Source organism: Solea senegalensis, linkage group LG11 (genome assembly GCF_019176455.1).
Source record: "Solea senegalensis isolate Sse05_10M linkage group LG11, IFAPA_SoseM_1, whole genome shotgun sequence".
Lineage (NCBI taxonomy): Eukaryota > Metazoa > Chordata > Actinopteri > Pleuronectiformes > Soleidae > Solea > Solea senegalensis.
The window spans coordinates 20,707,736-20,996,093 of record NC_058031.1 but is presented as its reverse complement, the minus strand read 5'-3'; the positions used below and the strand labels follow the sequence as shown (position 1 = coordinate 20,996,093).

The 288,358-nt window shown below is 40.3% G+C and overlaps 6 protein-coding genes and 3 non-coding genes across 16 annotated transcripts; 3 read left to right on the top strand and 6 right to left on the bottom strand.

Moving 5' to 3' along the window:
• Window positions 1-1,770: 1,770 nt before the first annotated feature.
• LOC122776753 (protein shisa-like-1a) lies at window positions 1,771-22,958 on the bottom strand. Of its 2 annotated transcripts, none has more exons than XM_044037440.1 (4): window positions 22,641-22,958; window positions 6,355-6,559; window positions 4,512-4,725; window positions 1,771-2,071 (listed from the first exon to the last, which is right to left on the bottom strand). In XM_044037440.1, exons 2-4 carry the CDS (start codon window positions 6,419-6,421, stop codon window positions 1,771-1,773), a joined length of 582 nt encoding a protein of 193 aa, XP_043893375.1. In that variant the 5' UTR covers window positions 6,422-6,559; window positions 22,641-22,958. The 2 variants fall into 2 exon arrangements, with proteins under 2 accessions (XP_043893375.1, XP_043893376.1); XM_044037441.1 differs by having other exon boundaries at window positions 22,686-22,958.
• Window positions 22,959-67,709: 44,751 nt separating this feature from the next.
• On the bottom strand, window positions 67,710-67,850 carry LOC122777915. Its single transcript, XR_006361383.1, has one exon. It is a non-coding gene; the product is annotated as a U4 spliceosomal RNA (small nuclear RNA).
• A 1,550-nt stretch (window positions 67,851-69,400) lies between these two features.
• LOC122777914 lies at window positions 69,401-69,541 on the bottom strand. The gene has a single exon (XR_006361382.1). It is a non-coding gene; the product is annotated as a U4 spliceosomal RNA (small nuclear RNA).
• Window positions 69,542-70,415: 874 nt separating this feature from the next.
• LOC122777906 lies at window positions 70,416-70,556 on the bottom strand. Its single transcript, XR_006361374.1, has one exon. It is a non-coding gene; the product is annotated as a U4 spliceosomal RNA (small nuclear RNA).
• Window positions 70,557-122,856: 52,300 nt separating this feature from the next.
• Window positions 122,857-154,837, top strand: hdac7a (histone deacetylase 7a). The gene is made up of 25 exons (XM_044037820.1): window positions 122,857-123,143; window positions 131,718-131,911; window positions 132,030-132,120; window positions 133,249-133,369; window positions 133,522-133,622; window positions 134,579-134,701; window positions 134,846-134,955; window positions 135,561-135,662; window positions 137,826-137,991; window positions 138,391-138,596; window positions 138,926-139,129; window positions 139,542-139,770; window positions 140,808-140,941; window positions 141,079-141,199; window positions 141,297-141,346; window positions 141,916-142,023; window positions 143,758-143,813; window positions 144,338-144,425; window positions 144,544-144,663; window positions 144,752-144,849; window positions 148,974-149,092; window positions 150,145-150,278; window positions 150,942-151,023; window positions 151,161-151,299; window positions 152,001-154,837. The coding sequence occupies exons 2-25, from the start codon at window positions 131,765-131,767 to the stop codon at window positions 152,041-152,043; spliced, it is 2,892 nt and encodes a 963-aa protein (XP_043893755.1). The 5' UTR covers window positions 122,857-123,143; window positions 131,718-131,764; the 3' UTR covers window positions 152,044-154,837.
• A 2,316-nt stretch (window positions 154,838-157,153) lies between these two features.
• Window positions 157,154-161,265, bottom strand: LOC122776972 (twist-related protein 2-like). Of its 4 annotated transcripts, none has more exons than XM_044037816.1 (3): window positions 159,361-161,265; window positions 157,746-159,232; window positions 157,154-157,633 (listed from the first exon to the last, which is right to left on the bottom strand). In XM_044037816.1, the coding sequence occupies exon 1, from the start codon at window positions 160,537-160,539 to the stop codon at window positions 159,892-159,894; it is 648 nt and encodes a 215-aa protein (XP_043893751.1). In that variant the 5' UTR covers window positions 160,540-161,265; the 3' UTR covers window positions 157,154-157,633; window positions 157,746-159,232; window positions 159,361-159,891. The 4 variants fall into 4 exon arrangements, with proteins under 4 accessions (XP_043893751.1, XP_043893753.1, XP_043893750.1 ...); XM_044037818.1 differs by having other exon boundaries at window positions 158,854-159,232; XM_044037815.1 differs by having other exon boundaries at window positions 157,154-159,232.
• A 13,548-nt stretch (window positions 161,266-174,813) lies between these two features.
• On the bottom strand, window positions 174,814-181,605 carry LOC122776771. Of its 3 annotated transcripts, XM_044037470.1 has the most exons (7): window positions 181,544-181,605; window positions 181,069-181,211; window positions 180,061-180,115; window positions 179,449-179,480; window positions 179,016-179,070; window positions 177,857-177,888; window positions 174,814-177,356 (listed from the first exon to the last, which is right to left on the bottom strand). In XM_044037470.1, the coding sequence occupies exons 2-7, from the start codon at window positions 181,085-181,087 to the stop codon at window positions 175,690-175,692; spliced, it is 1,860 nt and encodes a 619-aa protein (XP_043893405.1). In that variant the 5' UTR covers window positions 181,088-181,211; window positions 181,544-181,605; the 3' UTR covers window positions 174,814-175,689. The 3 variants fall into 3 exon arrangements, with proteins under 3 accessions (XP_043893405.1, XP_043893406.1, XP_043893407.1); XM_044037471.1 differs by lacking the exons at window positions 177,857-177,888; window positions 179,016-179,070; XM_044037472.1 differs by lacking the exons at window positions 179,016-179,070; window positions 179,449-179,480.
• Window positions 181,606-183,303: 1,698 nt separating this feature from the next.
• Window positions 183,304-188,558, top strand: LOC122776762 (E3 ubiquitin/ISG15 ligase TRIM25-like). Its single transcript, XM_044037456.1, has 4 exons — window positions 183,304-184,062; window positions 185,022-185,161; window positions 186,319-186,486; window positions 187,080-188,558. Exons 1-4 carry the CDS (start codon window positions 183,433-183,435, stop codon window positions 187,786-187,788), a joined length of 1,647 nt encoding a protein of 548 aa, XP_043893391.1. The 5' UTR covers window positions 183,304-183,432; the 3' UTR covers window positions 187,789-188,558.
• A 1,613-nt stretch (window positions 188,559-190,171) lies between these two features.
• chchd6a (coiled-coil-helix-coiled-coil-helix domain containing 6a) lies at window positions 190,172-249,231 on the top strand. Of its 2 annotated transcripts, XM_044039144.1 has the most exons (9): window positions 190,172-190,377; window positions 193,253-193,346; window positions 193,646-193,751; window positions 194,330-194,474; window positions 208,864-208,887; window positions 211,678-211,761; window positions 218,155-218,225; window positions 232,380-232,515; window positions 248,125-249,231. In XM_044039144.1, the coding sequence occupies exons 1-9, from the start codon at window positions 190,294-190,296 to the stop codon at window positions 248,146-248,148; spliced, it is 768 nt and encodes a 255-aa protein (XP_043895079.1). In that variant the 5' UTR covers window positions 190,172-190,293; the 3' UTR covers window positions 248,149-249,231. The 2 variants fall into 2 exon arrangements, with proteins under 2 accessions (XP_043895079.1, XP_043895080.1); XM_044039145.1 differs by lacking the exon at window positions 208,864-208,887.
• The last annotated feature ends 39,127 nt before the right edge of the window (window positions 249,232-288,358 follow it).

Here is a 288,358-nt window from a genome sequence, read left to right as displayed (position 1 = left end):
TAAAAATGTTGTCCTGTTTCATAAAAGTTACAAGAGATATGATCATTGCACAGCGCCATCCATGCATCCTGTAACAGTTTCCCCTCACCATTATCAGCATGAATTACTCTGGTGTAACATGAAAGCAGTGGCATGATCTCATTTCCTCGGCCCACTTTGTCAATGAACACTATACTGAAGTTTCCCACACCTTTTATGGACATTCTGTGGATAAAGGCTAGGGAGCTGCCAGTTACAGGTCAGTGTTGCCAGTCTAGGATTGATGAGTCCTTTCATACTGTACTGACTTCATGTCTAATGAGGAGGCTCCATGGACATGTCCAGTCTTAATTAACTGCAATTCCAACGGCAGAGTATCCCCAGGTTCCTTCACCCTTGCTTCTATGCCTATGGCTCCCACTGTCCACGCTGCTTGTGCAAGCTATTTGTCAAACCATTGTCCGCATTAAATTATCATGACCTGAGAGAGATGTCTCGCTCCGGCGAGGGACTCTGAGCCCCAGTCAGACAGATATAGGGTGCACAGTGTCTGAGACACAGAGCTGAATGAAAAATTGACTGCACAAAAAAAGTAGGTTTGTTCAGACTGAGCTTTATGATTGTGTGGCCAGATTATGAACGCCTGAACAATGGCGAACAAGAGAGTTCCCTGTGACTGCTGTGTGTTATAGTTCACCCCTGAGGTTGTTAATCACTTTGTACATTTCACAAACAGTCACAGTCGACACCTGTGATTGCTCTCAATGGTAATCAACAGAAGAACCTGAAAGAGCAGCAGATGGTGTTTTTCCACAGAAATTCCATGAACAATTTCTTCTGTGTCTCTCCTGAGTCAAGTCTTTCCAGTTAAATATGGGTTAGGGGCTCCTTTCAGACAGTGATGCTCTCTCATTATTCTGTTCTTTTCTTATCATTAATAATGACAGCGCCCTAATGAGCCAGCCAGACTTAAAATCATGAAAATGTGTCCTGATACAAGATTGCATTAGTAGATTATCAAGTTGATATTGAGGTGGTGCTGCTATTTCAAGTTGAAAGACAAAATTGAATCAGAGGCTTCTCAGAAAATTATCTTTTGTGGGTGGAAGGGTTCTTAAAACACACTTTTTTGTGTCTTGTGTGTGCTTATGTGCATATATTAAGATTCAATCAAGAACTGGAGTGAATGAGGAGTCTGGTGTCTGATGTCTGGGCTTTCCTCACTGTTGGTTTTGGGAAATATATGCAACAAATGCCCTAAATTATTATTTTAGACAAACGGGTATCCTGCCACGCAGCTCTCCGTGTAACAACTCACAAAGACAATAGGGCAGCAAGAAAATGAGACACAAAAAGAAACAATGTGAAGCATTAAGAATTGAGTAAAATAACAAGTTTTTCGTTCACTAAAAATTTTTTTTTTAGTGTAACACTTCCCTGCTGGTTTGTCTTAACATGTCAGCATTTTAATACATGTTCATCATGAATGTTTGAAAGAAATTTGAGACATTTTTGTATGTTTAGTGATTTTAAACTGCCATGAACACTGGGCATTTGATGTGCTTTGAACAATATTGTGAAAAATGAGTACCAGTAACTAAAAATAAATAAACTCATATCTTTATCCTCCACAACATCTTTCATTTATAAAAGATAATAATATAGGACAAATCCTCAAAGACTTCCCTCTGTGATGTAAATCTTTTTTCAGTATTTGCCGTGTCTTGTAGATTTAGAGTTGACACGTGCTACAAACTGCAGGTTGGCAGTCGTCAAACGACAGACAGTGACTCACCATGCGGTGGACGTGTTGTAGGGCAGGAGCGTAGGGCTGTGGCCCTCGTCACGGAGGCTGTGTCGAGGCTGGTAGTGGCTGGAGACCGTGGGTTGGGCTTGGGCTTCACCTTCCTCTGGCATGGACCTATGCCACTGGCTCCGAGCCTTCTTCAGCCAGCGTCCTCCCAATCCCCATTTCTCCAGGTAAACCCGACACAACTCATAGTTTATGGCTGAGTAGTAGAGAAAGTCCAGTGCCAGCAGCACCATGACAAAGAATCCATAGATCCACACACCAACCAGAGCTGTATAATTACTTTAGGAGACAGATAGCGAGTGTTAGCACAGTGAAATCTGGCAAACAGATGATAAACCCAACTCACACACTCTAAGCTGCCATCCAGACACCCTCAAGCTGGGTCTTTAATGCCCAGAAGCCATGATGGAGCTGCCAGGTGTGAATTTTGCGTGTTCATATGACAAGACCAAACATTTACCAAATGCTCCCACAACAAGAACTAAAACCTCCATCTGTCCTTTTTGCTGTTTTCATAAATGATTCATACTGTAGCTGGACAAAGAATTTTGTTTGTGAAGAGACCTTTTAATTATTTTTCTTTCGCTTCTTCACAAAGCCTTTGAAAATTGGTGTGCCTTGTTTTCATTTGTCATATATTTTCTCCATCCATTACATAATCCAGTTTTGATTTATGTAGTGCAAATATTTACTTTTTTACTCAGCCCACCCACATCAATAACACATCAAGGTAAATCAGAGGAAACATGATCAGAAAATAGCTTTGGCTAAAGTAGGCCAACCAAATCATTCTGAATGTGAAGTTTTAGTTAGCAATTTATCACACAAATAGAAAATGAAACTATCATGGGTGATCATTATAATGAAAATATATTGATAGACGGAGATGATACTACTTGGATGTCCATCTTTATGTCAGTAAGTCAAGTGAGTCTGCATCTGTCTGACAATCTGTTCACCACAGCTGCCTCCATCTTGCCCTATCCCTCGTGTCCTCTTCTGTTACACCGACTGTCAAGTTCTCCTTCACAACATCCATGATCCTTTCCTGTGGCCCTCCTCCTTTCCTCCTGCCCCACAGCTCCATCTTCAACATCCTTTGTCCTGTATAATCAGTATCCCTCCTCTGCACATGGCCAAACCATCTTATCCTTGCCTCTGAAAATCATTCTTGAATTACTTTTGTACTTTTCTCATTTCTGTGAACATTGCACTTCTCTCAAGTTAAGTAAATGCAAGCCATATGTTGTGTGCAGTGTGCACAATCCTTGGAGGGATCGATCATAAACACACAGCAAAAATTAACATTAGCTTTCTCAGAGCAAAGCAATTGATTTGCTGCCAAAATTGTGTGGCTTTTCTTGCTTTTTTCAAAAAAGAAAAATGTCTCAGAGGGATTTCTTTACTCTGAATCCATCCTGATTCTGCAACATTTAGCTTCTCTGTAACTAAATGGCAATGTATTATAATCCATTGACCTGTGAAACCCACACAGGCCAATTGCATTTGGTCTAACTCCTCACTGCTGTAAATTTCAAACTCTAATACTATTTTCACTATGAACTGTGAGTAAGGAGCAGAATAATGGCTGGTTTAACTCCCTTGGCCAGTGTTAAATATCAAAACTGCATTCCATCTTCCCTTCAGCTACAATCAAATAGTGGTTCAACAGGGCCATCTGACACTAAAATGAAATGTCATGTCCGGCTGCAGGGCAGTGTGTAAACCACCTCAGACAGAGGCATGCTGGGAGGGTGTTAGTACAAACAGCTGTGGTTTTGTCATCCGAACCTCCTACTGTTAGCTCCGACTGACAGAGATTAATTTTTCTGTTCACTCAGCTTATACCTGATCATCTTTCAATGACTATGTCTATATATTTATTGCCATTTTTTATTAGAATGTAGGATGTATTGAGTCTCCATGACACAGCCATGGTTATACTTGACAGTGTAGAATATCCACCGCTTAACACCTGCCTCAGTGCGCTATCACGCGGACACATCTAACTCACAAAACTGAATTGAGCCTCTGCTCCTCTCTGTGGTGGGTTTTCACGCTTTTGAAGGTGTAGATCAATGTCAATGAAATGCTCTGATGTGGATGATGGCAATAGATGTCAGGAAAGTGAACCATATGCGAGTCTGCAGACTTCATCTGATCCGAGGAAAAAAAATCACCTCTCTAAAACTGCTTGTTACAGCACATGCTTTCTTTTCCTTAGTTACGTCACAAAGGTTATTTTTTTTGGCCCATTAATCTTTTATCATAATTTGGTAGAAAACATGCATTATCTATGCCACGGCTTAGCCACTTTTTGTGTCTCTTTATTTCCCTTTTTTATTTTTTATATTGTTTCATGGAACATTATGCCATTTTAAGACTGTGAATACTGAACGCAAATATGGGAAGAGAGAACAGGGGAATGGCATGCACCAAACTGTCAAGCTGGCTGAGAGGCTCTGTGGGAACTTGCTGTTCAGGGAATTTGTGCCCATATGGTATTAGTCCTAAACAATAAGCTATCTGTACACTGTTTTAAAATACATTTGTTTTTTTTCCACATTTCAAGTTTCATGATATATTATTCCCAGTTTATATATTAGTTCTTTTTTGTTGTTTCTTTTCCTTATATTCCCCCCAAACAGACTAACAAGTACAGGACTGAGTCTAAATAGGAGCAGACAAAGTGTAAAAATGGGTTTAAAATACTGCTCACTTGTGTGCATATCCATCTGAGGTGGTGGTGAGGTTGATCTGCATGACCATCTGGAACTCAGTCTCGTTGCAGCAGTACTTGAAGGCAGTGTTGTTGTGGTGACAGCAGAACATGTACGTCTTGATGTCAGAGAGGCGCGGGCAATGAAATCCAAAGTGGTAACGCCCCTTATGGTCAGAATACGGTTCACACACTCGGTAATGAGCTGAGAGAGCTGCAGTTTGGGGACAAAGACTACAATGTAAAATCCATTCAGAAATGATCAGGTAGAAGATGTTTCTGAGTGTGATACACTGTGTGGTGATAAACATCTTTTCATTCATCCCAAACAATCTGTAATCAGCTTATATACACTAGATGCCATAAATCCACATACTTATGAATGTTCAGCAGTGAACTGGCAATAAGGAAGTCGAGGCCTTTTAATGTCAAAAGTGGATCATCAAATCCTCTGCACAACTTAATGGGCCCTATTTAACATGTGGTTGTAATCACATAATCAGGGTAGTATAGTGCACGACATAAAACTGTATCCTCTGCAGAGAAATGCTCTCTCTTACTACCTGGAGAATCTGCCCCTATAAAAGCATTCTGGAGGTACAGCTCACTTTTAAAGAGAATGAGAGATGACACATTTGATTGCTTTATTGCCTAGTTACACCTAAAACACATCCACAATTTAAGAGACTAAGTAAAACCCCATATGTGCACAATCTTATTCCTAAATGCATTGTGCGTTAACCCAAGGTTTTTTTTTTTTTATAAAGGGTTATGGGGAACTCTGTGGAATCCCAAATCAGCAACAGCTGGTTCTGGAAACAAAATCGCTATAAACACACCCACCTGCTTAATTTAATTAACACCTCCTGACTTTAGGACACAGTTAACAGCTTGGATCTTGTGCCACAGTTTGTTTACAACCTGCCGTTTCAAAGAGCAGCCAACAACAAGCAACATGTGGACATTGGTCAATGCTCACACTTGATATTATACTTATTCAGTTGGATATTTGGCGACTTTTTAAATTAATTTGTATAATACATGCGTAAAGGTTGAATGGGACAGTTTAAGTACTAAATCCCATCAACTAAAGATGAAAACAGTCAATCATTTATCATTCTCTAATTGTAGCATCACAAATGTTGCTGTTTTTCATTTTTTTTTTATATATATCATTTTAAATGTAATATATACAAAACAAACAATTTGAGGCTGTCAGTTTGAGCAGAATATACCACATGTCAATGACTCAGTATACATTTACCACAATAAAAGCATCTGAAAGTGACAGTTTGTAACAAAGCTTCCCTCCATCCCCAAAGTACATGTCCTTCTATCTACTTTATTGTATAATAATTGTATTATAATAATAATTTTTTTTCCTCTAGTTATTATGGGATAATCATTCAATCTTCTACGTGCTGCAGCAGCTGTGTTTCCCCCGCCAACACTCAATGCTCCTCTTCAACTTCAACCTTATGTTGCATGGCTGGGGTTTTCTGAAAATGCCTTTCAGTGTGTGGTGTGTTCTTCATTCTCCGCTTCAGAGCTATTCCAGCCAATTGCACTTTTTTGTTTGTTGTTAAATGTTTCTTAGTCCCTTGATGTAAAGTGTCTCTGACTTAACTTTTGGTCATCAGATGTAATTTTTCACTTGTATTCACTTCATTTTTGTTCACTAGTCTCAGTAAAAGACAGAGCCACACATTATTCTGAGGCAGACTGTGTAAAAACTGGTCGCCGCATGTCTAAGACAGACACACCCTGAGACTGTCATGAGCTTCTACCTCCTGCAGTGGAAATATTATGTGACAGGTAGATTTACTGACAAGAAACCACACACCTGCAGTGGACAGCAGGAGGAAAATGACCGTCAGGACATTGAAGGGCTGCCGGCTGGTGATAGTCATCTTCTTGTCCTCATGTAAGAAGAAGGAGGGAGGGAGGGAGGGAGGAAAGGGGAGATGCTTGGATTTAGCTGGATGTGGGCATCCTCTTCTTACTGGCAGCTCCTCTCACATGGCTGCTGTTTCTGGGATTCCGGACTCCTGATGGGAATATGACAACCAGGGAAAGAAAAGATTAAATTAGTAATTCTAGACGTTTCACAGCATGGCTTCTGAAATCTGTCCTTTTGGTTTACACTGTGGGATGGACTGAAACTGGCACTGGCACTTCATCAACACCAAATCCCTATTGTGAAAATTACTGCAGTGAATACTGTGTTGATGACCAAAAAGAAAGCAACTCTTTGAAAACCAGTTTTTCAACCAAATATAGATAACCTGGTTCCATTTAGTCAAATCCCTAAGAAACCAAGAGGCTCTTGAAAACCAAGCTCTTCCAAGAGCATCTTCTGTCCTAGCACTTACCTTACCCCCCTCTCCTGCCCTATGTCCTTCTGCACTTGGATCCACATCGGCACTCTCACCCTCTATCAGTCTACTGTTCCTATCTAGTGGAGTTCTTTCCAAGACTACTTCTATGTAGCTTTTTGCTCTTCTGTAAGTCGCTTTGGATGAAAGCGTCTGCTAAATGCTTAAATGTTAAATGTCATATATTAAAATATACTCATTTTCTGACTTTTATAAAATTAACAAATGTATAAATACAATAACACTACAATAATAATAAATAGATTTTATTTAACTATATGTTTAATGTATGGTGTTAGTTGAATAAGTGTTGTCCAAGGTTGCACAGTGTAGAATTGTTTTTTAGTGCACATAATAGTGAGGAGATATTTGCTGGTAAATGTATAACAAATTCCTGTTCCACCTGAGAAACACTGTGCATTTACGATTTCACCTCTGTTAAAGTCATCCGTCCACTAATGCTAATGGAGATTAATGGGGTGGCGACACGTTTTGCTTAGCCATGCTTGTTTCTGTTGTTCAGCAGATTTGTTCATTAAGCTGTGTAGCGTTAAGAGACTACAGGACACATAATGCAATATAGGGGTTGCCACGGTAACTCAGCATCCTCTTGTTCATGCAACTCCTTGGCATCCTCGCTCCTTAATAATACAAAAAGAACCCGAGAAAATTATATTATGGGCGAATAGGTCCTCTTGTAATTGTATGAAGAACTCAGTCAATAAAACATTTTAAACTGAAAGGTATTTGAAGCTCGAATCATTGGACAAAGCCAATGATGGAAAGTGTGTTTACGTTTAAGGAGCGGTGAAAAACAGCTGCCTTACTGTCAAATATTTTGTATCAAGGATTCACTCCTCAAAACCATTAAATCTGCATTTCTCAATTTAAAAACATGAGTCAATCTCAGCTGTAGCATCAAGATGTGCCTTTGAAAATGACCCTAAAGCCATCAAGGGCTTTAGAGGTCTGTATGTGCACAGAAAGGTAAATGTCGTCTCTGTGGAAGGAGCATGGAAACTATTACAAAACTTAAGTCCTGAATTATTGAGGAGTTTGACAGCAAAGTAGAAACCATAAATAAAAAGCATCAACAAGGTATGCCAAAAGCCTGTGGTCTGCTTCACCAGGGACGGTTGACATCAAGATGAATGTTGCATTCACCCTCTGCTGACTGTCCTATTTATTTATTTATTTATTTGAAAACTGTTTTGATGAATCCTGCAAGGCAGATTGGAGATAAATGGTTAAGTTATGTGTGGCGCAGCACTGTGACCTGCATGTGTAATCAGAATGGATTGAAAACCAAAGTAAGGAAAAGAAATGCTCATTATCGCTAAAAACCTACTTTCTCAAAAAACAATTCATATTCCACCAGGTCAGAAATGCGATGTCCATATACAGCATTAATTTATGAATTTAGAGTAGATGGTGATATCAGCAATGAGTGACATGAAAACAAGACAAGCTCAAATCTTGTTAGTCCTTTTTGTGTATGTTTATACCAGCTGTGAGGAGATTTGCTAAGAATTCTCGCAGACTGATATCCAGAACCTGCTCCAGATTGTGGTTGTTCTTATATCTTTAAAATACCAAAGGATAAAACAACTGTTTTGATCAGTTCACAATAAAGAGTAACATATTCAACGCAGCACTGGTGTTAAAGAAGGAATTACGCCAACATGAATAACCCACGAGGATGTTAAAGGTTTACACCTTTACATAAAGCACATCTTCTCATGTTGTTCTTAGTTTTTCTCAGTCTGACTGTCAGTTTTCTCCACAGCTAACTCATATTCTTACATTACATTGGCGGCAGGGTGGCACAGTGGTTAGTAGTGGTTAGCACTGTTGCCTCACAGCAAGAAGGTGCTGGATTTGATTGGGTTTCCTCCGGGCTCTCCACTTTCCTCCCACCTTCACATGTTAGAATGTTAGACAGGTTTCTTTTCCTTTGAAACCCCCCAATGTCCACAACTGTGATCAGACCTGAGACTTAAAAGAGTAATGAGATTCTTCCTGAGTCAACAGACTGACACTTACTTGGACCTATGATCCAAAGAGAATATATATTAATTGTGTGCATTATTTCAGATGCAGCTTCTACTTGGTTATGAATATGGTACGCACTCATGTGAGGCCAGGTTTTATTTTGTACACTTATGGGGATAAACAGTATTAGAGTATTGGAAGAAAACTGAAATGGCAAACACGTTGGAGAATCCCATTTAGTTCAGTTGCTATGTTTGTCACTGTTGTTGTACCTGTTCCAGTTCCTGCTCGTTGCCATGTTTTTTTATGTAACAGCACAGACTGATGGGTTCACACGATCAGACCACTACACTAAACGTTACCATGGATCACATGGACATAATATATATGTGGCGCACAGCAGGCTGTTTCTCCTGGAGTCTTTAAAGCATTTTAGATCAGAAAAGCTGTTCCCGCTTCAGAAATTCAGGCAGCCGAGTTCCCAGGAGACTTGTTAGAGTGGCATTTTATGTATTTTTTTTCCACTCTTTTTACTTCTGGTGAGAGCTTCAGTGTACCGTCAGATGACAACATGTGCAGTGCGGTGAGGGATTCCCATCCTCTAAAATCCAAACACAAGATGACTGCTCTTCTTTTCTACAGCTGTAGTCTCTTACTCGGGACATTATTTCGTCCTCTCACATTACCACATGAAGGAAAATCATCGTCATATTACTCCCTGTGCTACAAAGGCCATAAAGGGCCAAAGTTCACTCTATCACAGCATTGGAGTTGTTTGCAAAGAGGAAGTCAGTGTGAAGGTTTTGTGCAATGAGCCTGGCGGCAATGAATCAGAACATGTACTGTAAATATACAGACGTGCACACACACAGTGCTTTGCTCCCTGAGACTGAAAATAGAACACACTTCCTGGCTGCATGCATGTTAACACAGATGGAGAGTTTAGTTATGTGCCGTTTATGACTGAGATCACAATAAAATATACATTAAGACTATGTCAGCTCAGTGCTAGCACTCTAAGAATATCTCAAAAAAAAAAAAAGAAGACACTCCCTCGGGTTACTAAAAGAACACACAGCTTGTTTATTTGCCTACATGTTCCTCACTGTTGTTGCCCATGAGTGGAGAAAAATACTTAGTGACCAATTACTGCAGCAACCACTATGAATCCAACAGCACACTTTCTACCACAGCTCAGCAGGAGACCCAAATCTGTCACAGCTTTGATGAAGGAAAGTGTAGTGGGAGATTTTTTGGGTTTATGCACAGTGATAGGCTGGGACAGTCTCATGAACATTCTGGACCAAGTCCCCCTTTTTTTGTTCAGGCTTTCATTTCAGAGACTATGGCTTGTTTTTATGCTTTTTAAAAAAAAAAAATAATCATAATTTATGTATTTTTGGGCTGCTATGTCTTTTTAATCGTGGAGGCTTTTAGGCCAGGAAAGACATTCTCTATGTGCAGCTGAACTTCGTTTTCAGAAGAGTCACAAAACCTTTCATTACCCCTGTCATTGATAATTCACTCTTGTCACCTCACAGGCCATTTGTGATTGGTGTAGATGCAATTAGTTTTTGACAAGTTGAAGTGGACAAGAGTCTTGGATTCTGTGCGTGACGTTGACATGTGAGAATTGAAGACTGCGGAGCACTGTATCTGATACAATTGGTTTTCTTTTTCCTGTCTATATTATAGTAATCTCTTCTAGTGGTGTGAAAACTGGAACTGGCTCACATCAATGTTGCAAATGTTAATTAGCCTGATATAGATTAGTTGTTTTGAGTTAGTGCACGCTACAACCTAGGGCTGCCAATAATTCCTTTTTTCTATTGATTAATCCATAGAACATTTTATTATTTGTATTTATTTTATGGATTTATTATTTTAAGCCACTGATTTTCCTTTGCACTGCACTGGCACTGTGTGCCATGAGGTTTTTTTTTATTCCATCTGAAGATTCACAATGTACAAAACACATTTTTCTTTTGTTCTTGGGCTCTCATACTTTTCAGGGTTTGAGGAAATGTTACCGTGAATCAATCAGTCTGACCACACATCACAATTTTGTCATTTCCATTTTTTAGAGTCTAATGTGTGCTAATGTTATAACTACAAGAGTAACATTCAACTCAATTCAGTTTTATTTGTATAACGCCAAATCATAACGTCAATTAGAGAAAAAATGCATCACCTCCTCCTTTATGACATCAATCATCCCCTATTAGTTCCATTTCCTTTCTGCACCCAGACTCATGTTGGTGATACACATCTTCCTGTATGTCAATGCTCCTTCTTTGCCTTATTATTACGTTTTTGGCTTTAAACAAATACACAAATACATTCCTTGTTGCTTCACTCACACATTCTTAATCCATGTTAATGTGTATTATCCATCCCATTGGTCCACGAGCATCCAAAATTGGTACAGTTTAGAGATGAGATTCCCACTTCGTACAAGGGATGAGTGCACACTAACTAATGACTGCATCTCATATCTGGTCTGCTCCAAACACTGATGAGTGTTCTGCTGAAATGAGCCCTGTGCCTAACTGACACTTATTTTGACTGTCATCATAATAAATTGGGTCTCATTAACTTTTGATGACATTACAGTTTCACTCAAAAAAACCTACTGTGTTCCATTAGGATATGAGCCCGTGTTGGGAGAGTCAGAGTCGTTCAGGCAACTGAAGACATGAGGCAATAGGAAGTGGCTAATGGTTGGTCATGTCACAATATCACAACACTAAAAACTGAAACCTGAAACTGAATCAACCATGGTGTTAGAGGTCAAGTTAATTTCATGTCATGTCATTTGTTCAATGTTTTCTACTAACACTTAGGAGTATCAGCTTTTACAAATCACAGTGATCAGTGATAATTCAGAATGCCACCAGTTCCACATTATTTTCAATCTGCTGTTATACTAAGTTGTCAAGTTCAGTCTGAAATTAACTGATGAAATCACAAAAATATAAGGTTAATAGCTCAGCAGCTGAAAATTACGCCCTCAATCAAAAGTGAGTGAGTGCTTTGATTTCATTATGAGTGGTAGTTTCTGGTTTGATGTCCAAGTAAGTATCATATCATATTTGCTTAAATCAGTAACCACAGTCTTTCTATACACTTAACCCAGCCATGCATCACAGGAGCCCCAGACTAAGAACAACAACAATCAGGGTTCTTCATATCTGGCACACATGACTACACACATTGTCCTGCAAATGAGCTTGTTGAATGAGCCACCAAACAAACAAAGACACAAATGTTCTCTCCTGATACAACTGCTAAACATAAGAAAAAAAACATAAACTCCCTAAACTCTCTTTGGCATTAGATTTATCTCTTTTGGCTTCACCAAAAACATCCATCATGGACCTTCAGTGCCAGATATAACCCCAGACTCCCGCTTCAAAGGCTGCGACATGCAATGCAATGTAATGGTTTGAATTGTTGTATTGAGTATTGAAGGGGGAAAAGTCCAACAGACATTACATGGAAATGTATTGACCTGAAAGCTTTTAGAAAGAACATTTTTACAATAACACAGGACCTGCTGTGTCAAGACAAAGTTAAGTAGCTCCATATTGAAGGTTATTCAAATATATCTTAAATTTAAATGTTAGAAGGTCAATTATCCTCATAGTCAGTAAATGCAGGTCACCACTATTAAAAACTGCTATTAAATTTGTATTTGTATCACTGAAAGCAGCAGAGCTTAACATAAATCTGACTGATGAATAGAGCATCTGCCTTCATGCATATGATCAGTCACCTGAATAAATTTTCCTGATCCAATATTCTAAATAAAGCGCAGACGCAGTAGCGATAGCAGCAGGCTTTGCTCTCGTGGCTTGATATTGCCTGGGATGTTTACCTCAACCAAAATAGAGGGAAGATTGTAACATCCAAAAATTAGCACACACAATATGGTGAATGCAGTGAGTACTCGACCTAAAAAAAAAAGAACAAGAAGCCTGCACATGAATAGTACTGCACGGTTGCCATAGAGCTTGTTGTGGAGCGTTTGGCCAACATGGCAGCAGAACAGGCTGCGCTGTTGTGCAGTGCAGACACCTACAGTAGCTGAATGGGTGGTCTGTTTCTACTGTTGGCTTCATAGTGGTTTGTTAGCTTAATATAAGCAGGAGATGTGAGCGGCGCTGTAATCAAAGTTGATCTGCTGCAGGCTTGCTGTGTTTGTACCTGCTGAGAGCTGTCATTTTGATGGAAATCGCTGTCTCCTCCTTCAATTTGTCTCACACCCTTAATTTATCACCAAATTGGATCCCAAATGCTGAAGGAAACAAAACAAAAGTACCCTCGCCAGGTTTTCTGCAGGGTTTGCTAAAGTTAAAGCTAACACATTTTAATATCACTATAATTGTGTATAGCTGAGGCTTAGTCATCATGCTTTATAATTATTTATTGATATCATTACTAAATTGCTAAATCTACACTGTACTGATCAATACTGATTTTAAAAATCACAAGAAAAGAAGAATATTCATATACCCTGATCAAATTTTTCAAAAGAAAACATTTAGTTGATAGCAGAAGGCTGAAAATCCATCTGGATATAAATCTCATCACAACACTGGTTCTGGTTCCTAACAGATCTCAGTAATGCTTATTTCACTTAACAACACAGCTCAAGCCTCAATGTTGAATAATCATCTAATATCAAAACTGCAGAAAAAAAAAGATCTGATTTCTTTTTAAAGACCAGAGATATTTGTATCCTATAGTCGCTTGGTAGAATGCAAGTATATTCATGAGCAGATGAATACATAATAGTGCACATTCTTCAGTGAGGGAGAGGCGGCTAATAATGCAGCTACTGGAGACTGATATGTTGATTTTGTTACATAATCAAGCTCTCAAAGTCAGCTGGGAGTCCCATCTAATAAAATGCAAATCTACAGAACAAGAGCTGGTTTAAATATACTGCAGTATAATATTTTTATTAACTTTTTTTTTTTTAACTTTTATTCTTGAGCTTGGAAACAACACTTTGACAAAATGTCACTGTTAAATTACATTAGACTGCTGCTCAGACAGACGATATCACACTAGGCTTTGAGAAATTCTGATGGACTTTTCACAATTTTGTCTTAAACCTTCCAGGAATTCTATGGAGGCTTTGTGAGTCAACACACCTGCACTTTGGCACCTAAATTTAGTTTTCTTTAGTGTGGCCGTGAAGGATGAAGGAAACATGAATCGTTTTGAAGGGGGGGGGGTTTGGAAGACGTATACAGCAGACTGTTTTGTCTGTGATGCAGACAGATATGACAGTGTATCCTTAACAAAAGCAAGCAGTGTTTGTTATGATTTGCTTTAACACTCCTCTCTTTGGCTTCAATGGTTTCTCTTGGACAAGTTCCCTGTCATCATCTGCTTGACCCTGAATTTAAAATAGCTCCTACTCTCAGACAAATAGCCCAGTGGGAAGATAGAAAAATGAAGAAATATTAAATCACAACACTGGACAGTGGTTTATGAACAAAAGCTGCAAATCATGTCCCAGTAGATTTTTAATCGTTGTTGTTTTCTCCATGACCTGTGTTAATATACTGCAGTCACACAGATCACAGAAACAGCAGGTAATACTGCACTAGAAGTATAAAAATGGGTAAAGTGGCTACTTTATTATGGTTGGACCCCATTTTCCCCTCATGGCATAGATTCATCGATGTGTGATTTGTTTGACCATGTTCCATAGGTGCTCCTTTGGCTTGAGACTGTGGAGGCCATTTGAGTTCAGTGAACTCATTGTCATGTTCAAGAAACCAGTGTGAGATGATCTGAGCTTTGTGACACGACATCCTGCTGGAAGTAGCCATCAGAATAAGGTTATTCTGTGGTTATAAAGGAATGGACATGGTCTGCGACAGTACTCATGTTGGCTGTGGTGTTTATACGATGCTCATTTGGTACTAAAAGACCCAAAGTGTGCCAAGAAAATATCCCCCACACCATTGAACCACCACCGCCAGCCTGAACCACTGATACAAGGCTTGCTTTAATCTTGTTTATGCCAATTCTGATTTGGCAGAAGTATGAGTGGAACTTTAGAAATAAAAAAGAATTTCTGTTGCATTCAAACCATTATCAAATGAATTCACACTATACTGATTAAGCCTATCAGCTTCACATGCCTCTATCTGTATAATGCACAAGCACTGACTGATGTTTTCTCAAGGTTGCAAATAGGTTGCTGGAGTATGACTGAAAACACAAAGAAGCATTTAGGAAAGGTTTTAGAAATCAACTATTCACACAAACACTCCATTACTCAGGTCTGACAGTACTACTTTACAGTTTCCATCCAACTGTCAAGGGAAACTTAGTTTTCACATCATACAAACTTTGGTAAATTAATTTCTGTTCATGAAGACAAAACCGAGGCAGAAACAACAAAAATCAGCAACAAAAATTACCAAAAGTTTCACTCTGCAGTTCCAACAATCAGTTGAATGGGTGCAACTAATTAAGTTCAGTAATATTCAACAATTATCTTGTGATTTACCTCATTGCGTTCAGAATCTTACTAAATGACTGTCTCTGAATTAAATAAAGCGTTGCTCATGTCGAACCACACTGTCTGAAAACATCAGTAGTTACGCCTTTTAATCCACTTTTACAATTATGTCTAATCCAAAAGTAGCTCAGTGAAAGTAGAGAGACGTGTGAGCTCACCCTAAGATAACCCACCCTGAATAAATCTGTCTTAAGAGATTTAACGCAACAAACCGCCGTGCAACTTAGCCCTGAAATAGCCATAACAGATACACTATGGAGACCTGGAAGGCACTCATACACCTTAAGGTCAAAGAAGTCACAGAGGGCATTAGTCAGAGACAGTCTCCCCATGAACTGCCAACAAACAAATGATGGCAGATAATACTCCAAACTGCTTCACATAGATAATGGTGTTTATATGGTCTATTAGAAAAACCTTAAAATGCAAGGAAGCATTTGTGATCTGGTCCATTTGTTGTTAGTGCTGTAGAAATGATGGTTGACTGGCTGTTATCATGGGATTGCACCTCATTAATGAGGTTGTCCTGCTTTTCACCCACAGAGAGGGGGAACTCACATTAGTTAGCAAGTTTGGCACATATTGTAGATGAATAATAACTTCCTCAAATGTCCTCAAATGCTCGCCGAATGCAAGTGACTTCAACTCTAAGCTCTAATGTTATAACTTTGGTGCTAAACGCTCTGAAGTTTCTCCTGAAAAGGTTTTGCTGAGCCGATTTCTGTGACTGGGGGATGTATGTTTTTATTAAAATTGTGGAGTTACCTGCTGTTATTCACTGATAATAAATGGGCCCGACTATTGTGTATATTTAAATGATTACTTATTATGAGAATTATGAGAGGGATTATAGTAAGCTATTACATTATATGGTGAATAAAAATAAATGCATAGTCATTTCACCCCTTAATGACTGAGGATTTATTATCTCTGTCAGCACAGTGAGAACATACAGTACATACACATATTTTTCAGTTCACACACATACATGTATACAGCTATACAGCAGTTGACTTACCCTGTAATATGCATTATTGAGTTTGAGTCATTTCACTGTGGAATGCCACTGGCTCAGTGGAAGCTGGCTTAAGAGACAAGAGCTCAATCTCCCAAAGATGCATTGCATTCATCCACATTCATGCTTCTCCTGTCTTATACCAATAGCAGCATCACTGTGTATTATGTTTTATTAATAAAGTCAGCACTATTGAAAAGATAAAACAGAATGAATGTTTTGTTTTTGTTTGCAGGAGGATGACAAACGTCAGAGATTTGCCCTGAGATAAGGCCCATGTGTGAATTTGTATTTAAGATAAAATCTGAACATTATGGCTGCAATATTCGTGATTGATTTTGTCTAATTGGTTCTGTTTTGTTTTTGTTTTTTTTAAATAACCCATTTGTTAGTGTCTGTCAAATGTTTCTTCATATTATTTATCATATCATTTATTTCACTCTCATACAAGCCTGCGATGTCAATTACGTTACATTTCAGAGCCCGAGAGCACTGATTTTTATGTATTTTGTCATAATTATTAAAGTAGCTGCCAATTATTTTCTGTTTAACGATTTGAATAACCTTTGCAGATGTAGTGATTAAACCGTGAATGATCTAAAATTAGCTAAAATCAATGAGACAAAAAGAAATGAGAGATTTTATATTTCTTTCAGAATAATTTAATGATCGTTAACTGTAAAACACAAAATAGATAAGATAATCCTTTATTAGTCCCACATTGTCGCAGCTGCAAAGACAGTAACGGTAATAAATAATAAATCTGCATTTCCACATCTATGAATGATACATGTAACCTGTGGTCTACTGAGAGCAGTGCTTGTTGTACAGTCTAACAGCAGCGATACCACTCCTTCTGACATTTAGGACGTTAAGTTTGTCACTGACGGAGCTGCCCAGTGCTGTGATGGTGTCCTGCAGGGGGGATGGGTGAGGTTGTCCATCATAGATAATAGTTGGCTATCAGGGCTATCATCCTCCTCTCTCGCACCACCTCCATTGGGTCAAGAGGGCATCTCAGGACTGAGATGGCTTTTTTTTCTTTCTTTTTTTTTAAATCAGTCTGTTCAGCCTCCTCTTGTCTGCTGTTCAGATGCCCCAGCAGAACACTCCAAAAAAAGATGGCTGATGTCACTACACAGTCATAATGACTCATAGTGAGTCCACAGTCCTGCATCTGTTCTCTGTACCCCTTGTTGTCATCATCTGTGATGAGGCTGACTGTTGCAGAGTCATCAGATAAATTCAACAGGTGTCAGGAGGAGGAGGAGCGGAATGAGAAATCCACAGTGTTCACACAATCCCGGGTCCTCACATACCGGGGGACGATTGGTCAACTAAGCCACAACCCAGGATGTGAGGTGGACATGCTCTCCAGCTTTCTTCAGTTTGTCCTTCAGAAGTGCTGGCTGTATGGGGTTGAAAGGACTGGAAAGTCATAAAAACATGATCCCCACAGTGCTTCTCCAGATCAGAAAGATCTCTGTCCTATATTCAAAAATAAGTTCAGGTCATTAGCCCACCTCTGATCTCATATAGCCTGGGAATCTAACTCTTTTGGCGCTTTTTCCATTACACACTTCCAGCACTACTCCGCCTCTACTCAACTTTACTTAGCTTGGCATCAGGCAGGTTGTTTTTCCAGATACCAGGTACTAACAAGCACCAGGTACCAGGGACTATCCCTAATGGAAAATCATGGAAGGAGTCTGGAGATTTAGGCATCTACAGACTCCGGACTACTATTCTACTGCAGCTGATCATCTTTCTCCTCTAGCTGTCCTTCCCCTCCCTGATCTTTCATATCAGCTCAATCCTTGTTTCCTGACATAAACACTCTTAAGGAGTCCAGGGTTTGTTGTTAGAGAAACACTGTACTGTCCTGGTGGGTGCAATGTTCTCTACTCAAAGGCTAGCATTTCTGAAAGAAATGTGGCTGAAAACGTGTGTAAAAGAAACCTTTGGTTGTAAAAATAATAGTACTTCTATGCTCAAAAAAACTGACAAAATGCTCATCTTCAGAGAGAAAAGACTTTCTGTGCCACCTAAAAGATTGTATGACTAAAGTGAGCATCCTGAAACTCTCATCCAGAGGTTGCACGCCCACATGTTCTTTCAGTCCTTTCACTTGCCACTCCTTGTTGACACTGTAGATGCATTTAAGCTTTTACCTCGACATGCTCCTCAAGTCTGGTGATAAAAGCCTTTCTTGTATATTGCAAGGCCAAGTCAAAGTGACAGAGGCTCCACTGCACCTCAGGCTCTGTGATCAACAGCCAGTGTCAGACATCAGAATTTGACCCTTCGTCCACTCCCACTGCATTTCAGCTGTCGCTCACATCTGCTCTCCTCTTCAGTAAGGGAGGTCAGTCAATTATATGTGGAAAAAGCTGCTAATAACTGCAAATTTCAGTTTCAAGTATTTTCTCCCTTTGTATCTTTATTTTATCTGAATCCCATTTTGCTTTTTACTCTGAAATACATTTAAATGAGTTCTTACGTCTTTGTCAGTGGAGCTCTGTGCAGTACTCACTGTACCGTGTGGGCTTTTTGCTTGTCTGTCGAAACACGAGGAATAAAACCTGGTGCCTCCAAAGAGCAGGATTTTCTTATTGTTGCTTGTCAGATTATCATAGACAGAATCAAAAGCTGTGTCTCTGCAGGCAAAGTGGCTAATTTGTGACAATATAACTTGCATAAGTTGTTTTGATCTCTGTGGCTTGTTGGAAAAAACAAATCTCTGCCCATGTGCATCTCTCTTTCTACTGCAAGACAAATCAGTTTAACAGTCTGTTGCTGTGACCGAAAATGAGTTTTTATCTGATGGCACACGTTGGGCCTATAAGGCGCACACATCTCTACAATACTAAAAAAAATGCCTCAAAGAAGAATGAATCAATGTAATTTGTCTTCCCTTTTTTGTTGACCAGAGATTCACATATACTGAGCAAACAACACATTAATATTCAAAACAGCTACTGGCTGAACCTGTGTCTGAATGTTAAGCGCTTGTTACTCTCGTTTCAGTTGCTTCACACAAGGAGGCAATGTGTTTCCTGAAGACACTGAAAACACCTTACAAAGACACAGCTCAAAGCAATGGAAGTACACATGTTTGAGGAGGAGGGTGAACATAAACGCACCAAGACTTAGTGACATTTAGACACAATGAAAACATCAAATGGCTTTAAGTGAGCAAAGATTAGAAAGTGCAGCCGTGTTTTTTTATTTTTTTATGTCTCTTCTGGCTTTTGCCGTCAGAATTGCTACAGTTATGCCCAGTGGGGTCGGGATGCATGAAGTTACCAGGAGTGAGCCACTGTTATTAGCGCTGACAGTATAATGGGCCAAAGTGCAGGATTTCTGCCTCTGGCATCTGATGTTTACAAAACTGAGGTACTAATGAGGCAGCATGAATGGAGAACAGAGGTTGTGACTGATGAGGGATCAGTCTGCTTAGAAGGTAAAATAACATTCTTTGTTATGTTCAGATGTGCAGGCGATAGTACGCCATGGTACACTTAGGGCTTTTTGGTGGATGTTTGAATTGCAATTGATCCCTGTTTTCAAATACTGCTGAAGAAATATAATCCAAAGAGCATGCAGTGCTATAATTAGGACCTTTCATACTGTTTATTCTGTATCCTGGAGATTAGGTCATATGAGGATTTTGCTCAATGAATTATTTTCTGAATTCTGGCCAAAGTAGTTCACCTGTGGCTGTCTGGGGTAACTGTGAGATGAGAGGCAGCATCCATGGTGGAGAGGTCACAGACCAACATACAGATACAAACAACTGTACATGCACGCATTTACAACTATGGTCAATATAACATTAATGAACCGAACCACAGTCTGCAGTACCTCCAGAAAACCCGCAACATTGAGTTGAGTTTAAATTAATAGCAGATATTGGTAAAACCATTGTGGGGCTGTGTTATAACAAAGCAAATGTTATTCAGTAGAATGGTATCTATTTAGTATTCTGTTTAGCGTAGTTCACAGTTTACTGTATTATTTAAAGCAAATGTACATGGATATACTGTATATGGCAACCAAAAGGTTACACTTTGAGTCAAATGTGTCTTGTGTTCCTGTGTGATAAATTGGGGACACACTTCAGTCTCACCATGGCCAAAGATAGACTCTGAAAACACAGTTTTTGTTTGTTCCCACTCATAAATATAGCTTACTAGTCTGCACTCTAATTCGTGAAGACATATGGCTGGATTCGTGATGGTAGTTAAACAGAAAATGCTGTGCGGTTTCATTCAGACTGTGATGCGTCCACGAGACGACGAACAGACAACGTTGTATTATTTTCAGCTATGTTCCTTTGACTTTAATGTTCAAGATTCAGGCACCTACACACTTTCCCTGCCAAAGGACTGTCCACATCTGCTGCCGCCAGCGACTCCGCAGTTTCAACACCAGTTTGATCATCTGCTCTGAATTGAAAGGCTCCTCATTCAAAAAGTTTCACCTTGAGGGTCTGTGCCAAGCCACTGGTCACGATGCCTCTCCCTGCTCCTCCTCTCCTGGTATGAGTGTGTGTGTGTGTGTGTGTGATGGGCTCGCTATATGTGCATGCATGTGTGCACCTGGAGGGAATGTGACAGTGCATGCTGTCTGCACCCATTAATGAGGGCACCTAGCAAACGTTAACTCCCTCTCAATGTCAACGATTCCTCTTAGTCAGGAAAAGTCGGTGAGCCACCGATGGACTGTCCATAACTGTCCCTGCGAGGCACTGCTGTCTCTGTGTGTGCATGTCTCAGACAAGGTGACACAGGAAACAGCCCTCTGCTGATGACTGATGGTTCCTGACCTCACTTATATTCATCCGCTCAAGTAGAGGTGCTTGTCACGCCATGACAAAAAACACGTAAAAGTCCAGACTAAACACAAGGTGAGGATGCACACTGCACTATGTTTCTGAAAGATTCTTTTTTTTTTTGTAAATGTTCACTTAAGCAGTTCTTGTGTAAACACATCCTGCTGCACAGAAATCAAAACATCATTGTCACTGAAATAAATGAACAGTGAGGCTGAGGCTCATGACAGCTCTCGTCTTTTTGTGTCATAACACACACAGTCCAGAATAATAACCCTTCTATGCCTCCACCTGTGTTTACACTCCAAACAGAGGCCACTGTTGCCAGGAGCTAGAGGCCAACCTCAGCGTCTCCAGGCACACGTATCTTATCCATGTTAAAAATGAGTACAAAATGTCTTTGTGACAAATTGAGAGAAGAATTGATTGGTTTCAAGGGGAACTGCGGTCACATGCAACAATTAAATACAGCCTGAACAAAGGCACAGTCCTTAAGGTGCTTGGGGGTAGTTCAATATTATATTTCAATATTACATTGTTTCAATATTTTTCTTGTTTTTCCCCTTTTGTGGCTGGATTCAAGTGTGAATAAGTTACTGTACTCAAATGATTAAAGGACGGTGCTCCTCTAAGAGTATAACAACCTCCAGTTCACATAAGAGAGACTGGATGCACTCACCATGGCAAAGAAAAAAGACTTTCTGTGCACACACATTTACACATGCACATTTGAGAAATGGTCACTGCCGTTCAATAGCAAAAAAAAACATCACAGCTGCTGCCCTTGGGCAAGTTTTCACAGGCACACAGGTGAGAAGAGAGGTTTTCACACAGGAGCAGGCTTTTGTGTGAATAAACAAAGGGAATCTCCTTTCTCTACTGCTCCTCTCTCCCCTGAATACCATCATGTGTCACCATACGTCTCCCACATGCCTGTTTCCAAGTTACCAGCAGTGCCGGCTGCCAATCTTGCTTAATTGCCTCCTGTGTAAAGTGACGGCTGCGGAGCGGCGAGGAGAGCGAGCTGTCCTCGCCTTTTTCTGGAGCTCACTTGCTGCTGCCTTGCCAAAAGAGAGACTCCACCTGGGTATCATACAGTTTTATTACAAAGTATATTAACCCACAGTAAAACTGACCAAACCAGCAGCCTGGAGACCGACTATTATATGAATGAAACATATATGAAATAAAACTGAGATAGTTTAATTTTGGGAGAGAAAAGCAGTGTACCACTGTAAGAAAATTGGTCTGTGAAGACATTTAATTCCAGTCCTCACAAGGACTGAATAGGAAATGAATTGTCAGAGATGACAAAGTAAAGAACAGCAGGTCAAACAATAACATTTGTTTTGGCCATTTCCTCACTAACCTTTTTACTTGAGCCCGAAGAAAAAGAAAAGATCTTCTCACTCACTCCTTCGCGGAGAATTCACCACCCTGTTGCTCCTTGTTCTCTCTTCCTTTGTTTTGTCTTCCTCACCAATAGATCCTCCTCATCCTCAGGACCAGGGATGGAATTAACAGCTCGTGAGGGAAGCCAGGCGGAAGAGAAAGAAAAGACACAGGAGAAGAAAAGAAACACAGTCTCCTTGCCCCTAAGTCCTCTTTGGCAGTGTATCCCCATCTGTCTAAGCACAGCAACTGAGAGTGAGTGAGACAGAGAGAGAGAAAGAGAGAGAGAGATGAAACGACACAGAGTAAGAGGGCGAGTGAGAGAGAGAGGGAGGGGGAGAGAGTGTGTGTGTATGTGTGTGAGGGTGATCCTCTATACTGTATGAGTTCCTGTTTATCTCTCTGTCTGTCTCCTCTGCATGCATTCCTTCCCGACAGAAGCCACGAGGTCAGCTGTTTTTCACAGTAACAACATTTGGTTCAAGAGACTTCCTTTTAGTTTGCCACTCAACTGCCCTCATGAGTGAAACCACACAGGCTTTTATGCCTTTATGTATTTTTTATTTTAATTTATTGAATCCTCCCTGTCTCTCTCTCTCTCTCTCTCTCTCTCTCTCTCTCTCTCACCCAGTATCGCTCTCCACACATTTAATTTTAGATGTGCACTGTACAGCTATATGAACAAACCAAAGTGATGTCATCCCCATATTGTGAATACCAATGCAGATTCCATGCATTAAGAGAAGGAAGGAAATAAATGCAACATTAACTGATTAGCTTGATGGAAATTAATTATTTACTCATTAAAACAATCATTTGTGCAGCATGCCATGCATGTGCAAGCATGTTTTTGCTCTCTGATCTGCAACAGTGCATTAGCCAAGACATTACCAGACACATACATTATACATTATAAAATAGTATTTGGAAGTAGATGCTTTATGTTTTTATGATGCAACATGTTACTTGCCAGTTGCCTTTTTTTGCAGTTCTAGTTATTTAAACATTATAAAAATAAATATTAAAATAGTTCTTGCAGGTATGCACTCAAATCTCAAATGTTTCATTAGCAATTCATAGATGAAATAGTTAATAATCTTATAATTTAACAAAATAGATTAACTGATCATGAACTGAAAATGATCATGACATGACTTGGTCGATGATATTTTGTTTTGACTGTGTTGTACAGGACAAGTAGTGCATGAATATTGGTTTGCTAAAGGGCACTACAGGAACGACAGACTCTACAGAAACTGCAGGTACTGTGTGACCTCATGTCTGGTAGTGAATATGAAGTGATTATGTATCACAATTAAATTAAATTAAAAGAAACAAAATCTTTTCAGTTGTAAAAAAATACTGATGAAAAATGTTTGGAAATGTGGCTTCACTTCAAGCAAATACATCTCCAATTTTGGAACAAGTGCAAAATTCTAACAGGTGACTTTGTCTTGAAAGCTTCAGCGCAGCCTGTGTGTACAGAACAAGATGAAACTGTGACACTCTGCCTTTCCTCTCCGCTCTGTTGATTCCTGATGTGCCATGGAAGCCAGAGAGCCTCAGTGTCCCCTGAGTGCGGTGCATACGTGGGTCAATATGCACAAGGGGCAGTAGATCAATCAGGTTGCACACATCAGTGAGAAGTGCTGTAAAGGCCAAACTGACAGCTTTCTCAATTATGCTGATAAACTGTCAAATGTCCTGAGTCTTTCTCTCGCACACACACACACACACACACACACACAGCAGGAAATGTGACAGAATGTCACACCACTTGCAAAGTGATGATATGGACGTATGGTCACGTCATCTTGATAATGAAAGTTTGCCCGCTTCCTGGGTGAATGCAGGGGGTTTTCTGCTGTCTTGGTTGCTACAGGACACATGGTCACATGCAGTAGGAGGAAGAAGCACTGATGAGGGCTGTTTTCTGTCAGGCTGACAGGGAGGCCATGTCACCGATGTATTATAACAACCGGATTGAGCACATCCCATTCGGCGCCATTCATTATGATGTTTATCTGACGTCATCAAACTTATAGGTAATAAGAGTTTCATTGTCCACAAACTTTGCTGACACAGAACTCAGGGATTTTATACATCATTGTCCATGAAAATAATAGCAAAAAAAATTTTGTGATCATTTAAAAAAACAAAAAAAGATTAAAAATTTAGAATACAAAGATCTATAGATGCCTGTGTCTCAACGTGTGCTGTGTGTGCAGTTTTACAGGCGTCTCTTTGACTAAAATTGATTTTTGGACCACAATAGTCATTTTTTGTTGCAGTACCACGAGTGGCCACTGAAAAAGGTTTGCTGCAAACCAAAGGAGTAGGTGCTCAATCCATTTATTATAATACATCCATGGGCCTTGGCCCGGGTTGAGTGAAAACTGTGGATTGTATAATGTTCAGCCAGGAGGAATATAATGCATCAATCAAGTGGGTGCTTCTGTATGTGGAGAGTGTTGGAGGAAATTACTGTTTGGAAATGCCCAGGTTTTTCTATGGGCTGTTCTCACTTTTTGACCAATGTAATATAAAAACAAACACCTACTGATAGAGATACCACATCTAAATCGCTTTATTTACACCTCCATTTGTTCCTCATGTGAGCCAAAACCCATTAATGTGAATATAAACATACAACTATCCCAGCACCATAAAAGATCATTTTATCTGTCACAGAAAAGATGAAATTGTGTTGAAATTCATGCAGGTATTGCTGTTTTTAGATGGAGTGCTCATCCACAGTGTCAGTTTTTTTTTTACACATTTCCCTAACAACTCATGAAATATTGCACAGCTTGAAATGTACTCAGGAAAATAAGGTCATGGGAAATGAATGCATAGCGTTGACACTGTGTCTTATTTACGATAGTGAGTGTATATCAGACAGCAGGTAGACAGATGTGTTTTCCAACTGTTTGTTTAATTTGTAGTGGCTGGACAAATGTGGGAGTTTCACCTCCAGATGTGACCCCCCTCACCACGCCCCTTGTACAGACGAAAGAATTTGTTAATGACTATTGCTTAGGTACAGTGATGAATTCATGACGGCCTCCTGGTCTTACACACAGCTGGGCTCATTGGCCCTCATTTATCAAGTGTGCGTACACCAAAAAAAAAAAGGGGGTGTATGTTAATTTCCCAGCAACAATTGTCATTTATCAATATGGACGTTGGTGTAGCGTAAATTAAATCACCTCTCTGACCTGGTGTACACAAGTTTGAAGTGGACTCACAGTGTAGTGTGGATAACTGTTATTTGTCATCATACTAATGCAATGCCCAGTGGTTCCCAGACTTGGATCTTCTATTACAGTAATACTACAACATCTAAAACCACATATTCAGCACTTAAAAATATGTATTTTAAGCTGTAGGATTAATTTCTCTTTTATTTCTAGACCACCATATACTACAATTAGGTGAGTTTGTCAGAGGCGACTCCTTTCGCTAGAAATGGCTGGAGCTTCTAAGCTTACCTTGAGAAATGTCTGACTTGGTACACACAACCAAGTCCTGGACAAATTCTCAACTTGAATCTGCCAATTTGCTATTGTGAAGCACTTGAAGAGGTTTTGAAATTAATTTAGGTCTGTATGCAAGATATGGCTCAGCTATGAATTAGTATCTTGCAGCTGATGCTGTGTGGTCCCATGGCGACAAAGTGAGTGAATGTTGTTGCCAAGCTTTTCTCCGGGGGCCCTGCTTATGCTCACTGGATAGAGGTCAGAGGAGGCATGGGGAAGTGTGCAAATCCCTGCAAGTTACTGCATGTCCTCTGGTCTTTGGACGGATGCTGTTAAAGGATACATGCAGCCAGCTCATTTCTAATGCCACTTGTAGACATTTACATGCAGGTTTGCTTTAGTTTTGGGTTAAATTTATAGAGTAAAATATGGGTGTAAATGAATGCAGAATGAAATGTCTGGCTCTGTTTTGATCACATTAGGCTGCTGCCTACAATCTTCATGAAACACACCATCAGCTCTCTGTTAGCTAATCCCCTGATGACTGGCTGTCAGTGAACCTTTTGTCCTTCAGGGAAGTGAATCCCCCTAATTACCTTGAAGGTGTTGCTTGGTGAAAAGCTGTAAAACCAGTGGTGTAGTGTGGTCTACTGGAGTGAGTGTACTGTCAAGTATGCACAGTATGCGAACCAAATGGTGACAGTGCTTCACTGGTTAGATAATGACACAAGAGGGAGAACATTTTAATACTGTGCCATGTCTGGGTTTACCAATAGAGAAGGTACGCTGATATTAGGAAAAATACCACAAACTTCGTAAATACTATGTTCATTCACAGACATTTAGTACAGCATCCCTTTATGTGGATATATCCAGTACAGTAATATATATGCTGACCTTTTTCTGTGGACACATTGTCCTCTAAACTCGCTGTAGATTGTGGACCAGGCTGTTGAATACACTTTCTTCCACTTCATTCCACCCTGGTTCTGTGATAGAGCAAGCTATGCTTAAGCATTTTGAGTTCCGCCCATTCTAACCCATCACAACAAAGTTACACATACTCAAAGCAGCATGGGTTGCCAGACCCCCAGTGCAATTGCCTACAAAAACACATGATGAATTTTATTGAATGTAACTCTCTATACACATACAAATATACAGGGTATACCTCCATATACCTGTGTATCACGTAGACTACACCCTTGTGTAAAACCCATCTTGAATGCAATAAGATATCCGTTAATATAAGTAATTACAGGCTTGAATCATAAATGGCTCAGCCATCTGAAAATTATTAGGATAATTATTTTTTTCCCCCCTTCTCTGAAAACAAACACTGGTTTTTATGGCTCTCACTCGTTTTGAGTGGAGCAGCAGCATTTCTCACAAAATACGTCTGGAGGGAATTACAAAGTCCGATTTCATGCATATTTACACATAGTCAAATTAGTTTTCATTGTCGTGGAATATACATTTAAATTGCGTTTCTTAAACACATTTTTGTTCAGTGGGTAGATTTTATGAGATTCTGTTGGAGAAAGGACTAAAACCTCAAAGTCAGCTTCTCCTGCTTTGAGTTTTTCGGCTGCAGAAGTACTGATAAAGTCTTAATGACAGGTTTTGAGTTGTACCTCTGCCTTATTTTCTTTTCTGTGAATCAGGTGTATGTCTGTCTAATCAGTCAGGAGACAAATAGGTTCTGGCATCAGACTGAAATACCCTCGCTCCCCCAGAATCACTCTTCCCAAACTTTGAACTTTTGCAGCTGTCTCCACGTTGCCAAGACTCAGGTCAGCAATGGCGTTACTTTTTATATTCCACCGCCATCATTTAATTACTAACATGTGTGCTGTCAGAACACAAAACAACACAGCACACTGCTGTTCTCCTTTTATCTGAACTCTGTGCCCATTTTTATCCCAATTAGAGTGCCATTTCAGGAGAAAACTATACTTTGTTTGGGACTGACAACAATTATATTAACCACACAAAAGGACAAAAAACCCACAAATCTGCAAAAAATGTTAATAAAAGAATTATTTCAGTCAACTATGGAAAAATGACATATGTGCTCTGGCACCCACTTAAATTTGCTGTATTTTATTACTGCAAATTTGATCTCATCTGATTTGAAACTTTTGGTTGGGTTAAACAAGCACCTCAAACATGTGGGAAAATTTAATGTTTTCTGCAGCCACAAGTTGTAATAATGAATGTATACTTTTATGATGAAAATAAGTATTACTTGCAAGCATATTACAAATTTTTTTTTTGAAAATATTTTTGGATTACAGCATAATCAAAATATTATTCAAATACCAATTTATTTTGTCTTTACTGATGTACAACAAGACTGCAAGTAGCAATTAGTCAGTTAGCAATAGTTGAGTTTTAGTAATTTATATTATGTGTACATATATATATTATTATATTATCACCAGTTTCCAGCTTCCTCATTTATGGATGCCGATTCACTGATAGCTTGGTCATTAACTTTAATTTGCTCAAGATGGAACAAGAATGTGGGATCCACTTGTTGTCTTTATTTTCTATACTACACTTGGTATCTTATCTTATCTTATCTTATGTTATCTTGGGTAAACGATTATATATTATATTATATATTATATATATTGATTATATTGTTTGGGAAAAAAATGCAACAGACATTGAGTTTTGGCGATAAATGAAAACTTATTACAGTAGGTAACCTAAACGGAGAGCTCCTATTTTGACCATGATTCCTGACAGCTGTTATTGTAATTAGAGGGACTACTTACTTTAAAGGGTTGATAAATTATTTGGTCTGACATTATTGTTTGTTAAACATATTCTAAAGATGAAACTGGTGAGAAAACTGTCAGAAGACAGGACAGTAACATAAAATATTCACCAGCTCTCAACAGTATATCTGCTCTTTTCATCCGTGCCTGTGTGTAAACAACAAAGCCTCAGAGCGCCGTCACTGATCATGATACTTCACTCTGAAGCCTCAGTGGGGAGAGTGACTGCCAGTCACACTGATGGAGACTGATGAAACTGGAGGACCACATAAATTTTGAATGAGTGATGAGGGAGGGAGCTTTCAAAAGTAATTTATATGAGTATTTGCTGTACTCTTATTTTGAAAAGCCATTGTATTTTGTTGCTAAAATAAATCTTGTCATAGTCCTGTGAATGTCACCGCAGTTAGGCATAAATATTGCTCCCATAAAGCAAAGGTGTCTCTGTGTTTGTGAATAAAGATAATACATAGTTTGTGCATCTTCCCAGTAACGAGGTTATTGTTTTTTGTGCAGAGATTTCCTTTTAGAGTGACCAACAGCCTACAATCTTGGTTTGGTCGATGATAATTACTGAAAAAACAAGCAGTAATTAGATCAAGGAAGTTACATTTTTGCTCACATTTTTCAGTCAGTTTGTGAACAACATACCTCAAGAAAGTGAAAGTACATAACAAAAGAAATGTATTTTATTAAGACATAAAATGACCATTATACCATCAGAGATTAAGGATTAAGGATCAGTGGAGCCAGTGTATCCTCATTTTAAGTTTTCAATTGTGGCCTGAAAACTGTTTATGTTTTAGTTTGATGTTGAGGCCTATTGCTTTACTCACCACCACCAACCCAATAACACAGCTCTTTGCAGTTCAACACCCGAGTTGCCAAAACACAGCAAGCTGCAAATGCCTGACATTACCAAATCTGAAAGATCTCACTACCCTTTCAAAAAACATTCCCATAAAAGGAGAAGAAAACGAGAGTCTGCATTAGAGATGCATAAAATACAGCAGAAAGATAAGAATTTAAAGAGGCAGTAGACCGGAAACTCCAATTAACATTGCTCCTTGTGGGTGTGTATCTGTGTCATTTCCTTGGGTTTTTATTGTTTTCCTGAGCTCTCCAAAGCGGATCTCAAAAGTGCCTGCTAGTTACAGCAGAATGACAGCAGAGGTTTTCAGGCTTGTTTGCAGGAACTATGAGGGTTTTATAGATAATATTTGCAAGTAGACCTCCAAATCTCACATTTTAAATGAGATAGGACCATTCTACTGGACCTTTAAAGACAGATGGTGGTGTGATTAATTTTCTCCTGGACCGGTATACAGCTGAGCCTGGTGGATATTGAACATATATAACGTTAATGAATGTTTTTACAGTGTATCATTGTTGCCTTGTCATCGCCACCTGTTGCTGACTCGAGTCTGTGTTTCTTTCTTTTCTTTTCTCTTTCTGTTTTCAATAGGTTCATCGAGGGTGTGCTGGCTGGTGGGCAGCCATACCAAGAACAATAATAAGACAACACATCGTGCTAATGCTACACACAGAGGCACCAGGGCAGTAGAAGTTTTTTATGTAACGTTACACTTCTTTGAAACTCTTCCTGCAGGGCTAAATATGACTGCCTAACACAGACATCACAGTGAAGTTACAACAACACTCCTGTGTTTTTTTCCTTTTTTTTTTTTATCAAAATGCTTCATCGGTTGCGCTAATCAAAGACTGAGACAAGTCTGGGTTGTCAACCAATCAACCAAAGAATGACAACCATCATCTTTGCAGCAATCATCTTATAATTTAAAGTAAGTGAAAATAATTATGATGCTCTTGTAATCACTGTGTTAAATTTTTATATCTTAATGTAGTGCTGTGTAATTGTTTTATGTTACCTGCCTTAGGACCACTGCTGTTTGGCAGTTGTGCTAAATCTAGGATATGTGCATTGTTACTTTCTGCTGATTTGTTGATTAATGTGTGGTGTCCAAATTCAATAAACATAATATGTATATACTGTATATAAATGTATATATGTATATATATATATATATATATGTATATATATATGTATGTATATATATACATATACATACATATGTGTATATATTTTTAGCAACGTTAACCTTTTCTTGTTGTCAATACGTCATAAAAATTCTGTAGTTTACTTAAAGGTGCCAAACCTCATGACTCATTGTCCCCAGAATGGGTTTCCTCCGTCTTGTCACACCAAGAAAAGGAAAAGAAAGAAAGTCATGTGAGCAGCACACAAGAAGGAGAGTGGAGGAGAAAAGTAAACGTGTTGCAGTGGATGTCCTGGAGGTGTAGTCAGAGCCTTTGCCACCTGACAAGAATGTGACAAGAAACCAGACTAAGAAAATATTATAATATTAAAGAGGGAACTTAATGTACTCAGTGATGAAAACCAGACCTTTGAAAACAATGTTGAAAGAAATTAAGACAATGAATGGTATCCCCATATATTCCAAATCGCACACATTTAATAATATGTGACATGATTTCTAGAATGGTACAAGCCTTTCTTCTTTTCTAGCAACTATCTCCATGTCTTCAGGTGGAAGTAGCAGGTCATGTTTTATTATGAGTGAGGGAACTGTTATACTGAATTATCACTTTGGAATAGCTCATTTTTAATTGCCTTGTCTTTTATGTATATGAAGGAAACTTTCAATAAATAAACCATGAACAAAAAAAAGATACATGTAGACATCACAAGTCGAGCTGAGGCAGACACTTAGTTGTTTTCATTGCTTGAAATACTACCAGGAAATACTCCTTCCTTCCTTCATTTTTTCCATTTCAGTTTGTCAGTAAAAAGCAGGCCGTTGAGTTGTAGAGACTGCAGAATGACTTATGAGCAGTGAAAAAGTAAATGGGCATCATTCAATGATCCCATGGCAGGTTTTAACGTCCCTGACATTCATGCAATAAGAAAGAATGAAAGCCTAAAATCAAAACAAGGAGCGGAGAGATAAATGGAAAGAATGAAACATACAGTAAAATGTAGAGTTCAAGCTCAGAGACTTTATTATTAACTGACGGTATCTCATGCTGACCTCACCTTCTCAAAAGAAGAAAATAAATCCTTTAGAACGAATATGATTTGTGGCTCATAAAAGCCATTCCTTTGCTGCTTTCAGAGAAGTTCGATTTTTTTTATTTTAGTCTTTTTTTTTTCCTTTTTTTCCTTTTGTGAAGTCCAAGAAGGGAAATAATCAGAACTTATTCAGGTGCAATCTGTTACACGAAGCAGTACTTCAAGAACTTTCCACTTCTCTAATAAGATCTTTATAGTTAATCCTTCTGTACCCTGCCAACCCCACTGATAGTTTCAGCAAATTAAAACCAGAAAGTGAAGCGAAAGAGAGAACGTCCAGGACAATAATATGAAATACAATTCATTCTGCCACTACCAAAAAATGTTTAATAGCAACATTAAGCTGCAAATCTCTGTGGCAAAAGGCTTTTTTTTATTCAGCATCAATCAAATTTAATGCACTTGGACGTCTGGCTGCTTGTGTCTCAGACAGTGATTCACAGCTCTCTGACTTGTCAAGCCAGGTGTTCTCTAGGAGGAAAGATAGAGTTGACATTTGATGAAATGACCTCTATCATCTGGTTTTGACCACAGAGAGGCACCTGAAGCCAATACAGTCTCTGAACATCCAAATTTAACTGTGGCAGCATGTACATAGGCTCTATTTGTTTATTTACAGTCAAGTGACTGTTATGATGCTGATAATATAAAATGAAAAGTGTTTTGTTTTAGAAATGAATGTAGTCTTCCAGTTGCAAAACAAACGCCCATTGTAAAGTTATAAGATGTCCAATTTGACTGGCGCCATGTCAGTTTTTGGGTCCAGAAGTTTTAAATCTTCGCCTGCCACCAGGCGCCTTTGGACAGTACTAGCTGCATCACACTGTGTCCACTCATATGTCCTATTATGCATGTTCTACTGAAGTAAACCTGAAACGAGCAATTGAGACATTAACTTCTTGGGAAATGTTCACTGACATAACAAATTAAAATTGAGTCAAGGATCACAACTGCTACGTCCATCCCATTTCCTAAATTTAACTTTTCAAAGTAGAATCCCACATCCTTTTCTAAACAAAGGGATTAATCCTCTGGGATTAAGTCTACCAATGGTTGTTAGGGTGTTTCAAACAGAATAAATATAAGGACCGATCCATATTGCTATTCTGTTAACAGTCAAAACTGCATATAAGCTGGTGAATTATTTAAATAACTAATTGGAAAAAACTATGAAAACCTCTGGCCAGACACTAGTGAATTGTGGCCAACACCATCATCTGCACGTTGTTTTCTGTAAAAACCCCATTTCAATTCTCCATTTCCTCCGTCTGAAATAGAGAAGAGCAGTGGAGATGTTACTGTAAGATGATATTCAGTTTTCTGGCACAAACATTTACGTCCACTGAGGCTTTACAGGATGTCCTCCACAAGGCTTTCTACAAGACGGGCACATAATATCTGTCAGCACTGCAGAAGACAATTTATATTGTGTTTACATTTGAGGCTTTTAGACACGTTCCTACACAGAGGGATTTAAAACGAGTCAGTGTGTAACAGCTCAGGGACACAGCCACACATTGCTCAGTTGCTGTAGGGACCGAAGCTCTTAAAGTTCCTCTGTAACAACAAAACCGCTACACGACCGTTCTTGGACAGATTTATAGATAACTTGTAACACAACACTTTTAACAACCCACTTCTGCTGCAAAGCCTGTGCCTCATCGTGAAAAAGCACAACCTCCTTATATTACAAAGGTAAGGGGGTTCTTTTTAGCTAAATATAGTACATGTTTAATGGATTATGTAAAAAAAAAAAATCCATTTTGTATTAAAATGTATTTTTAAGCTGGTAATACCATTATTCTCTCCTGTGAAAGTCTGCTCTCCACTAACTAAAATGTGTATTGAACTGTGTTCCCCACTCTCCCTTGCTCCACTCTCAGCCCACTACTTGGCATTTTTTTCAAAAATGAGCATCACGGGGTGGGGTTTAGTTACCCTTTACAATATAGTTATCAGCGGTTCATGTGATTGCACAATGTCGTTAGACACCTATTCAGAAACAGAGTTCTCTTGTGTGTGTGTCATTCGTGTGTGGCATGAAATCAGGTGACCTGAGGATGTGGGGGAAGCTTTTGAGAGCATGTTCCTCATGACTGATGAACTCACTCCTGACCTCAGCTTGTGTGACAGCACTGCAAGATCATCTTGCCTTTACTGTCAACCCTATATCATGTTCCCAGGCACCACTCAGATATGTTGTAGAACGTTTTACAGCGTTCTGTTCTATTTTTGAAAAGTAAACTGTGGATAGTATTTGCATGTTGATGAGTTGGTTTCTGAGCAGATGATTCTTGCTTTGCTTGAATCATCAGGTCGTCAGTCCATCACAGGACTGCATAGAGACAAACTATCATCCACCTTCACACTCACGGTCAATTTAGAGAGTTTAAATTAAAAATATATCATGAGGCAGCTTTGATGGCAGCTTTTAAAACACTGCAGATCTAATGTCAGAGACTGTGCCAGTGATGCTGTTGCGAAAACATAATTCAATGAAAGAAAGTCACACTTACAGACTAGATGCAAATCATGTGACACTATAATTTCATAATCATTCAGGAGTCATGATTCATTACACCTTTGTTTATATTGACACCATTGATAAATTCAAGGTGTTATAAGCTCACCTTTCACCTGTGCATAGTAAACATCTGTCTTGTGTTATCAGAGCATGATTGTGCTCACATTTGCTGGTGTGTGTGTGTGAGCAGATGTGATTTGTACAGATGAGTTGCTGTCAATTTGATTTGAGTTACATTATATACCATTTACTAAAACTGACAAGGCCCTGGATAAATCACCAGTAACAGGTCCTTGTGCAGTTGATCACCAGGTAGAAAAGACAAAGAAAAGACTAGAAGGAATTTTTAAGCCTTTAATATTTTTAAGCACAAACCTATATTATTATCCAATTAGTTGTAAAGTAAAAGTACACATTAGACAGAGCAGCCCTTATAATACTTTTCTTTATACAGTATGATTGGATTATAATCACAGATGATAATTGTGGAGCTCATGAAGAGCTTACTTACTACTTACTATTATTAATAGTATTCATTTGCGATCATTCACAGTATGTGGGTGTTATCACAGATGTGGACAGTCCCCGTGGGCATGTGAGTGAGACGTACGTGGAGTACCCTGGTGGTCAGAATGACCATCAATTCATTGGTAATGAAATGAAAATAACATGATGTAATGATAACCGTTGAGAATAGCTCGTTAAATCTACCTTTTGCTTGCTTTCCTCTTCTTCCTACGTCAAACCTTGTGAAGCCAACAGTCTAATATTAACAGCTCCCAGAGAGGAACAAGGAACACAGAGTACAGAAGAGAGGCAAATACGCCCAGCTGAAATGGCACGATGCTGATTCTGCTGATCAAAAGGGAATTATTGGAATTAATGCAAAACCTAGTTGTGCAAGAAACAAAAAGAATATGACATTAACCTTTAGAGGCTCTTGGAAAGATTATCCTTTCACTCATTTGGGTAAATAAATCTCATGATGAACAAACAGATGAAAAGCAAACAAATGTTGTCAGCATTCAGAATGAATTTCACTTAGGATGCTATATTAAAATGTAGTTGTATTTACTGTTCTTTTGCAGTCTACATAACATCAGAGGTGCATTTTAAACTTCATTTAAAACGAACATTTTTACATCAATTTGATTTTCTTTTACTGATGTTCAAGCCATTACTTCACTTTGAATAGAGAAGCACTATAAAGTCAACACGCACCATTAAGTCGCTATTACTGCATTGATGGTTTCCAAGTACATGTGTTTCTAAAGCCTTATTTCCACTCGAATGGAATGGTTCATTTTGGAACAGTGCGGTACATGTTTTTTTTTTACATACATTAAAGAGCATTTTTGCATCATTCATGGTTGGATGGCCAAAACCACTCAGACGACAGATGAAGAACGGTGAACTACAAGCAGCTCACGAGAAACACTTTCTAGTTAGTGCAGATTCAGATTCAGATATGTTTGTTGACATAATCAAAGAACTGCCATCTTGTTGTAGAGGTTCAAAGCCTGCAGTGAAATAACAGATAATGATCTGTATGGTCAGTACCTCTTGCATGTTAGTCACTTGTTCCCAATCTCAGTTTCCCTCCCTTGTTGTGTTGCTTTTCAGGGAATCGCCCTAGATCAAGGTGTTGAACTAGTATTTATGACAGGTGGTCGATTTATTTGCAGTACAGTTTAATAATATTCCCCCCAGAAGAATCAAAATGATATAAGTCTCATGTAAAGTCTCTGCAAATATCAATCATCTTTTTCCTCCCTCTTGTGCCGTGACAATATTATATACAATAAATGTAGAGAGGATTCCACCACTGTGACAAAATTCAGTACAATATGCGGTATAGATAAAGATGTTTGACTGACTTTCATGTGCTCACCTCACACTTTGGAAAAAAAACAACGATTGATTTGTCACAAAGAGCCAAATCAGTCCTGTTTGAAATATTTCCCCTCTCCATTTTAGATTGACAGTGTTGTGCGTTGTGATTCATTTTCCCCGGGCTCTGAACGAACACAGCAGTTCTAATCATAGCAAACCTTTGCTGAGTACATAGTGACACACTGTGTTTTTGGAAACACTCGGAGGAAAATCAAGATTAACTTTGATCATACAAACACACACACACAAATATATGTTGTGCTTGTCTTTCATCTGTTCTCTCTGTTCAATTCCATCTGTCCATTCGCATATTAATGCCCCTCATGGTCTCTGCTTTGTCTTTCTGTGTGATTGTGTCCCTGAGACTGGTGAGAGGGAAATAAGGGAGAGCTCTCTTGCCCTCTTGGAAGAAGTAGACCAGGTGATTGCACTTTGAGTTGTAATGAATCACAAAACATTCAATCACAACACGACACAAGACAGACAATACACAGTGACCTGACTCAGCACTGTATGCAGAGCTGTTTTAGCCAATTTTACCAAACTGTAAATTCACGTTTAAAAGCCAAGTGTTGAATTAATGGCCAATAGCCAGGGACACCACATGATGTGTAGTATTACAACAGCTCACACAGTACATTTTCTAAATTGTACATTCATAATGTTAAGTTGTTGTTGAATATACACTGATATTAGGTTTCAGTCAATACAATTAAATAATTCCCATATATAAGGCTCTTGTTACTTAATGAAATGTGCTGCACCAGATGTGTTATTCTAATAACTGACATATTATTGTGTATTGTATTTTCCTTGTCAGTATTTGTCAGTCAGAGTCAAACCAATAAGCATTCAGACTTTTTTAGGAAGAATTATTCAGCTCCAGTTACGTAATGTTTTGTAGGTTAACGCAAAAACGCATGAACGCACCAGAGTGGTGAAAGAAGAGAGACTGAAAGTATAGAAAGTGGAGTTTTCGTGCGCTCACTGAAGTGCGCGATGATAGATGATTGTTGACAGCATACAGGTAAAGACAGACTGCTGCCTTCAGCTTCGCAGACCACAAGCAGATGTGGAAAATGCAAATAGATGTAAGACATTCAGTTTCAAAGCTGTGTCTTGTCCTGAGAAAGAAGTCCTCCTTTGTTGCAGTAAATACTTCAGTCTGAAGCGATGTTTTAAGTTGTGTGGCACTATGTGATGCCATATGGTGCATCATGTGCCTGAGGTAGTGTCATTTTCTGCCTCGTTGTGAATAAATGAATGAACAGATGAAGTCATGAGTGGTTGATAAATGGATAAATTGCATCTTACAATTATCACGTGTGTAATCACAAGGAATGTGATTTAAAAAAGCAATTATGTATAAGAAATTTCACTATTGTGGTGAGACTATGATTTGGTGTGAAGCTTCTTCATCTGGTTTCACAAATTTCAAATGTATGAAAGAAAGCAAAACTTTTTAAGGCTCATGTTTTGTTTTTATTGGACATTGTTTCAAAACCATGTTACTAATTGAGTAAAGTGTATTTTCTACTCTGAGCTCAGGACCATAAGGAAGCAATTTAACTTTTGGAATCAGGAAATGTATCACGACATCTGAATGTCTCTGTGGCAATCCAGATTTCATTATTGGGATCAGTAGCTACTCGTTATGCGTCCCATGTCAAATTATAAAGGCAAGAAGCCAGATGAAAAATATTCAAATCCTCTAATGAAGCGGACAAAAGAGGACAAAGCCTGAGGGAGGTGGTCAGACTTGGACCAGTGCTGCTTGGCTTGGGCTGTTTGGTCTTTGTAAAAGCTGTTTAACCAGTAATGGGAGGGATGTTGATGAGCCAGAGAGTTTGTGGGAGGTTGAGCAGAGTCAGAAATATGAGCTTAGCTCTGTGCTGAGTGCTGGCTCTGCTACCAGACTCCACAGCTGCATGGTTCTGAACTCTCCATCCATGTTGAAATGTGAAAAGGTCAGCTGTGGGACATTTTACAGTCACTGGCTGTGAGTCCCATTCTGTGAAGAGAAAAGAGTACAAGTTACCTTTAATGCATATTTCATAGCTGACAGTTGCATGTATTGCTGTCTCCCCCCCACCCCCACAAATCCACTTAAATATTTTACCTAATATCATTAACTTTTTTTACTTCTTTACTTTTTTCATGAAATTCATCTTTTCATCACTTGCACATACAGAACAATGAACATTTGTGTTCCTAGTGTTCCTGAAACAGTGTGTGCTAGTAGTTTGGCATTTCATCTCAACCTCTTACTGAGCATCTGCATATTTAATGTAAAAGGATAAAAAAAGTTACTGTTCTTCTCTCTTTATAATTATAGCTACCAAAAAGGGTTATAACAAAAAAGCCATAATGAGTGAGAAATTAGGAAATAAAGTCACAAAGACGCAAACAATAGCACATTTTGAATGGGAAACATTTTGGGGCCATATCCACAAATCCAATTTCTGTGTTAACAGAAACTACAGCGATATGAAATGATTTGAACAGAGAGATCAGGACCTGCTCACAGATCCCAGGAGTGGGACAGTGGTTAAAGGGAATAATACATCAGTTTCATTTAATGCAGCTTAATTAAACAGAGATGAACAGATGGGATTCGTTAGGTTTCATGTTTTAAAATCAGGGCCAAGTGCATTCTTAACAGCACAAAAATCCATTGTATCGTTCCTTTACGTTTCACAGTCCGTCCCACTAGTCTAATGAAGCATCAATAAAATATTTCACCTTGAACCAAATTCAGATATACTATTTTTTTAATAATGTCTCTCATCATTAAGTCAATTAAAAACATCGTGTTTGACTAGGTCTGCTCTGTCACCACAATAGTCTCCTTTAATACCAAATTTGCCAACCCTCATCTGTGGTATTTGACAAGTGGTTTGTGAAGAACTGTGCACATGTGGAACAGAGACGGAGGAACAGATACAACCTCTTCAGTGTCAGTCTCTGCGGTCCCCAGTGTATGCATGTTTACTTCTTCCGTCTGCATGTTAGGATGCCTGATTATATGTTACACACCGCAAACAGAGTTCAATTAGCAGAACTGGTGTGGACAGCGTTTTCTTTGATGCTAATCAAAAGAAATGTTTCAAGAAGAAGGGGAAATGCTCGCCAGCAGAGCCTGGTTGCCATGGCAGGGCTGACGCACAAACATCCTCACTTCCTCCACACACACACACACACACACACACACACTAAGAGATGTTTCTATTTAAAGCTCACCGGGACTAATCTGAGTGCTCATTTTGACCATTGTAACTCAGGGTGCAGATGGGGAAAAAAGCGAGAGGGATCAAAGGCTGACGGGTGGAGGTTGATGATGAGATGAGAGATTGGCAGGTGAGTGTATTATGAGAACATTGCCTGAAGTACCAGCAGGCAGGGTCAGGGGAGCCCCTTGTTACCAGCTCACCTTTGCCCCTCCAACACTCCTTCACCTGCTTTCACAGAGAAAAGCCATCATAAAGTCAGACATGCACTTGGATTGTTGGTCAAATCTCTAAAAAAAACCTACATTTTCACAACATGAGGGAAAGTTTTGTCTCAGGTGTGTTTCTAAAAGAAAAAACTTTAAGGTCCAGTGCGTAGGAAGGTTCATTGTCCGAAAATGTTATATATGTATGTTTGTTGTTATGTGTATAAATGCTGACATTAGGTTTTCTTGTATTTTAGACAAAGGCTCTTGCTTTACCGAGTCTGACATCATGCGTTATCAATTTTCACAAGCCCAAACAGACAAAGCAGCCAGATTGTGTGAACAAAAAGAACAAAATCCTTTCTGGTATGTGAATGCCACTGGAGTTCCCGGAGGGAGGGGGGTGAGCAGAGCAGTTTCTCTTTTACAATCTGCAGTCTTACCATTAGATGTCACTAATTCTTATCCTCTGGAACCTTTATGTTGTTATGCCTCCAACCACAGATCCTCAACAACTGCACAAAATTGTTCACAACCTGTGTTGGCATTTTCATGTTGCTGAGCACTCTGAGAGACCTCGTGTCTGTGCGTGACACAAATACACAGACACTTTGATGACCCGTGCACGTACACTGCACGGTTTTACATGGTGCCCATACTGATGGGAGAGCAGAGGAACTGGACAAATGCCACTTTGGATTTCTTGTGAGATGAGTGGGTGGAAGTCAGATCTATTCTCGGAACTGGATAGGTTTGCTTTTCAGACTTCAATTAGTGTGGAAATAGCAGCAAGTGACAGAGATTATTACCAGGATGAATCACACAGGAGAGAGACACCTGCGCTATGCCATCTATAATGGAACATCTATCTCAGGCAGCTGTCATACACATCTGGGTAAAGTCACAGACACTTACATGTAATCTGATTTGAAAGGATGTGTCATACTCGGTTATACATGGCAGTTATAATAATAATACTTAGTGGTAGTAGTAGTAGTAGTAGTAGAAGTCCTGAAGTTAACAATAATAATATTATTTGAATTATAGCAAAAAAGTATACAAAGTGCTTTGACAGACGAAGCAAATGCAGCATATTCAAGGACATAAACAAGAGAAACACAAAGTCGAAGCCACAAAATTTAGAATATCTAAAGTCAATGTGAAAAAAAAAGCAAATGGGAAAAGATAACTTGAAGGCATCACAGTAAGCTAAGTCTGTTAAATGATTGTTTCAGTGAGCCCGAGGGACCCTGATGATAAAAGCAGTCTCCTTGAGATTTAAGTCTCCACTTTGGGACAGGAAAACAAAGCTCCTCCGGAGGATATAAGGCAGTGAACTGGTTCATATGGGCCATGTAGTAAAGGGCCAGACTCATACAAGTTTTAAAAATGATCATTTAAATCAGTTCTATAGAATGAATATAGATAATATTGTAGTGTTCCAGATGTGGATCCTGGTCTTACTGTGAAAGTAGTAGTTCTACAATATTAGTAGTATTCTACAAAATACTGAAATTCTAGTTAAACAAACATATTAGCAAAATACACAGTATAAACTAAGATGTAAAAGTACTAGTAGTATTATAAGAGGAGAAGTAGAGAACAACACCAACTGCTGTATAGCACAGAGAACAAACACTTCAGGTATTGTGTTTCCAGAAAGGGATGTTACAACCTCTGAGATAGCAGGTTACAAACTCTCTCCCTGTCATGTTTGGTTCTACTCGAGGAGAGCTGAGCCGCTAATCAACAAATTACAGTCGACTGTGGCTCAGGTTTCAACGTCAGTAGCAACAGTTTCTCATTTGGTGTGGACATACTCCTCTTAGCTCCATTTAGCATCATAATCCCAATGCTACCAGGCACAAAAGACATCAGATCCTGTTCTGCTGGCGGGCTCAGGTTACATGTAATGTCTTACACTAAATACACTGGATACAAATATGAATGGTAATCTGTTTACTGCTGATTTCAAGTAGGAATTTGATCAGTTCTCCAGCCGCTGCCAAAGGTCAGATTGTGGAGGTTTGGTGCATGTGTTCCTGATAAAGAAAATATCATTGCTGCTATTTAGGTTTGATTAAATGACACTATAACAGTGTGACAGTAGGATGTCCTCCTTATATTAATGTCACCACAGCTGCTTGCAGTTCCTCAGAGTTACCATTAAATCAGGAATGAGAAAGTGAGAGATAAAATTCTGGAAATGGGAAGGCTGTGTTAGGTCAACACAGGATAGACTTATTGATGAACTGTGATCAGTTCCATTGAAATATGTTTTACAAAACAAGCATTAAAGTGTGGCAATGGCAGTTTTACCCAGTCAATGGATCAAACTACAAATCAATGTTTGTCATTAAAAAAAGAGAAAAATGGCAGTAGAGAGGGAAAAAAGAAAGGAAAGGTTTAGTTGGAGTTCAAAGCAACAGGATATTTGAACCATCTGTGCAAGCCTTTACTTCTTCGTTGTTAAAAAAACATTTTTTTGTGTATTTTTATTCCTAATAACCAGGCAATGTGCCTTGGGCTGTTTTCAAGCATAAACATCAGAGTCAAAAAGTATAACAATTAGCCGATGGTATGACACGCAACTGAGAACAGTTGCACAGCTCTCAAATGAGTGTGTTTCACCAGGGTTACCCGTGGTTTACCGTTGCTAGACATTCCTGGCAGTAAAAACCTGCCTGTGGTGTCTTCAAACACGAGCAGCAGTTGTTAGTGGGAGGAAAAGCTGCCCTTCACACAAGTATAGCAGAGACTCTCTCCATTGTTTCCCTCACGTCTCTAAGAATCCTTGTGATACAAACCGCGTCTTATTTCTCTCTGGCAGACATCGAGCGTGTTTCCATGACAACCACGTTGCTGTTATAGCCAGCTGTCCAAAAAATGAGAGACAAACGTAGGAGACAGACTTAAGAGAACGGGGGACGTCCTCAGATTCTCATTGTGATTCCATGGAAATCTACTATGTCAGTGCCGGTGGAGGTGTAGTATGTGTGTTTACCATGTGTCACGTCACCTGATTCAAAACAACCAGCCATGCTATGCTGCTGATTTTTACAACCTTCAACTCCATTTATAAAAACCAGAAACATTTACTTTACATTGCAGATTGTTTTGTCTATCTCTCAGTCCAAACCCAAAGACATTTTTAGAATAAATAACTACAATTTTCCTTCAATTGAATGATTGATTAACTGTGAACTAAAATAAAATAATAATAATAATTACTAAATAATTGTTTCACCCTCTTAATCCACCAAAATGTGTTATCCAGCAACTGGACTGTGATCTACTGCTGGGAGGCATTAAAATCTAGAACAGTAAATAATATGTCGTGCATGTTGTCCCTGCCGGCTTGCCATCATACTACCTTAAAGTTGTTTAACAGTGAACACAGCAAAAACCCTGTAAATGATTCTATATTGTTAGTGTGGTATTATCTGTGGGGTCTTCACACGCTTTGTAAACATTGATAAGAAGTGATTCATATTCTACACACTCTCAGCACAGATCACTGATAATGTGTGACTGTGCAAAATTCACATTAAATATACATGCAGACAGTTCAAAATGACAAATACACCATAAAATTGTGCAAAATGATATCCCACCCCACACACATACACACACTCTCGCTCTCTCTAAACATCCTAGTGTCTAATAAGTTACCATGACAACCAGAGAGCAAAGAGGAATATCCTTGTTGAGCTTTTGCTCTTTCCCGGTTTCTCCTGTCGTCAGCCATAATCACCTCATGATACATAATCTTTATGTTTAGTTACACGTGTACACTGACCCGAAAAGATGAGGAAAAAAAAAAGAAAAAAATCATTCAGACTGATTCAGTATTCCATCCTGCATTTAAAAAGCACACATTGAATGCAGACATGTGATGAAGCAACACATGTCATGGTCACAGCAGTGAAGAAACACTCATTGCAGCCCCTGTAATCAACACTTCTGCACCTGAAGAGGATTAGCATTTGGGCCCACTTTCACATCTCTAATTCCCCTTTAATATGCACTTCATGTAATAATGAGCTGCTCGACTTCTTTGATATCCCCGCTTGAATCTGATTCAAAGACACTGCGTGGCTTGTGGAGCTCCATCTCTGCCTTAGCAACTAAACTTTGTTCTACTCTTTTGTACATAACCTCATCACCACCAACCCTCCTCCACACATCTCATGCAGCAAATCAGCGACGCGTCTTTTGGCGCTCTGATCTGAGTACAGGCTCAGACGAGTGATGAGTGAGGGGGCACAGATATGCTGCTCGACAGGAAAAGACAACATTAAATGGGCCACAGTGTTGCACAACTGCACAAAAATTTACAGGGTTATCTGGGGTTTTTGTTAATCCCAGAGAAGCAATAGTTTAGCATATCATAACGTCCAAATGTCAATAAATGTCTGCTACAGTTAAACCTCTGTCAAATCAGTTCACACAATGCTGGTTAAGCATATCAAATCCCCATGACTCACTGTGTTTATAGTCGAGTATTGTTTTTGGCAAAAACACAACAGGGACAGTATGTAACAACTAAGACAGGCTGAAAGAAGTTCACATGAGTTAAAAAGCCAAAATGATATTAATCAAGATCTCTATTTTGACTTTGCGATGGCTCAATTTTGAAAATGCATCCTCTGCCAACAAAACAATGCATATAAAGCTCTCTCTCTCTGTATGTGTGAGAGTGAGGAGGGGCAGGGGGAGGGAGAGGTAGAGCAGTGTTTTACATTTGCATTGAATTAATATCCTACTGTTTGTATGTTGTGTTGATTGTATCTGGAATGACTGATCAACACTCATAGTTGCATGGTTTTACTGCAGATTGCCTTCCAAAACCACTGGCTCAATAAATTGTCAATAAATGAAAACATTTTTCTTCCCCTGTAGTTTTCATGCAGCCTACAAGGGGGAAAATACATCCAGTTAAGTTTTGATATTAGTTGCCTAGTTCTTTTTTCTTTTTTTCTTAAACTCTGATGGTAAAAATAAAAAAGGAGGGGGAAAGAGTAATACACATATGACATAGTGGACCTGTGCACTTTGAAATTTATGTATAAAACAAAAACTGATCTCCTGCCGAATATAATACAGAATCTTCTCAGAGGAAACAAATTTTCCAAGAGAAAATGCATATCAGTTAAGGGTGTGGAACAGCTGCACAGAGCAATTCAAATTATGTAAATTACTCTTTGAACTCAGGAAAACATTAAAAACTCTATTGACTTTTAATACATTGATAAATGCATTTTCTTGGGCTACATTCGTACCAAAATATCTTTCAGCATCAATCTGCACCTTGTTGTCTGTTTCTTTGTGCAGAATGCTGCTATTTATAAGAATGTTTATAAAAATTTATAAAATTTTTTTTTTGCATTTCTGTACTCCATTATTCCAATGTTGTAAGGTAATTCTGCAGTATAAATGTATCTCATATGCCATACCAGAATCAAAGGGAACTACATGACAAGCCAACATCTGGTTGTGAACAATTTAGGCAAATTTACATATGCTGATGCACTGTGCAGCGACTGTTTCACAAACTGTAACCACGACACGTCAAAGCAATGTACTTGCCACTTCCACAGCAATTCTTTATTTTCTCTCTCTTTCTCGGGAGAAACCAGAAACCACCTCATTTACCTCTGTAAGAGTATTCTTTGTTTAATTATGAACCGCTAATTAAAATTCTACCAGCCTGCAAGCAAAAAAAAAAAATATACAGACACACACACACACACACACACGGATGGAGAATGCAGGAGCTGACATTTCAATATTGATTCACACTTTAAAAAAAAAATGCGATGAAGGGGCCGTGGACAGAGGAGAGCAGGGAAATTCATCATGGACAGTCTGTGATAAATGAGAGTGACAAATACTGTGACATAAATGTTACAGGTCACGTGAGAGCCTGGGCACACAGTACATACACACTGCTCCAACAAGGAGAGTGAGCCATGTTATTATCTCCTCTCCCAGCTCAAAGGAGGGACCAGCCGGGCAACGGCCAGCTAAATGTCACATCTGCGCTGCCAACGCGTGCCTGCGCAGCATGCTGACAGCCTAGTGATGCCACAGGCTTCCACTATCCACCAATCCTTTATCAGGACTGACACACAATAGCTACCGTCTTATTGTCACCTTAGTGCCTCGTGTGCGGGAGACAATGGGCTCGTCAGTGTTGCTTATAGGTGGGAACATGTTTGCCAGTGTGTTTGGAACGATAACAGTGTTGCACGGGCATTTTCTCATCAAACTAAGAGCCTAATTCACTTCACTCACTGCTGAACTTTTCTCCTTTTTTGTTCACGGTCAGATGAGTGGACACATTTCTTTGACTTTGTCATTTCATGAACAGCACAGTGAGCACTACTGTAAAATAGCATGGGAGGCTGAAAGTCATCCAAGCTGCTGTTTAGAGATGGAAATTGCAAATACACCTTTGTACAGCTTGTTAAAACACTTCAGTCACTTCATTCACAATGTGGCAATTTAATGGGATGCAATTTCTACTGTGATAAATGTGTTTTTCCAAACACATCAGAATCTATTTTTTTCTGAATTACAGGGAGACTTGAAACCCTTTGAGGGTAAAGGACACACACCCAGAAAAAAAAAGTGTCAGTTATTAAGGATTATGCGTCATCATTGACATTTGCTGAACATTTTTATCGAGCTGAATTCATTATCTGGTAAATTACTCCCTTTTTTAGCACCTAATCAGCCTGCCACAGATTAGCCACAGCTCCTGTAAAATGTATTTCATGCTTCAGCTTCTAAAGAAAGCAGGGCGTGAAAAAGCACTCAGGCCAGGGAATGTCACACACACGTAAATAAATGACACATGGTAGGAGGTAGTCTAAATAAGAATACGTACCAATAATTTTAGACATTTTATAGCAAATTATGCCAGTTCAGAAAGTTCCTTTGGCACACTACGGCAAATGCAGCAGTAAAAATCATTTCACAGGAAGTCGAAGCACTGCAATCCTTTAGTCTGTTTGGTATTCTGTCTGTTTCATGTTATCCAGACAAGTTGCTCTGTGGCTGACCTTTAACTGGTGAGAGAATTAAGCTATCCATCAGGTCTATTTATATGGAGAACAACCTATTATTAATATGATAATACCTGCCAATGGTTCCATTAAGAAAGGAATACCTTGACCTTTGGCGGTAACTGCCATGCAAAGCCAATCTGGCCTAAATTAAGAAAGTTGTTTAATGTCAATTGACCTGAGCTACAGGTTAGCACAAATACAACAGGGCACTATACTGGTGTGTAAACCTGATCTGATATAACTGAAATGTAATAACAAGCTGAAAATCTGATGAACAAATCCAGATGCATTGTCCAAAAGTACTGACATTTGTGATTCTAGTTGGTCATGTTATTCTACTTTGTGTGAAAAGGTAGACAAAAATACAGTAGGCCCAATGGATGAATTGATTAATATCTGAATCTAGCTAACTTTGCATTCAACTCCCTCACCGTGAACCTAACCCCACAGGCAAACTAAAGTACAGGGACAAAGTGTGAATGAATTATCACATGAAAATTATTACATTTTGAATGTTAGATCTGGGAATTCATCTTATAAAAGTCACTTACTTCACCATGTGTCAACCTCAGTACATTACCCTAGTTGTTAAGTTCAGTGCGCCTGATAAATAATTCACATGTATCATAATAGACTATCAATAACAGTCAAGTGTGGGGTATCACATTGTCAGAGACGTCAACATCCGATACTAATCTGATGCTGTTCTTTTACCACTGAGCAGCTAGTATGTAGCACATGTTTATGGATGCCTTGTTAGAATTAACCAGCCGACACATCACAATGAACTGTGAAACAAGAAAGAAACACAACACACAAGATAACTCGGCTCTGCTTTCTTTTAATTCAACTCAGATAAAAAGACATTTAACAGCATTTTTTGAAGAAATATACAAAAACAACTTTGTGCAAATGTTTGGAATTACAAAGAAATTAAATACTGGATGTATTTCACCTCTAAATATAGCCAATACCTTATTGACAAAATTATTTACATTATACATTTAGCGACCACTTAATTAGGTACATCTGTGCAATCCAATATAGTAAATCTGTAGCATATTTATTCTCAAGATTGTCAGACAGATGTTAATTCTTTTAAACTGGAAAGCAATTTATTGAGGGTTGTTGGCGTAAGAATATTACAAACAACTCTGAAGATATATGAGTCCATCGAGTCCAAATTAGCCCTATAGACAAATTAAATTACCTTGTGCGTTTTTGTGAATCTTAGTTAATCCCACTCTGGTTGTTGTTGTACAGAATTAATACATATTTTCAAGCACATCAATTTCCAAATCAAACAACAAGATATGTCGATTTCTATGAGTCACCATCACATGTCCATTTTCACTTGATGTCGCTATGAATCTGCATCTGGAACTGAGTTTGTTACATGATTGAGGCATGACTATGAAAAATGCGACTTAACACACAAAGTATGAAAGTTTTGGGTGAAATACTCTGAGGTTCCCAAAAAATGGGCTCCCATTTTATGTTGGAAGGTTATGGGGATGTGCATAAAATTAATTCAGGGCCACAACAACCCTTATTGTGCTATTGAAAGCTTACCAGAATTCTGCTCAGGGCTTCACCCTCTGACTGACCCAAGTCTCTAAGTTTAAGCATTGTGATTTTGACACTCGTCTTCCTGCAAAGGTAATGTCTGTAAAAGATTTTTTGACGACTCAAAGGTCAACGTCCACAAGGGGGTGAGGAAAATTTCACTGAACATTACAGTCAGCTGAAATAGGCTGAGCAGTGTGTGTGAACCAGAAGCTTTTTAATGATCCCATATCTTTATTTTACTGAAACTCCTCCAGTAAAATAAGCTATGAAGGAGCAAATCCTTATCATACTGTAGTTAGGGCTGGGCAATAATTCATTAACTATATATATATATATATGTATATATATATATAGAGAGAGAGAGAGTTAATGAATATGTAAATGCATGTTACAAACACTCTATGAGGTATGACTTTAAACCACAGGTGTGTGATTCATTTTTGTGTGTTGTGTGTTTATTGTTTTCTGTCCATAGAAAGTTTAAAACCTCAATATACAGATTTTGTCAAATTCACTCAAGAGCAAAATCTCTCTTTAATCATCTGACATTTATCATGATGATTATCTATATTGACTGGTTTGAAAATGTAATCACAATAAACTTTTCTGGCCAATACAACCCAGCCCTAACTGTCGTCCCATCTGTTCGAATAGGAAATTAACGCTGGAACACATTAAACACGAGTGCAGTGTCTGCATTATCATGGACTCGGATGCCTCTCACACCAGCCATGGCACGATAAGAATGATAGTTCAGGCCACTGAGCGATCTCTGTCCGTGTCAACAAACAAAGCCACTGACATTTTTGTTTGAATGGACCAATATCCAGAAAAAAAAGACCACTATGCCTCTCATTTTTAATGATCTCCCATGTGAGCTCTGGAAGAATTTGAGTTTAAACACTGTTGCAGGGACTGAGGCAATCTCATTAATCCATATTGTTTAATGTGCACACTGTTGTTAAACTATACCCAGGGGTGAAATGAGTTTGCAGATATTTTAATTAAGTATACTTTGACCTGGAGGAGCATTACATAATAAACATCCTTCGTTGGCATCTACCGGGAATTACTTGGACCTGCACCAATATCATCAGAACCTATTTCCTCCCAATAGTTACAGTGAAGGTAGTATATGATTAACATAAAAGTTAATCACTATACAGAGACATGTAAGACTTCAGACAGATGTTTTTATAAATAACACATACATATTTGAATAGATCGTTTCTATTTTGCAGTGTTTTTGCCTATAAGATGTACTAAAATCAGAATCAGTACTGGTTTGCTGGTTCTGATGTTATCATTCAGGCTCCTGCTTTTTGTCAGGATTTCAAATTAGCTGTAGTGGAATCCCACTTTAACTGCATTGCAAAAAGCTCAGCAGGAATATTTCTGCTTTGCTGGGATTCCTGGCTAACAAAACAATTAGTGCAGCTGTGCCGCAGAGATATACAAAATTGCTGCTGCCAGATGTGCACTGACATGACACGGGGAGCATGGACGATACACTGCCATTTCATGGGTTTAGTTTTCCATTCACACACCAGCTCCATGAACTAGGCCAAGTGCTTTTTTCACAGAAAAGCAGACACCAACAGGGTCTTCATCCTTTTTCTCAACACATGATATAAAAATTATATAAATTTGCCTGAAGCAAAACAAAATCCAAACACCTTCACTTACAAATTCAGACAATGATGCAGGATAATCAACATGTTCAATGATCAGCTAATGAAACCTTTCAGAACTGGCCAAGAACATTCACAGATTAAATACAGGTTTGTTAGAGACCTGATGTGGCTGGAAAAACACATAATGCTAATTAGTTCTGTTTGAAGAGTTGAAGTCAGGATGTTCTCAGAAAACACCGGCTCTTCTGTTAATTTCCCAAATGGCATTAACAGAAGACATGAAGCAAACTCCCTTAGGACATAAGCTGTCATTCTAAATATTATTTGTTATCCTCACCAAGACATATTTAAGTTGTCAGCTCAAAGGTCTCTGTTGAAATCACCACGAAGGAACGAGATAAAGAGAGACAGAGACCAAAGGAGTGCAAAAGAGCTTCAGAATCAAAATGGCTATTATAGGCTACTGTGTTAAAGTCTCTTTATGTCCAAGATACTAGACTACATGCTACATTTTTGTTTTTTTGTAAATTGCCATGAACCTAATGAAGCACTAAAAACATTTTGCTCATGTATCACCCCAAATATTACTTAATAATATTAATTAATAATATTAAAAAGCATAGAAATTTGCAACGAGAAATAAGATAAGATACGAGAAGTGATGTGTAACATTGTTGTGTTGTTTAAAATCTTTGTGTCTGCTGCAGCCAGTCGGAAGGGATTAGTAAGTCCATCAAAGTCATCCGACACTCCACTTTCACGCTGCTAATGGTGAGCTACAAGGACAATGACAAAGGCAGTGTGAAAGCAATCAGCTCTCCATCATATGCTGTCACAGATAACTTACACTTACACAAGGCGATGGCACTGAATCACTGCACTGTTGATTTTTAGTTGTAAATACTGACCTTGGCATTTTCAGGCTCTGGCTGACATTTAGGTCTGAAAACAACTCAGGAAAAGTAATTTAGGACAAGACACAGACTTAAGAATAAAACTTCCAGCTCTTATACTCTTGTTGGAATGGACACCATTATGCTCAATATTTAACTGTTAAACAACTATACAAAACTATCTGCCTTTACCCTTGGCTTAAATGTGAGAAATATGACCTTGAAATATTAATCCAATGAAAGACCTTCCCTGTTAAGTTGCTTTGTAAGGTTTTATAGAATAAAATATACACATTGATCATCTCAGATTGCAGCGATAGGTTTTAAGTTGTGGGAATGTTGGAAAAGGGTCCGAGGGAAATTTAAAACCGTTGAGAATACGGACCTTATCTAAGGCTTGTAATGGAATTAGAATACACCTCAAAGAGTCACAGTGTCTGCAAATTCGGAATTAATCAACATTATTTGTTGCAGCAAAACAGATTTAGCACAATGGACAGAAACATTTGCTGCTCTAGCTCTAGTATATGCAGTTGTACACTGACCACAAGCCTGCATTTGTAGGAAAATCCCTTTATATCCAAGTGAGGAAATTTTTCAGTCATGAAAATCCATCAGACGTGTTTGAAGTACTGTCGCCTCTGTCTCACTGTGGTTCCACACCTGCTCAGACAAATACAGACAACAAAAAGCCACCTTTGACCTATCGTAGGAAGTTTTTCAGAGATGGGGAGATTTCCTTGGACCATAAATTCACCTGGGTGATATCACATATGAAGTGAGATCATCTGTCTGTGTTTATCTAGTGGTAGAGGCTCAAAACACTGGTATTTATTGACATAGAAGTCAAATACGTTTGCAGTAACGGTACCATTGCTAAACCCGGTCATATTTTTTCTTAAATGTTTTGCAGATAAAGCCTTATGTTAAGCATGTTCACCATGTCAGCCTACCCTTAATAAACTAAATACATCTTGGTAACTTAACCCATCAGATTCAGCAGACTCTGTATTTCATTTTTAATAATATCTATTTTTCTAGCAGCACTGTTCACAAAAATCCCTTTGTGTTATTCTACAGACAAGAGAAAGCTTGCAAAATCAGTATATATGGGCTATATACAGTGAATTGTTTCATGTTTTTATTTGTTTATATCATCACCTAATGAAAAAGAGATTTGCGTAGGCCGTCAGAATAAATAATGGCACATAATCTAATTTTGAAATCAATCACCAAGTAGGGAAAATGCGGTAAATCCAATTTCCCTCGCTTAGACTGGCCCAAGGTCCTTGGCAGATTTAGGAAATGGTGAGTAGAAATAAAAAGATTGGCAGCAGTGGAGAGGGGCCAGTAGGCAAAGCATATACTGTCACATCAGTGAACAGAGCTGGAGCCTATAAATCGTGTCCTCTGTGACAGAGACAAGTGTGATCGCAGGTGTGGTGTTGCACTGGAGCTGTGCCAATGGCTGTGTTTTGGTACGAGTTAAAACAACTACAGAACACATGCTTCTGTGTGCATTTTTAAACCATCTCTTTCAAATGTTGTAATGTAATATCTAATACAGTATCTCCTACATTTTCCTCATCCTCCTAGCAGGTTAGAGGCGGAGCCTATAAATTGTGTCCTCTGCAGATTTCTTTATTTCCAGAACGCCCACATATGGGTTGTTGATTGTGTGAAAAAAGAAGGAAGCTGTGAATATTAAAAATAGTTTACAGTAGTTCATGGACATCAACATTCACTTGAGTTCCTAGAAAGACAAACAAAGGGTTCTTAATTCTTCCACCAAATACCTGTAACTGTATTTGAGTCTGGGCAAATGTTTTCAAAGTCACTTGAACTACAAATGAACTTATGTGCAGCATAAATATCAAGAGATTTATTACTCATGTGTTACTCTATGTTGGCAATCACTGTTTTTGGGGGAGTTTTCGTTGTCATGGTTTTGGAGAACTTTGAAGAAAGCATGAAGCGACCTCCAATTCTGAGGATCAGTCCTCAAGGTAACAAAAATAATGATCTGTCTATCCATTCATCCATTCATTCTTTATCCTCTACATGAAGGCGGTGGGTCACTGGAATTTCGCTCACAACTGTAACCATTTCCGCTATATATTATATATATTACTCCCACATATATAAAATATGTGTCTATATAATATTTAAATACTACCTATAGGTTCAGGAAAAGCTCCAAACCCCTAAAAATAAAGCATTACAGATTTATTTATGATTAAAAAGTGAATTAGAGGATTTGTTGTCACCTGAACTGCAAGATGGCCAGTTAGTTGGATGCATAACACCAAGCTGGGCTTAAGGGCACTAGACTGAGACATTAAAATGCTGCACACATTAGCAAAGATAAATAATTCATATACTGTAGTTCTTGCACTGATATTTGAGAGTGTGCACTGTAGTCAGATAAAGCAGCCTGATATTCATATCTGTCTTAAATGAAAACAAATGTGCCAGCAAACGTATGGATAGAGACTATAGATAACTTAACTTTTTATTGCTTTTCGCTGATCTATTAATATGTCTGCTTTAACCTGCTTGAGGTCCCTTTTCCTTTTATCCTCATCTCCCTGTGCATTATGTACAATATGTCTGTACTGAAACTGGCCACATGTTTGCTGACAAGAAAATGGAAATATTGCACAAGCTGATTTAGTGTATTAGTGTAGTATCAATTAAAATGTGTCTAATAGGTCTTTAAAGGCTGTGACATTTTTCAATTAGCTTTTTAGTGTGAGTTGTTTGGAGACAGTTGTGCTCCAGTATAAATTTACACTGTTATCCACAGTGTAAATTTAAGGTTCCAGTATCTCAATTTAATTATTCACCATTTAACAAGATGCTTTTTGACAGCTTTAGGCCCCTGTTTCCTTAGCTGATGTTGTATATTTGTGGTGCATGCCATCAAACAAATTGACAATCAAACAGAGAGTAATCAGCACACAGTGAACATGGGGCTTTCTGTGGCCCTGGAGTTTTAATTTGGTTCTTTGCCTGACTGGTAATTTATGCTTGATTGGCAACTGATGAGCAAAAGCACCACATGAATGAGTTGCAGACAACAGAGATAAATCTGTCAAGACATTTTACAGGTTCTAGGTTAGTTGACTGCTTTTTGTTTGAGTATACATGTATGGGGTTAGATTTGTCTGTGAATTCACAAACAACTGAATTTATTCAATTTATTCTGAATAAATGTGTGTACTGCTTTCAGTAAAATGGACACTGTTCATTTCTCACTTTTGGCAAGTTGTGACATGCTTTCATATTCATTGCGACTCAAAGCCGTTACAATGTCTGCTGCACTTCTCACTGAATACTGATGTACACAAATGAGAATTCCTTCAGCCAATATCAAAATAACACTTATTTATTTCACATGTGAAGGCATGTTTTTTGTTGTTGTCATAAAACCATGTCAGAGGTCTCCCTCATCCCTGTGTTTAGTTTGGTAGGGACATGTATGGTTGATGCAGCATTGCAGGCCATGACTCTCCATCACATGTTGGATAAAGAATTCACATGTGATCACATTCCAGTAGTGTAATTATTACTGTCCGACATCAACACCTCAGCAGTTTCTTAGCAACTGCTATCCACACATTTTACGCTTCCACAACAGCAGCAATATTTTCTGTCTCTATGAAACCAGACCCATTGCTTGTGGAATTAAATATAATATAGCCACAGGGATTGTCCAAATATAAATGGACACACTGTATCTTGCAATCAAAGCCCTTTTACCATTTTATTAGTCACTCTTGAGCTTATGTCATAACAAATAATTCTGCTCTGTGTCTGTGTGTGTGTGTGTGTGTGTGCGTGTTGAAATAAAATGAGCATATCCTGGCTCTTGATATGGGAGTTACAGCCAAAAAAAAAGCAAGAGACAGCGGCTCTATGAACACTGGTTGAGGAGATAAAAAAACCTCTGGACACCATTCGTCCATTATTCATCCACTCTTTAGTGCTGGCCTGAGCAGTGCATGTCAGCCTGATGGCAGAGAACCAGGCAACAGGCTGAGGGAGTCAGACTTGTTCTTAGTCAGTGAGCTAGTGGCTCAGTTGACTGGGTGGAGAGCAGCCAAAACAAGCAGGAGGGAGCTTCAGAGAAAAAAGAAAGAAAGAAGGGAACATGTTTTAGTTGAGATGGTTTCAGATCAGTGAATTGCTACTTGGAGAAATTTGCTTAAGTGCCTTTTCATCCAGTTAGTCCCAGTTATTATACTCAAGACTGAGGGGAACTGGACTCGTGCATCATCACAACACAAGTTAAGAGTTGGTCATTTAGTTTACACTGTTTATAGATTAAATGACTTTGTTTGTAGTTTAGTTAGAGATTAAATTGTGATATTGATTTTAAGGTGGGAATATGTGCAAAGGTGATAGGTAATTATAATACCAGAAAAGTAAGTCATTTATTAAACTGCTGCGAAAAACTGATTGACATTTTCAGATGCAGTGTTTTAAACCTGGCAAAATAGTTCAGTTTACTATGACATAAAATAGATACCAGTCAGCGATGTACAGCTCTGTGCCATTTTCCACACTGATAGTCCCTGGAAACTTTATGTCTGCAAAACGCTGCTCACAAACCAAAAAGACTCTGTGGTCTAAAGCGAGGTGCAACAAGATTAGTGTCCTCGAAAAGTTTCAGTTCAAAACTTCTCCCTAGGTTCTTGGGGAATTAAGGTAGGCTAACCTAAAAATGACAACAGACTTGGGTAATCATTTTGGCTGTCCTGTGCAGTGCATGGGCACTCAATTTAACAGTTGGCGATCTGTCTCCAGAGAGGGCCATTTATTCCACCCAGTGGCTTTAGCACGGATGTCGCAGCCCAGAACCTTGTTTCAGGTTGTGTGGAAGGAACTTTATCTCTTCACAGTCTATGTTTGGAGGAAGCACTAAATTTGGAGCTGACAACTCAACGGCCAAACAGGCATTCCCTCCTGGTTCTGCTTATGCTGACACATTGAATATTGTAGCTAAAGCTGCTCATTTCTCTGTTTTCTTATCAGTACACCATGTGTATGTTTCTCTGTGCTTTCGCTTAGACTGACGTTTTAACACCCTCTCAGATATGCATAAGGGTAATATCAAACGATTCTTTCCTTTATGGTTAAATTGCTTTTTACAATTTAAAGTTGTTTGGGATCCTGAATGATTTTCAGCTCTCTGCTGCCAGTTGTGTTTACACAGTGTGTATTGGGCTGGCTGTTACACTGATAAAGAAAAAAAATGCACCATCAATTGCGTTCCAGGATTAATTTATCAAGAAATAATTAGGAGGAACTAACTACGTGTGAAAGCAGCTGCTTAGAACTCAACAACTCTGTGTCAGCTCCAAACGAATTGACGCTTTGTCAAAAAAAGAATGTGTGGCTGCATTTTGGAAAACCTTCAGTTGTTTCAAGAGTAATCCAGTCACCAAAACTGGACTTTTGAATAATGTAAACGTGGAGGCTCGTCAGGTGTATCTTATTTTCTGCTTTGGTAATTTAACGTGGACATGGCTTTGCTTGTGTCAACAGTCCAGACTGATGGTGCTGCGCTGATGTGACGTGTGGAAGGAATGTTTTATGAGCTCCTTCACATCAATCAATCCTGTCTACTGGTGAGTATTACAGCTTGCCATTTACTAATGTTACTCCGAGCATAACAAGCCCTGTCAGGAGGTAAAATTAACTCATGAACATGACACTTTACTCACCACATTTGAATCCAGTCAAATACCATTCAGATGTGCAATCAAGTCAACATGAAGTCGAATCTGGGCTGTCTTTAAACATCTTGTGTAATCCATACCACATCTGATTTGAAAATAAACTGGAAGCTGTAGAGAGGATTTGACTACATTTTTACTTTCCACACCTGGGATTGCTGTAGTGCAGACGCAGACACGTCCAGTCTATTATGCTTCAAGGGCATGTTGATATTACTGGCAGAGTCCAAAGTTGTAAACTAACGCAAACAATTAATACTCTCTCTAAATCCCTTATAATTGTGCCCCACTTGGAAATGCCCTAAAGGCTTTTCCACACTCCACTTAGCACTTTGCAGTAACCTGAGGCTTGGGGAGCTGTTAGTTGTCAGCAGTAAAGAAAACTTTGCCATTGGCACAATGCTGGCACGTTCCAATTTGAGTTAACCCCGAGTTTAGCCTAGGGCTCGATGGCTCTGCTCCCCTGAAGTTCAACTACAGAGACATTTATTCCACTTCAAGTTAAAATGCAGAGGAAATCGTATAGTGCTGGGTTTGGGTTAATCCTGAGTTCACAATTTCTGATTTGTATGTGTGTGAGAGTGCAAAGTTATCTGAGTTCTAGTCTTAGATAGAGCTGATCTAATAACATGCAGTGCGAATCTTTGCCTCTAATTAACTGCCAGCTAATGAAACTACAAGGAGGTTTCTGGAGAAGTAATTGGAAAAGATGGGTGAATTCTTTTGAAGAACTCAACAATATATGCACTTCACAAAAATGTGTATTAAATTATTCATACTAGCACATACTAATAGGCCCTAAAGGAAAACGGTATGACTTCAGGACACACAAGCAGTAGATAGGTTAAGAAAGTGGAATACTCAGTCAATATATCAACAAATCTTAGAATAAAAACCTTATCACAAACTCTGCTACCACACTCGCCGAACTGCTCAGCGCGCTTGTGTATGAAAAGAGCACTTACATAACCAGAATGCTATTCATCTCTGTGTTTAAAGAGGGAACAAGGTGTACAATTACAAAATGTGAACTGATTTCATCTCTTGGCACCTTTTTGTCCGTTTAATGTGTTGACTCAAAAGTATGAGATGCTCATTTAGACTTGATGTAGATGATTTAGCACAACTAGGGCAGTCTCTCTTTCTAAATAAGAGTCTGTCTAATTACTTTTCAAACTCGAAAACGGAGCTACGTTGATGAACTGAACAAATCTGGACCACATTGTTGAGCAGTTTTTCTCATTATTCCATAATCAAAAAATAAACAATACAAACCGAAATACAGCCAGATGGTGTTGTCGCTTCACATTTTGCATTCCCCGTGTTTGGGTTACTTTCTGGTGTACTAAATATTAAATTAAACAAATAAATAACTAAATTTCTGCAAATCAATAACTGTCAAGAAAACCATGTCTGTCTGGCTTGCTTTGGTGTTTGAACATGTGCATTGTAATGGAAAAGGTTAAGGATTTGGATGCCGACAATGCACTGACGCTTCATCACATCCGGGTCTGTCTGACCAGATCAGCCTGCTCTTTGGTTATCGACAGGAACACTAAGAGGAGCAAGATTAAGATCAGAAATTGAGGCATAGTTAAGTCCTTCTTCCTGCATGTTGTATTCAGCATTGATGTTCCTTAAATGTCACTGGATCCACTTTCTGACAGAGCTAGATTTGACACAGAGGAACACTGACCAACAAATGTCAAACTCGTGTGGTTTCATTGACTGGTCTACGACTCCCACAGTTCAAGTTAAAACCACCAACAATGATTCTTCCTTTACAGAGAAGCTCATGACATGCTGAGTCAGTCAGCAGAGTTAAATGGCAAATCTGTTGGAGACTTTAGAGCTTGTGTAAAGAGCTATTTTCAGATAATTCTATGTAAGTAAGAGTGAGCTCCCATTCACAGACACAACTGCTTCTTGACATGTTCACAATGACTTCAAGTCAATTGTCTCTTCTCCCAAACTTGATAATAGGGCTGCAGTGCAGTTTTTTTCTTTATCGATGGATCTGTCAGAAAAATAACTGAAGATAATACATTTACTAAAGCCTATTGTTCTGTCATCCAACAGCATTTTGTTCCACCAACTGACCTAAATGTTCTGATTCACTTTCTCACATAAAGTAAAGAGCTCAAAAAAGAAACATTTATTCACATCAATGAAATTACTAATGGTTTCAGCCAGACAGATATTTGCTGCAGGTATGTAAACATTGCTATGGTGTCAATTAGAAGATTATAGAGTCAAAAAAAACGTGCCATGTCACGGCCAGAAGACATAACACCCCCCCACACACGAGCCAATCACAGTTTGCTGTGTTTTATGATGTGCATGAGTTCACCCGAAAGGAAGCACTTACAGCTGACTTCCAGGAACAAGAATATAAAAACAAAATCTTGGCCTCCAAAGCATGTGTGTGATACTGTTACCCTCTTCTCAAAACAACCTAAAAACCTTTTTACTTTGTTTCACAGATCTACCTTGCAAAATCAGCGACATTATTCCTTTTTTGCTTTGCCAAATCTACATTTGCACATGGTTTCATCTTCTTCCAGAAGAGCACTATAATCTGTGCTCCTATTAGTCAATGCATGAAAGAAGGATAATCACATATTGACATGGGGATATTATTGGACGTCATAGTTTATAACACACTTTATGACATACAAAGATGCTCGACGTCAATTGAGCATTTCCGAACTTGCCCAAATCACTACTTCTTCTGGCTGAAGCTATAAACAAGCTGATATTCAACATGAAACACATGATGAGATGAGAAAAATGATATGTGACAAGGCTTTGCAAGACTCTTCCAACATAAAGCACCACCTCAAAATGTTGACAATTAAAATCTATCAAGATGAAAAAGAGCTGTTTCTCCCTTTTATAGGCCCAGTTTAATCGCGCTAAGGCCGTAGTCCGACTAAAACAGGCAACTGGACATCTTGCAGTCCGAGTCAGTGGCGGCCCGTCAACAGAGGCCACTCCACCTGTCTCACATGAACATGTATCTTGTGGTTGCTGCGTTGGCCAAAGAAAGATGACGCCGCCGCCACCGTCTGTACATTGTCTCTTACTTCCGGGTCAAAGCCCGGGGAGGAAATTTTGGTGCGTGGGCAGATCAGGAGTCCAACTCAGTCCGACTAAAGCAGGAGTAATCGGACTATGAATTGAATTATGTTTGTCCGACGAAGACTAACCCGCTTTTGCATGTAAGCACACTGAACGTGATCTCTGCTCAAATACTACAGCAGTGCTGAAACCTGCTGGACCCCGAGGAGACCCATTTAGCTGCTAATAAAGGAGCATATACGATTATGTCCTCTAAATTTGATTTGCGCGGAAGGAGAGATGAATTGCACTTCTAATGGCTCTAATTATGTTTCATGGTAAAATCACCACAGCATCACAGGGGATATGTATTTACCTTGCTATATTAGCATTCTGCTTCAACGTGAATTATGCATACTATATAAATAATAAAGTGGATTAAGTGCCAAGATGAACACAAATTGAATTAAAGAAAATGCTGTGTATAGTAGAACAGTAGTCATGCTAATCTCTGACTTAAAAAGACAACTGAACACCATCTGAATGACAACTTAGTGTTGGATTGTGTTTGTTGAGCCTACTGCTAAATATCCTTCTCTACTGACATTGCAGAGTACACCACATGCCTTTAAACCACATCATTAAAATCAAAGCTTTCTATACCCATCTAATGTACATTTTGGGGGGGTTTTAGTTTTAATGTTGAATAATTTGCAACTGTCATTTACCTCGTATTTAACAAGTCACGTAGGTAATAAATGGGCAATAGTATTATTTATAGTATTATTACAATATTTCTACAATTCAGATAAAAGTATTGCATTTGAGTATCATAGTTAGAGCATCTATGCCATTGCTTTTTGTGACAGAATACAAGCACATCCTTCTCAATCACAAACACAGCACCAACAGTTAATTAACCACTTCTTTTTATTGCAAAAAATAAATGAAATATTACAATATAGTCACATATTACAAAAGCCAGAATGGTGTTCTGAGCTATAGTTTGTATTAACAAAGAGTATCTATTAATACTAAAATGACATTTTCTTTTGTACAGCAAAAACTGTTTGAGAGACTCGGGCTCTGATGAGCCAATCAGTCAAATTTGTCTCAACTAAAAAGTTTTCATCCTTCATACTTCTGAAGTTTGGCAGGTCAGGGACCTTAAAATTAAACAGCCCACTGACCCCATGTTCCTACTGGTGTTAGATTACTGCAAGAAACACCACAGTCCATTTTAAGTGTCAAGACGAGAACAGATGAGGCACAGCATGAGAGGCAGTCGAGTTAGACATGGTGCTTTAATAAACTCCCATCTGATGTCCCAGCCTCCAAATCCTGAAACCTCGCTTGTTATACTTTTCCAGCTGAGGCCTGAGAAAAGTTGTCTAGAGCCCCATTTCCACTAAGCAATACAATAAAGTTCAGCTCGCTCGGATTGGTACAGTAAACCCCGAACTGCCTTGCGTTTCCATTGTGAAACGTGTACGGCAGATACACATAATTGTGTTGTTATTTACTTAATATGCATGAGCTATTTAATAAGCGAGACATCATACAGCACATCATAATATGGCTTGCCAATAAGTTCCACAAAGACGAATGCAACACACTAAACAAAGAGCAACAATGGAGGTACATCTAGCATTACGTGTTATTTCTTCTTGGCATGCGGCTGTTTATGACAGCAAGAAGATAAGCTTATTCAAGGTATGGAAAAACACCACCATCTGTTCCTAACATTGCACGGAAAACAGACTGTTTCTCACTCCATCATGTAGGAACCAGGTGGAAGGGTGCACACAATACTGGGACAGCACAGTTATTTTGGTAACCTTTTCAACATTTGACAATTGAAACACAAACACATGCATGCCGTACGAACAGAAGCAAACTGTACCACTTGATGGAAACAGGGCATGGAACTCACTCTGCTATCACTCAGTTATTGCAGAGCCTCTCAGTCGTAACATGACAGGATACATTTAAAAACTGAGCACTTACAAGACACCGTCACTTGATCAACTTTGCTACAGTACATACATTTTACAGCACATTTGTCTTATGGGCCACAATACCACGTTCAAATCGGACCGTTAGATACAGAGCAAGTGTGCACAGACTAATTATCTTGTTGAAGTCTCTTTCTTTCTTTCTTTTTTTTTTACATGAACCAGGAAATGCCATTAATTAAAACAGTGCTAAACAATGAAACATTCAAATTGGCATGATAAGATCTCGTTCTTTGTTTTTATCAATTCATTTGGTCATTGAGACAAAAAATGTTGCTCATTTCCTCTGAGTAATTGCTTTGGCCACACTTGGACCTACAATGCTGTTATAATAGAATTTTAAAACAGCCATTTTAGGGATTAATTGGTTAGTATAACTCATTGTGCTCAGCTTTTCCAGAAGTCAAATTCATTTAAGAAGGTCAGGCTAACTTGGAGGGGTATGGGTCCCTGGGGATGGATGCTTTTATACTATACACATTAGGATTGGAATTCATCTCATTCAGGATTAAGGTGGTTAAACAGAATGGCTGAATAAATCTTCCAAAGCACTAGGTCTTTAATTCATCCAAAGTTGAGGAATGACATGAACACATCCTGCCCCGTCGGACTCTATTCATCTCAAGTCTACCAGGTTTTATAGTGAAACCCTGGCAAAGGGGGGAGAGGGTGACACACATTTTCCAAGTTTACCCATGTTTGAAGTTACTGTATAAACCATATTTTAAGCATAAACATCCAAGTAGTCAGGGCTCAGGGATATCCCAGATATCAGAAACACAAATAAGTTCCCTTTAACCGGAACTAAACCAAACATCATGAGCTCTTTCTTAATCCATGCCCTGTTCCTCAATTACCTAATTTATGTCTATATGCTAGGAAAGCCATATTAGCTTCAAGTCTGATGCGAATATTTTTGACTGTATAGTATGTTCATTTCTCAGCTTGCAATAGTCTCGTCTAAGGTGAAGCCAATAAAATGTAACACAAGTTACCTGAAATCAAAATATATTCAGTATATGTAAGCTGTTAGCTCTTTCATGTGCACTTTAAAGCTCAGCCAGACGAGCCTTTGACTCCCGTTACCAATCAAAAGAAGGGCACAGAAAGAGCAGGAGACCAGTAACCTCTGCCTGAAGGTTTTCCAAGTAATTGAAGCTGAAGTACATTCACGATGCAGCGTGGTGTCAGGGTGTCACACGAGGCAGCTAATTGGGGGCAACCCCATGTACACCATGCAGTGATTTAGAGGGAGATGGCATTAGAGGACTGGAACAGGTTTAATTGAGTGTGTTGAATAATTCCTTAATGTCTGAGGTTTCTGTTCACTCCTGTGATATCTACATTTCTGCTTATCTGAAAAGAATAACAGGTTAATTCTTACGATCAGCTCCGAGGAAAGACTACTCACATACAGGTGATATAACAAGGATGTCCCAACGCTGGCTGCAAATCAAAGTGTCTCTTATGCGCCGCTTTAATAGAATAGCCTGTGATGTGTCACTCTTTGAAGAGAGGCCTGCTTTTTTTCTCTCATTCAGAACATTTGGAGCTGTAACTGGATTTGTGACAGGAGAAAAACAAAAGACCTGCTGCAAAGCAGACTGCAGATGAGCTTGCTGAACAAAAGATCTAAAGATAATGAATAAAACTAGTTTGTGACTGATCTAATCTTGAAAAATGTTTTCATTTGCATGTGATAGATTTTAAGCTAATTATGGTGTTCATGTTTCATATTGTTTCAAGACAATTTAACGACACAGAAAGTGCAAAAACATTTTTGAAGTCATACAGATTAGAAAAGATTTGTGAGCATGTGCAGTTGGTGCATGCATTTATAGACATTTATTTCAGATTTTATTCATGTTTTTTTTCATTTAGGTGCACCAGCACACAAAGTTTTCAATGTACTGCATTCAGAGCCACAATTTTTAGGGGTTGCATTTTTGTCTTTTCCCATGCACATTCACATTTGATGTAAATGAGTGTAAACAATAATAAAAGGTGCTGATTCTGTAACCACACATTGATCAATGTATGATAAACTCTGGTAATGTTAGGTGCACCAATGCAACTATAGAAAAGAAAATGCAATTGCAAATGCTATTGGATTTGTGATATACTGTAATTCAGTATAGTCAAGGTTCAGTTCAATGTTCACCATGTAAAAGATATAAAATGTGATGACACAAGCAAAACAGTTACTTCTGTTACTATTACAATGATTACAACTTAAAGACACAGTTTCCACCATGCATTTTGTTGTGTTCAATTCACACAGAAAATAAACCAATCAAAATTTGAACAATTTAATTCAGAATTTGTTCAGCCCAAGTTCACATATTAACGTTATATGATGTCTGGAAGACAAGCACTGGGGATTCTCCAGACAGTCTTAAGTGAATGTTAAAATGTTTATATATACATATACATACTGTATATGTATATACATGTGTGTATATATATATATATATATATATATATATATATATATATATATATATATATATGTTGTTCACAGCGGTATACTAGTGGTACCGGACTAAATCACTTCTATGGGTAAAACTGAAACCAGTCCTTTTTAACCCTCCGAGTTCTCCAGATACCATGAATAGTAATATTAATCTTTCAGAAAGCTTCGTCAGCTCGACCAGTGACAGTTAATCATGATCCTCACCCATTGTATAGCATTAGGTTTATAAGGTTGCCTGAATTTATTCTTCATCTTGTACCGATGAGAGGGGATTACACTCTATGGCGCCACAGTGGCTTCCTGCACAACTGTCAAACCTAGAGAGTAAAACCAATTCACAGGAAAGTAAATTATTCTCACACATATTAACAGACACCAAGAGAGGATGTGGTGGTTACCATAGCAATTGTTGGCACTGTCACATGGTTACCTAGGAACTAGTCCTGTGATGCTGTGCAATTTTTCTTTTGTATGTTTGGCAGGTACCCAGCTGTCGCTTACAACGAAACAAAGCTGTACTTTGCCCTTTTATCTGTGACAGATACAAGTGTCAGTGAAATTAGAAAGGTCACCGTTTGAGAGATGTGAAGCGTGAAGGACAAAAATCCCCAGCTGCACATTGTTCGTCTGTGAGTACCATTATTACAACATAACCTAAACAAAACTTGGTCATGTGCAGGTCAAGAGGACCACACACAGACAACAGTAGCCATATAGGTCTATTCATGATTCAAGATTCAAGATTTCTTTATTGTCATTCCAACACACATTAGGACATGAGGTGGGAACACAATTGCAGTCTCTCTAGAACCCAGTCAGCCCAAACATTAAGAAAAAGAACAAACAATTTAAACAAAAATGAGGGGTGAGGGCCTCATGGAGCACAATGATCAAATGCAAAACCTGGAGTCATGAAATGATGGAATTCACTAGGTTTCAAGGATTTGAGGAAAATATCCCTATTGCTAGGTTATGTGTTTAAAACATAATAGAGCATCACCATATGAGAAACCATGAAAATATAAACAAGGTGGAAAAATTTAATATATTATGTTGCTTCCGACACATATGCGGTACACTTTTTTGTTGGCAAAGAAAGAACAGATTTTGATTTAAAAAAAATAGCCCTAAAAATCAGTCTTCAAAGAAAAGCAACCAAATGCTCCATTTGCTCTGACACCATGATCATTTTTTATTGAGAAGATTTAATAATATTTTTGAAAAACACCAATGCTCAGAAATATGTCAAAAAAACTTGATTTTTGATTTTTACTGAGAATACAAATGAAGATACGAATATAAACAACTGCAAGCGGCTGTATACGTTCACATACACAGGCCTGTATGCAATGGTTATAATAGTACACATTTACAAAGTAATAATATAACAAGTACTTTCCTAGTTCCCTATTCTACTCTTGTCCTCAAGTCTGGTGTGAACGCCTGACTTTCACATCACTTACAGATCAGTATTCATTACAAGGTTTTTTTCCCTTGTTTTTTAAGGTTTAATACATTTAATTAAAATTTGTTTTAAATACAGAAAGTGTGTATGAGCGATCACAGGATGCCGACAGGCTTTGAGCTCCTCTGCTTTAATGAGAAGACTGACTTGATTAAACCCTCCACCCCTGTGACTCCTTAAACCCAGACTCCATCTAATCAGGGACCATCGTAATCATGTTTCACTGCTGGGGAGTAAAACATGCAAGCGCCAAATGTTACTATGAGTTTATGAAAAGAATCTAACATAGAAAATGATCAAGCACAAATTGTTTTTACAACTCAGATATAATCACTCACTCACTCATTGTTGACTGCGTTATCCTCCATATGAGGATTGTGGGGAAGATATCATGTTCCCCAAAAAAGAAGATAAAAGGCACATGACAATAGTAGATTTACTCAAATATAGCACCTGCACACATTATGAGCTACTTTTACACAGGTGTACCTTGCAATTTTTTGTTTGCTAACATAACTAGATATTTTGCAGGGTTAGTGAATTAATCAACTATAAAGAATAAAATATTCAACATAGAAGTTTTTAATTGATGATTAATTAAGAATAATGAAATGATTGTGTGTTATGGTCACAATTTCCATATCTTCTCTCAGCATGCCCTCTACTGTTCTGGCAAGTACATTACACCATATATAAGGAAGGCACTCCTTCCTGTATTGTTCAAGGCAACAATAAAAACAATCTAGACAGAATTGAATGTGATATTTTCCCAGAATTACCAGTCATAAATAACCTCTGATGTCTATTTAGACATTTTAATTATTGTCTTGGACATTCACAAAATAAATTTAGAATAATTATACAACATTAAGTCACAAGTGCAACCTGGGGCCAAATGCAGACCTATATATGGACCTTGGTATGTTATTAATGCCCTAAATAACTGTTGATTTGAAATCGAATTTCACTTAAAATAAAATTCTAACTCCATTGAAGGTCAATGTGATTGTTTAAAGGTCACATTTGTTCTACCACTGGGGTACTAATACAATTATACGTCTACAATTTTACAAGACATATAGGTTTGAGTTTTATGGTTCAAACTCATCATCAAAATCATTCTTTTAAAAATTTAAAAAATGTTATCTGAAATAGTAACAAGTTTGAAATATGATGAAAGTGAATATTTAAAAACAAGCTAGATTTGGAAGTAATTTAAAGTCAGCCACCACTTTGACAAATAAAAGTAAAAGAACAATACATTGGAAAGTTTGTTTTAATATTTAAATGCGAAAAATCAGTGAGTAAAAAAACTCTAAAACATAAAAAATGAAAAATATCTAAAATCCACAGAACAATATTAAAAGTTTCTTCATATTAATTAGCCATTGTTGAGTGTCAGCCATATGTATGCAAAGTGCGCCCTCTATTGGTGCCTTGGAGATATGACATGACATTACATCAGTATGGACCAAACTCATTGTGGAGTTGAGCTGCAGCTATCAATTATTTAATCTATCGAGTGTTCTACCGATTATTCCATCGATTAATAGTATTAAAAAAATATTTAATTAAAGCACAAAGAACAACCAAACTGGATTATTTTATTGGCATTTCAGAACATATTTTGGCAATGTAAAAAATGTACAATTTACATTTTAACAAATGGAAACACTAACTAAATTTAAGACCAACCCTAAATCAAAATAAATGTAGGTTGTGCATCGTAACTTTCAGAAACACTTCCTCAAGCTTAACATAATCCTTGCTTTAAAACTCAAAGTACCATTATACCCATGTTTGTGACTGAAGTAGTATAACAACTATATCGTAATAGCGCACGGCTGATATAACTTAAAATCTGTTTCGAGATATTTATTTTCACATGAATTTAAGTCTCCTTAGAGACCGTCAAAAATTGCCGTCGCCGACTATATTTCAAGTCGTCTAGGCGGGGTATTGGGTAAAGTTTTCAACTAGCAATAATCGCGCCTCGGATAAACCTCATGGGCTACGATACTGCCACTGCGCAAAGCTAACTTTGAACAGCTGATGAAGCCTATATAGCCTCGCTGCTCCCAGTTCTCAGTCATGGTTATATCGCGGATGCGCTTCGATTGAAACCAACTCGTATTTTTGTGTGAAAATAAAACCAACGTCATTCTCACTCATGAGCCACGGGGACAAGTGACAAGACGAGAGAAAACGAATACACGCACATAAAACATTGAGAAAAGCAAAGTATAAAATAATGAAAGCGGAAGAGAGCTGTCAAAACCGGAAATTACGTTGCATCGTGTCCGTCCTTGAATACGTCTCCCCAGATTCAGGCAGACTAAAAGACAAATACATCGACGTCGATCGTGTTTATTTAAAGTTTAACGAACAAATTGGTACAATGAAGATACAACAGAAAAGTAAAAAAGCTAAACAAAACAAAAGAAAATATATGCATTATTCCGTCATTCATATTTGATGAGACCATGTGATAGAAATTTACAAAAGTGAGGTGAATAACACAATATTGAAAAAGAAATGTATCAACAAAACAAAACATTTTTGTGTAAATGTGGTCTGTGCATTAAACTAAATTATTTGTACATGCACAAAGGAGATAAAGACGTTTTCTGTCAACTTAATAGAAATGGAAGAGACCATCTAAAATTGCCATTGCTGACTGTATTTCGAATTGTCACATTGGGTATTGGATTAAGTTTTCAGTGAGCAAAAATCATGTCATAGCCCATGATATTGTCTCTGCTCTAGAATAACTGGTGTCGTTTGAAATGGGATTAATTCTAAGATCTACACATGTCGGTGTTAGTGGTTTACTGACCATACAAGGACCTGACCTGAGTCACATACTCTGAATTAAATTGTTTAGATTGTAGTGAGGATACATTACTATTAGTGTTTGGTTCAGAAAAAGGCAGTTAAAGTTTACATAGCTGCAGCTAGAACTGCAGTACATTTACTCAAATACTGCACTTATACATGTTTGAGGTGCTTGTACCACAAGTATCGATATTTGTACTGCTTCACTACAGTTGACAGGTGAATTCAGTCTTTATTACATTTATTTAAAAACTTAAATGCTAATTGTTCAAGGTTTAGTTTAATGAAGCAGACTGCAACCAGACTGCAACCAACCAACACTAGACATTGTCACTAGAGCTGTGAGAACCGAGTCACAGTTCTTTTTATACATTTCTGTGGCAGACAGGCAAGGCAACAGTCTCGAGAAAACAAAATGTATCATATGCCACTTTGCTATTGTTAACATTGATTTTTTTAGATCCTTGTACTTTTTTATCTTATTTACAAGTTTTCATAGTAATCTCACTTTTCAAAGCATGCGGAAACACAAGCCAAATGAATATATAATCAGAATAACTTCCACCAATAAAGTACATATTGGTGGAGTGTATAAATGTTTGAATCAATCTGACCCAAATCTTAACTTAAAATTCTAATCACTGATTATTCTCTTGATACTGCCTAGCCATTTCTATCAACCTCTGAGAAGATACTGAAAAAATATTAGTAATTCTAAAATATATACTTGTTAATTTATACATATTGATAAGTCTCCTTAGAGACCGTCAAAAATTGCCGTCGCCGACTATATTTCAAGTCGTCTAGGCGGGGTATTGGGTAAAGTTTTCAACTAGCAATAATCGCGCCTCGGATAAACCTCATAGGCTACGATACTGCCACTGCGCAAAGCTGACTCGTTAACAGTCAATGAAGACGCTATGACTTCACTGCTCACAGCCCTCTGTCATGGTTCGCATAGCGGATGTGTTGTGTGAAACCAACACGTAAAAATAAAATCCAAGTCAACCTTACTCAAGAGCCACGGTGACTTTTTTCTTTATCTTATATATTCTGTATCTCTTATGTAACACGTTAAAAAAAGTATTGTTCATAGACTACAAGTTTAAAGTTTACAAGTTTAGTGTGTGTAAAAACAACTATCGAGAAAAGGACTACACACAAAAACCCGTAACACACGTGAAACAGTGAGCGAATCAAATATTTAACAAAAAAAGCGGGACATTATTTATACTTCTCCCACACACTCAGGTAGATTAAAAATGCAAATAAACAAACATGTCGACCATGTTTATTTTAAGTTTAATAAGGCAGTTTTTTCCAACAAATTATTACAGAAGACACACCAGAAGAGTGGAAAGCTAAATAAAATGTATCAATTATTCTGTCCTTTATATTGATTTACAAAGAAATTGTGATACAAATATACGAAACTTCCATAGGACACAAAGTGAGGCCAGTGGCACAATGCAGACAAATAAACGAATGTATTGACAAATACTTTTTATTGTGATTATGAGCTGTGCTGTTAAACTACAGTTGGGAAATAAATACAACATTTAATAACTACATGTCAGAACTGTTGGTAATAACGTATGATCAAATTAATAATACTAACTGAAATATTATTCACAATAATAACAAACTATTCAAGACTATTTCAGTGTAGGGTTAACTTCACGATACTTCTTTATCATGTGTAAAAGTCAAAACTTAAACAACTAATGATAATGAATAATATTATTTAATATCAAACAAAGTTATCAGTCTCCTTAGAGACCGTCAAAAATTGCCGTCGCCGACTATATTTCAAGTCGTCTAGGCGGGGTATTGGGTAAAGTTTTCAACTAGCAATAATCGCGCCTCGGATAAACCTCATAGGCTACGATACTGCCACTGCGCAAAGCTAACGTTAACATCACATTAGCAAGGGAGTGACTCTCCGACATATAATGTTTAGCCACGGTGCAGTGACGTCACTTCAATATAACTACCTAGGTTTTAAACGCGACAAAAACCTCCTAATACGATTGCAAATTCTTTGATTGTTGCTTGATAAATTTTCTTAATTTTACATTTGTTTTACACGACGACGCAATGCATCACGGGATTGAACCATTCTCCCGGTGTGGCGTCACGCCAAGCCCGGCGAACACTTGTGGTTCATTCAAATGGAGTCTAGCGCTTACCTACCCACAGAGATTACGAAAATTAACCAGTGGTTTACTTTAAATTCACTTTGTCTGTATGAAATATTCGGATAATAATCGTGAATTCTTGTTTGGCGGAGTAAACACACGAATACAGTAGTTAAATAAAGCGTGTTTCGGTGTTATCTACAACACAACATGGCAGTTACTCTTTACAATAAGTAAACATGCCACAATTACAGGCATTTCCATCGAGCAGCAACAAAAAAGTAGCTCTTGGTCGTCATGGCTTCATTGACATTCTTGTGACGCTGAAACGCCACTAGATGGCAGCAATGACGAGGTTAACCCTGCTCCACTTATAAGAGAACACCGCATTAAAAAGTCACCACGACATAATGTAATATTAATTAATTAAACACACTAAATCCCTGTATTATTTGTTTCTAAAGTTACACGTGCTGGCGTCCCAATAGTTTATAGTCTGCGTGATTTTACTAGTTGTGGTAGTTGGCGTTAATTAATACGACGAAACTTGTTTTAAATTCTATCATGTTACTTCACTGTTAACATTGCACTTTACTTTATTGTGTGGAATAACGCAAACAACTGCAACAACAAAAAGTACCCTCCCTACCCCCTCCCGACTTGAAGACGCCTATGAGATTGAACTTTTCTCACCTGCTCCTGAAGGTGACGAAATAAAAAAAAAAAACATTTAAGAAGAACCTTTGTAGGAAGTGTCATGTCCAAGAACTCAGAAAGTAATCCACACAGAGGCTCCACACTGCAAAGAAGCAAACTTTTTGTCGGTTCCTGTCAGAGACACGGTGATGATGACCTGAGAGTATCAAGAGAGAAGATGGCCGGACTGATTGCGTGGGAGTTTTTCGTGGTAAAATCTCGTCTTCAGTGGCGCCCCTCTGCGGTTGGGTTGAGCAAAGGCAGGCGGTGAACCCACTATTGAATAACTCGGGTCCCCAGCAAAAGTCACACAGGTTTTAGGCCCATTAATTGTTTAATTGCATGCCTTTGCAAGAATGAAGTAATCACCAATGTACCAGTAATCCATCTTTTCACATCTGAGTGGTTTCGATCCATTTTTATTGTAGTTTCATTTTTTATTAGTCAGGCATAAAAAAAACTAGGGCGAGATAATGTTTCTTTTCATCTTGAGTCGTGTTGATTGTTTTGTCAATAAAGTGCTGAAACCACTTTAAAATGACCATGAAACATGTATTGCTTATGTTGTCTGACAGTCAAAACCCCAAAAATGACTATATCATATGAAACAGAGAAACTAGCCAATAGTAAAGTAAATGCTAGTGTATCTTTGTTTTGTTTTTTTATTGTATTAGACTTAACAAACTGGTTTGTAGGAGCTAGGAGACATTATTTCCATTTGGCAGAAATGGGAAATAAAATAATTATATTGTTTTTTTGTTTGTTTGTTTTGTTTATTTTTTGCTGAGGTTTTGGGTTTTTTTTTGGCACATAATCATCTAAGTTGATGCATTGTTAGTTTAATTACCACAGAATGATCCATTTATATTTGCACCAGGAGTGGGTCTTATCTACAGAGGCTGCCATGTTTCCCCACTAACGATTTAATGGACAAACGAAACACCTTTTGACGTTAATGACAACTGAATAACGTACGTGTTTGGAAGGAGAGGGTGTGGTATGAGATATTCAGCAATAGATGTTTTTTTTTTGCTTCTGCTTGCACATAGATTTCAAGTAGCAAGCCCAAAATGATTATAGATTGTCAGCTTTGGACACTCATGTCTTTACATAATACATATTAATATTATTTGCAAGGTCAATTCTACCATTAAAAAATTAACATTCACCTGTTAAAATTAAGCACATTTCTAGTTTCAATGGAGGTCCTTCAATCATGGAATGACTTAGTAAAAGGGACGCTACCATGTGATTGTTTTAATAAGCCCGATTTTTTATTTGTGAGGAGACAATGAGAACGCTATAATGTGCACGCTGATCTGGTCATAAGCCCTTGGTAACAATAAATGCTTTGCACACCGTGTTGTGTGATGACACAAATGGTAATTTCTCTCTCTGTGTGTACATTAGAATCCCTTTCCCTTGTTGTGCAGCTTCACTGGGATAATGCAGGTGCTTCTGGGTGCTCAGCAGATAAGCTCCAGCGTTCCAGGTGTTAAGGCTGCCCGGGCTGACACATTAGACAGGGATTTGCTCCTGCCAGAATGTCAAGCCAATGGGGCTCATAAAGGTGGCTTGGATCACTGTCAGGGACAGGTAAGTATGCAGATAAGGGGATTACACCATGTTTGTGCCAAGTAATCTCAAATGAATCCTGCCAGCTTCTGTTTCGTCCTCACCTGAAAAGCCCAACTTTCTCTTTTCTCAACCCAACACATGCAGTACATGGACCGAGTTCAGTTCACAGGATCATCCTTTAACTTGGCTCTTGAGTAGCCTATATATGGTTATGGTCATTTAACAGTTGTGACAGTAATAATGTTTTTCTAATTCTCTGAGGCACCTGATGACTTGTTGTATTTCCCGTTCATCACCAGCTCTGCTGGTCGTGAGTCATGATGTAAATGTAAATCTTTTTGTCGTTCCACGCTGGTGGAATGACCAATCAAGCGCTATCAGAACTGGGGCGTCCCTGTCTATCCTCAAAAAGCTCTTGAAGACGGACCCTCTTCCAAGAGCATCTTCTGTCCCAGCACTTACCTTACCCCCTCCCCTGCACAAGCTCCTTCTGCACTTGGATCCACTTCTGCACTCTCACCCTGTCAGTCCACTGTTCCTATCTAGTGGATTTCTTTCCAAGACTTCTTCTACGTAGCTTATTCCTCTTTTGTAAGTCGCTTTGGATAAAAGTGTCCGCAAAATGCTTACATTTAAATATAAATGAGGTCCAGGTCGGTGATCCAAGGCTTAGTCCTGACCTGTCGAACTGAAACGTTTCCTGTGAGAACTGCTGATGAGGAGCATCAGCAGTTCTCACCCAGTTCTCACAGGGTTGTAGCTCTCCCCACTGGTAGACAGAGGGATGGAATTGAGTGTAACAGATGGCCTAGCTGTTTCTGCCACTCAGCACAGGCTGCTGAACAGCCCACATATTACCACGCTATCCAAAATGGGGCTCAGTGGGCAGCCTGTAGTCTTCAACATGCTGAGCGCTAATTTCCTCCCAAACTATCAATCAAAACGCTCACAAAGGATACAAAAAAAAAGCAAGTTCATTGCAAATGTTAACCATGTGGATCAGCTCCGAGTACTGAGGAGGGTTGGGTCTCTTTCTCCCTACAATCATGCGTTTTCAAACCTTCTCACAGACACAAAACCTTTCTGAGTTACTCATCAGTAAACCAAAGGGGAATGGATATGTTGCACATTTTGTGTAACCATGCAGTGATGTGTGTGTGTGTGTGTGTGTGTGCATGTGTGTGTTTACCCAGCAGGATGTAGGCAGGGCCACCGTGTAATCTGGGCAACATCACATCAGCCTTATTATGTGCATTTATAGAGTATCTGCGCTCAGAGACGGGGCCACCTGGACAATACAGGATGGGCTGGGTGCACTGTGATTAGATTGTGTTATGAGCAGAAAGGGGATAACAATGACATCTTTCTTGGATAAAGTGACAGGTCAACCTGTGTGAGAGGACATCTGATAGCAGAAGATAAATGTCACTCATGGTGCCTTTTCAGTTTTGCTCGGTGAACCTCGTAGTCAAAGACACACTGTCTTCCTTTGTATCTTCAGGCCTCAGTACCACATAGCAACGAAGAATGTTAAATATTTGTGTTTCTGTCTGTTTATTTTGACATTTCTAAAAATCACTTTCACCCCGGAAATTGTGATATTTCTTTATGAACAGAAACTACGAAACGTACCAGTTGCCAAGTCACCTCAAAAAGTACTGGAAATTGTGTCTCCCAATGTTATCAGCAATCCAGGGGTTTGAAACCACGCAGCTTCCTTTGAAGCATGATCATTTGAAGGCTCCAATTTATACTGTGTGCTCTTTTCAGATGCTCTATTAATTTTTGGAGCTGCATTTTATTTCCTTACGGCTCTGTCGCTCAGTGAACACTGACTAGGCAATGCAAAATGAAATACTGTATTTTCTACTTGGCCTTTATTTCATTAAGTTTGGTCTGAGGAGGAAAACATAGCAAATACATATATTATCAAATTGTAATATTCTGAATATCCAGCTCTGTATTTCATTTTTCAAATTCACTTTTTCCCCCTCTGACACACACATGCTTTCAGACTGTTCTCACCAACCCACACACTGCTGCCACTCTGCTATTCCCAGCTTGTGGCTATTCTCAGACTGAGTCAGAATGGCAACATAAGGCTGTCTGTCCGTTTTATACTAAACCCGATGGCTTCTTGTCGCAGACATCTCAGTGGAGAAGCTGAGCTCTGCATGCAGCAGCCACACCTCAGTTATCCACACGTCGCTCCCTCCGCCTGTGATTACTTTTAAGTCACACCGACACATACAAGTGCGAGGAAATCAGCGCCTTATGTTTTTGCTTTACATAATACAACCACCCTGTTGATTCTGTCTTCACACTCCATTCACCACAGTGACTGTCTCACTGTCTGTGAGCTGACTCACGAGACATTTCTGTTTGTTTGGATTTGCTAAAACAAATCTGGACAAATGAACCTGGTCATAGAAGGGGTGAGAAAAAAAAGACTGATAGATAACTGTGAAAATGTTAAACGTTTTTTTTTTTTGCTGAACCTGGGAATAAATACAAAGTGCATTCATCAATGTGGCATTTGCTTTCCCATTCACGGCGGCTGCTCCAAAAAATAATTGCAATGATTGCACAATTTCTTCCTCTCAAGCCAAGATTGACCATCGTTAGTTATTTCAGTGACTTATAAATAAAACAAGTTTATCTGTAAAATGTCTCTTAATGAGGAATTAATGCATATCACCTATATAACCCAGTTGCAGCGAGAAGAAAATATTTGAAATAGACGTACAATTTTTCTTCTATATGATTTATTTATTAATTTTTTTTTTTCAAATATAAAAAGACATAATATATGAACCTTTATATGAATTACTGGGTAAGTGAGTAGAAAAGGACAATGTATAAGGTCATGTAAAATTGTGGGAGAAACCTTTAACTCTTAGACTATGCATGTGTTGTCTTTGCGGTAATATTGTTTTCTTATTATTGCTTTTACTGGACCATAAAATCATAATTAATTCAAAACTGCATCTGTGAAAATGCAGCATCATCAGTACAGGATAATGAAATACTGTGGTACAGTTTTAATATTTCTTTAATATCCCTGAATCAGACTTTATCCTCTTGCCTGTCTTTTGGTTATTACAGTGTTGTTACACACAGTAAATGAAGATGTGAACATGTGTTTGAAGTGGAGGTCAGTGTATAGACAGATTATGACTGCAATAGCAATAAAACACATTTAAGTTTTAGTTATTTGCTAACATGTCTTCATAGCCATATGTTACTACATCATTATGTGTCATAGACTATCAATTATATGTTTATATACTCCATGAAAAAGTAATAGCACTGAGTCGCTTAATGCAATAATAATATAAGCCACCACCTACAGAGGGCAGTGCAACCACATGACATCAGTCTCTGAATTATGAACCTTGAATCTGATAGGACCACTATATCACTATAGACAACTGAAGTGCTGTACCATAAATTAGGCTGTGTTATATGTTGACGGTCAAACATTTTTAAAGCCCGGATCAGCTGATGATAAATTAATGATGAATTGCTCTGTATGACACCAGCACGATAACAGATGATCACTATTCAGGCAACATAAAGATGCACTTTCAGAACAGGTACGGACACATTGATCAAAACGTCATCACGGCGAGGCTATCTAGTAGGACAAAGTGAACTTCTGTTCCGCTTAAATGAATTTAGAGAACTTGGCTAGGCCTGTCGTGGCTACCGGCTTCCCCTGGGCTACCATGTTCCAAGATTCAGCAGCCTCATTACTCTTTAGACAAACAGGTTTGGACATATTGAACTCAAACCCAAAACAACCTGACTCTATCCTGCCACTTTCCACTCCCCCAGCTCTATTTGTGATTGGGGAGTGTCTGTCTCGCTCTATCTCTGGCTGTCCGTTTGCTTGACACTTGTCTGGTTTGGCCCACTTTCTCCTTGATCTCATCAGCCAATGTGAGGACCTGTGAAGGCCATCTCCCCATCTTGCTGTGTGAATCCCTGCCAGCCCTGTGCTTGTGTCAGCAGTTAGGGACTGACTCACACCCACACAGTCTCCAGTCTCCGCTCCAGGGCACACTGGGCAAAGGCAGCACATCTCCCCTAACAGACAGCCTCATTTACATGCCCAAAAAACACCAACAAAACTGACACTCAGCCACACAACAAGACATGGAGTCATAAACTCAAGCTGCCAGATTGCAGTGTTATCTGATACCAGGTTCTCAGAGAAAATGAGCTTTTTCATGTGACCTCTTGGATGGCGATAGAGCCAATTACGCTTGAGTTGTACTCACACGCATATGGTCTTCGTCAGAAACTAAAGAAACTTTTAGGCCCTCTGCATTAATATGTCAAGAGATTCTAAAATACGGCTTTATGGTTGGGAGATGCTTACACGACGGTAATAGATCATTACATTGTTTTACATTTGCAAGATTTAAGACCTGCAAAATTATACCACTTCTGATTAATGGTTCAGCAGCCAAAGCACAGCACACCACTGTTCATAATGACTACTGATAGAGCTCTTGTAACAACAGCGCAACATAAATAATTAACGGTTGATTGATTTTGAAAGTATTTTAAAGTAAGCGGTGTCCCCAAATTCCATTTCTTCACTAATCTGTGTTCATTCACTTGAAATGCCAATGGATTATTCATGTTTTCTTCACTTGTTTTATTGGCAGGTGGAGTGCATTTGCATTCAGCCACTCAAAATATAACAAATGTGACACACGTAGAACTTATAGTGACAGCTCATTTACAGTTAATGTTCCGTAGAGAGCTTTGAAATGAAAAAATAAACTTTCCGTTTCAAAAGTTATAGAAACAAGACCACGTCACTGATACTGTACTGAACGATCACTATGGTACACCATGTGACTGAATGGAAACTTGTTGGTGAAGTCCAAAGGGTCAAAAAGGAAAGACTAGTGACCTTTACTAAATATGTATTTTGACCTTTAGTATACACCATTTCAAAGTCCATCCATCTTCTACTGAGGGGCAATGTCAGCTAACATACACCCTGGACAGACCGCCAGTCCATCGCAGGGCCATATAGAGACAAACAACCATTCACTCTCACACCTATGGTCAATTTAGAGTGTCCAATTTGTCTTTGGACTGTGGGAGTGAACCAGAGAAAACCCACGCACACACAGGAAGAACATGTAGAAAGGCCCTTATTGCGACCTGGTCACAAACCCGGGTCTTCTTGCTGCAACGATTAGAGAGCTAACCACCACACCAACCGTGTGGCCCCATTTCAAAGTCATTATGGTAAAATATGTCCATAGTGATGGCTGTTGACTCAAACATGAGACTGTTTCTGGGTAAAGAACATGCTCTGGATGTTTTCAAATCCTTTTTGTTTTCTGGCACCTGCATCTAAATGGCTGTGGCTGCTTGGAAAGTGATGTCATGTTCAATATATTGTTTATTTGACGGTGTGGCTACAGACCTCAGGAGTAATGTACAGTCTAAAATTACACACATTCATGAGACATGAATAAACATGAGTAAACCTCATCATGGGGGTATATGCATGAGATGTATACTATACATTTAGAGGTTTACGCTACAACCTGCTTTACACTAAAACAAAATTAGATTGTATTGGTAGCTGGTGTGTTGTTGAGAGGGAACACATTTGGATTATTGACCTCAGGAGTTCTGTGGACCTTTTAATTGGAGAACATTTGGACATTTCAAAGATGGCCAAGCACTGGTATGTATTATAAACATTATGATGGCTGGATTCCATTTAGCTTCTACGATTTCTTAGTTCCTATAGTGTGGAGACTAGGATTTTTGAATAGAACATAATGTTTATGTTCAGTTGTTAATGTCAAAATGTCTGTGGTGGAATAAGTCTTATTGGTTTATTTTGGAGGCAAATGTCTCATTTCACCAGCTGCTGTTTGCACATAAAACCCAAATGATCTATGTCATTGCGCCACAGGAGGAGTCACATATTTGACTATACTGTATTCATGTTGCCAAGCTGAATATGAAAATATTTCCATTTCAACAACATGGTTTTAGTGAAAAAACGAAGCATCTTAATGACCCGCTTTAAACATTTTTGCTTCTCCAAACAATAAAAACATTTTCGATCCAAATGAAATGCATCTGCAGTTATTGTAGTAAGTGTTCTAAGGCCCGTATTCAGGTAGAAATGACAAAATAAAAGAATAATTATCCACCTTTATGGTGGCTTCTTGGCCTGTACCAGGAAGATCTAGATTTACTCAATAAGTTTATCCGGTGTGTTCTTCTCATTGTATTTTTGTTCTAAACACAAATGTATAGGTTTGTCAATACTCCTCTTTTTGCCTGGTGCGACCTGGAACCGCCTCCCATTGGACACGGACCACACTTTATGCATCGCGGCTGGCGCACCGCGCCCACACCGCCCGCGGAAACACATTTTGGTGCGTCAACGGAGGGACACAAACACAACTTGCCCCCCTCTTCTACTACTGCTGGCGGCTTGTTGTCTCCACACAGTGGCAGTGAGAGTGGAGTGGAGAGTGGGAGGGGAAACATCCCTCTTCGTACGCGCTCGCCTCGGCTCTCCTTCAGTGCGCGCCGGGCTTCTTCCTCCTCCTCCCGCCCTCTTTCCCTCCCTCCTTCCCTCACTGGAACCTCCTGGTTTTCGTGTATCGTCAAAGCGGACGCCCGATCGGATCCCACAGGTGTGTCCTTGCCCATTGAGAAACACACACACACACACCTGGAGAGGTGACCATGTGACTCGGCACCTGGGCGTGGAGAAGAAAGTCCCTGCTTTTCTAACCGTAGACTCTTTTGTTGAGGAGTTGTGCGCGTCGTGTTTCAGCAGGATTTTGACAACTGAGCCAAGCGCGTCGTTATTTTTCTACGGAATAGTGCCTTCCCGAAAGCATCCACAGGACGTGTCTGCGAGAGTAAAATGTGAACTTACTTTCGGACTTTCCCCTTTTTTTATTGCCGAATAATCTGAACGGGAGCTGGTCTTCAAATCGGGACTGTTCGCGTTTGGGCAACTCTCGTCTCTTCGCTCTATTTCTTCTAAGGTGAGTTTTTTGGAAGCTGCTGCATCCTGATTAAAGCCAGGTTGGGAATGTTTGTACTACAACGTTTAACAACCTCGGTCCATAGTGAAGCATCAAGTTTTAAAACCTGTTAAAACGTAGACTCCAGTGATATATAGCCTGTGGCATGGGAGTGGAAGCCGTGCCCTGGGAAGCCGCTATTCATTCTCCCCTGCTTTAACACCCATCATGCCGTTTATTTCTTGTTTTTAATTTCACTATGAGGGAGCATATTGTAGCTATAACCAGAAAAAAACTGAAAACTAAGATGAGGGAAGTGATTATGGTTAAAAAAACAACAAAAAGGTTATTATAGCTGACAAAGAATAGCTTGATTTACAGTACAGTGGTGTTGTTTTACAGAAATAATGGAGTGCATGGTTGAAACGCTTCGTAGTAGTCGTCCCTGCCTGAGTTGGAACTTGCTCCACTGACAAACTCTATCGCTGCAGACACGCTCCTCCTCAGACCATGCATTTAATCTCGGGAGCATTACAGCCAGGCAATTTCAGTGAGAAATGACCACATGAACTGTGTTCCTCACCTCTGGACAGTAGGCTGTATATCATCAGCTGAGAGGACAGAATTAGTAGTGAGCTTTGCTTCCTGTTTGTCTCCCCCCCCCACACCCCCCTTTTCCCTTTTCTGTCTTGTCTGTCTTGTGGAGAATAAGCAGACAGAAGCACTATTCATGTCCCTGTAGAATCTCCTGTGCACTTCTGTCAGTCTGTATCTCTCCGTCCCTGGTGCAGCCCGCAGCAGACCAGTGTATTGCCTTGTTGTCTCTCTGAATCGTCCTTTTATTTGCAGCCTCTGCCGCCTTTCCGCCCCATGTGCACAGATCTACTGTACTTGGGATTATACTTACTGGATAATATTATATAAACAGTCACAGAGTGGGGATGGATTAGAGAGGGCAGGGGGCAGGGGGCATGTGGCGGCAGGAAAGATGACTGCTGGTGACTGGAAGTGGTGGCAGGAAGGGGTCAGAGCAGGGGGTCCGCTTCAAGTCTCCTCACTGTGCAGGGATGGTTTTCTAGTAGATGCCATCTGCTCACATGGACACGCACATGCAGTTGAGAACCAAGCTGCTTCCCCGTCATCTCCCTCTCCCCACTGCCCGTCTCTCCCTCTCTCTCTTGCTCTCTTTGCCCCACAATGCTTCATTCAGGGTTTATCTCTTCCACTCTGAATAAATAGAGGCACCTTATCTGTGTGCAGGAGAGTGGTGATAAATGTTTTCTCCTGTTCCCCCGCAAGGGTGAAAAAGACAAGCAAGCTACACTTCTTCATAGATGCTCTCTTCAGGGCAAGCAAATAGGAGACATTTCTTTTTCAGGTCACATTGCTTTGGGTGTTGGAAAGTAATGCAAAACAACCCCAGCTAGAAATGCAAGCTCATACTCTGTAACACAAAATAATAACAAAGAAAGTAGGCATTTCCATCATGACCTTCCTTTTCTTGTTTGTAATAGGCTACTGGTCCTGGAAATTGAACTTTTTTTGTGAGACCCATGCTAAGTATTTTTGGAAATAGCATCTGACAAACTGTGGAACGGAGGGAGTGAATTATTGGCCAGTGAGCTCTCCTCTGTCAAGCTCCTACATGTTTTGGTTAAGAGTTCATCCTGTCCTTTTTGGTGTTGCACATTTTTGAGCACTGCAATATTTTTGAGGTCACACAAATTTGAACCTATTTTGTCTCTTCTATTCCCTTTGCATTGGATTACTGACTTCTGTCATTTTCATTTTGAAAATAAAACCATAATCCTCGCAAGCAATCCCATGCCTCATGTCTACAGGCCTACACACAGAAAATGTCTCCAAACATAGTGACGAATAGTCTGAGCTACCAGTTCATTGTAAGTGACTCATTTCATGGAGCAAAAGTGCATTTCTCTATCTTTCAGACCTAGTTTCACTTTGTAAAGCGGACTGTTATCCATCTTTTATTGGTCTTCAGAATGGACTTTGTAAACGCATCGGTCATAAAAAACCGTGTGGGGCACATGAGAAAGACCCATATGCATTACCTCGTACCTCTTGCTTATCTAAAGTACACATGCGCTTCAGGGTAATGTGGACCGATGTGTGAAGGGCGTGTCAGCTTGGCATTAGACAGCAGAAGAATCTAGGGGATAGAGATTTCCTTAAGATTGGCTTGTCTTTTCATGTCTGAGGATTATCCTATGATGAAGGGACATCATGCTGAGGTGGATTTCTGATCTTATCTCCTCTGGGTATTACCACTACCACCTATGACCTTGGCCTTTATGGCCTTGTCCTAAACTATTTCTTCGACACTCCACCTCTCTGCTTCAGTCTGGTGTTATTTTTATTTCACATGCCAAACACGCTCAACACTTTGGCCCCTTTTTCTTTCTGCTTTTGATTAGAGTTAACAAAGCAGCCGTGTATGACAAACCCAAGATGGGGTATAATGCTAATTCTCATGTTTGCTTCCTCAGTAGCATGATGTAAGATGAGCTCTGTGGCAAAAGATAGCAGCTTGGCACTACTTCCCTCCTGCTATCATCCCACCACCTCATGCAGCTTTTATTTCACTACAGTCCAGGATTAAACGAGGTCTGTCTGCAGGCCTCCATACCAAGCACTTCAGCCCAAGACATTATGGTCAAGTTCAGCTCAGCAGGGTGTACTTTTACCTCTTAGACAACCTTGACACTTTCTCATCCCACAATGTATTTCATCCCATGTTCATTGCAGACCACACTGTGTGTTTAGTCCATTGAGGCTTGCTTTATTTTCCATGCTGCCGCTGCCCACAATACCCTCATCTCTACCCTTAACTACTGTTAAAACACTCGCTGTTAAAATGTGAGTCAGAGGAACATGATAAATATTGTAAACATACTCTCTCTCCTGAAAGAGGTAAATGATTCATTTGGCAACAGGGGAGCTGCCTTGATTGCTCGGTTAGGTTATGAGCAAGGCGTCGTGCATGAGAACTGAGACATCCCAGTATTAAGAGATTAGAGAGGGAGGTGATGTGATGCACATTTTAGAAAACGAGGTGGCTGTTTGAAAAATAGTATCCCAGAGGAAAGCATGATCTCTGCTGCTGTTCAAAAGGTATTTTGGAAAACAACAGTAGTGTTAGCTGTCAGCACCCTTGAGGTTGCATAGCTGAGGACTGAACACCAGTGATGGATGCACAATACAGACATCAGCCTCGGTCTCCCTCCCCTCACCTACTTCCCTATGGCAGTTGAACTGACAGGCTGACACAGACACACATCGCTGAGGTTTTTGATTGTACCTGCTCACTGACAACAAGCCCACCTACTCAGACCATTGGCAAAACTTAACCCCCAACCAGGCTTTTTAGCATTTTATTTCCAAATACCATGCAGGTGTCTGGAAGTGTATCAATGAAGCGGATTCTATTTAGGGGTCACCTTGATTCCTACCCTGGGAAATCTAGGTCGGTTGTTTCCTTCTGAAGTCTGTTATTGGCAGGAGAAGAGAGCGGTAGCACATTAATCTTTTGCTTTGGTAACTGGGTCTGGCACACATTCCGATCAAAATATTGTTAATTTAAACACTGAAAAGAGTGTGATGTAACAGACAATGTGAAGCCCTGCTCTCTTCCTTTGTGATGAAAGACGTTTTGCAGATCTCTCAGACATATGATTACTCGATGCTTAATTTCTGTGCAAATTGAATGTGCCTGTGCAGGACTTGCCAGCTTGCTGACATTTCATTGTTGCAGAGATTTGGTCTTGAAATGCACCTGCGCTTGTAGTAGCTGATGAGTAACATGTTTTATTTGAGGTGTTTATATCCTTAGGAAGATATATTTTTGGTTCTAAGCACCAATAGCCCAACTACAGTTAATGGTGTGATGGCACTGTTGCTCAGTAAAAGCATTTGGTAAATGTAAATTGAGATTGTTAATCAGTGCTCAAGTGAGCTAAAAAAGATGGTGTTCTTTGGAGCGAAACATTCTAAACCTGGGCCCTGGCAATGATGTCAACCACAGAAGATTGCACCTGGAGTTCATCTCCAGTGCAGGAGTAGTGGAGCCCACTGCCCCTGCCTCTATCTCCACAGTGGGTAGATCCTGGGCAGACCAAAATATTGCCAATGTGTGTCAAGGCCACTGAATGAATTTGAGACCATTCAGAACATCAGAACATTGTTGATTAGGCAGCTGGAGCAGCAGTAATATGGCAAGTAGAATACCAGGAGAAGTAGAAGCTGCCTTCCTGTTGCCATGCACCATTTCAATGGGATTGATTTGAACTGCAGACAAGAGACAGGCGGCAACATTAAGGTTAGTGCATTAAAGGAACGTCTTCTGGGGGCGGTGTGACTGCTGCATAAAATATGCTTTGACTAAGCAGCAGACACGGCGACAAAGCCACGGAGCAGCTTATCCTGTTTTTGGAGCTCTGACTCCAGGTAGTGTCATTCCTTAACTGTGAATTAACAACTTTGCAGTCCACACAGTGCCATGGTAATAATCGTTTGTCAGTCCTATTGTAACTCATAAAGGACAACGCAATCAAAGTAATCTAAAACTCTGTAGAAAATTAATATTGTTAGAATAATTAAAACAGAAAAGATAATCCTTAATTACCAGGGTATAAGAACTCTCACCCTTTTTTTTAGACAGTTAGTTCTTAGAAATAATAGGAAGAAAGTCAGACATGGTGTTGGGAAATATAAGGTTTATACAGTTTGGTGCACATTTTTAGAAATTATGTTTTCCTCCCATTTTTCTACTAAGTGTGGGATTATTTGTTTTTTGTGAATCTGTTTTAGTTTCATCTGTAATGTACTGTCACTACACTTTTGTTCTTGAGTGAGAGTCGCACTGTGTTGAGTGCCATTTAATCCCAGCCAAGGAGCCAGTGTGCGCAGGGTGCAATTCATTTTTATCCGTGTGAGTTATTTCACAGTTAATCCTCAAGATGACCAATTTACCCCCGCCAAGATCATTTTTAATTATCACCTCTGCTTTACAGTTAATTTGACATCCACTTGGTGTATGTTAATTTGGTAGTTGCCATCGAGCATTGGCCCTTGCTTTTTTGTATTTTTTGCATGGACACTGGGCAATTAATTATGAAGTAGTAAATGTGAGCCTCAGCCAGGACTGGTGGATGGCAGATGCATGAAGGTTCATCGCACTGGCAGCAGCTGGAGATGAAGGTCACACCAACCCGAGAGCGCAAAGGGGAAGATAAAGTTCCAAACCAAGAAGACATAGAATGATGTGTCTGAGTGAGTAACTTTACAGATGAGGTGAATGATCCTCGTTGGTCTGGGAACATCATGAAATAAAAAAAAAATACTTATACATCACTTTGATTCAAAATACTTGTTGGCATGGACATCTAAGAAAAATATAATAATCATCCATGTTTCTAGTGATTCGTATTTATACAGAGAGACTAAATGGCTTATGCTCACATTATGTAAAATTGTAATGGATGCGTTGCATGTGCAACTCCCTTTTTCTTGGTTTTGGAAGATTCATTTTAGATAAGGTTTTCGAAGATATTAATTTAGATATTTTATTTTTTTACTGTGTCTGTACTCGAAAATTATAATCTTCACTTAAATTGGTAGAATAAAATCAGTAGGCAGAATGAGGTCTAAAATAGCAATAGTGATATTAGATCTTGAGGAACCATATGCTGTCCTTATTATTGCTGGCATCTGCTGAATTTTACTGGCAGCTGGAAGTGGACATGGGGGTGGCAGCGCTGCTGGAGGCTGGGTGTCTGTCTCTTGGCTGTCTGTTTCAATCTAGATTTAAAATAAGGCAAGCTCTCATGATGGAATGATGTGCTTGTCAGTAAGTATGCTTACAGGTCTCCTTGAAAATACTTGCTATTGGCCATGATGTGTTTAAAATGAAATTGAATGTTAAGTGAGAACATTGTGTGAATGATTAATGGTGTTGCTAAGTCAAGAGGACACATAGGCAGTGTAACTGTGTGTTTGCTGCTTCCGCAGGGCCTAGTTCAGTGTGTGATAATACAATATATTGGCAAAGTTGTATTCCTGTATTGCAGTCCCCCATGAAATCATATTATGTAAATGAAATGATTTTTGTCAGTATCATATCCTTGTCTTTGTTAAATGAGGTGGATATCGTGACCTTTCAGTGGCCTATGATCCAAGAGGGACCTATTAAAACCTGTTCTTACAGAAATTGTTAAAGTTACTGAGAATCTCGTAAAATGCCACAGACTCTGTTGCTTCTCATCTGTACACTGACTATTTTACAGAGGCAGTATTCTCTGTAGCAGTAATAATACTGCCAAAGATACAGCCTTAACCTTAGAGACTGACATTTTAAATTGACCACCAGTCTCTCAAATTATACCAAGAGGTTAGTATTGAAGACAAGTTAAAGTTTTTTTTTTATTGATACCCATGGGAAAATCAGCCGCTCTGTGTGTCAGCAGGTTAGACTCAGTGGGGGAGAAAAGGATTGAAAGATAGAATAATAGCAATGAAACAAATACAATCTGCAATAAAGACAGCAGCCACAAATATTTAATTTAGACTGGTGTTGAGTATTGTTGTGTGTGTTTTGTTGTTTTTTTTTGGTGGGGGGGAAGCATATACATAAAAGGCTTCACTTTGATGCAGGCCTTTACCTTGGCATTGACCTTATTGTGCGCAGCATTGCAGTGGACTAGAGGCAGACCAAGAGCTCAGTGGCTTTGGGGTGATCTACAGGAATGTTAGCTATGCCCAACCAACCATGACCTTAGTAGTGGAGCAATATGGAAGTACCCACTGCTCTTGTGTTTATATTTTCCTGTTTATGTTATCGCCTCTAAACATTCTTTTTAGTTCCCACTTTCAGCAGAACAGAGTTGGCCTTTATGCATTATTTCATGCTCCATACCTTTTTTCTGTCAAATCTGTTTTTCAGCTCTTTTCTTTGTCTTTGCTTCCTCCGTGTTTCTGTAGTCTACTTGGATAATAATCCTGGTGCTTCAGACCTGCCTGGGGCTCAGAGCTGTCTTCTGAAATGCAGATCTGTGGAGGTGTCATCGTAGCTCTACGTCTTGGGTGCCTGCGCTTGCCCCCCAGTCTCACTCTTCCATTTACACAGCCGTGATGACATGCATTATTCCTCACTGACTCATCTGGGCCTGAAAGCTGCCCAGTTTTTGGTTTCTCCTCTCAACTTTTTTCATGAAAAAGGAAGTTGTTAGATGTTTTTTTGCCAGTGTCTGCAAATCACAGCGACATTACAACTACATTTGTCTACCCTGTCCCCTTTTCTTCCCTAATCTGTGTACAGCTGGTCAGGCATGTGATGGTCATGCAGATAATGTGCATTTGTTGCACAATTTATTTCTGTCTTGTGACACTCGGCTTCCCAGTTTTCTATTTTTCACAGATGTGTTTGCAGTTGATCTGCACAGGGTTTCTAGCCTCTAACTAAACTAATGATATGTCTAGAAGGAATGACATCACAGCCACATGCCCCTATAAGAATGCCGAAATATTTTCAAGCCCTCATAACCCATGCTAGCCTCCCATTGTGGTGGTAAGTTTTGAAACACAGCCCTCTGCTTGCTTCCTTCTGCTGGAGCTACGTCTATTCTACGTCTGAGTTGATGACATGTCATTGATCTCCCTGTGAAACGGGACTCTTTAATTAGAGTCATTAAGTGGGGTAGATCAGCTGCTGGGGTTAAAGAACCTTATTACCAAGTCCTTGTCTCTTCTTCCCTATCCACATAGTGAACTGCTTGCTTGTGCATTTTCAGAAAACAAGCTGCAGTTACACAGTGTACAACACACTGCCAAATTGGATACCCAAATCACATAAGCCTCACCAGGAGACTTTCACCCCCTCTACTTGCATCCTATTTCAGTTGGACATGTAGGAGTGTGCAGCATTCCAATAACAGATTGAAGGAAAGCAGGGTGTAAGAGGACATGTCAGTGTGGTATCAGTCATTTCCTGGCGGACTGGTGCTGACTGTCAGCATGACCAGGCCACAGTAGCCAACTATCCACCTCTCCAGAACTCCATCAAGATCTATCTATAACCTTCCCTGTTGAGAGCTACAATACACTTCTACTGACACATCTCTCCTATACTACTATCCCCTTGTTCATGCTCATGTCTTTATTTTTAACCAGGTTCTGTTCTGTTTCACTTCTAGTCCCTGTTTTTGTCTGCTGTCAGAATCACACATTCCTCTGTGGCTGTTTAATTAATCACATGGAGCTGGTCTCCTAACTGGGTAATGGAAAAAAAGAGCACACGTCTTGGGTCCTGCTGGGTTCTTAAGTGTCTCTACACCTTCCATCTTGAAAACAAATCATTATCCCTCTTGAACAGCATGCTAAAACAACCCATCTGTTCAGCACATAAGATCAACAAAACATCTAAGCACCAAAAACAACACAATTATTAAATATGGTGTAATGCCAAGTGGTAGTGTGTTGAATTATTCAGTGTGTGAAATATAATAAGTGATTTGGTGTTTTATCTTCAATGGCAGAGCGGTGGGCCACTGGATCTTAGTTTGGCCTTACCACACAGTTAAGTTCTGGCCATTGTGTCCATGAAATAACAGTATTTTGTTGTGGCTCCACAGACTGTGACCATGAAGCTGTGACTGATGTTCCCGTTTTTATCTAACTGTGAAAAAACTCGGGCACAGAGCAGCATGACCTGGCTTTAGACTTCAGTTTTGTGAGGAACCAAACGCCTCGAAAAAATAGAAATGACAGCATACTGTCACACCATCCATTTCTCTGAGGAACTGTTGAAACTTTTCTGCATGAAAATGAGCTGTATGGTGCCACAGCCTAATGACAGAGAACAGTCATACCTTTCTCTAATGGCATGTACCTCATGTTGGCTGGTATTATGTCAGTAACAGAACCCAAGCTAAGCTAGGCATTGTATTTCAGTGCATTATTAGCAGTAGCAGACCACCCGTGGAGCTCAGACAAATAAAAATCCCATTTCCTCTCTTTCCGCTGGTGGTATTAAGAGCTGGGGATTGTGCTGTAGCCTGAGTGCCAATGAAAAAGCCACTCAGTGTGTGAGCAGTTAAAGTCCTCTCAGTGCAGCGAGGGTGAGGCCTTCCTTCTGTATGCATTACCCCAGCAAGCTTGATCGATTCACTGTTTGCTCTGTCTTGTTGTCTAAGTGCGAGCCCACACTGCCCACTTCTCCCACCAAGATAATTTGGACTTTGGACCATGGCTGCCTGCTTCGTCTCAGCTACACAAAATGTATCCATATACAGTACAGACACACTTATGTGCTGTGAGTCCACACGCTGTCTGTCTTTCCCCTTGAAGCAGGTGGGACAGCCCAGGCATGGATCCATGAATTCCTCATAACACAATCTGTTGCCTGATCAATAATTCAATTCTATCTGTGAGCAAGCATGTCCAGATCCAATCTCACCTGCAACTTCCTCTGCCTTCTCCTAACAAGGTGGATGTTCTTGAGCTGAGCTGAGCTTATATCTGTGTGTTTGTGCTGATGAGCTGGTTTTAGTTGGTTGTCAAGCAGTAGCTGGTCTAGTTCAGTGTTGTGTATGCACACGAGAGGCTTTTGGCCATCGCAGATTATAGTGTTCATTTCTTTCAGCCAAGTACATCCCTTGTGCCTTAGTGTCCACAACAGTGAATGGATGTGAATGTGTGTAAAAGTGTGTGTGTGTGTGTGAGAGAGAGTGAATGAGAGAGTGAGCTTATGCATGATCTGTTTCTCCCTTCCAGGCAGGCAGATGAATCAAAGGCATGGATCTCATTAAAAGGTATTGGGCCTGTGGAGAGGTCAGTGGCTAAGTTCTCTGATTAGTGAGCTCCTGTGGGCTGCCTGGGTGCTGTGTTTGGTGGTGGTGGGGAGGTGTGTGTGTGTGTGTGTGTGCTGGGGGGGGGTGCCTCATCGAAATGCCTCTCATTCCTCTCCAGCCCACACCTGGAGGGTGCCAAGACTCTCTCACTGCAAGCCCCAGTCCCATCTGACGGGGCCAAGGACAACATGAGTGGGGCACAGACTTAACCCCAGTGATCCTCATCTGGCGCATTCTATCTCCCCAACTTCGTTTCTAGGCCTAATGTGCTGCTTACCTCCGATTCTTATCAAAGGCCACATTCAGTTTCCATCCCGGTGACAGCTCCTTTTGGCGGAAATCAAGCTGCACCAATAGCCCGGCAAGCAGCTTTCTGGGTCGTTAGTAACTTGTTCCAGGGCTTGGACTCCAATCAAAGCCAGCGAACATGAACCTGGGCTGACTTTCAGCCAAGGGCAAAATGTGTGTATGTGTGACTGTGAGTAAGGGAGACGGGACACCTCTGACGGTCCCCTTTTGTGCAGTGTCCCAATGTCCAGTCTTTCTGATCCACAAACCTTTAATTCTGCGAATATATTGTAGTAGTTCGATTGTGTTTTTTTTTTTGAGTGTGAGGATTTGGATCATTTTTAAGGCACATTTTTCTTGCTTTGAGTTGCGGATATGGTCATTCCCCACGTACTATATGTTCATTAATGCTGTCTTTTTACGTTTATGTAAAATTCAGCATTATTCGCTATAATGTTGAATATACATAGGATGTAAATTTCATGTTCGAATTGTCATTACCTGCTCACAATGCAGGTGCTGCCAACTCATGAGGGCCTATTTTGGTAGATTCCAGCACAGTGGTTTTCCACTGTATCGTATAACAGTGTCAGCCCGAGCAGCCACCGAATCTTAGAGATGTAAGCCTACATGTGGGAGTCTCTCTCCACTCAGATTGAAACCCCCTGCTTTGTTGGAGAGACATGGGCTCCACAAAGTATCCACAACTCTCTGTAGGCTGGCTCATAAACATTGGTGTGTGCCAGGGACATCTGAGCACTCGTTCTCATCTGTGGGTAATAGTGTAAATAAAAAGAGAGCAACACTCAATCCCAATCCGGTTGATAGACTTGTTTTTCTGGCAAGAAATTATGTTGGACTATTTGCCATGATGATCTTCCATCCATCCATCTTCTACGGCTTTATCCTACACATGATTGTCATGGGGGGGCGTTGGTGCCTATCTTATATAACTAATAATTATATTTTAGCTGTTGGTGATTTTCCATTCAGGGAGTGTTTATTCCATCCTACTCTATTGAGTGTTATGAATACTCTAACACTAGCAGCACTAGTAATAAATTAGGAAGTATTAAAATTGTTAATAAAGTTATGAAAACTGTGATGTTTGTGGTGTATTAAGGTAGTGGCAATGGCAGTGCAAGAGCGGTGTTTGAATTTATTTGAACAAATTACAGGTCATTCTAAATGTGTTCAAACTTGATTTTTGGAAAAGGTGGTATCAGTGCAAACGCAGTTTCGGACTGGACAAACTTATAAGTAAGAAAGTATAATTTCTGCTATGTTTATAGTACGTTTCTACTGGAGATAATAGTGTATGTTTTGTATCAGAAGGTTGAGTACAACACATTTCTGGGAAATGCTACTTTCCAACTTTCCATACAGTGTTTCATTTTCACTGTAAAAGGAATGCCACAAGTGTACACGACTGCTGAGGTTTTTGGCATCAGTGTCCTCCAAGAGCTGAGAGGGATGAAATCCCCAGTAGTCCACACACTACTCTACATATTCCACTCCTCTTTCAGTCTCTATCCCTCTCAGGTTCACTCAATTAATAAAGCTCAACATTTATTGGAGAAAACAAATCTCCAAAGTGCCTGGTCTGAGGACTGTATACAAATAACTCTCAGGGTTTGTTTACATATCGTTGGATGCCCTGATTCCTGCACAACAGTGCACTGCCAAATATGGCGAGGCCTCAAAGCAGTGCAGTTCAATGTCTTTTCTAAAGGGCAACTTCGCACCTCTTGCTGTTTCGTGGAATAATCAGTGTTTAAATGAAGAAAAGTTAGCTCAGAATATCAAATAAGTTTTCCTTTATCTGCAGTCATGTCACACTGAGAAACAATTAGAACTGATTATTATTAGTCTACACTGTCTCTCACTGGTGATAATGAGTTCAGTTTTGTTTTATAGATCTCACCTCCACATATAAATACTCCTTGTGCCCTCTTCTCTCATTTGTCATCTTTTTATACTAATAAATGGCATCACGCTAGCCCTTTTATATCTTTTATATATAAGTTTGCCTGTAAGTATGGAGTTTGTTCTGTTAAAGAGACGGGCTCAGGGTTTTGCTAACTTTTTCTTGCAGTCTCATCCCAGTCCAGACACGCTTTTTCCTCTGGTATGACAAACATCTCTGCAGCACTCGTTCAGACTAGAGTTGAGCCCTAATGGTACACAGTCACCACCATGTACTTCATTCTTTCTCAATTGCATACATACTCACTGTCACTCTTACACAAACACTTTTTGAGTCTTCCATGAGTCAGGAAACCAGGCCCTGGGCTTTCTCCACTGCAACAGGTTCATGTTCGAAGTCATTTGTCTTTCTTGATTGTGACTGAGCCACGGCCAACATGTCATCCTCTTCCAGTCACTGCAGAGTTGTTTGCATTTGCCAGTTGGTCCATCCAGAGTTGGTAACGGGTGCAGTGCAACCGATTATAGCAATGGGTTTTATGCACCTTAAGCGTAGTGTCGTGATTGTTTTCCACTGTGATGGGTTTTTATTGGGATTGAGCCACAGTCAGAGATGTGAAGGCTTGTTGTTTTCGGTGATTACGTCCCAAACCTTGTCCTCCGGATTCCTGCCTTGCATGTTTTAGGTCTTTCCCTGCTCTAGTACACCTGATTCAAATAGTCAGCTTGTCATCAAGCATGAGACCAACCCACTCATTAGAATCAGGTGTGACCAGGATTTTGAAACACTAGGTTAGTAGATGTTGGCCAGCAGAGCACAATACACTTGAGACTGTGATTGATTGAGTGGTAGTTGGTCTAAACAAAGGGCTAACCCACATGTTTTCTCACCAATTTTTGAAATTGCCTTTTTTCTTACACACATTTATCACTGAAAATGGAAAAAAGATTATTTTAATTTCCCAGTCATAATTGATGTGCTGGTTGTAGTAGGGGTTGAAAGCAGAGGCTCATCCCTATGAAAGTATCCTATTGATGTCATCACATAAGTATGGAAAATGTCCTGTCTGTGGAGCCAGGGTGTGAGCCGGTGTCGGACTGAGGCCTGTCTGGTAAATGATATGGCTCGATCTTTGTCTATTCATACTGTTGGCTCTTCGTGATAGTAGAAGTGCTCTCTGCTATTAACCATACTGTCATATGTTATTTTGTAAGGATGTACATTAATCTAAATGTGTGCAAGCATATAAAAATGCTTTAGAGTAACACACATTGAACCACAAGAGGCTTGATCAGCTAAGAAATGTCTGACAGAGAGAATGCCAGTTCACTGGTTTCTGCTTAGCTCAGTGTAGACTATTTAAAAGGTGATTTGTATTTGTGCTGCCTTGCGGTCCTCTGCCCTGTTCAGAGTCGCCAATATGGACAGGGAGTTTTTATCAGACGGTCTGAATGAAACAGCTGCCTTGCACTCTTCACCACTGATCCACTCAAGTCCTTTCCTTGGCCTTTGAAAATGTTGTGCTCTGCCTGTTGTGTCAGACACACTGCTCTGCTAATAGCTCTTGGCTTTCATCCAACCCTATCCCAAATCCTGAACCTGGCTTTGGTTGCTGCACCAGGTCCCACTCACATCTACGAGACTTACCTGGATAGTGTCAGCCAGCTTCTGCCAAGGAAACAGTTTTCCACTCTGGTTGAGCCAATTGGAGGATAAGCCCTACCCGAAGGACTGTTCCAGGAGAGGGGGTGGCTATAGCACCTAACCTCTGCTAACATGCTAATATATAGTGACTAGAGGGTTTCAGCACAAACTCTATGGGTAAGTCACACCAGATTTTTACGTTTTGAAACTAGCTGTATTCACATTAAAGTGGCCTTTCCCACTATTTTGCCCCTGTCCTCCCCCTGCCCTTGACACGGTCAGCCACTATTAAAATCATGTGCACGTACAGACTTGTAAGCTCCATGTAGCCACGAGCTGTTTGCCTAAGTACATCATCTGTGATGTCACTTGCTTCCTCCTGTGTCCATGCTTGTCTGAGCCAGGTCATAAGCTACCCCACCCCCAGACCTGTCTGTTCTGCTGTTATTCAGCTTAAGCCTTTTTGTTGAGAAGGGCATTACCCTATATTTGTGGGCATGTATGTTTTGTCATCCAGGCCTGGGAATGGCTGTTCCAGATGGGTGATTAGTCACCACTGTGTGTATGAGAGCCAGAGAGAGAAAGGCTGTTGTGTATGTGTGACCTAAGATCACTGTGATTACAAGGAGATGAGGCCGACAACCTAAATGAAGATAAAACGTGGGTGCTTGTATTGCTTCATGTCATTTGCCTCTGTATGAATATGTGAGCACAGATTTTCTTTGTTTTTATCATCTTATAGCAGCTGCACCCCCAAACAGTCACCACCTCCAACCCCCTCCACTTGCATCCCCAAAATGCAATCTCCTTTAGTTCTGACTTGGTTAGATGGGCTTCCATCCACAATTTGGAGTGAACCCCTCATGCACATAGACTGCTGTAATGATTGCTTTTGCAAAAATGCCCAACTGTTTGCTCACAAAATATGAGAATGAAAAGTGAAGAGAAGGAAGAGGGGAAAGGAGATGAGGAGGAAAATGTCACCAGCCCTTTATTGCACTGGTCTGTGGTACTCGTCACGTACAGTATCAGGGAGCACACCTAACAAAAGCTTGAACATGTGCACCATGAAAGATTAATTGGTTGCTGTTAGTTCCTCTCTCATCATCACCTGCAGCAGAGAAGGTGGGGAATACAGAAGAGATACATGTTGCCTCCTATTGGTATGGATAATAAGACACCAGGGAAAAAGATGTCTCTCTCTCTCTGTCTCTCTCTCTCTCTCTCTGTCTCTCTCTCTCTCTCTCTCTCTCTCTCTCTCGTTCTTTCTGGTCAATGGCTGTCATAAGGTTTCCAAAGTTAAACACACCAAAGTTAGAAATTGAATTTGAAATGCTGTTTTTGTGTTCAACTGGTCTAGATAGCATGGTGATTGCTCATCAGCAGGTGCTGATTGTACCTTATTTCTTGAACAGTTAATTCGCCCATTCGAGTTTGTGTGTATATGCATTAGTGTAAGTGTGTGTGTGTGGTTCGGTTCCCCACTGTCCAGACACATCTGCCTGCCTTTAATTAGTTTTGCCTGGCACAGGGACCAACCAGTCTCTCTTGTGTTTAATAACAGCCGAGACAATGGACATTTATCAAGGTCTGAACACAGCTGGATTGTGCATTAATTTGACAAAATCACTTACAGTGATTATGTTCATTTTATTCTCTGAAGCGCTATTTTCATTTGCTCACTTATTTCTATCTCCTCCATTTCTTTTTTAAGTCAGTCATTGTATTAATATGTCATGCGTCTGACCCAAATTCCCAGGTCTTAAGTGCTTCCAGGGCTCCTCTTCTGCCTTGCCCCTCCTGTTCTATTCGATCAGAGTTATCACAGTGAGAATTGCCCCATGTAGAGAGATGGAGGCTATGTTTAGTCTCAATCAGAATCAGTAATCAGTCCTTAGGAGCAAGCACACCCACTGTAAATGCCTCCTCCTTTCCCCTCTCCTGACTGCATTGGTTTGTTCTGAAGGCAGATGATTTTCACTGATGGGCCAACAGGAGGTGATAGAATTCCCCTCCTCCTTTAACCTGTCTTCTCCCCCTTTTACCCCTTGATCCCTTTATGTCTGTGAATGTTACTTGACAAGACATTTGTCAACCCCCCCCACCCACTCGGTTCACTTGCCCCAGCCACCTGATCCCTCCCTCCTCTTCTTCCTCCAGTGCCAACAGAGCTGCTGTCTGTGTGCTGGATTGGAGTGGGAGTCTGAGGAGTCAGAAACTAAACTGAGCAGAGCTGAGGTGCACACAGGTGCAGCTCCTCTAGCAGCCCTTGGGGTAGCAGTCAAACTCTCTTCATTTTGGCCCTATTTCTTCTTGTCATCCATAATGTGGCCTCTGCACGTCACACTCTTTTCTTACTTGGGTATAGCTAAACACCCTTTTGGGGCAGAATAGCCCTAAGAGATTTGGATCCATGATGTAAGGAGCATCCCTCTGGCTGTGGCTCAATCTGTTGATCTTCATCAGTCTTCAAATTTGATGCATTTGTATTGTATGGGTATTGTTTTTGTTATTATCTCTTGACTTACTACAAGGGCAATTTTCCCATAAGGGATAATAAGTTTTCTTCTACTACTGTAATATATTGCATGCCAGAAGGGCAGGAAAAAATATGGTGAGGAATTCAAAAGTAGCAGGAGCAGCAGCTAACGTTGCCCCCAAGCTCCTCTTGAAAGCTAAGTGAATGCAAATTGACTTGTTTAAATAAAACAGAGTTTCTCACCCATAATAATTTGCATGCTTAGCACAATGTTGCATAGCCCCATATCCCCTCATTCAATTCCACAACAACTTCCTTTTTGGGTGGGATTGGCTGTTTGATTCCTTCCTCTGTCAGCTTACTAGAGGAGATTGCTTTGATTTTCAGGGCAGACATGACCGGATTAAATAGAGCCAGTCTTGGCCACATGGATGGGTGTCTCCCAGCCATCATTTCATTTGTGTTTCACATTGTCGCTTGCAGCACTCTTCCCTTTGTTTGCCTCACATTTTTGCTCGGAATCTGGCCAACGATTGATAAGACCCAGTTCCTGACAATGCTTGGTACACGGCATACGATTGGCAGTGAAGGCTCTCTTGCATTGTGCTGAGAGTGTACTTCCAGATGACGCTCAGGAGAAAGAATGTACTTCTTGACACACACACACACACACTTTCTGTACACCTGCCTTTCCTCATTCCTTCACTTCTTCACTTCCATCTCTCCTGAAGCTCACTCCAGTGTGTGGACATCATTTCAGGCCCAGAACTTTGCAGCATGAGATGTGGAAGGAATGTGGTGGAAGGCAGACTTGGAAGGCAGACTTGGGCTTGAATGGGGAGCCCTGGAAAGTGAATGTAATCCTGTGCATATTAACAAGGAATAAGCTAGTTGTCAATCATTTGAGACTGCTGCATTTTCTTGTCCCCTCTTAAGTGTTTGTGATTCTCAATAATAGTGCATGAGTGTGCCAGTTCAACAACACATTTGATACACTTGACATATTTTCTCATTTTTCTGAGGTCATTGACTCATAAAAAAACTTTGGCTCAGGCAACAATTGAGGCAGCCGGACCCAGGCCTCTTGGCTGTCTGGATTGATGAACGGTCAATTCCAGCAGCGGGAGATAATCACAGTGTGTCAGCCTCCTCCGATCCAAACTCTTATCTGTGTCTGCCCATTCCCAGCATGCCACAAATAACCATGGGACACACATATTTCTCTTTAGTGTTTCAAAGCCGCAAGGGAGGGAATGTGTTTGCACGCAGTGAGCTTTTTTTGTAGACTTGTGCAACTCCATCCTCTGCTTGATGCACACTTTTTTGAAGTACACCTTTGCAACAGAACTTCAACAACTACTACTTCAAGCTACTTCAACAAAACTCACCTGCTTATTTTGGAAAGTAGACACACTTATGATATGGTGCCAGTGCTTTCAGGTGTTTTTTGCCTTCTCATGATCATCCATGATCATCATCATCATCATCATCATCATCTTCCGAGTGATCAACTAAGATTACATCACCTTTGGACTTGGCAACCGTCTCCTGTTCCCCGGAGTGAGCTGTGCTAATTGTGGCCTAATGATGAGCTGTTGGATTTTAGAGTGGCAAAAAGCACTCGGTCGGTAAGGCTTGCTGCTTTTCCTGTGTGGGCTGATTACACTGTCTAGTTAATGCACCCGCCTCAGATACAAATGGAGAGTGGTTATTGCATCAGGGGAGACAGTCAGCCTGTCAAAATCACCCTCTCCAACAGACAAGAGAGGGGGATAAAGAAGGAATAAGGGAGAATATATTCTGAAAAGTGAATTTCACTAAGAGAATGGAAGCATGGTGCAATTATGAAATATAGCTTTCTGTTTCAATAATGGCTTTTTCTCCACGAGCTATATATAGGCCAATGTAAATGATTTAGAGGATGGCCCACGGTGTCATATAGATGATGGCCTATAGATGTGGAGAGCAAAGACAGTTTATGGTGAGAAATTGTTTTAAGGTAGCGCCATATGTTGAGCAAGAGTGGTGGAAATGACAGCAGGGAACATTGGAGAAAGCAGCGTGGAGTGCTGCAACACTACGCCTCTCTCAAGTTGGTGTCCTTATGCTACAGTTAGTCATTTCCAGTTTCTATCCTTGTTGTGTATGTGTGGGAGTGCCCACCTATCTGCTGGAATTCTGCAGAAAGAGAAATTGGGGCTGTTTTTGTTTCACTATAATTAATCACCAGATAGTCATATGATTATTTCCACCCAAGGTCCATTTAAAAAAAAAAAAAAAAAAATGTTGGTACATGTTACACATGAAAGCTCAGCAAAACATGGCCACAGCAAGGCTGCTAGTTGTGCCAAACACCCACACTGGCAGCATCACAGCTTACAATACATCTGTCTGTATAGAGGTGGTACATCTAATAGCTGAGCCAAAGCTGGGGTAAAAATAGGTTCAGGAAGTAAAGAACTGCGTACTGATCTGGCTATATGAAAAAAACCAAAACAGACAATGGTAAAAAGTTAAAGCTATGAAAATCACAGAGCACACACACGTGCTGGAAATAGTTATGCTTATCATAAACAGCAGCAGTCTGAGCACACATGCACTCAGAGTATGTTTATGAATGTTCAGTCCGATGTTCTTCATTGTCATAATCCAAAAAGTACAACACAATTATATACAGTCCCATCATTCAGAGCAATCTAACTATCTTACTAAAACATAATAAAAGTACGTACAAGGTTTACATACTCTCATTACCATCTGATATGACAGCATCACATTTTAGAGTCAGTGTTGTACATAGCCAGGTTTATTACTTTCTGTTGCTTTTAAATTGTATTGGTTATGTTTTTATACTTTCTGCTCAGACTAATGCAGGTGCCCAAAGTACAAACTTTGTTTTAACATCAAAATGGAATCTAAAATGTATGCATTTTAATGCAATTCTTTATTACTACTACATAGACTATGCAGCAAATCTTCTTTATAACGTATGAATGAGGACATAATTAGCCAGTAATGTTAGTTCCTTGTCAAAATAACCTGACTGTTTCAGTACTGGGTGTTACTTCTACAATACCTCTGATAATTTGTCACAATTATGTAAGGGCTCTAAGACGGCTGTGGTTCTTTTGTTATAATTATTCTAGCTCTTTCAGTTTAATTAGTTTGTAATTAAATTGCACTTTGAGTAAAGTAAATAAAATCACACTATTTTCTGGCCCAAAAACCAATCACACACACATGTGCACCACTCCAACACAATCAACAGCCAGTTAAGGGTGGTGGGGAAACTTTTCAGTACACAGCCACGCTTGACTCCACAGCTCTATAATGATGATTGCCCGCAAAAGATGGAGGGATGCTGAGTCCATTTAATCCATCAGACAGCTTCATGAAGCGGCTGCCAGTGGGGCCCTCACCTGCAGCAGAGAGCAGTGAACTTTGCTCTCTGAAGTGACAATCGTTCTCTTGCTGATGGAGAGAGAAAAGAGGGCAGGGAGGGCAGCAAAAACAAGATGGCCATCAAGCCATAGACATCTGTTGAATGCCTCATAGAGAGGTCATTGAAGAATTAATGAGGCGAACCGTTGCAGTTGAGCAATAACTGTCAATCAGTTGAGGCATTGCTGTGTATAAAGAGTACCTGTTGTGAGTGGTAAGCACTCACATAACTGAGCATCTTGACTAAATATGGACCACCTGTACTCCTCTCCTCTGTCTTCCCCTGTTCTTGTAAAGTATTTTTCTATTCTCCTTTTAAAGGAAAGTAATGCTTCCCATGGGCCATTTCCCAAGCACAAGCTTATGCCTGCCTCTCCCCCACCTCTTGCTTTGGCATTAAAACCCTGACTTTCCCCAATTTCTCCTCCTCCTCTTCTATCTTCTCTCCATCTTCCACCCCCTTCTGGTAGCCGTCACTGCTGCTGAACGATTTCCTCTCACTGGGAGGCCCCTCCGAGTCACTGTGGCAGTGTCAAACGAGGCTCCTATTTAAGCTCATTAAATGTTTCCAAGAGAATAGGAAATCAATGGTGCATACCGGTGCGCAAGAACTTTTCTCTTAATTTAATTTCCCCTCCCCCTTATCTGTTTGCACATCTCTCTTTCTTTTTCTCATCATTCTTTTGTGTTCTTTTCAGCTTGTCATTCTCCTTTTAAGTAGGTGAGCTGGTGGTGATAGGTGAACAGGGGTGTTGTGGGTGGAAACTGCTGCTATCACAACCAGTTTGAACTTTTATGTGCAGCGAGCACCATGAAATAAGGCTGTCCAGACTTTTTAGTGTTGCTTGCACTCAACATGTAGAGTAAAAACCGACTTCAAAATGTTGCACACACCGACCTCAGCTCAGCTGTGGAGATGTAGCCTTTGTTTCAATCCTTGCTGTTAAGGGAACAGGTTTCGACCAGAACAGAATGTTGCACTAAAAACACATGGGGGAATATATCTTGGTGGTGTTTTGGATGGAGATGTCCCCAGTTAAAGAAAACTACTGCCTCATGGTTTTTTTATTCCCATTTTGACTTTCACTTGTTGTTCTTCCACCTCTGTCCATCTTTTTCTTTTGCTTGTCTGATATTTGTGTTAGAATAAAGCCCTGTGTGTGTGTGTGTATGTGTATGAGAGAGAATACTTGTCTGGCAGTGCTTTGTGCTGTTTGAAACCATGCCTGGGGGCTGGGCCCACACCTTCTCTGGAGCTTCTGTAATTGCTCTTCTGGGGCTTTGTCTCTGGCTCTGAGCCCGTCTCCATCACTCTCACTCAGTCCCTTTTTCCCTTGCTCTTTGGCCTCCTCCCTTCCTTTTTGGCCCTCACTCTGACACCCCCCTGCATGCCTCATTATGGCTGATCCCCACCTGCTCAATCTGGGAATTCTTTCTTTACACACATACACGTACATACAGAGCTGCTCAGCAGTTTTCAAAAGTTCCTGTCACTCAAATAGTTTGTATGCTATCAGGTATAAAACAGCTGTGCTAATGCTGTTATGGTGAGAATTGAAAACAGTAGCGTCATCGCGTGTTTTTCATCAAACTGGTGCAGACAGTTTCTCATCTCTGCTCTGGGTGTCAGTGTACCATTTTTCATAAAGCACCACGCTGTCAACCCCAGCTCCTGTCTTGGTGTGCACCTGCCTCTGTCGCAGGCTCCTTAACCACAGGTCTGACCTTTTCCTTTGCCATTCTAGCCCTCAACCCTGTCACCCAGCACTACCACCGCGCCTGTTCCCAGACTAGGGAGCCTACCTTGAAGGATAATGGATGTGGCCAGTTGCAGCTGCTCAGCAGTGGGGTGCTATCATAAGAGTTATCTAGGCCAGTGATGAATGGCTGCAAGCAGCGCGTCTCCTCGGATCAATAAGCTGCTATCACCCAGATGAGCTCGATGCCCCCTCGATCTCTGCTCCCCCTATCCACACATATATCTCCCTCTCATAATCGCCCAGTATGTTCGTGAACTTTTCCCTCCAATTCATAGCCTGAATTGGACCATTGATCTTTTATCCTTGGCTTGTTTTAAATAAAGGGCCAGTATCTCCTCTCCACCCAAGCATGCAAGGTTTCTGACAGCAGTTATTGCTACACTGGCGGCAAAGCGCACAAACATTACTTAAGCCTGGTTGAGGGCCGTAATCGGAGAGGGAGAGGAGCTAATATGAGTGAGAGTATGAAGCCCCCACTCTGTAGCGCTGCTTAGGTTTCCATCGCAAGGCTGATGCAAGCCGAAGTCCCATGTGGATATACAGACTTGTAATGCAGACAAACACGCCATGCACCATGCTGTCAAGGCTCATCGAGCGCAACATGTCCCAAAGCACCTTAAAAAGCCCCACCCACTCTGAATTACAATTGAATGTTGTTGGTTTACTCATCTTTGTGTCCCTTATATGTCAGGTCTCTTCTGCTTCAGAACAACAGGTGCACGTTAGCTAATGTATCTCTTGATTTTTTTTTTTCTCCGCCTGTGTTCTGTCGACAAGGGATTTACGGTGAAAATGGCTGTCTGGAAATCACTTTCTTTCTTACTACCAGGGACTTCCATTTCTTTGTCTCCTCTCTTCTCTGATCTGCTGTTGTGTCTGCCACAAAGAGCAGATTCTCAGCTTGGTAATTGCATGACTGCATGGCCGCCACACCTGTTGCTGTCAGTGCAGCAGTGTGGGAGAGAGAGGGGGACGTTTTGCCCTCTGGACTCTGCGGCTCTACCCACCTTACCAACACCTTTGCTGTGAGCGTGAACCCACAGTAAAGGTGGGGATGGGATTTGGTAATTGTGTACAGGTGTGGGATAGGGTGTGTTCACAGTCGATTTTGTTTATTTATAACCTTGAGCTTCAACTCTAGCCTGTGTGTTCCTCTCTCCTCTCATCCTAGAGCCTGGGCCCTTAATGAAGCTGGGGGTCAGCGGCAGTGTGCGGCTAATTGGCCAAGTTTGCACGGGGCTCCGGCTGCCTGTGATTGAAGTGTCCAGTGAGGACCTACTGTGCGACCACGGCTGCACCCTGCTCTGTTCCACTCCAACAGCCAAGACGCTCTGTGCACCCTTGACTGCCTCTTCCTAGTGAGTAGCACCAAAAGTCATTCAATTTTACACTCTTTGTACTTTGTTCATTTTAATTTCTTTGAGGCAACAAAGAGTCCTCTGTTTCAGACCTTTATCTGAATCACCTCTTTTGATTCAGGATGTAACCAGTTGTATACATTTTTGTTTTTGCCTTAGTTTTCTATGTCTATGTGGCTCACATTTGTCTTCCCGTTGTCTCAATTTTTTTTTGGTGGAGTTTCCTTCCCACACTCGGTCCCAGCATTTTCTCTCTCTCATTGGCTTGTACCACCCTAACACTCTTTCTCTTCACTTGCCACAGTGGGGATTTGGGCAATTACCACGGTCCCCAATTGGACAAGAGCCAGTTAAAAACTGCATCCAGCTATTTCTCTCTTGAAGGGTCCAACAGTCCCAGACCTTGGCAAGCTATATTGCACTGTTCTGAGTTGGAGGCGATGGTGCGGAGGTGTCTCTAATTAGTTTAGACTTCAGTTTTTACTTGTTAAGGAAGTCTCGGCTCCTATTGTTTGGCTGTCAGTACAAAAGTACAGGTAGCGAAGCAATAGTGAGCTCTTGGGAGAGGACTGAGCAGATTGGGTGTACAGATGAGAGAGACGGGAGTGAGGCAGCAGCTCTGCTACCCAGCACATAGTTGACCATCTCACCTGGGATATATTCTGGCAAGTTTCAGCCCCCATGTACCACAGTACACTAATGAAAACACTTTTTGTCACTGTGCTCATAGAAGTGTAACATTACTGGCTAGTAAATGGTCAACATCGTCTGTTTGTGTGTTAGGAAAAATGCTCCAACTATTAGTCTAGCCTGCAAGTTAGAATAAAATTGTCAAAACTTTATTTGCACACCAGTGGGTTTTAAGATTTGTTTTGTTTAAATGGTTTAATTTATTAAATGTGCACTGATGCTAATTAAACAAACCTCCCCATCATCTGCTGATATTCTACTTTTATATATTAACAGCTGTAAAACCCTCTTCTGGCCACACTTTACTCAGGACTGGAACAACTAAAAAGTGAGGAATGCTAATATGTAATTGCACATGATATATTTGCACTTATCCGTAAACAGTTTCAGCTGTCTACTCTAAAACCCGAAGCTGCCACAAAGCCTTAGGACTTCATTTCCTCATGTGCTACACTTGTCCATCTGTGGACGGCTTAGCTTGACAGACAGCTCCTATTCTCGCTCATCTTCTCCACAATCATATGTTTGCTTAGGTCATAACTCTTGTGCTTTCCATCTTGCATGCCTGCCAGGCTGCCCGCTGGTGTTAAAGATAAACAAAATATGGCTCATTTTAATGTTTTGCATTAATAGAGCCTCTGTAGAGAGAGACGCTCGTCCTTGCGATTCAAAAATGTTGCACATTAAAAACTGATGCTTCTCACTTATGCAGTCTTGTTTGCTGTATCACTATGTCGTTTCTATGCTTTTTATCATCTCTCAGATGGTGGTGCAAATGTTACAATAATGATGTTTCTTTTTAGTATCTGTGAGGATTAAAGAGTGTCAGTCATTTCTCTAATGGGGCTTCGTTGTAGTACCACCTAAGAGCACAGAAATACATTGGGATGGGTCTCTAGTTTTTGTCACAATACCTATAATTCTTTCCATTTGTACTTACTTTTTGCTTCATGCATTACCTTTCATTCATTTGTGTGAGATACTCTTCACTTTTTTAAATGGTTTTCTCCAAAGGAAAACTAGTGAACAAAACATCAGTTGACAGTCAATTTCATACATTAGACACATATTTCAAAGAGGAGGTTCATAGCAAATATTAGTTTTGAAAAAGGCATGTTTAAAATATTTCTGTCGGTGATAATCCTAACCCATACTTTTGAAGTTGGTTAAGGTTAATCAAGTGAGGAGAAAGCTGTCCGACATCAAAAGTCCTTTCTGTGATATTCAGAGTGAGTCAGAATTTAACTTTGCATCCTAAAAGATGAGAATGAAAAATGTATTTGTCACACATCAAAGTGATCATCCTAACTTTAATGCATCAGATTTAAAAAATCTGAAAGCACCACAGTGGTTTGCCAAATTACGGTGTATCTTGTAATTAAAAATCCACTGATATTCTAAGGTCATTTTGGGAAAAAAATGAACCTTCTTTGGTTTTTTTTTCTCATGAGCCAGTGGCCTGCTGGTTTTCTCTGCAGTGATATGTATAATTTAGGTCCAGGCTTTAAAACAGCATCATCCCCAAAGCAAGGTGTTGTTGTGCCTGCAATTCTCAGATACTGTTCAAGTATCACAAACAACACAAACAAGAGCCTATCAACACTAGATTATTCCATGTCCTTGTGGTACCAAAATAATATAAAAACACCTTGTTCCTGACTCATCCAAACTCCTCAACTCCACCACGGAACTGAGGCCCTCCATTTTTCCATCGCCCCCTGTGAATATGCAAGCTGTCGAGGCTGACTAGGCTGAACGTTTTCATGCCAGGCCACAGTTGGAACAGATCCGGCCTCCGGGCAACATATAGAGCTCCACTCTTGCCCCTGCAAACAAGGTTTGCCCTGCACAACTGTCATTGTAATGCTAAGCACTGTGGATCACCCTGGTAGATTCATTTCATCATAGTTTACCATGTGTGTTAGACTTCTCATCTCTTTTGGAATGCGATAGGTTTACACGGTGCGCTGCTTACTGTAAATGAGCTGCTGTTTTAAATTGCACTGAATCATCTTCTTTATTCAGCCAGGTGTATGACAGCAGAAATTTGTGCATATGAGGCAAAAGCTTTTGTTTGGTTCCACTATTTGAAGATTATGTGCTTCACTTAACTAAGAAGTCATGTGTTTTTTGTGGCAACAAAGTTTTGTAATGGTTGTCTTTCACATAACGGTATAGGAATGAGATAATCACCTTCCTGCAACCTTGGGGCACATAAAAATGTGGTCGCCGAGCTTTATGGGAACCTATGCTAAACAATCGGGTCCACTAAGGGCAGGCACGATGAGAGACATACTCCAGGCGAGCCTCTCAAATGATTTCATGTCAAATCCACAGACATACAAATCTCCATAATTACCTGCCAAGTTTCTGCAGAATTCAGTGGAGCAGGAATAGCAGAATTTCACAGAATTTCACACCCCCACCTTGAGCCCCGACTCCCCGCCTCTCAACCATCACTGGACACTACTTGGCAGCGGAAGGTGATGACAAACATCTGCGAAAATCTTGTGTTTGTGTGTGCTGATGGTTGAATACACTTGGCAGACAAAAGAACTGAAGAAGGCATCTTTGAAATGGCAGCAGATGAATCAATTACTCAAACATCAAGCGCACAGTAGATACATGAAATATGAATGCAGATACAACACGAAAACTTTTAAGGAGTTAAAAGGCTCCAGGGTTGATGTTTGAGAAATGGTTCTGTATCTATCTCTATCTGTAACTGGCAGATGAACTGGCAGCAGCAAGTGGGAAAAGAAAGGCTTCCTTTGCAGTTAAATTACTTCCTGTGGGTGGAAAAAAGCAAGTAATGTTGCCTTCCTTTGGCTTTATGTGATGGATTTTATTCCCTTTTTTTGCATGAACAATGTTGTTTTTGAATTCTGACCAGTATATTATAAGAATACAAGTATGAGAGAATGGTTCAGTATAGATGTGACTGCTCAGAGTCACTGAAGTCTATTTTTTATTTGGGTGTGCTGGAAAATATAAATAATGAAATGGAGCCAGTAATTGGTGGTTCTTGGTAATTAGGACCAAGCTGTCAGTGAGGGAAGTTGCCTCACTCTGATGCTGCTGCTGCAGCAGCAATGGCAGTAATTACTATCATCTATGGAGGTTGTTGACACAACCCATTCTTAACCAGGATAGTGGGGCTTATGTTTACTGTCCCCAATTTTAAGAGGTTTAGCCACAACAATGCCATAGGAATTAATCCTTATTTATCTTAATGTCAAGTAGCTAAAACAAAATCACAAATGTAAACAAATAAGTGTCCATCTCTTTTTTTGTTTTTTGTTTTTTTTTCTTACAATAATGGCCTTGACCATTCTATGTGGGAACTATGTAAAGACCTTGTCCATATTTTCATTAGTCAAACAGTTTTGACTTTTTCTCTGCAGGCAGTGTGACGCCAAACCATAAACAGTATTATCAACCATCTCAGCAGGTTTTTTAATACCCCGGTAATCCTTTCATTTCATTCATGGATACTGCCGGGGTTATTCTGGGCCTGGAGCGTATCAGCCCGCCCGTCTCTGCTCCTCTGTGTGAGAGATTGGATTCCCCAATTCCCTTTCTGCTCCATCTCACTACACACACACACACACACACACACATACATGCTCACATCCTAGTACACATGTTCATGCTCAAACGTTTGCACTTCTCTTGTCAGGTCCTCATAGTGTAAATGGGCTGGTCTGACCCAATGGTGTATAGGGTAGAGGACAATTGCACCATATACCTTGTGTAGGTGATGATTCTTAGTTGTGGATAATAACTTGCCCTCACAGAAGGGAAGTTCTGTTCATCTGGCTTGAGACTTACAAGCACAGCATTTGCCCTGTGAGATGGAGAAAGCGAATAGCCTCGAAGGCAGAGTACCCGTTGACATTTCCTCTTCCTGCTGTCATGCAAAGTAATGAACCTGCTGTTGACTTGCATGACTTTATGCGAGATAGTGTGGAGTGTGATTATTGGGCGAGTGGAAGGGGGGGCAGCTTTTTGGACGCAAGGGTGAGCAAGGGGAAGACTGTTTTACCGATACAGTCACACACAACAAGCAAATTGCATCAGATCTGTAATAAACATGTGGCATCTTGTTGCTTGAGGCATGATGGACATTCAAACAAATGCAAGGCAGAGAAAATTGCTTTTTAAGTAGCCTATTTATGGTGTAGATACTGTATTCATTTGATTATAATAAAACATCCATTACACTCTTAGTGAATGGCATGGGGATGTGAAGCCAGCAGAGTGCTGCTCAATGTAATAACAACTGTGCATCTTCTCTAAATGAGCGAAGGAAAAGGGCAGGTTCCAGTAGATATTAGTTTCCTTAGCAGGGATGCTCAGATCTGGTGATATGCTTTGCGAGGAGTAATAAAGAAATATATCTGTTTTTATTGTGCCTTGGCGACAGAGTTATGTTTAGAGCCAGTATAAAGAGCTGGAACATGGTATAAAATGATATTATGGCCCATTAGGTGGGGGCCTGAGCTAAGTGTCGCTAGCTGTAACCGAGGACTGGGGGTAATGGGGCTGCGGCGTATTGTCTTTGATCTGCTCTTTCACTTCTCACTGATTGAATCGTCTACAACTCTGGCATTCAATCTCCTGGGGAACCGGAGTAGACGATGTGATTTTGGTTGAAGACATCACTCCGTCAGACCTGAGAGATAAGAAAATAGTGTGGGAGAATTGGAAAAGGGGGAGGGGGGGTGTTGAAATGTATTTGTAGGAATTATGGCATTATGATTGTTTTGTGGAACACACCAATCCCAAGGTATGTACATGTTTCTTTTTTGAAATAGAAGTCATAATGGATGCTCTTGCAACAAAACAACAACACGCATGGTTTACTTCAGTTGGATTTGAACTGTGAAAAAAACAGAAATGTAACTCTCCCAGCTTCCCTTTTTAAACGTGTTTGTGCTTCAGGTTTAAACATTTAACCAGTAGTCTTATGGTTTTTAGTCTGTTAACCCTGTATATCTGGCTATATGCAGAGCTGACCATCTGATGGTGGGGCCTACCTCAGTGAAGGGCTCCAGCAAGAGCTACGCTCATATAAAGGTGCCAGACCATTTACTGAGTTCTTCCTTTATGACCCACTCCTGCTCAACATACTGTAAGGAAGTGTCTGTAACAAGGGAGAGACAATAAATTAGCATACCTGGCTTCTCAGGAGTCTCCTGTTTGAAGATTGTCTGCACCAAGACCCTGCCTATACTTCACCTCTATCCTCCTATGCCTGTCATCATCCTGCCAGTTGCATAGTGAATAGGCGAGGCATTGTACTGAGCGGCATAGTTTATCTGCTGTCTTGCACAGCCAGCATGGGGGCTCAGGAAGTAATCTGAAGCAAGCAGGCGAGGAATTTCAGGCATCCTGAATGGAACCAGATGTGCGTTTTTGTTCACCCTGTCTCCCAACGTGTGCGTATGGTGATTTTTACTCTCACACAAGACTCTGAGATGTTATGTCAAGACCAGTGTGCTCCTGGCACGTACTTACACTCATACATAGAATAACAGAAAGTCTCCAGGTCAGTCTGGTTTTAATAGTAGAACTAGATAATGCAGTGAGAAATGGGAGCCGCCAGAAATGGACTCAGCCGCTTTGTTTATGTTTTAATTTTGTCCTACCTCTTTCTCTCTCTCCCAGCCCCCCACAGATTGCCACCCAGATAAGTCTCCCTTGACATCTTTGAGACAGTTTGCCTAATCTTTTCTTGCATACTTGAGTGTTGCTTTTGTTGGATTTTGCATTTTGTTTCAACCCAAGAGGGAGAATCGTACAAAATGTACTGCCACCAACCAAGTACAGAAACAGTTCTGCTGAAAGAATACCATACGTCACAGGAAACTCAGCCGCCACTTTGGAAGTAAAAATGACACTTTCTGTCTTATGTATGATCTTTCTTGTAGTTTCTGAAATTTAATAGGCGAAAGTGTATATTGTTGCAGACATTTGTCATACACAATACAGAAGCAATGGGAAAATTATACAAGCATGCATATGAAACAATTTGTCAATATCAACGGTACATACTACACTATTTTTGCAGCTAGAGAGAAAACTATAATGAGAAGTTGTTTGCAAAAAAACCCTCAGAGTAGCTTGTTGTTTTTCTGGAAATGTTCTGATTTAAAAAAATAATAAAAAAATCAAACAAACAAAAAAAACTTCAGAGACACTGAGATGTCAAATTAGAGATCTAACAAAAATATTTTATTCTCAAAGATCTCATTTTCTCAATATATCTGCCTTTGTATCTGTCTTTACAGAATATAAAACATATACAGACATATAGAATACAATGTCCCAGTGACTGTGACATGTATCCAGTTTAAGTGAAAACTTCAAAAAAATCAGTGTCAATCAGTTGAGTGTTCACATCTATATTCTTCCACCCACATCGCACAAGTATTGACTCCATGGCCATGACTAAAGCCATATCATGGATCCACCAGCCACATACAAAGGCTTGTCAAATCTATTCCACATGCAAACACTTGTTCCTTCTACTCCTCAACTCAACTATACCATCAAAGAAAGTGGTGTTCACTGGCTTGGGCTCTTCCTGGTTGGAATGTGTGACTAAGTGTGTGCGTGCTTGTTGCCTGAACATGTAGGCTGCTATCAGCCATCACCACAGGAAATGACCAACCATTTTCTTTGAAGTCCCAGCAGAGTTTTCATTATTCTTATTATCTCCGCAGACACGAGGCGGCAGCCGACGACCCCCCCCACCCCCCGCCCCATTTACAGTGCTGATGGTCTGCGCTCACCCTCTGCTGTTCCCCACTCTGAACTGTGTCACCAAATGCCTGTTAGAATGCAGATCAAGCATCTATTAGCATAGAGTATGTGAGTGCTAGCTGCCACAGGGCACAAACTCCAACACCACCCCCTCACTACACAACACACTTGCCTGAAAAGGCTGAGAGGGCACGTGTAATTGCATTTTCTTCCCCCTGTGCAGAAACTCAAATGCAAGATATGGGGAAATTCTAAGATTCCCCAACCTTGGCTCATCTTTCCACTTCCACTTTCTCAGTTATTCCCACTTGCCTCACTGCTCACCTCCCTCTCCAACCTCCACTTCCCCTCCTTACGCTCCTAGCATGTCGGAAGAGTGTGGCGTGCAATGAAATTAATTGGATCATGGGGTAGAAGTGTTCAGCCCCCTGTGGCTTACTGCTGTGTGAGGTAGGTTTGGCCCGTGCTTGCCAGAACTTGATGCTCTACCAAGTTTGCCAGACTGCCAATCTGGATCTCTTACATGCAATCATAACTTTTTTATACAAACTGTAGACTACTTCCCAACACACACACAAACATGTAGTACATACAGTAGGTACAACTTTCAGAGCAGGGAGACTGAGGGGTTGTTTATCTGCCAGTAGGGTGCATGCCAAAGCAACATGCCTGGGCTGGGTGTGGCTGAGATTTGGGTTAGGAAATCCCTTGTTAAGATTTTTACATGCAGTAATGCTAATTAAGCTACTGCTCCAATAATTCCATTACCAAATGGAAACACTCACCCACATGTTCTAATCAAGTGTGTACATTGACATAATTATTTAAACTTAACTACACAATCTAGATTCTGCAGGACTTCAAAGTAGGGATGCTGGACTATAAACTATTTATGTAAAGTGCCTTGAGAAAAATAAGAAGCATGTTTACTTAGTCAGATGTTATTGAAATCAGTGTCAGTGTAATGCTTAGTGAATTTAAAATGGCTTTACAAACTTGCTTTTTCATGAAATATTATATTACACACTTTTAAATGAGAGGGTTCTCTCATCATGCAGCCGACATTCATTACACTGCAGTTTCAATAGTCAGACGCATTATATTCAGAGCTAAAAAAGCACCAAGGTTCACTACCCAGGTCCACTGTGTTCAGCTCTCCTATTATATATGTGTGGAGGCCGTCTTGTGTTGTTATAAAATCATTTTTGTTTGATCAGCGCTGTGTGGCTGTGGCTATTTGACTTCTCTGTTTGGCCTTCTCCCCGTGTCCTGCTGGCTGGCTTTGTCTGATTTATGACAGTCTGGAGCTAATGGTACAGAACCAGGATTTGTGTCTGTGGAGTTGTGACTGGGCCAGTGCCGGCTCATTGGCCTCCCCACTACTGTCCGTCTCCCTCTCTCTTTCTCCCTCCCCCACACCCCTCTGGATGAGGTGAGCGACAGGGTGAGGTGGCTGGTGAGTGACTTGGCTGTAGATCAGCATTCCTAATGCTCAGACTCATTCACCCCCTCTTTCCACCAGAGGAACCAGGCTGCAGGGTGACAGGGGAGCCAACTCACCTTCAGACAAGGCCACCAGACCTTGCTTCACCTTTTATCCCCTTTCATTCCTCACACTTCATTGACCCTTCCTCACATACATCTGCATATACACATTTCCTTCTCACCTCTCCGTGTCACCACTGAAGACCCAGGCCAGGCTGTGAGGCAGGCAGGGGGGGGCTTTGTATGTAGGACTGTGTTAATTAGCACGGGAGTCTGGAGACCAAAGCCATGTTATCTACCGCCACAACCCTGCTCCTCCAAACCCCCATCTCTTTTTTCCTCTCTCCTTCTCTCGGTGTCTCTGGAGGTTGCTTCCATCATACCGCTTGCTTCGCCAGGTTTGTGAAGGATGTCGCTGCCAGCTGTCTTTTTCATGGACGGCTGCCAACCTCTCCCCATATCTTCGGTCTGTTGTCATTTCCGCATTTATTCTCATCTCTCAGTTTTTTGTTTTTTTTAACCACCCCCCACATTTATCTTTTAATGAACTTTATGCGTGAAGTTGATTCCTGATTTCCAGCCTTGTCTCAGTGTGTTCTAAGAGAGGACAGCGTGTTATGGAACCTTCCTTGGCTCACTGGCACAATGGTACCATGGTTGGGTAGGGCAGAGAGCACCTATGTTGGCAGACAGTCTGTGTCCGCCACATTATGCCAGCGCTGCAATCTGCAAGCAGTGTGTTAAACTCAAAACAGACACCCTATTTCCCTCCTGGACTGGCAACATGTTCTTTCTTTAGTGGCCTGATAAAGGTCAGCAGTGCATAGGCACACAACAACAGCTTTATATCCCATTTCAACAATGAGAATCCCAATCGATTACCTGCTCTTTCTCAATCTTCCTCTCATTCCACCAGGCGAAGCGGCATAATTTCTGTGTGGAGGCATACCTGCCATAGCCTTCAATGCTGATTGAGTTCTTTGCACATAGGCTGAATTACAGCACCTTCCTTTTATAAAAGGGGTGACGTTTTGTGTCTGGAGACTTATATTTCTATTTTAGATTTTTCTCTGTGTGTGTGTGTGAAAGTGAGTCATTATGTGTCTGTGTTTCTCGTCTCCCATGATGTGCGAGTGCTGTATAACTCCCTTACACTTTATTTGAACCCGTGCTCATATGACATGTCATAATGAGCCAATTGTAAACAAGATGCATGCCAAACAAAGAGAGAACCCTTCTAGTAAAAATGGAATGGTACACAACAACATATCCAGCCTTGCATGCACACTCTCTCACACATTCCCCGTGGAGGAATAAAGACAGGTAACCCTCACACTAACCTTAACCACCACAACTTAATACTTAACTGTGACCTTCACCACAGCCTGTGTGTAACCCTGACCCTAAAACACAAAAACACATACTATATATGTAGTAAGACATTGCTATACAGAATTCTTGCTTGATAAATTAAGCTTACTTGGCTTTTGTTTAAATGAGTTAATGTGTTCTGGCAGTTCTGTATATGAAGTGCACACTGGTCAAGACTAATGTGCCCTTAAACTAGTTGCATATAGGACTTTTTATTCTCTAAAACTTTTCCTGTGCTTATTTGTTTTGTGGGCAACAGTTTATCCCTCCACACAACAGGAACCCATGGTAATAAAGGCTTGTTTTGAGCTGAAGTTTTAAGTATCCTCTCATTGATTAACCACTTTGATACCCTTGTTAGAGTGAGCTGATTCCACCATCGGGGGAATTAAGGCTGCTTTTGTACGCTAAGGCTCCTCTGTTCCAGGCAGAGCTGTGATCGTGCCTTCTCAGAGAAATAGAGGAATGAGGACAGAGGGTGGGAGGGAGCATCTCTCTGATCTTCTGCCTCTCTCAGAACCATCTGTCTGGTGGTGGCCCAACAGTCTGTGCTGCTTAGTATTAGCACTTACAAATATATACATTTCTCACATCTAGTTTTTGAGAGCTGTTGTACCCCTCACTGGGATAAGCTTGCCAAGAGATGGAAGCGAGAGCAGATTGGAGCTGGGCAGTGTTGTGGGAGCGATGCCTGCCATTGCTTCATTGACAGGAGGGGCAGCAGGAGGGGGGAGTTTGCACATGATTGGATGGATAATGGAATCAGGGCTGTGGATTGGATGTGTGATCAGGGTTTGTAATATATCCCACACTGGCTAATGGAATATGTTTGCTTCCAGCAGCTGGATATCACAGCAAGCAACATTAACTCTGAACACTGCCTCGTATATGCACATATTTATCATTCTTATTCTGATTTCCTTTAACCATGCTTTACAGCGACAGGTTTTGTAATCACTAATGTGCATAATGAAAACACAGCTCAAGTGTAAGTATGCATTTTAGTTTTTATTCATTTGTCTTTTCCTGATCATTCCCACTGTAAAAGTAGGTGTTTTGTTTGTGAAAGATATTTTTTAAGACATTTGTGGACACGAGTATAGTGATATTCACAAATAATACATACTAGCTACATTGAGTTTAGCACTCTCCCTGTCAGTTGTCAGTATTAAGGTAAGCTTCTGAGTCACACAGCTGGATCATTTGGCGTTAAGTCTGTCTGCTCCTGTTTTTTTTAAGTAGATATGTTAGGGGGAGCAGCTTTTATCCAAGACTTCCATTTCTCTTTAAGAGCTGGCGACTGACTCTCCTGCTCTTCCTCCGCGGTTCCTTGCTGCTGTGAAATGGAATTGCTTTCTCGTTCGTTAAAGATTTTCTTGCTGCTGCCTCATATTACTCCTAGAGTGAGATCACTTGAAATGGTTAAAATTTCTCCAAAACCACTGGAGAATTATGGTGTGGCAGCGGTGATGTGGGGGCAGGATGGAGGGTTGAGGGGTGGGGCAACATAAATAAAGAAAATTGCATTTTTCCCCCAATTTTTTTCCTGCGTTAAATCTGTTTGGAAGACTTTTTTTTGACAACACACAAATTAATTCTGTCATGTTGTCGCTTTACATTAAAGCATGACGTGGCCTGCTGGCATAAGGGAAATGGTGCCTTCTCTGGTTGCCATGGAAGCAGGTACGGTGTAAAATTGGGTACCAGCCATGTTGGTTTTGCCAAAATCAATTGCCTACCTATGTACCATAGTCTTTTCTGGAGGTGAATGCTTCCACTTTAGAAGATGCAGTCCTCCCTGTAACAACATTTTGCCAATTTCTGAACTGCATTCCTAAAACACTGCATCTGAGAGTGTTTTTCTCCAATCCTTTCATCTGATCGCTCCTGCTCACTGTAAGAATCAAACAGCAGATGATTCTCTACATGTGCTCAGAATAATTCCACTCTTTTTAAAATGATGTTTCTCGAAAACAGCTGTTCCCACTGAATCAGCCATTTGAACTTTCTCACGCAGCTTCCATCATCCATCTCTTTCTTTTCTCCTCCACTTGCCATTTCCTCCTTCAGTCAGACCCACAACACTAGCTCCATCTGCCCCAAGACAGTGCAACTGCTCCTCGCATCTCCTCGCCTCACCCATGCCCCAGCACTTACAGCATTGGCATACCAGTGCAGCTTTGCTTGGGTGGTGTGCAGCGCCAATCTTAATCACATTGGGTGAGCACACCTGTGAAAACAGATGTCCACCAGGGCTGGCATGCTGTTCCTCTTTAGGGAGGAGCGTCTGTATAAGTGCTTTCTGCCACTCCTCCTCCTCCCTCCTCTTGCACTGCACAGCATTTGTCAGGTCCCCAGCAGGCAGGCCTGGCCTCAACACCCAAACAGGAAGAGCCCACAGCGGCATTAGGCGGGGGGCAGGAAGAACCAGTCCCCATGCTTTACCCCCTGCTCTGTTTATTTTAATATTACCCCAGCTTACAGATGATAATGAGAAATTGTGATCAAAGACAAAGAGCCCCTCTCACTCCCAACAGTTGGGACCTGTTGCTATATTATGAAGTACAAAATAATTTCTGAAGGAATTTGAAGTGGCTATGATCCTAAATCAATGTTTAGCCCTTTTTTATTTGAGAACCTGATAAACACCAGGTGTTGACCTTTAAAAAGATCTCTGTCATAAGAATGGGCTTACAGTGGAGTTTGCCATACAGAACGGCATGAGCAAAGGCATACTAAGTGCTTTATGATGACATTAGTCAACACAGTGTTGTGTTTTGTGTAATTACACTCTCATCTGATAGAAGGGATCTTTTTAAAGGGAGTGCCACATAGCTTTGCTTTAGCCTAGAGGCATTTTGGAATAATGTACGTCATTAAAGTGCTTCCTTGGATAAGTACTGCTGTTAATGAGTTAACCAGACAGAATGATCTGTATTAGTGAATTTTAAAAAGGCAATAAAGGCATCACTAGGCTTAGTAGAGAAGTATTATGTGATTTCTATCCAGCTGTGATTTCCCATTAAGCTGTACAAAACCTCATTCTGATCATATTAAGTCCTTACCAGTTTTATAAAGGTGCTTCTCTTAAGTGCCTTGCCTGCATGGGTACATGCTCATATGACCAAACGTTTAAAGGTTCACTTTACCTGTATTATAAAAAATATTTAATACTTTCTCTCTCAGAATGTTGTGGTTTCTTGACAAAATTGGGTAATGTTAGTCTCAAGTCCATGGGTTTAGAAGTTTCCACCTCATAGATTTCTTCTGTCACCTCACTCCAGTGTGGTGCTCACAGCAGTGAAAGATAACATTTAAAAGTTTAACAGCCGTGTGTTTCCCTTTACTTACTTACTCTGGATCATCAGCTAGTATTACACCCTGTAACACCATTAGGATTGGTTTGGAAGGTGTATAACCTACGCTGGATAGTGGTTTTAATCTGGTCTATCCAGCATGATATATGTATTAGCATCACAACTGGTAATTGTTTCCCCAATTATCAGCTTTTTCATAAGTCACTGGTCCTCCCGGTGATTTTGGCATTGAATAGGAGCCCCCGCGTCCAATATGCTTGCAGAAATAATGTGATTTCTGTTGTGTGCACCCTTACGCCAGACTTGCTGTTGTGAGTGTATAGAAAGGTTTAGATTCATCAGTTTAGCACTTGGCATGGCAACATAAGAAATGGAAAAGGATTTTATTTATCAGATGGATCTTTTGTTAATCCAAAAATAAAGGAAGAAATGGAAATGAACATTATGATGCATGTGAAGTATTCCCATTAAGTGGGTGTCATGTCATGTTACAGTTGATTTGCTCTGTGGCAAGTTTACCTTTTCTATCGAGAATGTTGAACTGAACACAAATATGTGTTAAAACTGTGTTTGACATTGTATTTAATGTGTGTTCAGCAGTCCCTCTGTTGCTGTTTCACTGAATTGTCTTTCAAAACAAAAGGGTTTCAATTGTTTCTCTTAATACACATTTTATAACAGCCTAAAACTGTGAATAGTTGCAATATTAAAATGTATGTATTTATTTGAAAAAAAAATGGTTCACATGATGCCCTCAATATATTTTTGTCTTCAGTTTCTGTAAATCTGTAAATTGGCAGTGGCTCAAATGACTTAATTTCCCAACTCCCTCATAAAAATCCCACAACCGATATCCCATTTACTTCTAACTCATCTGGGTGGAGTAAAAAAAGCATGGCATAAACTTGCTTTGATACCACTATAATGAGAAAATACATATTTTGTTTGATTTGAGTGAATTAACCCTTGCATTAAGACTAGGGCCCACACCCTCTTTTCCTGTTCTAGCCTCAGTCCGCTCATCCATGCTCTCATCCATCTAGCATTGATCCAGGCTCTTATCTCCACTCTAATCCCTGTGTTATTTCAGGAGCATAGGGATTGCTTAATGATTTATTGACTTGAGTTATTGATCTGTACAGTCAACCACAATGGACCATCTACTAAAGAGGAGGCTGCAGGGCACACACTCCTCTCTCTGTGTCCTCGTCTCACGCTGCAACCAGTCTCCATCCTCTTTGGTTCTCTATGTAACTCCACTGAGATTCAGTCTTAATGTACTTCAACCATCTGGCTTGTAAAGTGGTCTGTGTATGTTTGCTATTTAACAGCATTGTACCTAAGTTGACTGGTGATGACATGGTTCAGCTAAATCCCCCGTGTTTCATTTACTTTAATGTCCGGATGCATATGAGTTGCAGACAGTGATTTGTTTAGCCACTCATGTCTGATTTGTTTGCGAGACTGAGTCATTTGAACTGTGACTATAATGTTCTCTGCCACCAGCTTGCTCCATGATTGAATTTAAAACACAGAACCTAGTTTTCGTTGGATTTTTAATGAAGCTGTTCAATATGAGCATAGTGTGACATTAGTTTTAGTAAACAAAAGTAAAAACAGATTTCTGCCTGTCAGGTTCCGGGGAGCCTATTTATAGACAACCTGGTAAGGATATACACGGCACAAAACAAATCACTTTAACACCCCAAAACAACTGATTGCATCTTGTCCCACATCTTGTTTGCAGTGTGGCACCTTGAAGTGCAAGTGCTGTTGTGGTGCGTTGAGCTTGTCATGGGTGAGAGCCTCTGGGATTTTCTAGACACCAATAAAAGACTCCACTGTATTTAATGCATTTTCTAGGGTGCTTGCTGGGTTTTTGTGATGTGTTGTGTGGTGTAAGAACCACATTTAAAAGATGACATGGGTGGTTGGTCAGTGTGCTTGTCTGTCTGTGACAGCTTTTGGCCAGATTTCCATTGAAATTTGTGTGGATTTTCAGTCTCAAGGGAATGATCAATTATCATTTATGTCAACAGGCTCATCTACTGCCACCATCTGGTAATAATTTCTCCTGTAACCAGTCGATAAGATTAAGACGAGGTGCATTGAAAGACTGGATTTATTTATTAAATAGGAAAGGTTATACATTCCCTAAAGCATTTGGATTTATTTAAATGTGCACTGCTTTGTTTGTACTGTGTGATGTGGTGAAAGCTGTCTTGTCAAGGACAGTCTAAATTGACCACTTGGGTTAAGCACTCTTTTACTCCTCCTGTTCATTTATGTTCATGAATTATTGATATATACAATGTATTAATTTGTGTGCTAATTTGTGAGGAGCAATGATCCAAATGCAAACTTGTGCCAGTGTTGAGACAAATTGTGATGCTTTTTCAAATTGATCCACCAGTGAAATGAGGTTACTTATCTAACCTTAACTAGTGAAAATGAATAGAGGTTCACTTTTAAGCTGATTTCTATTTTTTTTTTATCTGTAGAGTCTTCATTTATCTTCTAACTAACTAACATTAGTTGCTGATGTTTTACCGATGTGCCCTGAACCGTCAAATTACAACTGTCAACAGTTGTGTGAAGGTATTTATACCCTCGCATGCCAGCTTGTGTTAGAAACCAAAAGTTAACATAAATGATACAATTATATCACTAACTTAAATATTCACAGAAATCGTATGTGTATAAAAATGTATTTTAAGAGGTGCTCGCTTGGATCATATTCTGACTTGCATGATGTGATTGCGAGTGGTGACATGTTGTATGTGGCGTTATGAAATTAATGTGGCTGAGATCAATATCGGACGACTTTCAAGCAGCTCAATTTTACACTTGCTGCAAGGAACAGATGGTACTCACTGATAATGTTGCTGGAAATGGATCCATGGCAGAGAAGATACAGAGAGCGGATACCAGATTCTCTCAAGTACCAGAAAATGGCAAAAAGAGGTTAAGGAAGTGTGTAATACTTATTCACATAACCTGCATGGATGAATAATTCCCTAATCAGATTTATGTAATGAATAGTTAATTGCACATCAGTGCTGACTGTCTTTACACACAACACATAACCCCTCCCAGGCTCCGGATTCATTTACACACAAACAGCTGCGGCAGCAGAAGTGATGCTGTGCAGAATAATCTCTGTACTCTTGTGCTGTTATCATTAACATCAATGCATTAAGTAGCTGGAGGGCACAAATTTGTATTCGCTCTATGCTTGAAGGAAAAACATTCTAGTGGCAATCAAATATTAAAATATACCCGCAGGCACCCTTATACCTCAGCAGTAGTCTGTAGTCGGTAGTGTTGCATTGTGTTTCTGCTTTCGAGGGCCAAGAGACTACCTGTTGAGAATGTCTGGTCTATAATTGATAAGCCTTGGCATTGCATTGATAGGACTGGTTTTCCAAGAGGCTTCCATCTACAGCTCGTAAATCTCCGTCATGTCAGGTTGAATCTTCTCAAACTCCATGTCCTGAGGGAATAAGCGAATGAGACAAGTGGTCTTGTGTTGAAAAGCTTGTTATTGGAGCCCATTCCTGCTCTGGGATTCATCTTGGGCCCCTATGATTACAGTGCCTTGGCCAGCCAGTGTTTGCGTGCATGCCTGTCACAAAGTGCATGTATTTCTGTCTGTATGTGAGAACATGTCCTCCACCAAGTTTGGTGTGCCTGCAGTTTCCCGTATGACTCACTTAGAGCTGAATGCAGGTCTGGGTTTAGAATCAGAATTTTTAAAAACCAGTCTGGGCACATCTGGTTGTGATTGGCAGGGGAATAAAGGGTCCTTGTGTTCTGGGAACTGGCAGCAAAAGTCTGACCCAACCCAATTCGGTACAGTACAGAGCCAGGCAACATGGAAAAAAAAAAATCAGCAACAGTAAGACTGCTATCCTTCGCCCCTCCCTTCACTTGGCCAGTTCTCATAATCCCACAGCAAAGCCCCTGGCAGCATTTTTTATAAACACTGTTCAGAGCTCTCCCATTCCTTCCATTTCAATATAAGAAAGTAGTGGCTGCCATGAGCCAGAAAGACCCAGAGCTCCATTACTTTTGGCAGCAACTCTTATGTCTGCGATAATGATGCCCCAGGGGTGAGAGTGCACCTGAATGTCTGTTTGCTCATCTTGCCATCTTAGTCGAAGCAGGAGGGGAAAAAATTGCAATGGGCAGGCAGTATATTGAAAGGCATTTCATGGCGGGTGCTAAAATGGGTTATTCTTCACATTGACATATGCCCTCAAAAACACACACAGGTTTCAGCTGGTTTTAGGTTATGGAGGTCCAGAGAGAGAAGGAGAGAGAGCTCTTGCATGGTAAGGAACATGTGATCCTAACTGTAGCAGACTATTCATAGAGATCCTGTGTTACACAAGACCAATTTAGCAACTCTGTAGATTTCTTTTAGTAGTTACACCCGCAATTCCCTCCACCTTTCGATCTGCGAGGCCATCACCTCATGACAGCAAATATGGCATGTTTGCTTTGCAATGAACTTTGTTTGTTACAGCAGCAAACAACAAATGTATATGTTGTCAACAACGCTGCTCTGAGCTATTTATATCAAGTAGGATGTGATGGTCGGGAGTGATGACTTACAATTCCACATGAACAAATGCATCATTGTTTCTCACCAGTATGGAAGGACTGCAGTCCTTGCCACGGTTGAACAAAGAAAGTACACAACAGAAAGTCTAATGTAATTAGAACAGAAGATCTGAGAGAGATGTCACACTGCTTGACTGACAGGTAATGTCTGCGGACATATCGCAGCACTAAACTAGTGCAACGCTAATTCTACGGCTTAATAAAGTTGTCTGAATCTGGTTCTGCTTTGGATGTGTATCGGTAGATTGTCTGCATCCCTGATGAAGATGAAGATGAAGATGAAGATGAAGCCAAAGCCAGAACATGGTTATCACAACAACAACAACATTTCATTTATATAGCATTTAGTATTGAGTCAATGATTTGGGGAAAATATTTAATTGCAATGAAGTCTCGCACATGTCATGACTCTGATTTGATCGTCGAGCTTTCGTTGTGGCGGCGCGCTACCACATGATATACCGCCACAATAACCACTCTGTTTTCCAATAGAAGAATGACAACTTAAAAAAATCAATTACTTTATATTATTATTTTATTAATAACAGTTATCACAAAAGCTGTGACTATAGTTCAAACAATATGGTGATTAAAAGAAAATAATAAGGGAAAAGGGCCTTTATGTAAACAAGTAGGGCATTCTCTTATGGCTCAATAAATTGCAGCCTTTGTGATTTGCTTCATTTTGTGATTTAGATTTGAAAACAGTGAATTGTGCAGAGCTAGAACGTAGCTTAGCCTAGAGACTGTGAGCAGGGGGGGTAATATCAAGCCTGCTTCTACCTTCTACACACTCTGTGTTTTTTATGTGGCTGCTTAACCTGATGGACTGATGGAGAAACATGAACCAGGTGCTGGATACCTGGTGACGACAACATTCCAGGAAACTTTTGTCTCCACTTGTGAAATCGACATTTTGTACAGGTTAATAAGCCTTAGAGGTTTTACTAACAACAACAACAGAGCTTAAGCTTCTACAATGTTCAAGCCCATTTAGTGCCACAAACATCTGAAATAAATGAAACACAAATTATGCAAAAAGTCATTTTCCGTGTCCCTGTGATGGTGTTATTGTGAGCATGTGTGTGTTCTGCACATTAGTGCGTTGCCTTCAGGGCCACTGTTAGCTATTAATCTGAGCTGTTAATGGATGTCAAAGCACTCGTCTGTTCTGCGAAGCCTCTCACATTGAGAGAAACGGGAACAGTGATTGTTGGACTGTGTGTGGGACAGAGTGAGGGTGCAAGAAGCCGCGGTAACGTCCAGTGGGGAAGTCTTATTGCCGTAGGGCTCAAGGGCACTGCGGCAGCAGTGCCACAGCAACAGCAGGGGGAGGAGAGGGGAGGAAATGAGAGTCTAAACTGAGCTCTTTCACAGGAAACCACCCCGGTTCTCTCATTGTTGTGTTTTTATAGACTCAACTTCCTGTCCCCGTTGCCATGGTTACCATCCCTGCTGTTTATGGGATGGATTGCAAAGATCCCACTGTGGCAATAGCTGACAGTCGTAAAGTGTGACACTTTGTGAAATGACAGTGTCACAGGGGTTGACATGTTGTTGAGCAACAGGCTCCTTAAAAGCGCAGCGGCTTGTGAAGTTGTAAAGTGTTTCTTGTGGCGTTAATAAGCTCCTCACTGCATTCGTTTCCTATAATAACCTGTTTCGTAGCCTGCACATTTATATTTTCAGGTCACTTGTGAACGCATTGTCTCTTTTATTTTAAAAACTTTAAAAGAAGCCCTCTCTGTATGGAGTCTGCAGATGCCCTGCAAAATGCTCCCAGGTACTGCTGTGTGAATGAAATGATGAAATCAACAGTTTGGCGTCAGACACTGTCAACAAATAGAGGCAGAGATAACGAAGAGGGAGGGAGGAGTAGAAAGAGAAGGAGTTAAAGAAAAGAGGATGTGGCCCACAGTAAAAGATGACTGGAGGGGAGTGGAGCTCTCTGTCTAATTATAGATTGTGCTGTTAGCTGGCTGATGCAGAAGTGCTACTGGGGTTTTCACATAGCCGGAAAAATACAAGACAAACACAGGTATGTGTCTTTGATTTAATGTATTGTTTACACCATGTGTCTGCGTGTGTGTGTGTGAGCTTTTTGTATGCAGTATAGCTTGTTAATGTGTTGTATCAAACTCCTCAGATCTTACTGGGAGCCTGCAGTTTTCAGCATGAAACTGTAATGTTCAAGCGCTAAGAGTCAACTGTGCACAGCAAGAGAGAGAGGAGGGAGACACAGGGAGAGAGTGGGAGTGTTGGTGGGGATTTTCTTTTTCATTTAATTGCCTTTGTCACACTTGTTTAATCATATCACTTGTTGTGTTGCTATTACGACTGCAACACAATGCACAAGAGTGTTTGTGTGTGTGTGTGTGTGTGTGTGTGAGGTTTCTGACCTAACAGACAGCAGTCCTGGATGTTTATGGAAACTCAGTCAGGACTAAGGAAACTGGACCCACACTGCATTATACATCAACCTTCCTCTGTTACCGACACACACACACACCCAGACACACAGACAAGTCCACACTGTCTTGCAGACAATGCATACACATCCACACAAATCCATGACAACATCTCAATTAGTCTGACCTGTCATCTCACACATTATTGCTCATCATGATCCGCACACTGACTGTGAATTGAAATGCACCTTTTAATAATGAGTGAATGGGAACATTCAGTGTGGGAGCGGCTGCAGAACATTGTTTATTTGTGCGATTGCCCAGTTACCGTGTCTGTTTTGAGCTTGCCGATAGTTTGGGTTTGTGTGTTCTTTTGAACACACAAATGACAGTTATGGTTTCAGCATGGCTATACGTTGCTGTAAGAAATGTCCCAGAGAGGCTGTGTCTGTAAGTGTTTTATGTTTATTTGTAACTCATCTTACCTGTGCACTAATTCTTTGTGTATTCATCTGTTATTCTCTTTATGCCTCCTAATTGTACTGAGAAGGGTTTTAAAACAAAAAAAGTCAGATTTTGACAGTGTCCAACTCTACTGTGTAGTATTCTCATTTAAAATCAATCAACTTTGCCTTAAAGGTACACTAGGCGAGACTTGAGGATTGCTGAGTTTTCGCTACAGGTGGTTAAAGTAACTTGTGTGATTGCAGCTCTCTCTCCTGAGCTCCGCATCAGATGAGCATGAACAGAACACATGATGACATGACTCAATCCCTTCATCTGTGGAACTCTCTGTTGATATTGCCACTCCTGCTATTGTGTTAATTGTCTGACTCTTTATTTATACGTTGTCTTTTTATAGGGTGCTTTGCGGCATAGGAGGTGTGAAGAACCTTGTATGCAAATTAGGTGTAATGTGACTGCCTATGGGAGTGTCTGCTCCGTCTGAACCGCTCTGTGATTGGTTAAAGTCTCCCATGGTGCTACAGATTTAGAGGCCAGTCTGTAAACAGATTTTGTGTGGTTCTCTCTCTTATCATTAAACGTATAATGCTGAAAGGTTATTATGGAACCTATACAGTAACCTTTAAATTAAATAGTTGAGTGGTCACAACAAATCATCAGCGGTGGGAGGACCTGCTGCTTTTCTTTGTTAAATGATGTCAGGTGTGTGAGACACGGACAAAACCAGGTGAATAATTTCCTGAGACAATCATGGATTAATAAAAGTAGTTTGAGCCATGTTGAAAGAGAATAATCAGTCACGTGATCTACAGTTTTTGTTTTATGACAAATATATTATACAAAATAAAACTGGTAAATGAGATCAGTTTATGACAAGCAAATCAAAATGCATTACTATTGTTGCATCTTGTTGCAAACCTGCTGCAATGTGTTGTTTGTTAATATATCAATTCTCTTCAGTAATTTTTTTACCTTGTGTTTTGTGTGTTTCTTACTCTCATAGTTTTGTCGTATAGATTGCCCACACTTTTTTGTTGTGTCTGCACAACAGTTCTCAAACTACGGTTCTCAAATCTTGTTGAACCTCAAGCTCTGACCTGCATTTATTTGCCTCAGATGAAATAGAACAGAGCTGGAAGGATGTGATGCAAATTTAGATTAGTAATAACAGCCTATGCAACTTGCCTTGTTGAAAAAAGTATTCACAGAGTGGTAATTATGTACAATTATTTTTTGTAATGGGAATAAGGACAATATATGATATGGTTAATTATAGGACCCATATGACTCATGGATCTTTTAATTACACGGCCCAAAGACAGAGACGGGAAGGAACTCTTTTTATTACCAGCCTCACGGATCACCCCGAGGTCACGACATCTTTACTTACTGAAAGTGATTGCCGTCTTGAAAAGGTGTCACGTGACTGAGGTGCACTCATGAACACAGTCCAGTCAAAACAGAGGCTGTGCAGCTATATTGGGACGTGTAACAGGACACAAAGTGGTGGCGTCTGTTCTGGTGGTTGTTGACTTTGTACAGCTTGAGCCTGTCACCAGTGGCAGTGCGCTGGCTGTCGGCTCACCCTCAGTGTGCAGAGAGTGACAGCACACTGCTCATCAGCTCTACTTGCTTCACTTCATTTTCCTTGTTTGGTGTGTGTTTGCTTCAGTTTCCTTTTCGTCGTTCTGTTTTTTGTTGTTTTTTTTTCTTTTCGTTTTTGTCTCCTTATCTTACACTCCGTCGACATCTGTATACTTCATGACGCAGCATTGAGGGAGAGAGGGATATAGAGAGTGTGTGTTTGTGTGTGTGAGTGAGAGAGAGACCTTTGTTCATCCTTGTTTTACCTGTAAAACCAGTCCTGACTCTGCATAACGCATGTTCACATTGAAGGAATAGCAAGGGGAGGAGTAAGTGGGAGGGCAACCAAATATCAGATTGTAAGATGGACACTCTCTCTCTCTCTCTCTCTATCCCTCTCACTTGCACACATGCTGGTTTTGCATTCTTTGTGTGGACCAGTTATGTGGACCAGCCAAAATGTCCTCACAAAGACAGTTGGTACACACACACACACACACCCACACAAACAAAACATATGCCCGATCCACATAATCTTTCAGATAAGTCAGGCGACTCCCAACGGTCTGTAAAACCAGGCAAGTTGTATCATACTGCAACGCTGGTGATTTACATAATGGCACACACACACACACAGACACACACACACACACACACACACACTTGGAGCTATTCCTCTCAGGACTCAAAGCGTCATCAACCAGTTCCTCCAAAATGAGATTCGGCCTTGTTAGGACCAGGTTGACAAGGTCAGTGTTTATGCCAGAAAAGACACACGTTTTCATAACACAGTTCTCAGATCTTAGCTCGTTCATTCAAGTCAAGTGTTTTATTGTGTTATAATCAATGTTAATATTTCTTAAATGACATGTCTATTATTATATTTGGTCCATTTTCACATGGAACAGGTGTGGCCATCAATTACTATGAGTAAAGAAGACGTAAGAAGTTAACAAAGTCATCTACTTAGTGCAAAACTGAAGCTCATATTGTCTTTAGATGCCACGTTGTGTAGTTTCTTGCGTTAAAGTTTATCCACTTAGAATGTGAGAGAGGCAGTTGCAAGATGGAAATAATTTGATTGGCGTCAATTTGCCAGTCACAAATTTCAAAAATGATGTTTGATTTAATTCGAACTTTAATCCATTGTCAATATTAGGCAAAGTAAAGCCTGCACAGGTCCATCACACGCATCAACACGCTCCTGTGTACCTGCAGGTTTGAACCCAGACCCCTCTTGCTGTGAGGCAACTGCACTGCACTGACTCCCCTTTTCTCACTATTCCTTCCAGGCCTTTTACCCATTTGCAACTTTAATATAGAGTTGAGAAAAATCTAAAAATAATACTGAGCTGTGCCAGGTAGAAGAGGTCAGTCCCTCTCACTCTGAAGTGTAAGCATTACCTATGTGTTTGTATTTGTTATTTGATTTTCCTGCAGCCTTTCTCAACACAAACAGTATCTCATGCTCTTACAAGGCACTGTTAACTGGCCTAAATGAACAGCGAGTGTATGTGTGTGCGCGCATGCTTTGTGTTATTCTAGCACTTGCCTTCCCAGCTCTGTTTGCACAGGGAATAAAACTGTACTACTTAAGTAAAATCAACACAGAATCACAACCACAGGATGAAGATTTGTTATTCCTCTCTGAGTACTACACACAAATGTAATGAACTGTAACATAATAGCACTTTTTTTAAGAAAACTAAAGCATTAGAGGCTCATATTTCTCGCTGAGACCCAGGAGAGAGTAATGTGGTCACAGAGGTCTCAGGACTAAACCACGACACGATTGCAAGGCTTAAAGTTGCACTGGCTACATAGGAACTGTATTATTAGAAGTTATAATACAATTTTGCATCCATTTACTGGACAGCAGAGTCGTAGATTATTCCTCAGCTGAAGATCTTACGTTCATGTATGCCTACCGATCACATGTTACAACCATAGATGGTATATAAATAATAAATGTTGTCTCAAGGTCTGGGTGGGTATAAGAAAATGACCTACTTTCCACTTGTTTAATAAGGGCAGTAAACATTTTTCTTAGGTTTATTGGTCTCGGTTACTTGTTTCAGGTCTCACTCTGGTTTGCAACTGGTTTTGCACACTGACGAGCACAAAGTCGGCACTTTACAGAGTCACTCGCTCTCACTCATTGTCCACGGCTTCATCTTGACGGTTACGGGGTACACCATGGACAGGGTCAACCAACCATCAAATCACAGTGTCAAATCAGCCTTTGCATGTTTTATTTTTGTAGTGTCGGAGGAAACCGCAGTACCTGGGAGCTGGAAAACCCATGCACACACAACATGCAAACTCCACAAAGGAAGGCCCTCGGTCAAATCGGGATTTGAATCTGTGACCTTCTTGTTGCGAGGCAACAGTGCTCGTCACTGTACCATTGTATGATCCTCAGAGAGAATCACTTCAACCAAATCATAGACTGATTATATTAACATTAGCAATGCTGGGCGAGTTACTTAGGAAGGACTTTAATTGTTACTCGGGGAAAATTGTTATATTATTATATTGCGGCCGTGGTTTGTGATTCTCTTCGAATGGAGCAGCGTCGAGCGTTGCCTAACTGCATTGTTGGTTCCATTGTTCTGTTTTGCTTGCGTTGCGTGTGGCAGAAGTTGGAAGATGCTGAACTTTCCAAGCATCACCTCGAGTGTGAGCCAACCAGATCATGTTATGCAGTATTCCACCATCGGTACGAGCCATCAAATCATGTTAAGCTCAAACACTACACAGCCCAAACAGAGCTCTTGGACTAGGTTGTTTAAGAGCCCAACACTGATGTTTAGCAGGTCCTACAACCTTCTTCTATCCATCTTAGATGTTACTCTTAATCCTGGTGCCACTTCTTTTTCTAGCCATTTTCTTCACATGTTTTCATTTCACTTTGCCAACAACTGTAAACTGGAGGTGACATCAGTGGTGTACTGTACAAGTGTGTGTGTGTGTGTGTGTGTGTGGTTTCACTGTAGAAACAAAAGGCCATGTGTAGGTAAATGCTGGACCACTGTGTGTTTTGCTATTTATAGCAAAGGGAAAGAGAGACACTGGTGTTCCTGACTAAGAGCGTGTGTGTGTACTGTAGCAGCCTTTGTTTCCTTGTATAAGCATGTTCTCCTCTCCTTTTCCTCAGAATAATAGCCTTGTTATTCTTTGCTGTCATTACCAAGAATGTGTGCATATCTGTACGTATTTACCGAGGGATTTCTGATATCCCAACCATGGTCGGCATTCAGACACTCTGCATCTGTACGGCCTAATATGGAGGAGCACTGACACTAGACACACACATTGCGTTGTCACATTAACCCAAACAGTGAGGCTAATGGTTCTACTGTGTGACACTTAAGTAAAAGTAGTCTGAAGAGATATTTTAAAATTACTGTTGTAAAAATATACTTGGGTAAAGGTACAATGTGGTCAGTTAAGAGTCAGTTAAAGTCGACTGTAAAATTATTAAAGGATGCTTGTGAGGGGGGACAAATGTTAGATGAATTAAAATTGTATGGAATCAAAGACTGTGTTGAGGCTACCAGGCATCTGCCACTTCTTACAAAGCAACAGAAAAGAGGCATAAAACTCAGCCTGCAGAACGCTTCAGTGCTAGAAAACGCAATGCTACTAAATTGTGCAATAGACTCATAGTGTTTTTATGATCATGACTATGGAGTGTGTGCAATATATGTAAAATGTAAATGAACTGTTTACTTTGAGTGTTAGGTTTTGTCATGTGTTGTTTTTATTGTATCGGTAAAGGCATTATTATCATTATTATCATTATTATTATTATTATGTACAATCGACTCCAAGACAAATTTCCCCACAGGGATAATAAAAGTGTATCACCTCGTAAAAACCCGACCCTACCTCTCTGCAGTCTTACAAAGATCTGTCATTTTTTGCACATACTTGTACGTCTGGATGTCAGTCTGTCCTCTGCCGTCTTTGCTCGATCCATCATCTCTGCTTGTCCCATTCTCCAGTGGAAAACATAAGCTGTGGAGTCGGCGCGCGTCTCACTGCTGCTCCAGATTTTGAAACACTGGGCCGACGGAGCTCTTCTGTCTCAACAGAAACGGCAGAAACCTCACTGGCAGTAGAAGTGAACGTAGAAATGTCAGCCCAGTGAACCATTTGCCATTTAAATTTAACCCAGATTCAGCATGTACCTGTGGGTCACACACCATGGCATGTGTGTGTCTGTGTGTCTGCAACCACTTCCCTCTTTTTAAACTTTTAAATGTAATGGAGTGGAAAAAATGAAGTAAACGATATACTAGTAAGTGAGAAAGTAGCTGATTATTAAAAGTATTCCAAACTTCTTTGGTTAAGTAACAAGAAGGCAAACTATAACTCATTCATTCTTTTTTTATACGTCACCGATTTGCACTTGACATTGTATTACTAGAATAGGGATAGTAATAATAATAGAGTCAAGAAATATCTTTATTCTTTTTTTTTGTACGTGCCCACCAGTGACACCTGGTCCGAGCCTTAGACCCACTCGTAGGGGGACAGGACCTCATTCCCGGAATGTAAACATTGTCCGCCATCTTTGCTAACAGTTACGCTAACAGCACCAAGTGTCACTGGTGGGCACGTAACAAAGAAAAGAATGAAGATATTTCTCGACTCAGGGGAAACTGAGGTTGGGAAGCACAATTTTCAAAAATACTACCCCTATTCTAGTAATACAAAGGTAAATGCAAATTGGTGAAGTATTCCTTTAAGTATTTAATTAGCTTGAAGGCATATTTATGTGGACGGTGTCTGCTCAAGCCTGCCGTTGTCTGTGCAGCTGTGTTTGAATATATACGGTATGTGAATGTGTCTGTGTGCTAATACAGTTTGTTTTTGTGGGTTATGTTAAATATATGAATAAATGTATAAACTATTCTGAGACCACTAAAAGTAAACAGTGTGTCTACCGGTGACTGTGTTTTGTACATATGTGTGTGTGTTGCTTGCTAGTTTATTGTCCACATTTATTTTGGGAATGTCTTTATGTGTTTACAGCTGTGTCTCTGTGTGAGTAAGTGTGCATTTTTGTGTGACTATGCAAGTGCATCTGTGTGTGTGTGAGGGTGTGTGTGTGCGTTTGTGTGTGTGTGTGTGTGTGTGTGTGTGTGTGTCAGACAGAAACCACCTCCAGCCTTTTCCCAAGCTGTTCCCTTCCTGGATCCTGTTTTTAGTGCCGGATGAGGCAATCTTTCCCATTGACTCAGCCATGCAATGCAAATAGCTCCAAAAGCATGCAAAGAGCATGGAAATGTGTGTATGCATGTCTGTCTGTGTGAGATACAGACGCGCTGACAGTGTGAGAGTGAGGAATAGTGTAAGTTCATGTGTAACACTGATAGAATGTAAACTATAGTGCATTAATTATTAGCTCTTAGTTGAAGTATCTTATCTGGTTTTATTGCTGTTGTTGTTTCCTTGGAGCAGTTTGTGGTATATCCTGCATGGGGCACCTGTTGTGGGTTTCTCCAGAGCCTAACGTTTCATCTTTACCCAGCTAGATTCCTTCATTTAAGAAACTTAAGTCTGGAGTTCTGTTTTGTATGATCTGGTAAAGTGACGGCTCAATACTGAAACTGAAAAAGGGAAAAAAAGAAACAAAACTTATCCATGAAGTTTAATACTACACAATAATTGTGGTAAACTGTTTTTGGAGTGGTTCCCTTAGAAAAAAAATAAAATTGTATCACAAATTCAGTATGGTAATCGTAAGGAAATATTATGGTAAAAACATCTTATTTTACTTAATAGCTCGGGGACAATAGAAAAAGCACAATGGAGGATTTTAGGATTATTATGGTAATTATCAATTCTGATCCCCAAGCATTTTAATACGAATTTATTAATGTGCTATTATACACTAATTACCACACTATTATCTTACCATATTACCAAGTTTGAAATGGCAGTTGGTATTACCGTCATGTTGTTATTCCACTGTATTGTAAAGTGTTGCAAATAATTATTCAGGCAGTAAAGTAAATTGTGTCACAGTTCACTTGATTTGAAGTTCATGAATTTTAAAAGCATAAATATTGTTTACACTGAATCCGCTGCTCCTAGTGGAGATTAAGCAAACTAAACACCTCCCCCTCACCTCTCTCTTTCTCCAGATTCTCCAGTGGCAGTGCCGGCGTTGTGTGCAGCCGCCTTGTTTCCCATGGACCTCAGGGTGGGAGAGCGGGGGATGCGTCCGGGTTCGGACACGGCGCTCTTCACCCCACTGCACCCACCTTTACTCCTCACCCAGTTCCCCTCTCAGCCCTGCACCACCTTCTCCCAACAGCAACTGCACCAACAAATCAGGGTAAAGAAGAGAAGCTAATGCTCTTTGGGCGAGACAAAAGACAATATATGAAGTGTTTGAGTAAAGCCTCATGAAGCGAAGTTCCTTAATAACACGTTGCAAATGTGTGTGCTTACAGTTTAACGTGGAGCAGAGGAGGAGAGAGCAGGAGCAACATGAGAAGCAGCAGGAGTTACAGCAGCTGAAACACAAAGACAAGAGCCAACAAAGTGAGCGCACACACTCACACACACACACACACACACAATCTAGCCCTTAAAATGGAGATTTCTCAGGGGCACACTTCAAACACAAGGTGATGAGATTTTTCCAAGATTAACCGAATCCAAGGTAACTAATGTTACCATCATAAAATGAACATTGGTTAGCGTGTTGTGTAGCTACGTAAACCACAGCAAAACTTGTTTTTTTTTGCAGTCTGTTTGCAGTCCAGTATGCCCAGGTGTTTCAGTCAGACTTACATTTTCAGATTCACCATGGGCTTTTTAATTGGGGAAGACAGTTTGCCATGCGATAGACAAATGCACAATAATTCCCATAGCCCATGACTGTAATAGCAATATAACAGCAGCTGACACAGTTGTTTTTATTTATTTTTATGACAGAAGGTTCAGTCTCTGTCACCGTCTTGAAGGTGTGTCCCATTTCTGACAAGCAGATTTTAACCTCTGTTAAAACCTTTTTCTAACCCTTCCTCTAAAACCAGGTTTTAACCCACAAACAGTTGAATGAAGACCAGTCTCCTCACTTGCCCTCGCTTTCTATATTTTTTTTGGTCCTCAGAAACACGTACACTCACACTCTGAACTTAATCTTCAATTACAAGTTGCTTCATGCCTCAGTTCACAAGTAAAGTTGTAATTTTCATTATTGAAGCTGCTTTTGCATCTTTATAGATAATTACGGTGCAGAGTGCCGATCATGAACAGAGAGGAAAGTCCCCGCGAGAAAGTGTTTTTTAATCTCTATGCTGAACTGTGTCACTAAACTTTCAAAGCTGTTTGCTTTGACATGAGAGCTAAATATAACTCAACAAGTGAAGTTAAATATAGCTGTAGGTATGGGCACATGAAGTCACTGGGCCAATATTGACTTCCTATCACATCTGTGTGCACACACACAGTCACACTCACCCACATGGACACACATGCAAACATGCAATACTCAGAACTGTGCATGCGTGTTTGGTTAAAGATGAGTTGTTTGTCGTATGTTTTCGAATGACTTGCATGTTACGTGTCACACAAAGGTTCAACAAGCCCTGCCTTTTTTGTAATGGAGCAGTTGAGTTGAGTTATTTGTTCCTTAATAGGTCTGTTGGTTTTACTGATTGGCAGGTGCAGTAGCCAGTTCCCTGGTGAAACAGAAACTGCAGGAGGTGATTCTTAATAAGCGCAAACAGGCAGCACAGGAAAGAACAAGCTCAAACACCCTGACTCCAGCTCCTGTGGCGTACAGGTGACACACACAAATGCACACAAACATGAAGTGAAACACTTCACTGTGCCACAATCTACTGCCCATCAATAATTCACTGAATAACCCTTTGAATTCTTATCAACTCTGTTTTTTTTACCACCGCGGTTGCATGTCTGTTTGTATTCTCTCAGAAATTTGGGCCCAGACCCAAGTGTATCCTCCCAGCCCTTGGTCCCATCACCGTCCCAGCCTTCGCCCGAGGGTTCAGAAGGGACGCCGCTACGCAGAGCCGGTAAATCAATCATCTGGCATCCACAATTATACTTAAGGCTCTATTTTAACGATCAAAGTGCATGTAGGGTGTGTTCAGATCCACAGTTTAACAGCAGAAAAAATGTGTTGCAGCAATGTGTATAATGTGTTTAAAGGGATCGTACTTTGTTTCTTAATCAATCATGGGTGGGATTTGGGGGCGTGATGCGCCATAAACTTATCGGTGTTCTCTCTTGTTCTCTGTAATAGTGGATTGCTATTACAAAAGTCGATTTGTCAGGTAGTAAGAGGGAATGCTTCTGTATAGAGGATTCACTTTTACTGTGTGAACAAGCACCATTTTTTGTCTGTATGTTTGCACCATTTTCATTTGCAGCAAAATAAGCACAAGTAACAGAAGCATATACAAATGTACCCCAAGGACACTTAAGTCAGCATAGGTGTTCTTTTTTTTTGTTTTGTTTTTTTAATAAATAGATTTTCCCTATTTTATGATGCAATCATCTTATCTGTCATGGTTTCAAGTTCTGCAAACTAGCCAGGGAGCATCTGGCTTTTCCAGGCTCTCATCTGTCTGCTCATTATATTAGCTTGAATAAATTCTGAATGTATACATAAATGAACTGCTATTCAGACACCCAGTGTAAATAGCCAAGAGGAGAATTTGTATTTGTCATCTTAAACCTACGCCGATTAGTGGGTTAGCTTTGCCAGCATCTTTCAAAATAGCTCATTTAAATCTCCCTTTGTATCATAATTTTACTGCTTTTTTTTTTTAAACCGTCAGTATTGGATTGTTTTGCTCATGCTGGTTCACTTGTGACATAGTTTTTTTTTTTTATCTGTGAGTCAAAATATCTCCTGTTACCAGTAAATGAAAAAGCTTGTGTTGACGGGAAATGAGTTGAATCATTGTTGGGATATTACACTTGGAGTAGTAATGTCTCCTGTTGATTGATTTTTTTTTTTTCTCAGCGTCTGAGCCCAACCTGAAGGTGAAACATAAGCTGAAGAAACACCTCAACACCCGCAAGAGCCCTCTCACCAGAAAAGAGAGTGCCCCGCCCACTGTCAAACACCGAGTGCCTGACACACTGGGTAACTTCATATGTGTGAATGCATTGTTGTTTTAATGTCAGCGCTTCATCACCTCAAACAAAGGAATTCATAAATAAATTCACAGATGTCATTAAAATATGATCCAGACGCATAAACATGTTTACTCTGCTTCTCTCTCACCAGACTCGTCCCCCAGCAGCAGTAGCACTCCGGTCTCTGGCTGCAGTTCACCAAATGACAGCCTGCCCAATGAGAATGGGCTGGTGCCCTCTGCAGGCGGCCTCTCGCATGAGGTAAGCAGCGGAACACACGCACACACGTTAACTGACATAACTTATCAGAATGTTAATAAAACAACAGTTTCCAAAGAAATGTTCAGAAAATCATGTTTTTTTTTTACAGATAAAGTGTGATCGATAAAGAGAAAAGTTAAAAAGCACCAAACACCTGTGAGCCGTGCAAACAAGCAAGAACACAGAGCTTCAAAGTTTACAAAGTTGTTGTTTTATATCCATGAGCTGTGCCTGTCCCCCGAGTAATGACATGTTTAAAGCAACGACACAAGAGTGCAGGAACAATGAGCGTGTGTCGACTGTTTATGCATAATTGATTTAATCACTGAGTCAGAGCACAGCAGCCTCTGTCACACCTGCTTTGGATGTCTGATTCATGATCCCGCAGCCGACAGCTCGGGACACAACACAAGCGGTGGTTTAATTAGATGTTTCTGGTTTAGGTTACTCTTCATGTGACATTTGGTCATGGCAGTATGAAATATTAAAAGCATTTAGCAAAGGCACGTTATAAAACTGGAGCGGGGATCAGAGACTGCTCCTCAGACGCGAGTATAAAAGTACTGTTTTTGAATAAAAAAAACTGTGTTTATATTCATTTCCAGGCCCAGAAGCTGCTGCTCAGAGATGGCACTTTGGCAAACTTCACCATCCACAGCCCCTCCACTCTCCCCACCATCACACTGGGACTACCAGCCAATGCAAGGGTAAACGCCAAACTCTCATCTCAACAGAAATGATCTCAAGGTCCCAACACAACTTTTTTTATAGAGAGAAAGAGAGCAGTTCACACAGTGAGCGCACAGTTGTTGTCAGGGGAAAGAAAAAAAACTGGTTGATAAGGTTTCATTAGAAGCCACAGAGTCCAGCATGTGAAGGTGGACCTCTCTCTCTGTCTCTCTCTCTCTCTCTCTCTCTCTCTCTCTCTCTCTCTCTCTCTCTCCGATACTATAATTATCCATATAAACCTTGTTTCTATCAAGTGGTACAGTGCATTTCAGCTCGCCATGATGTGGTTTGGAACGGTTTCACCCTGATCTGGCTTTTGTTTCCACGTTTCCTGGGTGTGTGGGCCAGATACATGCTTTGTTTCCACAAAGCGCTGCAGTTCGGTTCATTTTCGGTACATCATCGCTGTCACTTGCATTTCCATTGTCACACCTAAATAACCACCACCAAAATAACTGATCTGTAACTGTCCCAGTCTTTGGCACCCTTCTGTGAGGGTAGTGGTACAGCTCTTAAAGGGGCGGAGCTAGACACACTACAGTCCGCTGATTGGTCGACAGGCATTCATCACTTACAGTACATGCAACAGTTGGGACAAACTTCAAGTCATGTCAAGTCATGTTTTATTGATATAGCCCATTTCATACACAGAACGGTAGCTTCACATAATCATAACAATCACATATTAAGATATCTAAAATGTCATGTCATCAAGAGATCAAATCGATTAAAATAGTTAAAATGATTTGAATAAAAATGAAAGCATGGGAATTCACAAGGAACATAGTGCACAGAAATGACAAGCAAAATAAATAATTACAAAACAAAAGAATAATAGCAAAACATGAAAGCTAACAGAACACGGGTGCAAGAGTTGGTTAGTGGAAGGTATCGTGGAAAAGTTTGGTTTTTAGTCTGGATTTAAAAATGGGGACGGTGGGAGAGGTCTTGATGTCTATGGGAAGACAGTTCCAGAGACGGACCGCATAGCAACGAAAGGCTGCCTCTCCCTGCTTGGTGCGGGCACTGGGTTGTACCAGTTGAAGTTTTTCTGCTGATCTGAGTGATCTTGAGGAGCTATATGTTTCAAACATCTGGGCTATATTAAAAGCAAGTTAAATTCTGTAGGTCACCAGTAGCCAATTTTAAAATTGGTGTGATATGATGTTTTCTTTTGGTTCTGGTCAATAGCCTTGCTGCTGCGTTTTGTATCACTTGAAAAGGTTTTATTGTTTTTTCAGGGAGACCAGTGAAGAGACCATTACAGTAATCCACCCTGCTGGTGATGAAAGCGTGAATAAGTTTTTCCAGGTCTACCGGTGATATGAAGTTTTTAACCTTCGAAATGTTTAAAAAGTGATAAAAAGACTATTTTGAAACTGCCTTCATGTGGCTATTGAAACTTAGGTCAATAATGACCACAAGGTTCTTCACAGATTCTGCCACCTCTAAACCTTTCTTTCCCAATAGTGTGGCAGTCTTTAGTCTCTGATCCTTTTGCCCCAAAATAATAACTTCACTTTTGTCTGTGTTTAGTGTGAGAAGGTTTTTAGTCATCCAGTCTTGAACTTCATTAAGGCAGTGGTAAAGGGATTCAAGGGGAGCAAACTGGTTTGGAGACAGGACTAGGTATGACTGTGTGTCGTTTGCGTAACTGCAGTGTTTTTGTTTTGTTTCTGTACATCCTGTAGCCTTCTCTCAAACACATCTTGCCTTCTACTTGTAATAAAAAAGCTACGTCTCAAAAATAAAGGACACAAAGTGCCGGTCGTCCTCCATTGTTGCCCTTTGTTTACTGTTTTGTGTCGGTGGCGCAATCTATGTACCTGCCGCATATTATGTAAATAACTACGTCATATCTGTATATCAGGCGACACACACACACACACACACACACACACATAGCAGAACCACAAGTCAGATAGGCAGGAGTAAAATGTATAACCTTGCTCTAAAAGAAACATACGGCTAAAGTATTCATAGATACTTTTGTAAAATGGTACGATTTACCATAACTTCAAAATCCCAATGAATGAAAATAACTTTTTTTTTTAAATAGGAAGTTTATCAGTTATATCAAAATACAAGTACAGGTGGCATGTGTTCTGTTCTCATACAGCAGCTTAACGTTGTGTGTGCAGGTGGAAGGCGAGCTGTCCTCTCTGAAGGTCGGCCGTGTGCCGGTGCTCACGGCGGGTGGCTCGCAGGTCTTCCTCCCCCTGAGCAGAGAAGATCAGGCTGGACACCCTCACCTGCCTGTCATCATCCTGGAGCCCTCTGCCCTGGTGCACACTCCGCTACTCACTGGTGAGGCTTGAACAGTGTTGAAATACAGATGAAGGAAATACTGTATTTTACGTTAAGACATTGTTACTGATTCACATCTCGGACTTGGGTGAAAAAAATACATGTACAAACAACCATACACTCAAGTAGGACACACACTTTTGAAGCACTGTTCTCTACAAGGTCTTTTAATTCTATTTTCGTGATGTTAGAGCACCTCCCAGTGGTTACATTTAGAATACATCCACCTGTGCTTTTCTTTTCCTGTAATGTCCTTACTGTCATGGCTAAAAACATTAAAACCTGTGGTTTATATATCACAAATTAGTAATTAGTTGAGTCTTTATTTGTGTTTGAGAACATGTTAATTCGACAGAGAGTCATTTTCTGCTACTTTTCTGCTCCTCTGTTTCTCACCAGTTCCCGGATTAGACTCCGTCCCGTTGCAGTTCGCCTCTCAGTTGGACCACCTGTCTCCTGGAGGCTCTCAGCCCCACAAACCCTTGAGCAGGACCCGCTCGGAGCCCCTTCCCCAGAGCCCAAGAACCCTCCACACACATCTCCTCCAACAACAGCACAATACACAACTACTGGAGAGGCTCAAACAGCAAACTCACCTCGGCAAGGTAGGAAAACACATTTATGATAAATATGAGTTGAAAACAGCAAATATGACTCTGCTGTGGTTGCAGTGAAATCAGTAAAAACATATACAGTTATATAGGAAACAAATGTGTTGGCTGTTTGCTTTTGTTTAAATAGATTAAATAGATTAAATAGGTTTAAATAGATTTTGTACAAGCGTCTTTGAGTGTTAAGAAAAGCGCTATAAAAATACGATGTATTATTATTATTATTATTATTCAGGAAATAGACAATTTCCTGAAGGACGTTTCAGCCGTGTCTTCACCCAAATGCAAACACACTTACATGTGTCCATAATGTGCACGTGCAGCTCATGTCCAAGTCCAGCGAGAAGCCCAGACTGCATCAGATCCCCTCTGAGGACATGGACTCAGAGGACGGTGGTGGGATGTCGCCCACAGAGCCTACCTATCAGAGCAGAGTGAGGGCAGAGTCACTGAGGGAGGCGGAGCCTGTGGCATCCAATAACCATGAAGAGCAAATTAACCTGCAACATGCACTCATACTCAACCAGGTAGGAAAACTATAGTTGACCTCTGAACACGTGGAGTAACACCAGTTGTCCAGTAGATGGCAGTCTAATATTTGTGCTCGCATGATTGTCATAGACGCTGCATTCTCATCACATCTACGTGGTCAGTTTAGCGTGATCATGTGTTGCCTTTCAGACTTTCAGGCTTCAATTACAATAACAATAATGTAATTATTTATTTATATAGGACTTTTCTTAATGTTACAAAGTGCTTAAAATTCAAAATCAAGTAAAGGCTTCAACTATAAGTCATCTGGGTGATTTTATTGATAATAATGTTATTATCAATTAAGAATTTAATATTATCAATTTAAGGATTTTAGAGAAATCGTATGTGTCGGATCACTTCATTTAGTCTTTTTTTATGGTAATGATATTACCTTGTGTTCTGCAGTCACTGTTATGGGAACAGCAGAAGCAGCTGCAGCAGCTGCATCGACAGATGGAGACCCTGGCGGTGCCCATGCTACGCAGCGGTGGTGGCGGGGTGGGCAGCAGCTTGGGCGTCCATCGCCCCCTGTCGCGTACACAATCATCCCCGGCCTCGACCTCTCTCACTCTGCCTGAGAAGACACTGAGTTTGCCCCCTCAGGACACCAGCAGCAAATCACACTTTACCACTGGTAAGTCAGACAGACTTGTAAGTATGCAAACAAACTCCCTGTCTGGGGGTCACCACAGTAGATGATCCACACACTTGTCCCCAGATATTATAATAATAATAATAATAATAATAATAATACCAATAATAATAATAAACCAAAAAAAAATTAATTAGAGTTTCAAGGTAAGACTGTAAATTATTTCCAGGAATTCACAGGCTTTAACTGATTCATAACAAATCATGACCTTTTCACAGGATTCAACAGTGATAATGTAAAATATGATCCCATATTTTTGTTTTTTTAATTGTGAAATTAAAATAGTGGTGTGGCTGTCACAGTAAACCCCTCTAAAGTGATGTTTTATTATGTTAAATCACAGTAATATCCTGTATCACTCCTGTTATGTTACAGTAAAACAGGATACAACTGCTAAATCACAGTAGTATGTACTATAGCATAGCGTTAAAGTAAGTAGAGTAGAGCTGTCAAAATATAGTAATTTAATATAATATACAGTATCAATGACACTGTAATTTGCTCTGAAAGTAATGCAGCCAGTAATTTACGGTTACCATTCTCACTAAATAATTATTGCAGCAGACAATATGGCATATGTCACAGAGTTATTATAATAATATCAGTAATATCAATCATGATATCAATTCTTATTGTAAACACATGAACAAAAAGGTAACAGATGAAGTAGTAAAACATGGAGGTGCTGAGACAAAGCTAATCTCCTCTTTGTAGGAGGTACTTTCGGTCTTTATGGTAAGCTGCTTGCCCTCTGGTATATAAGTACACAGACATTCACAGAGCTAATAATGTATTTCCCAAACTATTAACTCTTCCTTTAATGGAACAAGTGAGTTAGTGTTATAAAGAAAGACACAGAGAACAGTACTGTATGTTAATATTTTATTCTTGGTGAGTGTAATCACTGCTTCTTTATCCCTCATCAGTCTCTCTGTCTGTGACCTGAGGAAACAGATGAGTCACAAATGAACTGTAAATGTCTTTCTGATGTGTGTGTGTGTGTTTGTGTCAATATGCAGGTCTGGTGTATGACTCCCAAATGCTGAAGCATCAGTGCACATGTGGAGACAACAGCAGTCACCCCGAGCATGCTGGGAGAATACAGAGCATCTGGTCTCGACTACAGGAGAGAGGCCTGCGTGGACAGTGTGAGGTGAGGTTTGCATCTACAGGGACATTTATTCATTACAGATTAACATTATTATGTGTTGCGTATTATGCAATATCTATATAAAACGTTAGGTTTGTTGACTTTGAGTAGCGTCACATTAAATGTCGTGTTGTTTCCAGAGTATCCGTGGTCGTAAAGCAACGCTGGAGGAGCTGCAGTCGGTCCATACTGAGCGCCATGTGTTGCTGTACGGCACCAACCCACTCAACAGACTCAAGCTGGATAACCGCAAACTGGCAGGTATGTGTACACCTCTGATATAGAGCAAGTATACTGAAATTAAAATGAAATTAAGTAATGCCTGAAATTAAATAATGCCTGTTCCTCTTCTTCTCAGGAATCCTCTCCCAGAGAATGTTTGTGATGTTGCCATGTGGGGGAGTAGGAGTAAGGAAAAGACACACGCACACACTCCTCTGTCGCCATATTTTCTCACAACTCTCCGCAGCACTCGTTGAAGCCTTTACAATACACCACAATCACGTGCGTCGATGAAACGCGATCCAGTTTCAAAGAAAATTAAGATAGAAAAGAAGACAGGATATTAAAGGGAAAGGGAAGAAAAGAGAGTTGGCTCGTCTCATTGCTAAAGTTTGCCTGACAGCCCGTGTCAGACCATGACAGGACAGACTAACAAGAACAGTGTGTCCGTGACCAGGGATAAAAGAAATGCCTCGGAATTCATTGTCCAAGCCAGAGGGACGGTAACGCTGCTTTGTGAACAGCAGGGGGAAAAAAAATAAGTACAAAGGAGAATTAGTAGCAAATATGAGTCTGATTTCAACAAAAAACATTTTATTATCCCTGAGTTACAGCTGTTGCAGCTATGATGTGTCATCCATGCTACAGGGATATTCAGATATTCTATCAACAAATACTATACAACAAATAACTGTTGGCACACTTATAGATGCTGTGAATTAATTGGCTCCATCACTTCGTCTGTTGATTGACAGGTTGACAATGACACCATCTGGAACGAGTCGCACACCTCCACGGCGTCACGCATGGCGGCAGGCAGCGTCGTTGAGCTGGCCCACAGAGTGGCCAAAGGAGAACTGAAGGTGAGAAAGCAAACCCTGCAGTTTCTTTAGCATTTAAAATAGCTACTGCCACCCCAATTCAAAATGATGCGGGAGTGCGTTTCCTTCCCAACAAAAAACTGACATACAATAAGATGCTACTGGCATTTTTCTCTCTTTAACATACATTTACATGAGTGTCCCACCCTCTGCTTGTTTTATATATCCCAGTCATGTCTTAATACAATACATTGCTTATATATTGCACCTTTTAAGGATGCAAAGGAAACATTGTCCAACTCCAGTCTCACTGTGACTTTGTAGTATTGTAAAACATTCTAAACTGAACACAACAGAACACACATGATGTCTAAGATAAGATAAGATAGTCATTGTTACAGCAGCAAAGACCGTAAAGATAAAGATAATACAAATTAAACCTGCATTACCAAAAAAACATAAAACAACATAAAAGATATTAACACTTAGACTATTAAAAAAATGTTATGAATTGTTAATAGAATGTACATTATGTACAGTTTATATACAATAACTGCAACAAAGAGAACATGTACTGCAAGTTTAAGTGTTTCATGAAGTGTCCCCCACAACGGAAAATGATGGATGAATTGCGAGCAAGAAATGTCATATGTCAATCAAAATGTATTCATCAGCGTGTCGTAATAGTAAAGTGCATTACATGCCTATCATCCCGGGCTGAGGGGGCACGCTGTTCCTGTAATGGAGCATGTTATGAAATAATTTGCGTTTCGAGTTTTCTTGTCCTTCAGAGAAGACTCAGAGCAGAAGAGAAACGGGTGAAGTGAATGCCACTCCGGTAAATGACAGAACTATGTGTATAACATGCAGTAAATGCTTCTCAAAACTAAAGACTTTCTTAAGACGTCGTTGTGTTCATTTGTTAAAAAGTCGTGTGAAACATGACTTTGATTTCAACAAGGCACCTACATTTCAGAACAAACATTTTATTTATGGAGGGTTTATTTCTGCCAATAAACCCTCCATAAATGTCACACACAGGATTTTTTTATTTTTTTTTGAATTTGATATGTTTATTTGTGACAGAGACAAGACAATTGTATACCATACAAGTTATTGAGGGGTAAACATTTTGCCTCGAACACTTTGCCTTCAGAAGCCACTTTTTCTCTGTCACATAAAAGCGTAAATCCTCCTACTCGTCCTCCTCCATCACAATGATTTAAAGTCTGCGAGAAACATGAAATCACATGTAAAAATACCACTGGCTCAACATATTTTTAGCTGGCGTCGTCATTCCACACATTTCTTGCACTAAAAGAAAGCAGATCCAGACAGACGGAGGACGAAAAACAATAAACACCAACCTACGATGAGCCACAACAGCCACTGTGCACACTTTTGACAAGGCCCACCAACTTGTGTGTGTGTGTGTGTGTGTGTGTGTGTGCGCTTCAAAATGTACTCCCTCAGATAAATAAATAAAGAGTAAGTCGACTCAAATGTACTTCATGTAACAAAAAGGATACAGTGAAGTGGTGAAACTGAAGACTGTGGCCATGAAACGGATGTAAAGACAAGCGGCACTCGTGTAAACAAACCGTGTGTGAGGCTGTTTACGGTGCTCTTCGGAATTTGTATGTTTAATCTAGAGTAAAAAGTGTATAGGTCTTGTTTTTTTTATATAATAAAGTGGAACGTTTCGAGTAACAGTCTTTGTAATGCTCTTCATATCCAGTGAAATGCTCATTTGTAGCGTTCTCTTCTGCTGCACAGAACGGCTTTGCTGTGGTCAGACCACCAGGACATCACGCAGACCCCTCCAATCCAATGTAAGTGTGTGTGTGTGTGTGTGTGTGTGTGTCAGTCACATGCTGAGCCTGACCACAGTGAGTTCTATACTCTCAGCAGCTTCTCTTGGGAGGATATTTATAAAATCTAAAGATAAAGGGACAAATTAAGTAAGATGAATACTATAAATACTCATGATGGAGAATAACCAAACAGGTGGAGAGCTTTTGTATTAACATTAACATTAATCAATATCTGAATCTGAATATCTCTGAATAGCCTTTAATTAGCATCAGGAATAAAAAAATACTGTATTTATTTTGTCCATTGTGGGCTACTGTAAAACTAGGAAGCCTAGGAAGCCTGACCTGGCTCCTCATATACTGTAAATATAAAAGATGAAAGAAGAAAAAAGGTCTCTATTGTTATAAAAATGTACAAATGAAAACAATTTCACCTGCATTTTTACACACTGTACCTTTTAATTACTAACTGTAATCATTTTTAAGCCATTTTGTCTGAAATGTCTCTACATTTATTGTTCTCTGTGTGCGTGTGCCCACAGGGGTTTTTGCTACTTCAATTCAGTGGCAATAGCCGCCAAGCAGCTTCAGCTCAAGCTCAGTGTCAGCAAGATCCTCATTGTTGACTGGGTAAGATGATTACTGTTATTTCAATTATTTTATCATCATATCAATGTGATACGATGTGAAATACTTGCTCTGAACTATACAGTATAAAAAAAATGTCCTCCCTTCCTCCTGCTGTTAGGATGTTCACCACGGTAACGGTACCCAAGAAGTGTTCTACAGCGACCCCAGCGTTCTCTACATCTCGCTTCATCGCTACGACGATGGGAACTTCTTCCCCGGCAGTGGGTCGCCTGCTGAGGTGCGTGGAAGACCGTGACTCCGCTGTGCTACTCTGTTGTGGAACCACAAGAATTAAATCAGTTCCGGTGTGGTTTTTTTGTTTTTAGGTTGGTTCCGGAGCAGGTGAGGGCTTCAACGTCAACGTGGCGTGGACTGGAGGACTGGACCCGCCCATGGGAGATGCTGAGTACCTGGCTGCATTCAGGTAGAAGAACCTTTACTGTTCTGTTCATTATTTCTGTTCATGTGTGGAGGGGAAAAAGAGTAGAAATTATCTTGAGTCGAGCTTCAGTGCTTCCTGATACAGACTGTTGCACTGCAGCCATAAACAATATCATATGTTGCTATGATTTAGCAGAAATCTAATTACTTAGAAGAAATCACTGACAGAATTTAAGATGCACTCTTTTATAGACTTTTGTAAATACCGGTTCTCGAATTCAGCACGAGAAAGAAGCTTGTATTGTCGTTTGTACCCCACAACGCACTTATTTATGTATCACTTTCGTTAAGACTGGAACCCGATAAAAGAAGACACAATGAACATGAATACAAGTGTTACTGTTGACATTGTTTCCCACATTGTTAGGAATGCACATAGTTTGCTTCTCTGGCTTTAATCTGCAACTCGTATGTGAAAGCTGCTCGATTATCCAACAAACCATAAAACCTGTACTTAAGTGAAGTTTTGCCACCACCACCACCAGCTGTGTTCCACTTTTTATTGATCAGGATGAGGACACTTTGGTGCGCTTTAATCAAACGACTCCTCTCACTTCCTTCTACACTGAGCCACAACAAACACATCTAAGCGGCTCAGGAGCTCGGCCTCGCTTCGCCTCTGACGTGCTTTCTTGCGTAATAAATAATCCTCGTCATTTGGAGAGCATGTGTCTAGCGTTGGCTGTTTCCAGTAAACCTCAGATGCTTTACAGCAAATGGCGCCCAGGTCTTGTGTTTGACAGACTACAGCGTGTTACTTCCTGCTCGTGGGTTGGATAATTGTCGTCGGTGGGTGTTTGGCACATAAAATGTTCAATAGTGTGGGATTTTTGGTTGTCTGGTGCAGCGAGCCCCAAGGAAACTGTGCCAACCACATGCTTACTGGAAAAGGGGAAACGGTGGCAAAGTCACAGTCAAAACCGGGGGGTGGTTGACCCTGTGTGTGCATACATGTTTATATACAGTGCTTAAGCACAAATGCTTAAACAAGCTCTCACACGAGCTGCATGATATGTCTGTGTCATTTGTGCTCAAGAAGAAATAAAACATTCATCCAAATCTGTGGCAGTTGCTTTCAATTTGAATATTGCAACTCGTCATTTTGTGATTTTGATTATTTAGCAAGTAATTGTGCCTCCATAGTGAGCTGTGCTCTGAAAATCTATTCAATTATTGCTCATTTGACATATTTTAAGGGTTTAAGACGTAAGAAAAATCTCCTAAACGTGAAGCAGGCTGCACCTGGACTGCCTCGTCACAGCTTGACCCCGACCTCTGATCTTCCACTTTGAGTAATACAGAGGAGGGGGAGCAGGTCACTGCAGCGGCAATGACATGGAACTCAAAGAAATTCCTAATCTTAGTTTAGATTACGTCAATGTTCTCATACATTACATAGTGTGTGTGTATTGTCCCACTGACAGGAGACTGTGAATATATTGTGCTCGTAGAAATATCACAGATTTCTTCTTCATCTTCCTGATGAACACAAACAGCTGAAAGGCTCTTTGGCATTACGTTTCATTTAAGGTGGAAAAAGTCAATTGCAATAATCATGAATGTCATTACTTTTAGACTCACAATTCAAACCCAAGTGTCCTGATAGAGCCCTAGTATTGGTTTACCCTTCCTGTTTGTGCAGAAGACGCTTTGAGTGCAGTGAGCATGTTTGTGCTGGGCTTTATTGTTTTCTTTTCATTTCAAACGAGCTTCTCAGGGTTTTGCATGTTTGGGAGAAACCGCATTGTCCAAGAACAATATTCAAAGAGATGGTGTTTACGCTCCTCAGTTTGATGCGAGGAAGCGAAAACAGAGATTGTCTTTTTCACATTTAAACCAGAAAAAACATTTTCAAAGGAATCGAATAGCTAAATTAAGTGGAACCACTCTCCCAGAATTGAGATTGATGCGTTCTCTGCGAGTTCAATAGAGCTGACAAACCTGCTTTAATGTATTTTATTTGTATTACGTCGATACCAGTTGTGTGGCTTCGTCTCCAGATCTGGACCCGATGGAAGTTTTAATCGTGTTTGTTTCAGTTTTCGCTGGAGAACCACATGATGAGACGTCATCACAACCAAGCCCTTCTTGCACGATTGGCTTCTGAGTGAAAGGGAATAATACTTGTTTTAATGTGATGCGAGTTGAATCATTGATTCCTGGTGACACTTGAACTTAAAGCTGCCAAACCTACATTTTTCTTTAACTAAAAAGTCACATTGAGGTTAAAATCAGTTTGACATGAAAGATAGAGAAAGGGACGTCATTCAACAAGGTGGACACGAAGAGAAGAATTTACAATATCATGGTGGCTAGAGAAGTCGTACAGTTTATTGGAAAGAGCAAAGATGCAGGATAAATAAACAACTGCACTGTACTCAATGAGAACAGATATTTAAAACGAAAAAAAGAAAAAAAAGGACGATTTCTTCAGGGGAATTTCTAAGAAGAAGTACTATGAAAAGCCTGAAGGACAACATAATCAGTTTAAGCCATAATGGCATCTAAAAGGCCCCACCATCCAGACCACCTCCACTACCACCACGTAATTAATAAAGTTTGTAAGTGCTGAAGGGTCCGTGGAAAAAGCCTATAAGCCTTTTGATGGAATAGGTTTTATGGGTTTAAGTTTGACTGCTTCAGCTTCAGAGGGGGAGAGTCGGTGCTTTTCCACCTTACATATATATGTGTATATATACATACACACACATACACAACCATTACCTCTCCTCTTTTGATTGATCTTTAATAAGCGTCCCCTCCTCTCCTCCTCCTGCGTCCCTCCGTCTTTCCATTAGTTTGCCGGTAGTTAGTGTCTGGGGGGAGCGCGGCAGCTTTAATGGGTCTGCAGGAGAGGTGGGGCTGGTTTCTGTGGTTAGATGTGTGTGTGTGTGTGTGCGCGGCGGGGATGAGTGTGTGCATGCTCTGCTTCATTTCCACATGACGACAGTAAAATGTTATGGCCTTCATTATTATAGATTGTCATTATTTGTTTAATTAAGTAGCATACTGTACATCTCTGTAAAAAGTGTTTTCACTCGCGTGTTTGACTTATGTGTGTTTGTGTTTTACGTACCTTTTGTGTTCATTTTTGTTGTCCATGAGCTCATGTCGTCCATCTGCATGCAGTCATGACAGCAGTATGTGTTTGGTTATGTATGTGAAGGGGGAGGGAGAGTTCCCCAGAATAATGAAGTGAAATGGATCCCAGATGGACTGCTTTTCCTCTTTTTCTCTGTGTTGTCAATGACGTGAGGCGAGTGACAAGCCTCTAATGGGAAACAGACTCCCACACTGTGACTTTGAACTCTGCCGACAGCGTCGAGCCACGGAGTCGGGCCTCGGTCCACCTCGGGACGGCGGCAACAATAATAGCATTAAGGGAAATATTCATCTGCTTGTAACGCCGCTGCAAGACCTGACAAGACAATATGACTCTGTCAAACAGGCTCTGCAGCCTCTTCAGCAAACAAAGGTTCTCTGTCAGCTGAGTCTGGGATTAGTCCGTCTCACTCGTCACGTTTATGACTTTTTTCATAAATATTTGTCGTCTCGGGAACGGATTGTCCAGTTTTGGGAATTGTCCAGTTAAACGACTCCTAATTGCTAAATATTAGGAGCAATTTTCATGAATCCAAGTGAGTCAGTAAGCTGTCAAACAACTGAGAATTCCATGTTGTCACATGGCTCTTCGTGACCTCTGAGTGAGAACTATGTTGTTTTAGCACCTTGTGTCTCATAGGTGAGATCACTACAGCAGTGACTTTAATTTATTACTAAGATGTGCGTGTAAACTCTCCTCTCCTGTTACCTCTGTGTTGTCAAGACACATTTGTTCTAATTTACATGTTATATTATAATATAATTAAGGCCCCTATGTACACACAACAAATAAGGCAAATAGGAATAACAAGATTTTTGTCTCTGCAGAAGTGTTTTGTAACATATTTAATGCGTTGAATATGGCAAAACAGGCTTAGTGATTAGAAAAAGACTAATAAAATGACACAGTAGTGTTTTCTTCACTGGCATCAACCTGTGTTATTAACCAGTGTGAACTGCAACACAACCTCTTTATTACAATAGCCCGTGTGTGTGTATTCGCAGGTCTGTGGTGATGCCCATCGCCCAGGAGTTCTCCCCCGATGTCGTGCTGGTGTCGGCCGGATTTGATGCCGCTGAGGGAAACCCCGCTCCTCTGGGAGGGTACAAGGTCTCCGCCAAATGTAAGCAAGCGTAGTTGTCCGTCCTCAAGTCTTCACCATTAGGGTCTAATTTTTCAGCAAAAGGTTGACCGTTACTTCAGAGGCGTTAATAGAGTAAAGATGTTAAAGTAAGTGAAGGTGCGTTAGTCTTACAGCTCAACTACCAAGCTTTATATTAAAGCCCCAGCGTGTAAGAACGAGTGACATTGAATGGTGAGACTGCAGACTGCAACAACACTTCCTTTTCCCCACACATCAAGGAACTACGGTGGCCCTACCATGCCAGAAAATGTTGTTTTTCCATTTCCATCTTATTTCATATTCATCCAATTGCTCTGTCCAATCAGGCTGCCATAGAAACTTGGTGGCACAAAATGGCAGCAATAGATAAAAAGCTTCCTATAGACCCTTTCATCGTATACAAACATTCCAAGCCTAGCGAGAATGCGCGCTTAGTTTGGGGTCAGAAAACATCAACAACAGGTAAGCGAAGATCGTGTATGTCCACGGTCCTCCACCGAATAATTCTGAATATGTTATTTCGCTGTTGACGTAGGACCGCCAACAATTCCTAAATAAATTAGTACTAGGCGACGGCAATAGTCTGCCCGACCCAGCTTCTATAAAAGATTGGGTAGATGATATTAGCAAGTGTCCAGCTATTCACGCTTACCTTATAGATAAACCTAGCCTGTACACACGAGAAAGTCACACCGGCAACTACAAGCTAGCTAAGTCCAAGACCACAACTAGGCAGCATAGGTTTCATATACATATGTGCATTACACACACATTTCTCCAGGCTTTTCATGGTAGTCTAACAGAAAGAGCTAATAAATGATAACTTACATGAAATGAAGTGAGCTCTATAAACGCAAGTTAAAAGGTACGAGTGTGTTTTCTGACCCCAAACTGTGCATATTTCTGTGACATAGCTCTCGAAAGGGTCTATAAGGCTTTTTTTTATTTTGAAGCAGTTATGTCACACAAATGTTATACACTGGAGCTTAAATTTCAAATGGTTGACACCATTATACTTTATATTAACCTGTCTGTGTGTTCGTTTACCACAGGTTTCAGCTTCCTGACCCGTCAGCTGATGTCTCTGGCAGGCGGTCGTGTGGTCTTGTCCCTTGAGGGAGGTCACGACCTGACCGCTATCTGTGACGCATCTGAAGCCTGTGTCAGTGCTCTTCTGGGTATACAGGTGAGGCATGCTGGGTGATGAGGTTGTCTTTACGTAGCCCCTGAAATATTTATTGTTGTTGTTGAATAAAGCTATTAAGAAACAATAGTGTGCATGTGTAGAACATCGATCTGCGGACCCGTATGCTTGTTTGTCGTCCAGAAATGACTTGAAAGTGTAGCGCACAACTTTTAAATATAAACAAATGTCTGTTACGTTCAAACTATTATCAGATGAGTTCAAACTATTCTTTTTAAACCAGCTACACATGACTGGTTTTCGTGGTATAGCGATGGTAAGATACACACACACACACACAGTAAGTGATTGGTTTTAAGTCACGACAGATGACGGCGATCGCACACAAACGTTTTCACTCGTGAATTCTACTGCTCAGAAAACCCAGTCCTCAAGCAGTTCAGTGAGATTTGATAGGAATGCTTGACGGAGACTGTTTTCATGTGAAGGACGCAGCATCCAAATTAAATTACATGATATTGTTGCTGTTCATGGAGATAAACAGAGGCAGAATAATAATGTCAACAACAAAAATCGCCAACTGCACACTGCAGCCTTTGAGTCCTGGTGGATAGATGCTCTCATCATGTATAACTATAAATATTATGTAAATATCAGGTGATTGTGATTTCACTGTGTCATCACTGCTGCTTCTCTGTCCTGCAGGAGCCGCTGTCAGAGGACGTGCTACTTCAGAAGCCCAACGCTAACGCAGTGCAGTCGCTGCAGACTGTCATACAGAGACAAAGTGAGTTACTTTGTCTTCCATTTCAAGTGCCATCTTTATTCTCCCCCCTCTGGCTTCTCTGATAGGAGGTCACGATCCACAGGAGTGCAGCATTTGTGTGATAACCCCAGTGACCTGTGTGTGTGTGTGTGTTGTAGGTCAGTACTGGCAGAGTGTGAAGGCTCAGAGTGGATCAGTGGGTCTGTCCTACCTGGCCGCTCAGAGGAGAGACTGTGAGGAAACGGATGCGGTCAATGCTCTGGCCTCGCTCTCTGTGGGAGTTCTCTCCAACAAGAGGTAGAACACACACACACACACACACACACTAGACATGGGCTGATATGGGATTCTTCCTCTTTTTCATTCTCCTCTTCTTCTGCTTCTTCTTCTGGCCTCGCCACAGCGGATCATCTTGTCCTCTCCCTTGTGTCCTCATGTACTTTTTCACAACATCCGTGAACCTTCTCTGTGGTCTTCCTCTTTTCCTCCTGCCCGGCAGCTTCATCTTCAACATCCTGTTGTCTAAGATAATCACTATCCCTCCTCTGCACGTGACCAAACCATCTCAGCCTCCACTCTCTTACTTTATCTACAAAACGTTCACAATAATATCAACCGATGCTATTATTTAAATGATCCATGCAGACTTTACATAGGGCGTCTGCGGGGTCTTAAAAAGTATTAAAAGTTGATTAATCAATTTTGGGAAAATGAAGTCGCCATTTCTTGAGGTATTACATTTTAGTCCATGGAGTTTGACTGTAAAAAGTATGCATGAATGTGTTTATTTTCCTCCCCGCGTTTGTTAAACCAACGATGAGCATGATTACTTGAAAAAGGTGTTGAAATGAACTTCAGGATTCCTGCATACACCCTGAAGCAGTTTTGTAACTGTGACATAAGAGAGAAACAAAACAACACACCACACTTTCATCGTGTACAATATCCCCTTCTATGCTCACTCCTCTTTTTCCCCTTTTTCCCCTTTTTCCCCTCAGCCTCCCCGACGAGCCGATGGAGCACGACAGTGACTCCATGTAGACGAAGACGACCAATCACCTCACAGAGTTTCGTCACAGGGGTCCAAACCTGTAGCCTCAGCTCCCTTGTGCAGTCACATCGTCACGTCGCCACGACGGTGGACGCTTTTGTAATACCTGAGCCCCACCCATCTGCCTTATTCACCACACACACACACACACACGCACACGCAAGCAAGAACATTCACCGACACACAATGCTGAACCTCTACAGACCTGACATGTGATTCCACCTCAATGCTGGTAACCTCTCAGATGGAGCCAGCAGCAGCAGCAGCAGCAGCACTACCTGCAGCTGGGAAACCTTCTAAAACCTCACCAAAGAGCAATACAAAAAACAAAAAAAGAAGAAGAACATTCACGTGTGCTGACTTACATTGGATTGTGTGTGTGTATGTTCAGAGGTGCAGATCCACAGCTCTGTGACCATAAAAAACGTATAGGAAGAAACTGAATTCAAGCGGAGCTCTGGTTCTTTCTTGAAGCACTATATACCAGCAGCTGTTTCATTGCCTTAATCTCTGCCTGAAGATGAGGACCAAGAGTCGGGGTCCAGAAGGAGACGATGAGACGTTGGATTACGAGTTATTTTCTCTTGTGCCACATTGCCTCCCATGTCTCAGTTGAAGCAGCTGTCACCAAGTGGGACACAAAATGGCCGACACAGAATGAACCTACTGTATGATGTGGAGTGAAAATCATATTCCATATGTACTCGCAATACTAATGGATCAAATGCAAAAAAAAGTGTAAGCTGAGAAGAAGCAGCCACATCTAAACGAGTATGGAAAGGTGTTTTTTTTTTTGTTTGTTTTGTTTTTTAAATGACGTCACGACATATAGTTTAACCACTAAAAGAAGACGACAGAGAATGCGAGGGACGGAGAGAACATGAAGACACAATGTGCACCACTGTGGTTTTGTAGACACAAAGAAAAGGGCTCATGTCCTCGTTGTTTAATTGCACTGTTCATTCCATAATGTGAACCGTATGAAATTCCAAATCTCTGGGAAAAAAACATCACACACACACACACACACACACCTCCTCTCTCTAGGTTATTTAATAGTTTTTGAAGATCTGGAAGGAATGGTGTTTGCTAATTTCCCATGTCTTATGAAGCCTCTAAGGAGACGTAAATACTGTGCAGTGGTATTTCCTATGAAGTATATTTTTTTTTCACTCCTCCTAAGTGTCTTACTGCACACACACACACTTTACACAAACCTTTACATACATGTACAAAGCAAGGGCAAACTATGGAAGTACCGCGCGTAATGAATACTGTACGTCACTGTTTATGTTTGAGACTAAAGGAGCATTCCTTCCACCGGGACACCACTGAGGACCATTGTATTGTTCTATGGTGGCGATGATGTTAACGCACTTAATGGACATCACCCAAAGAAAACTGCCTTGAAACAGCCCCCGACCTTGGCAACGGGACTGTATATGCAGAGCAGCGCGAGGGACCAGTCTGAACAGTGCTCTTACAGTGAACCTGTGGATTTCCTACAGTATATGCAGACTTTTTGATGATGAGTACCGTGGCCTTGTCTGGGTTTAATGTTTTCTTCATTGTCTTAAAAAAAAATAGTTCCAGGTTGAATCGCAGTCCAACTAATGAAATGAATTCCTTTTGTTTGCGAGTGTTTTTTGTGCGTGACTCTTGTGTGCAGCCGTTCCTCTCGTCGCGCTCAGGCCCGACAAATCAGGCTACAGTAGCGCCTTTCGTCGTCTTTGCAGTACATTGAAAGACTTTTGTGAGCGCCCTGCCGCGAGGGCATGTAAGGGCTCTGCTCTTAGTTTATTATGTAGTGAAAAAAAAGTTTCATGCACACTAGGTTGGACCAATTTAGTTTCTCTTTGAATTATGGCTGCACATAGCTGCATCTAAATAGATGAATTAAATTAGAATTTCCCATCCCTTTGTTATACTTCACTTCTAAAGCTGCATTTAGACACTAAAGGTTCATTCTAATGAAACCAAGACTCATGAATTTCATATTTTACTCGTACTGCTTTCACAGCTTAGAGTTTTCCTTTGACTTTGTAATCCAAGCAGCACAGTTGAATTTGTACCTCTTGTTGACAGTTTGGATAAAGAGAGACTTAAGTTAGTGCAGCTTCTGTAACACAAGGACTGAAATCAGTGCAGTCTGCACAGCAAGTTCATTCCACCTGCATGCTGCAAGGACCTGAACATCAGTAGTGATGAGTTTTCAGTTTTCTCACCGTCAGACCCTCGACAGAGTCTGCCCAACAGACAGCCTCAGAGCTTTTTATCGTTAGACACGGGAACAGCAGGTCCCTCCGTGGAACCTCTGCTCTTTCACCACCGCTCCGACAGGTATTCTATAACTGAGTGTGACCCAAGAGTGTGCCACTCTTTTCGTTTTTTTGTTCATAGTGTTCATTCAGTCTTACACAGCAGGTGTCAATGAAGTCAATGTCCCTGTATGTGTGTGTGTGAGTGAGTGAGTGAGAGAGAGAATGAGTACGTATGTAAACTTCCATGTTTTGTGTATGCACCTGCGAGTATGTTAGTGTGTGTGTGTGATACTGTAAGTGACCTCTCCTTCCTGTATTATATCCCAAGTAGCTGTTTCTTTTGTTGACTTATGTAGAGGCCAGTGCTGCCTCAGCTCTTAATTGTAAATAGAAACTCCCAAGACCAAAATACACATGTCACACATGTGCCTTGATGCATTCGGCAGCATGTGTATTGGTAACTCTTAACTAACTGGACTTACAGTAACTCTGTATATCTATAAACGTGACATTGAAATCTTTATTTCATGCTTTCATCCTTTTAATATTTACCTGTGTGTTATGTTTTCCCCCTTCAGTTTCCTACCATGTGTATGTATAGAAAGATTCTCTATTTTTTACTGTTATTTTTTGTCTTTTCCTCTTGATTAAAAAAAAATAACTTCCAGTATGAAACAAGTTTCCACATAATATTCCTTTTCCATGTTAGAATATGAAACATGGAAGCATTTGCAACGGCGGAAATCTAAACACTAATTGGATTCTATTAGCATGAATAGAATCTTGTCCCATATAAAACAAAAGGAGAATATTAGTCTATGATGGAAACTAATTAAGTTGAATGCATTATCCAAGCAGCGTTTGTACTGTAGCGTACTTCTACCATTAAAAATGCAGAAATAATCTAATTAAGAATTAGTCACTCACTCAATTTAATGTGTCGTCCTTGTGACTGCAGACTGCCATGGCCATATGCTGCCGCTAACTGGCATATATAGCCCGATGAAATACAAATGCTAAATGCTAAATGTGACCATTTATCATTTCCATACTGTATAGAAAAGAACTTCACGTGGAGCCTACATCCTTCGTTGTCAAACTGTGGTATACACGAGCTTCCTCTGGTGGTACTTCAGAAAATCAGAAATAGAAAATGAAACAAATAACAAAAAATATATATATAATAAATGAAATAATAATAATTAAAGTCAACTCATCTCTCGCTTATCTCCATCTTGTTCTAATTTCTCTATACCAGAGGAGGAGGATGAGAGAGCAAATGATCAGACTGGGAATAAATCTGTATTTTAACGCTGGCGATAATTGTGTTACCTCGAGAGCTCAATATTCTCTCGGGTGGTACATGGTCCAAAACGTTTCAGAACCACTGGCTCTACGTGATTCAGGCGACACCACTTTAATCGGTGCAATAATCTGTTTTACACAGTTTCACGGGCCCTTTTCAGAGCAGAGAAAATGCGACGACAAAGCAGCTTTGAGTGGAAAAGTGCTACCGACAACAACAAAGACGGCTGTGCTTAGTTAAACACTGAAGAAAATAAATGGAACTTTTTTTTTTTGATGATTTACACTAGTCTGTGATGAAAAAGGCCCATAATTACTTGTCAGTCTATCTCAGAATGAAGTGGTGTTGATTTGGCATTGATCACAGCTGTGAAGGCCTCCCCGCGATCACCTCTCCAGGATCCACAGAAACAAGCAAGCAAAGCTCTCAGGTCTGTCAAAACTCCAACTTCTACTTCACCCATGAGCACACGTGATTGTGTCCAACTCAAACAAGATAAAACTGAGGCTTTGGCAGCATGTTTTTGGCAAGAGACAATTGTAGATTGTGCTGTAATCACACTGAACGCATCAGCAGAATGATTTTAAACTCAATTAAACTCTGTTTAGTTTTCCCAGTGTAACAGTGGGGCTACTATGCAAAACCATCTGATTGACAACGAGACTCTTCAGTTATGATAACAGAAGAGAAAAAATAATTGTATATTCTATTTATGTAGCTTTGGAAATAAGAAACACAATAAAATAAAAGAGGAAAATAGAATGTTCTAAGCTGTGTTCCAAAGCTCTGTCGGTGCAGGTGTTGTGTTTGGGGCTGGGTGTGAAGCAGCACAGGAGGTCAGTGAAGTAGGAGCGGGCAAGGTTGTAAAAATATGTGTTTTGCACACAAAAAACTGCAGCGTTCAGATCAGGAAAAGTGGAAGCACCTGAGTGTAACAAGCTGCACCGCTCTTCTTTCCCCACCCTCGAGCCGTGCTTGGTTCTGAGGCATTTGTGTCAACTGTGTAATCCTCAGATTAATGAGATAATCCACCTTTGCTCTGCCTACTTCATTATGCTATGGTCAGTCGTGCAAATCAGTACTTTGTATGACGTCCATTATCGCTTTTTTTTTCATTGTTTTCCATCGTTTCATCTTGGCAGCATTTTTTTTCAGCCATACTTTTATATAGACTTTGACCTTCACTGAAGGGAACATTTAAACCATTAAGATGGACTGGGGAAAACAAAAACAACAACTTACAATTTAAGTCCAGACGGAGCTATAAATAATCCCAGAGTCCTTAAATGCACATTAACGTGTTCTTTTTGGTGGGATTAACTGTTTGTGAGTGACCGGGCAAAAGCACAGAGAGAGCTCATTAAAAAAAGAAGGAAAGAGAGACAGAGACAGAAGGAGGAGGAGGAGGAGGAGGAAACAGGAGAGACAGTTTAACAAGTGAGACAGGAGACGAAGCGGGTGTGGTGACATTAGTAGTAAATCTCCATTCTCCATCTTCATTATTTAAGCAAAAACAACAGGAAGCCTCAGGAAGAAGTTTGAAGACACTTTAATTTTTCAGACAAACAATCACACACGCACTGTTTCTGCTCGTACTGTTCATAATCCATCACTCTGTGCTGAGTGTCGGGCTTTTTTTCCAGCTCTGTATATACTTCAAGTAAATGCTCCTCAAAAAAAAAAAGGCCCTCCCTCATTCTGTAAACGAATGTAGAAGAGATGAAGACACTGATCACCGTCTGAGGGTGACGTCTTATCGTCTTATTCCAGTGAAATGCTCCTATGTACATATTAAGTGTGAACAGGAGAGAAACATGTTGTCAAAGTCATTCTGCATTTTCATCAACAAAAAAAAAATGATTTTAATAAATTGTCTCTCGCTCTTTTTTTCTTTTGTTTTGCGGTGTACGTAAAGGTTCCCATTTGCATCATTTCCATTTGTTTTGAGTAGCAGGAAAGAGGTTGCCTGACGTTGAGATGTACAAGGAAGATCGCAGTCACTTTCATCGGCAGCTGGAAAGACAGAAACGCAGACATGTTACCGTGGTAACCACGTGTTAGGCACAGTTACTTCTATCAGGAGAAAGAAAGCAGCCTTGTTCTATTTATTTATTTTTCAACTGACCTCAGTTTACATGCTTGAACTGTGGCTGTTCAGATGACCAGACGGAAGTGACTCGTATCCAATTTTTCCCGCTAATGTGACTCAGATTAGATCAGATCTTTGGGCTGTGTGGACAAAGGAATCTGATTGCCGATCAGATCAGATGTGACGCATGTGAGGAACGGCCGCGTCGGACTCAAGCGCTGAGTGTTGATGTCAGAGTTCGTCTGAGGCGGCGGTTTCAAGGGAGAGGTCAAGAGTGAGGCCACCTCCTTGTTTTTGTTAAAGCCTATGTTTCCTCCTCCCAGAGTAATTATTTGTAAACAGTCTTTCTGGACTTCTTCTGACTAAAAGACCCTTTAACCCCTTTCTCACCAATTAAACGAACAACAATGGAGGAGCGCGTCATTCTCGCCCACAGATGCTCGTACGGCTTCGATTTCTGAGCTTCCACGATGCAGGGTCAATAAAAGTACATCTTATTGTACCTCATCTCCCACTACACTACCACAAATGACAGGAAAATCATGCGAGCTGTGTTGGATTCAGAGGTGGCACAGAGCAGAAAGGTCATCGTAGGTGAGGTTTGAAGGAAAAGTGGCACAAAGTTTTGCTGCCTCTGTATCTTAAGGCTGACTTGTTTTTGAATGTCGTGTGCCTTCTAACGTGTCAGTGAAGGTTGGTCCTCGGCTGATTGTCGGTCTCATGAGTGTCTATAGGAGAGCTGGAAACATGAGCCGCCTCCCTGGGACATTCTGATGTTAGGCGACTGCATACTGGCAACGAAGGAACCAAGTGGATCTCATATGTGTTGAATACAAACAGCGTGTCAACTCCTGTTACCTTGTGGTGTGGTTTAATATGAGAGGAAGGCCAGGTTTTGCAGGTGGTGTGTGTGTGTTTTTCTTCTACTTCTTAAATCAGAGCTACAATAATACAAAATGCTTGGTGCATGTGTATAATTTGGTAATTATAGACGTCAACTTTTAAAGAAAACGAACAGCGCTTGAGTTCTTTTTTTTCTTCTTTTTTTTAAAGTCAACACGAGTGGGTTTCTGCGCTTGGGTGTGGGTGCATGACTACGCCAGTACATGTACGCTCATTTGTGTGTGTATAAATCAGCTCTCACCTCACTCTATCACTCCCAGCGGTTTATGTATGGAAGCCCAGCGGGGAGCCACATCAGCCTCCCCTTTGATGGTGACACACGTGATTCATGGCTTTTAGAGGCCGTTTGTTTTCATTACGCCTCCTCGTCAGCTCGCTGTATCGGGGCTTTCGTGCAACGCAAGCAAATTTGGGCCAAAATGAGAGGAAGGAATTTCGAGAGGAGAGGTTTTTATTTTGGCTCTTGAAAAAACAAAGGAGCTTGGTTTTGGTTATGAAGAGGAGAAAGTGAAGTCAGGAGGACAGCTGCCCACAGCTTCTTTTCCACTGTCGCTCGGGTTCAGGGGTGGTCAGGGATCCCGAGTATGTGTCAGAGTCTCGGAAAAGTTGGCGTTGAAAGACTATGGAAAAGGCAAAGGTCGGATCTGTCTTGAAACATCCAATTTTGTCCTCTAGCTCTGATCTCTTTTTATAACATAACAAGTCAGACATAATGAAAAATATGACATAAGCATCAAAGTATGCATACCTATGATGATGATCGCGATGACGATGATGATGATGGTGGTGACTGACAGCAGTTATAGGTGATAAAATCAAGGTTGAAGATGAGGATGAAGGTGTAGCTTCTGCTTTCTGGGGTGAGCAGAGGGGTCAGAGGGGTCAGAGGGGTCACTGTGCTGCTGTGTGGGGGCAACATTAGGAGAGAGCATCCTGAACATCAGCATGTGGAACTGAAAGAATGTTGTGTGGAGTCAGGCTCGTTTCTGTCTGTCGCCTGTCCTGATACAAGTATCTTAAAGAAAATTCAAAAAATAACCATCTAGGAAATGTGTCTTTGGCACACACGAGCAATAATAAGCAAAAACAATGACATCACAAGCCTTCGTATTTACAGCTGATATCTAGTTCAATATTAAAGATATCAAACTGTATTCTCATCTTGTGTCGGGCGGTCTTTCCGTGGAGGGAGCAGATGCACTGCGTCGAGACTAATTGTCCATCATATGTTTTTAGGTTTTTAAGTTTCTGTCAACAATCTTATTGCTTTCAGGCCGAGTTAGTGACCAGCTGACATGGTGGACCAGGCTCCCTCCATCCTCCAGACGGAGAAGGCATAGCTCAGTCTCTCATGTGCGAGGTAGTTACATCCAGCCAGTTTCGCGTCCATCTCGTCGCTCTGCAGCACCTGGTACAGGAAGTCGATGTAGCGCGATGCCAACTTAAGGGTCTGGATCTTGCTGAGTTTGTCAGAGGGGAGTGTGGGGATTATCTTACGCAACGACGCAAAGGCGTCATTCAGCGATTGTGTCCGTTGTCGCTCCCGGATGTTGGCAATCACACGCTGGGCGTGTGGGTCCTCGAGGGCTGAGAGACTTCCAGGACTGGGACCGGGGACAGGAGAAAGGGAAGGTCCCGAGGACGGTGGCCGGTGCTGAGGACTCCTCTTGAGCCTTTTGGTTCCAGCCGGGGTGTAGAGCTGGACGTCGTCCCCCGGCTTGACCTTGTCCTCGTCTCCTGATGTGACGAGTGTCGCTGTGGAAATGTGATCCTCTGAACTTGAGCCAGTCTGCCGCTTTCGCATGGTGACCCCCGGCGTTGCTACAACAACAGGACATGCGTTAGAAGGTGGTCTTCCCGTGTTCTCCTTGCTGGAGACCACCCCTCCCTCAGGGTGGTCGTCATTACACTGCTCCACCTCTCTCATGCTTTAGCCACGTTGTGTCTTCTCTCCTCGATTCCTCGATCTGTCACTTCTCTGAGTATCTCAGGGAATGATACGCTCCGCTCCTCCTCTGCTTCTTTCACACAGTTCTCCTGCGTTCTGGTCGTCCTCAGGAGCTCCTCCTGTTACCCTCCGTGTTCTTCTGACGTATCGTTCTTCTTCTGTCGTCAGCTTCACACTTTGTTACAAGTCAGGCATGACAAGCCATGACGGCTGATAGCTTTTATAGACACTTTGCTTCTTCGTCCACACCTTCCAGTCATCACTTCCCACTCTCTGTCAGTGTACACTACACTACAGCAGCCTGGACTGTTCTCACACCGCGCTCCTGTAGCTGCATGTGAGACAGCAGCAACTACGAATCTGACTTTTTAAAAGGAGGGGACCATGAAACTTCCAGCCTCCCTCCCATCCCATTCACTGATTGGTCACCAGGACGTTTTAGGACAGCTGAGCTTAAGACAACAGGAAGAATGAATCTTGAGCAATTGGTCTGATCAAAGGGATGAGGCGGAGTCAAAGGTCCATCGTACAGCCAACCAAATTGAACCGCCGTGACGTTTGCTTCTCGTCATAGAAGTTGCCCAAGTTTATAGGTTCCAGATTTCCTCCAAACCGAGCCACTACCATCCCCCCTCTCACTGCCTGGTTCTCGGTTCTTTCCTGTCTCCCTGCTCCACGACTCTTTCTATATACTTCAGAGAAAACAGGGGGATCTGTAAAAGACGCCCCATAAATGTTTTTGTTTCTGGTTTGAGAGTTGGACACAGTCCAGCCTCAGTTTTCTGCCGTGTGACGGTTCTTTCTGCTTTGGAAATAGTGAAATGTGATAACATTTTTAAGATGTAACATTCCAGGCAGACGGCGTAATGACGGTTGAGGACATTGGTGACATATCGTTGAGTCTTTATGTTTTTTTGGCGATACACAAAATCTGCAGCAGTCAGGTCTTCCTTCCACAATACTTGGAGTTATGATACTCCTTGTATCATAACACAATCTAAAATGCTCTTGTAAACAAACCACAAATAATCTTGTGTTGTATGAATGTACAAAGCAAAACGCTTACACAGAATACATAATGTGGCACAATAACTCGAACCATATTGAAGACATTAGGCCTAACACGGGGAGTTTTCTTGTTGTTTGTGAAACAACAAAGAACGGTGCACTGCATTCTCCTGGCAGTGACTTGGCTGCAGTTTCCAAGCATAGACCTGGAGGGAGGAAAGAGCTGGCGTTCAGACAGCACTGCAGCACTGAGCTCTAATCACAGCATTAAGGCAAGAATGAGCTCTGTGAATCAGACCGAGGCCTGTGGGACATTTTGTTACTTTCATCCTCTGAGCTACTTCTAGAACAAGCTCCGGTCCAGGTCCAAACGTGAACCTCACTCTACAAACTTCTGGGCGAGTCCGTCACATGGCCGGCCGCCACTCCTCCACAAGAGAGGAGTCTATTGTTAGTGCTCTGCTTTTCAGAGACAAGACGGGTCCCTGTGACGAAGAGGATGGAAAAGTAAACGTTTTTGAACTGTTGATCTGGTGAACTCCGTTCTCTTCACCGCGTCCACATGAAGATGGCTTCATTACAAGAAGTGACGTCACAGTTATCCTTCACTTTTCTTTTGTTGGACATTCAATTTATTGACATTTTCCTTTTTAGCTTTGTATTACTAGAACAGGGCTAGTATTTTTGAAAGATTGTGCTTCCCAAACTCAGTTTCCCTTGAAATATCCTAGAAATATCTTCATTCTTTTTTTTGTTACGTGCCCACTTGGTCCGAGGCTTGAAACTGCAACGAAAGGGGGGCGGGACCTCATTCCCAGAATGTAAACAGTGTCCGCCATCTTTGTTAATAGTTACTCTAACAGGACCAAGTGTCACTGGTGGGCATGTAACAAAGAAAATAATGAAGATATTTCTCAACTCAGGGGAAACTGAGGTTGGGAAGCACAATTTTCAAAAATACTCCCTCTATTCTAGTAATACAAAGCTAAATGCTAATCGGTGAAGTATTCCTTTAAAGAGAGGACAACATCCTGAGGAGAGATATGCATTCATTTAAACAATTACACCTGTATTTATCACAGTGTTTGAATTGTATGGGAATTGAAAGCAGATGAGCTTTCAAGTCTTTGTGTCCAAAAGCGAAGCCAACGATGGAAGTGCTTGAAAGCTGTATTCCTGTGAATCACCATTGGGGGCCAGTGGTTGCAAAAAGAGGATTATATGAAAGTGACACATCTTTGATGCACGTCTTTTTCAATACACATATTGTAAATAACTGTCCTGTCTGGACATGTATTGGGGCATGTGGCAGGTGTAGCTGGATGTGCATTGCAGTCTCTCACAGTGGGTTGCCACTGGTCAACATGATCAAATAAATGTTCCTCATCAACAACAAAGATGAATCTGAGTGGGTACATGCAGTGGCAGCAGATGAAATTATCAAGCAATTATCAAAACAGCTGCAGGACGAGATGATAAATACATGCAAATGAGCGTGTAGCTTAGCCTGTAGCCGGCTATCGCTAATGCAAAACAAGCACACAAAGACAGTTTTACGGTTTGTCATAATATATGTATATGTTGGCACTGCTCCTTTCTTTAGGTGAAGTTTGGTGCTGTGTCCTGCTTTATGTTGCTACTTTCAACCGTAGAAGAAGAAGAAGAAGAAGAACTACTGTAGCTGCTGAGCGTATCGGTTATTCGGAGCCCCGGACATGACATGGTAAAAATATAAAATAAATTGTGCCCACGAAATAGCTATAACGTGTGCACAAAATAGTACTTTGTGGCCACAAAGTGGGTATAATGTGTGCACAATTATTTTTTATTTTTTTACCTGGGCTCGGTGCAACCGATACGCTCAGCAGCTACAACAAGAGTAGTTCTTCTTCGGATCGTCATCGGATGCCCGTACTCTAGTGCCCGGACTAGGAGGTGCTCTCAAAAGTGGCTGAACTGATTGTTATGGACTTTTAAGGCTTCATAGACGAGGAAATGACGCAGATAGACACAAAAACGGGCTATGGCCTCTTTAATAGCTGCTTTGTTCTGTCTGATTGAAACACTTCCACCTCCAGTTGCCTCTTTCACTTGCCAGTTAACATTATATCACGTGCTGTGTGTTTGAGTTTACTTTTATTGGGAAGACAACAAGAGCAAAAGCAATTCAGGGGGTCAGAGTGTAGGTATAGAAACTATAGCAAGAAAACAACAGAGAGAAGTTGTTTTGGCCCCGAAATTTAAGCATCTACATACAGATAGTGGTTACTAATCGCATAAGACGAGACAAAATATGACCGTGTCCATGACACGTGCAAGAGGAAAGTGTCAGTTAAGCTGTCAGAATATCGATGTAATTTGCACTGAATTAATCCACGTATGAAGTATCCACATGTGGTGTTCTACCTCATGGTTACCTGGGTTTAATCTCCTCCACTGCAAGGTGTTTGCCCAAACTGCAGCTACTTGCTGGGTCACTGCAATGGAATAGCTCGACAGTATAAGCTTCACTTATACTAGGATTTTTATGGTAAAACGAAAAGCAAAACTAGTCTCATAATGTCTTATAATCGACGAATACGTGAAGAAAAATTAGTTTCCTTTTATTTAAGCTTCACTGTGTTGATGGCAAACATTGGACAGGGCAGATATCCGTAACTAAAGGTGGGTCAAAGTGATGTAAACCAACCTCTTTGAGAGGAGCTCCACGTTTATTATTAAAACAAAGCATACCATTTATTGCGGCTGAAATTATTTGGGAAATCTTAGAAGGTGCGGCAGCAGGGAGTATGAGTAACATATTCTCAAACATTGTATGACAAAAGCGTATGGCAAGTGGTCATGCAGTGATCTAATTCTTATATACACAATCAGTCTCCTATTGAATGATATTTACACAAAAAAAGAGCCAGATTTACTGGAACAATCCTGCTGTACAATGCAATGAATTGTTGTGAAAAATCAGTGTCCAAAAATACTCCGCACACACCCTGCTGCCATCATCTTCTCTTTAAACATCATCAGGCGATGGGGAAACCTGTGATGGATCAGAAGTATTTACATATCACGGCTCCCTTGAAACTTTCCCTTGCTTGCTAAAAATAAACACCTCCAAGCTGGAGGAGTGATGGAAAATGGATATCAGGTTTTGATATAAACACACACACATATATTGGGGGCAGAGGGGTCTCGCTCACAATGATTCGTTTTGTACGAGAAGGCCCCCCGGAGGCTGAGTGCGTCTGGAAAAGGAGGAAAGAACACTGGACCCTGTCTGTTTGAACTGCACGCTCAAATGAGGACTAAGCATAAATATTTCCACCATGAGAAATGGGAGAATGTTATCACATGTGGAGCTTATATACACACACACACACACACAGGGACATTTCTGGATTTACAATGTGGCATGTACAGATGCACAAATAAAATGGATCTGCGATATAAACACGTGAGTCAGGGCTGTCAGATGAGACTACAGTCATTTTCTTTTGTAACATCTTTGTTAACAATTTCAGTCGATCTGTTATGAACAGTGATTGTGTGAGTATTTGTTGCAGGGCATGAACAGGATTTGACTGCATCGTGGTATAATCCAGGCCTGTAGTTCTCCAAAGCGACTCACCATTAAGGTTGTTGAGCCTGTGAAGCAGCGTCACTGAAAATGCCTAGCAGCAGATTTTGATGGATTCTTTTGGGGATGTATTTATTGATTTAAACGTAGGGTGGGAGGTCCTTGAAAAACAGCTCATGTAGGCTACGTTTGGATTCAAAAAGCCCCTTCCTTCAGACTTCCCTTTGCGAGAACTTTCAATGATGGCAGTTTGATTCATGCATCACCAGCCAATTAATTCATTTGGGCCATTTAATATGATTTAGATGTTATTTTAAAGGCCTGCCTGTTCCACAGGTGACTGACATTTTTCATTTTTGTGACAATGCGTTCATTTATTGGTTACAATGGGAAGAGGATTTTAAGCTATTCAGTAAAAAAAATATTCCACAAAGAGATCTTCCAGCGTACCTTTAATTATTATATAAAGTAATCATATAATAATAATTTTATCATTTAATATCACCGGGGACTAAGTCATTTCAACTTATACTTGTTTATTTCACATTAAGTTTAGTTCTGAAAATTTACATTTGTGGATAATAAATAAATAATTCTACATTCTGTATTTTAGATATAGTTCATTTATATCAGACATATTTAAATGTATCTTATTTAGCATGTTTTTGCTGATTAAAGGTAAAACCAATAATTCAGTTTCAAGGGGCAGGAAGAACTGTAATTCACCCCTTTGAACTGTGGAGGGCGACATTTAACCTCTTGCTGCTCAGTCTGCTGGATTCTGTTAAGGGAAGAAGGGAAACCCCATGAGTTATGTGGACTCAGTTTTTCCCAAACCTGGTCCTTGGGAACCCCTGCCCTGCATGTTTTAGATGTTTGCCTTCTTACAGCACTGGGCTAGACCATCTCATTTCTCACAGTGTTTGACTTCTGTGTGTGGCCGAAAGGGCCACTGCACACTTGCACAGGGCCGCTGCTAAGCTTTTGGGGGCCCTAAGCATAATTGGTTTGAAAATGTACATATTAAGTAACAGAATATTGAGATGTTTTTGAGGAAAGTCACCACAGTGCTTTCCTCTCTTTGACACCATATGCTCCAAGACGCCGCGTTTTGTGCAAACCTTTGCCCAAGGATTGCGCCGAGAGAGTCCGCGAGCCGGGCTGCGGCTGCTGCACGGCCGTCATCTTGCAGTTTTCTCTTCCTACTTTTTGAATCTCTTACTTGCCATTATTACTACATCTAACTGAGGGATAGGGTATGGTACATTATTTAAAAAAACAACAGGCCTGTTCATAACTAATTTATATATATTTTTTCATGTAATAATGTAATGATTATCATGACATTTTTTATCAACCTTAATTTTTGGGGCCCCCACCAGGTACTTACATACTCTGCATACTCTGCGTATAGGGAGCTCTGCACTTGCACACCTGCAGCCTTGACTATTGAGACACAGCTTTTACACAGAGAGGAAGACACCACTTAGAGGCAGTGTTTTGTGGGTGGAGCTTTGACAGCAGGGCCGGTGGGAGAAGAGGAGAAGAGAGAAGAACATATCGGTTGCATTTTTTTTTTTTTTTTCCTAAGTGAAGCCTGTTATTGCTAGCTTTTCCAAGCTTTCAGAACCAAACATTAACACTGAAGGACCCTTAAATCATGATCAAAGTGTACCAACAGAAGGCGTCCTGGGCGTACTGTATGTTGCCATAGTAACAACAAACACCGGTCCAGCAATTATTTCCACCCACAGCCATAGCGCAGACACACGGATAGATAATATACAATTGTTATAAAAATCTCACAGAGGACCTACGTGTGAGCTATTCATTAATTGATATCATTTTAATTAATTGTAGTTCGAGTGGGACTGGACTTTAGTTGATTATGGCTGTAGAGAGCAATGCAGAGAAAGCTGCCACCAAAGTATAACAGTGAAACAAGAGCTATTACAAATAAGCAGCTATAATGCCGAACATTCTGCAGACGCAACAAAACACCGTGTTTAAGATAGAGTCCAACAGGAATCATAGTGGCACACAGTCCCATGAACACTCCCGACAGACCACTGTGGGCACATGAGGATAAAAAAGCTCCTACACCTGCTCCCACTGCCACTCCCAACTTTCCGACCAATTCATATCTGTCTATTAATTTAGCATAGCGATCTGTTGCTGTTGCTGCTGCAGAAAGTGACACCCCTACTGCTCCTGTCACCCCCATCACTGCTCCTATAGAGGCACCTGGACCCAGAGCAGGTAGAGCCAACTTTATAATACTTAAAACTGCAGCACCAGAACCAGCTGCAGTAGCACAGATTCTACCTGCTCCACTCCTGTGCCACAACAAAAATAATGACATTCCTACAGTCACGGTCAACAGCTGAGAAGTTAAAATGCCAATAAAGATGGCCTCAGGTACAGCACTGCTTGAATTTGTGGATGTTGGCGACTGTAAGGTTATTATTGGCTGCCCTGCCATGTTAAATATATCTGTTATAATTAACATCAGTGGAACAGATGCAGCATTTAGCTGCAGGTCACACGGGATTTTGCTTAGACTTGCCCCGAAAATCAATGGAATCAAAGAAACCATTATATACAACTTTGTTTTGAAATGTAAATTCAATGCCATAGTACTGTCCACTGCCATTGGTGATAAAAGAGAAACTATAAATGGGGTTATATAATTAGTATACCTGATAATACGACAAAAGGTAGGCAAAAGCAAAACCACAAAGGACAAAAATAATAATAGTAGTAGTAACATTAATGAAAGTGAAATATAAAACCACATGGGTGCGTTAACACTGGACATAACAGACAGAAAAGCTTTTAGAGCGAAACCCAGAATTAATCCAATAGCAGTGACACTCATTAGACACACTGGTCCAGCCAACGCAAGGGCCTTTCCTACCGCTGCATCACCGTATTTTGAAATCACCAAAGCATATGTCGATAAACCAATGGATATTCCCACAGGTAATGACACGATAAAGGAAAACACACCAAAATCCTTCACTAATATAGATAAGTAAGTGTTGGACATTGCCATCACTGCTCTTTTCCAATTTGCCTTCATTTGCCTCTGACGTATGGAAACCCATCATGTAGTTCTCCAACCGGTCCATGAGCAGCGTGTTGTCAGCCAGGAGCTCCAGGGCCTGAACCACAACGACTGCTGTCACTCCCAGCAGCAGACCTCCTCCAGCCCCAGACATCAGCCCAACGCAAAAGACGGCAACAGCTGACAGTGACCCTGAGGATGGAAGGACAAGTCTTACACAATTACAGCAGTAGTTCAACTAAAACTGGACTTTCAAAATACACGTGGTCATGTTGGACTAACACACTCAGGTGATGCGATTAGGAGTCGAATTCCCCGGCATGAATACATTCAGTTGGACGCCAACTGACTGTGTATGTGTCAAAGCTCCACCCCCTTTTGCTTTGACCTGGAAATAATATTAGACGAAGACAAAGATGCAAAATCTAGGCTGTTCTTCGTTCTCTGTGGTCTTCAAGTATTGAATATTTTAAAGTGTGTGGACGGTGGGAAGATTCACAGTGATGATTGACATGCGAGGCGGAGGCAAATCCATGCACTAGTGCTTTACTGTTGCTCGGCTAATGTATACTGAGTGTATACATGTAAACGGCGACGAGACAGAGGTGTTTTTCGCTTGTAACTTCACATTGCGCAGCAGCATCTCTTCTATTTGAGGTCTGTGTGCGACGTCATCATTTGTATTCCAGTGCGATGTGGAGCAGGAATAGTTCAACCTCTTTATCTGTCCAAACCAACTAATCTCTTTTCCCGCAGGGTGCCATTGTTATCTGACCACTGCAACAGAAAGTGACGCTTTGCCTGTGTCTCTTCTGATCGGAAAAGAAGGCTTTACCGTTATATTATTACAGTTGTTTAAGTTATGCTTTTCAAAGCACTTAATTTTGGATTTTTATATATCTCTCTATATATATATGTCTATATATATATACATATATATATCTATATGCGTGTGTGTGTGTGTAGACTTACAGGAGGAGAAACAGGGGTGTAGTCGCAGACATCTGTCAAATACATACACAAACACACACACACACAAATCAACCAACCTTTAATTTCATGACACTTTCCAAACAAATCAACAGCAAAGTCTTTCCAGGTGATGCTATCGTGACATAAAAAAGAGTAATACACAGATTTTGGAAACTGAAAAACAATCAATCATATCACACATTCATGAAATGACAGATATGTAGTCAAAAATAATGATCAAATCTGTCAAAATGACCTAAAATGAGCACTGCAATTTCAATAAAACAACATATAAAATAAATATACAGCATTATGTAATGCGATAAAGCTGTTTTCAGTTCACCTGCTGATCTCGTTGCTGTCTTCAGTGACAGTTTGACTCTCCCGCCTCATCTCACCGGCTCAAAAAAAGAGAGGAAAGAAAATGAAATTATTATGTAGAAAATGTGGTACTCTGGCAGTCAGTGCAAAGTCAGGAAAAAACACTGAGTCACATGCGTTACTGACTGAACTTTAGATCTGTATAATATATAAGACTTAAAGGAAGCTCACCAGTGTCTGATCTGCCCATGGTTTCTAATGCAGCCCACATAAGTAACAGTAAAGGTCATAAAAACGTATGCAACAACCATGAAAGTCCCTCCATTGACACGGTTTTTGGATACCACAGAGCTGTTCTTATCAAAAACAGGAACTTCCTTATTCTGAAAGAGGGACATCCCTCAACCGTGAGGAATAAGGATAACCAATGTTAACTCCTCATGGTGCACATTTCTGCTTCAGTCGCACACATAGAGCAAAAGGGAGAAGGTTACTCCAGCCTTCGCTTCAGCCAAATGTTGATGAAAGGATGAAAAGAGCACACCAGTCTGAAACACACTCAGTACATTTGTTGAAAAATAGAAAAACATTTTAAAATGACTGCAAGTCTTAGCAGATGCAGTGTAGAAAATAACCAAAGTGGTCATTGTTACAAACTCAAACACCACCTTAATAAAAACGGAGCACTGTTAAGAAACACCACCACCGGTGTAATAAAGCTCCCACATGGCGGTCCCACAGCACCTGTCTGTAAAAGAAAACCATTATTAACCCAAGCCCATTGTGAGGCACTCAATTTAAACCCACAATAATCTTTACAGTAAACTGCCTTGAAGCAAATGGCATGACAATTCCTATGATCCCACACAGCACTATGTCATTGAACTGGATCTTATGTTATTGTTGTTGGTAGAGAGACCCCTAGTGGCAGAAATTACATACTTTGAGTTGACCTGATTAATGTTGGGCATAAATGAAAAAAATAAAATAAAAATATTTATATGTATATATATATATAAACATAATTTGACAACAGTGAGGGGCGTCACTCAAAGTGGTCTGCACTCATATGTGCTGCATTTCATCATCAATTTCTCACTAAATGGGAACATCACTTCCAAAAGACCTGAGACCAGACCATGATTGTTTACATGTTATGTGGAGGCACACGACAAAACCAGAGGATAAATGCACACATTGTGTTGTTTAAATAAATTAAAATAAAGCACAGTAGCCTACATGGAAGAGGCTCTTTCACTACTCACAGAGACGTTCATCTTGGGAGAGATGGCCACAGCGCCACAATTCCCATCTTGAAGTGAAAGTGGTTGTCAAAGAAACACTGCTAGAGATGTCTTTTTAATGAAAGATACTGTTTATACAAATACAAATAAGACAGTTGGGCCTACAGTAAGTCCATACATCCATGTAAAATAAAGAACTTCTCAAAGTGGCACCTTAAAGTATGAAAAAGAGAGAGCGAGAGGCAGGAATGTTAATTTCACTAGTGTTATTTCTCTGGTTACCTACCAGTGATTAATGATCCATTTCGGCAAAGCAGTGTTTGACTAATTGCATGATAATGATAACTGTAAGCCGTAACACCTTTAAACTCTAACTTTATGGCAAGCTAAGATAACACTGTAAGTTGGACACCAAGTCTACTCATAGCATTATTTGAAAACAAAGGCTGTAAAGGCATTTGTTGTGGACATAACTCTATAGGTTACTATTATTATGCGTGTTTATAAATTATTTGAATAAAATGAGTCCTGTAATTTTCCTTTCCTATGTTGAGCATTTGCACACTTTAAGCCTACAATTTCCCCAGACACTATTTAGGGAAGATGCGCACACACACCCCAAAACAATTTCATTCTTAATTCCACGGCCTATCATCATTTCTGTTTCATTCCAGTGCCTTCCTGAGCGCGCCCGCGCCTGCGTTCATGTTCAGCCTACATGTGTGTAGATGCGCGTCTGCGCAAAGACATTGCACAGGTTGACATTGTATTTGGTGAGAGATTATTATAAAATATGTAGTGCTTTTGATGATTTCTATTGTTCTTTATGTAATTTGTCTGCCTCTATTTGGTCTTTTTGACCATAACATTGTGACATTATGTGTATACTGCATACTTAATCTGAAAAACATATTCGATTTGACTGAGGGAGCGTTTGTGGGTATGCAGCAACAGAGCAGAGGCAGGCGGGTGGGTGTCCAGCCATACTCCAAACTGTTTGCATTTGCCTCGTTTTACAAGTGCATTGTAGCTGTTGCCTAAACTAAATCACTTCCTGTGTGCAGCATGGGAATGTCACTGTATGAGTCTAGTGGAGCTGAGAGGCTAAATCAGTGCTGTGCTGACTCATGTGGCATTACGGGTGTTTGAATGGAATAGACAATATGCAACAATGCGCATATGGAGGCACTGACATGTTACATATTTTAACCTTGTATACTTTCGTTCATCCTCAGCGTTTGCATCAGCTGTTGCCACCTTTTTCATCGGGCTGTTTTATGGAGCAGCAGGAGGTCTGCTGCTGGGAACAACAGCAGTTGTTGTGGTTCAGTCCCTGGAGCTTCAGTCCCTGGGTCTTCTGACTGACATGGACCAGTTAGAAAACTACATGCATGATCTAAACTCTATAAACTTTTTGTCAAAGCAAGAAAATGAACATTTGCAGTCAAAAACCTACATTCAAATGGGTCACATTCACATATCCCTTTTCGCACTATTGTTTGGCTTGTTTTCCTCAATCATTTCATTACCTATAGGAATCTTCATTGGTTTTTCAACATATGCTCTGGTGAATAAAGTAAACGGTGAAGCAGCGATGGGAAAGGCCCTAACTTTGGCTGGGACAGTGTGTCTGAGCAGTGTCACTGCTATTGGATTCACTCTGGGTTTGGCTTTCGAGAGTTTTCTATCAATCAGATTAAATGTTGTCTCATTCGCCTGGTTTCATATTTTTGCAGTGGCATTAATTGAAGCACTAGCAGCACTAGCAATGGTTCTATCAATCAAGAAGTTCAAATTAAGTAATTATTTGTTGAAGCTTAAAGATTGGCTTTTGACACCTATTGCTGCATTCCCTATTATTGATAACTTGAGGTTAATTCTTACAAACACATTATTTTCTATATATCTAAATCTAAAGAATCTTCAAAAATCATTTCTTCCCAAACAAGCCACTGTAACTATCCCACTAATGTTGATCATAGCTGATGCCTTTAACATGGCAGGGCAGCCAATAATAACCTTACAGTCGCCAGCATCCACAAATTCAAGCAGTATTATACCTGAGGCCATCTTTATTGGCATTTTAACTTCTCAGCTGTTGAATGTGACTGTAGGAATGTCATTATTTTTGTCGTGGCACAGGACTGGAGCAGGTAGAATCTGTGCTACTGCAGCTGGTTCTGGTGCTGCAGTTTTAAGTATTATAAAGTGGGCTGTACCTGCTCTGGGTCCAGGTCCTGCTATAGGAGCAGTGATGGGGGTGACAGGAGCAGTAGGGGTGTCACTTTCTGCAGCAGCAACAGCAACAGATCACTATGGTAAATTAATAGACAGATACGGATTGGTAGGAAGGTTGGCAGTGGCAGTGGGAGCAGGTGTAGGAGCTTTTCTAACCTCATGTGCCCACAGTGGGCTGTCAGGAGTGTTCATGGGACTGTGTGCAGCTACGATTTCTGTTGGACTCCATCTTAAACAGGTGGATTTGTTCCCTCTGCGGAAATGTCACCGCATCTGTTCAACATTTATCATTTTATATCTGACTTGCCGCCTTATCCTCATTATAGTCACCTACACCTATGAGTCACTGTCCCCAGCATACTCAGTTACTTTCTTAGTATTGTGTTCATGTATGATTCCTCTTGGATTCAGTCTTGAAGGCGTGGTCTCACGTTTTCACTCAATACTATTGGTTATTTTGTCCAGTGCACTCCTGATGGTATTCGACACCAGTATTTATGACTCACTGTTTCAGGCACATTTTATACAACCGTTGTGTCACCCTGCAGTGCTATATGCAGCGCTGTTGTTTGTAATCTATCACAATGACCTTGTCATTAATGGAAGCGATTAGGGCCATATATGAATTTCAGACGTGATCTTGTTGAGATCAACGGAACAATGTTAATCATGTTTGTGTGTTTTAAGTTTTTATTGTGAGTCTCTGCATGCAATTATCTAAATACTGTACAGTATGTTATGCAAAGCGCTAGGTAACACAGTGATGTGTTCCACTGGTGGTGTGAATTGTACATCCCAGATGCGTTTTTTTAATTGATTTTCAATTGAGAACAGCCAGTCGTGAGCACTGTTAGAGCTCAGGTCAAAGAGCATACTACACTTTTATTGGCTGACTGATGCAGATGAGATGAAAACCTTTGTTGTTCAAATGCACAGACAGTATAGAGGCAGAGATGACGCACTCAATGGCCTAGTTCATATTGTCACTGTGCTGCTAGGCTATCGTTTGTTGACTTTAGCTCTGCTTTAGAGTAGAATTGAATAGAATAGAATAGAATAGAGGTCACAGGTCAGAGCCATCAACACTGGGTCTGTTAGCGCACCTTTGTTGTTTACTCTCTACACGAACCACTGTACAGCAGTATTGACGATGTATACATTTTTCTTTTCTACCTTTTATACAATAATACCTAATGTTGGATGTATTTTTTTCCTTATTGAACTGAGTGCAAGCCATTATTTGGTTAGTTAGGGTTAGGCCATTAATTGTTCAATTTCTAGTGTTTTAGTGTTTATTTGTTTTCTGTTCTACGATGATTTGCTCAACCAACAAATTCAAAATGATGTGTGTAATCTTTTTAAGTCATTGCATTGATATGGAGAATTATTGTCCTTGAAGAGTTGGTAAGTCACCAGTATTGTTATTCCACAGTCCCCTGATGGCTGTGATGTAATTTGAGGATTCCTGTTCACAACCAGCAGGTGGTGCTGAAGTCCAATTCCTCAACTGAGTTTTCACATGTATTTATCAGAGATATTCACTTTTACTCCTTTTGGAGACTTGTGATATATATTAATATATATATTGTGTTATTGTGAGAAGAATTTATTAACCATAGAAGTTTTGTCATGATCTGTTTGTTTTTTAAATATACAGTATTTATATTATATGTTTATTGAATGTTCAAAAGATAAGACAGGTACGGAAGCGCATTGAATTAACTTGAAAAAAATGTTGGTTTGTTTTTAGTTTTTTTTTCTGAGTTTATAGCACATTTGAAACAAACACATTCATTCCTTTATTGAGAGTTTGATTTATAACAACATGGACGGCTTGTTTAGTTTATTCAAGTTTTACTTTGATCTGGGTTTAAGACACTGGAAGATAGTCCTGTCCTTACGTCATATAGATGGTATTACCATTAGTTTGTCGGCTTTACGCAGGCACCTGAGGACTTTGTGGTTGTTCAGAAGGAAAGCTCATTCAGATCTGCTAGACATAGCAATTTGGCTTTGAAGCCGGATCTTTAGATCTGTATAATATATCAGACTTAAAGGATGCTCACCAGTGTCTGATCTGCCCATGGTTTCTAATGTAAGTATGTAACATAAGTAACAGTAAAGGTCAGCAGCCATGCAGAGTAAACCCTTTTATTCCCTAATTCTATAAATTATGTTATATCATAAAAATGTATGTAACAACCATGAATGTGCCTCCATCAACGCTGTTTTTGGCTCCTTAACTACAGTCTCAGAAAAGCTGGATACCATAAAGTTGGAACTTCCACACTTCCATAAATACAAATATATGTATATAAGTATATATATATATATGTATATATATATATATATATATATATGTACACGTCTCCGCTCCGCACATATGTGCTGTAGTTTATTATCAATTTTCCACTTAATGGGAACATAATTTCGCAAAAGACCTGAATATATTAAGTCTAATATAACTAATGTTATAAATCAAGTGAGAATTAGGCTCATTTTCCCAGAGTATCCACTTTACAGAGGAAACTGTCCATTTTCGATACGAAGTCTATGGGGGAAATGTCTGTAGAGATCTCTGTGTCCCCCAGGACTGACAGGAGTGGAGAAGATGCAGATTGAAACAGAGCACATCAACAAAAAAACAATTATTAAAACATCTATGTAAGGGGAAGGCTGTTATAATGACAAAACTTGTATGATTATTACATGATAACACCAGCAATAGCAGCACCCCTGTATTTCATAAATGACAATGAGGAGGTCATCATTACAGTTACGAAAAGTAGCGATGGATATATCACTGCAGGGCCATAAAAAGCTTCTATCAAATCTACGTCAAACACTAAGTCATAAATGCTGGTGTCAAGTGGTATCAGGAGTGCCCAAGATGCAAGAACCATTACTGTTAAGTAAAAACGTGAGTGCAGGCATTGCAGACAGAATCCAACAGGAATAATACTGACACACAATAATAAGAATGTAACTGACTGTACTCTGCGGGTAAATGGGCACAATGACTTATGGGTGAAGGTGTAGACTATAACGAAGATAAGGCGGCAATACAGATATAAAAAGATAGACATTTCACATATGCGTTGAGGACATTTACGCAGAAGGAAAAAAAACACCTGTTTAAGATAGGGTCCAACAGGAATCGTAGCTGCACACAGTCCCATGAACACTCCTGACAGCCCACTGTGGGCACATGAGGTTAGAAAAGCTCCTACACCTGCTCCCATTACCACTCCCAACCTTCCTACCAATCCATATCTGTCTATTAATTTACCATAGTGATCTGTTGCTGTTGCTGCTGCAGAAAGTGACACCCCTACTGCTCCTGTCACCCCCATCACTGCTCCTATAGAGGCACCTGGACCCAGAGCAGGTAGAGCCCACTTTATAATACTTAAAACTGCAGCACCAGAACCAGCTGCAGTAGCACAGATTCTACCTGCTCCACTCCTGTGCCACGACAAAAATAATGACATTCCTACAGTCACGGTCAACAGCTGAGAAGTTAAAATGCCAATAAAGATGGCCTCAGATGTAACACTGCTTGAATTTGTGGATGTTGGCAACTGTAAGGTTATTATTGGCTGCCCTGCCATGTTAAAGGCAGTAGCTATGATCAACATTAGTGGGATAGTTACAGTGGCTTGTTTGGGAAGAAATGCTTCTTGAAGATTCTTTAGATTTAGATATATAGAAAATAATGTGTTTGCAAGAATAAACCTCCAGTTATCAAAAATAGGGAATGCAGCAATAGGTGTCAAAAGCCAATCTTTGAGTTTCAACAAAGAATGACTTAATTTGAACTGGTTGATTGATAGAACCATTGCTAGTGCTGCTAGTGCTCCAATTACAGCCATTGCTAAAATATGAAACCAGATGAATAACCTAACATTTAAAGTGAATGATAGAAAACTCTCGAAAGCCAAACCCAGAGTGAATCCAATAGCAGTGACACTGCTCAGACACACTGTCCCAGCCAAAGTTAGGGCCTTTCCTATCGCTGCTTCACCGTTTACTTTAATCACCAGAGCATATGTTGAAAAACCAATGAAGATTCCTATAGGTAATGAAATGATTGAGGAAAACAAGCCAAACAATAGTGCGAAAAGGGATATGTGAATGTGACCCATTTGAATGTAGGTGTTTGACCTTTTGAAATGTTCATTTTCTTGCTTTGACAAAAAGTTTGTAGAGTTTGGATCATGTATGTAGTTTTCTAACTGGTCCATGAGCAGCCTGCTGTCAGCCAGAAGCTCCAGGGACTGAGCCACAACAACTGCTGTTGTTCCCAGCAGCAGACCTCCTGCTGCTCCATAAAACAGCCCGATGAAAAAGGTGGCAACAGCTGATGCAAACGCTGAGGATGAACCAAAGTATACAAGGTTAAAATATGTAACATGTCAGTTCCTCCATATGCACATTGTTGCATATTGTCTATTCCATTCAAACACCCGTAATGCCACATGAGTCAGCACAGCACTGATTTAGCCTCTCAACTCCACTAGACTCAGACAGTGACATTCCCATGCTGCACACAGGAAGTGATTTAGTTTAGGCAACAGCAACAATGTCACACAATCAAAAATGATTCTAACCGGAGTCCATTCTTCATGACGTCCACGTGCAGGGACTGTCTGGTTTTTGATGTGCTAAAACAGTGACGGATATTCTATGTTTTCAAAGCACAAAAACTATGACATTGTTGTTCTATTACTGCTTTAGATCGCAGGACGAGTCAATATTGTTTGTTAAGGACATATAAGACATTGTTCAGGACTTGACTTTTACCCAGTTTGTGTTAACACAGCCCAAACAGTGTGTATTATAATGTTATGTAGGTATGTACACTTTACTTACTTGAGGAGGCACAGGAGGGCAGTGAGACATTTCTGCAATAAAAGATTGTGTTCAGTTATTAATATTAAATGTTAAACACATTTTTAACCCTTATTGCTCACACTGTGTGGACCTGTGCTGCAGGTGCACTCTTGGTGAAATGTCGTGGGAATAACCATTGTTGAGTGACAGTTATGATTCTTTTTGTATCACATTCTTAGTGGTGATCTAAAGTAGCAATTATTGTGCAGAAGTCACTAAATTTACTATTTCTATTTTATTATTGCTCATAAAAAAGAGCCACACCAACTTTGAATTGTGACATGTTTCCAAATTTCACAAATTCCATCCAATCTGAAATTTTTTTTAGTTTTTGTTCAGGTGTGCATATAAAGTTGGTGAAAATGAAAAAAATTTTGAATATCCTCAGATTGTCTAGGTTGTGCTGGAAAATTGATCTAAATGTGCACTCTATCTTGCACATTCTTATAGCCTCTGTATTAACATTTTAACATGTTACAGCCTTAGTACTTGTGTGGTACATCTGTGTGGGTGTGGGTGTGTCTGTGTGGGTGTGTCTGTTCTGTCCCCAGATTGACTCTCCACCCCCTGCCCTGCACACAGGAGTCTTGGGTTAGCAATCAGTGGAGGGGAATAAAAGGAGGGTGAAATGCCTCTTCGGCCTCTCTTGGTGAGCTGAGCAGAGCTGCTGCAGTTTGGTGAGACGGGGACAGTTGTGTTACTCCTTTCTGTGGAAAGGAGGGTGTTTTTAGGAGGGCATTTACCTTGCTGTAGTGTGTTGTATGTTTTCTCCTTCCAGTTTTCATGTGTAGTAACCTGGTTCTTTTGTTCTTTTTTTGTTTGGAGACCAGCGCTTTAAGTTTCTTTAACATTAACATTAACCGTATTTACTTTAACATAAAGTGGTGTTACTTTATTTGTTTTGAATCCTTAACTGCCTGTGTTGCCCTTCTTCTTCCTCTCCTGGGTCATTATTTTTATTTGTTTGTCCCCTTCTCCCCCGAGCCAAAGCCAGGGATGTAACACATAGAAATGGAAAAAAAGCAGCTTTAATGCTCTGTGTTCTATGGGTTAAGAAAGGGACACGTAAAGTGTGTAATATGTGGTAAGATTTACTTTTATACTATGTCCTGAGAATCACCTGGTTACTTTCCCTCACCTGTTCTCCTCACCATGGTCCTCTTCAACAGGTGGTGTCTTTTGGATCAGCACATCTGAAGAAGAGAAATCATCAAAATATGAAGTATTTTTGTGAAATAGACTTTTAAAACTTGGTGAGAGATGAATTTATAATAATCTCTCACCAAGTACAATGTCACACAATCTAAAATGATTCTAACCCGAGTCCATTCTTCATGACGTCCACGTGCACGGACTGTCTGGTTTTTGATGTGCTAAAACAGTGACGGACATTCTATGTTTTCTAAGCACAAAAACTATGACGTTGTTCTATTACTGCTTTAGATCGCAGGATGAGTCAATATTGTTAAGGACATATAAGACATTGTTCAGGACTTGATTTTTACCTAGTTTGTGTTAAAGCCCAAACAGTGTGTATTATAATGTTATGTTAGTATGTACACTTTACTTACTTGAGGAGGCACAGGAGGGCAGTGAGACATTTCTGCAATAAAACATTGTGTTCAGTTATTAATATTAAATGTTAAACACATTTTTAACCCTTAGTGAATTGTTGTGGGAATAATACACGACTCCTCATATGGACATCCTGGGGGTTTGTGTTCATAGGTCACATATTCAGGCTTTTTCTGTTTTCGCAACGTTGAGTGACTTCTTAGTGGTGATCTAAAGTAGCAATTATTGTGCAGAAGTCACTAAATTGACTACATTTTTATTTTATTATTGCTCATAAAAACGAGCCACACTAACTTTGAACTGTGACGTGTTTCCAAATTTCTCAGATTCCATCCAATTTGAAAAAAAATGCGAGTACTTTTTGCTCAGTGAAAATGAAAATAACAATTTTAATTACCTCATTGTCTAGGTTGTGTTGAAAAAAGGATCTAAGGCACTCTATCTTGCACATTCTTATTTCCTCTATATTTACATTTTAACATAGAAAAAAAGCAGCTTTAATGCCCTGTGTTCTCCAGGTTAAGAAAGGGACACATACTAAAGTGTGTAATGTGGTAAGATTTACTTTTATACTATGTCCTGAGAATCACTTGGTGACTTTCCCTCACCTGTTATCCTCACCATGGTCCTCTTCAACAGGTGGTGTCTTATGGATCAGTGCATCTGAAGAAGAGAAATTGACAAATCATCAAAATATGCCATAATCCATGACCTGTGAGTGATTCTTGAGAAAAAGGACAAAACATGTCCTACACTGAAAAGTCATAGTTTGCAACATTCATTATTATTAAAAGAAGAAATTAATTTCATGTATATTTGTACAATTTCACTGTAATTGGTTAAAAGACCAGCCCCGGTTCACCTAAACGTGTAGAAATGTAGCTGTCAGCAAGAGGTCAGTGTCAAACTGCAAAAGTGTTTATTTCTGAAGTTAACAAATATACATTTTGTAATCACTATCAGTTCGTCAACACTGTAAGATGAAGATTTTTGTCTTTTCATAAAGAATGCATGTGACTGGTATGGAAAACTATTATTAGATATTTACACACAATAACACGCTTGTTGAATTAATTATATTAAAATAACATGGTTTTTGTTGTGTGTCAGACAGCGTTGACAAAAATCTCGTTATGATGTGGATAAATTTCAGTTTTAACAAAAAGCGCTTTTCATGATAAACCTGTTCCCTGTTTCATTATAAACCTGGTGCTTTTCACACGCACTCACGCCACACCTCTCATTCCTCACATCAGCCAAGCACCCGCCCTAGTTACCTCTGACTGGCTGATTTGCAAAATTGCGGGAAAAGGCAGTTGGTGCCGGATCTGTACCCGGAACATGATTGCATATGAATATATATATATATATATTTATATTTAACTTACCAGTTAAAATGAATATAGCATGTTTTTTAAAAATTGAAGAGTTAAAAAGTGGTTTCGACTAAGACGACGAAAAAAAAAAGGCAAGCACTTATGACTAGCACTTTATAGTTTGGCTTGCTTGAAGCACTTACTTACTTCTAGCTCTTGTTTGTACCCAAATGTTTAAATGCACTAAATAACTAATGCTAGAAAAAAGGAAAATAAACCTAATAGTAAGTTATTACTCACCTGCTTCAGATGGCTCCATTTTTTCACAGATGACTCTGGCTCATCAGTTGGTCTGTTAACTTCAACAGTCGCCACACAATGCTCCCTTGTGCTTGCCAGATGATCAGCTTTGAATAAGCTTGGTGCCCAAACCGGTTCTTCAACTGGGAGAAATGTGAACAACGATCAACAAAAACAACCATAGAAATTTAGATTATCAAAACATTGGACATTGCACTTTTAGGTGATTTTTAAGAAAAACTGCATATGAACATGAAAACAACACACAGGGTTAGACAACAACCATATCAACATTTTTATGTAAAAATTGTCCGTGTCGGTTGGAAATTGTGGGCAGGAGTTTGTTTAGAAAAGATTCCCGATCAAATCCCACGTTTTGATATAGGATGTATGGGGTTTTTCTCAAAGCTGCGGGATGAGTACTTGTCCAATGAATAGCTCGGCACAAGTGATATTCCCAGAAAATGAAACTTACTGTCTGCTGACAAAGAAGGAATACTGGTCACCCGGGTCTGCGAGATGTTCAAGATCTTCAAGATTTAGGATGCCACGAAACATTAGAACATTCAACTTTCCAATAACCACAACACAGTGGCCTAGACGCGGAACAAAAGACATTTGATCACCAGAGGATAAAACTGACAGAGGGTGCAGCTCATGAAGCTTAGTTGCAAAACCAAAAGAGAAACTACGGAAAATCACTTGCAACTAGTGACATGATTGAAAACTTAAATGGACGTAATCATGTATATACATCATGACAGCAAACTGTGAAACAACAGAATGTTGACACAACATCCATCTGTTTTTGCTTGAGCTTTCAAACTACCCAGCAACCGCTTCTATGAACTGAGCTTCCTTGCCCAATGTTGGCATTTCAATTTTATTATACCGTTTATTCTTCGTCTTCTTCAATCCCCATTGCTTACTCACTCATTCTCTACAGCTTTATCCTCCACCTGTGGGTTGTGGGGGGTGGCGCTGGTGCCAATCTCAGCTGATTTAAGGCAAAAGGCACTGGACAGGTTGCCAGTTCATTGCAACAACCATCATGCAGAAAGGCCCTTGTTCCGGTTGCAAAGGCAAGACTGCTAACCACTACACCAACCGCGTGGCCCCTCATTGTTAATTGGACACACGGGAGCCACATCTAGTGTACTCCTTGTGCCGGTCCCAAGCCCAGATAAAGGGGAGCGTTGTGTCTCTATGTCAAATTAATGAAATGTGCAGGAAGAAGAAAAACAATCTTGAACGGCTGCTACATGCAGTCTTTCACGAAGGCTCCCTCTTCTCACCCAAGCTGTGTTTTCCATACCTGTCCACCAGATGTTGCTCTTGCTGTCTCTATTCTCAAGAGACGTCTTGAGCAAAGTGTTACGCACAGATGTGCTGACAAACAAGTCAGTGGGCTGGGGTGAGACACGTTCCCTTCAGTTTAAATTCAGTTCCATTCAGATATAGCCATGTTATGACAAATATTCCATCTAATGTACAGACAAATGGTGCCTTTGTTATATTTACATCTTAAATATATAGGTCAGTAGTGACCTGAGGTCATGTGTGTTGTGTCAAAGGAAAAAGTTTGGGTCACCACTTTCATATGGCTGAATTTGAAATTATATATATATATATATATATATATATATATATATATATATACATATATATATATATATAATATATATTATATTTCACTTTTTGTCTGTGGGTGACCTTAATACTTCATCTGGAAAGTGCCGTGAAAATGTCCCTTCGGTTTCTTTCCAAAAACATAAAACAAAGCAGCAACAAAGGAACAGGGAGGGATGAGGGTTTTCCTTGTGCGGTGTTTACAGTCAACAGGCGACATATGACTGTACTCTGTGTACGGCAGCAGATTCCCTCATTTACAGTGCGTGGATCCAAGCACATGCAGAAACCCACTCTTGTGAGCTTACAGACTAATCTTACAGTCAACCGAAAAAGTGGGTTCCCACTGGATACATTTCTTTTTGCATATCCTACTAAATATTATGGGTCGTGGACCTAAAACCCATTGAAGAAGGGTTCTATAAAAGTGTGTTTAAAACTGTTATGTGGGGGATATTTTCACCATCAACACCAGCCACTATGTTTGTGTCATTTTCTGCCAGTACACAAGGATTGTTCTGCACACATTGTGGATACACCTCCTGCCATTCAGATACATAGTTCAGGGTTGCTGACTTCCTTGTTTAAGTTGTGTATTACCTGTTGTCACTACAGACTCACCTGTCACTTTGCTAGGTGAGAGGGCGAGACAAGAGAGCAGATAGAGGGCTAGGACAATGAGTTTTTACAAGGAGAGCGACGAGTAAAGAAGCTACATCCCATTCCACCTCCAGCATGTCTTTATCAAAGCCAGAGGCGCAGCTGGCCTTTGAGCTGAGCTGCCCCATCTGCCTTCAGTTCTACTCGGATCCAGTGGCTCTTCCCTGTGGGCACAACTACTGTCGATCCTGCATCTGCAAGACCACAGACCTTGAAGATAAGTGCGGTGAAACGCTTCTGCGTTGCCCAGAGTGTCGTCAGGAGTTCTTGGGTGTGGATTCCCTGCGGAGGAACTTCAAACTCTGCAGCATCATCGAGGGTTACCAAGCGGCCATACCACTCCTGGACAGGCAGCCTGACACAAGGCCAGAGAGGATGGAGGTTTTCTGTGACCACTGTATAGATGAACAGTCACTGGCTGTGAAGACCTGCCTGAAGTGTGAGGTGTCACTGTGCTCCAGGCACCTTCAACGACACCAGGAGAAGGAGTCATTCAAGACCCATGCATTGGTGGAGCCTCAGGGAAACGAGCTGGGAATAAAAGCCTGCACTGTCCACCAGCGTCCGCTTGAGTATTTTTGTTCCAATGACATGACCTCGCTGTGCAGCACCTGCTTCATAGAGGGTCAACACCAGGACCACGATGTTCTCACCTTCAGTGTGGCTGAGGAGGAGATGAGACGGGCACTGGAGAGCCGCAACAAGGTAACAAGGTTTGATTACTGTCACTGGCGTTGACCTGACTCACACTCAGACGGACACTTTTCACACTTTTTATCATGTTTCTGAATAATTTAATATTAACTTCCACTTCATTCGGTGGTATGCACTTTAGTATAATTCAGTTCAGTTCTACTGACTTTATTTCTGACACGTAGGAATAAAGGAGGAATAAAGGAGATAAAAGTAGCAAGTCAGAAGCGATTATGCACAACAGACTCTCTGTTCACATGTATATTTACTTATTTCTTTATTTAAAATATGGACATTGATGCACAATAACAACATATATATATATATATATATATAACAATAGCAGCATATGCTATGCTTTTTTTTTGCATTGTAAAGCGTTAAATTAAATTGCAAGTTACCCTAACACCATGATTCTCCAGTTTTGGTACCACCAGTGGTACATGGGCTTCCTCTGGTAATACTTGGAGGAAAATGAGTGCATGTACCAGGGTATGTGGAGCTAAGGAGTTTTGACTGGAGTGCATAGAAAATGAATCAATATAACAAAAAAGAAATAAAGAAAGAATAATAATTAGAGTTATCTTATCTCTTGCTCCATCTTAAATTAATTGACGAGGCTGTATTTAACGCGCATGGGAAAATTAAATATTTGTGGTTTAAATAAAGTGACTGGTGGCTATATGGCTCATTGCCATTGTGCCCTGGAGAGGAGTAATGACAGGAATGCCGACGATCGTCTGATATGATCAAAGTTGACGCGACTTCTTAGTTCCAGGTGACTTAGTAGAAGTGTCATCATTCCAGAAAGTCACATGTACAGTTGAATTTCTCGTACATCACGGCAATGTTTGGAAGCCTGTGAGAGAACATTCGTGTGTTTTCCTCATGCTTGTTACCAGAAGTATACAACCAGTCATTCCTGATTTTCCACTTCATGTGCTCAACATTCAAATGCATCACGTCTGCAGGTGGTGTCAAGCAGGCTGCTGATGACCGAGAGCCTCCTGCAGAAGGCCGCGGAGGAGCAGGGAGCGTCTGAGGCTGTAGGTGACAAAGTGGTCAACAGGGCGGTCACAATCATGGACAGCATGGCTGCACTGGTGGAGAGGTAATGGACTGCACATGCACTCGGATTAACACCATTTTCTTCACATTTAACATGTGGTGCCATTTGGCTGAAGCACTGACATTCTGAAAGGTTCTCACTGACGTCAGAGTCTGGTGACAAATATGTGCTTCGTTGCTGGGAATCATTTGTGAACAAACCGGACCAACACAGTCCCCAGCAATTGCTTTCACTGCTCATATAATTCCCTCTCTTAATGAATAATAAGTGAATATGCTTTTTCTTTTTTTTGTTACTTTCAGACTTGATTGTTGCTCACTTTTCATGTTTTCATATCATATTTTGGTAACACTTTAGATTAGGGAACACATATTCATCATTAACTAGGTGCTCACTAACATGCATAAATAGCATAATGGCCCTTTAATACTAATTATTAAGCACGTATTAACACCTTATTCTACAAAACCTTATTCTACCTGATTAAGGGGTTAATACATGCTTAATAATTACTAATAAAGGGCTGGTGTGCTACTTTTATGCATGTTAGTAAGCACCTAGTTAATGGTGAATATGTGTTCCCTTATCTAAAGTGTTTTTAATGACTTTCATGGTCCACTTTGATCTGTCGATTAAAAAAGGGCAGGCGTCTCAGTGACGTCACATCGCCGAGAGCATGTCCTCCTTAAGGTTGAAAAGCAGGATCGAGCAGTGGTTGATGAACGGTAGATAAAAAAAAAAAGTCTACCTGAATTATCAAGCGATAAATCTGGTTTAACTGCATTTTAAGCTTACCGGTAATGCTCAATCCCTTTACAGTCACAAAGAATGACAATTTGACGACATGGTATGTACAAGAAACCTTGTGAGAGCACTGCATTAAGATACATGTTAACAACTGCATGATAACATGCTCAGAATTACACTACAACTTGCTTATATTCAGCAGGTAGCATCAGTCTATTAGTCATGGAGATGTTTCAAAACGCAATTATCAAACTAATATACATGGACAGAAAAAAACAGCATTAGAGGAATAAATGCTGAAACGACTTAAACATAACTGGCATGTATCAGCACACATGAACCTATTTCTATAAAGTGATGTTTTACAAGTTATAGCAATCATAGGGAAGCTGAATAATATAGGTCACACCATTCAGGTTTCTATTTTAACCTCCTACTGCTGTTGTGTTCAGGTACAGGGAGCGTCTGCATGTGCTTTTGAAGGAGGAGCAAGGCCAGCGCAGAAAAAGCTGGCAGTTTGGACTCGGTGCACTGGAAGAGCACCACCAGCAGTTACTGGATGCCCAGCGAAGTGCCAACGAGGCCCTGAGTGAGACTGACACATGCGTGTTCATACACAGGTACAACATGATAATAAAAGGCAATTCCTTTTTTCTCCAAAATCTACTTTAACAAAAGACAACATACTTACATGTGTTAATTTGTTTTGTAGAATATTCAATGAGATTAGTTTACATGAGTGCCATGAAAAGTATTATTATCAATTATTTGCCAGCCTCTATGTAAATATACAGTATGTGTGTACATTTGTGCAGCCTTTGAATGGCCCACAGAGTCAGTGGTCTGATTCCTGGCAAGACTTGGGCTGTGCCTGCAGCATGTGAATGAGCTTGTTCTTGGGTAATTGAGTGTAAAGTGGTCATGAGCTCAAACAATGTCATATTTTCTGAGCAGCAGAATTTACTTCTGGGCACTTCTTTGGATTTTTGATCAAACTCCAACTGGTTTGCTGCAGTGTGTGCTTTACTTGTTGCCTCCATCTGTCTTCACACAAAACAAATTGCTTCCCATGTGCAGCGTAACACTGCTGTAGAAATACAGAGAGAGGCGTGTGGAGCCGATAAACTTATTTAACAGTGCTTTGAATGTACAAATGAATGTAACTGACATGTTTATATGACATAAAAAAACCCTCCTCTTCTCTTCTCTCTAGGTTCATGTTGATTGATGAAACGCTGAGAAAGGTTGCCGAGGGCAACATTCCTTCCAGTACCCCCTCCAAGGCACCGTTTAACACCAGGCGTCTCCAGACAAGCCTCAAGACCCAAGACTTCCGCTCTGAAATGATCCACTGCCTCGATTCTCTTCATAATATCCTGGGCCCCCTGGACCTCACCTTCAATGCTAGCACCGTTCACCCCTGCCTGATCCTGTCCAATGATCTGCGCACAGTCAAGTACAGCCCCAGCAAGCTGCCGTACCCAGAGCACCCAGAGCGTTTTACAAGTGCACCTCAGGTTCTGTGCAGCCAGGGCTTCTCCAGCGGCGAGCATGTGTGGGTTGTAGAGGTGGGGGCCAACAGCATGTGGTCAGTGGGGGTGTGTTACAAGAGCATCACCCGCCGTGGTGACCACAGTCGCCTGGGACACAACTCTGTGTCCTGGCGCTTGCAGTGGAAGAACGGCAAGCTTACGGTGTGCCAGTCCTCCTGTAATGTGGCTCTGGGAGAAATTACCCACCAGCCGCTGAAGATTGAGGTTGCGTTGCACTATGAGAAAGGGACGTTATCGTTCCATAGCATTAAAGGGCGCAGGGAGCACCTCCACACCTTCAGGGTTGTGTTTAGGGAGATGGTCTACCCAGCGTTCAGTATTCACTCCAACACACCAGAGTCCTGGATCACACTGCATAATGGGATGTAATCTATTACAATTAAGCATAAAATGTATATATCTCTTTAACCAAGTCAACTTTCCTCCATTTGGGATTTCTTTTTTTGCATTTAATGTTTTCAAAATGCTACACTGAAATACACACTGTCATGACCCAAATCACAGCATCAATAATACAGTATTGTGACTAGAGCAAAATTGTGCATAAAGTAGCAACTAATTTACAGCCATATATCTGTAAGAAGTAATATCTTTTTGAATTGGTAACCAAATAATTCCCAAGAGATATTTAGTAAATGAATTACAAGTTCATTAACTACATTACATCTGTGCTCTGTGCCATATGCCATCTTATATTACTATGCTATAGAATACAAACGTGAATATTGTCTTTAAGCATGATGAGATAAGATTATTGGTTTACAAAAATATAAAATGTTGTTCACGTTAAGGATGTTTTTTGAAGAGTGTGTCGGTCAGTCAGGGGTTGTTTCACAAGACTTTAGAGGGCACTGGGACTGTGGGGACCCTAAGTCAAACCGAACCAAAGCCAGGTAGTGGCAATGGGACTAGTTCAGGGGGTTAATGGTGTCATTGTAGTTTCCCACAAAAGCTAATAATGAAATTTAATGGCATTCTCACAAAACTCTCATAGTAGACTAAAGTAATCAGCTGTTCTGCCTGCCTTGCCTTCCCTGATGTGTCAGTAATCAGTATATGTGTTCCAGTATATGTGATTTTGCTTTCTGGAATTTTCTTTGTTTTATGATACCCATCCCTGTGTATGTATGTATGTATGTATGTATGTATGTATGTATGTATGTATGTATGCATGCATGCATGTATGCATGCATGTAGGTATGTATGTATGTATGTATGTATGCATGTATGTATGTATGCATGTAAGTATGTATGTATGTATGTATGCATGTGTATGTAGTGCATGTATGCATGTATGTATGCATGTATGTATGTATGTATGTATGTATGTGTATGTATGCATGTATATGTATGTATGTATGTATGTATGTATGTATGCATGTATGCATGCAGGTATGTATGCATGTATGCATGCAGGTATGTATGCATTTATGCATGTATGTATGTATGTATGTATGTATGTATGCATGTAAGTATGCATGTATGTATGTATGTATGTATGTATGCATGCATGTATGTATGCATTTCTGTATATATGCATTTATGTATGTATGTATGTATGGTTAACATTCTTCAACCTAAATAAGGAAAACACTTAGACAGTTCTTTCCATTGGACCCAAAGCTGGAAGTATACCAACACTTAAGGTTTGGTCATCTTAGCAAAGTAAAACTTAAACTTAAACTTTGGAAAGTTAGACACTTACTGTATATAAACTTTGGAAATAATTCTGCAGGTGGAGTGTCAGCAGCCTATATCTTTTAGAGTTGATTAAAATGGTTGTACAACTTAAAATGACCTTAGTCCTCCCTACATCTGTGTTTTTGTAAGTGTGAATACATTTTGAATTTTGATAATGTCCACCGTATATCAGGTAACACGTTTTTGTAACGCACTTTCTAATGCTCTTTTCATTTTCCATTTGTTAGATTATTGCACTTTATAGTTTTTTTGGTGTAAATGGAAAATCTGATCACATTTAAAGTAAATTATCGATCTGCACAATGGGGTATGACTTGAAATTAACCATCAAACAGCTTTTCTATTGTCATTTTGATATCGTCATGGAACTCTCACATCATTCTCTAAATAAAAAATGCAAATCGACTGTTGTATGAAGTTTTTTTTATATTTACTCTACACATGAAGTTTTACAAGGCTAATAATGTTTTTGAATTTTTTTTAAATTAACTTATTTTAATCTCTGCTATAGGCATCAATGAAAAAAAACATTTATTCTAATTTATTAAGCATTGCATTGTGCATTCATAAACATAAAAACAATCATGACATCACAGTCAAATTAATACAAAGGGGCTTTAAACAAATGAAAATGTATTCATTAAAAAATTAACAAGTGCAGATGTAAGTTTTTTCATAGCATTTATTTATTGAATGAGGTGGATAAAGTTCGATTATAAGTCTCTGCTTCTTTTCTAAGGGCAAAAAAAGGGATTCATTGTCATTATGTATGTATTTGCATTCCATGAAATGTTTTAATAATTGAATTAATTGAATTAAGGAGGCTTCAGTGTAACCCTGGGGTTGCCAGGTTGGGCCGTGGATATATATTTATTTAATTGTTCATGGGTCATACGACCGTTATATGATTTAATCCAAACATACGTATAAAACGCATATACAATTATTTTAATGAGTAATTTAGGTTATTTTCTCCATCTTGTTATATGTCGCGGTGTGATTTTATTTACAAATATCCGTGAGAGGGGGATGGATAAACACCAATCTGGCAACCCAGACTGATTACCATCTGTCACAAATTCTGTCATCGGGAAGGACGCTAACATTATTCCATGTAAGTGACATTGTTCTACGAAAGGACTTCAGTAAAGCAGTCACTTGCTTCCAGCAGACATGGGCTCGGGGGAAAGTACAACCAGGAAAGTGTCGTTCGGTGTGGACGATGAGGACAGAGTCAGGATTCTTCGTGGAGTCAAGGTAATGCTAATCAAGCTAGCGCTTGATAAGCCATGCTAACCCTACTTCAATGTTACACCCAGGCGTTAGCATGTTGCTGCACAGCAAACGGTAGAAGTTGTCCCTTTTGAATGGGATTAACCGACGTTAAGTCTGCAGCCTTTAAAGCGACTGCTGAAGTGAGGAGCGTGTTGTAGAGGGATGCAGGGGCAGGTGGATAGATGACCTGAGGCTATTCAAGCATGCCCCTCGGTCCTCATACCAAACTCCAGCCATAATTTGCTGCAGACGTGGTTTTCAACCAGCAAATCGGTGAAAGAGCATGTCTGACAGATGACCGATAGTTTTCCTGAAACATTCAGGGTATTTTGACTAATTCGGCAATATTTTTATTTATGTACCTGTGTTGAATTTTCTGGAAATAACGCATATTACACTGTTTACCAGTAGCTGCCATGTGTTACTAACAGAAGGTGATTGGTCGAAAGTGTTGTCGTTCTCCGATGATTATGTTTAACGTGTCAACTGCATAAAGTATTTATTAACAAGTCAAGAGGAACTTCCCCCTGTTGTAACGGTACCAAAGGTTGTCGTAGCTATAAGGCTTCAGTTCCCTGAAGGTTCCCCTGGAACCTCCTGGAAGCTCGGCCTATTGACACTGCTGCCTTCCAGTGCTTTTATGTATGTTGGGTTTTTGCTCTGTACTGGTCAGCATCAGTAACCAGTGCAATGGTAAAGCAGATGTGTTTGCAGCCTATGCTATTAACCCACTCTAATTAATAACCTTTTGAAATATTGTTTACAATGAGGATGCTTTTTAAGCGTCCGTTTTGTCCACACACATTCCTCATCGATTTTGTTATTGTAGCCTTTGTGCTCAGGGACTTCACAGTTAATCATATTTAAATGGCTGTAATTAATTAATCTATAATTTATATACTATATCAAACCAGTTGAGTTTTACATGCTACATAACATGACATTCTGGATTCGATTCTGGAAATTGCTGTAAACATTTCCCACAGACCCAGTGAGAAAAATACTAAGTGAATCTAAGTTTAGAGTATAGAACAGTACAGAAAAGTATAACAACTTTGCTCAGATAATCTCCCTAAGTATTTATATTGGGCTGATTATGCATTCAGACCGTCCACAGTTCAACCAGACTTTTTCTCTGATCTTATTAAAAGCGACTGTATCATATCGTATTTTTTAGTCTTTCATCTCTTCACACGTCTTCTCCATTTCTGCATCTGTAAATCTGCGATCGACCTCACAGTCTACTTCAAAGATGTGCACTTACCAGGATAAGTTACACTTATCTTGACCAAACCACGCCTTATCATCCTGGTTTGGCGTTCATGCAATGGACTAAGCCTGCATAGTTTATTAGTTAGCATAGTTTAGTTCACTAGTAGCATAGTTTAGTAGTCATAATTCTACTTTTGTGCAATAGGCCCCTGGTTTGGGAAGAGTGTGTGTTAGAACACAATAACAACACACTGGGTAACTAGTAATAGTACTGACTACTTCCTTCCTCACCTGGACGTTATAGCAGCAACAGTAAAGGGGTGTTGTCAGTAAAAGGCGACCAAAATGAAACAGTGCACTACCTTGAATAGTAATGATTCAGTGACTATAACGATTAACCGGTTTCATTGTAATTTTTTTCCAATAATTACATTTTTTCCCCAGATTTTCTGATTCTTAAATGTGAATATTTTCTGGTTTCTTTGCAAAATCATTGTAGTTTGTGGACAAAACAAACATTTGAGAACATCATCATTTCCAGGTTTGATCAACATATTCTGACGTTTTATGGACCAAGTACACAAGTACTTGATTAATAGAGATTATCGATTATGAACATAATTGTTATTTGCAGCCTTAATAGTAATACAGATTTGTATGGTTTAAAGAGTGCATGCTTTGCAAATATTACATATAACATCAGATATTTTAATCCATACATTTCACATCTTAAGTGCAGTTATTTAATTACGAGATGATTCTGCCTCAGTTGCATTTGAAGACTAAAAAATTAAGAGTTAATAATTTTTAACATTGTCATATTGATTCATACATATACTTGAACTTAATATTAAAAAAGAAAAAAGAAGGTTTTACCTAACCACCCTCTCATTGTGATTACAGGTACATAATTCTTCTGACCACATCCAGCTTATTGTTAACTTTGATTTTTGATTATTCCACTCGCATGCATGCAGCTGCAGAAGTTCCGAGAGGATTCTGAATGCACCGTCAGACCTAGCCATACTCACACAAATGTGTGTTAGCTAAGTGTAAAAAACCAAAAAACACTGGATTATAAATGATAAACGACGTTAGTTAAGTGTTTACAGTTGTGTGGTACTTCGCATTCAGTCACAGTGATTGTGAACTTGTTCGTGAAACTGTTTCTTAAAGATGAAACAAAAGAGAGGCGCTGCCTGCTCATTCAAATGGCATGAGTCATAGAAAGAGTGAGTCAGTGACTGCTGCTCGCTCCTGTGGTTTCTGGTATAGCTAAGTTTACCCATTTTCCTGGACACGCACACACACACACTCTACAGCACGACTGCACTAATCTCTTGTTATTTTGCCATCCTAGTTCAGTTTTTTCCCCCATGTTGACGGTGCTCTGTCACTCCCCATATGATTCAATCGATCAACAGATTTTCATCTTAATTGGGATGTCACTGCATAATACGCGTGATCTGCTTTGTCGTCCAGTTAACTGTTATTAAGTACATATCAACGTGCAGCAAGTACTTCCATTGTTTGTGCTGTCATGAAAACAAAACAAGGGATGGAAAACCCTTAATCTCTGGTCTGCCTTCATGTCTCTCCATCCATCTAATTTGTCTTTTTAATTCATTCTGCATGGTCTGTCTAGCTGTCAGAGGATGTTCTCCAGAGGATGAGAGGAGTCGCCAACATAGCTCCAGCAAGCACATCATCCACATCCTCGAGTGCGCACAAAGACTCAGGTATCGTTCACCTCACGGCCATGCATATGTAACATATCTTTGAGCTCCTTCTTATGACACTCTGCGATATATTATTTGCCAGATAATCTGCGATAAAAGCACCTTTCACTCAATAAATAAGTGATAAAGCAACCTTGAGTGCTCAGATTTTTGGCATAAATTGTCCACTGGATTACATTTCAATTCTAAGAGCACCAGTGGTTTGATTGGATTGAGTTTGTGTCACACATGACCTATTTAGGCTGGAATAACAGCTTGTGAGTGTTTTGACCTTTGGTGACCTCTCCGTCTTTGTCCAGGTGCCTCTCACAGTGCCAGCTCAAGCTCTCGACCTCAGCGCGCCCAAACCAGTGCCCCGTCAAACACAAGCAAACCACACTCGTATGCTGAGGAAGAACAGAGGAGGTGGGTTCAGGAAAATGTGGCTTTATTATCTACTTTCTGGATAAATGATTAAGATGGCTACTTATGTCATGCTTACTGTTGTGTGACTGCATGTTCACTCTTTGTCTGCTCAAGTTCAAAATGATAAATAGGTCCAGGTTTTTTCGAGTCACAGAGACACCGCTTTCACTGCTTTACTCGCGGTTTGTAGGGAATTTTGCTGTTTACATTGAAGAGTCCGTTGTTTTGGATTAGATGACTGTCAATATTTAAAAAAGTAGCACAATCATCAAGTGGCATTTGAAACATGGAGGTTTGCAAATGTTGTGTTGTATTCCAAAAACTGCAAGTGTTCAAAGTACAGCTTTCAAACTTGTTAAGATTCAAACTTCACAATTCCTGTGGAAATCCAACCATCTTACACCATGTGCTGGTGATACTGTGTGGATTTCAGCAAGTAGAAAGCTGGTATATGCTGCCCCCATGTGGACTTACATGCCTACAACATCTAACTGTGATCAGAGTTAGAATGCACAAACCAGTGGTGACAAATGCTTGCTTGTATTTTGCAGATTTTCAGTATTGGCTATGTGTTTCAGGTACGAACAAAAGCAGACGATACTTAAGGAGGAACTGGCCAAGGCGGCTCAGAGAGAGAGGGAGGCGGCGATAAAGGAAGTGACTAAAGCCATGAGCAGGGAAAAACAACACACACGCCTGGAAGCTGAGAAGGCCAAAGAACTGGTACACACACGCATGCACACACACACACACCGTGACGTGAGATGATACAACTGGTAAACAGTTGAATTTCCTCTGAAAAATCAGATTTTTTCAGGTTTACATGAGGATAGTCACAGAATGATATCATGTACTGCAGCAACCACGTGTGACCTGTTGGTGGAGCTGTAGCTGTAGTCTGTGTGTAATTTGACACAGTGCCCGTTTGAGTTCAGGTCAGCAGTCACTTGACTGAACACTTGGGGCGTTTGTATGGCGTGAGTTCAGCTATAAAGCTGTGCACAGAGTGAAAGCATTTGTTCAGAGCGGAGTCGTGAGTCAGCCTGGTGCAGTTTCCTCTGGTTGAATCACACATCAGAGCATTTCACGCAGACATGAATTGGGTCTGTGGGATTGCATTTGTAATTCGTATGGTGATTCTCTTTTTTTTCCTCCCCCTTTTCATGGCTGCTCTTCTACTTCCTTCCTCCCCTCTTGCATATATTTCTTCCTTCGTCTTTTCCTTGCTCTTAATCTCCTCTCTACCTTCTCCAGCCCTCTACCCCCCTCTGGTTCTCCTCTCTTTTCTGTGCTAGCCCATCACTCTCATCTTTCTACCCTGGAGACAGTATTATCAGTTCCGTGCAAGTGGTAAATTGCACCCCAAGAGTTTCCTGGGGTTGGAGATAGGACTGGTGTGGGGTTGGAGGTATAGACATGGGAAGGGGGGAGAAGTTGTTTTACACACCAGCTGATGCCAGTTTCGTGTGATTCTCCCCCCCTCCCCCCGCTCTTCCACCTGCCTCCCCTGTGTTGAGACACGTTGTTGCACCTGTCTTATCACCACTCCAACACACTCCAACTCCTATTAGAAAGACGGTGGTGGGACGTCGTGAGCGGAATGACCAGTCGAGCAGGAATGGACTTCCTGATGCCGAGGGCTCTGTGTAATTACTGTTTTTTGTGCTTTGAATACATATATGCACATCCACATTTGGTATGGGCAGATTTGCTCACAGTCTAAACTCAGAGGAGACTTTTTTTTTTTGGTGTTGTGGAGAGCATAATCCTCTACAGGGTAGTGTGTCATGGGATCTCTGTTACGAGTTTCCGTCTGTTTCTAGTTACTCTATTATGTAGACTAGGGCGGGGCAATAATACGATAAAGATATGTATCGGGATATCAATAGAAAAAATGTTCGATAGGATAAAGTCACTCAACTTCCTTAGGAAAAAAAGGAAAAAAGCACTAGAACAATAGACGAAGCAGGTTTGGTTGCATGAACAAACTCGGTCCCTCCCTTGTAGCCAAGTTGCTACCGTGCTTGCAACCTGTAGAGTGGTCAGAGCCTCTGGAGTGGCAGTCAATCACTGAACAGTCCTGTGTTTGGTTGCGTCATCCTCTTCCCCGTGTCTCACTCGCAACAACAACAGCAATGTACACATCATTACCAGAGGCGAGAATGAGCGCTGAAAGCGAGGTGATCGGACACACTACCTCGCCAGTATGGCAGTTTTTTGGTTACTTAAAGTCCGACCACAGTCACGCCAATGTCGCCTACAAATTACGCCAGATGACCGTACCCACCACAAACTTATTCTACCATCTTCGTCGCTCACAGCCCCTGGATTTTACGCCCTATTCAGGTGCAACAGTGCCGTATGATAAAAAAAAATATTTAAACGTTACAAAGACATAACTGAGGCAGTGACTTATCACAGAGCCAAGGACATGCTTCCAGTCAGCATAGTTGAGAAGTTTGGTTTTAAAAATCTCATGAACGTGCTTGACCTTACTCTTTTCCTCTGTGTGGTTCTGAAAATAAGAGGAACATTTATGAGTTTAGAATAAAAGTGTTAAAGTTTATTTATTTATCTATTATTCTTCATTTCTAATAGGTCATGAAAAATGTTCAATAATTATCAAACTGGGAACGACAATGGTCAAATGTAGTTTTCAAACTAATATGGCTGCAATGGAAAATACCTGCATTTTGGTGGAAACTGGAAGGTGGCGGCGAGCGCTGGTCACTGCCTTCGGGTTGCAAGTACTTTGTTTGGCATATATTATTTATTATATATTTAATTCATCACAAGGATTTGTGTGTTTACACAACTAGCGCTGTCTTTTTGAAGCTTGAGGCGGTGAGACTCTCGCGGGGCAGCGAGTGCAGTGCATTCTGGGAGTTGTTGTCATTCATCTACATGAGCCAAAATGACATTTTTTTTGTGCCAAGAAGGCACTTCAGCTCAAATATTATTTCACATTTCTACTACATAGATGACCCCGTTTTAGTAGACATTCATCTTTCCAATGGTGAAATATTACTTTAAGTCAGATTTTGACAATATTGCCCTTTTGTAGCTTTTATTAACTTGTTACTTTTTTTTTCTATTACAGAGATAATGTCAAGAATACTTGGCATTGATGCTTAAGTGCCTTTTGGTTTTTTTCCATGCTTAAAAAAAACTGTTCTACTATGTAGAACTGGAGGAAACAGCAATTAATTTTACTTCGCCCAACATCATGTACATTTTTATATGTTGCTGTACACAGAGACGTGCATGTGTTAAAGAAAATGCATGAACTTGGACATAATATTGACTACATAGTAAATAAACATAGATTGTATTATCACTTACATTGTCATACGTACGTGTCAAAATTTGCATGATCATTACCTGCCACTCTGGGGGAAAAAAGAACGAGGGGTGAATATGTGAAAAGATGAGGAATAAGAGGTGGCATTCGATTTAGAATTTGCTAAGTAATTGAGGTGGGATGCGAGGAAGGACAAGCAGTGACTGAACACTTTGTAAAGGGTTAGAGTGAGGAAATGATGAGGAGCCAGTAAGAAATGGGAATAAAGGAGAAGATGACGTATCTTTTCTGTGGAACCGAGCCAAAGAGGGGAATGAATGAAAAGGTGAAAAGAAGTCTCTATGAGTGATTTAACAATTTCCTGGAGGATCACAAGGAGGTGGAAGAGAAGAGCAATGATGGGGGGAAAAAAGAGAAGGGAGGAGTGAACATTGTTAAAGTCTCTTTGCCGCCTTGATAGGATGAATGGAAGAAAAAGGATGGAGGTCTGATTTAAAAAGAAGGGTACACGATTAAACACTTTACACAGGAAGGATGAGAGGGTGAAAGGGAGGGGTTGATGATGAGAAAATACAAATTCTGAACGCACAGGACAAGGAAGGAAAGACAGAATGAATAATAATATGAATGAGAGAGAGAAGACACAGGAGGGATGCATATCTAACCACCATATTTCGACAAGGACAGGATGAGAAGAGTGGAGGGAAACAAACGATGGATGAACGAATGACCACCTTCTGTGAAGTTAATGAAGGGAAGAAGGAGGAAAAGTACTTGTTAACATTCCCAGGGAAGCGAACGTGTCAAGAATTCTGAGAAAATGTAGCAAAGGTGAATTTCACAGAGAACTACTGCAGGAAGAAAGTGATGATAAAGGAGGAGGATTGTGGTCAGAATCACTGCAGAGTGATGAACAGATGGAGGTAAGGTGCAGAGTTTAGTCTTGACAGTGGAACAAAGGTGTGAGGAAAGAGAGCTACAGGTGACTCAGAGTGTCCTGTCCTGTGTGCGTGGGCACGACACTGAATCACAAGTCAAAGAGAGCCAGATAATGATGTGCCGCATCTGCCATTTAGTCGCCTCTGTCTCATCCTCACCTTCACTCCCTCGCTCTTCCCATCCTGCCTTTTGTCCTCCTCCCGGTGAACTGCGTGATCCCACCATTCCCCCAGCCCTTTCTTCATCTGTCAGCCAAGGCCCCTCGTCCACTGTGTTGCACTGGCTGAATGGTCTTTGTTAATAGCAAATCTTCCGCATGCAGAATATTTTCAGAATGAAAGAGGGGGGTGGGAGAATGGAAAGAAAGGAAGTAAGCCGAACTAAAAGGCTAAAAGGGATTTTCTCTTATTATTATGTATTAATTGCCTTTTTGGAGCCTTTTGAAAGCCCAAAAAAGGTTATAAGTCATATTTGCATAATATGGCAAATTTCTTTCTCTCTGTTCTTAGGTAACATTTAGAAAGCCTGTTTTTTACATGGCTGCCCTTTAACTTCTTCTGGTGGTGCTTCAGCTCATCACTTTTGTGAAGCATGTTTCAATCAGTTGCATTTTGCTGTTGCATAATGTGTTTTGGGACAAATATACGTTCATTGGTTGAAGTGGCTCAATAGGCTGCTTTTGGTGTAGTGATGTTAAGGCGTCCTGTTCTTAACTATTCAACTTATGTCCAGTGAGAGTCTTCAGGGCCTCAAAGGTCAGAATTAAAGGTGTACTTCAGCATTTTTGCACGGGGATTACACGTTATCAGAAGCAGTATTGAGTAGGGCTGGGCAATTCATCGGTTTAATGAAGTAATTTGAATTAATGGTATAGAATGATTTGTTTTGAATGAAAATTGATTTCTCTTTAACTTCCACTGCTGCTCCCCTTGGGCTTCTGTAGTTCATCGTGGTGCAGCACTGCAGCCTCTACTACCCCTGGCATTTCCTCAGAAAGACTAACAAGGTGGCAGCAAGCAGTAACGAGATTGTTCCTAAAAAATACTTCCTCTCCTTAGTAGCATTGAACTGCAAACACATACTTGTTTTAGATTTTGTATATTTCATTTAAGTAATGTGTGTTTTTTTTTAGTAGGAATGAAAGTAAAATCTTCAAGGTCCAGCGTGTAAAATTTTGTTGAAATTATTTTCATTTGTTTTTTGTGGAATGAGTTTTTTCTATTTGTACCAGGAGCTGAGTCATCTCGACGGAGGCCACTGTTTTGGATCATTATTTTTATTACAATAGCCTACAATTGACAAGCTAAACATCTACCATTTACCATTATGACTCAATTTTATGAGTGTAATAGATGTGGCTTTATGGGTTTGTTCTGGTGACAGAAAGCTCTCAGTTATTACTGCTTTAATTTTTAATTAACACAAAGACACATGCTCCTGTCAGTAAACACACTTATTAGGTATTGAGTATAATTCTGTTATATTGACTGTGTAGTTGTTACTCCCTACAAGGTGATTTGTTTTATTTGTTTAGGTGATAAATTTTAGTTCCCAGTTTTACATTTCAGCTATTTAAAACTTGTGCAAAATGTACTACATGTACAGATTAGGTGTGCAGACCTAATCTGTACACCTGGGACCAAAGGTGTGCAGACCTTTCTTCCCATGTAATGAAATCAAACCGATTCATTGAGAATACCAGTTCCTCTAAGTGCCACTAGATGGCACCAAATGTATATTCCATGAGGCACTTGCAGTACTTAACATGAACAGGAAATTCTCTCTCTCTCTCTCTCTCTATAGTGTATTATTTTGTCTGTTGCTTTGTTTCTGTGTCCATCATGGACAGTGTTAAGTCAAATTACAAGGTTTAATTTCTCTAATTGGAAGGCCGGTTGTCAATATTATGCCTTAGGTTTCTTATGTAGTCACTAATCCACTGTTTGTGTACCCACATAGTGACCTGCCATCTCTCTCATCTTGATAAGAATGTGGATGAGTGACAGTTACATTTTATAATAAGGTTCAAAATGTGTCATACATTCTTCTCCTCAGCTGCTTTTATGGGGAACGCAGACATGATCATTTATTAAAGGCACTTAGTTTGATTTAAAATCTGGATGAATCATTGAGTGAGATTCTTCATCACCGGTCACACACCTCTGACTCTCTATAGTCCTTTCTAAACTTGAAAGTCCTAATTCTCTCAAGTTTGAAAGTAAAAAATAAAAAGGAATACAGGGGGTTATCTATTATTTTGTTCCATTTCTGAAGCACCACATGCCACCACAGCTGAACGTGTATCCCCCATGGAACTTAATTTAGTATTCCCCTGCAATGCTCAGCCCTCGACCAGTATAGTTAGTCAAGTATGCAATCTCAACATAAATCCCCATATGGTTAAAAAAGCATGTCCAGATCCATTCACAAGAGCAATTTAAAGATGTAGCCAGACCTGCAGTGCGTTTAGGACTCCACATTAGTTTCTCAACCACATCTACCCAGACTCTTGCAACAAACGCGGTTCTGTACGCACATGAAATATTGCACACTTATAAATAACCTTCCTGTAGGTAATCTGTAGGTTGTCTCTTTACATAGTTTTTTTAGGTGAACACATGACATGGAACCTCTGTCTTTATAGAGGTCGAGCTGAAAACTGAAGTATGAGGTTGTACTGTGATGATGTGGCATAACTTCAGACTTGTGCCATCATTTGAGGGTGACAGTAGATCAGTGCTAGAGCGAGTTGTCGTTCAACTGAGAGGTTGTGGGTTCAGTAGTCTACATGCCGATGTGTCCTTGGGAAAGACACTTAACCACACGTTGCGTCTGATAGTGGTGACGACAGCGTGTGAGTGGGTATGAAAAATGTGTGAATGGCAAAACTGTTGTGTAAAGCAGTATTGAGTGGTCCTCAAGAATATATAAGGGCTATATTAGTACAAACCATTTAACATTTGGACTTGCATTACTTTCCCCTGCTTGGTAGTGTTTGGAAATGGCAGTCCTATAAGAGCATCATAATGCATGTATTTTTGCGGTTATCTTTTTTACACAATAAATAAACTGTAACTGTATGCTTTGCACCGAGGGCTTTCAGTCCGAGTCATTACTGAGCCAGGAGCCCACAGCATGAACTGATTTAACTTGGAGCCACCGTGCTCCCCTTCCACTGTTATGTCTGCTTGAAGGGATTTTTTGAAAAAAAGAAGAGCTACGCTTAAAAGAGCCCTCCAGGATAGTTGACTTGTGATTCTGTGTCATTCTCCATTTTTCTGTGGCCCGATGATATCACAGAGCGACCCCCATCTCGCACCCACACACAGCCCAACCTCTGCCTGATTTTAATTGACAGGTTTGCCCCCTGGCAATTTGTTGAGCAGAAGTGGTTACATCATAGTATAGTACTTTTACTGTTCAACATATTAATGGTGTCAAAGAGAGTGAAATGAATTAACACGATCCACTCATGACACTTAAAACGGTACAGAGTGAGAAAAGTACTGCACTGAATAAAATGCTACTTGCCCCTGTACACCCCTGTGCTGGCACTGTATACTAACAAATACTCCCTCAGTCATGTCCGGATTTGCTTAACAAAATAACCAAATGATATGGACTCCAGCTTTAAAGCTTCAGTGCACAATTTCTTTGGTGATTTCTGTTTGTTGTTATTCAGCCACTGTTTGCTCTTTGTGAAAAGAAACAATTCTAGAATGGTGTTTTTGGTGCTCTGTCAAGCAATACTATCAGTCTTGACTGAGGGAGCATTTGCATGTATGCATCTGCAGCATGGGTTGGACGGGGAAAGAAGTGTATGTCCTGTCAAACTGCTCACTGACTGGGTTTTCTGGTGCGGTAGAAGTTCAGAAACTCTTCATGGGCACTCAAACACTGTTACTGTGTTACTGTTGCCTCCATCTGCCTTGACATTAAAACAAATCACGGAAATGTCACCAGGCAACACAAGATCTAAACATCGCTATACTGAACACAGAGATAGTCTTGTGGAGATGATGGGTGGAATCAGCATTTTGTGAACTATTTTGATAATGGTTTGAATGCAAGTCATTTGTTGACATTTAAAAGTATGCACTGCAGTTTTAAATACAGACTACTATATATAGTAGGTAAAAAAGGGTACTATTTGAACCAGTCCCTAAGGCTCAGACTTTGGGATCCTTTGATGTGTGGGTTTCATTTATCTTGCTTTATTGTAGACGCCTTCATCTATGTATTATTTAACTTTGTCTCACCATCTGTGGTTTTCTGTATATATCTATTGCTGTAATTGTAATTGAAGCACCACGAGCACCGAATATCCATGACATCCCAGGAGTGCTCCTCTAACAATGCCTCTGCTGCTTTACAACAAAGACCACCTAAATTCTTTTTTGCCTTTGGTTCCCAGATGGTTTTCTGAGGCAGCATCACCAGTCCAGTTTAAGATACGAGCTGGGATTCCTCTAGTCTTGTATCTGTTTGCAGGCAGCCCTGCTGAAATGAGCCAGATGTTGGCTCTGATTGGACAAACTTGCCTCTCTTGTTTATACCTAAATCCTTGTAATCAGCTAGGGATTGTCTGCTGATGGGGCAACACTGTTGTATTTTTTTTTCCGCATACACTCAGAAATCTCATTCAGACTTTTGCTGAGGGTGTGTGGGAAACAGCTGTGTTCATGCACACACAAACACACACACAGTGAAACAGACCGAGGCAGATGGGGACATGCTTCATTATAGCGGTACGTATGAGCTGTTGAATTGCTTGATGTTTTATCATGTCCTCCTCTGACTGCTTATTTAGTCAGACATATGGTAACACACAGCTATTATGCCATTTAGATGAGTGAAAAACAGGGTAAATGAGTTGCTTTGCTCGGCACACAGATGCTGTCTTGAATTTCAATTGATTTACATTGTCGAAGCAATTTAAAGGAGTGTTACTGGATGTGGTCGCCGAACATGTGCTTTAAATCCGAATGCGCACCTTGAGAAAAATGAACTCTGACTCAGAAGTTTATTTATTGTTTGGGTTGTAAAAATTAAGAGGGGAACAACTGTGAAGGGAAAGACGGTTAGGGTAAAGGAAGTGAAGATGAGATGTAATGAAACAGACTGGTGAACTAGGGAGAATGTTGGGAAGTGATGTGGTGAGGAGATGGCAGGATTGAAGGAAATAGAGGGAAAATGGTGAGTGAAGGAGTGGGTTGATGAGGTGGAGGGTGCTGCGGTACAGATAAGCCTGCAGTTGTATCAGTAATTGTAATCAGCAGGAGCTGACATGGTTCTGCATGTAAAGCTATTAGACTGCTCAGAAGCCAGCTTCCGTCCGCACTGTCAGATAGTCAGGCAGGACAAGCCACGTAAGCGAGTAGACAGACAGGACGTCCAGTTAATCTTGGTACACTAAAAACACACGGAGACTGTGGAAAGTGGGTGTCGATCAACTGTAATTGCTGCAAAATGGGAGCCTTGTTTCTACCAAATGGTACAGTTTGATAAAGTCGAGTAATTATTTGCATTTCGGCCGTCAAAAGTTGTGAAGGACACCAAAATAGCTGATGTATACCATCTTACTTTTTGGCATCTTTCTGTTTGGGACCTCACTTGTGACTTCCTGCTGACAACTCGATTGTGATTTTAAAACACAAAATGTCCTGCTTCTAAATGTAGTGTGCTTTATGACACAGAGAGAGTGTCCAGGGCTGTTTGCAGTTCTTTTTAAAGGGTAAATAAATCCCCTTCCTCTGAAGCAAGCTCTTTGTCCAATGCCTGATTTTGGAAAATGCCAAGAGGTACGCTGTGAGCTAAGTGAGGGGAGACACAGGCTAAAACCGCATCAGACCGTCTTAGGTAATCACAGCATACAGTAGTCCAGGGGAGGGCTCTCAGAAACCATAGGCGCCAAAGCTACATTTTCACATTAGAAATTACTTTGTTAAAGCTTGCTGAAGCAATTAAAGGGCAATACACTGTGTCATCATGCTAAAAGAAGATTGTGTGTTGCAATACAGCTTGGAAAGATGAGAAGTGGGATATTCTATATCATCTGTATATAATTGCTGAATCAATGCTGTCTGTCCAGTCTGTCCACTTGAATGGGAAGGCCCATATTTAAACACCTTTCTCTGTTTCATAAGACCTGAACTCAAATTTTTTTTTTGTCAGAATATTATTATTAAGTGCTAATTTATTGCCTCCCTGGGAGCTATGTGTTAAGTAAACGCAGCAGAGTAAATAAAGGGGGGTAGGGAAATGAGGGGCAGACTGGCGCCGCTATCAGATGGCAACACGGCGCACATGCTGCCCACGGAGGAAGAGTGAGATATGTGGGTGTATATTTATGCGCGTCTGTCCCAGGCCCTACTTGTCAGCCCAAACACTGGTATTCCCTGCCCGTGTAGTTTGTTGTCGATCCACTGGACTGTTAGCATTGGTATTCTGCCCTCTGATGCTCGCTTCATGTGTGCTTTCTGTATTGGATCAGGGGTTTGGCCCTCCATAACTGATGTCGCTGTGATGTCAAGTCTACCCGACAGACACACTCAGCCAGCTGCCATCTGCTGTTCCTTTAGCACAGTCTCAAAACCTGCAGTATGGTTTGAATGTTATAGAGCTTTTGCTATAGCACTGGAAAAAAAAAATGTTAGTTAAGTGTCAGTCATAAAGGTGTTGAAGCTCTGTTATGTTATGTTATTATTGGCGTGATAGCCGTATCCGCCAATATTGGCTTTTGGAACTTGGCAAACACTCAAATTGGGCTTTTCCATTAGACTGTTCGAGCACTACATGGCTCAACACAACCCAATTTTTTTGCTTTTCCATTAGGGATAGTACCTGGTGCTTTATTTGTTACCTGCTCTGGCGACGTCCGACACAAAAATCAAACCTACCATTATTAATAACTGGCACGTGCGCTACAGCGACACATACATGGCTGCTGTCTGCAAAATACACCACGGTGGATCCAGAGAGAGCTGGACCAAATAAAATGGCGTCATGGCAGTTTTGTGCAAACGTGCTATCACGACCCCGCCTCATCGTAGCCTGTGAGGTACTAGCAAGTAATGAAAAACTATGTGCCTGATACTATATAATGGATAGAGTTGTTAAAAATATGATGTTAATTTCACTACAGAAGAGACTGAATGACCTCTGCATTTGCGTGCACAGAAAAATGTATATATTTCTACAGTATTGTATCTGTTATCAGCCCAAGCACTACTGGTATATTGGTAAGTAAGTCCAATATCATGCATACTTATTCAAAAAAAATTTGTTTAAAATGTTCTCACTGTCTGCTGTGGTTGAGATTCTCTGTCAGTTGTTTTGGTTGCTTGCCCAGCTCAGACATCTTTAGTCTATTTGGTGTGCATGTTAATCTTTGGCGGCATTACACTGGGACTGGAGCAATTGGATTCTAGGCCATAGGGCACTTGGACACTTTACCCAAAAAGAAAAAATCACCATGTTATTTTCCTGTCGTTCTGCCATTTTAAAATGGACAAGGCCAAGTGGTGCTCAGGGAGCCCTCTCCTGGACCGTGCTGTGATTACCTCAGATTGTCTGATGCTCTTCTATGCTGTATGATTTAAAGTGAAACAGATTTTTATGGTTCGAGTCCCTAAGTCATATTTCTGTAACAACTGTCTCTCTCTCTCTCTCTGTTCTTTCTTTATTGTGTCCAGCTCAGTTTCCCCACTACTATCTCTGGCTTGTTTTCTTTTCTTTTTTTTTATTATGATTATTTCTCACACATTTACACATTTTTACTCTCTTTGTAGCATTTAAATACTGTAGATGCTTCACACCTCAAGCTATGCACTGAATAGATTCATACACAGAAGGTGCCAGGAGCAGGAAGAATACACTATGTAAGATTATCTCCCACTTAGCCCATAGCCAGCAGCTGCCAGATACAGTTATCCACCTTATTAATAACTGATAATATTTTTCTGCACTTGTTTACATTTGTTATCTTTTTACTCTTGTTCCCTGTTGTTGTTGTTGTTTTTCTCAAAAATATTTTTGTTTAATTTATTTTTAGAGAAAAACAACCTTGTCAGCTGTGCTGTACTTTACGTAGATTATTCATTTTCTTATGGATATTTTTCTTTAGCTTTTTGCATTTTAGGGTAAATTAGCATAAATTGGGGCTATCCAACCTGGATCACTGCAATGGGCCTTTTGTCCAGTTGTTTGTGACGTATGCCTTGAGGTAGAATGTTGTAGTTCTTTTTGTGGCTCGGACCCAAAACCAGAAGTTACATAGTACCAATGCAGGCAATGCTCTGGCTTTGATAGAGGCTTTGTATCATCTAAATAATCTTGGACATTATTTGAAAGTTGAAAGTCCTACATTTTGTCGCTTGTAGCATTTAAGGAAATACTTCCTTGCATATTAACAACCAATAAAGGAGTGAATATTAGTGTGGTGTTCTAAAATAGTGTCTGTTGTGATTTAAATGGTGCTTTAAAAGCTCAGTGTCCTGCATATATTTATTCTTCGACATGACTAATTCATTTGAGTGCTGAGTAAATTGTGTGCACCTTTGCTGACAACAACACTGCCCTCTACCATGTCTTATGTATGTCCATATAAATGGACACTGCGGTGTGATTGAGCATCTCAGCATATTCTGATGTCAGTTGTGATTGTACGATACTGCTCCACTATGCAGTTTAGGGATTCATTTGGTTTTGGAATTATCCTGAGCTGACTTTTGTGTGTTTGTTACATTTGCTCATCGTTCATAAAGCTTAGAGGTAAAAACTCCAACTGATGCCGCTGATGTACAACAATTACTAGATAGAGAGGACAATCATTTCATGACCTTTTCTTCCTTAACTTTTAATTATATTTATGTGTTTCATACTGCTCTGGACTTGGGGCAAGTGCAAGTATTGAACGCTAAATATTTTTCTGTTATTTTTGTTTTTCTGTTTCTGTTGTATCATTATTAAAAAGAAATAAACCTTGTGGCAAAATTGCTGTATTCTGACAACATCGAACATTTGAGAAGTTTGGCTTCCCATATTAAATCAAACATTAGCTCTTCTTGCAGGAAACCACAATAGCAAGTACATTTTAAGAACTTAAGGCTTATTACTGTTATATTACGGGGAAATAAAATATAAGTAAATAATAAGTAAAGATGCCAGTTTGATCACCTGCCTCGGCCACGGTGAGGTCCACTTTAACTGCATTAGATACTGTGACAATGTGATAGATTTAAAAATGAAGATTTCTTTGTGTGCCACAAAGAACAACAACAACAACACAAACAACTATTTTAAGAATTGGCTACCAGCCAAATTTTAATTTAAAGAATTGGTTTAGGGCCAGAATTTCAGAGTCGGTGCATCATTAATAAGAGCCCCAGCCGTCTTCTGTGTGTGAGTCTTGATGTGGTGTGTTGTGTGTGTGAAGTCACGCCTGGCTGACTATTATCTACCTCAGACTCACAGGTCCCTGGAGGGACACCAGAGGAGTCATGTGATTCCCTTGCAGCTCCTTCTCTGACTGCAAATTAAAACAGTGCCAGCACACAGAGACACACAGATATAAAGGAGAGATGTGTTTTGTTGTATTTATTTATTGAGATATATATATGTGTATATATATATATATGTGTATATATATGTGTGTATATATATATATATGTACATATATATATGTATGTATATATGTGTATGTATTATTAAAGCCGTCCTGTCTCTTCTTAATCCCTGATTATTACAGATACTTGTCTTAGATGTAAAATTGGCACATGAACAATTTCACTTCATCATATCACCTGCATTAACATGCTCCACTGTACGCTTCTCTCACATCAGTATCAGGCAACCCCGCTCGATCTCTGCCTCTCCACAGTTTCAAGTCTGTTTATGAAACACAGGCGATTGCCCCTGATTTGATTCGCCGTTCAACGGCCCTGATAATTATGATGAATCTTCCTTCCTCATGTGTGAGTGTAGTCTGATGCTAATTTTCACTGCCACAGTGCTGTTAGTCAGACCCGGGATAAGATTGCCTCAAAACCTAGTGACTGGCATTAATTTGGTGGTTGGACCAGATGTGTGAGATTTAGTACATTAGTTTAGTTCAGTCACTATCTGACAGCCTGTCATTTTATATTTTGGAGTTATTATTTAAACTTTCTACATGCCAGGCTCCCAGTGTGACAATGTGCCCATCTGGTGTCAGAATAAGTGTAGTGAACTACACACTGTATGCATAAATTGACAGCAAGTTACATAAAGTTTGTTTATACTTCAGTATGTAATCCACAAAAAGCCCTCTCTGATGTGACGGCATTAAAAGTTGCTCCATTTGTATTTGTCAGTTAAGAATCATTGTTAGCCTTGTTTGTGCAGCCTGAACGTTGACGTCTCGTTTCTGCTATTCATAAATGAGGTGTGTGTGTTGTCGAAATGACGTAAAAAAACATACAGTCAGTGCAGTTGTTGTGTTATTGTTTTAGAAAAATGACAAAGATCGATCAATGAATAATGAAATGAATGCATGGAAATGACATTTCTGCAAGTTTAAACACCTCGAAGCACATCGTGGAATGATCTCCACTTGAATTATATGACAGTTACTGTCCTGTACTGTACTGTCATACAGCCTTGATTAATGTCATTATTGACATGGTTTCCATATTTCTCAGAGAATGTGATCTCATCAAATATTTGACTTTGGATGTGATTGCAGAAATGTTATATGCAGTTGAATGAATAGGATTTGAATTGTGCATAACCTAAACATTGTATTGTAATGAAGCTGCATTTTCCTCACTCTGTCTTAATCTTTGTGACTCAACCCCCCACTGCTCTTTCTCCCTCTATTCCCACCCTCTGTAGTCAGCAGATGAGATAGAGTTAATGGTAAGTTTCATTGCAATTTTCAAAGTCACTCCTCTCCCCCGTTTATTTTATTTTCTGCTGCATTCTAACCCTGTCAATGTTCTATTTCCTCATTGTCTTCTTCCTTACACTGAGGGTCAATTTGAAATAAAGTGGAAACTACCATTGGTGTGCTGATTAGAATAACTTTAAATCGTTGAAAAAGGTGTAACGATTTAAAAGTGCAGTTTGTCGAGGCTTGAATGAATAGAAAGCAAATTGAAACAGTCCCTGTCTGTCTTTAGTCTTGAGTTTTTCTATCTCCTCTGGCTGCGTGCTGACCTCAGCCACTCCATTCAAATATTTCCATCCCTCCTTCAATTATTTTTATTTTATTCTTCAATATTTTCTAACATATATCTTACAAATTTCTCTTGTTTTTGCGTGTCAATTTATTATTTTGACTCACTGAGATTTAAAAATACCCCCCAGTATATCATTTGTAAGGTCATCAGAAAGCAAAATTCATTCATACATCATCTAAATCTGAAGAGCTTTTTGACTTTTCCCATTGACCCATTTGTATTACTTTACTTTACTTTACCTTCCTCCTGCTGAAACATGGAGGGACCCTTCATTCGGAGTGAGATTCATTTAATTTTAGCTCAGTGTTGAACATGAAAATCAGGCGGAAATATCAGCATTTGTAAACACGCTGCCACTCTCTTCATGAACCAGGTAACGGAGCTGTGCCGCACCCTGCTGTTTTTAATTGCGAACATTTGCTTTGTCCCGTCTTAGCTGTCACAGAGGAACCCCGCCCCCCCGACTCTGCAACACAACGCCACAAGCGAATAAAAGATGTAAATCTACAAACGCAGGCTCACGGCAAACCTACACCACATGACCACAAAGCTAAAGAGATATTATAATCGGTGTCTTGATAATGTATCTTTTTGATTTATTCATGAATAGTCACATGAACTGATGGAGTTTTTATAATCATCATATTTGTGCCCATCCCTGTTACTTGTGTCTTGCGTCTTTGTCTCCAGATTTACTGACTTGTCACACACATCTTTTTTTTCCCAAACAAAACAAGTTTTCGCTTAAGTGCTGTTGACATGTGGTCAGTTAAGGCCGACACAATGTTTTACCAACAGTAGGAAAGGGAGAAAAACAGGTGACTCACTACATATGAATGATCATTTGACAACTTAAACATGTGGTGATTGTTATTTGTCTGATGACCTTGCAGTTAAATATATATTATACCAGGAATGCACGATATTATTGGCACAATAATCGGTATCGGCAGATCATAGGCTTTAAAATGTATTATTGGATATCTGCCAATATGACTAATGACTACAATAGTCGGCTAAATAGGCTGCTACCCCCTTGTGCCGGTGGAAACACGCCAGATATCTGATGACCTTGTGTATGTATGTAAAACGTTATCAGTTATCGGCCCAAGCACTCCCGATATACCGCCATATCGGATAAGTCCAATATTGTGCATCCCTAATATAAACGGTGCACATTTATTTAAGATATATACACACGGAAAGTGCTAACACACATGCACACACACACATAAAAAAACCTCCTGCAGACAAGAAAGTTTTATCTTTAGAGAGATAGTATATCTTGTCTCTCTCAATGATCTTTGTGCACTTGTGTTTTCTTCCGTTCTTTCTGCGTACTGTTTTGCTTTTCTTCTCTGTGCAGCGCTGTCACAGTTTTATTTTTTTTTGCGATTCAGCGTGTGGTGGGTCTGCGTGTGCATTTATGAGCCTGTCTGGCCATGGGCATGTTTGTGTGAACATAAAAGAATGTTTTCCATCTGCAGCACTTCATAACTACTTGAAAATAATATGATCTGTAGTGAGTCGGAGTCTGGTGTAATTTTCTGCGATGGCATAAACACAGCAGGCACAATGGCTGTTGCGTGGCTATTGATTAATAAACGGGTCGGCTGAATAGGGAGGCAGGTCATAAGTGAAGAGTTTCAAAGAGGTGTAATTTGAGGATTGTGGCTTGCTCTTTGTGAGTTTTTTTAATGCCATATGCCTTCAGTACAGAGAATGAATGAGTGGCCCTCTCTGTCGTGGGTCTGCTACAGTGTATGTCTAAATGTTTTTTATTTTTATTTTCTTGGTCACTAGTATTTGTTAACATTCTGTGCTATGTCAGTTTGCCAGTGAGATGTATAAATGTGTCTCCCTGTGATTCCCAAACACAAATTGTAAATGATATTCTGGGCTATTCTGGTTCTGGCGATGAAGCTGACCTTCATATTTCCAGTTAAGCAACTTTGAGTGGCTCAGAGGTTTAAGTGCAAGTTAGTTAGTTGTGTAATGTACATACAGAATTTTGAGGAAGGGACATCCAGTCAGCCAGGCATTTTAGACTTGTGGGTATTGTACTACTTATATTTACTGTACAGAAAGAAACAGGTATTTTTCAGAGATAAAGTTGAAATAAATAATGTAACATATCATTGTCTTCATTCAGTATAACATTAACTGAGAGATTCATGATATCATGAGACACAGGACTGAATAAAGTGGAATGTTTTTTGCATACATTTGCAATAATCTTGCAAACTCTCATACCTAACTTCAGCTTGACATCTAGTTTGGGAGCCACGGTTGTTTTAAGTGATATTCTAGTCATTATTTGTCAATGCAATTGAAATGAATATGATTACTTGTAATTGGACTCTTAAGGGCAACTCCACAAAACAAGGACAGAATATATAAAAAGCAAAGACTACAGTGAAGAAGTACACTGTATAACCTTCTAGTGTGTGTGTGTGTCCTGTTGCAGGCTCAGCGGCTACAGAAGAAAGATTTACAGCTGAAAGCGCTGGATGCCTTCTACAAGGAGCAGCTGGCACAACTGGAGAAGAGGGTACGACATTTACACAAACACACACTCCCTGGGGAAGACTTCATTAGAGGCTTTTCTCAAACCCACTGAGAAAAGACAAACTGCACATGCTGGCAAACAGAAATACGATGTCTGCAGATTTGGAAGAAGTCTCAACTCTGTGTAACTCACTGTATAGATGCAAAGACTTACTGTTTTGCAGGTGCAAAAACTACAAGGATGATGACACTTAAATATGGACATGTATACCCACACACACACACACACACAGTGGCTATGATGCACTTTGTGTTGTCTAAATCAAAATTGTTCTGCTCATACCCATCCCCAGTTTCCATGTCACATTGTGTAGTTAGTTTTAACATCGTGACATGTTTAAGCCAAAAAGTTGTATATGCTTTAATGCATCCAAACTAAATTCCTAAAACTCCAAAACCTAAAACAAATTCTAACCCCCCCCCCGAGCAAGTTGTAAAGCTCTGCCAAAATGTTTATAGCCAAATTTGTCATTACACAAACGAATTGTGGTAACTCAGTGTGGTACAAAACCTGCAGCGCCGCATTAAATCCCTTTAAAGTGATAACAGATCCTTGCCAGCCTACAGAAAACTGTGATAATAACCATTGGTATAACATTTGTTGTAAAATTCAGCTTTTTTTTTTTTTGCTCTGAGACGCTGGGGGAGTGTCTGAACACACACAACCACACACACTGGCTTAAGTCCATGAACGCCGCTGTTCATCAGCGTTTGTACAGAATATTAATGTAAATGCACCTGTTGCAAACTTCCTGTTCAATAAGGACTTAGATAAGCAACATTTTAACGACTGTACACAAACACAGAGCTGGTTGAGCGACACTCCTGCTCTCTGTCTCCCTCCTTCTGTCAGTGGCACTGCTGTGAAGAGGAGAATGTCAAAGTTCAAATCTACCCTGTCGATTCCATAATAATTCATCCAAGTGAACATAGCAATTTACATTTGAAGATATTATAAAACTGAATAATAAAACTTAGGGTCCATTTGCAGTACCTTCACGGCCCACGAGGGGGCACACACTTTGGGAATCAGTTGTCTAAAATTTTATTTTGGGAAAGTAAATGCAGTTTGGCAATGTAGGACACCTGCTGAAGCGTTAATAACCTAAGGGATCCTTGTGCTCTTCGTGTGTACAGTGTTAATGCAGTAGGTGCAGTGTGTTAGCACTGAAGACATCCAGTACACGTCCAAAGTAAATTAAAACTCGCTGCAACAGAAAGTCAGTGAGTACAGTATGCACAAAACTGTGTGGGAAAAAAACACATAATTTGATCCAGCCTGAGCATCTCCAGAGAGCCCTTACAAGCCCTTTCATCCCCCCCCCCCTTCGTCCATCTGTCTGACATTTACAAGGCAGAAAAGGTGTGGAAGCTGTTAGTCTCAAGTTAGGTCTAGTGCCACACAAGAAGGACCTTTACACAGACTCTCTCTGGGGGAAGCACTCATCTGGCTCTTAGATGGAGAAGACCTTTACAAGGCATTATGTGCAAAATCTAAGTATTATGTTCTGTTTACTATGCCTAATTCAAACCTGGAGTGCCATCGCTACAGTTACAGTTGCCCCTCATGGGCCACCAGCTTGTATTCGAGGGCAGACTTGTCTGACTGCTGTGAAATTAAATGTCAGAAAATCTCCAACCAAGTTTTGAGTATGTGCACTAGTTCATCCAAACTTGCCCCCCTAAAAATCTTGTTTCTGTGTAGTTATGTGCATTTGAGTAGAGGTTATGATTAGTGTCTGCCATAAGCTGCAATAAGCGGATAGAGTCACTGACCTGAGCAACAGGCTTTTTTCTGTTTGGTTAAATCTGAAGTTTGGGCCTTTGAAACCAGGCATGTCCAATCCAAGAGATTTTCTTTCTTTCTTTCTTTCTTTCTTTCTTTCTTTCTTTCTTTCTTTCACTCATTTTAAATGTGGCTCAGCGCACGCACACAGGTTTGTGTAGCTATTCTTCCTAGGTCTCTGAATTGGCTTCCATTCATTTTAACAGCCTAAACCAGAGGTTCTCAAACTTTTTATACCACCTGAGAAAATATTGAGCTCTCGAAGTAACACTGTTATCACCGTTAAAACTAACGTTTTCACAGGAGGCAGATTTATTTCCAATAAGATCATTTGCTCTCATCATCCTCTGGTATAGAGAAATTAGATCAAGATGTAGCAGTGATATAAGGTGACTCTAATTAGTATTATTTAATGTATTGTTGTTGTTGTTGTTATTATTATTTGTTTGTGTTTGTCCTACGCGCTCATTCCTCGGCTCCACTCGGATCACATATACTACATGTTCTGGTGATACATGTACCACAGTTTGAGAACCTTAATAAGAACCTTAACCTAACCACAGTTCACATCCTTATCCAAACTTAAACCTGTTCCTCAGAAATTAGGTTCTTCATTAGTAGTTCATGCCACGAGTGAGCTCCAAAAACTAAAAATGAAAATGTGAAAGACTAAAAATTTTTTTGATTTTTAGGCTATTTAACAAAAAATCGCATCATGGCATCCTCCTGGCAAAATATATTGTACGGGGAAACATTCACACACGCGCACATGCACACACAGGTCTTGGGTGTCAGCTGCCTGGCTGTCTGTGTTAGTCTCGTTAGTAACAGGTTGAGTTTGCAGAGGGAGTAGAAGACTGGCAGGCTGACATACGAGTAGCACAAGCTGTATTTGCTGCCGAGCTTAGCGTGTTTGTGTGCCACAGAGTGGGTTGTGTTGTGCGTTCACACTGTATGTTCATATACATGTGTGCGTTATATGTGTATGTGTGCATTTATGTATCTCTCTGTGGGGCTCGGTTTGTAAATACCTGAGTTGAACTTTGTTAAAATGATCTCACCCTGCACATGAACATACGTCCTGTGGACTTTAAAAATATCATAATGTATGTATATATATATATATATTTATTTATATGTGTGTGTATATATATATAGATGCATACACATACATGTATTATGATATATGTGTATATATATATTTATTTATATGTGTGTGTATATATATATAGAGAGATAGATGTGTATGTATATATATATAGATGCATACACATACATGTATTATGATATATGTGTATATATGTATGTATATATATATATACACGTATATATACTGTATATATATATATATGTATATGTATATCTATATAGATATACATATATATATATAAATGAACCGTGATGATACAGAGTTCATCTTTTTTGTTCGTCTCCTTACAATTTGTAATTCTCTTTCTCACACACGCATACGCAGCTGTCACAGAGTAAAGTTTGACGCAGGTGCAGTAAGAGTGTACAGAAGGAGATAATAATCCTCCTCCAAATCTGACAGGTTGCTTGACACGCTGTCAGCCGTGGCCTCCGCATAGTGCAGTAGAAATACCTGCTCGCCAAACACACACATATTTTCTCTTTCCATTTTGTAAGAACACACAAAGTCTGACCCAAATCCAACTTTAAAAGTCTGCACCTCAAGATTTAATAACATTTGGATTTTTTCTATTTATTCTTTGTATAACATAAAACATGTTCTTTTAAAAACAAACAAAGAAACACCAAAACACTGTATTACAAACCATTCCACTTTAAATTCTGGAACCTGTGAAGTCAAAGTTTACTGTAATGCTTTCATCTTGTGAGGCCTTAGAATCTTTTTTTTTTGTTGTTCACAATATTTCCACTAAGGCTGCTCCCATCTTTTATAACTAGTTAATGTGTGTAAACATGGCAGAGTTGTGGTTAATGTTCCAGCCACCTCATTATTTTTTGCCTGAGCAAAACACATTCATGTGTACATTTCTCAACAGTGGTAAACACTCCTCGAGATCCGGCCAGCAACATTCAATTTAAGCACAGGGTGATGAGATGCCACATCGTTTATAAAATGCCTTCATTTGTTTTCCTAACACTCGACTCAGTCTGTAGAATGTGTGTATTTAAGGGATATTTTACATGTTAAGTAGTTTGTAAAGATGTTCAGATTTTTGTCTCCCAATCCCACTCTGATCTTTTTACTATTTCTCTTTGCCTAACAACCAGAGCTGCGCAGAACATATATTTTTTTAAATATGGAAGGGGGTGAGGGGTGAACTCCGTATCCAAACACGCTCTGTTTGTGTTCAACATATTGTTAAACTCTCACCAAAATATTGAAAATATCACTTCTCTACATGTTTGTATAATAGGAGCTTTGATACTCCATAAATTCAATTTTTTTTCGAATTTGGGATTAAAAGCTACATATGCAGGTCAAACATAGTGCCCACCGCTTCGGTGGAGAGACAAGTAAATGCTTCAGGCGGTGAGCTGTCTCATAAATACCTGTGTACAAACACACTGCAATTTTATTTCTATGACATTTCTAAGCTGTTTGTATTGATGGCTACTGGATATAACATTATTACATGTTAGCGCAGTGGCGTGCCGAATTATGGGTCATTATAAATTCATTCAAACTTAATTTTTGGAAAAAGTGACAACCCTAGTTTATGTTCAAACTCTATATAAACTCTGACGAGTATCCACATTCAACATTCCCCTACTTTGGTCCCCATTAAAGTGTGTGTGTGTGATCGTGTGGACAGAGCAAACTGGAGCAGATTGAAACAAGTCTCTAATCTGATACTTGAGATCGGGATCGGGACATAATAAGTAATTAGACCACACAGTTACACCTCTTGTAATAATTCCAAAATCATTAGTGTTACTTGCTTCTTTATGACAAAAAAAACATGTGTCAATGTCGGCAGGGAGTTTACCCCCGCTCATCTGAAACTCAACAATCAAGCGACCGTATCTCCCGTCATCCTGCCTACTGTAGCTGTCATGGAATATTTTAATGTACATATACAGTACATATACATTTATGTATCGATGTGTCCAGGCAGTAAATCATCCTACATCTAATTCCTTGTATCGAACCTCATTCTCTCACAAGTTTCATGAAAAATTGCTTCATATAACACCCTTGGCAGAGGTTACTATATTAAACTGTAGTCTCACGGTTTGAGCGGCACTATATCAGTTTTTGAAACTGGAAATCAACAGCTGTCCACTTGAGACTTGACTCTGACTTTTGATTTTCTTATATCTGCACACACATATCAATCAGTGATAGTGTATTGTACCTCTGCATTCAACCCATCCTTGTTACACACCAGTAAGTGAACACACAAACTGGAGAGCAGTGGGGTTGTTTGCTTGCTCAAGGGCACCTTATCGCTTGACCTGTCCTGGGATTTGAACCAGCAAGCCTCCAGTTACAAGTCTCCCACTTGGCCGTGGGCCTCAAAATTCCAAGTTCACAAATCTTCCTTGGCTGTCTCCTTTTTACCTTGACAGCAGTTTTGCCGCTTCTTCTGCATCCTTCCCTTACTTCCCTTCCAGCTTTCTCTTTCTTTTTTCTTTTGACTCCCCCCAGCTGGTACAGTTTGCTGGATAAATATTTAGCGGTGATCTACATACTGGGTTATGGAAGGCCTAAGAAAGAAGGATCAGATGAGGAGAGGCTGCAGTTGTTGGGGATTAGCTGCTTGTTTCTTTTATAATACCACTGTTTACTTGTTTGGGGCTGGTGTTCACTGGGCAAACTGCAAGCTCAGAAATCACTATTTCTTAAAAAATGTATGAGTAATGCATCTCATTACTGCTGATCTGTGGTTTGGTTTGAAGAGGTTGGAGTTAAAAAAATCCTTAGGATATAAATGCAACTCCACAACTTTTACTTCAAACTGTACTTTACTACTGCACTGTGTGTGCGTTAAAGTAAAGAACATCTTCATGAAAGTTGTAGCCCTGGATTCTCAGAGGAGTTTACAAGCTCTGGAAATGAAAAAAACCCTGAAAAGACAAGGCAGAAAAGTGAGGGAAAAGCAAAGAGGAATAACAAAATCGTTTTATTCTTGAGTTTGGTTTGATAGCGACAGATGAGATGTGATTCATTTAAGATAGTGAGGAATATAGTGGTTAGTGTATAATATTATAATACAATACAACAGTTTTCCAGGATAAGTAATAGTTTTACGTTTTGGTAAATGCGCTGATGGATTTTCTTGCCCAGAGCTAGATCGGGAGATTGATTCCAGTCCAAGGAGTATTTGTAGCATTTGTTGTATCTTTTGTGTAGTATTTACACAAAACTGGGTAAAAAAACATGTATGGTATGAAGCTGCTGCTAAAATTCGTACATACAAAGCTGTGAATAATGAATAATAATAACAAAGAAATCCTCCAAGTCCAGTTAGACTTACACTTATTAACTTTTGAAATGCAAAGGAAGAATAAACAAAAGCACACATTATAAACTAAAGGAAAGAGCTTAATTAATGCTGATCCTGTTTGTTTTCTCGTGTTGTCCCCCTGCACGTCCAGAATTGGGAAGAATATGAACACAGCAAGGAACAGTTCCACCAAGCTGCCTCCAAGACTGAAGCCAACGTGAGGTGAGACATGCATTAACACATTCACAAACTAATTTGCTGCTCCAAATGTAAGCGGATATTATTCCCTGGAGCCCCTGACATGCACCCTGCAGACACGCACATGTACACAGGTTTACCACAGCAGAATAATAAGCAGCGGTAGATAGCGATCTGCTCTTTTCCCCTCATTTTTATTTTACCAGTTAAACGCATACATTCTCTAGAGCAAACCTGACTAATGTGATAAGTGTTTTAATTGGCTGCTTTAATTAAGCCGAATTTAACAATACCCTTTTTCCCTGTCTTTGCTTCCCACCGTGGACTTGTAATGAGGAATGGCCTGGGAAAAGGGAGCTAATTATTGACACTGCAGTCTGTAAAACACAAAGCTGTACTTCACATTAGAGACCAAGCCTTGACTTTACTTGCTGTTAAAATTTCTGTCACACCAGGAACAAGGATTTCAAAAAAACATGAGGCATTTATGGTGGAGGACAAATTGTACTTATGTCACTCAGTATGTCCTTACCCCTTCAAGTCATTTCACTCTCAAATTAAAATGTTTTTTTGCCACAACTTGCATTTTGTTTAAAGTTGTGAGTGAAAGCTTAGATTTTTGTCTCTGTAGCCGTGTCGACCTGTTCCTCCTGAGGAATTTTCTACCCTAACTAATCGTTAGCCAGTGAAGACCTTCCAGCATTTTTCTGGGTCTGCTCCAGACAAACTTCCCAGTTGGACATGGCCAGAAATCCTTCAAACTTTGACTAATCAGTATTTTCACTGACCATAGAGCAAATGACCGATCGGAACACCTGTACACCTGCCTGTTTAAGGTAGGGTCGGATATCCTGGAAAAACTGTGTGAACAGGCTACATTTTGAATTCAAAAGTCCAAGCTCCTTTCTTCAGACTTCCCACCGAAGCTACACCTCCAGAGCACAGGAACGAACGCGGGTTCGCGAGCACTGCGCAGCATCGGTAACTTTCGTTACTTTTCAGTGATGCTAACTTTTTTGGATACTTGTTCAAATGACAACGTGACGCCAAAAAACAGCAAATACAAGATCACAAAGACATAAAGTTAACCTACCGGTCAAGTAGAAACGGAGCCACCATGGCATCACTTTGCAGCCCTTTCTGGGCTCTCAGTTGTGGCCACCGTTCAAACTCAGCATCGATGTTCACTCTGGTCTTGGATCGCTCTGCGTCAGCCTTTTTCTTGGCAGGAGCTTTCCAAAAAAACGTCTTTCATTTGCAAGCAATTCCCGTTGTTGGCACCGTTTCCGCCATAACCTTGCTGCAACTGTCAACTGTCTCATTGACTTTTTAGCAAGCTAGCATAAGCTTTGGTGTTTTCTTCTGAGCATGCTTGATTAATGCACAGAGGGATACGCACATAGCGGGAGGTGGGGGCAGATGGCAGTTTAGATTTTTTTCACGTTCCCAGCAATGTATAAAGTAGGAAGAGTAGAATGTGTACATTAACTTTACACACACAGATTCTCAAAAAAATAAAACAGAATTTAGTTTGCAGCATTAACTAGCACATTTAGCCAGTAATGAATCAGGAGTCATCTCAAATCAAAAACACAGAATGAAGCATTACCTTTTGATTTCACTTTCTCCTTCAAACAGTGTATGCGTGTCTAAATCCTGATTGTAGCAGGAAGCTTTGAGGTTGCCATCTATACTAATGCACACACGGATCACTCCTTGTGTGTTTCCATTGCAGATAATACACCCCTTCCATGATAATCTAGAGTGACGCTATGCTGCTCTCGGCAGCTCAGGAATAAGAGATCCCCATTACACTCAGGTTTAAGCGATGGCTACATGTTTTGATCTGTGCTGATGCTGAAGACAGGTGATCTTACCTGCAGGGAATATTGTACAGTAATACCTCTAATCCTCCCTTCATTTGTGTGTGTGTGTGTTCTAAATTCACAAGTGTTTTGTCAAGGAAGATAAGACAATCTTCAAGCTTCCTGTATGGCACTACCTCTATGGTTAATTATACGCTTCTTTCCTCGGCTTTGGGGGGGAAGATTACACTCTAATTCATTCTATAATTCAGTCTAACCCTAACCTTCACATGTGTTACTTCACTGTTTGGATTGAGATATGAGGAAAGGAGTAAGTCTTTATATGGTGTCAAAATATATAAAATACAGAACAGGATGTGTGTAATGGCTATGTAGAACAGGTTAATACCGTGAAAAAGGCCTTTACCATACACTAAGTGCCCACTATATATGTATATATATATATATATCTTTTATCAAATTATCTGGGGGAAAAATTATCATTTCATAGAACAGGCTATTTTATCTAACTGCCACATAGAACATTCCCTCCCAGACCTTTGCCTTGAAGGTAATGACATATTTCTGGTGTTATTGGGCAATAATGCCAAAATAAAGATCGTAATATTAATGGATTAGGGCTGCAACTAATGATTATTTTCACGATCTTGATTAATCAAGTACTTGTTTGGTGTGTAAAATATCAGAAGATGTTGGAATGTGTTGATCAATGTTTCTCAAACATGGAAATTATGTTTGGATGTCTTGTTTTGTCCACAAACCTGGTTTAGTCAGAATTCAGTAGTTCATACAAAAGAGTGTTGCTTGTTGTAGAAAAATCACATCTTTTTTTTAATCCGTGACTGTTTCACAAACGTAACCTCTATGTATTTTATTGAAACCCTGATGAAGAATTTAATTGAATCATTGGTATTAATTGCTGTTTTGTCGTTAAATATAAGGAGGTTAAAAACAGATTTTACATAGACATTCATTGGGACCAGAAAAACCCTGGATGCATTAAAACTCGTGGATGAGATCAAATCAGTTGTAGCAGAGATCTCAATTATAGTTCAGCCCTGACTTCCAAACTTCGTTTGCCTTAAATCAAATTAAAATGGACATTGGCTGAACGTCTGCTGTAGCAATTCACACTTTGATTAGAGTGAAAATTGTCTTCCCTTAATTTAGTTGCCGTTAGTAATAGAGGAGCAGAGCCTGGACAGTGATGGACACTTTCAAGCGTTCGTGTGTTTCTAAACACAAGATGGTTCTGTGCTCTAACCTTTTCAGATGCCAAAAGCCATGGAGGAATCAGTGGGAAACTTCAAACAGACTATGGCTTTATGCTGTGAACTGTTTGAATGAAGTTTCTGTCAGAACAAAGCTCCTCAAAAAAATTGAGGTGTGTGAATCCAAACCCCCCCTGGTTTCACTGTCCGTGTGTGTGCGCGTGTGTGATGTGTCGTTTCACAGCTTAATCTTTAGTGCAAAAGGGGGCGGTTTTGGCTTCCAGCTCTCTGTGGTTTAAAGGACTCAGAGAATCAAAGGGCCACTGTGTCATTGTCCCACGTGTGAATATGAAAGAAGATGAAAAGAGGGAGAAGGCAACCTGTAGAAGTCTGAAATATCAAACTCCAGGAAACATAATAGTAAAGTATCAAGCTTCCAACTTTCCTATCATTCTCTTGTCTCTCGCAATCTCTTTTATACCACACCTTCATATTCATCAGTTAAAAATGAACTGCACACCCAAACTTACTCTGTGGACATAAAGTATTTATAACATAAGAGACATGACAGTCTGATTTCAATCAAGTATCTTAACTTTTGCTTTTTAGACTGCCGCCATTATTACCGATTCCATAAAACAAATATCAACAGGTGTCGTAAACATCATCATAGTGGAATCACACGAAAATGAAACGAAATACGGCATATTTCTTTATGTGTTGCACAAAAAGACGACTGACTCATCCTAACTTTAAAAAAAATCTTGTTTAGTATATTAAAAGTAAATAGATCGATTCATTACCTTTGAAACACACTTAACCAGTGCAATCACACTAATTGGTAGAGCCCTGAAAGAAATGCAAATAAAATGCATATCAAAATTGGTTGATAGTGTGTGTATATAAAATGAGTGTTACTTGAACCATATCACTGAAAACAAGTTGAGAGTCAGAAACCAGCAAAAGAAAGTGAAACTGTTGTGTTCAAAGCAAGCTGTCATTAGGGCGAAACGGCAATGTTTAAGGTTAATTCAGCTATACATTCTATATAAAATAATTATTTATGTATAGCAAAAGAAGTACAAAAAAAAGCGTTGTTAAGCAGTCAAAAATGCTATTCATGTTAGTTTCCCGTCTTCTTTTGACTTTACCTGTGCAACCTCTTAACCTAACAGACCAATGAAAGGACAAAAGGAGTCTTATAATGTTCAGAAAACCAATACTTTGCCCCCACCCATTTCCAATTCAACACTAAAGTACAGTCCTGCAGTCAATCTGACATGAATCCACAAAATCCCATAAGTTATGAAATAGCTGGAAAAAAATGACCTCAGCCTTGCATCAGTAGAACTTGAGCACACCTGTAATCTTCATCACAGCACCCAAGATTACCTGAAGTCTACACCAACTGGTCTTTCATTGATTGTGCACCTTTGAACTTGTGGTAGTAATTATTTATGGTACATGAGTGGGAGCACAAGCACTGAAAGTTTCACTGAGGTAGAATATCATAGCAGAATTCAGTCGATAACTTGGGAATCAAGTCAAACAGGATTTCTGGAGTGGTCCAGCACAGCACCACCTCAGCTTTGGAAACCACAGAGAAAGAAGTCCGCTCAGCGGTGGTCTGTGGCAGCAGGACATTGTACTGAAGTGGGGATCGCTGCCCCGAAATATTGGCCACTTAACAAGGGCATTTCAAATTTACCCACTCAACGACAGACTGTAGCTGTGCAATTACAGCAAGAATGAAAAGAGACGCGAGGGAAGTAATGGTTCTCTTTTCAGATACATTTTTTAATGTGAGATAGTGACGGAGACAACCTCCTCTTCAGAGTTGAAAGTAATAGAACAAGAGCGAGATGGAGACTGACAAGGCAGATGTCTTCGTCTAACTGCTCGGGTCAGTATCCAAGTCTTTTTAACAAGACCAGCTGTCTGTAACAGTAGTAGCTGAACTAGCCTTAATAGCCAGCCTTTGTCAGATCCTCCCAGCCTGTGGCAGATGATACCAGCCAACGGAGATCACTCAGAGATAAGGCTGGAAACATTGGCAAGTCAGCTCTAAGTAAAAGAAGCAGTGTTACTGTGTTGGAAGAGAAAAGCTGAACAATTCATCAGTTTCACTTCTAAATCACAATTTGAAATAACACGTGGCAAGTCTCAAAGGCTCCAATCATGGATACCTAATGCAACACACGGGACCCAGGGTTTATACTTTACTGTCAACTAAAGATGCTACAATTTTAGTAGTTTACATTTTTGACAGCATCTCATGTGGTTACACTCTATGACTACTGTGCAATATCTGAACTGGGGGTGGGTCAAAATGTTGATTTGGTGATATACCGTCGTCCTTCCTTATGCAATCTGGTAATCGATACGCCAGGGAAAATATCCATATTTAAATTCACAAATTAAGGTGCTCTAAAGTAAACAGTCCCTGCTAGTTTCACTTATAATGGTGGACAAAGCTACGTTAAGAGATGCCTCATCCACGTTACTTTATGCACTTTGTTCTCTGTGAAATCCTGCACGTTTAACTTTTCACAGACATCTTGTTTTCCTCAGTTGGACAGATATCGTGATTTTTCGTTATATGATTGTCTCGCAATATATTGATTATCACGTAATCGTGATATTATTGGCATCCCAGACCATATCAGTGTATCCTATTATCATATTGTGAGATACCCTGTGATTCCCACCTCTAATCTGAACTGAGGCTTGACTTTAAACTTTTGTTGTGAATCAAATCACATTCACAACATCTGGAAGAAAAAAAACACAATTGTACATTTTCCCCAAATCTTTCAGTTCCACTACCTTTTCAAAATTGTGTGATAAATGAATGATGAATCCACACCAGGATCATGTTCTTATCTCTGCCTCATACAATAATATCATCTTTTGACAAGGTATTGATTGTGTTAACATGGGCCACCCATTGAGTTTCTTTTTGTTCATCCACAATCATGATGTTTTATCATTTCAAAATGTGTACATACATCACACACAACACAATATTTTTTTTTAACCAATTTTAAAGAAATGCTGGTTGTTAAACCGCCATCTATCCTATCATGGGCCCTGCCTATTTCTACCATGAGCATATGCCCCTGACTGATTTTATAGCAAAATAAATTGTATCTGCAGTACATGGATGGATTTAACGATCGCTGTTAACGATATATGACCGAAAAAGACCCAAAGGGGGTTACTAGAGTAAAAAGCTTTTAAATAATAAGAAAAGTTCTGTGGCGTCAAATTAGGGGAAGTATTTTATCAGGCCCGGTGAGGCCAGTGATTGCTTCGATCCAGAGGGGGGAAATGAACAAGCTGTGCAACATTTAATGCTACAAAATATGTTCATCTGCTTCGAGAAGTCACACCAGACATAAGGTATACTCCGTCTGTTTTTGTTGACACTGTACAAATGAGCAAAGACATGAATGAAAAGGAGGTGTCTATGAATATAAAACCTTTTATTCCCTTCTAAGTAGTGATTTGCTTGAAATACATAATTGACTGTCCTTGAGTGCATAGAGCCGGAAAGTGACAACCTCCGTTTGCAAATGACAGTCACTCTGTTGGTGTTTTTAGAGAAGAAAGAGAATGCTCACCGAGGAAATCAAGAAAAATGAACATGCACGGCTTTACATTTCTTGCAATTTCAATTCCACTCACATAATCCACAGTATAAAAAAGCAAAACAAAAAACCGAGCCACGTTCCTGACCTCAATTTAATGGCAGACAATTATATTGGTATTTAATATTTTTGAAGGGGTCATCGGCACAATGATGCATTTTGCTATCAAAAACATTTTTAATGAATATATGTACTTTTCATAACTAGAAGATAGATATAGCAGTTTCCTAATTGTGTCATAGTTTTATGTTCAGTTTAAAACAACATTAAATCAGAAAAACAAACCAGTAAAATGTTTTATATGGCATGGAAATAAGGGCAGTGATCAAAACCTAAAGGAAAATACACATTATGTACGGCATTGGCATTTAGAGACGTGTACTCCTCTACCTCATCTTCAGTGTTTATTTGAGAGACAGAGTGAAGTCTGAGCTCTAATATATAGAGGGTTTGCTCTCTTCCTGGTTGCCAGTGTGATAGGACAGGAGAGATGGGGGAGGATGTGTGAAGCAGTGTGGAGATACAAGATAGAGAAGAAGAGGATATGTGCCCTCATTCAATTGAAAAGCTGTCAGGGTGCAGGTGCATACAAGCTACTAGCTGGAGATAAGAGGCTACTCTGTCTTTCTCGCTGTTTTCCTCTTCACCCCTTTTGCCCTCTTTCCCCACTTGTTATCTGTTTTTTTCCCCTCTATGCTTCACCATATAGTGCCAGTATTCATTACTGTAGGTAAAGAAACACCTGTGCACTGAAAAGCAAATTTGCATCAGTAGTAGGCAAATTCCTAGAATTCCTAAATACATTGTTTTGAGCTGAATTTAAACGAATGAGAAACCTTAGTGAAAAGAGCAGTCAGAATAGAAAGCAACTAATTATGCATGGTTGAAAAATTCTGGGCCAAGGCCACTGTTTAAAACCAATTTGTTCATTAGCTGCCATCAATTCTGATGTTTTGTTTGTTTGTTTCTGTTGTTCCTTTGTGGCAGCGACTCAAAGAAATCTTCATTGTGGAAAAATCTTTGACTCATCGCTAATTCAATAACACAGGTTTATTTAATAACCTTCAGTACTACCTTTAATCAGAACATTTGAATCGATAATTAATGGATCACTAAATGAATTAGTCAACTATTTTGATAAATGGTTTGAGTGTTTGTTTTCTGATTTTTCAGCTTCTTAAATGTGAATATTTTCTGCTTTCTTTGCTCCATCGAACAAAAAAAACATCATTAAAACTGAATCATTTTGGTTCAGTGACAAACCAAGACATTTGAAAATACAATTTCCAGGTTTTTCGAAACACCTATGTATATATTTCAACGTTTTATTGACCAAACAATTACTCGATTAATCAAGAGAATCGACAGATTAATTGATCATTAAAACAATCATCAGTTGCAGCCCTAGTTTTGAGTATGCTGTCCATTGGTAGTATTCTTGAATCTCATCAAATTTGATTATAGGCTGATAATGGTCAACAAGGCCATGCATGGCTTCATAGATCTTGTTGGTAGATGACCTGCAGTCAATTATTCTTTTTATATAACCCCCAGTAACTGTTAATGCAGGCTCCACATAGTAAAGCTAGTCTTGCAGCCCATCAGGATGTGCTTGAGTGTTGCTGGAGTCGGATAGAGGGAGCATGTTAGGTCTTTGCCAAGCTTAAAGGTGATATTGAATGCTTGTATCGCACATATATGTTAGTTATGGAGGTCTACTTACATATATTAACTTGTTTTCATGATTAAAAACCTCCTAGTCACTGCAAACAAGCCGACCAAAATATCTCCTCACTGACGCTCTTGTCAGCCGCGCTGTTTCGGACCAAAATCACACCCCCAGAACGTGGACTGTGTTGTGATTGGCCAGCCAACGAGAGCTTTCCCACTGTCCTGTGATTGGCCAGGTACCTGGAAGTGACGTAATTGGTAGGCCAGCTCTTAGATACACAGCTCCCCCTCTGGCACGGTGGATGCTCTGCATCTCAGCAGCTACAACGAGAGTAGTTCTTCTTCTTCTGCGGTTGAATGTACGCAACCGGATGTGCCCGGACTAGTGCCAGCACAAGGAGGTGCTACGGTGGTTAGAGGGGTGGTGAGGTATACTGATGACAACATCAACCTACGGAAGTGCCAATCCGCTGATCCACAGAGCCCAGGAAAACAATAAAACCCTATTTTCTCAGCAGTGGCTGAACTGATGTTCTGAAACTTTAGGGTTTCATAAACGAGGTAATGACGCAGATACACACACAAACACAGCGTTAATTGCAGCTTCCGGTCTATGTCGCCTTTAATGGATCCATTTCCTGCGGATCGTTACAGGAGATCTTCCCCCTCCATGTCATCCACTGTCCTTACCTTGCATGAGCGACAGCTTTGGCTCACCTTGTGGCCTCTTCTTGCTGTCATACTTCCTGCACCACAAGCCTGCGTCTCAAGGCTGAGTGGCCTTATTCCAGAGTGGAGCACTGGTCCCAAGGCCAAGACCACTCTGCTCTTGCTGCCCACGGTGTCTCTCTGCCTGAGTGCCAATTCTGCCTGCTCTGTTGCTTCCAGTAAATAGTAGATGGCTATATGTCTTCTCTCTTGACTGATACATCAGATTATTAGACCACGAATCAGCTGCTCCCACACTGGGGGATAAATTAAAAAAGAATGTAAAACAGATGATGATGAATAGTTTAACATCAAGGTGTTCAGAGTTGGTGCTAGTTTCCAGAAACAGAAGGTGGATACAGATAAACAACAAAACTTGTTTGAATTCAGGTAGTTCTTATGATATTTATACTTGTTTCTTTATGTTTTTAGGAGCATTTTATTCGCCATGCATTACCAGCAACCATTTATTTATACAATTTAATATAGTCTATGAATGTAGATGTACATAACTGCACAGCAGAAGCACCTGATCAGGAAAGTGTAAGTTGACTGGAGATTTAAACAGCTAGTTGATGATTTTGGGTGTTAATGAATTTCTCAGATTACCAAAATGTTCTCTGGCAGGGTAATCTGACTCAAAGAGTTGATCCTCTTGCATCACAATGGTGTTAAAAGTTAAAAAGGCTGAACTATTTCCACAGTATCACATACATACACTATACAAGAATAGGGACGTACCATTGTCGGAGTGCATAGTGCAGTAGTTATGTATAAAGTGGTGTAGATTTAGGAAATCAAGAATTTGCTCATAAAAAAGAATTGTAGATGCTCTTTATCATCACTCTGTGTCTGGGATCTGTCTCGCATCACATAAACTATGAAAACAACAAATGACATTTAAAACTAAGCTTAATAACCAACTTTAAGACTCCACATATTCCAACAAAATGTGACTTGTGACTATTGTTGCATTTGAGAGTCGCTGTCAGATTAATAATACACGCAGTCGACAATTTGGCTGTCACGAGGAGCCATCACATTTGCAGTTAAGGGCTTTTATGGAGCAACCTTTTTTTTTGTTTTCCAAGGATCCCATTGTTTCATCGCAACATTGAAATATGCACTTAGCGTTGATTACCTGCACAGAGTCAAACATTATAAAACTTAACTGTCATAACAAGCTTAAACTTATGCAAATTGTGTTGACTCACAGACAAGATGTTGAAGACTTTCTGCATTTATATTGCTGTTCCTAAGATGGTCCCAATATTGGATTCCCTTAATTATTCCTCCTTGGGGCTGCTTCCTTTGAGATGTTAACAAGATTTTCTAATTACTTGCCTGAAACACTGTAGAGATACCAATACTTTGTTGTTGACAGGACAGAAATAAAATGGTGCTGATGAGAAAACAATGCTTCACATGTATAGCCAAAAGACAGCACAAAAAAAATGTCTCTCTTTTTGTGTTTGGTTTAGAGGCAATAAAAGCATCTCCCTTATCAGTCTTGTAGCTTTGCCAGTAGCTTTTGTTGTGTTCTGTGTCTTTTCCCTTTTCCAGTTTTTTTCCCCCTTTTTGATTTCTCTCCCCCTCTCTGTCTCAGTAAGCTGGTCTGTGTAGTCCAGAAGTCTGAAGCCTCCTGTGTTCCGTCTGCCTCCGCCATCACTGAGCGGAGATTAAAAATAATAGGCAGCACCATTAATTAAGCAACTAATCTTACTGTTTATGTTTTGTCACATTTACCGCTCACAGAAGCGTAGAGAGCCCCCAAAAAAAAAACCAAAACGAAAGTGACTTCTCCTGCACACATTCAAATGCCTTCACAACACACACACATTAACAACAAGCTTTTACATGGCTGTCAGGGACGCTGCTATACTTCATTCCACTTAATAAAAAAAATAAAAAAAGCCAAGGCCTTCCTTCTTTCTGTGCCTCACTCTCTGTATTTTTTTGATGTATTTTGTAAGCGGCTCAGTTAATATTGTTGATTTAAGACCTCACCTTCAATTTGGCGTAGCATGTGGACAGAGCTTTAGCTGCAGCTGAACCAATTTTCTGCTTCAAGCGCCTTTAATACACCACGCAGAGCTATCAGGAGGCTTCGGTTTCCCTGATGAAGGCCATTTATTTCAAATTAAAGGAGAGTTCCTTATCTTTCGGTGGCCTCAAATGGAGAGTGAGATAAAGATGGCGCACTTTGGGCTCTGTTGTTAATGTAATGAGAAAAACGGAAGGCGCAAGCCAGAGTGAAGTAAGAAAGGGGACTGAGTTGGAGAGTGGACAATCAAAAAAACAACCAAAAAAAAAACAGAGGAAGACAGATTAGAGGGGTTAAATAAACCATTAGAGGTGGTGTAGGGGAACAGAGTAATCTGATAGGTTGTAAATCTTCTTTTTAAAGGAGCTAAAAGCTTGTGAAAAAACATCAGTGGATGTTTCATCCCACTCATTTCATCTTTCCATCTCACTTTCTTCCCTTTCTATGCGTTTCCTCTCTCATCTTTAAAAACATTTTTCTTCTTTACCTCTATCACCCGTTCACAGATAAGCAGTTTTTTGCTTCTGTGATTTTGTTGCCACTGATAACGCGTGTGTTTGGCTGTTTGGAAATGCCGTAATTGAAATGCTGGTGTCACTTCTCCTCTGTGAGTCAAGGCCAAAAAGATTCTTTAATTTGGCTTTAAATGTAGTGTCAGGGATTAAAGTTCTCCGTCACTACGAAGGATTTCCATCAATGGGGGTGGGGGGACAGCTGCATGTGTTTTTGTTGTGCAGAGCTGTTGATTTGTAATATGTTTATTCTCTCCTCTTTGGTAACACAACTGAGATGCTTGTGTTACGTCCACCAGTTCCTGGTTCCAACCCGTAGTTGGGAACCTCTGGTACCATGGCGATACACTTCAGCTTACCCCAAGCACATAGCCTGTCACTGACCACACAGCCAACTCTGAGTTACTATTCCCACTGTTATTTAGAAGTTTCCTGCACACTGTACACATCACACCCTCTCATAAAGGGTCAGGCTCGGCCCACAACAATTGCATATGTATGGAATGGGTGGATTATTTGCACAACGCCAATATCAGTTTTACTGAAAAGATAGAAAACACTGAAGAACAAACTCACAATACAAAAGCTGTTCAAAATCACTCCCTTCCTAATTTTATTGGTCTTGAGTATTTAAATGGTGTAGATTAAAGCCTTCTTACTACTTGAATGTGGTATTAGAGTCTCTCAGGCTAAGTGCATTATACTTCTTTTCTACATGAAAGCTTTTGGGAAGCGACTGCACGGCAGAAAAAAAAGGGGTCTCTCTTAAAATGTGTTGCGGGAACATGATTTGACCTGAAAAATGTTTCAGTAATAGGATTTTCCTTGTTTTAATCGCTGTGATTTGGTGGGCAGGGGCACCACTTTATCAATGTGCTGCACAGTGTATATAGATATGTACATTTATGCCTGTGCCGCCTTATAACTGGTTGGTATCCACAACTTTTCCTGTCTTTGTTTCAGTCAGTCAGAATCCTTTCCAGCGAGGCACACACACACAGGCAACTCAGCCTGTCATAATTAACAATGTAACAGATACACAGGCAAAAACCAATTATAACACTGCCCACATATCAAATTAAGCATGTCTAATTCCGGCTCTCAAACACACCTTTTCTGTTGTATTTGATCACGGTTATCCTACCCACTCAATTAAATGTGATTTAAAACTAATTATTTGATTTGCAGTGAAGCACGCACCAGGCACACCATAGGTTGTTTCACAGGTCGCAGTGGGTGTAAATGTTAATTGTTTTTCATCTTTATCTTAGCTAATTTGATAAGACACCTTGTTTTCTCCTGGGAATAATTTTTTTTTTGTCTCCATATAGATTTTTCTTTTGTTTGGTTGTGATCGTTAGTTGGCTTGAACGAAACCCAGAGACATTGCGGTCTTATTTTGCCATGCATTTTTAATTTTTATGTCTTTGAATTTTAGAGACTACAACTGTCTCCATCATTCTCGTTTACAGTTTCCATGGTTACAGAGATTGTTTTCTCTCCTATCGCACATTGAGAGTAAAATGCCCAGTTTACCTGCTTTCTCTCCATGTACTGTCATTTTAATGCACGTGTTTTAAGTGTTTATCTTATGACACCAGATTAAGAGGGACCATTTCTTTAACCAGCAGCTAAACCAAGGTTAGATGGTTCCAAATCAGCTCAATCAAATCATTCCATTATGTATATATATATATATATATATATGTTATATATATATGTTCTATTTTATGTCATGAGACATGAGTCTATTCAAAGACATAAAACAAAATTGGTCCACAAGGTTTTCCATGTTGACATATTTAGCTCTGCCAAAGCTGAATTAATTCTAATTGTGATCACACGTATGACGGGTCTTTACAAATGGCATCACAAAGCGGCCAGGCTGGCTGCGACAACATGGGAAATATTTTCATTTTTTCAGCTATTAAACGCTCCACTATGTCCATCTGCTGTGTCCGTGTCCCTGGTGGTGCTGGACAGGTAGTGTTCATTGGGGTTTTGGAGCATTTTAGCTGAAAACAGCTGCTTACTGCAGGTGAAAACAAAGTGAGAGAGAGGGAGCCAAAAACAGTGAGTTGCATGTCACACCAAACCTTAGTAGACTTGAGAGGAGTTGGGTAATGATCTTCTGCAAGCCACTTTTAATGCATTTTTCAAATAAAATCAGAAAATAGATGCTATAAATTTTATGTTGGACTACTTCGTTATAGAGTGGTTTTTGCTTTCTCCTAGGAGCTAATGTGCACTTTGACTTCATGAGGATTTTGTTATGGTTTGTTTCATTTATTTGTTCTGATCAATACAAATGTTAGCAAGTCAGAGTCAGATTTACAGTATCCATTAAAATGATGAATTTGAATTTGACAGCCTGGTCCATTATTCAGATTTTTACATACTGATGTACATCACTTGTTTTCATGTTGTTATTTGTTTAACATCATCACAGGTTTTCCAGACCACATTATCTTTCTGCAAGGACAGATTAAATGAGAACATTACCATTTCCTATCACTAATTCTCTCTTTATCTGTGTGTCTGTGTGTTTTTTTGTAGGTCTCGCAATACAGACCCAGTGTGTCTTGGCCTGCAGGCTCAGATTTTGTCCTGCTATAAGGAAAACCGAGACCAGACCTTGAGGTGTTCAGAACTTGCCAAAGCATACACGCAGTGTATCAATGCTGCAAAGAAGGTAAGAGGGGTTTTTGTATCATTTTTAGATACCAACAGAAATTGTAATTATTCTGTCAGCACCACAGTAACACTGGAAATAAGTCTAAGATCAACCCTAAAATGGAAGGTGTTATCGACTTGGTATCACATAATTTTACACTTGTAGTGAGAAGTCATTTGAGAATTGTGGTAAATGGGTAAATAAAATGAAATTAAAATTCTTTGCCAGTGATTGTGTGGAACAGTACATTATCCAAGTTTGTCAGTACTAACTTGTTTTTCTACTAATACTAAGAATGACACCTTTTTCAAGTCAAACTCAGTATGGGTTGCTATAAAATGAATATTACACTGCCGCCATTTGGTGCTTTAGTTCTAGCTTTAAGTGTTTTACAGGCACAGCATAATTTAAAGAATTACCCATCACTCATCTGAAAATGAGCAGTAAAGATGGACATTTGCCACTGGTGTCTGCATGTGTCCTCTATTTCCTTCTGAACTAATGAAAAGAGACTCTTAATTGCAAAATAAGAAGTGTTTCACTTGATATCAAGTAAACAGGGGAGGGTCATTCAGTCACAGCCAGCGTTCATGTTTGCAGTATCATCTTTAGAATTTTAAGAGGGTGGGAAACCAATACGCTTACAATGAAGTCTGTGTTTGACTGTAAATAAGATGATACAATATTTGGTCTTGTTTGAAGTGCTTTTCTTATGTTTGTTTGCATTTTTTAAGCAAAACACAAATGTGGCATTGTATTTATTTATTTTTAATTTGTCTGTGTCATATTTGTTGTAAAAATCAGTTTGGAAATCTCAGGAAGGCACTATTATCATTTTAAATTACACAGTCTCATAATTTCAGACTAAAAAAATGTATCTTTATCCTCATCAATTAAACTGTGTTGTTACAATTTAACTGGCAAATATTGAGCAATTAAACTTTCTTAAAAGGCATTCAAAGCAGTAAAATGCTGAAAATAATACAAACACAAATAAACATTCTATGGGTTTTATGAAGGCAAATAAATCCAGCGCTTAAGCACATAGTCATTAGCACAGCTGAAGTAAGTCATGCTTAAAGAGAGTCAACAAACATATCCAGCTAGCTTTAGCTAGTAAAATGGTGTCTTGTGTGTGTTTTTTGTGCTAAAAATGCTTTGTTTGTTAAAAGTTTGTTTTCAAAGCACATTTCATTTCTTGTGGCCCTGAATGAAGCACACTCTCAGTGGCATCGCATGGTAGTTAGCAGCTATTTAGCATGTCTAGCCTCTTTAGTATAGACATGCCATGTTATCTGTAGCTAACTGATTAATACACTTGATTTGAAAAGAGTTTATATGTGTGTTTTTTTTAAGTTAAGCAGTAGTGCGGTGGGTGATGTGTCCCTACAGTGTTTTACAGTACAGTTTCATGTTTGACCTAACCTGACCTCGATAAATTTGCTCTATAGAGCTTACAGAAGAACCACACCTTTGTAGTTTATATTCCAGCACTCCACATTTCTCCTTAGGTGGACCTACTGCTGTAATATTTAAAAGCAAAAATGTGTTCCTCAACTATATCAATGCAACCATATTTTAAGTTATGAATTTAGAAAGAAGTTGGAGAGAAAATTGGAGGAAGAGAATGGTGGCGTTAAGTTTTACTTCCAAACTTTGTATCGTAAAAGGTGTAGCTGCTCATCATGCACCCAAAACTGCGGATGAATCTACCTCATGCTGCCGCCTGCTCAAATCTCCACTGCTTGCTCAGGGGCACTGAGGCTTCCCCTCACATACAGTAATACAGCATGTGATAATTAGCTCATATGAAACTCGATCCTTCTTTTTGAGTGCGTGCGTGCATGTGCGTGCATTGACTGTGAGCAGCATCTGAGACTTTGTATCTGCATAGTATTACAACACCTCGACACCATCTTACATGTGTATACAGTTTGACCCTTGTTTGTGCTCTTGTATTTCTGAACCTGTGTGTTGTTGCTGTGTGCATGCACTCACAAATGCATGCCTTTAGAGAAAAAAAATATTTCTTTCTCATATTAGCTGGTGTGAGATAACGAGGAGTGAAGAACCTTTGAAGACTGTCTTTAAAAGAGCACAGCAGATCATACTCTCTCTCTCTCTTTCTCACTCTCTCTGTGTGTGTGTGTGTGTGTGTGAACAGCTTGCTACACTATATTGCAGTCTGCTTTAACCTACACATCAAGGTCTTTGCCTCTGATTGGCCCCCAAGGCATCTCCCTGACTTTCATCCCATCAATTTTAAAGTTTATAAAGTTCTTCCTCCATTTTCTGTCTTTAGAAGCTGTCACAGTTAGTTTGGTTACCACTGATAACTTTTGGAGTAAAAGCTGCAAAGGCTGTAAATAAGACTGAACGATTAAAAGAAAGTTCAAAGGGGTGCCTCAGCCAACAAATAAAGCGCTCCTGCATTATATTTGTGTCGCTGTCAGCAGATCACGTTCCACTTTGGCTGCAAAGATAACTGATACTTTGCTAAAATAAGTGGGTTATTGACTTGACTAATGATTTTTGCCATTTGCTACATGTTGTCCCACACATCATTGACATTCTACAGTAATGACCACTCTTGTAGGCAGGCAGTGCAGTCACTGACTAGACATAACAGTGGGGAAGGTGCAACATTGTGAATATAAAGTCTTTATATTTTTTTTTGTTTTAATTTTGCATTCAAATATTTAAGACGATGTTATGTAGTCCATGGGGGGGAATGATACAGTGATAATGTTCATCCTCTGTTGATGCTTCTCTTCGGTTTAATGAGATGTTTGCTCTGAGCCTGAGAATATGCTATGATTCTTTTCATGTTATTAACACTGGCAGTTTAGGAGTGATGTATTTCTGTATTATCTTTAATCCTTTCAATGTGTTTTAATGTATGAAGGGAGTGCTGCTAATTTAGATCATTAAAGTTAAGAATATGAACTGCAAAACTATATAAGAAAGTCTCTGAGAACAAAAGACTTTTCATCTCTGCGCTTTTGAACAAAAGCTTTTTATTTGCTACTGGGCCCAGTGTAGTTCTTGTTTTGTCTGTACAGTCTCACAGAAGCGTCTGTGATGTGTTTTGATCAGTGTCACAGTAGGTCAGGGGACAGGCCGGCATGTGAAAGCTCTCTCCCTGCTGGGCTACGCTACCTCCGCCGTGTGTGTGTGTGTTTTTGATGGCAAATAAGGGGAGGATCCCACAGAGCCTGCAGGGGCAGAGCAGACAAACTCTCATCGTTATTCTGTGGGTGGCAGAGCCTGACGAGGGCACTGCCACACGGAACACACTGTCCAGTCCTGTGGGATTCTCTAGTCATTTATCTGCACTCTCTGATGCAAACACACATACAACACACACACACACACACACACTGTATCTGCACCAGGTGGGGATTCCAAAGTCATTTAGTGCCAGTCTCTGACAGAATCTGTCTCTGGTGCTGATCAGTGCTGCTCACAATAGAGAGAAATAGTTTTTTGTTTAAAAAAAAAAAGAAGGGAAAGAAAAGCTGCACAGAAGTAGAGAATTGACTGTGGCATTGGCGTGTGTAAGTCTAAACATCTGAATTTTCTCACTTCACTAAGGCCAAATACAGGTGTATGTAACCAGATCTGTGCTGTGGAGTACAGGCATTGCAAGTTGTGGGTCTTTTGGGTGTTGCTCGTGAAGTCAAAAGCAGTCTGTGAGACTGAAGATTGAGATGACGAATCATAGCCAGACAGAGAAGGAGGACAAGTCAGGGTCAGAGCGCAGTGAAGCGGAAGCAAACAAGAATGAAATGTTCCTGTGTTCCTGAATAATTCTCTGTGTTGATATGTTTGTATGTTCTTTTCCTTACACAATTAAGCTTCTAGATAAGGTAACGTGACTTCCTCGGAGCCAGGCTTGTATTGAGAGGTGTTTGCAATATGCTGTGCCTCATCATTTATGTATTGGGGGCGGGTTGCTGTGTTCTGTGTTTCTTAGTCAGTTAGTATGACTACTTCTGGATCGCACACCAGAAGATAAGGGGAGAAAAGAAAATAGTTTCATCAAGTTTTGATAAGTCCACTAGAAAGAAAACCTGTATTGACAACACTGACACCCTGATAATAAATCTGTATCTGCTGCTGATCTGAACGCACACTGACTTTCACAAAGCCAGTGAATCACAGCAGTATAAAGCCCAGTATTGATTTTTTTCTTTTTTCTTACCTTCAGTCTTACTCTTGATTGAACAGGAGTCATGTCAGTACAAATACAATATAGACAAACATAACTGTAGAAAATACAAAGAGAAGGCAGAGGACAAAGGTTTGTATTGAAGAACAAAAATGCAGCTGATATACACATTTGTAAAGACTTTTATATGGAGGTGGGAGATTTGAAAGCCTGATAAATAAATGCAAAGGCCTTGAGAAGTGTTGGACACAAAAAGGGGGAGAAAAAAAACACAGGAGGAAGTATGAGAGTTTTAAAACCTGGCAAGAGACATTTGAAAGCAAAATAATGAGGTCTAACACTAAATTAAATGTCAAGAAACAGAAGCTGACAATTTGTTTAAGTGGAACAAAAGACCTTCTCTTCACAGCCATCAGCCACATCATTAAAAGACATAATGACAAATTTTGTCTGGTAATTTCTAACCGCCTTGAATGTCATTTAAAAGTAAAATGTAATGTACAGTTCTTTGGTTTTTTTTCTATGGCTTCGTAGTTTGACAAAGTCAAAAACAAACTTATTAGCCCTCACTTTAAAAACCTGTCACCTGTTGTAATGATTTCAGGTGCAGCAGCTTCAAGTACAAAAGGCAGAGGTGGAGTATAAATCAAAAGGTGTGGTCATAAATAAACGAACTCTAATCTCACATTGTTCTGAAACAGACGTGTTAGTCACAGTGATGCATGACTGAGTGCATGAGTGAGGAAATGATATTGTCTCGATCTGAGAGAGACAGAGAGAGATATTAACACGTAGTTCACTCTCTGCAGCCACAGGCAGACGTTGTTGGATGTTATTGAATAAACATGTACAATGATGACAGGAATAATTGACACAAATTGTTGCTGGAGACTTTTATGCGATTGTGTCAATCATCAGTCGCTATTTCAGTTTTAGTTTTACTGCATTTGCCATCCGCAAATGCACAACAACATTAACTTCACAGTGCATTTCAAGAATACAACCTGAGAGGCCACTGTTGTCAAGGAGACAGTGACAAACAGGATTAATGAGCTGCTGTAATCTGGCATCTTTCGACTAAAGCGGACCAGTCTGAGGTGTGTAGAGTTGTGTGGGGTCACGCTGTAGCAGCCGGGTATAATTTCCCGGAGATTTATCAAAAAGTAAACACAGACAGCTGTGTGTAATGGCACTGCACTCTGACACAGCGCTTCTTAAATCAGAGGCTGCAGATTTATCAACATGTCCTACTCCGCTGTCTTCAGACGGCTCTGGGGGTTTTAATGAACCGAGGCAGGAACTTTTCATACAGTGTCAAGCTGCTGGGAACAACGGCGACAAATACTGATTTACGGATACGTTGGGGCTGATTTACTGATCTGTTCATCTCTGACAATCGTTAAAAGCAGTCGGTGACATCCCCCGTACGTCTTTTCTACATATTCTTCATATGCATCAAAGTGACACAGTGTAGGATTTCACATAATTCAAATAATGTTTCCGACATTATCATAACGGGGTGAACAGGATCTGCATCTCCTGTATTGGCACTATGGTATTCTGGTTTCGGGTCCCTGTCACAAAAAGGACTACAACGTTCTACTTAACAGCATACGGCACAGCTTCCAGAGTAACGGAAAGGGAAGAAGTAACTATAGTGTAAATATGTGTAGTCAAGGAGAGAAAGCATGTGTTATGAGAGAAAATGAGGAGATGGACAGATGAGGAAAAGAGGTGGAGGTAGATTAACGATGATGGGGGAGGAGTCTGTGTGAGAAAGAAGCACAGTGGAGCGATAAATGCGAGGAGAGGAACAAAGAGAAAAGTTGACTAAAACCGAATTATGAACGGCTGAGATTTAGAGAGAGGCAGTTATGGAGGAATGGTTAGAGATGCACAGAGGAAGAAAACGCATAGAGAAAAAGAGAAAGAAATGACAGGCCGCTCAGCCGTCAGCACTAATGAAGAAGAATGAGGAGCCGGAGCTGCTTACTGGACCTGCTATTGACCACACACACACACACAGAAAGAGAAAGAAAAAAAAATCACACCCACTCTCTCTAAATATGCACTCCTCAAATTACACATTTTGACACACTTATGGATTCTCCATATTCATCTCATTGCTGGCCTCTTCTATATTTCCTTAAATTCTCAATTTTATTATCAGTTCTGAGAGAAAGAAAACTATCTTAGAAAAAAAAAACACACTAACTTTCTAAATTAGTGTAGTTGCTTTCAAAATGCAGAACTTTTCTACAAAGATCACGCACCACTGAGAAAAAAAGCACTTTTTATCTTTTGACACTGTCCCACGACTCTGTGTTTTATCCACTCTGAGTTTATGCCCACCAGAGAAAATGGGATTTAAACTTTAAAATTAAAATGAGTATTTATTTTTATTTTTATTTCAAAGGTTACATGCTTTCTGGAAACAATTTTTCAGATTCTCTTTTTCTTGTGCTCTCAGCTTCAAGGCTGTTTGTGTCTCACTGTGTACAGGGGGAAAAGGCCTTAAAGGATTCCTTGAACCTTTTTTTTTTCCCACCCTCAGCTCAGTGGGTTTTTTTTTAACTCGCTCACACACGCAAATGATTACATGTGCACAATTCATAAAAATGAAAGGATTGGATTTACCACAAAGTGATTACAAATCAGTTCTGAATTCAGGGATAATTCTCGATTGTATAGATTCAGAGATGTGACTGGTAGTTTCAGCTACATTTGACAGCATTAGACCCTTTCACAGCATGTGAAAGGGTCTAATGCTGGGTATGATTGATGTGCTGTAAAAGAAGCGCCGCTTTATGCAGTCCTTCATATGTAACCGACTTTTGTCCAACCTTTGACCAATGACTGTATTTTCCCGCAAGCCAAATCAACCGTGACAGTGACTGTCATTCATTATTGATCAGTCTCTCTGAAACGGTCGGTCGGGACCCAAAAGTGGGGGTTTTGGGACTGGACAATACACTTAACACAGGGATATGCTGAATTCAGCTGCTCCTCGCTCCTCTCCACATACACTCTCACCACACTGCGAGGCTCCGCCTCCACCGCTCATGAAAAGTTGCAAGAGCGAACTTGGAGCAGTGAATCCGACGCACAAGAACGCACTTTTCTGATCCTGTCACTGCTGTTGTGCGGTTTTTAAAACCATGTTTTAATGTAAATACAGATGTTGAAGTGAGTCGAAGTGAGTGTCACACATAGGCTGACAACGACAACATTGAACGAGTCGTTCTCTCAAGGCTCTCAAAGTTGAGATGGTTTGAGCTGCCGGGCAGGAGGAAAAGAGGAAGACCACAGAGAAGGTTACTGGATGTTATGAAGGAAGACTGCTGGTGGAGGACTAGAGGAGGTAACGGGATAGGGCAAGATGGAGGGCAGATGACCCATGGTGGCGACCACTTTTTCATTGACGATATCCATAACGTCATGAAACTGAAAACTGCAGGTCTCGTCATAATGACGTTGTAGACATATGGATATGTGTTGCTTTTAGACCTGGTGTTAGCCTTTTTATTTTCTACATGAAGGAAATCTGAGTGGTCATCGAAACAAGAAAACATATTTGTGTGTGTTTAAGTTTAAACTGGCTGAGCACTGCTTGATGTGCTTATTCTGGCTTCTATAATATGTAAACATACACTCACACATTTTTAACAGTCCCTGCAAGTTTACGTACGTCATGGCTCAGTGTTTGTAGAAAACTTTTTGTCAGTTGGTGTACCTCAATGTTTTTTTTTGTTGTTGTTTTTTTTTATCCATCTTTAATGAAATCTTCCTTCATCTGTCAGTTTTGCTTTTCCGTACTTGCTTTCTTCAAACCAGACCTTTCATCTCGCTTCTGTGTCTGACTGAAGCTCTTTTTTTTTTCCCCCATTTCTCTGTGTCCACTTCACTCTTTGTCTCTCGTCTTATATTCCCTCTTGCCTCCTACCTGTTTATTTTTTTTCTTAACCATTTATTTTCTTTACCTTGCCCTTTTTTTTCCTCTCTCTCTCACTTTGCTTTTGCAGTCGTTTCATTGATTTCATTTCCATACTGTTGGTAGTTGCTCCCTCCGTCAAACCATCGTATTGATCATTGCAGAGCTGATCACAACCAGTCACCACCAAGCGTCATTATCGTCTCTGACTCTTTCTTGTTGTCGTGGGTCTTGTATTGTGTTCTCTGTGTTTTTGTCTTGTTCTTTTTGTTTGATGTCGCTATTGAAAACCTCTGTGAAAAAAACAGCCCTACATTCTGAAGATGTTTTGGTGGTGAATCATGCTCCTCTTTTCCTTTTCTTTCCCTCAGACTAAGTGTGTGTGTGTGGGGGGGACTAAAGACTTCAGAATAAAACTATTGCAAAACTTTGATATAATATCAAAGGCGTACTTTCCTTACAGCACTCAAGTTTTACTGCATGATATGAAAGTGAGCAGTTTCCATCGTTTGTCAAACGTTTTGGGCAGATGTGCAGTTGAAGAAGGAATCATAAATCACAATGCTCATGTGCTGCTTTGTTCTCAGTTGTTGAAAATGTAAAAAAAAAAAATAAATACAGTGATACAAAAATGTACACAATATAAAACCAGATTATACAAAATCTATGACAACAGTTTTTAGATGTTCTTGTTTTTCAAGAGTAGTTCCACAACTGGACCATTTGACTGTTGCCTAGCAACACAAACAATGAGCATATCCTGCACAAGACACAGGTTATGTCCATTACTTTGACTCATGTACATGTATTCATTAATTGTGGGTTGCACAATTTTTCAAAAATACTACCCTTATTCTAGTAATAGAACGCTGATTCGAGAGATATATTTATATCTAAAATATTCTTTTTTTTTAGGTGCCCACCAGTGACACTTGGTCCGAGGCTTGAAACTGCAACGCCATTTCTGCACTTTTGAGACCCACTCATAGGGGGACGGGACCTCATTCACAGAATGTAAACAGTGTCCACCATCTTTGCCAACGGTTACGCTAACACGACCGAGTGTCACTGGTGGGCATGTAACAAAGAAAAGAAGGAAGATATTTCTCAACTCAGGGAAAACTGAGGTTGCACAATTTTCAAAAATACTACCTCTATTCTAGTAATACAAAGCTAAATGCAAATCGGTCAAGTATTCCTTGAAGCAAAGTTTGATGATTTAGATATCAAATACTATGGAAGATGAGTTGACACTAGCGAGTTTTTCCCAACTTCTCAATCATGGGAATGAAAAAGTACCAACTCTTGTGAGATATCGTTCCATTATCTTTACCTCTTTAAGGGTCACAGTGGGCGCTGGAGCCACCCTGAGCACACCAGCAAAGCACAACAAGTCATGGAACAGTTGCATAGATACAACCGTCCTGACGGTGTCTACTGTACCATGGTGTTGCAACAGACATCAGCCTGTCTACTGCTGCTGTGCGTTGCCCTTTTGCATGCGTATTATACTTTTTTTTTTTGTATCTGGCTGCTGTTCTGCCCATCAAAGCCACCGTTGTGTTACATGCTAGACTTTATTTGTACTTTGCACCTCTCTGTCTGCCCCGTCCTTTCTCTCCTATAGTTCCATTTCCCCGTCTTTTGTTGCTCTGCGGTGTTCGATCGAACAGCACATCAAGCCAAATCTCATGCTTCTGTTTTCTCTTTCATCTGCCTCGATGGACCTCAGATGCCTTTAAAGCTTTGGAAACGTGGGCAAGGGGGTCGAGGGCGTGCAGACATGGAGTGACGGGGTAGAGGTGAAGGTACTCGCAACTGCTGTCTGCAGGAGGCTTTTTTATCAGCTTTTGTGCCACTTGGTAGCTTTACAATGACCTTTCTGGGCGCCATCATGCCTGTCTGCTCGCGCCACCAGACCCCCTCCCAGTTCTTTTCTTTCTCCCTTCTCTGACGGGGGTCTCATTCTCTATCATTATTCAACAAAATCCTGTATTGTGTTCCATTGAAAGCAACCTCTGCCGCATAAGCAGTTGACACTCAAGATTTTTTCTTTTTTTTTTTCCTTCCTCTGGGTGCATTTCTTCATCTGTTTCCTTGCACACCTAGGAAGAGGGTTTTGTGGAAGAAAGACCACCAGCTGGGGTAAGAGGGGACAATAACAGGGCTTTTAGGTGGGTTTTATACTGGCTTTTGTTGCTACAAAGCAGCCTCAACATTATCGGAACAGTCCGCTTTGTACCAGCCTCTTTTTGTGTCCCACTGTCACTCAATCCATGTCTCTCTCCCCACTTCCTTTTTCTGTTTTTGAGTTGAAGCCTACCACTCTTTTGTGATTGCTCTTGCACCCTGTACTCCCAGATGCGATCAATGATTTTTGTAAATAAATAAATACAGTTGTTTCATTGTTTGCTGCCAGAGCTATGTTGACAAGTTCACTTTGACGTGGAACTTTGAAAACTTTTGTCCTGCCTGCATTTGCTTACCATCCTTTGTCTCGTCAGCGTGCCGTAGAAGAACTGAGACTGATGAACTTGCTATTTGAAGTGCCTTCTTTAGATGATAACTTTGAGAACTTGTAACTCAAAGTTTTGAGCAGCATGCAGTATTACATGTTTTACTGTTTTTCTGATCAATTTACATTAACCTGGGTTCACAGTGTGCAGTAGGTATTGCAGAGCGTTGCTCACTGCTTTGAGCTGCAAGGTTTGTAATAACCTTACGAAACTAAGAACAGGGCAGTGGGAAGAAGCTGGAGAACCCACGCACACTCGGGGGGAACATGCACACTCCATGCACAAAGGCCCTTGTTCAACCTGGGATTCAAACCCGGGTCTTCTTGCTGCAAAGGCAAGAGTGCTAACCACTACACCAACCATGTGGCCCACTTGTGAATATTAAAATATAATAAACCCTGCAACTTAACCACAGTCAAACATTCAAGACAGAAATGGGAGCCACTGTTCCTCAAATGTGATCATAGTAAAAAAAATATTTGGGTATTTTGTATGAAAAAGAAGTGAATAGAGTAATCATTAGAAGAAATGGTGGGCAGCATATTATCTGGATAAACTGAAATGTACTTACTTAGTGGAGACAATCTTTGCAGAACATGTTCTTGTCCACGTCCCTCTTTATTTCTCAGCAGTAGAGTGGTCAGGTCAATCAACCACAGAGCCTCAATCTATCACCTGGGAGTTCCAATTGCCTGCCAGTCATCACATGAAATGGATTTCCAATTGATTCAAGGCTCCCGTGTCAGGCCAGGTAAAATGAAGGCCAGCCATTTTTCTGCTGTTCTTCTACCTCTCCTGACTTTCTGCTTGTTATTTGTTTCTCCCTCCGTGTCTCTTACTGTGTTTGGCCCCTGTCCCTCTGCTGTCTCCACTCACCTCACGCCGTCTCCCATGTGCCGGCAAGAGCCACATGAAATGAAAATAGGCTCATTGCAAAAAGCCTCAAGTACCAATACACTGTCTGGGAGTCGGTGTGTTGCTTTGATGGAACTTCAATTAAAGCAACAGGTGGAGAATTCCATTATTATGTTAGTGGGTGAGTTGTGAGGTGTTTCCAGTTGTCTTGAATACAATAGCAGGGTGCAGATGCCACTTTTAGAGGGGATTTTTATTGTTCATGCCGTGGTCAGAAAGAGCACTGGACAATTTCACTTTTTAACTTTTATTTTTGTGAGTTTACTTTAAGTTAGAGGGAAGGCTCCCCAAAAATATTCCACTGAAAAGTGCATTAAATGCTACGTCGAGCGTTAGCCTAATTAGAAATCAAGGCAATTTCCCTTGGGCTTCAGTTAACCAATATTTTGATATCATAAATGTTGAGGATTCGCTGCTTTGCTGCTTATTTTTCTTGTAAATTCATTGTCTGTTTTTCAAAGCAATTGATCACTTGAAAATATAGTGTTTATATAATGTGTAAATATACATATGTAATGCATATGCATATTTATAATGTGTTTTTTTTTTGTAGAAGTTGAGTCGTTGAATATCTGTGTGCCACTTTTTTCTCCTACTTCATTGACCTTTGTAGTGCTTCATGAACAACAGTTGTTTTCACAACATTGACTGACTGAAAGAAAAAAATGTAGACAAAGACATTAAATCTTAACAAGACAAATTAAATTACCAGTGCAATTGCAATTATACCAGTGCAAGCTGAGTTAGAACTAACTCGAATCATTAGATGTTTGAAAGCAGGTGATGTTTGCCCACTTTACACAGATATATAGAATAGGTGTTTCATTGACTGTCTTGAACTTGCATTTCTGTATATAGCAAGGCAATATACACAGTATTATAATTGTTTTATGGTAAGCGAACAAGAAAGACCCAGCCTGAACAAGGGCTTTTCTGCATGGAGTTTGCATGTTCCCGTGTGTGCATGGTTGTCTCCTGGTTCTCCAGTTTCCTCCCACTGTCCAGAAACTTGTAGAGGTTAATTGGACACCTTTAGGTGAGACAGACAAATATCCAGAATGTGTTTTTTTTGCAAGCAGAAGCTTTCTATCGGCATCCTTTCTGATACGCGAAGGCCACCGTAGTTTGCTTTGGAAAAGTCTGGGTGTGTTTATTACAATCTGCAGTATCGCCGTTGGTGATAGTGACTAAACCTTGCGCACTTGACCTTTCAAGGACTTTTCACAAGACAAGCACACGTCCACTCCTTCCCTCTTTCTTTAACGCGTGTGGAATAGAGAGGAAAGGAAAGAAGATGGAGGGAGGAACTGGAGATGAAGAGAAATGTGTAATGGAAAAGTGAATCTGAGAACCGATGATGCAGGATGCAGAAGAGAATAGGAAAGAATAGAGGAAACCAGAGGGATGAGATGAGAGGACAGGAGAAGGGAGTTGTATTGATTTCACTGCTCTGTGAATCTCTCAGTGGTTTTAATGGTTTGAGTTTCACAGCTGGAGTGAATCCTGCAGTGCTTGGAGGAGATAACCCAACCAACTCACACTTACACACACACACACACACATGCATACACATACTATACTGTACATGCACACAAACAAAATTGTCTACCTGCTGGTTTTGGGTCAATGTTCCCTTGGATGTCAGTCAGTTTAGCTCATTGCATCGTTCCACATGGGCGACAGGAGCCACACTGGAGCTTCACTGCATGGAACCAGTGGTCATTGGCCTCTGAAGCCAAGCAGGGATGACCCTGATTGATTGTTTTTATTGACCGGGGAAAGAAAAGTGAATCAACAATCATATTTCATTTATGATTCTTTAAAAAAAAACCCTCATGGATTGCAGCGATAGGGAGAGTGATTGTATTGAAACCTTCCTTCCAACCAGCTCAGTCTTACAATTTGAAAAAGAAAAGCACTAAGAAGTAGATCTGGCAAACATTTCTCTCGATTGCAATCAGTGGCATTTTTATCACACACAGACAACAGTGAACAGTCGGACTCAGAATTTCCATCGTTCAGCTTCATTTATTAATCGATGTCACTTTTCTTTTTCTCAAAGTTGCACTCTCGTCTAGTTTTGTTTGAATACGCCACACAATCATCATGATGTTTTCTAATTTAGTTTGTGTGTGTGCGTGTGTGTGCGTGTGTGGGTGTGTGAATATGCTACACAGTTAATGCAATTTGAAAAAAAAAAATAATAATAATTACAAAACTGTTAGGGATGGGTATTTCAAGCAATAGTCATAAGTCACTGGGGATTCTCTGACAAGCATTTGTAACACAACACCAGACTGAGGTCATAATTCAAATTTCAATATGCATACGTTGCATCACCAGTGGACCTTTCTGCGTGTGGGTGAAGTAGTCCAGGTCAGGTCTCGTTTGTAATCGGCATTTAATCATTATTACTACTGACGTCGACTGTCTTGGAAGACATAAGTAATAACTGATGAATCTTCAAAGAGTTTATTGACTCTTTCTCTGAAGGCCAGTCGTCTACTCTTAAACACTCATGTCATGTTCACTCTTCACTCAATATACTCTGTTGAAACCATTTAAATTACAAGGGTCTGCCTTTCGGCCAGGTCTGTTTGAAATATTCTCTGAAATAATTTTCCCACTGGGTTTTTTGTGACTCTCAACATCTTACCAGGATTTTTGATGTTTTATTTAATTTACTGCCATTTCATAGTGGTACCCTTTAAAATCAGGTTGTCTTTTAGTTGCACCATTTGAATATATTTGCTTATAAATGGGAGTAAGTTTAATCACCAAGGACTGCAGCTTTTTTTTTTTTTGCAGATACACAAGTCTGTATGTCATTCACATGAATCTGCTGTGAAGTGGTTAAAAGTGTGCTTTTATTGTGAATTATACGTCATTCCATAGATAAACAACTTTTGCTTTGAAATATCATGATGAATGTCTTTATTGTGAAAAGTTGATGGAACATTATTCTAATTTTAAGTGGTTTTTTTTACATTTTGACCAGTCTAGATGTGCATTGGTCATTTTAAGTTTGAGACCAATAACTCACATGATGACAGAGGATAAGATAAGATTCATTGTCATTGTACGTGTACAACAAAATGCTGTTGGAGCGAGACGCCCAGACACCTGACAAAAAGAAGACGAGCGTACGACTAAACACATAAGATTATCAAAGAATAATACATAAGTCAGGTCAAATAAATGTAATGGTATTTACAGATGAATGATTTGTTATGTACATTATAAATGCAATTTATAATATTTGCAGTAAATGCGAACAATATATACATTAAATATACAATATCTATGTAACCAGTGTAGAGTTGCGGTCTGCGTTGTGAAGAATTCACCATATCTTTTGGAGGCAGTCTCCGTTTTATTTCTGACACGAGGCAAATAAAAGAAACTCCCAGTGAAACACAGGGAAATGTGCGCTCTACAAAATAAACACATATACAGTGTGTCAAATTTAGCTTGAAAACCTCCATATGTGCATAATGACAATGCTAAAAATTCTTGCCTTTCAAAAAAAAAAGCAGCGTTCATGAAAGACGAACTCCAGCGTCAGAACGTACCGCCGATAAAAGAGGTTTCACTTTCAGAACTTCACTCTCGTACAGATTTTATGTAAAGGAACGCATAATGGCTAAAGTTTGTGAGCCGTAAAGTGAGAAGGTTAATTATTTCCTAGGTCAAGGGGAACAATCCCATAAAATTCTTAACAACAAAGGCCAAACACAGGCTGCATCAACAATGAGGAACAACAGACATAAGCGGGGAATAATAAAGAGTGAAACTCTCATCGCTCCATCTTCTTGTGTGTGCAGCTTCACTTGGTTGTCGTACGAGAAAGCAGCAAATTAGAGCCACGTGACGTGGTCAACAAGGTCACTGCTCTCAATTACTGATCTAATCCCCATTATTACCAGGAATGACCTTTTCATTGTGGTCAGTTAAGGCAGGAGAAGTATGTGTAAAACATGGGCTTTCCGTGCTCCTAAAAGCATCTCAAAGGTCACGGGGTGTGACAGGAGTTCAAATGGACTAACATCACTTCTTCTTCTTCTTCTTCTTCTTCTTCTTCTTTTGTCTTGTAGAATCTGCTGGTCAATCACGGATGAAGAGTGGGAGGAAAAGGGTAAAACACTTACTTGACGAAGGCTTTACTTTGGCACTAAGAGCGACACCCTCCTGGTTTGAATGATGAAAGTTGACTTGCTGCTGGCATGCCTTGTTTTTAAAACTTTGCTATTTATCCACTACATAATAATCTGTTGAGGTTGCTTCGCAATTCTGCACTGCTACATTTACAGGAAGCTTTTGTATATTAGGTTCATGGTCTGAGTCGATGCACTTTCACTTTAGTGAGGAAGCTGTAAAGATGCATTCAGGGTCGCTCCTTTATCAGCTGAAGGAAGCGCAGCTTTCATCCGAACCTCAGCTGCTTTTTCTTACGGATGAAATCAAAAGCAAAGCCTACCTGGTTTGAGCTGAATTGGAGTCCGTGGCGACCGTCCTTGCTCTGATCTCTGACTGACTGAAAGAACTTTATTTGCTTTTAAGTTTATGTTTTACAGCATTATGAACAAGTTAATTCAGATGTTATTAGATTTTTATGATGAAACCACTCTCACGGTTGTGGCGTCAGGTTTTTTTTTTACTCGGCCATTTATCATCTAGTTTATGTGCATACATTAAATTCACAGTTTAATATTCTGTAAATTTCATTTCAACTAAGTGATTAAGTGATCCCTCAGAGGACCTTAATTTCCTTTTAGGCCACCTTTCAAACTAAAATGACACAAAAAAACCATGCCGTTCCAGCGCTTAGAAATACCTGTGGCTTGCAGGGTTGGGCCGTGTCAAAGTGTTGTTACTATGAAACGATTTTAAGACAGACTGATTATTTAAAAACCTTTATTTTACGTGGCTATTAAGATTAAAATGTCTTTTACAAATGCGGTTGAACAAACAACGTCAGAAATGTGTGGTTCTTTGGAGACGAGTCACACGATCTGGCTTTGCCATCTTTATTTATTTTAGAAATAATGATGCAATTAAAAACACCGAAATGGAAAATGCAAAAATAAACAAAGAAAACACCGTCACTGGGAATTGAAAAAAAGAAAATATTAAGTTTTGGAATTGGTGGTGTTAAACCGTGTTGATGTGTTCATGAATAAACAATGTGTGCAAGTGCTGTATATTGTGTGTCTCCTGCCAATGTTTTCCCTGATGTCAAACATTTATAATAAGGGTTTAATTGAGGGCAACTAGATTTGGTTGTGGAAACCTGAAGAAGTTTATAGCTTCTCATCCTCAGTCAAGTCATGGTTAGTATCAAAACGACGACTAATATTTATGTGGTTCCACTTTTTACCTCTCTGTTTTCTTGTTCCAAGATGGCACCATGACCATGTTTGTTGTCTCAGAGCACATGACGGTAAGATGGTTCCCCCGTCTTCTGCAGACTTATTCCCATGTGACTCCTTGTGGGTCTGGACTTAAAAATTATATAACCATATTTTGTTTGTTTAAAAAAAAAAACTGATGTCACATGTTTTGTAGTTTTATATCAGTCTATGAGCTGTTTACTTTTCTAAATACTATACTATAGCTATACATGAACACTGTGTTTAAAGTGAAATACTGTATTTCTTACTTTTGTTGCTGCTGGAGAAACGCAGGGTTGCAGGGTAATACTTCACCAATTAGCATTTAGCTTTGTATTACTAGAATATTACATTAGTAATAGTAATAGTAATACAAAGTAGTATTGTGCTTCCAAACCTGTTTCCCCTGCTAACAGTTACGTTAACAACACCAAGTGTCACTGGTGGACATGTAACAAAGAAAAGAATGAAGATATTTCTCAACTCAGGGGAAAGTGAGGTTGGGAAGCACAATTTTTCAAAAATACTTCCCCTATTCTAGTAATACAAAGCTAAATGCTATTCTTTGAAAAGGGCTGATTCATTGATACAAGGCTGGAAAAAAACCCAACAAAAGAATTGGAGTTGGGTGTTAAAAAGACGAGATAGCAACAACTAAAACTTTTTAGCACATAACCAATTCCTTTTACTAGACCTTTGGTTATTTGAAGCAAAGATGGGTAACTCTAGAAAAGATAGAAAAAAAACAGGCTGCCCTTTGACCCTAACTTATACATCCCCTCCCTTCCTTAAGTTGAACTGGGAAATTAAGCTCCATTGTCACTCCCATTTTTTCATTTAGTTACTGATGAAGTTACTGATCAGGGCATGAGTGGGATTTCAACAGAAAATAAGTTTGGAGAAACAAATTGCCAACCTCATGGCTTTGAATTCAAATGTTGGCTGCTCATGAAAAGTCAGGGTTATCATGACTGAGGCAGTGAGCAGTGAGCATGTGGTGCAAGCCGAGCAGAAAGTTGTTTGCTTTGTTTACTAATGAGAAGCAACAACGGTGTAAAAAGAAGAGCAAGGATTTATTTTGTTAGACGAGTTGCGGCTGATAAGAACCAAAAGATCTGTGTTTTAAAACATTCTAAAGCAGCGTTTTTGTTTTTTTTAAACCTCTCCATTTGGCAGGCTCTGAAAATGCCAGAGTAATGTGGACGACAGGCTCATCCAGAATTGAGCAGAATGTATACATTTTTAAACCAAATACTCCGGCACTATACGGTGTGTGAGTGTTTGTGCCTCTCCTCTGAAAATGAACTGTCATCATTTATGTCTGCAACAGTGTAAGAGAAGGCCGAAGACTCTGCTGCATGTTCTCAGTATGAATTAAAGAGCCCTTTAAGTGGCGAATTCAAATTAAAATCCATATTCATAAATAAATGTCAGCCTTTTAGTAAGGAGCAGGCAGAGATTGGCCCTCAGGCTTGAGCTGGAATTTAACGGCACAAACTAAAGATTATATTCAAGTAAGTAATTGTTTTAAGATGTAAGTACATTATATATATTATTTATATTTTCTTCTTCTTCTTAAATGTCATTTGGATTATTTTGTGGCAACGGTGTGCCCCCGCCCTGTGGCACTGATGTGTACCCAGGTGTGCAATAATGCACTTGATTGACTTAACACAACAAGTTTGACTCTCAAGTGGCCACGTTGTGCCTGCTCAACGTGATTCTTCCTGAGTTGTATCTTTAAATAGTTTAGTGAGGCTCCGGTAATTGGCTTTGAGCAGAGAGTCTGCCGCGATGCTGTGAGTGTTGAGCGGTTGCACACACACACACACACACACACTCGCACACGTTCGGGCACAAGCGGCCAATCTTAATAAAAGAAATGACACGGGAGGAGGGTGGGTGGAAGATGTGGTCACGCAGATGTTGCTACGGTAACCGCAGTGTGCGAGAGCAGGAGCTGGGAGGCAGCAGGTTAGAGAACGAGAAAGTGACGACATTTGGCGCATTCAAATGCGTCTTTGCTCTCTCCCTGTTGATCCCGTGTCATACCCAATTACCACTGCAGCGAGGGGAAGAAGGGAGCGCAGAACGAGGGGTGGCCTGTGTGTGTGTGTGGGGATACTGAGAATACATAGAGTGGGAAGCAGTGTTCTGGTGTCTGCTTGAAACTGTCAGGGAGATGCTTCACACACACACACGTGTGCCGAGGTAAACACCCACGCCTGTCATGACACCTTCACAAGAGGAAGATAGTGGCAACATTCTTTCCTAACTGCAGCTTTGAGAGAACATGCACATGACAGGTGAAGATTTCTGTGTGTGGCAACTGCTCCGTGAGACGTTGGAGGATGTGGGACACGTGTGTGTGTCTCACATTCGTCCTTGTACTGAAATATTGAACAAGTGGTACAAAGGCTTGCTTGTGTGTCCGCAGGTATGAAATGTTTGTGATGATGCAGGGGGCGGAGGGTTAGTGATTTTCTTTCATTTTCATTCAGAATGCATTCCTGGTTCATCACAACCGGGGTCTTTTTCTTTCTTTCATATTTGTGTACATCATTTCTTCACTAAAGTCATTTCTTCTTTTTTAAGAAGAAAACATATATAATCTTGAGTAGTTGATCTGTAAATTGTAATTGAATTTGTTTATGATCAGCTGGATAATGACAGTCTCTCTTTAAAAATCTGTACTCTGATGTTACTGATCATAATTCTATTGTGACGTCTCCGCCCTCGTCGGACTACATCAGTGCAAAAGTAGTATAATCATCATGCTAGCGACTCAGTTTGCAAGCACCACGTTTTCCATGACTTCACTGTACCTCCTCAATGTGGGCGACAGTGTTGCCAGATGTAGGATAATTATCATATTTCTAACTCGATCGACTTTTTATTTACTGAATGAAAAAAGTTGTGTTTAATGATTTTAATACCCACCTCATATGGATGAGAGGAATACTGCCACTTATTTTTTTCCCACACCACCAAGCAGACTGGTTAGTGTTGTGCATCGTCTTCGTTGTCTCTGATGGGAAAGTGTGCTACATGGAGCATACGCAGTCTGCAACTAGGGTCCCCAGGGACCACTGCAGAGAAGGGCAGATGACGTCAGTTCGAATTACACCGTGACTTTTAGGGGAGTCCTATTTACAGGTGGCACTGCTACTAAAGGCGTGGCATGCAGGCACACATGGAAGTGTGTGGAAGCACGGTTATTTACAATGTGTTCAACTGTCTTTCCCTCTCTCTCTCTCTCTCTCTCTGGCACAGATCACGTCACTCTCCTGTCATTTCCTTCAGGGTAAATCGCTCCGTCTGTCCCCCCTTGTCGGAGCACCCCCCGCCCCGACAAAGGGCCCCAACGTGGTAGGGTAATTCTCGACCCGGTTACGCGCAAACAACTTCACCCCGACTTCCCGGACACAGAGTGGCGCTGGATTTATGCACCGCCGTCACCTCCCGTCGCCATGTGCGTACGGCAGTGTCGAGGTAAAGGCCCTTGGTTCCTACGGCCCTTCGGTTGGATGGTGGATGTTCTTGTTGCATACAGGATGTCAGTCATCCGTGTTGAGCCTCTATTTTAAGATGTCTCAAAGACGGCTTTCAGGGGAGCTTGTGTCCCCACAAGTCGAGTCACGTTTTTACATCGCAAGTACTCTAGCAGAGCTCTCTGGACACTCTGTTGTAGAGTCCATGCAGCAGCTAGTATTGTTGCCTATCTGCTCACCTGAAGGTGGGTTGGTGCTGTTTTGGAGGCAATCAAGAGAGCAATAGACTGTCTCCTCTGGGGTAGAAATGTGGCAAATGTGTTTTTTTATGCAGTTTTATCAGACGAATCTGGTAGATCCAGCCGGATCCCAGACATCTGAACCTAAAATGATTCCTGTTGTGAGCGAGAGTGAATGAAGCACATTGTCCAGCACTTTGGATCAAGGTGCCTCGTATATAATGAGGTCCATTTACCACAAGCTCAATTGCAGCGTGCTGAACCTGGAGCTGCAGGACCTCTGTGGTCTGGTCTGGGTCTGTAATCCTCTCTTGATAGCAGCAGTTAATGGACAAATAATAGTTACTTGCTTGTTGCTTGATTATGTAAGGTGGATGTGACTAATGGAAGAAAACAACTGCCCACAATATCAATGTCAACAGTGATGGTTTTGAATCAAAATATGTCGTCAAAAAAAAAAATGACCTGTGTGCGCACAACCCCACACACACGTGTCACATTCTTACACACACTCGCCACAAGGGAAATCATTCTTTTCGTTCGTTATCTCTCCATCCATCGGACTTTCAGAGTGACATGTTGAGCTCAACGCTCCATCAGCTCGGTGCTGGATGCTGTGCGTGTGCGTGTGCTCGGTGGCCTTCCTCACGTCGCCGCACCTCCGATTAATGTCATTAAAGGGAAAAATGGAGAAAGACAAAAGACGGTGAAGGAAGACAAACAGCACAGCGAGACAGCGGTCTGCTTAACCTCGGCTTTCTGATGGAGCAGGCGAGAGAACAATTTAATCCCTCTCTAGTAGCCGGGATTAGCCCGCTGATTTATCACTGCCTCACTCACTCACTCACTGCACTGTTATTTTCCCTCCGCTCTCCATCACTTTCTTTCACAACCTTTTTCACTCTCATTAATGTGTCCACTGAGTGGCTTAATGCTTAATCTGTCTATTGTCCTGGCTCTTTTTTAGTGAAGATTCCATGGAGCTCAAACACTTTTGACAAAAGCACGATTTGGCATTTATTGTGTGTCATTAATTCACTATCTTGTTTGAGTTAGTCAGAAATAGCAGACAGTGAACTGTGAGTCCTGTAGACCAGTGGTTCCCAACCACAAAAGAAATAAGGTTTTTTGATCACCCACCTCGAAGGCTGTCCTCAACAGGACGTCAGACAGCAGGGGGCGTAGTAATCCCCTGCTCTCTGACAAACACGTACAAAACATCACGTGTTACATCTTATTTATGTGACCTTTCTGACGATTGTACCACAATAACAATGCTAACGTGCTAATGTTTAGCAGCCACATTCATGTAATCATCTGAGTTTAGTTTTTTTGCGAACAACAAACAGAAGAGTAGCTGAAGCTGGCAGTCATGAATAACATTTTTATTTGCAAAACAAAGTACCAATTAACCATTAAGTACTTAATGATGGTACTACATTCAAAAGGTGGATCATTTCAGCTCAAAAATGACTATGAATGAGAATCAGCAAAGGTGGAAATGTCTTTTCTCAGACCAATGCTGAGGTGAAACTAAGCGGTTAGCAAAGAAGGTGTTAGAAAAGCTGTCATTTTCTACTGCTAGTCATGAAAACGCTATCACGGAGTGAACATGGATAACTGTCATCATTTCTAAGTCTCAGATTTTCGTCCATTCAGACTTTATCATTCAGCAGCATTTCTTTAATGTTGATGTTTGATGTTGGATAGGACGGTGCAGTTGCAGTAAATACGCCGTCTTTAGCACAATGCTAATGCTAATTAGAAACTGACAATTCTAGAGTAGAAGTCAGATGTAAATGACAATTAAGTGAGTGTAAAACCCCATGGTGTAGTAGGACTACTGTATGTTTGTGTTTTGATCGAAATAGCAGATATTAAATGTGTCGCGAGTGCTTGAGCTAAGCTAGGCTAATCGCATCCTGACGCCCTGTAACGAACACCACGGGGCGAGGCAGCTAAGAGTATCTCAACGATCTCTTGAGGAAAAGAGCAAATATGAGCAGGATTGAGAGCATGTATTTCAAGAGAAGGAAGAGGCGCGACGCAGCACTCATCTGGACCATTGAGAGCAAATGTGCCTTTTTGGGTTGACCTGTAATTGTAGCATTTTCTGGGCAGTGCAATTTGTGGTAATCGTGGACTTCCTCTCACCTGCTGTTAAAATGTTTGCTCTCACAGCCACCGTCAGGTAGCTTACATTAACTGAACATTCAGACCCTGTACTGTTCTTTAAAGCATCAGGAAAAAGGAATAAAGAGCAATCTCAGTACTGATTTTAACTTTAGCTTTAAGCTCCGTCTTAATATTTCCACACTTCCCTGCAGGCTTGCAAATACGGAGACATATCTACGGTGGCCCTGAAGTGCAAATCACCAACACAGATAGGAAAACACCACATTAACTGAACAATCCGGCGTTTGCTGCACGATCTCGGTGGTTATATACGCTTGTTACCCACTGACAAGAGTGGCTTCACTTAGGGGCCATCAACAAATATACCCATGCAACCCATGATATTTAAATATCTTTTTACAAATGTGTCCATACTACAGAAACTAAAATGACAATGTAGCCAGGGAGAGGGAAGTCTGGACTTTTCCATTGATGAAATCCTGGGTAACAAGTGTATATAACCCCCGCCATCGTGCAGCAAACACCGGGTAAAAACTGACGATGAGCCGATGTTGGAGGTGGAGCAAAGATTTCAGTTGAATATCCATCCTGAAACTTATTTCACTGAAAAGTCCAATCAGTGACGATCCTTGTTTGACAGCATGTACATATCTTTTTTACTGTCGTTGTGTGAGTGAAGTGCAGAAAAATTGAAAAACGGATGCAGATTCAGAAAGGGAATTATATATTTACGTGTGAGGTCAATACATTTACATTTACTCAGAAAACAATTCACGACATGCAATTCATTTTCACTACAATTGCATGTCCTTCAGGCTGTACTGCCTCAGGCATGTAGCAGGTACTTGTTATCTTTGACATGGCAACTGTCAGGAAGAGTAAATCAAGCACAAGGACAAGTAATTCAATTTATAAAGATAATCCAGTGTGCCTAGTTGGCTTGGACATGCTCTCAATAATGAAAAAGGCCAATCTTGAGCATCATTACAGCTGGAACAACTAATATATAATAACTAATATGGAGTTATGGTTCCAACAAGCAGTTTTCACAGGACACGGTCTGACGGAGACGCCGTGATGCAGTCAGGTTCACAGAGTCAGCTAATAACCGTAGTGCTGAAAACCAATTTGTGAAGGCAGACGTCACATTTTCGTATCGGCTCAGCTCGCTCGGAAAAAAAATCCCTAATGGAAAAGCAAAAAAACAAACAAGCAAGTAGAGTCGTGCCGAGTCACGTCAGAACTGTGTAGTGGAAAAGCATCATTACACTTTCCACAAATGGCCCAATCACCGCTTGTTTCTTGATATGCACCAGTATGATCACATTATGAGAAAGTGTGATAATGACTGTGGGGATAAAAACGGGCTCATGTCCATCATGAGGACCCGTAACAGTACACACATCATTAGAGAGCAGCCTCTTACTTTGCGTTGCATCACATGAGGTGTGTGTTTGTTTGCATGTGGGTCTGTGTGGAAAAAGTAACAAACACCTTGTTACCAAAAAGAAGAACGGATTGGTCATGGTGTAAAGAAGGTTCTACTGGATTGTGCTACAACTCGTCTCCCTCATACTTCTCTACTTACATTCGGCATTAAAATTCATAATCTGATTACAATCTGACAGAGCTTGACCACGTGACAGGACAAGTATAATTGCGCCTGATTCTATTCTGATTGATCAGGGATAAATTGTGACCTTACCGAGCACGTTGTATAATCCACTTTCATTATGATAATATAAGGAATAAGAATCATAGACATTTATATGTTAACACATTGTAGTCAAGACAGCTATGGATTTAGTTTCCACTCTTGTTTAGCCTTTTCAATAATTGAAAAGCCACGTACGAAACCCTACAAAGAAAACAGCCAGAGAAAAAGAAGTGGCATACACAGGAGGCCCACTTACCGGGCTCTGGTGTACTGGTTGCCATAGAAACCAGGTACTGACTGACTGACTGACTCTACATCCACGTTAGTCTTCAGCTTTCATTGACTGAGTGCTGTTCTTTATTTGTAAATTAGTCATTCAGTTGCAGGTTTTTTTTTTGTTTTTGTTCAAATGAAGTTCAGGGAAAAATTGCTGTGTCCGTTGTGTAACTACATGAATGTTCATGTTAGCATTATGCAGCGGCATGCACTGCCTTTCAGGAAAATGTTTACTGATGTCATAAAACGAGTGGATATTAGACACATTTTTCCCTTCGATTTCCATACAAACTGGCTTCTTTGTGTCGCCCCCTGCTGGCTATTAAATATATTTTTACTTCCTATTTGAATCTGCAGGAACCAGGAAGACGACACCCACCTTTTATGAGGTCATGTGCTTAACACTTTCTTTTCTTATTCAAACCAATTTTTTTTTTTTTTTTTATTTTTTAAAAAAAACTACAGTTTAGGAATCAGTATCACAGTACAAATGTCAAAATTTGTAATCAATACACAATCCTATAAAAAAAGAGGTTCTTAATCTCAATGGGATTTTCCTGGTTAAATAAAGTTTAAAAAAAATAATAAAAAAGACATACATAGTACACAATAACATTTGTCGTCTTGCTGTTTCATGCCAAAAAAAAAAGAAAAAAAAGATCTTCCACCAGAAGCTGATTGCAATACGGGATGACAATAGTATTTATTCACATTTATTCAAAAACTGCATGGGTAGAGTGGGCGACCAAATTAGCAGAGCAGCATTGATTGTTTGCATTTGTATTTTCCACACACAACAACAAACTAAGTAGTGTGCATGTAACCCTGAGGAGTGCATGAAGGGAAGAGTTCAGGGAGCGGACACAGACTCACGCATGCTCTCACAATCACACACTGACAAATGCGTGCGTAGCAGCCTTCGGCACAGACGCCGTGTGCCTGACTGAGAGGGACTCGGACCAGGATGTAATTATTGAAAGGTTCGGCACACATTTACTCATGCACTGTGACACCGGGATTACCGGCCGATCGATAGAAGACAGGTATGGTCTCTACATAAAAGAAGGTATTAAAATACATTCTCCTGATAGAGCTTTTATTAGACCGGACCAGAGATGTAGTGCTGCTGTCTCTCTGCCCTGCAGATATGCCTCGAGAACGCCTCCGCTATTTGATTTGATGGGTTATGATGCTTGCTGCAGATATTTTTTTTATTTTTTTTATTTTTATTTTTTCAAGGCAACGCGGACAACACAATCCACGTGTCTGAGCCGCAGTGTGGAGGCTTAACAAGCGCTCAGTGTCAAATTTCCATCATTGTAAGTTGTGTCTCACCCTACGAAGCACAGCAAAGTCCTTGACTTGTGCAATATTCCTCCTTAAAGGGCTCACACTCGTGAACAACCTTCCATTTTCTGTACCACGTATCAGGACCCAAACCCTTTTGGTGCAAGGAGCCAATTCCAGCCGGTACTGGGCAAGAGGCACTGGACTGGACAGGTCACCAACCCGTCACTGGATCAACATGAAACGGAAAATCAACCATTCACTCTCTCTCTCTCTCTCTCTCTCTCTCTCTCTGTAATTTGTTTCTGGAAAACATTTTGTCACATTCATACACACTAGCTTTAAATGTTTTCATTTCATTAGGGCAGAAGCTGAAACCTGTGGAGGCGACGACACAGTTACCTGCATGCACGTCCTTATTGGTTCCTATCAGTCGTGACTGCTGTGAACAAGATGCTCCGTTAACACTTCGTTGTCGGTCTGAGAAAATAAATCCATTGCTCTCTCAGACTAAGCCAGGGGTGTCAAACATATGGCCCGCTGGCCCACCGGAGGGTCCAATCCAGCCCGCAGGATGAATTTATGAAAATTTCTCTTACAAATTGAACCTAATCATAATTTTAAATACCATATTGTTCAGGTCCAAGGTTAGGGATAGGGTTAAGTTGAATGTTTTGTCCCTTTGTAGATCCACTGGGATCTGTAGTTGTAAATGGTAAACTTAGACATAATATTGTTGAAATAAGACATGTCAGGTTGTTCTTTATACTGAGGTTTAGTGGAAAGATCCATTAAATATAACATTTGGAGTTCTTCTTGCTTACCATGCTATTATTTTACCGATCAAATTGCATTGGATGTGGCCGCTGAACTAAAATGAGTTTGAGCAGCAAACAAGTGCAGAAGACATAATCAACACTCTGTTCCCTCTGTGCGATGCACACACCTGCATGGTCCCCCCCTATACGTGTTTGTTTATTAGCATGGATGCATGTGAATCTCCTATCATTTGTATATGAAAATACTAAATAAGTTAGAGTTTCATTCAAGTAAATCATTTTATTTGGACCCACTTGCTGGCATCTGTGTTTCCTGAAAGAGAACCTATGAGACAGAAGATAAGACAAGATAAAGAAGTACAGGGTGGAACTTTAAAAAAAAAAATGGACATACATTTATAATGGAGACTGGATGTAGCGATGAGCTTTGATGTCCACACTTTTTAACGACGCTGTCTCTGATTTAGGAGTGTGTGCTCGGCCCTAAAGAAAGCTCTATTAAATGTATTTATAACCCATAACTATTGAGTCCATGATGCTCTTTGTAACATGTTGCTCATAACTCCCTGCAGAGCCTTTCAGGACTAGTGTAATACATTGCCGGACGTTTCTCAGCCAGCGAAAGGTGCCAAGGTAGTTAGTGGATAAAGTATGATATCATAAGTGTTCGGTAGACTGCAGTGTAAATCATTCGCCAAACATGATTGACTTCCTTTAAGGTTATCGACTCAGTTGTTGGTCAGTTGCCGGGCAAACAGAAGCAACCTGGGAACACGACAGTGATTTGTAACCAACGCTGAGCCAGAAGTGATTATTTCAAATAAAAATAAGAATAATCTTAACTGGCAGAATGGTGTGGACCTTTTCGAAGCACACTGGAGAATAAACGGTGACCACAGTTGCATTGTTTCCATGCTAAGGGGCCTGTAGTTGTGCTGAGAGTAGCCGGACTGGACCACATGGAGGCGTAGCGGCGAGCACTGTTGCCTCACAGCTGGTTTGATAGAACTCCCTCCTGAATGGAGCATGTTCTCCTCGTGTGAGTGTGAGTTCTCTCTGGGTTCTTCCAGTTTCCTCCCCCGTTCAGAAAGATACAGGATAGAGGTTTTATTGGAAACTCTAAATTGACTGTGTGTATGAAAATGATAGTGAATTGTTGTTTGTTTTTTGCGACCCACAAGTGGAGAATTAAGTGGTAAAAAGTAGCCAAACTGTATCACAAATAACACAATTTAAAATTTCAATTTCAGGTTCAACTGTCAAAGTTATTTTCATGTTCAGGCGAGACACTAATAACTCATGACATTTCATGTTTAAGTAAATTAAATGAAGAGATAATAATGACTTTTTCTTTTTCTTACAGTGTAGAAGACCACAAATGTCCTCCATGTAACAATTGAACAGGCTGTGGCTCAGGAGGAAGAGTGGCAAAGGGTTGGCAGTTTGATCCCTGAATGGGTGATTGGTAGTGGTAGTTTTTTTTTTTCACTATTTAGCAGATATGGCTCAATCCATTTAAAACATGCCCTCAAATCCCACAACTAATGCTCTTCATTTGCTTTGGGAATCTCACATCAAACATTTTTATCAGCAGAACAAATCTAGTTAACATTCTAAATGATACATTAGATTAGCTGGCTTAAATTTAACAAGAGGATATAGTGTGGAGAGTATAGTTTGTGCTTTCCTGCACCCTAAAAAATCCATTATTAACAAGAAGCCAGGAGCCAAAACAGCTATTTATTTGCTTCTACCCAGTCTCATTCTCCCTGAAACAGTCCCCTGGTCATGTCATTATCTACCCAATTATAACAAGACTGCCGTTTTTTTTTTATATGTTGCTATATCCACAGCTTACGAATCAAGCCCTGTTTAATGATGTATGACAGAGTGTCTGCTTCGCCTCCTCCTGTGGTTCACTGATTGGCAGACAAGCACTTGACACAAACAGCAGGAAGAAGAAATAAATAAAGAAAAACAATTAATCCTCATAGTTCTACATGTGTTTGTTTGTTTTTAGGCCTTCCCATGTGTTTATTGTGTCCAGAATGTTCTCTTTCTCTGTCGGTGTCATTTAAAAAAGAGCTTTATATATGATGTGGACTGTACGTGGGAGGGGGAGCTTGGCTGTATATGTTCTCACACACACACACACTGTCAGTTATGAATACATATTTCCGGTTTGGCTTGATCTCCTCAAACATCTTATCATGTCAGCCTGTTACTTTGTTAAAGTCCAATTTCAGACAAATATGCAAAATGTGATTTCTGGACTAAAAAGCCCTGCGGTGAAGAATGGCTCTGCGATTAACACTCTGGCCTTTTAAATGCATGTGGGCGGATCTAATTGGGGCTAAGTTTTATCAAAATTCTCAAGTATTTTTCTCGCCTAACTAGAGGTTGCTATGGAAACGTGCCAGTAGGTAACAGAGGTCTTAAGAACAATTGGAGAAATGTGTGTGTGTGTGTGTGTGTGCAGATACATATAGTATATATACTTACTGTATGTACACATTTAAATTGCTTTATAAATAAACCTACCTCGTCTTGCTTTGTTAATTTCAAATTAGTATAACAGTATAACAACATTCACACTGGAAAAAAGGCCACTACAAAAATAAGCAAAATAATAATAATAATAATACAATATATTTTTTGATTGTAATAAGCCCAAAAGGATGCTAATAGAATTAGCAGAGAAAACCCATTCTTAGCTAGATTTTACTAGTATTGTGATGTCGTGTGTCTCATCACAAGCTTATGATGCTCAAAAATAGTATTTTCCCCCTCTTTTTTGTCATCCTGTTTGTTTCAAGTGTATTTAACTAATTTGCAGTTCCATAATTGTGACACTGTTCTAGATATAAGTCCACCTCCTACTTGCAATTAGGTTAGACATGTTGAGACAAAATGTCTTGAAGTTTGAAGCGTTCCTGACTCGTATTAGGCAGCGTGTGAAAAATATGACATGTCAAAAAAGCTGTTTTCATCCGAGATAGGACTCAAAACAAGATGTTTTCAAGACTCTTCCACTTAACAAGATATTCAAGGTGCACTGTCTGAAAACAATTAAATCTTACTCTTTGACTAGAAATTAGAAAAACATACAAGATGTTTAGGATTTGCAGTGATTGTGCAAGCGAGAAACAATTCGTACTGCCTTTATTGTGAGATAGCACAAGCATCCTGCTTTCCTGGATTTCAAAACCAGCGTGAAAACACAAATCCAAATCAGCCACCGTGGCAGCGATGTTCCGAAAACTAAATCACTGCCTGCACACTGGTAGAATTTCATTTTTGTAAAGCTGCAAACACAGGTCCTGAGCAGCGCTCTTCCATTAGTCTGCTGCAACCCCTCACAACTAAGCCCATCACATAATCCTGCAAAACTGAGGCAAAACTAACCAGATAATTTCGAGCTCCAACACAGGTTGGAAAAATGCAATTTTCTCCTGGAGAACATTATTGAGTCAGAAGTAAAGAAATATATTGGTTTTTGACTCAGAGGCTCAGACTTGCCAAACATCATATTGCGCCGCTCTGCAGTCAGAGAATCGGAGAAATAAGAGTGCAAAGCTTTGTGCCTGCGTGCTTGTGCACAGAGAGTTTGGTCTGCAGCCAAAATGTAATGCATGAAAGCCTCGGCCCAGTCCGCCATCGAATGAATGAAAAAGCAGTTACGTGTATAATATACGTGGACGCTCAACTCCGCAGTTGGATCCACTTGAATCAGTGAGAGAATTTTTTTGGTATTTGCACGAGTTAACCCACAGTCTGAAGCCAAGATTGTTAGTTTAACAGTGTAAGACATTTGGAATTGATTAGATTTTATTGATGCAGATGCCATTATCGGTTCGATACCTTATTGATCCCTGTTAATGATTCTTGATCAATGTTCTGCGTGGATAAAGGGTCGACCTACACCGGGTTTTCATTGGCTTATTCAAAAATCTGTAAGTGAATGTTATTGTTACATCTATTTGCCATAGCTGACGTGATGAAACCACGCGTGGATCTCAAAGGATCTCTTAGCATTTCTCTTTTCACCTTCACCTTCACCTGGAACGAATATTTTTACAGACGTTTAAAACGGCGGCTGTTGTCGAGCTTCTGAGTGTTTTCTCCTCTTTTCTTTCTCCTCCATGAAATTACTAAATACAAACTGTCACAAAAATCATTCCGGCGTCAATTAAAGGAGCTTGGAGGTGTGCGATTTTGACGGTTCGGGCAATTCTTGACAATACTTCAAAATCAAAAAACTATTATGCTGTTGCAGCTGTTAACAACACCTTTTTTGCAATTAATGAAATCTTTTTTTTTTACTAAAATCCTCAATCAGTGACAATGTATCGCAGTTTCATTCTGACGACAAGCTCCACTTTTCTGTCTCTCCATCTCTTCCAGCATCACTGGATTAACTTGTGTGTGTGTGTGTGTGTACTGTATACTGTGATATGATATTATGTGGTTCTAAATAAAAAAATTAAAACAATCATTATAATAATAATAATAATAGAAGAAAAGGAAACACGACTGCAGCTCTCAAGATGTGAAAGTGGCTCGATGCAGACACACAAGGTGAGTGTGTGTGGGAACGATAGATGGCAGCGTTGGCTTCAGTTTACACCGCTCACACACACACACACACACACACACACTGAACTTCACTGACCATTCATTTGGACAGCTTAACCAGTTCCTCAGAAATGAAGTTCTGCCTCTTTAGGACCAGGTTTTGTTCTCCATGAGGAATACTGGTCTTGATAAGGTCAGTGTTTATGCCAGGAAAGGCCCTACACACACACACACACACACACACACTAGACACCGACTGTATAAGCAAAGCCTGAGAGTGTAAAGTGAGCTTTGTGTCCTTTCACCTGAAACATCACCACGTATAAAACACTTGAGATGTGGACAAAAGAGAAAACAGCATCATGAAAAACAAAAAGGAAAGTAGAAACTAAAAATTCTCCTCAAGAAGAAAAAGATGTTTTATAGAAGTCCTGATACATTCCACACAACTTTCTAGATAAATTGATCTATTTATTCATTCATTCATTTTTGTTCAGCATGCAAGTTGGCAACGAGAGAAATACAAGGAAAGACTGTAAGGAGGAAAAGGATGAGCAGACGAGAGGGATGTAAGACAAAAAAGGATGCACAGAAGCAGCAACACACATTAATAAGTGGAAATGAGAAGGTGCGGCGATGACAAGGGGAGAGAAGGAGACAGGGGCACGCAGACCAACAACAAGGTGGACCAGAAGGAGGTGCACGAGAATGGAGAGAAGGTGCAGAGCAGAAGAAAGAGGAGACAATAGCCGATGAGAACAGAAACGTTTGTAAAAGGAGGTGCAGAGCAGAGGAGAGGGAATTGTGTAACATGGTGTGTCAGACAGGACGGACGAAGGTGGGGGAGAGAAAGGAGATGCATGTATATGCATATACATATATATACAGATATTTGTATATACAGTATAAGTACACATTTTGTGATGAAAAGAGGTATGTTTCAAACTTCTTCTCCCTCCTTTTCAAATGTGTCATTTATGTGTCATTTGTTCTTCTTTATGTTCAAAGTTAACTAAAAACTAAAAGCCTAAACACAGTCTTGTCCCTAACCTTCACCATAACCACAATTCAAGTCTTAGCCTTAAACTTAACCAGATCCTCAGAAATGAGGTTCTGCATCATCAGGACCAGGTTTTGGTCTCTATGAGTACTACTGGTCCTGACAAGGTCAGTGTTTATAACACACACACACACACACAGTGAAACACTGTCACAGGTGCATGGCATGAATGAATCTGACGTTCTGTCTCTTGGTGTGTGTGCGATGTGGCCACAGTGAGGTTTGACACAATGCACACCACAATACACACAGACACACACACACACACACACGAATGGGAAATGTGTATATTAAGGAGGAAACACTGGTGTGTGTGTGTGCTGTCATCTCTCATCCACATCTACAGCAGTCTGGACCCTGAGCCACCAGCCAAGTAGCCACTAATGGAGGCTTGATTGACAGGCCGGGGACACACAGATCATCCCTGTGACCCACACCGTGTGTGTGTGTGTGTGTGTGTGTGTCTGTGGGTGTGTAAGAGAACAACCTTTTGTCTGTAGACTCCCTGGCTGCAGGTAGAGAGGATATGAGATGAAGACACTGATGGACAAATGCAGTGAGATGAGTTCACACTGCAGTCCAATGCACTTTGCTGTTAATGCCCAGTATATAATCATTTAGGCATTAGACCAATTATTCTAATAACAATTGGCGTTAGCCAATTATTATCAGCGTAAGACTTTTATTTATGTAAGATTATGCGTTTCATTTTCTTTCCACAAAAACTTTATTTTTCTCATTCTCATCCGAGCTGGATTTCATTAAGCCAAATTATTTTGTAACCTGTTTTAATGTATTTAATATTTTAAGTTTCATACATACTTTTCATTTAAAAGCAATTTTGTGTGTCATTTATTATTATTAAACTGCTTTTTTTTTGTGTGTTTTATTTACTGTAATGTAATATTTATCGGCCACTGGCTGCACTGACTTCTTAAGATCAGCATTTGTCAGAGAAATAAAATTGCAACGGCCGACTTCTACTCCTCATACCGTTGCAAACATTTCAACAGAATTACAACAACATGGTACAAGGTTAATATTTAAACACATTAAGTACCAGGAACCTAGAACCCAACAAAGTTAGATGGAATTCAGCCGTCGTGAGCTGCAGTATGTTCTGTGGAAATGTCTGGTGAGCTTGTAGCAGCACTGATGCTGTAATTACCAGTGAGACCACAGACATTTTATGAGAAAATAAGGTAAAAGCCCCTCTATATCTTCCTCTATGGGTCCCCCAGGACCACACACTGCAGTTTTTTGTGTGTGTTTGGGGTTATTGTGCATCTGGTTTTGGATATTTCACATCTTTCTGTGGTCTTTGTGCATCTGTTTCTGATTACACTACCTACTACTTTTGGCATTTTCTCTGTCTTGTTGTGGTTACTTTGCTTCTCTTTCCAGTCCAGTGCATCTGTTGTTGGCCAATTTTATATATTTTTTTTCATGCGGTCACTTCAGCCTCTCACTTTTATTATATTGCATAACATACTGTATAAATCTTGTGTCTTTTATACATGGGCAAATCATGAACGATGAATGACACACAGGAAGCTGTCACTGCTTGTGAGTCTGCCGACTCGAGGCACAGCCCGTGTTTGGCCACACCCCAATCAGTGATGTCACAGCAGGTGCTTCCAATCAGGGACTAAGTGAAAACACCTGCTGTGGCCACAGGTCTGTAAGTTTGAACCCACACTCAACACAACTGCAGGAGTTTTTGCCTTTTTCTTTTTCTTCTTTTCTCCGATGCGGAGTTTGGACTGAAGGACGGAGGAAACGCTCTTTCACCTGCCTGGAGGAACGTCTCTCAAGACAACAGAGACCGGTAAGAACCCACAGTAGTGTGATGTACTTGCTCAACGCTTGAATGATGAATTATGTAAATATTTTGCCATAAACGCACGGTGTGAGTTTGGTTAAACTCTGCATGCAGGCAGCAACAGGCGGAGTTCGGCCTCTGACGCCGGGACATGAAGGTGTCTGTTGAACCCTGAGAGTCCAGACTTTTATAAAAAATGCATCAGTGCACAGACTGCAGAGTTACTTACTGTCACTTGTACCACACTCTCGAGTTCACTCCTCATGCAGTTCCTCTTACATTAAAGAAGCCATATGGCCCCTTTTTGGAATATCCACTTTAGTCTAATCTAATCGGATTAGATTTCATTGTTTGCATACACTTAGAGGTGTGATCTACGTAAAAAATATGTTCAACCTTAAGTGATTAGAACGGTGACGTCAATCCCAGATTTACTAGATTTTCAAAAAAATACAGAAACTGGGTTCAACTGTACCATAGTCTGTTTTATTCTTATGAACGTTGACACTATTGAATTAATTTACAGTGTGTTAGAAACGGGAGATTGAGAGTGTGTCTGTATGAGAGGAGATGACAAGGCGACAATACATAATATAAATATCCAGCGATAAAGTGTATGAGAGAGACGCTCTTATTTTATCTTCACTGGTTGAGATGTTTTTGAGAGGGGTACCAAGGCTTTTTATAGGTCCGAGTGTTTCTGTGCTTGCTCTGATTATATCTGTGCAACAGACCAAAAAAAACAAAGAACATGGTTTGTCGTTCACATAGGAAAATGCATATACTGGCTGCACCATTGATATCAGTGAAGGCAGTATTTAAATTTAAAATCTTTCCGATGGTAGCTCATTACCATTTTTGAGATTTACACCTTTTAATGCTGTGTGGTTAATGTTGTAGTTGGTAGTTGGAGAATATATTTGGAAACTTTAAAAACTTTTTTTTGGGGGGGCATTTTCTCCAGACTTCTTTAATCCCGTGACCTCTCACAAAAATCCCAACGCTTAGCTTCGACTGAGCTACAATCTGCCACTGTCTTCTCTGCTACTTCATCTTTCCCTCCTCTCACTCTTCCTCTGCATCACATTGAGGGCCACTCGGTTGTAAATGAGAGCACTGTTCCAAAAGGTGAAGGCTGGCTTTGCAGGCAGGATTATGTGTTGGTGTTGAGCTGTGGGATTCAGTTCCTTCTGGCGTATGAGCCGGTCAGCGAGCTGCATCGCTAAGCTTGTTGTTATTGTTTTGGGAGAATGAGGCAACACTCTGAGAATGAAAGCCCAATGAATGAAGGAAAGATTTAAAGTGGGGAAGGGGAGGATGGGGAAAAGCATAAAAAGGAAAGAAAAAATGCAGATAAGGAGGAAGAATGTGAGGCACTTTGCAGGACCAGGCTAAAGTTGAATGATTTACCCGGGAGGAAGTCCAACGATGAGCAACGGGAGAAGGATAGAAATACACTGCATCTGCAGAAACAGTCAGCAGATGTAGGATGTGCTTATTTTACATGTAAACCTGAGTGAGAAGCTCAGCTATCTCATCTCATGAGCCGCAGACGGACTCAGACACAGTAGAACTTGTAAGACTTCTTTGTAAGGTCACCAGACTCTCTGCAACTCCACTTTATATGATTATATGATGACAAGTGGTTGCAAACTTCTCCACAGTGTGAAAACAGATGTAGACACAATAGAAGAACTTAGTTTTTCCACAATGATCAATCAAATGTCAGTAAAACTAAAGTAAAAAAAAAAAGAAAAATGTTTTTAATGATTAAGAATTCCAAACAGAAATGTGAAAGTCGGATGAATGAACACATGAGCTAATCATCATGTTGATCTTAATTAATGATCTGCCAGCATCCCTGGAAGGATACATATCCTCCTTATTAGTAAAACAGCATCACACACCCTTTAAGATATTCTCTAAAGTCAATTTTAGCTTTGTCACCTGTTACGCTAAGACTCATCTTGCATTTCAATAACGCTATGGTTCTTAGTTGGCTTGCAACTATTGAACATGGGCGGGTTTGTGATTTTATTGCTTCTAATGAGGAATGGAGACAGAGAAAGACAGAATATAGTTTTCTTCTGTTTGTAATTTCGGACCTTTTCGCTGTCAAAGCACAACTGTCCTATTATCCGTACTGCGCTTGAACGCATCCTGTGTCGATAAAGAAGCAACAAAGCCACTGTTACTCGTGTGTGTGTGTGTGTGAGTGAGACTGCTGAAGTTCTGTAAAGCAAAGTGGCATGAGCATCATTATACAACATCAAACACACCACCTCTGCTATTCACAAAAAAAAAATGTCCAGAATGAAGGTACATTTTTGTGCCTTTGGTCCAAAAATGGCACATTTCTTAAATGTCATAATGGCTACCCATCAAGCAAATATATTTACAAATAAAATGTGACATCTAAAGCACTTTTAATATAATTAATGTGCTCTTAATGTTCGCCGATGGGATGGATCGCTGGTTGACTGCTGGTTGATTCCTTTCCCTCTCTTCCATCTCTGCAGCCTGTCAGTGTTTGACTGGGGCTGTTTCAGGTACTGTACTCTGCTGACACCGATGGTTGCACAGTGCACATCCTATGCACTCAGGCTGAAAACTCAACCTGGCGTTTTCCTGGAGCTGGATGGGAGGCAGGGGAGACACAGTACTCTCTCACACTGACAGGCAGCTCCAGAGCCTTACTTATGGAAACCAGTGGCGATACAAATTATGTGTGGAGTAAAATAAGTTTGGAAACACTTACAGCAAAAATCTACTCTCAGTTCCCGCTCTAAACCACCATTGGCCATTAGCATCACAGTAAACTGTTTGTTAGTTTTTATTCACACTACAGATACGTTTCTGGTCCAGTGTGCGTGTGTGTGTGTGTGTGTGTGTGTGTGTTTGGCTGTAATGAAAACCTGCAGGCTGTGTGATGACATGCACGAGCCAACAGAAAACAATCTCTCAATGGTTACTCATGATTTAACGATTTTTTAAAGATCTATATTTACTTTACTCTATTTATGTGAAGACTTAAGACACTAATGCTGGGCAGATCTTTTATATTAAAGGTGCCCTGTGTCATTTTGGGGAATTTGTTTGTGTTTATTATTCTGCCATTGTTTAGTCTTCAATGTAAGATCATTTGTATGCTGTGTCTTTATTCTGCATCAAGCAGCACTATCAGACCTGAGTGAGGGAGCGTTTGTTGGTATACAGCGGCAGTGCAGGGGCGGGTGGGAACAAGAGACATTTATCCTGTTAACTGCCGAACAACTAGTTTTTTGGAGCAGTTGATTTAAATTGTGAAATGGGTACTTTTTTGTCTTACTCAAGCCTGTTTGCAGTCATTTTACCTGCTAGCACAATGATCATCAGTGATGTGCAGTGAGGCACAGATGGAAGCGTGCACGTTGGCTGTTGGCATTGGCTACTGTTTATGTTTACACATAGATCAGGTACATATTTAGCTAAGAAAGAATGTTACACTTATAGCAGAGAGAGCAGAGAGAGCGCATTTGCTCTTCACCCTCCAGGAGTATTTGTTTGTATTTTTAAAGATTTACACTTTTAATGCAGTTGTTTCCAATACAAACTGGGGCAATGGTGGTGACCATTGTAGGAACTTCAACTCTTATTAGTTGCTTTTTATTTTTTTTTTACCAGTTTCTGTTGTCTGTAGAGTTTGTTTGCAGTGAATAATGTTCATGAAAGACTCGATGAAATTCTCTTAAAGCAGGGGTCTCAAACTACAATGACCTGTGGGCCACTGACGGTCTCGTCTGGTCAGTCGGGGGCCAGTCAAGTAAAAAAAAAAGAAGCAACAGTTGCGGTGGACGTTATGAGCTCATATCATCAATATGCCATATGAATTCCTTTTTTTAATATGTGCACTATTGCCTCGTGTCTTTTCTGTCTTTTACTTCTTCTTTTCCGTCTTTTATCCATTATTCTGCACAGCACTTTGGTCCACTGTGTTTGTTTTACAAATAAAGTTGGATTGGATCATTTCAAAATATAAGTGGTTGTTTTACTATGCAACAATAAAAAAAAACAAAAAACATATATGATGCAAAATTAAACGATTAATTTATTAACGACAACATTATTGTTTGGAGGGCCCCATGAAATCGATTGGAAGGCCCCCGGGCCGCCACTTTGAGACCCCTGTCTTAAAGTGATGCCAAACTAGCAAATGGATTTCCCTCTTCAAACCTTTACTGTCATTACGATCAAACTGAGTAAAACTAAAAAAGTGAATGACACAGAACAGGCTCATCTTCTTTCCTCAGATTTTCTCCATCACCCTAACATTCCCCCCGTATTCCTCTCTTGCATTTCTTTCTCTCTGCTGTTAATCACCGCCATCGCCATCTCACCATGGGAGAAATCTCTATTGCTCCTCTGCACTTCATCTTGAATTAATGCAGGGTGTTGGAGATGCAGAGCTGCCAAGAATGCATAGTCAGGTCACTGGCAGAGGAAGCAACAAGTAAATCAATTCTTGACAATTAAGTATTTGCATTCTGGGTACATCAACTCTAGGGAAAAAGCATCTAGGCAGGATTCAGGTGGAAAAATGCATCGTTTCATATGACAACATACTGTTTTTACATAGAGCATTGCTCTCCACCGGGAGATATTCAAATTTAATAGAGACAGAAAGAAAGGAAGTTGGGGGCCACAAGCAAAGTAAATCTGTTTTCTGGTGAGAAGTAAGACGTGAATGTGAGGAGAAAGATGTCAAGGTACCTGGGTGCAGCACAGCCATGAAGGAGCCTGCATTTTAATAAACAACATCATTCTTAGACACTCAGTTACTTAATTATACATGCAGTTATAAAATACATTTTCTTTTATTACTTTTACACACTACTATATCCCTTAATTGGCTGTCGTGTCATGCAGGCACCACATGAAATGAGTTGCAGTATTCCACAGCAATGCAAAAGTAGCACACGGCAGTATGCATGCAATATGTACCCTGTGTAAAATAATAATAAATGGATGGTTCAGGGATGTAAAAAGTTGAAACCTGGAATCATTCCAACCAAAAAACCCCTGAAGAGTCAAGCTGGTGTGGGCTCACAGCCACAGATGTGTCCTCACAGCAGGTTGTGATACCTGCAAAGGAAAGCCCTCAGGGGCAGCCACGAGTGGCTTCATTCAGAAAAATCACAAGGTTAAAAAGTTGAGTGAAAAAACAATCAATAATCCTGGGGCTCCATCCAGGGAACCATGTTTACTTGAGGATAAATATCCCTGAATAAGAAAAATTGTATACCCACTAAATATATTTCATATAAGCGAAAAAAAAAAAAGTATTAAAGTCCAGGAAGTTGTAACATAGACGTGGGTTCATCTGCAGAGAGTAAATGTACTAATAATTTAGTTTATAGCCTTAGAATAATCTTGTACTAGGGTGGTCACCCTGTTACTACGGCAGCCTGAAAGGACAAACCAGCCAGAGCTTCTGTGTCGCACTATAGAGTCAAAGCTTGTTATGTAAGGGAATAATGAAATCCCTTGGCAAAGTGAGGATTGCTGCTGTCTGCAGTCTCATTACATGTCATTACAATTCTTACACGTTGGATGCTTTATTGCTCTATTCAAAGCTAGCATTTGTTGTACTTACTTAAAGGAATACTTCACCGATTTGCATTTATCTTTGTATTACTAGAATAGCGTAGTATTTTTTGTCTGCTATGCAATCTCCCTATGTATGTCGGACTCAGTGTATCATTGCACCATTCATGTTTTCATTCAAATACAAGTAATTAACCAAAAGTTGAACCTGTGCCGTTTAAATGCACAGTTTGTCATTTCCACTGCTAAAATGTCTCTCAGTTAAAATAATAAGCCAAGATCTTTGTTTGTTGACATCAGGAAGCAGCGTGAGATCATGTGAATTACTGTCTTGTCTCTTTTGTTCCCCTGTGCATTTGCACTTTACCGATGAGCTCTGGTGGCGGAATGTGCAGCAAATGGCAACAAGTAGTTGTGGTCATTAATGAGAAATACACACTCACAGCAACAAACAAACCACAGGCGAACCACCAGTCGTACTGAATATTCCCTTTCTTACTCTTCCCTTTCTTTCATAGGGGATTTGCCCTGGATGTTCTAGCAGAGACGATGTCATTAAACTGGGATCAAAATGAAACAGTCCATTACCTTGAATAAAAGGATGGATTTAAAGCGTGTTGAAAATGTGACACATGTAAAGTACACATAGTCAACAATGGAAAAAAAACGTTATGTATTATTTCTTACACAGCATGTAAGCATGTTGTTTTTATGTCCTAAAATGAAAATGGCGAAGTGCAATATTATCTGAGGATTGTGCTGACACTGCAGCCTGTGCTGTGTTGCTGCAGGCTGTAGCTTACAGGCCTTGCTCGCTGCAGAGACTGTCTGCACGTCTGTAGCCCCAGCTGGCTGGAACTGAGCTTGACCCAGACCCACATCATCAGATACAGAGGATGAATAATGAATGCACAGGCAGGCAACTAGCCATCCACAGAGACAGCCACCCAACCTTGACACCCGTCAAGAAACCTGTCAGCCAGTAACCCCGCCGTTCAGCTGGCCAACAGATCAACATTCAAGCCCGTTGGTCAGAAATCCAGTCAGTCAGCCTGTCGACCTGTGAGCCTTAACTCAGGCAGCCAATGACGGGGCCTCCCATCTAATCGGCCTACCCTCACAGTGACATCGTCTCTCCTCTCTGTCCTTCCACCCATTGTTCTTTATGTCACCACCTTCATCATCATCACCATCACCCACCCACCTACCCACCCAGACAGCCAGCCCTCCTGTTCACCTTTCTCCTCTTTGCCTTCCTCGTGTGTAAAAAGGGCAGGCCTGTCAGAAATGTTTAGCCACACTGCGTTATTTTCTCTATGGCGTTGATGGGGTCACCTGACCTCAACTCTGTATTTACTGTCGGGAAGGACAAGTGAAGAGTCGCAGCAGTGTCTGATAATTTGGATTTATTTTTTTGTGTGTGAGATTTCAGGCCACACAACAAAACCCACTGAGTTCAAATAGAAAGAATTTCACCAAGAAATGATCAAAAACATACGTACATGGTGGGATTGAGTTAAGACTGTATTCAAATGAAAAGAGGCTCATGTCAAAAGTATGACCAAACGGATTCAAGGTTTCAGGTTTTTCCACTACTATTGAGTTGGTGTGTAGTATTCAATGTTTTTCATTGGTCGTCACGGGCTTTTGAACGAGAGCGGCATGGTAGCACAGCAACAGAAACTCTAGCAGGAGCTTTGGGCCACTTTATGGTCTGTCAGAAGTCGTTTGTAAATCACGCTGAGCATGCTGGAAATAACCTTTTTATACCTGATGTGAATGGTCACACTCGGAAGCGGGGTGAAAAAGGGGGATTGTCACGGAGAGGCAGAGTCGAGATGTGTTTAAATAATGGGGTTAATGTCACATCTTTTCATAGTGGCTCTACAGCAGGGGTGGAAGTCAGGGACCACAGTCTGTAAAGTACTCCAATGTTTTCCCTTTGTTTTACATTTAATGAATCTTTTCACAAAACATATTATGAGAAACCTGAAGATGTTGTTCTTAAGTTCACCATTTACACATGTGCATTACAACCTACAGATCACAGTGGATCTACAAAGGTACAAAACATTTAGTCACACGTATCTGGCACTAACAATTCTAGTATTTCACATATTAGAACATGTCAAGCACTAGTAATTATTTTACTAAACATCTATGTAGTATTCCTGAAACTAAAGTGGGAGCTAATAAAAATGATATGAATATACCTACAAATTCATCTTGCAGGCCGCATTGGACCATCTGGTGGGCCAGTTCTGGCTTGCGGGCCGTATGTTTGACCCCCCTGCTCTACAGAAAGGGATTAGTGGTACAGACTGCTTTCTCACCCCGGCACAGCTGGCCAGTCATGTAGACAGAGGGGTATTAATTAAAACAGACATGTATCCTTTCCGTCAGAGGGGATACATGACGCATGCTGTTTAAATGGCTGAATCACATGACATTTGTGTTTTTAGCTGACACACACTTAAAAGGGGAAAGGGCTTTTTCGGCAGCGATTTGGAGAAACAGAAATCTGTTGAATTGATTGATTTTAGCAGATCTGTGAGACTGCATTTAGTCAGCTGCTATAACAGGCTTTTAATGTGCACATACTCACTCTGCTCCATAGGCATACATTTATTTAGTAAAGCAGCATCCTCTTACTAGATGCATCTATGGTGAGAAGCTCTTCAGTTCCTCATTATAAATTGGGCAGCATCTAAGCAGAGCAACGGGCAACGAGAGGAACGGGGAAGAAGAAGCATTACAGTACATTCACGACAGTAAAAAAAAAAAAAAGAAGCATATTTATCGTTTATATATCATTATATTTATATATCAAGGAAGTCTAGTTATTTTAAATCCTGCCATGGAGCTGTGGGCAGTCCAATATTATGTTTTGACATCACAACATAAACTAGTTCAGTAATTGTAGGTTTTCTGTGCATTTTAGAGCACCAGCGATGTCATTGTAAAAGTGCACATTCATGTAAAAACTCTCAGCGCTGCTGTCTGATTTGTTCCATAGAGAATAACAAGCATCTAATCAGTCAATGACGGCAAACTTCAAACACGGCTTTCGATCGTGGCTTTGAAGCTGTTATGTCATAATTGAGGGACTATGTTTTCACAATGATGGGGGAGGGGGGGAATAAAATAATGTACACTGTGCAAAATAAAATTGCAGCGCAATTCTCTGTCCAATGTGCAATTGATTTTGTGCACTGGTCCATGCTGGGACGCTAACCCAAGCTCAAGTCAAGCACGTCCTGGTTAAAATGCATAAGAGGCTGAGCTGCCTTTTGGGCAAATTAAGCCTCTGTGTCGCCCCGCTGCTGACTGCCTTGTTCACACTGTATCCTCCCTCTTTCCCTTTCTCACAGTCTCTCTCTCTCTCTCTGTCCTCCCTTCCTGCACTCTCTCCATAATGTTCCATGCCCCCCCCGCTTGTACAGTATGTACTCGCATAGCTGAGCGGAGCCAAGCTGAGCTGTCCAGGCCCGTCTGCTCCCCGTGATAGTAACGGCTTTAATAAAAACACCGTTTGGGGATGAGAATTGAATTTCATACTTGGACGCCCCGACACTACATGTGTTTCGTTTTAATAAAGAAAGAGGAGCGAGCAGAGTGAGATGGGGAGAGAGTGAGAGAGAGTAAGAGAGAGAGAGAGAGAGACGGTGGTGCAGAGCCACTCAGCCAAAAGTAGATAGGCCAAGGCTTTTCTCATTTGTCCTCACATTCTAGCTTCCTTAAGCTCAGCTGTGTGTTTGCTGTTCCATGGGGAAGCTGTGAGGGAGGTGAGGGGGAGGGCGGAGCACATCTGCCTTGTCCATCAGAGCATTTCCACTACTTTTCAAGATAAGTGCTCAACCATTTCAAGAACTGCTTGCAGTTTGTTTCCCCTCTTCTTAACGTGGCATCACAGATTTTAAATCAGGAAATGTAATCGCTGTTCTCTGTCACTGATTGTACTTTGCGATAAGTGTTGAAGTTGGTAAAATTATGACTAACTTGAGGGGACAAGGTGAGCAAAAGCATTGCTTTTTCCCCATTAGAGGACGACACCTGGTCGGATAATGTGAACAGGGAAGCTTAGATCATGGCAACAACCGTGTGAAAGGATGACACAAACACTTTTAGCTGAGTCACTCTCTGTCTTGTATGCATCATATGTTATATAATGTCATATAATAAATGCTCATTAGCTCATCTGAACTGGAATCAGTGAGCATGTTGTTGAGTGATGTTCAGTGATGCTTCTTTCTTCAGTTGTGTTGTAGGTTGCATCTGTTATGTAACATTGATTTCACTTCAGTACAGGTCTGTGTCTTTTGAGAAACTGGAAAACCTTGAAAAATTGAGGTTTGTGGAGATCTGCTCCATCTTTTGTGCAGTAGATGACATTACTGTGATTTAAGTCCAGTGCAGAAACTTGACACATTGGTGCTTGGCAGCAAACAAGCTCATTGTATTGTGTTTTATTTTTATTATTCTTTTGTTAGTATTAGTTTATTTGATAAAGGCAGCACATGTTAATGAACATCAGCAAATACATGCAACCATAGCAGATTATTGCATTTACATATGTAAATACATAAGTAACAATATCTACATACAAAAATACACATAAATAAAGAGTCCTGCATGAACTAAAATGTCTGCCTAAAACAATCAGTTGTTGCAGATTACCAGTTTCAGAATCTATTTTATGTTCATGAATATCTAACTATATATTAGTTCTTAACTTTTTTTTAGCTTAACTTTGATAGTAAATTGACAAAGACAAGAGTTTTGTTAATAGAATCCTGTGACTATTTTCTGCCATGGAGAAAGCATAAAGCATCTGTCACAACAGAGAAATGAGACAATTGTTCCAATAAAACAAAACAAAAGAATTGATTTGTCCCCTTGTCGTTTCCATTCTGAGAACCGTGAAAAATCCATTTCCCAGCCATGTCTGCTAGGATAACTATGTGTCACAAATGCTCATGGGCTCCGTGGAGGCTGTCGCTGACTGTGGTTGTAGTCTTGCAGGTGGAGCGCTGAGCGCAGCAAGCTTGTTTTGGGGCAGGTGCAATCTTACTGACACAGCAAAACTCAAAGCACAACACACAATTATTGATTGTCTGGGGAATATACACTAAACCTTTTCCAGATATGACGCCAGGTGTCAGTCACACAAGAAGCACAGTGATCTGAGTTTGCGTGAATTCTTCTGAAGCGTTGTCGTTACTCGAAGTGACTGTTTGACCTGTGAAGAGCTCAAAATCAGTCCGAACACTCTTCTCGTAAATAAACATGCTATTGACCTAACCCATTATGACTAACGCAGCACTGCTTTCTTTGAAATGTCTCACTTGAGCTCATTGCACCATAGTTCTGCACAGCGCCTGACACTCTGGTCAAGAAGCTAAGTTTGCTTTTACTCCCGCAGGAGCTGCCCTGACATATCAAATGAAGCACAAACAGAACAAAACACCACGGGAGGAAATGCACTTTATAAAAATGTTGTGGAGGATTTCCCAGCCATCTGCAGAGACACAGTTACAAGGAAACACATTACATTCACTCAGAGGAACATGCGTCCATACACCAAGATACTGTGTTCAAGTCTTTATGAGGTTGTGTCTGGTCACTCCATGATGTGTTTGAAGAAAAGGAACAAACAGGAGAAACACAGGACTACTTACTACTTAGACTTACTTACAATTTAAAATCCACTTATTTAAGCTACAAGAACCTCCCTAGGACATGAACATGGATCCAGAGTATGGAATTATCATTCCCTTTTTAGTGGCCACACCATGTTGCCGAGAATCAAACCAAATTTGATACCTGCCGGTGTGTTCACACTGAAAATCAATTTTCTCTCCTTGTGGGCCCATTAAAACATCAGTGGGTGTGTCAATGTAAACAGAAGCAGGAAGGACAACATGACAAAGAACGTGCATTGGTTTTGCATTTAGCTTTTAGCAACGTCAGTTTCCCCTGAGGTCATTATTTTCTTTGTTACGTGGCCACCAGTGACACGTAGTGTTGTTAGCGTAACTGTTAGCAAAGATGGCGGACACTGTTTACATTCTGGGAATGAGGTCCCGTCCCCTTACGAGTGGGTCTAAACAGTGCGGAATTAGCGTTGCAGTTTCAAGCCTAGGACCAAATGTCACTGGTGGACACATAACAAAGAAAATAGTAAGAATATTTTATTTAAGTATTCCTTAAATTTAAAGGTATGTTTTATAGCTGTAACTCTAACAGCGGACCCTGATCTAGAGTGTTGGGTTTCTGTCCCAGGAGTTGATGAGAAACTCTTTAAGTATCCCACAACACTTCATCCAATCAGGAGCCTGACCTCCACAAAGAGGCGGTCTCATCCTCTGATGAGGTTCGGCTAAAAGGCATAAAAGATGACTTACAAATGATATAGTTTTAAGTATATTTCTACTGGATGCTCACATATGAGTGATGTTTAGCACCCATCACTTGAATGTCTGCTAAGAGAATAAAACTTACACCGCTCATCTGTGTACTTGGTGAATGGAGGCTGCCGACTGTGAGCTCCTTAAAGACTCTTATAGTCTTGACAATGTAATTTTTCAAAATAGTGCTTCCATTCATCCTCATGAGTCCCATATTTACTGCAACGCATACAGGAGCAGGGGACTGTAAAGAAGATGGCTGTAGGAGGAGGGGGGGATGTATAAACATGAAATTACTCTAGTGTGTGTGTGTGTGTGTGTGCATTTTAGTGCAAAGCTAGTCCTTTGTAGCAGGTTATCATGAGAACGCTCAGACCTTAATAGAAAATGGCTGTGTTGTCTCCCATCTCATTTTAAATGTGGTGCAGGATGACAGTTTTTAAAGTTGTATGCCATCTCAGCCAGGAGAAAACCCTCTTAACAGATTCACACACACACACACACACACACACACACACACACACAGGCTGTCCTTTTCAGAGCTGACCAAGCTATCATGGGAAAAATGAATAAATGGATGAAATGTGGCATGATTTTTTTTTAAGACGGGGAAAATACCTGGTTGAAGAGGCAGATGAGAGGAGCATCGGGAGAAAGATTATGAGATACAAACAAGAATGAGTGACTGTGAAGGGGGGAGAGAGAGAGAGAGAGAGAAAAAGAGAGAGAGAGAAAACTGGTGACAAATTGCAAATGCTCTGTAGCAGCTCTGACTGACAGGCCAATCATCTTGCTAGCACATCTTGAGGCAATGCCAGGCTGACTGTTATTAATTGAAACGTGATTGGAGGATGGGGGGGCCCATGATCTAATCCACATCAGAGCAATTAATAACGCATTCACTCTTCCCCTCTTCCGTTCTTCCCTTTGCACTCTCATCACCGCTGATATTTCCAATGGTGACTAGAAATTAGAAAAGGAGGGAGAAATAATTGAAAAGGGATAATTCTGAAAGGGGAGCTGGGGGCGAAGGATGGAATTGGAAAAGGGGATTAATTTGTGCAACAATTCAGGGGCTGCCCAGGGGGTATTTTTTTATTTTTATTTTTTTAATTCCCTGAGTGATTTTGTAATGGCCAAAATCTCAGGACTCCTTTTCATGCATGCCGTGTAACGGAGAGAGTTTCAGGTTCATTAACTTTCTTTCTTGACAAAGTTTTAAATAGGCAGGTAGTGTTGGCAGGAGTGCTTATCCAGCTGAAGCCAGTAAGGGTCATTTTGTTCACATTCTTGGACGTTTTAGCTGGTTTTGTTTTTTTCTGTGTTGCAGTATTACTGTACTGCACTGAACAAAGGTCTGATACATCAGGGATTTGCGTCGTGTGTCCCATCCTATTTGGGACATTTTAGTTATTTTACATCAGAAAAAACGAGCTGCAAATACACCGTGTTTCCTTTTCTGACAAATATCACATTTCATGTGGCCTATGGCACATACAGGGCCTTTGCTCGTACATTGTTTATTCATCATGGTCCCAGGTGTGTTCTGTGCTGTGCTCAATCCAAATTTCATGTCCTTGGAAACTAAAACATTCAGTATGAATATGGTAATATTAAGTGGTCCAAGCAGTGAACTGTCGAGGCTGCAGAATATGTGAGGCGCCGGTCGGCCTTTAGACCTGACGCCTAAAACTGTAGATGACAGTTCAGCAGTTGAAAGACATGTTAGTGTTCACTGCTAAACTCCAAAAAGAGCAATGTTACCAAAGGTAACACCTACTGCCACTTCCCTTTTATTACTTCTATCTTTCATAGATTATGTATTAGTACCAAACCGTTTTTTGTAATACAATAATATTCATTTTATTTATTGTTTTGCCATTTACTTACTTGGTGAGTCCGTTTCATTCAGATATGCACTTGACAGGTGTATAATTTTGAATCAATCTATTGATTTATCTATAAACAACCAATCTAAAGTGGTGGGGGGGTTATGTAATTGTAACATATTACAATTCTTTTGTCTGTCTCACCGTCCTCTCATTGTTTTTTTTCTGTATTCAGTTTCTCACATTTCTTTTTGCGAGACTTGCACTGCGATTTTTTTTGTGAGACATTGTCAAGGTCCAAAAGTTTCCGTTGATTTTTGTCCTGAAGAAAGTCGAAGGAAAGAGAGATTTAACTCGTACTCACAAAGTGAATAGTCCAACACGTACACTCGAGAAATGTTCAGCCCGTTTTTCTGTTGCTGTGCGCGTGTCAGATGTTAAAACTGAGAAGAAATCTGAGAAGTCATGGCTGATGTTTCCACAGTTTATTCTCCATCCCTTTGAAAAAAACAACTTATCTTAGTATTTCTAGAAGGTACGGACGCTTAATGTGAGAGGTCAGTACCATATCCGGACATTGTCAATGCCGTCATGTGTTAAAATGGATAGGTGATGCTCTTATATAAGCTGTGAAGGTGAAACATCATTACATTTTCTACATCTTTTTTGTCATAGAAAACAAATCAGCGACAGTTTTACCCTGACATTCACTCTGTTGTTAAGAGCGCTCTGTGTGGAAGTGCACGCACACACACACACACACACACACACACACACATTATGAATGCTGTTTCAAACAAATGACTCCCTCTCTAGGAAGGACTGCCTGCATAAGCAAAGCCACACCATTGTGAACGTCTGTAGTAGGAAGTGAAAAGACTCTGAAATGAATCCAGCAACAAAGTAAAAGGCTGTACAAAACTTAAGGTCTTAGCTCTGTTTGCACAACCTTGGCCCTTTGTATTCAGAAAAACCTTGTTCTGAGAACTTCCAGTTTGAAAATCATTTTTAAAATGGTTGGAAAAAACATTTTGAGGGAGCACATGAAAGAAAGTAATTTGTGGCGGAGCTCCATGGGCACAGCCAATCTTTTTCGCCTGTTATTTAACTGCAGAGGAGAGAATAAATTATTACAAGACGTAGCCTTGAAAGGATTACAATGTCGAGTAAAATCTGGACAAAAACATTAAAACTTTAAATGAAGTTTCGATTATCCAGCATTTAGCATTTAGGGAAACATCTGTCTGTTTGTCTTGGTGCATCCTCACTGACAACGTGAAAGAAAATCAATCAGAGTTCTTTGTTTTGGGTCTTAAAAACCTCTAGACCGTGGTAGGGGAAAAAAAAACAACAACGGAGAAAGGGAGGGTGTGGAGGAAAAGGATAAATACATTGAGAAGCAATAGCTACAAATGAGGAGGTTGTGTTTGGAAAGTTATAGTACAGTATTTATACCGTACTCATTTAAAAAAGTGACATGATGAACACACATTCACTGGTGACCAATTAAATCTTTTCATTGCGGCGAGGCCTCACTCCCATTGAAAGAACAGGAAAGTGTTTTGTTTTCTGTAGTGGGGAGAAATCAATACAATACATATTCTTTTCTTTTCTTTTTTAGCAGCAGCAGGACACTGCATACAGCATGTTGTCTTTTCAAACTACTACTGATATGGACTGAGAGGCAAATGTGTGCCTATTTGAAACTGTAACCTCATCCCTGTCGTCAGCGGCGAGTAGCGAGAAACATCGATCCAATGTCAGATTGAAGAGAACGTGTCGATGTCTGTAATGAGTTGGGTCTGTCTAAGATGACTTGCCCCCATGTTGTGGAAGACACGTTATTAGGAATGCCGGGGCAGGCTGCCTCCTCTGGATTAATCACACTGACTGACTGTAGGAAATCAATGAGCTAAATGCTAACACTTTAGCCAGAACACAGACAGACAAACTGGTCTGTAGCAAAGACCAAGAGGTGACGCTTTCAATCCACACGGACTGTTGTAAAGAAAAGGCACGGCAATCAGTGTTTGTCTGTACCTGTTATTCCTTACAATGGATATTGACTTTTCCATGACAACAGCTTTGTAAAGATGATGGGCCTCAATATAAATGACTTTTTTTTTTCCCCCTCTTTGCATACATGCCAACATGAGATGTCATCCCTCTCTTCCCCTCGGCCTGCTCTGCCCCTCCTCATCCTCCCCTCTGCCACTCTTCCTTGAATGTGCTCCTGAAGTATAAATGTACCTGTAGGATTTGCCCGTTATGCAGACGTTTGCTGTATCTTTTCAGTGCTTAGTTTTTAATCACATGTTTTATCCAGTTTCACAAGGTAATCTAATAAATATAGATTATGGCAGTTGGAAAGAAAAATGTGGCGGCCACACGGTTGGTGTAGTGGTTAGCACTCTTGCCTTTGTAGCTAGAAGACCCAGGTTCGAGCCCATGGTTAGAACAGGGGCCTTTCTGCATGCAGTTTGCATGTTCTTCCCGTGTGTGTGCGTGGGGTTTTTAGGTAAATTGGTCACTCTGAATTGACCGTAGGTGTGAGTGGTTGTGCCTGGTGAACCTATCGCAGCCATGTCAGCTGAGATTAGCACAGAACCCCCCGTGGTCCTCCTGTGGAGGATAAAACGGTAGAAAATGGATGGATATCTATCCACTTTTTTATGTTTTTGTTTTACTCCAGCCACAGAACAAGGCTAAGCACAAATGACATCATCGGTACCTTTTCTACAAAGAATATAGTCAACATTCAACGACACCATTTGCACACACTACCCTGTTCCTTTGCATTCCCAGAATGCTATAGGAAGAATGTCTGTAACACCTGACTTGGAATGATCGTGTCTAGGATCAATGACTTTGAGAGGCCTGTGTCTCCTATGGCCGCGGTCTTTGTTTAGCATATTAGTATGCTAACCCATCAATTTGCACTAAACACAGTGAGGCTGATGGGAATGTCAATATTTTAACAGGTGTTTTGACCTGATGATGGTGCATTAAAGGTCAGGGGATCAAAGTTATTAGTTCATTGTCTGGGGTATGGTCTGTTCCAAATTGTAAATGTCAAGATATTTCAATAAAAATAGCCTCATTGTCTGTACAAAATGTCATGGGAATCCATTCAGCGGTTGAGCTCAGTCAGGAGCAAAATGTTGAGCCAGCCGACTGAAAGACGATACTCTCTCAAGAATATGCTAATGTGACCTTTGACCTCTTGACTCCTGTGTAACAGAATTGTAACAGTTTGAGACACAACTTAATGTTACGGGGAATCAAAACAAAACGACTGAAACTTGCCCTGATGGTCCTAAGTTGTTGGGTCGGTGCTGTAGATTGGGATGGTAATTGTTGGCGACAGTGACCTCTATCTTTCACAGGCGTGGTGTCGCTTGATGTATTGTTAATTAACGTGCAGGTTAGGTTGAAGGTTGAATGTTATGACGCCTTTGTGGCCAAGGCTTGTATAAATCAGCCACCGCTGTTGTAGCAGATGGGGAGTGAACATCCGTCTCAAGGTAAACACTTGATATGATGACGATTTTTTTCCCCCAGCTTTTCACTACCGTGATGTCTCGTAATACGTATGCCTTTTGCTTCTGAGAGATACAAGTGATCATTGACACGACCACAAGGTTCTTGTCAAGTGTACTCGTGAATAACTTTAATCGAATCACAAAGTTCTCTTTTTATTGTATTTTCTCTCACCTGTCTTGTTTAATCTCACATTTTCTTGCCGTCGCGCTGAATTTTTCCACTTTTTCTCTCCGTCACTCTTTCACGTTTCCTTTCTTCTGAGCTATTCTCACTCCTCTTGTCATATTTTCACATTTTACCCCCCTTGTTTCATTTATCTCCTCTTCATTTCGATGTCTTCCTGGTTGCCATACAACTCAGCCTCCTCCTCCACCATGCTTTTGTATGTATTTCTCTTCTTAATACCCCCTCCCCTCCTCCTCCTCCTCCTGCTGCCTGTTCCCCCATCACTCCATCGCGCTGGGTCTCACCAGTTGTTTACGCCTCCTCAGTGAGTGCTATTACAGCATCACTTTGCATTTAGATAACCATCGCCTCACCACCCCAAATTGGTCAGGAGCAAGAGCAGGGGTATAAAGAGAGGGGGAGGGAGGAGGAGTAGGAAGATGGGCGGAGGAGGAGGAGGTGATATAGAGGTTCAAGCCGAATCCTTCCTGGAGACATAATTGCAGATGTTGGAGCCCCCACGAACTGTAGCACACAGGGAAATTTTAGAGGAAAAGCAGACCAGCAATTTCACCACTGGTAATTATGATCAACAGATTATTATTATTTATTTTTTTTTCATTACACATTCATTTTTGCAACTCCTCTGCTGTGTCATCCTCACGTATTTGTTTGATCCCAGTGTTCCTTTGTATCCCCGGCACCAGAGTTGTGCCAAAATGAGTTGCAGCATAATATCTTTTGACAACTGCTCTTTGGCACTTTTCAAAGCCAAGGAACCTAAAGTTAAACATGGGGAAATTACTCTTGACGCTTTCGCTCGTGCCCTGGAAAAAAAGTGTCAACATATTCACTGTTTAATTTTGTCAAGTGCTCTTTGCTTGTACACACACCAGAGATATGGATATGACTGCAACTCAAGTGACAATACGAAAATGACACCAGTAACAAATCTTTAAAGCTTTTTCAATGCTGCCACTAAAAGATAATCCTTCAATTTAAAATGATTTTTCTTACAGTACAAATAACCTGTCAATTGCAGCATAAAGTGTGAATAAAAGTATGTGTAATGCAATATATCAGTCTAAGAGTGAGTTCACAGCAGCTCCTTCTAAATCGAATCCTAGTTTGTTTGCTTGGAAAGTCCGGTTTGTTTACGGAGGAGTGACTGAACTCTGATGCGCACCAAAGAAGTGAACTCTGGTCCGCCTAAAAACTAGGTCTCGGTTCACTTCAAGGGAACCAAATACAGGAATGAAATACAGGAATGAAAACAATGCAGGGGATTGTGGGTAAACATAGGCGCATATCGAACGATAGCTGAGAGCAATGGCTGAGCACATTGTTGCAGCGTGTTTATGAAGTATGTTCACGTAAAACGATAGGATTTGTCCGTTATAACCAACAGATGAGCGAGTTTTCCTGTTTATTGTTGTCTTGTCTTCTCCTTCAACTCATTCTTGTTGCAGCGCCGCCGCAGGCGAGGAGGGGAACATGTTATTCATAAGTTGGTGGTTGTGTGAAAGCAAACTCGTGTGCTTCTGCTATGGAATCCCTAGTCAGGAGAGTACTGCAGTGTGCAACCACATAAAAGCACTGCCCTTTTCCAGTTTTCCCGACATCAGAATCAGCTTAATTAAATGTAAATGTTGGTTGTAGAAATGCAGATGACGTGATGTGCACATTCCATTTGTACCAATAAACCTGTAAACCTTGCTTACAGGTTTAAAAAAATGCTGATTTCTAATCACAACAGTTGGAATGACTTTTATTTACCAGCACAAGATCTTTCTGATCCTAATTTGGATCTATAGACACAGGATTGTGCTCAATGTAATAGACACACACATAGCACTATACTGTAAATGTTGTTGAAGGTAATGATTAGCAGTGCAGACTGTCCTTGTCAGTCAATGAGTCACTGCAGAGACAATGAAGTATGAACAGGCCCACATCTATTTATTCTGACAGACCGTGTCGATCCATTTCAGCAACGTCTTTATTTCAGATTTGATGAGGACTTGCCCCAATTAGCCATCAAACACCACAACTCTTCTTTCTAAATATGTAAATCATGTTCTCGCGCAGTTTAGAGTAAATATCAACGTTTGACATCAGAGTATGAGGAACTATAGGGAAACCCTGAGATAATAATGAGCAGAGCAACGGGCAGCTGTAATTCCACAGATAAAAAGCATCTTCAGTCCAGCTCTGATTCTCTGTGGTCTTAAAGAAAATATGAACAAAAGCCATGCAGTCACCTCGTCCTCTCTGTGGCTGTTATTCTTTGTGGTTCATGCTCACAGATTTACAATTTCAAAGGTGGAAAGCTAGTTAGTTTTTGCACCAGCAGCCTCCCCTGCTGTTCATCCCTGGCCCGGCTGTAATTACAGACGCATCCAGGAGTGACAAAAGGAGGAAGCTAGAGAGAAGTCTGGCCTTTTAGCACTGTGTGTGCGTGTGTGTGTGTGTGTGTGTGTGTGTGTGTGTGTGTGTGTGTGTGTGTGTGTGTGTGTGTGTGTGTGTGTGTGTGTGTGTGTGTGTGTGTGTGTGTGTGTGTGTGTGTGTGTGTGTGTGTGTGTGTGTGTGTGTGTGTGTGTGTGTGTGTGTGTGTGTGTGTGTGTGTGTGTGTGTGTGTCACTCCACCTGCGTAGTGTGCGTGGGTGTGCACTAGATGTGCGATAGAGATCAACCAAGGACAAAACAAGAGCAAAGAAGCCTGGTTGTCCTTTGAACTGCTGCATTGAAAGAGTCCCTCACCACCCACTCTCTTTATTCTTTGTCGCTCATCACCCCCTTCTTGCATTTCTTTTCCCCATCTGCTGTACTTTTTTTATGTTATCACTGCAGTATTTGTTCAAAAACTAAACAAAAATAATCCAGTAAAGTCAGTAAAACAAAAACATAAAAGAAGGGACATTTTTCATATCTTGACAAATGCACGCATAGTCGTCACATTTTAATAACAAAGCTGACGAGAGCTTATTTGACTCCGTGCGTACGAAAAAAGGAACAAGAACAGTTATTTTTGATACTTAATTAGCTTCTTTTTCAGGCGCCTCTCTGTGGAGATTTAATTATGATTTGGCATCAGCCGGCATTTTTGGGATGAAATGGACGTTATTGATCAAGGCTCTGTTGGAAGGTTGAAGAGATGGAAGGCGATACAAACAAAACCCCGAAAATGAGAGCGAGAGGGAGATTGTGGAGATGGAGACACATTTTCATTCACACCATGAGCAGCTTCATGCTGACATGCCATGCACACCAAGACACCATGTCGGAGACGGAGCCGTTCTGTAGTATCTGCACTAACAAGTCGAAAGCAGAACTGTCTCTTCTGCTCCTTCCTCTGGCTTGTCGATGCAATGCGTCAGCTACTGGTCGCAAAGCTTCACCACTAAATATCAGCTCTTTGTATCCTCCCAGGAGAAATCTTTTGGGTCACAGAAGGTGATTTGTTCTGTCTTACTACAAAACACGTGTGAAATACTAATATTCAGTCAAAGGCTGGCAGCAAATAAACATGTTCTAACCACAGGAGAGAGATTCACCAACCCAAAACCCAAATAAAGCACATTTTAACCATCATATACTGTACGTGGAACTTTATTGTGTCTAAATGTGGATTACTGAATTAGATGATAAAGCCAAAATGATGATCGGCATGTCATTTCTGCTGTCTGTCTCACTCTCTGCGTCACAAAGCATGTTCAACATAGCCGGGCTTTACTCAACAAAAACAAACACCTCGGTCTGACATTGAAATCACGATTATAAACTGATGTTGTCATCTTGGGTTTTCTTCTTCTTCTTCTTCAGGCTCTGAAACATTTGACTTCATTTCTGCATGAAATGGACTGATCGTTGGCCGCCTACTACAGGTTATTAATAGTAGTAGCACTAGATCTGTGTGTGTGTGTGTGTGTGTGTGTGTGTGTGTGTGTGTATACTGTATATCAATGGCGTTTGAATTGAAATGATGTGACTGAAAGTAGTTTTTTCATATTAGCGCGACCTGTTTGACCTTTTTCACAGCAGATGTTTGTTCAATCAATCAATCAATCAATCATTCAGACTTTATTTATA

Bases quoted from the DNA above. Each gene is read 5' to 3' on its own strand.
- hdac7a (XM_044037820.1), top strand. From the start codon at position 131,765: ATGGACCTCAGGGTGGGAGAGCGGGGGATGCGTCCGGGTTCGGACACG. The intron at 144,426-144,543 runs GTAAGATGATTA...TCCTGCTGTTAG, and splicing joins AGATCCTCATTGTTGACTGG to GATGTTCACCACGGTAACGG. The intron at 144,850-148,973 runs GTAGAAGAACCT...GTGTATTCGCAG, and splicing joins GAGTACCTGGCTGCATTCAG to GTCTGTGGTGATGCCCATCG.
- LOC122776972 (XM_044037815.1), bottom strand. From the start codon at position 160,539: ATGAGAGAGGTGGAGCAGTGTAATGACGACCACCCTGAGGGAGGGGTG.
- chchd6a (XM_044039144.1), top strand. From the start codon at position 190,294: ATGGGCTCGGGGGAAAGTACAACCAGGAAAGTGTCGTTCGGTGTGGAC. The intron at 190,378-193,252 runs GTAATGCTAATC...TGGTCTGTCTAG, and splicing joins GGATTCTTCGTGGAGTCAAG to CTGTCAGAGGATGTTCTCCA. The intron at 211,762-218,154 runs GTACGACATTTA...CTGCACGTCCAG, and splicing joins TGGCACAACTGGAGAAGAGG to AATTGGGAAGAATATGAACA.
- LOC122776762 (XM_044037456.1), top strand. From the start codon at position 183,433: ATGTCTTTATCAAAGCCAGAGGCGCAGCTGGCCTTTGAGCTGAGCTGC. The intron at 184,063-185,021 runs GTAACAAGGTTT...TCACGTCTGCAG, and splicing joins CACTGGAGAGCCGCAACAAG to GTGGTGTCAAGCAGGCTGCT. The intron at 185,162-186,318 runs GTAATGGACTGC...TGTTGTGTTCAG, and splicing joins ATGGCTGCACTGGTGGAGAG to GTACAGGGAGCGTCTGCATG.
- LOC122776753 (XM_044037440.1), bottom strand. From the start codon at position 6,421: ATGACTATCACCAGCCGGCAGCCCTTCAATGTCCTGACGGTCATTTTC. The intron at 4,726-6,354 runs GTGTGTGGTTTC...CCCAAACTGCAG, and splicing joins CCTCCTGCTGTCCACTGCAG to CTCTCTCAGCTCATTACCGA. The intron at 2,072-4,511 runs GTGAGCAGTATT...TGTCTCCTAAAG, and splicing joins TCAGATGGATATGCACACAA to TAATTATACAGCTCTGGTTG.
- LOC122776771 (XM_044037470.1), bottom strand. The intron at 179,071-179,448 runs GTAAGTAAAGTG...TCTCTTCTTCAG, and splicing joins GCCCTCCTGTGCCTCCTCAA to ATGTGCTGATCCAAAAGACA. The intron at 177,889-179,015 runs GTGAGGGAAAGT...CTTTTATTGCAG, and splicing joins GACCATGGTGAGGAGAACAG to AAATGTCTCACTGCCCTCCT.